General features: G+C 40.0%; 3 protein-coding genes and 1 non-coding gene across 4 annotated transcripts; 1 reads left to right on the top strand and 3 right to left on the bottom strand.

Moving 5' to 3' along the window:
- Positions 1-3,777: 3,777 nt before the first annotated feature.
- On the bottom strand, positions 3,778-91,682 carry LOC126187504 (uncharacterized). The gene is made up of 7 exons (XM_049928622.1): positions 91,548-91,682; positions 72,364-72,538; positions 50,879-51,087; positions 40,907-40,981; positions 40,653-40,805; positions 24,307-24,490; positions 3,778-8,672 (listed from the first exon to the last, which is right to left on the bottom strand). The coding sequence occupies exons 2-7, from the start codon at positions 72,530-72,532 to the stop codon at positions 8,503-8,505; spliced, it is 960 nt and encodes a 319-aa protein (XP_049784579.1). The 5' UTR covers positions 72,533-72,538; positions 91,548-91,682; the 3' UTR covers positions 3,778-8,502.
- A 427-nt stretch (positions 91,683-92,109) lies between these two features.
- Positions 92,110-208,408, top strand: LOC126187503 (beclin 1-associated autophagy-related key regulator). The gene is made up of 9 exons (XM_049928621.1): positions 92,110-92,365; positions 92,457-92,562; positions 117,640-117,721; positions 126,080-126,317; positions 127,076-127,245; positions 140,001-140,154; positions 166,966-167,142; positions 183,930-184,059; positions 207,520-208,408. Exons 1-9 carry the CDS (start codon positions 92,130-92,132, stop codon positions 207,682-207,684), a joined length of 1,458 nt encoding a protein of 485 aa, XP_049784578.1. The 5' UTR covers positions 92,110-92,129; the 3' UTR covers positions 207,685-208,408.
- Positions 208,409-239,678: 31,270 nt separating this feature from the next.
- LOC126187506 (uncharacterized) lies at positions 239,679-266,759 on the bottom strand. The gene is made up of 3 exons (XM_049928624.1): positions 266,644-266,759; positions 245,997-246,215; positions 239,679-240,653 (listed from the first exon to the last, which is right to left on the bottom strand). The coding sequence occupies exons 2-3, from the start codon at positions 246,211-246,213 to the stop codon at positions 240,403-240,405; spliced, it is 468 nt and encodes a 155-aa protein (XP_049784581.1). The 5' UTR covers positions 246,214-246,215; positions 266,644-266,759; the 3' UTR covers positions 239,679-240,402.
- Trnas-aga (transfer RNA serine (anticodon AGA)) lies at positions 262,847-262,921 on the bottom strand. The gene has a single exon. It is a non-coding gene; the product is annotated as a tRNA-Ser (tRNA).
- Positions 266,760-288,358: the final 21,599 nt, after the last annotated feature.

Consider the following 288,358-nt stretch of genomic DNA (forward strand, 5'->3'; position numbering starts at 1 on the left):
GATGCGGACATGCTGCGTCGAGTGTGGGAGGAACTTGATTAACGGCTTGATATCTGCCGAATCACTAAAAGGGCACATATCGAACATTTGTGAATGCCTAAAAAAACTTTTTGAGTTTTTGTATGTGTGTGCAAAGCATTGTGAAAATATCTCAAATAATAAAGTTATTGTAGAGCTGTGAAATCGCTTTAATCATTTGTAATAACCCTGTATATATATCATTTTTCCATTTGACACCCTGTAATGTATATATCAGTGTAATCAGGAATGACTATAGAATTTAATAAAGTCATTAAAAAATTTGATTTTTCCACTATTTATAAGTACCCTGTATCCTTTAAGTCCTGGCATTTTTTCCCTCTCTAATCTTGCTACAGCTTTACATGGCGTGCTTTCCTTCCTGGCAAAGATGCTATTGTTTGTTGTTGTGGTCTTCAGTCCTGAGACTGGTTTGATGCAGCTCTCCATGCTACTCTATCCTGTGCAAGCCTCTTCATCTCCCAGTACGTACTGCAGCCTACATCATTCTGAATCTGCGTAGTGTATTCATCTCTTGGTCTCCCTCTACGATTTTTACCCTCCACGCTGCCCTCCCGTACTAAATTGGTGATCCCTTGATGCCTCAGAACATGTTCTACCAACCGATCCCTTCTTCTAGTCAAGTTGTGCCACAAACTCCTCTTCTCCCCAATTCTATTCAATACCTCCTCATTAGTTATGTGATCTACCCATCTAATCTTCAGCATTCTTCTGTAGCACCACATTTCGAAAGCTTCTATTCTTTTCCTGTCCAAACTATTTATCGTCCATGTTTCACTTCCATACATGGCTACACTCCATACAAATACTTTCAGAAACGACTTTCTAACACTTAAATCAATACTGGATGTTAACAAATTTCTCTTCTTCAGAAACGCTTTCCTTGCCATTGCCAGTCTACATTTTATATCCTCTCTACTTTGACCATCATCAGTTATTTTTCTCCCCAAATAGCAAAACTCCTTTACTACTTTAAGTGTCTCATTTCCTAATCTAATTCCCGCAGCATCACCAGACTTAATTCGACTACATTCCATTATCCTTGTTTTGCTTTTGTTGATGTTCATCTTATACCCTCCTTTCAAGACACTGTCCATTCCGTTCAACTGCTCTTCCAAGTCCTTTGCTGTCTCTGACAGAATTACAATGTCATCAGCGAACCTCGAAGTTTTTATTTCTTCTCCATGGATTTTAATACCTACTCTGAACTTTTCTTTTATTTCCTTTACTGCTTGCTCAATATACAGATTGAATAGCAATGGGGAGAGGCTACATCCCTGTCTCACTGCCTTCCCAACCACTGCTTCCCTTTCATGTCCCTCGACTCTTATAACTGCCATCTGCTTACTATACAAATTGTAAATAGCCTTTCGCTCCCTGTATTTTACCCCTGCCACCTTTAGAATTTGAAAGAGAGTATTCTAGTCAACATTGTCAAAAGCTTTCTCTAAGTCTACAAATGCTAGAAACGTAGGTTTGCCTTTCCTTAATCTTTCTTCTAAGATAAGATGTAAGGTCAGTATTGCCTCACGTGTTCCAACATTTCTACAGAATCCAAACTGATGTTCCTCGAAGTCAGCTTCTACCAGTTTTTCCATTCGTCTGTAAAGAATTCGCGTTAGTCTTTTGCAGCTGTGACTTGTTAAACTGATAGTTCGGTGATTTTCACATCTGTCAACACCTGCTTCCTTTGGGATTGGAATTATTATATTCTTCTTGAAGTCTGAGGGAATTTCGCCTGTCTCATACATCTTGCTCACCAGATGGTAGACTTTTGTCAGGACTGGCTCTCCCAAGGCTGTTAGTAGTTCTATTGGAATGTTGTCTACTCCCGGGGCCTTGTTTCGACTTAGGTCTTTCAGTGCTCTGTCAAACTCTTCATGCAGTATCATATCTTCCATTTCATCTTCATCTACTTTCTCTTCCATTTCCATAATATTGTCCTCAAGGACATCGCCCCTGTATAGACCCTCTATATACTCCATCCACCTTTCTGATTTCCCTTCTTTGCTTAGAACTGGATTGCAGCAGTTGTAACGCACACCACGTAAACGAGACTGTTTTGGCACAAGTGGTCATTTTTATAACAAGACAGAATGTAATTCACAAAGTACCAATATGAAATGCCTATTAATCATACTACAAGTAAAAAGCTTTGTGTTAGGAAATAGTTTCGCAGTTCATTCATACACTCCAGCTTCTCAAGCTTGAGATCGAAAAGTTTTATATAAATTTGGAATCGTCATATTCTTCCATAATTTGTGTGATTTCTAGTGTAGCGGTCTGACCAAAAATTTCCTGCCAAGATTTCATTTTCATCGATACAACGAGAAGATAATAATGTAATCTTTCTTACCTGTTATTCCTGTTAGTCATTTATTTCCATTCTGGCAGTCTGAATCTATGGATTTCGCTAGTAATTATAACAACGCTGATCATTCACAAACCCAGTCAACCACATAAACAGTGATTGGCATTCATCCGCTCGACTTTATTCTGCTCAGCTCGTACAGCACCCGCCCTCTTTTGTCTGCAGGAATGTTTATTTCTAGATGCGATAGGGATTCCCCTGGCAGACATCACATACACTATGCACGCATTCAAAACTCAAAAACCAACAGGAATGTGTTTCAAAATCATATGAATAATCGATAGACCAATGTGCGCTGGGTGCTAGGCACTTTGTGAAATGAGGTTTTTTCCTCAAGACTATGAATTTGACCCTCCACTGTAATTGTTGCCCGGGGAAGATACCCCAGTTAGCCCTCCACCCCCTCAATCTGGGTCTCTTGCACATGTGCGAATCTGGCAGCTTGGGCACATCAGTTAAAATTTTCTGGCTAGCATCTGGCTGCCTGCCATCTAACAGCCACACTTCTGTACCCAGAAGCAGGAGAAGGTAATTCTCATACGTGATTCAACTGCACACGCATAAAAGCTCACTCGCACCTGCTCAAACAAAACTAATGTAAACAATTCTGACATCACGCTCAATGAAGGCAATTTGTTGATATGGAGCATTGCATAGACTTCCTAAACCATTTAACACATTTTGCTGTTGGCAGACACTTGTACGAGCACTGTGTTTTGTTGTATGTGGCGCATTTCCTTTGCAATTTATTTGTATGTGGTCCCCCCCCCCCCCCCCCCTGCCATTAATGTTTTGTTACCGCAGTAGCGAGAAGCAGTCTTAATATCCTTTGTTAAGGTACTGGTTCTCACTAGTCAAAATTACAAAAAATTAACTGTAAACTAAAATAATGAGAAGTTCCCAGAATTCTAAAAAAATTCCTTAGTTTTCCCCAGTTTTCTCCTGGATGAAAAAATTCCCAGGTTTTTCCCGGATCTCCTGGTTGTCCCGGGTCGTATACACCCTGTAATTGTAAGATAGGTCCATATGTGGCCCATGGTGCTGCCCCATAATGTCAGTACTGGCTCATGAGCAAATAGGTTTGACAACCACTGGTCTAGTGTAACATACCACTCTAGTGTAACAACCCCCCCCCCCCCCCCTTGAATTTCTGTGACATGACTTGACATTTTGTTCCATCTACATCCAGTGTTAATCACTCTTAATAGTGACATTCGTGGATACAGTACATGATTTCAGCACTTCATTATCCTCAACTGAAACCACTTTTTATTTATGTTAATGTACAATGGGAAGTAAAAAATGTATTTCATGTATATCATAAAACATTTCAATAGTAATCATGTCATCAATACTCTTAATACATGGGAGGGTTGATGTGCGCATATCAAATCAATTTGACACTCCGATTATAGTGCAACAACACACAAATATTTGTGGACTTTTATTGTAGAATATTTGGAAGCATTTATTCAGCAATCTTGTTTTGTGCTCTAACAAAATCATAATAAGTTTGTACTGCATTATTATACATTGATAATACATCATTGAAACTGTACAGTACAAGAATCTGAAACAAACATTTTGCATCCTTTCTCCCTTTGGAGAATTTTGGCAAATATTTTTTTAAACATGTGAGTATTAAACATTATTCAACAATGCATAATTTAACACTCTTGTCAAAGTGTTTATAAAATCAGCACAACAGTACCACTTGAAGTTGAAGAAGTAAAGACACTCATTTAGTAATTATCCACAAAATAATTTTCTTACTTTTTTATCACAGGAAAAAACACTCTTCTCAATCTAGTTCTATAAAAGTTTGACTGCAGCATTTCAGACACACACACTCCAAGCAACAAATCACATGACAAACAACTCAACAGATAAATAATATCTCTGAAGTCTGTACACAGAAACATATAGCATAGAAACTTACAATGTAAGAGCTGTTCATTAAATAGTAACAACCTATAATAATTTATGATTTGCAGCTCCTTCACCACTTCACAAATACTACACTGAGAAGCATACCAAATCCAAAACTAATGGAGCACCACAGGTATTAGATTTGTCTTTACCTTCTGTTTTACAACTAGTTTCAGATTAATATTTGTAGACAGAAGAACTTTACCATCCATATCAGAAAAAATATCACATTTCACTCTCATATTGTTAAAGAGAAAGTATATCATCTGATGCCAGTTTATTACACATAAAAAAAATAAAAAATTAATAAAACAGATAATCTCACCCAACTAAAATCATTCTCAGCACATTACAGCTTGGAATGCAATGGACACCCAGGACATTCACAAAGACGATATCATAAGGGAAAAGGGAAGCACACAGTTCAACACTTCTTCCTTATAAAATGCTGGAGGCAATAATATTACCTCAAAAACTAATAAAAAAGTCATTATTCTAAATATTAAATGTTTTCTTTGTTATACATTCTATAAGATGAAAGCATGTAATTCTGTACACATGCCACCATAATAAAGTTGCTGAACTTCTAGTTATGCTTCCTTTCTTAGTATGTTTTTCACTGAAAAGATTAATTTAATTATTACATTTTATAATAGCACCCATTCAGAATTTGTAAATTCTAAACTGTAACATTAACACACTTCATAAAAATATAAAAACTTCTTTATTTAATAAAATTAAATGCAAACTCTGTGTGCTAACTGAAAGCAACTTCTGCTAGTTGCCTTTTTAAAAAGACATCACTGACACTGAAAAACAACAAGCTACAGGACTTTTCTTTTTTTTTTTTTTTTTGGCAGTTTCGCCAGGCACTGAAAAACTATAATGAAATTCTCTCACTTATAATTTCTGAAGAGACAATAGCAGTTGAATCTTGAGAAAAAGAAGTAACAGCCTTGTAATACACTTTGGAGAAGGAAGGAAGCTGTGATTATTACTTCCAGACAGTACACACAGAGGAAGGTGTATTATATGCCTTCAACAGCCAGCCATGTCTGCTCTTACTTACAAAGTAACTCAATTCCATAGCTGACAAAAACACAGAAGTCCAGGCCAGCCTCACATAATCATTTTTAAGTTACTTCTGCTACAATGATTTCCATTATTGAGGATAAACGATAATAAAAAAACACAAATTTTTCTTCCTGAAAGAGACATGTAGGCCACTGTACTCATGAATAAAGTAGAGAGAGAGACAAGGAAAAGGGAGGAAAGGGTGCCTGATTAAATGCAAATCCTAAGCACACCATGAAAGGAAATGGTACCCTGACAATCTACCAGTAACTGAACTTCACTCTCTTAAAAAGCATCAATGGAATCCATTTCCTGCTAAAGTATCAAGGGGGGTAATTCAGTTCTCGCACAGATGATCCTTCCTTATCCCAAGCATAAAGGGTACAAACCACAATGGAAATATAATGGAAGTCACCTGATCTCGTACTGGTAAAAACATGGACTGTTATGAGCTGCATAAGCTAAATTTTTTTAACACTGTAATAAGTATTAACACCAATCTTCTGCTTGTAATGACTGATTACTGAATAGCTTGTACTAAACTATGTACCCTACAAACATCCATATAATATATGAACAAGCATCCCCCATTTCAAAACCCTTTAAAAATCTAGAGTTTCCATAAAGAGTGAAATTTTGTCACTGACACCTCACCTCAAACACTTCTCAAGTTACATTTTATATCTTTCTGAGATTCAACAGGTCTAACAACTGAATTTATGGAATCTTCAGTATTGTAATCCACAGATAACTTTTATATACTATCTCAAAAACCAGTAAATCTCTAAATGTAGCCAGCACTGATTTATCTTAGGAGTAATAAATCTGAATTTATGTTTTATTGTGAACATACACACACACTGAATATCAGTTCTGTAAATAACATGCTGTAATACAGAGAATAGTTGTTGCTAAGCTCCAAATATTTCGTATAAGCAGCTTTCAGAAGGCACTACTATTCCTTAAAATCTACTACAAACTGTGAAGATGTTGCAATTCAAACATCACTGGCAATTTTCAAAAAAATATTTTCACAGTAACATGTTTCAATATCTCAAAAATGTGTCTCTGCTCAAATTATCATTTGAAACTGAAAACAGGAGAGAAATAATATGGCATACAAAATGCAAAGGCCATAAACAATTTGTCACAACCAATTAAGAACAAACAGAAACTTTTCCAGAGCAGATCTGAAATTGAATCCTGCTTTGAATGAAACTAAAACAAACATTTCACAGAAACAAGGGCTTTGCTTAACAATTGGTTCTTAACAGTTTTGAACAATCTATAAGAACAGCCAATAATGAACCTTTCCCCTTTGGAACATTGCAAGCCCATTACCACACAATATGACAAATTTAAAATCCAAATTAATTCAACAACAACACATGAAACATGCAATAATTTCACATTTCCAGAATCCCAGGTTCCTTGCTGAATCACTGTGAGCTTCTGTGAACTATACATCTTATAAGTCAATGTTCTTAATTATTATTAATCTCTAGGATCACATTTTTCTGATGACCACACTTCCTGCTGGCCGTTTTGTGCTGTCAAGTATAACCATACATTCTCAATTATAGTAATTCACAAATATTCCTTCAGCTCCAGTTTAAGTGATTCTACCTACCCATCTAACTTTAACATGACTGAACAAGTGAGCATACAATTCAACATTTTTCTCCTAGTATATTAGTTACTGTGCGGGGTGTATGTGACATAGGATGTAGGTTGAAAATTAGTTAAGCCAACAACAAACTATTTGGAATCAAGCAAAGTATGGTGATATTTTGAAGCTTTCAGGACAATAAGCTTAATCTGATGCTATCATACCACCTAACTCAATTTTCAACAAAGCTCATGATTCACATATTATTTTAATCACAAAAATAAATCTGGAATACACACTTGGCAAATAGCTTCAACAATGAAGGACAAAATGGCGATAAGGAAAGCTATTGGGAGTCACTGACACATGATGGGAGGAATGGAATTTTTGTTGACGTGGCAACTTGTAGGTCAAAGATTCTGCACAGTTTCAGATTAACAAAAGCTCCAATACCATTTTTAAAGAAGTAAAATGAAACTAAATAATGAGTCTTAGTACACACATCCACACTCAGGTCAAAGATAACTAAAGTATTTTATGAAGGAAGACTAAAATTTTAAAAAAGTATGTATATGTGATTACATTAAAAATAGGAAAAGTGAGGTGCGAGATTAATGGATAAAGTAACAAATTTGGTGGTGTGGAACACTGGTACAGCAACAGAGAAGAATAGCAGTGCTTCATTTGTATTCTCAGTATCTGAACAAATGAATTATATAAAGTACAAAGTGAGAGAAGAAAAGGAAAAATCAGAGTACAAATGTACCACAGATGAAATAATAATAATAATGATGTGTGTGTGACAACTGTAACACACCTTGAACAGGAAATGTAATCCAACATTATTCCACATTCCAAAAAAAATATAGTGGTTCTAAGTAAATGATACAACTAACAACTGTCTTAAAAAAGAAATTAACGAATACTTCAATACAAACTGTCCTTAAAACTGTATTAAGTATAAATATACAGTCTCTTAATTCTTTCCACCACCCCCCTTCCCCAGATCATGAAATAATTATGTAAATTTTGAGGGTGGTTCAAATATGACTGTGAATATAGTTTTGGTTTTAGGAAACATACAGTCATGTAATATATGACTAGAATCCAACACAGTGGAGCACATCGTTCAGATGCTCATTCATTGGTATTTTGTTCACTATCTTTTATAAATATTGAGATCACTAACAATGATAAAGAAACTACCTATATAGTAATTACATATTAAAAACAAAAAGAGGGAGCACACTTATGCAACAAGATCCTAAGGTAAGATAACACAACTGTTCATAGTAAATGGTCACATTTTGGTGAATAATTACTCACAGGTACAATATAAAATACGTACATTAATTACAGAAAACATTAACAAAATGTCAATGCAAATCAGTGTATCAGAGAATGGGCTTCGATTATTCGATTAATGACTAGTGGGTATTGAAACTATTCTAATTAATGAACATATGATGCTCTTGTAACATTATGATGATCGCTTTGCTAATAGGAGCGGTAAATTAGAGGTTATGTCCATATCAGAGCGTCTTTCATACTCGTCATTCTTTGAAACTAGTTGAACATTGTCATCAGAGCTTCTTGTACTCAACCGACGCACTTCAGGATTGAGCAACAGGAAAGGTTTTGGGCTACGTTCTGAAACAGGAAAATATATCTAAATATGTAAAATTGTTGCCTGCTGATAAAGAATTGCAATTGCGTAGAACTAATGTACTACATATTTGTTAAGAACCAACAAATTTTATACATTCAAAGATGGAAAACACATTTCATATATTTTGCAGACTGGGACAACATGGGAAAGACACAGAGCTGGAAAAGGAAAGAACAGAGTTAGTCATGAGAGGTAGTACTGGTGCAGAGCATCCATTCACATGCACCTATGCAGGGAACCAAGGGTAACATGTGTGTGTGTGCGTGGGGCGGGGCGGTCATCAGAAAAAAATGCACTAAAATGCAAAAGGATATAGAAGATCCAGAGTAAGAGAGAATAAAGAAAGGAATACATGGGTGAGTTAAAGTGGAATGGGGGAGAAACATGGAGTGTGAGGCCACCATGGGGCAGAAGAATGAAATTAAGGAGGAGGGTAGAAGTACATCTACATCTACATGGATACTTCACAAATCACACTTAAGTGCCCAGCAGAGGGTTCATCGTACCACCTTCACAACAATTCTCTATTATTCCAATCTCGAACAGCACATTTAAAAAAACTAATGCCTATATCTTTCTGTTTGAACTCTTATTTCCCTTATTTTATTGTGATGATCATTTCTCCCTATGTAAGTCAGCCCCAACAAAATATTTTCGCATTTAAAAGAGAAACTAGTGATTGAAATTTCATGAGAAGAGTCCACCACAATGAAAAATGACTTTTGTTTTAATGATGTTCACTTCAGATCCTGTTATCATGTCAGTGATACCCTCTCCCCTATTTCATGATAATACAAAATGTGCTGCTCTTCTCTGAAATTTCTTGATGTACTCCATTAATCTTATCTGGTAAGCATCGCAGACCGCGCAGCAGTACTCCAAAAGAAGACGGACAAGTGTAGTGTAGCCAGTCTCTTTAGTAGATCTGTTACATTTTCTAAGTCTTCTTTCCAATTTAAGTTGTTGGTAATTGTAATTTAGTTGAATTTATGGCTTTTTGATTTGACTGATTTATCGTGTAATCGCAGTTTAATGGATTCCCTTTAGCACTCATGTGGATGACCTCATACTTTTCATTATTTGGGGTCAACTGCCAATTTTCACACCATACAGATTCTTTTCTAAATCATTCTGCAATTTGTTTTGATCTTCTGGTGACTTAACAAGACGAAAAACGACAGCATCATCTGCAAACAACCAAACATACTGCATTTTCTGCCAGGTTTCAAGACAATGTTTCACTATAAGCATCATGCATTTAAGTCTGCACTAAATTTTGAACTTCTGTACAGGGTCGCCAATCTTGGATATTTTGCATTCTTTTTCCATTGTTTCTGCAACTGTGTTCTGACCCATTTTGTGTACCATGGGAGACTGGTTCCACTGTTAGTTAATTTATTAACTGCTGTCAATACTATTTCTTTGAATTCAAGCCACATCTGGTCTACACTTACACTGATAATTTGGAAGTAGCGGAGATTGTTTCTCAGGAAAGTGTCAAATGGATTACGAAGACTTCAGTGTCTGGGGTCTGGTCAATTGCAAGAATGAACTGTGTGTTGCAAAGAGTGTTCTCACCAGTACAATTCAGAAGAGATGGGATCGGAAAAGGGACCCAAATGGTATAGGCCATCAAAATCAATCACAAAATGTTAAGACAGCAACAGATCTACTTGGCCCTTGGGCACAATTTGATGGAAGCCATTAATTCAACCTGACCATTTCCTCATAAACTACACACTTATATAACTTGTAGCAGCTGCAACAATATTGATACATTATGGCTGAGTCATGTTGTCTACAGAATTTGTAGCTAAGTATATGCTAAAGCAATGAAATAACTCTACCAGTTCTGAATGGAGAAAGAAAGCAAGATTAATTAATAATGGTCCCTTACCAATAAGGTCATTAGAGAAGGATCACAATCGCAAACTGGACAAAGATAGGGCAGGAAATCTGGTTTGATGTTTCCAAGTTAACAAACTTATTATCCACTTCACATGATTTAAGGAAAAACAGATGTCTAAATGTGTACGGCCAGACAGTGATTGGAATCCTCCTCCTCCTCCAGAATGCAAGTCCACTGCTCTATCACCTACAACTCTGTTGAATTTTGGGGTTTATTATTTCAATAAATATTGTAAATATTTATATAAGCTAGATAATGCACCCACCTAGTGACTATACTTAAAGCAGCAAAGACAGCAAGCAGCATCTCTGATATCAGATTTATCATTGAAGCATTTAATTCTGTGGTAAGATTAAACTCAGGATACAGGAAAGTTTTGGATTTACAAACTCATAAGCATGACCATAAAGGCAATTTCAAAATTTTAGAGAAAACTAACATCCACAGGTACATATCCATCAACACATATACTCAACAGAGCATCATAAGGGGTAAGGCAGTGGGAATTTTCAGAAACACAATCCTACAATCTTTTCCCAATTCATTTTCAAATTGTCCATGGTAAGAACAACTGTCAGTAAACATCTGTATGAGCTCTGGAAAATCCAGGATGGAATGTATGAGAAAGAAAGTTGCTACTCACCATATAGTGAAGATGCTGAGTCACAGATAGGCACAACAAAAAGACTTTCACATCTGAAGCTTTCGGCCAAATGCCTTCATCAACAATACACACACATACACACCCATGCACACACACTCACGCAAATGCAACTCACACACACAACTGCAGTGTCAGGCAGCTGAAACCACTCTGCGAGCAGCAGCACCAGTGCATGATGGGAATGGCAACTGGTTAAGGAGGAGGCTGGGGCAGGGAGGGAGAGAGATAGTATGGTGGGGATGGCGGACAGTGAAGTGCTGCAGGTTAGGCGGAGGGCAGGGGAGAGGTAGGGAAGGGGGAGAGAAGTAGCGGAAAAGGAGAGAAATAAATAAAAAGAGTGGGTGTGGTGGTGGAATGACAGCTGTGTAGTGCTTGAATGGGAGCAGGGAAGGGGCTAGATGGGTGAGGACACTGACTAACGAAAGTTGAGGGCAGGAGGGGTTCGGCAACACAGGATGTATAGCAGGGAAAGTTCCCACCTGCACAATTCAGAAAAGTGTTGGTGGGAAGGATCCATATTGCACAGGCTGTGAAGCAGTCATTGAAATTAAGGATAACAAGTTTGGCAGCGTGTTCGGCAACAGGTGGTCCACTTGTTTCTTGGCCACAGTTTGTCTGTGGCCATTCATGGGGACAGAAAGCTTGTTGGTTGTCATGCCTACATAGAATGCAGCACAGTGGTTGCAGCTTAGCTTGTAGACCATACGACTGGTTTCACAGGTAGCCCCGCCTTTTTTGGGATAGGTGATGTTAGTGACTGGATTGGAGTAGGTGGTGGTGGGAGGATGTATGGGATGTCATCTTGCATCTAGGCCTATTACAGGGGTATGAGCCGTGAGGTAAGGGATTGGGAGCAGGGGTTGTGTAAGGATGGACGAGTATATCATGTAGGTTCGGTGAATGGCGGAAGACCGCTGTGGAAGGGGTGAGAAGGACAGTTGGCAGGACATTTCTCATTTCAGGACATGACAAGAGGTAATCGAAACCCAGGTGTAGAATGTAATGCAGTTGCTCCAATCCTGGGTAGTACTGAGTTACGAGGGGAATGCTCCTCTGTGGTCAGATGGTGGGACTCTGGGAGGTGGTGGGAGACTGGAGAGATAAGGCATGGGAGATTTGTTTTTGTACAAGGTCGGGAGGATAATTACTGTCAGTGAAGGATTCAATGAGACCCTCGGTATATTTCGAGAAGGACTGCTTGTCACTGCAGGTGCGACGACCATGGATGGCTAGGCTGTACGGAAGGGACTTCTTGGTCTGGAATGGGTGGCACCTGTCGAAGTGGAGGTGTTGCTGGTGGTTAGTAGGTCTGATATGGATGGAGGTACTGATGTAGCCATCTTCGAGGTGGGGGTCAATGTCTAGAGAGGTGACTCACTGGCTTGAGTAGGAACAGGTGAAGCAAATGGGGGACCTAGATCTGTGTCAATACAGAAAAGTCTCCTTATCCCTAGTCCCACATACTGTTCCTGCATTGTTGCTTGTCTCATGGAATCCTTCCTAATGACCTTACCATCAAATTACCCACCTTTGGCTGCCACCCCTCCTTTCACAATGACCTCCACCTGTTCAAATTCTGCCAATCCTTAGCCCTCACTAACATAGCCCTGCAAAACGATATCAACCAAGCCCAAGCCTCCTTGCAGTACCTTCTCTCCATCTGCAAGATTCTCATGCTACGCAATCCCAAATTCCTGGAACCCATAACACACATCAAAACTCTTGCCCTGCAGGAACTTGAGCAACATGCATGATGCCACCTCAAAAAGCTCTCCAGCCTGCTCATTTCCTACTCCTGCCTTGGAGTACTACTGTCCACCACCTCTACAACAACCTGCAAACCTCCCCCACACCCCTCATAGCTGACAAACCATGTCTTGCCGACCTCCTATACTTACCCCTCCCTCCAAAACTCCCTCCCACCACCACACAGAATCCAGACCTTAAACAGATCTGCAACACAGTCATTAACCTTTCCTCCAGATGCCTTAGCCCCACAAAAATATCAGTCATTTCCAAAGGCCTCACCTTTTGCCCCACTCCCAAATTCAATCATGCAGAACTTGCTAAGGACCTTCTCTCATTCTCCCGGTCCCTACAGTGGAAAAACTTCTTCGCCACCAACCCTACCAGCCCCACTCCCAAATTCATTCATGCAGGACTAGTTAAAAACCTTCTCTTCTTCTCTCGGTCCCTATAGTGGAAACACTTTTTCGCCACCAACCCTACCAATCAGCCTCAACCAAAGACCAATACTGAACCTTGCCTAACTCAGTTCACTCGTCTATTCAACCATGACCCACCTCCACTACCCCCAAACCACCCCCTGTTAACTTTCCAGAATTTCTTAACCTCAAACCTTGCCTCACCATCATTCCCCAAATTCCTAAACATCCAGACTAACCTTTCATCCACAGAAAGAACCGCAGTCCACCATCTAAAACCTGATCCCAATCTTATAATCCTACCTGCAGGCAAAGGCTCCACTACTGTTGTTCTGAACTGCAAGGATTACCAGGCAGAAGGACTCCGCCAGCTGTCAGATACTTCCACCAACAAACCTTGCCACAGTGACCCCATTCCAGTAATCCAGCAGGATCTACAGTCACTATTCAAATCTCAGGGCCCATCCCAGAACCTCTCCCCAGTGTCCATCTCTCTACTCACCGAACGAGGTGGCGCAGTGGCTGGCACACTGGACTTGCATTCGGGAGGACAACGGTTCAATTCCGCGTCCGGCCATCCTGATTTAGGTTTTCCATGATTTCCCTAAATTGCTCCTGGCAAATACCGGGAAGGTTCCTTTGAAAGGGCACGGCTGGATTCCTTCCCCGTCCTTCCCTAATCTGATGAGACCGATGACCTCGCTGTCTGGTCTCCTCCCCCAAACAATCCAAATCCAATCCAATCTCTACTCACCCCAGCCACTACCTGCACTCCTATATTCTCACCCAAAATTACTTCTCCTTTGAAGGCATCACCTACAAACAAATCCGGGGTACGATTATGGGCACCTGCATGGCACCATCCTATGCCAACCTATTCGTGGACCTTCTAGAGGAATGCTCCTTAAAAACCCACAATCCTAAAACCCTCACCTGGTTCAGATTCACTGATGACATCTTTGCTATCTGGATCGAAGGTGAGGACACCCTATCCACATTCCTCCTGAACCTCAACAACTACTTCTCTCCCATTTGCTTCACCTGGTCCTACTCAAACCAACAAGCCACTTATTAAAACATTGACTTCCACCTCGAAGATGGCTACATCAGTAACTCTGTCCATATCAAACCAACTAACCACCAGCAATACCTCCACTTCGACAGATGCCACCCATTCCGCACCAAGAAGTCCCTTAGCCACCAGGGTCATCGCATCTGCATTGACGAGCAGTCCTTCTTGAAATATACCAAAGGTCTCACTGAAGCCTTCACTGACCATAATTATCCTACCAACCTCGTACAAAGCAAATCTCCCATGCCTTATCTTTCCAGTCTCCCACCACCTCCCAAAGCCCAACCATCTGGCCACAGAGGAGCATTCCCCTTATAACTCAGTACCACCCAGGACTGAAGCAACTAAATTACATTCTCCTCCAGGGTTTTGATTACCTCTCATCGTGCCCTGAAATGAGAAATGTCCTGCCCACTAAACTCACCACTCTTCCCACAGTGGTATTCAGCCATTCAACGAACCTACACAATATACTCGTCCATCCTTACACAACCCCTTACCTCATGGATCATATGCCTGTAACAGACCTAGATGCAAGATGTGTCCCATACATCCTCCCACCACCACCTACTCCAATCCAGTCACTAACATCACCTTCCCCATCAAAGACAGGGCTACCTGTGAAATCAGTCATGTGTTCTACAAGCTAAGCTGCAACCACTGTGCTGCATTCTATGTAGGCATGACAACCAACAAACTGTCTGTCCGCATGAATGGCCACCGACAAACTGTGGCCAAGAAACAAGTGGACCACATGTTGCTGAATATGCTGCCAAACATGATATCCTTCACTTCAATGACTGCTTCACAGCCTGTGTGATATGGATCCTTCCCACCAACACCAGCTTTTCTGAACTGCGCAGGTGGGAACTTTCCCTGCAATACATCCTATGTTCTCATAACCCTCCTGGCCTCAACCTTCGTTAGTCGCTGTCCTCACCCATCTAGCCCCTTCCTGTTCCCATTCCAGCACTACACAGCTGTCATTCCACCACCACACCCAGTCTTTTTATTTATTTCTCTCCTTTTCCACTACTTCCCTCCCCCCTCCCTACCTCTCCCCTGCCCTCCCCACCTAACCTGACGCACTTCACTGTCCGCCATCCCCACCATACTATCCCTCTCCCTCCCTGCCCAGGCCTCCTCCTTACCCAGTTGCCACACCCATCATGCACTGGTGCTGGTGCTCACAGAGTGGTTTCAGCTGCCTGACACTGCAATCGTGTGTGAGAGTTGTGTTTGCGCGAGTGTGCGTGCGTGCGTGCGTGCATGCGTATGGGTGTCTATTGTTGACAAAGGCCATTGGCCGAAAGCTTTTAAGTGTGAAAGTCTTTTTGTTGTGCCTATCTGCATCTCAGCTATATGGTAAGTAGCAGCTTTCCTCATAATATTATTCTGTATGAACTCTAATTTATCTGACTTTCATATGATGGTGATTTCTTGGGAGGTATGTGGGAGGAACTAATATGAAGCCTTATTCTTCTTGGAACATTCACTCTCAATATTTTAACAGTGAACCTCCTCGTAATGCACAACGTCTCTCTTGCAGCACATGCCACTGGATCTTTAGGAGCTTCTCCGAGTTTATTAAATGAACGTCTGACACAACTTTCCCAACCCACAATTAATTATATTGGTATTCAACTTTAGATCAGTCAGGATTGATACTCAAATATTTTTACTGTCACAACTGTTTTAAATGATTTACTGTCAACATGGTTTATGTGCCATATGTTACATTTATTTAACTCGAGGGTCCACTGCCACTCTGCACACTGCCAATCCTTTGCGGCACTTCCTGGATTTTGCTACAGTTTTCTGGTACTGAAACTTTCCAAGGTACATCATCCACAAACAGCCTCATCGAGCTTCCAGTAGTATCTAGCCTTTGAACTACACCCAAAGTAACTTTTGTATATGGTGGTATTGCCCCATTAGGAACAATATGATGAGTTGTATCTGTTAGGAAATTCTTAATCCAGTCTTGAAGCTAAGCTGGTCTGATTTTCCATTGGCTCATATTTCGTACTAAAAAGCAGTGTAGAAAGTACTGAATGCCTTTTGCAAGTCAAGGAACCCAATCTCAACCTTTGCATCATTATCTGTGGCTCTTTGGATCCCATGGACAGACAGAGTGAGCCGAGTTTTACAAGATCTTTGTTTGTAGATACGTTTTCTTCAAAAACGTCATAACACAAGCATAAAATATGTTCCATAAATATGACACTAAATGACAGCAGCAGATCTACAACTACATGCACCAATCCAACAACTCTTTTTAAAATGGCAATGGCCTGTACCTCTTTCCTATCACTTGGAAACGTTTATGCTCAAATAACCTACAATATTCTGCTCGTAATCTGTAGGGATTCATACAGGTGTACTTCTCTACTGCGTTAATTACAGTTTGATTTTCTATTCTGTAGTCATTTGCCTCAATGTAAGTCGTTCCAGCATTCATGCAATGATTGAAAGCAGAACGATGATCTGCAGTGAAATAATTTGAGAAGCCTGACTTCAGCATTTCAGCCTTTTCTCTATAATATTTTACTAGTGTTCAATGAGTGAGTGAAAAGATGATTTACATCCATTTAACAATTTCATGTACTGAGGATTATCAAATTGATGGGCAACATTTCAATATTTAATTCTTTGAATGCTGCTTATATTGCTCCCATTATGCTATTTTGGCCTTTGCTCACACTTTGTTTGTCAACACACTTTGACTTTGTTTAAATCTGTGATGAAGTACTCTTTGCAATAACAACTTTCTAGCACTGCAATTGTATAATACCAAGAGTTTTGTCATCCTTAGCATACATGTCATTTGTTGTTGGCTGCTTCAATGATCTGCAATCTGTTTCCTGTCATATTTGTCAAGAAAAAATATTTTCCTTTCTTTTTAGCATTTCTTTCAATACCTGGAGTCATTGATTTTTTAACAGTCTTATGGTCACTGATTTCTTCCTCTCTGTTAACTGAAATGAAATGATCGTATGGCATTGTTGGCCGGGAGGCCCCATGAGGGGAAGTTCGGCCGCCGTATTGCAAGTCCTTTTTAGTTTACGCCACTTCGGCGACTTGCGAGTCAATGATGATGAAATGATGATGAAGAACACACAACACCCAGTCATCATGAGGCAGAGAAAATCCCTGACCCCGCCGGGAATTGAACCTGGGACCCCGTGCACAGGAAACGAGAACGCTACCGCAAGATCATGAGCTGTGGACTATGTTAACTGAATTGAAAAGTTCAGGTCTTAATTACCACAAGATCTAACACATTGTCCTAATAATGCAGTTATGTATTTAAATCGGGGACCTAGAAAAGATGGAAAGGTTTCGTCCCGCCATAGCCCTCAGTGGTTCACAGCCCCACAACAGGTCACAGCAGTCCACCCACCCCACCGCTGCCCCACACTGAACCCAGGGTATTGTGCGGTTCAGCCCCCACTGGAAGCCCCCCCCATCCTCCAAGAACGTATCTTACCAGACGAGTGTAACCCCAAATGTTTGCATGGTAGAGCAATTATGGTGAATTATGGTGTACGCGTATGTGGAGACAGTGTTTGTGCAGTAATCGCTGACATAGTGTAACTGAGGCAAAATAAGGGGAACAAGCCCACATTCGCCGAGGTAGATGGAAAACCACCTTAAAAACCATCCACAGGCCGGCCAGCAGACTGCACCTTGACACTAATCCACTGGGTGGATTCGTGCCAGGGACCGGCATGCCTTTCCACTCAGGAAGCAGCGCATTAGACTGCATGGCTAGCCAGGCAGTCCTATAACGCAGTTGCTTAACTATTTGATGCAGTTTTCAGATCAGCTGTAAGATGAAGCATAGCACATCAAAGGATCCCTCCCAAAAGGCTGTTATTAGTACCCAAGTTAGTGTCCAGACACTCAATGTATGAGACAGAAACTGAAACTATGGGTAGTAAAGCAAAAATGCTGACCTCCATTTTCAAATGTTACCTTACAAAGAAAAATCCAGGTATGCCATCCTAATTTAATTCTCACATCACTGCAAAGACGAATTGTATAGATATTAGTGTCATTGTGTTGAGAAACAGTTAAAATGACAAAAACTAAACAAAGCCGCAGGGCATGATGGAATTCTTGTCAGACTCTATACCAAATTTTAACAAAAATGTACCTACATTTCTTAAGCAAACAACCATGTCCAGCTGTCGGAAGAAAGCACAGATCACACCCCTCTACAAGAAGGGTAGCAGAACTACCAAGAATTTCATTGACATGTGTTTCTTGTAGAATCTTGGAATATATTCTGAGCTCAAACATAATGATGTATATGCAACAGAAAGACCTCCTTTATACCAAACAGCATGGATTTCTTAAACACTGATCATGTGAAACCCCACTCACACTTTTCTCATATGACATCCTGAAAGCCATGGATCAATACTTACCGGTGGATATAGTACTTACTGATTTTTTTAAAAATCATCTGACTCCGTACCATACCTACATTTATTATCAAAAATATGATCATATGTGGTATAAAATGAAATTTGTGATTGGACTGAAGATACCTTGGTAGGTAGGATACAGAAGGTCAGCCTGGATGGGGAGACACTGATAGATTAAATAGCTTAAGGTGTGCCACAGGGAAGTGTGTCGGGACTTTTGCTGTTCATGTTGTATATTAATGACCGTGTACATAATATTAATAGTAACTTCAGACTTTTCGCAGTTGATATGACTATGTATAATGAAGTACTGTCAGTAAAAAGCTGTATAAATCTGTGTATGTGTGGATGGATATGGGTGTGTGTGCGAGTGTATACCTGTCCTTTTCTCCCTCTAAGGTAAGTCTTTCTGCTCCCGGGATTGGAATGACTCCTTACCCTCTCCCTTAAAACCCACATCCTTTCGTCTTTCCCTCTCCTTCCCTCTTTCCTGATGAAGCAACCGTTTGTTGTGAAAGCTTGAATTTTGTGTGTATGTTTGTGTTTGTTTGTGTGTCTATCGACCTGCCAGCACTTTCGTTTGGTAAGTCACATCATCTTTGTTTTTAGATATATTTTTCCCACGTGGAATGTTTCCCTCTATTATATTTGTATAAATATTCAGTCAGATCTTGATAAGATTTCAAGGTGGTGAGAAGACTGACAATTTGCTTCACATGTTAAAAAATGTAAAATTGTGCACTTTTTTTAAAAAAAAGAAAGAGGGAAAGAAAAAAAGGGAAAAAAGCCACAACAGTTTCGATGAGTCACAACTTGAATTGGTCAACTCATACAAATATGGATGTAACCATTTGTAGGGATTTGAAACAGAATGTGCACATAGAGCCAGTCATAGGTAAGGCATCTGAGAGAATTCTGCTCACAAAACATTCGTCCAACCAATCCAGTCAAATGTGACTGAGAATGGAGAAAATTGAGTTTTGCACTGTTATTAAACATTTTTTTTGAAGGGGTGGACTGCCATAAAAATCAAAACATAATTGTATGAAGTTTACAGGGACTCTGCACCACCATTGAAGACCATTTACTTTTGGGTGAATGAATTTAAACATGGATGGACAAGCACTGAAGATGAAGCGCACTCTGTCCATCCAATTGTCACCACAAGAGAAACTACTGACAAAATCAATGGTATGGTAATGCAAGACCTCCAAATAAAATTTTTTGAGATTGCTGAGACTGTAGGCATTTCAACTGAATGTGTACATAATATCCTGCATGTAGAATTGGCTATGAAGAAACTGTCAGGGAGGTGTGTGGCATGATTGCTTACTGTCGATGGGAAACCTGGACAAAATGGCAGTCAAAACACTCAACAAGGGCTGGTGAAAGTGCACCAAAGAGGGCAAAGACCATATCATCAGCTGGTATGTTGATAGCCACTGTTTTTTGGGATTCCCAAGGGATCTCATTATACAGTACTTGAAAAAAGGCAGAACTATAACTGGACCCTGTTATGCTTCATTGTTGGATTGTTTGAAACTTGCGTCCATTGAAAAGAGACCAAGGTTGGTACACGAAAAAGTAGTCTTTCACCAGGCAGAGATGTATGAGCAGGTTGCAGTAACGCGAAGCTGCATATCATCAGGTTATTTGGTATGTCCTTGTAAACAGCGTCTTTCAGCTTTCCCCAAGAAAAATTAAGGGGATTGGACTGGACAAGGTACAGATCCTCTGCATCTAATCCAACGATTTGGAAATAATTCATGAAGACATGCTGTAGTACTTCACGCACTATGGACTGGACAGCCATCATGTTGGTACTACAGGTACCTCCAAGTCTGCAGAGTAACCTCTTCTAGCATCTGTGGAAGATGGTCTGTTATGAGGCTGCAATACTTGTGCATGTTCAACATTCTGCCTATGAAACACGAGCCTACAAGCTGATGGTTCACTATCCCACAATATATGTTTACACTCCATGGACGCTGACGTTCCACCTGATGAAACCAACGGGCATTGTCAACAGACCAGTAGTGCATGTTGAGGTGGTTTACCTGGTCATGATTGGTAAATGTTGCTCCATCACTAAACAAGATATGTGATCCAGCCTGTCTTAATGCCTGTGTACAAAAGTTAACACCATTCTCATAACTGTTCCTATGTAGCTCTTGATGGAGAGAGATGTGATAGGGATGGAACCTATGTCAATGGAGAATGTGTAGGTCATTTCCCTGACTCATGCTGCTTCCTTGTGCAACTGTGCAGGAGCTAATGTGTGGATCAACTGCAACAGCAGCAAGAACATTAATTTCCTCCTCTTCTGTCATCATTTATTTTTTTCTGTTACATTTTATAGGTGTTCACTACCACTTTCACACAACTGGCTGAAGAGGTTGATAAATAACGTCTGAGATAATTGATATCTATTGGGATATCTTGCCACATACACCATACAAGAACAAACTGCATTCTTCCTATTCTCTCCATACACTATGTGCATGTTGGCTTTTTCTGCATTGGTAAACCACATCGTCCACTCACAACATACTGCTTGGACTGTCACATATCAACTGACCAGCAAGTCACAATGCAATCAAGGGACACATAAGCACACTTTAAGCAAGCGTGTGTAACAGCATTGTACCTATAAACTATGGAGGTTGAATGGCACAAACAAATGTCTGTGCGGAAACTTTGCACAATACGATATCTAGTAAATGACTTGCACTAGACTCCTGCAATGAACACCACTGACATTAATATACCCTACTTTTAGTTTGTTAAGTGTCAACAGGTACTGTTCCATTTAAAAAAAGAGTATGTTTGTACAAAAAATACTCTTTCTAAGTATTATTAAAATCAAAACTGGCTAACAGTATGAGCCCCTGTCTACCAATCCATACTATGAACCACACATCAACAGCACTTTCCATTTCTGCAATATTTGCAGTGCAAGTTTTTGGTGATTCATCCTGTATATTTAAAATTGCATTTAGGATTTTGCTGTTACTCCCTCCTGTTGACTAGCTTTCTGTGGCTGATACTACTATGTAAACTGTTACATAGAAGTGAGACTAATTCTGGTACCTTACCATGGACACTCCTGCAGTTAACAAATACCACATTAACATGTTCTCTTTCTCATTTACAAGAAATGTAGTCCTCTGTAGTTAATGTAACTGTTCTTCTAAAAACAGCATGTACACCATCACTGAGACTACTGAGGTGTTCTTCTAATCTAAAAAAACCTACATGTACTTGCCACACATACATCTGCTACATGAGAGCTTAATCCCTGAGGGGTCCTTACAATTCTCTGCCTAATAATGGAGGCAGTAAGAAACTGGCTAGATCATGCACAGAGGAGGGCACATCAGCAGCAGAGTTTCTAGAGGTTTCCAGTGGCACTGGAGATACCACAGCTTCCATGGCAGGAGCGTCAATGACACTGCAGATTAGAGCAGCCTGCGGACTACGACTAACACTGTTCCTAGCTGTTCCCGGGCAGCAATCTGTTCCTCTTCTGTCTTCACACAATATCCAGTCTTTTTCAATTCCTTACAATGCAGGACTGTATAGTAGCACAAAAGAATGCACTAATGCAACAACTCAGAGCCCAACTGAGAAACTACAGGAGACCACAACAACCAGAGTTCATACCACGTAACTGTTTGGCTGTAGGCAACACAAAGTTACGTGGATAAAATTACAATCTACAGTGAGAAAGTACATGTTGTGTGCAATTAATGCAACAGGAATTACTAACTGTGACAAGAGGATAGTTTCTATCACCAAAACATCTCGTAATACTGACACAGACGCATTTGCAGCCTGCAGTCTTCCTTTAGCCAACATGACATAACCGTATATCCATTCATTTGTTGTTGGTTATCTAAAAAATGTTTGCAGTATAGTGCTTAGATATCTGTCAGAAGTTACTGTCCAGTGAAAAAACACTGGTCCAATAATTCATGTTGCAATAACTGCACAACGCACCCACATAATGCAGAGGTTCTTGATATATCATGATTTTCAGAACTATAATATTAATTGTTCCAAGTTAATACACCACAACAAATTAAACCACACTTCATCAGAAAAAGAACATCTTACAGAATCAATTTCTCCAACATGCACAGACTGCAATATCCAGTTTCAGTACCTTCGTGCCACGCAACAACAATTAAACTTGTCAGTAGATCCACTTTCGTTTCTTTGTGAAGTTCGAACCTGAGTTTGTGCACAGCTCTGTGAACAGATGCTACTTACATACACAGCCTGAAGTGCTAAACAATGCAAAAAAAATTTCAGATTTCCTCCCAAGGCCATTCCTGGCTCGTCTCCATTAAAAACAATATGCCACCTCCAGAGTTTGAGGAATGGACCAGGACACCATCAGCGATCATCACCAGCCTCCCCAGTATTTAGTTCCCATGTAACATGGGACACAGTGCTAGTGTCATAACCCTAATAACCTTCTGCCTTGTACTACTATCCACAGTACATCTTGCCACAATCAACCTCATGAACAATCACCTACAAAACCATGAAAATCCCAGTGAGGGACAAAGATCAACCAACAGAACTGAACATTATTAAAAACCAGCTGCAGTACCTAGTGTTGCCCATGATATCTGCCAAGCAAAGCAACTGGCTCTGTGCCTTGTTACTAGTCATAACAAATGCAATTGCATGGGAAACTGCAATCACTTTAAATCGAAGGGCACTTTTGAATCACTGTGTGTCAACGGAATGAATACATCTTCACCTGTATGAAAAGACAATTAGTTGGCCATCTGTTGTTAAATCCTCCAATAAGTACCTCATTGTGTTCCTGGAGAATTTGTCTTCTATCGTCTTGACTCCATTTTCACTTTTTCAAGTACGGGTAGCACAGCTTGACATGTTTGAACAGTTTACGTCACCATTCGGAAAACCTCAGATTCTGTTTGATCTCCTGATCGGCTTGTGATCTAATGTCTTTTGTTCGTACTATATCTACAATCTGCATTAGTGTTTGTGTGGCATTTTGGATTTTAATAATAAAAATAACTGGGAAACACAGACTAAAACATCTTTTAGGGGTGAATGTCACTTGCAACAACAGCAACTAATCAATAAATAAGAATTTCCAATCATTTTCTACCAATGAAAACTAGTGCACACAATTACTACAATGAAAAAATTCTTCAAAATTAATTTCAGTGTTAAAAGTTAGCAAAGCTATGTTTTGCAGTTATGCATGATGGTGCACATTTTTCAAAACTACTAAAAATATATTTAACAAAACATTAACTCAGCAATAGATTAATACTGATATAGTTTGACACCCAACACTAAATAAGTAAAAAATAAAAAGTTATACAAACCACGTGTTTCACTGGAGGAACGGTGTTGATGAGGTGAAGATCCCAACTTAGTTGGAGTCGGAACTTGACAGGAACTTAGTGCTTCTGCAGACAATTCTTTGAGGCAATCACTTGAATGCCCCCTTGAATGACGAGGTGAGATCAACTTCAATGGAGTTTTCTTCCCATTGTGTGTTAAACTGTCCTGAAACAGCCCAATTACATAAACTGAAACAAATTACCCAACCAGAAAAAAGTTATATGTAAATTCCACCCCCCCCCCCAGCCTCTACCCTCTTGTTGCCCCCCCCCCCCCTCCCACCACCACCACCACCACCACCACCACCACTGTGTACCCCAATGCTCATTGTCCTTACTGTGGGCGACAATTAAAACCTCACTATTAACAATGCCATACAGAAACTTTATATACAAGGGCTATTCAGAAAGTAGGGAACGTTTCCATCTGACACTGCTAGGCACGCATCGATCGCGTATACTCTGGTATGTGCATGCTCAGCAGCTCAGTCGGCATCCATCCGTGACAGCAGGAACGTCTCTGCGTGTCTGTTTTTTTTTTCAGTATTCGAATTTGAAATGTGTGCTGCAATTGAAAATCCCACCAGTTGTGAGGTGCGGTCTGTGATATGGTTTTTGTTGGCAAAAACCTGAAACCTATAGAAATTTATCATGAACTGTGCGAAGTGTATGGAAACAACGTAATGAGTGAATGTTCCGTCCGGAAGTGGTGCATTCACTTTAAAAATGGCCAAACCAATGTTCATGTTGAAGAGAAGAGTGGACACCCAAACATTGTGACTGACGGATCTTGTCACTGAAGTTGATGAAACGATTTATGAAAAATGTCATTTCACAATAATGGAGCCTTAGAAGAACAGTTCAAACAAACGGCAAGGAAAGCTGACATCCAAAATTTTGTTTTTGCATGACAATGCCCGACCTTACATGGCAAACTGCACTAAAGAACTCCTTAATTCATTCAAATGGGAAATTTTCCCTCATCCACGCAACAGCCCTGATCTTGAACCAGGGTGTGACTCACTGGCTGAAGTCTTAGGCGGCAGAATTTTACAACGGAGGTACTTCAAATATTGTCCACCACTAGGGTAATTGCCTCAATGTGTTTGGTGACTATGTGGAAAGGTAATATGTCAGTCGCTCTTTCAGATGTATATAATAAAATGTATTTCTTGTACCTAGTTTCTTTTTTAATGTCAAAATGTTCCCTACTTTCTGAATAACCCTTGTACAAAGTGATTCAAAAATAAACACTGTATAAATTGAACTCAACCAACACACAATTTAAAAAAATCTTAAACAAAAAAAAGTCATAAATATTGATTTAAGTATTAAATGGTTTAGTGTATTTGGAGACAGTGAATATCTGTATCTGGAAAAAGAGCTAGCACTTACAGTGAATCAGAAAAATGTTATAATAGGAAAAATATACATCTGTGCTACAATAATATAATCAGATGAAACTGGAACTATGTAGAAGATTAATTTCTGATCACTTCAGAAACTGTTAAATTTTTGTGCGATTAGTGGGGTGAAGGCTGTGTAGGGAACTGTAAGGAGCCAACAAATAAATAAAGATGTGTAACACATTAGTCAAAATTATATTATTCAATATGGCATGTCTGCTACATCAAAGTTCCATATCTGGATCAAAACATTGTGCTCTGGGTTCCTGACATCGCCCACAAAGCATCATTGTCCACTAAAGTGTTTCAGCCTTAAATATTCCATTCATATTATGCAGCAATTTTGACATCTCGGCGTACCTTTTCTATCCCCAATCAGAGTACAACAACAAGGCAACTGTGGTATCAACCAATGTAAGGCACATGTCTAAGTTCCTTGGCTGTGTGTATTTGAATAATAGCTGGGTACACTGAAGGTTACTGTTAACACGTGCCAATGGATTGATTACTGTAGCAAAGGCCTCTGCACTTCTCAGCTAGCAAATTGTTTATTTCTGTAAGTGCCAGGTATACAGTCATGCAACAACAGTTCTGAGGTGTAGGATGTTCCATCTCAGCCCACTGGGAGGCTTCACACTCTATATCTACTGCAACATTAAGAAACTTTTCAGGAGAAACGACTCATATGAAAAAATGAAAGGGCAGACTGATTAATGAAAATTGGATAATGCACAAGAAAGGAATGAACAAGGAAATCAAACACTCCTGATTAAAAGAATACATCTCAGCATTAATTACTGAAAATGCAAAATTCGAGGTACATCTTGGTACAACTACTATTTCCTTTGCAGCTTTTCACATTGCACATAGATAAAAATCAAGCATGGATAGTAAATTTAATAAAAGATGTTGCAACATACAAAACTTTTTTTTGTTTTTGTTTTTGTGAAATTGATATACAACAAAATGCTGCGATGAAATAATGGAAAATACAGGTTGGAACAACAACAATATTATGAAAAGGATATATTGTTACTCACCATATAGTGGACATGTTGAGCTGCAGATAGGCACAACAAAAAGAATGCTAAACGAGTAAGCCTTCGCTAAACGAGTAAGCCTTCGGCTAAAAGGCCTTCTTCTGAACTAGACAACATACATACACACATTCACAAAAACAAAACTCACACACAGATGACCACTGTCTCTGGCTGCCAAGGCCAGAGAATGTGTGTGTGTGTTGTCTGATTCAGAAGGCCTTTTGGCCTAAAGCTTGCCTGTTGTTTTTGCTGTGCCTGGCAGCAAATCAGCCTCTCCATTATGTGGTGAGTAGTAATCTATCCTTTGCATAATATTGTCAAAATATATAATTATTAGAAACGTGTGATTAATCCCTGGTTGGGCAACTTCAAATAATGTCCATAAGAGTAAATAAGATTCTCATCATAGTAGAAGCCAATTTCCAGCAAGATGAGAGAGATTGTCAGAAAAAATGAATACAATATTTTCTGTGAATGTCCCTTGAAAAGGAGGCCAATCTAAGAATTAGGTGACACACAGGAAGCCTAATGAGGAACTGCAAGAAAACAATTTATCAGTAGAACACGAAGAACATCTATGACAGGAAGATTAAACAGTGGCCATATGTTCTTTCAAAACTGGTCCTAGAAAGTATATACCTAATATTGTCCCCATATGTTGGAAGTAAGTCCCCAGTTATAAAATCAGCTGCTGGTGAAACATTGATTTTAAAGTGCTGGATGCAAATGACACCTGGTCGTATCTAAGTAATTCAAATGCTGTCATGTTGATCACACCATCACAGCTGAGTGCTGTAACTACAATTCAGTTTTGTTTAGTACAGTATTTTTCATGCTGAAATCCCCACCACCACCACTTCACTCTAAACAATTTAGATAACAATTAATTTGTAGGAAAGTTCTGGTAGAGTGTAAATACTTTAGAAGTAAAGGAGACAGCTCACTGAAAAGCAGAAGCACTGAGTCATTGACAGCTAGCAGAAAGAAAACTGCCTAGCTTTCTGAGTAATACTTGGCTATTGGAGCTGATGAGAACCGGCACATACTGAAGGTGATGTAGAGACGTGAACTGACAGGGGGTGTTCCGTGACCCACTCACCCTATGCAACATTCTTGTCCATCCCTATGTCACTCCCAATCACCATCCCTTGCCTTTAGGATCATATCCCTGGGAAAAACCCAAGTGAAAGGCCTGCTCAATCCACCCACCAAACACTTTTTTCTCCAGTCTTGTCACAGGCTTACCTTACTCATCAGAGGCTGGACCACCTGTGAAAGCCGCCAAGTCATATACCAACTCTACTAAAACCATGACACAGCTTTTTATGTTGCTATCACTTCCAACCAACTGCCGACAAGGATGAATGACCACCCTGTGGCACAACATTCTCAATTTCAAAGGTTGCTTCACAACCCAAGCCACTTGCATCCTTCCCTCCACCACCAGCCATTTGGAAACCACCAGCCATTTGGAACCTTCCCTCTACCACCAGCTTCCCTAAACTATGCAGATGGAGTTATCCTTGCAACGCATACTTTGCTCCAACAATCGTCCTGGCCTCAATCTCTGGTAATCCACTTCCCATACCCTCCAACCAACAGTTTCCCCTTTCTTCCTCCTATCACACCCTATCAATTCACAGCTCCACATCACCTTCAGCATGTGCTGCTCCTCACTGGCTCCAACACCCACACATCACATGCCTAGTTTGTGCACATGGCATCTGCCAGTCCTCCCCGTTGCATTCCTAGCTGTCAAACCAGCTGCTTCCCTCTCAGCTGCTGACCACCCACCCACAACCCTCTTCCTGCTTCCAGACTCTCTCTCTCACTCTACCTGCCCCACCCGACAATCCTCAACCCATCCTAACCCATCTCCCGAAATGCAGCATTGACGTTGTATGCCCATCCAGCACCATGTAGGGGCACAGGCACCTGTGTATGTGCATGCATGTATTTGTACACCAGCTCAAAAATGGATTACTCCAAAAGTAAGCAAGTTTTCTTTATTTTTCACGTGTGTCTGACAATGACTGAACGCAGCTGATCTTCGATGAGTAGGCTCCTTTAGAAGTGGGTTGTTCATGAACGAACAGGTCCAAAGGAATGGTTCACTAAAGTGAACAGAATGACCAAGAATGACTTCTAAGGAATGGCAGTTCACCATTCACTGTTGTCGCAGCTGGTCTCATTCCCAGAATGGTCAATCTTCGTTCCCTGCAGCTGGTCTTGTTCGAGTGGGCTCGTTCCTTGTTCAAGTTGCTCCATTACTCATTCCTGCCTCAGTCTTGTTTGGCCAGTCTCATTCTTCTTCTATGTTCCAGTTCTACTGTTCCTAGTTCAGTAGCACATCATCGGTTTTTGACTGCACTCACCAGTTCTCATTCTGTTTCAATCTGTTCCCAAACTCTCGCTGCCTGGTTCTTTCTATATTCTATTCAGTATCTATGATTGGTAATTTATAATAGAAACGTGTGTACGAACATTGTTGTGTGACACATTTAGCCGGTTTTAGGAAATTCACAAAAACTGTTAATTCCAGAGAATTATTGCAAAATAATAATGTAATAGCAGATATGTATTGTTTGTACATACTGGCTGTTGAAAATACATCATTGAGCTTTCTTAAAATTGTATGAAGCATAGCTTTTTTAAAAAAATAAGTAAGCACAAAAATGGAAAAATACTTTGTAGCAATGGATATACAGCATTATTCCAGATCACTCTATCCTCTGCTGTAATGATGAGTTTGCCTAGAATACAAAAGTTGTAAGAAAGAAAATTATAACAATATACAAATTAATATTTATTGTAAACTTATTGTTTTAGCCTTAAAAAAGGTAATAGAACATCAGTTTGTTATTAAGTTGAGACACAAATCTGGGACATTAGACTCAGCTGTCACACTGCAAGTTTTCGTAAAAATGCCTGTATTTTGGCTTCATATACTTCATCTTGTCCAGTAAGTGAGTTGTCTTTTCCTTACGAAGTTTCAGTGCCCCCCCCTCCCCCCACCCCGCCCCACTGTACAGTGACCAAAAACCAGAATGCAATGCAAATTTTTTTACTTCATGTTCACAACCATGTTTCACAATACAAAGTCTTTCCCATGGACAAAGCACATTGTGATTAAGACATACACTTATGCCTCAAGGGTCTTCACTACATAGCTTCAACCAGACCACACCAGTAATTTTCAAAGAAGGTAGTATTTTGAAAACCAGCTCAACGGATCCTGCACCCTTTATGTCTTCCATCATCATCTTCTGAATGATCCGTTTTGAAGTACCAACAAAGGCCTAAGCAGTGCTGACGTTCCTTTCTAAAGGAACTATAACTTTTTACATTTTCTTTCTTTCCTCGATCATTGTGAAATTCCTGTCCCAAGGTACAAAACTGTGACTCGACCATAAAAACTTTTTATGTATTTCTGTGAAGTACTTGCAGCTGACCAGTTAGAAATAAAGCATTAAAACTCTCCAGTTATTGTTCTGCCCGATACAGTGGTCAGACTATACAATCAGTTTGTGTTCCATACCTTCCTCAAGTGTCAGAAATTTAAGCAGACAGGAAACTATTTTGGCTGAATCTCTTCTTGCAGCAGATTCATCCCACAAACTTACCATGTTGTTTCCAGTACCGACATCTGGCAGAATATCTTGGAATGCGTCAATATAGGACAAAGTAAAACCTGTTGTAGGTCAGCACATATAACGTGTATTGTTGTTGATTTTAGCCACATCTGTATCATTTTTTAGCACTTTGTATGCTTGGTCTGCTTTTGCGTGACACAACTGACTCTCAACTTCGATGTTGTGCATTTCTATTTCATCTGAAGCTGCGATCATAAACAATCAATACATTCTGTGCAGAGGTGGAGATTGGGGTACAAACATTCTTTGGAGGATTTATTCCTGCTATAATGGCTCATTTGCTTCGGGAAACATGAAATGTGTTCCCGAATCAGAGCCCTGTCATCACTTGATATGGAATCTGACCTACTAAAATGTTTTCCTCAGCTGACTTTAGGAGTGGTAATTCCACCTTTCAGTTTATGTTGAAGAGTCTGTATTTGTTGATGGGTGATTCAGAATATGTGAAACAATGTTTTTTGACCCATTTCTTCTGACTGGACTCTGTATTTGAAAATAACTTGTTTCCATGAAGGATCGTCTGTCTTACATTCCTTTCATCTGGCTGGGACGCCTATTTTCCAAGGAGTTTATCAAGCAAATGGACTGCTCATCACATGTCAAGGCATGATATTCTTCGTACAGCTTTAATGTAATTTCCAGATTTATGTCCTTGCCTCCTTCTTTTGAACACACTTCTAAATAGCATACATGATCCTGAATCATTAAGTCAATATTACTACCTAATGTTCAACTGAATTTATCATATTTCACATTCTCTTTTAATAATATAGCAGTGCTTGGAGTGTGTATTATATTTTTTCATCGATGATAACAACGGAATTTTAGTTAATTTCAGTCACGTCACATGTTTTTACAGTAATGTTTTCAGAAAGCAGCACATAATGTAGAGCAATGTACTCTACATGGCACATATGCCACTGTTCGGGACACGTGCTACTTTATAGACATACACCTTTTTACAAAACATCTTCCATTCACTTGCGTTGGAAGCTGCTTTCCCTTTCATAACTTTTGTTCCAATCCAGCATCACAAAGTCTTTTTCTCTTATAATGACCTGCCAACTACTGAAGTTACGTTTTCCTTTACCACGTGTTATTTGCACATTCAAATAACTTGCAGTAGAGATCATCTTGCTACACTCTGCCATTCTTGTAACATACAGCATTGTTCATCGAGAGGTGCAAAAACTGCGTCTCTCCCCTCGGTGTCTAGTGCTGCCCTCGGATGGTAAACAGATTAACTATTGCAGCAGGTGACGCAGATTACCGTGTACAACATTACTTTATGTGACTCTACAAAACGTCTAAATGTGCTGTACAGCGTTATTCATGCACACGCTTCAATTAATGATTAGTTTCTCTATGTTTGAATGGTGCTCATTAATTTATAACCTTTCTATAATTAAAAAAAACTTAAGCTTACATAATACATGTAATTTTTTGTGCAACAAACAGAGAAATCAGGTTATCTCTTCATCGTTTGTATCAACACTACAGCACTTGCTTATTACAAGGCATTTCTTCCCCCACTCCCCTCGTTGTTTTTTTTATTTTTTTTTATTTTTTTTTTTAACGTTTCATCTGCTCAATTCAATGATTAGTTTTTAAGATAACTTTTCATCATCTTTTTTATTAAAATGTAATGTAAGATAGTTTATATAAAATTTCTGATTTTTGCATTTCTTCCAAAATAAAACATGACACTTAGGTAGGCACTTATTTTTTTTGTTTTCCACGTCTGGCTATTTCTCTGTGCTGCCTGCTGGACCCTAGTTTGCTTCCTTTGTGTCATCAGGAAAAGGGGAAGGGGGTGCTTCTCCATTTGAAAAATCGTTGAATGGTATAAAATCATATTTACTTTACACATAAAAAAATATTGTTCACAGGTACACTTTGTTACTTTCAAATTAATTAGTAATACCGTATTGCTCCATTGGCTTTAATAATACAACCTATGAACCTACTATTTACTAATAGTGTGAAGCAAATATGATGAGAATATCAGGCATTCTTTTAAAAATATTCTTCAATTAAGTCACTTTTCTTTTGCCCTGAGACCTTATGGGTACACTCAGACACACCTGAAGTATACATAGCCCCCCTCCCTTTTCTCTTTAAGGAAGTGTTCCATTACCTTGACATCTGTCTCAATCAAACAATTTATAACTTTTACTTTAGTAACTGAGTGTGCAGCATTGACAAAATCTTTATTCGCAGGCCACTGTCTTACGGAACACGTCACTGAAATCAAATCTGTTTAAAGGTATTCTAATTTTATTAGAAACAAATTGTTGAGTACCATTACTCATAATTTTTGGTATTTCATTGATTTCTACTTGAATACCAGTGAATTTCCATCTGTTGGTTTAGCTTCACGATTTGGTGTAGATTTCATCTTTGCTTTAGAAGACTTAGGTGACAGAATAAGGAACAGGGACCATAAATGACTTTTTCAGTTTTTATAAAGCCACACTTGAGACATCACCATCGACAGCACTATATGAGGTGCGTGAGAAATGTAATGAGACTGACAACACTGTGAGCGATCTGGCAACACGGTGTTGTTCTACTTGTGTAGACCAGTGAAGTCATCCCTTCTAGACACCCAGTCCGAGTTACAGCTCTGTACAGCCATCACATGATTTCTCAGAGCTCCATCAGTGAAGTTGTGTTTTTGTTGTGTGTTACGAAAGAGGAACAGTGGAATTTTGAGCAATGTTATGCCATTTAGTTTCGTCTTAATCTGGGGGAATCCATGAGTGTGGCCTTCGAAAAGTTGAAAGAGGCCTATGGGAAACATTCCTTATCAAGAGCACAACTTTCTCACTGTCACAAACCATTTTTGCAAGGCCAAGAACACGCTGAAGATGAACTTTGCTCAGAGAGACCTCCAACTTCAAAAACAGACAGAAACATCAAATATGTGCATGTTCTTGTGAGATTAAACTGACCTTTAACAATAAAAATGTTGTGTGACCTGTTAAATACTTTCACCATACATCAAATTTTGAGTGAAGATTTGCACATGCAAACAATTAGTGCCAAAATGGTGCCAAAAACCTCTGAGCAGAAGGACAATCAAAGAAATGTGTGCACTCATTTTCTTGATAGAGCTGCTGATGACTACGAATCATTCAGTCACATGATCACAGGTGACGAATCCTGGGTTTTTGAGAATGATCCCAAAACAAAGCAGCAAAATGAGGAGTGAAACACTGAGACCTCCCCTCAACTGAAAGAACCTCTATGTCTCAAATCAAAGATCAAAACAATGCTGATTTGCTTTTTTGACCTTAAATGTATCGTGTACAAAGAATTTGTTCCTCCATGACAACAAGTCAACCAAGTGTTTTAGAAAGGCTTGAAAGGCACAGGAAAAGGGTGAATTGATTGAGACCACAGACATAGCAGACATATGGATGCTGCACCACGGCAATGCCTAATGTCACATAACCACTTCCACCCTTCCACCATGGAATTTTTGACCTCAAAAGACATTTCTGTTATTCCACAGCACCCTTATTCACCTGATAATGAGTCCTTGTGACTTTTTTCTTTTCCCAAATTGAAAAATGTCTCAGAAGGATGTCATTTTGGGACTCTGGAGAACATCCAAAAGAATGTGACCAATATGTTAAAGGCCTTACCAGTTGAAGCCTTTCAATGCTGCAAACAAGACTGGGAACAATGACTCTGCTAGTGCATAGGTGCCAGAGGGAACTACCTTGAAGAGGACAATACTTTTATTTGAAAAATTAAATAAAAAATCAGTCTCATTACTTTTCTCACCTCTGAAAGAATTCTGAAATTCAAAAATGTTGCTCTGGCTCCTGAAGTGGCACAGAATCATGCTTCAACATACATAGTGGTAAGGAAAATACAAAAAGAACAAACTGCTGTCTGTTCTTGTGGTCATAATTCAACTTCATCATAGAGCACAAATGTTTTCAATACACAAGTGACTTTTACTACCCGTCTTGAGTGATGGATCCTTTGATCCTTTCACAGGATGGGAAGATACTGCAGGAGATGGTTCTTCGAGAAGAAAGTTCACAGTTAATTAAAAATCTAACAACAGAATCCTCTCATGTGCCTTATGTCTACAAAGTAAATAGAAGGTACCTTTTTTAAAAAAATTTTTCAATCATAATCCATGCATCTCCAACAATCATTATGCTGCTGTGACAGAAACTAACGATTTAACTAAAAAGTCATTCAGCATAAATTTCATGGAGAACTTTTCCAGTCCTTTCCCGTCATAAGTAGTGGATATTTTCTCTTTTCTTTTCAAATATATTCATGAGTAAAATTTACATTTTAACTACATTAATACACAGTTAACTGAATTGTAGAATTTATATTCGTTTCACTCTCATCTTATTTAATGGCTGCCTGTGCTCATTCAGGAGTTCTCTTTCTAAAATAATTGATGATCATGAACCTTGGGGCTCACTTCAACTGTTCGACTGTTGAGTGATCAAAACTGGTTATCTCTTGTAATTGTAAATATCTTCAAAGCAATGACGTGTGCTGTGTCATCTAGCAATATTCTGGGGGAAACAAAAGTATGTCTTGCTTCCTTTCACATATGAAGTTCCAACGATCTTACAGCATACTATAGCTGCCATTGCTACTAATACAAAGTTTCTGATTTTAGTTTGCAGTTTCTCAGCCCCTGTGTTGAAAGTCGTGATTTTTCAAAACAAATCTCCACTTCCCACACCATTAATATGGCACTTCGATGTGTAGTTAATTTTCACAGCCACAAATTGCAAAACAAAGCTGTTAATGTTTGATACATGACAGTTTACTTCCAGTTATTTCATGCTGGTAATGCCGTCGCAAATATATATCATATTCTATAAATGAAGGCATTGTACTTGCTACGACTACAAGATTCCCTCAAAAGTGAATGACAACTGGGGTGGTCCATACTGGTTCATAAAGAGGTTCCATAACCTATACTTCTGTTCAGCCTGCTCTGGCCTCTATGAGCATGGTTTGCAGTGACTGTGAAGTTTTCTGAGAATTTCTACTACACCAAACCCACTTCAGTTGGCCTCCATTCCATTTAGAAATGAGTGGTGCAAAATCAAAATAGCATGCTCAATTAGATAAAAAAGGAATGATGAGCAAGTAGAAATGAACGGTTCCCAAACAGGAACAATCACACCAGTGAATGAATTATCAAAAATGAATGAGTTTGCCCATTTCTAGCCTCTTTCAAAAATAAAGCATTTACAATTTAAAAAACAGGCTTGACACATCATAATATGTGAGATGGAAAGTGGAAAGGAACCTCTTGCCTGGGAGGTAAAATTTTCAGTATGAGCAAAAATGTTTGATAATGTCTCAAATATATATTTACCATAAAGATGACACATTAAGTTGCGGACAGGGCAATTAAAAGACACTTACACACAAGCTGTTGGCCACAGCCTTCGTCAGAACAAGAAAGCGAAACACATGCCATTCATTCACACAAGCAAGCACACATGACCGCCAACTCTGGCAGCATGGACCACAATAAAATCTGGTCTGAACTGCCAGAGTTGGCGGTCATGTGTGCATGAGGTGTTCAAGATGGCTCTGAGTACTATGCGACTTAACTTCTAAGGTTATCAGTTGCCTAGAACTTAGAACTAATTAAACCTAACTAACCTAAGGACATCACACACATCCATGCCCGAGGCAGGATTCGAACCTGCGACCGTAGCGGCTCCAGACCGTAGCGCCTAGAACCGCACAGCCACTCTGGCCGGCGCATGAGGTGTGTTTGCTTGTGTGTATGAATTGTGTGTTTCTCTTTCTTGTTCTGATGAAGGCTGTGGCTGAAAGCTTCTGTGTAGTGTCTTTTAAATGTGTCTGTCTGCAACTTAACTGTCATCTGTATGGTAAGTAGCAATCTATCTTTTCCTCCATTGTCAATATTACTGGTGTTTGCATAGTTTAAAATATATATTTTCTTTTTTTGTTTACTGTAGTAATTTACTTCATTGTGTATTGAATTGTACATTGTTTGAATCCAGTAGGAATCAATAACGTCATTTAAAGCAACTGATGTCAGTCTTCTGAAAAAGGACCTCTTGTTATTATGTGAAAATAACATTGGCCTAACAAGAGGCCTCTTTCCTAAATATCACAGCTGTGTATGTAATGTTTCACAAAAAGTATCTCCTAAATTTTGTAGTCATTTTAAGAGTTCCGAGTAGGTTTGTACAAAAGAAGAATATTCTGTAAATACAATACTTCCAAACAAGAGAAGTAGTCCCTTTTTATATGCGAGTTATAAATGTTACCAATCTGTAGCTAAAAAAAAGTAAGTAAATAAATGTGGAAGGTACACTAATTTTTCTCAATTTGGGGGCAATTTATTTGGTTTTAAATTTTTGTGCATTATAATGTGCTACAGGCCAAAAGGGGTTAACCACTTAATGTGTAATGTTAACTTAAAGAAGTCTTTACCATTTGACAAAAGATATTTGAACGGTAATGTATATGCAGAATTTGATTCTTAAATGTGTCAAATTAAACAATGGTAATAAAGTTGAACTTTAAAACACATTATATTAAAACACCTATATTCAACCTGCCACAACTTACTCAAATTTAGAGACACCAATTGTTCAGAATTTATTGCTGAACCTAAATCAAACCTCAAAATCCAAAATTTTCAACAAGAGTTCCTTTTTCACTCCCCATCTCACATATTTTTAAATACACATTGCACTAGTCACATTTTGGTTAAAATGAAGTACAAGTCTCATGGAAATGAAAAGGATGCCCTTGTCATTATATAAAGCATAGTTAGTTAAAATATGTGGCACCAAAAACTGTACATTGTAAGCACTGAAAACCAGTGGGACCTCTTGCTGCAGGAAGTAAGTGCACTTTATAGGCAGAGTTCCACACTGTGTAGCTGGTAGGATACTCTTTAGCGCTAAACATTTTGTTTCGTAGCTCTTAATTTGTTGTTTTGTACCACCATCTGCTCAATTTCCCATTGGCACATGATATTCTTCCTCAAAAGTGAAATGACTGCATGTGAGACTATAGCATATTTTGTTACTGTGAGTGATTTGGATACCTCTTTGGCCAGTGTTTTTGCTTCTCCATTTCTCCTAAATTCCCCTATGCAACAACTGGCAAAACAGAGTTTTCCTCCACAGCCATCATAAGAGTGTCATACATCTACATCTAGATGGATACTCTGCAAATCACTTTTAAGTGCCTGGTAGAGGGTTCATCGAACCACCTTTTCTGTACGATTTCTGATTTCCCTTATTTTATTTTGGTGATCGTTCCTCCCTATGTAGGTCAGTGGCAACAAAATATTTTCGCATTCGGAGGAGAAAGTTTGTGATTGGAATTTTGTGAGAAGATTCCGACGCAACAAAAAATGCCTTTCTTTTAATGATGTCCAGCCCAAATCCTGTATCATTTCTGTGACACTCTCTCCCATATTTCATGATAATACAAAACGTGCTGCCTTTCTTTGAACTTTTTCGATGTACTCCGTCAGTCCTACCTGGTAAGAATTCCACACCGCACAGCAGTATTCTAAAAGAGGATGGACAAGCATAGTGTAAGCAGTCTCCTTAGTAGATCTGTTACATTTTCTAAGTGTCCTGCCAATAAAACGCAGTCTTTGGTTAGCCTTCCCCACAACATTTTCTATGTGTTCCTTCAAATTTAAGTTGTTTGTAATTGTAATACCTAGCTATTTAGTTGAATTTACAGCTTTTAGATTAGACTGATTTATCATGTAACCAAAGTTTAACGAGTTCCTTTTAGCACTCATGTGGATGACCTCATGCTTTTCATTATTTAGAGTCAACTGCCACTTTACACACCAGTCAGATATATTTTCTAAATCGTTTTGCAGTTTGTTTTGGTCTTCTGATGACTTTATTAGTCGATAAATGACAGCGTCACCTGCAAACAACCAAAGAGGGCTGCTCAGATTGTCTCCAAAAACCTTTATGTTGGTAAGGAAGAGCAAAGGGCCTATAACACTATCTTGGGGAACGCCAGAAATCACTTCTGTTTTACTCGATGACTTTCCATCAATTACTACGAACCGTGACCTCTCTGACAGGAAATCACAAATCCAGTTACATAACTGGGACGATATTCCATAAGCACGCAATTTCACTATGAGCCGCTTGTGGGGTAGTGTCAAAAGCCTTCCAGAAACCCAAAAATACGGAATCGATCTGAAATCCCTTGTCAACAGCACTCAACACTTCATGTGAATAAAGACCTAGTTGTTTTTCACAGGAATGATGTTTCCTAAACCCATGTTGACTGTGTCTCAATAGACCATTTTCTTCGAGGTAATTCATAATGTTAGAACACAATATATGTTCTAAAATCCTGCTGCATATCGACATTAACGATATGGGCCTATAATTTGGTGGATTACTCCTACTACCTGTCTTGAATATTAGTGTGACCTGTGCAACTTTCCAATGTTTGGGTACGGATCTTTCGTCGAGCGAATGATAGTATATGTTTGTTAAGTATGGAGCTAATGCAGCAGCATACTTCAAAAGGAACCTAATTAATATACAGTCTGGACCAGAAGACTTGCTTTTATTAAGTGATTTAAGTTGCTTCACTACTCCAAGGATACTTACTTCTACGTTACTCATGTTGACAGCTGTTCTCGATTCAAATTCTGGAATGTTCACTTCGTGTTCGTATGTGAGGGCATTTCGGAAGGCTGTGTTTAGTAACTCTGCTTTTACAGCACTGCCTTCGATAGTATCTCCATTGCTATCATGCAGAGAAGGCATTGATTGTTTCTTGCCACTAACATACTTCACATACGATCAGAATCTCTTTGGATTTTCTGCCAGGTTTCGAGGCAAAGTTTTGTTGTGGAAATTGTTATAGGCATCTCACATAGAAGTCCGCACTAAACTTCTAGCTTCTGTAAAAGATCGCCGATCTTGGGGATTTTGCGTCTCTTTAAATTTGGCATGTTTGTTTTGTTGTTTCTGCAACAGTGTTCTAACTCTTTTTGTCTACCAAGGAGGATCAGCTTCTTATATAACAGTGTCTTTAGAATTGATTACCTCTTTGCACTGAAAACTGTTCTCTCCACTAGGAGACAAATCCCAATGACTTGACTGCCAAAAACAACTGAACATCTGGTAGCATCTCCTGCTTAGACTCATCAGTGTTAAATACAGCAGTCATGGTGCCCACCAAATGTAATGTGAAATACTAGTTTTAAATGATAATTATGAGAATTATTGTCACTTAAGAGAAAGCAGTTGCAATATTGTTCTTTAGTTGGTGAGTGGCAGTTGTATGTAGCAAGTTAAGAGAGGTACTGGTAAGACATGAACTGTACACGTGTAGAAGAGATGCATATCCACACAAAATGGAAATACATTTTATTACTAATGAAGATGGAAATCTGAGATGTATTAACACTGATGCTACAATGGACAAACATATAAAGGTCGATGAGTTTTCTAACAATGAACTGAATTTGCTAATGGAAATCACTGCAAAAAATTCAGTCCACCTGAATTTTGTAAACTGTAAACAATGGAAATGCTCTGAAATTAGACTGGCATATCTGATGATTTGGACTGTGAACATTGTAGTTAAAACTGTGTAAATTAACACCCATGGTCATTTTATTTCTATGGGCATCAGACCATGGATAAGGCATGTTTCTTACAAATTATTTTTTATTTTGCCATATATCTTGTATTGTGACAATTTCCAAAGAAGGTATCAAATCCATCACATACATATATTATCCGCATGACAAACTATTAAACACAGAATGAGCTTGTGTTCCTTACTATGTAAGTGGCTTTGTATAGGTAAGCTTGTAAGTTAATTTATACAGCAAACTGATCATTCAATTTTTTAGCTGCAAAAGAGGAACAGTGGCTGACACCAACAGTTTTATATAATCTGTACATTAACTGCTAAGTTGCTGAAAACCTTTAAGATTAAAAGCTGAACACTAATACAACTGACATATTTAGAATTTCTCAGAACTTACTGTTGTAATAAAATATCACTAAGCTTAAGTGGGTTTGCCTGAAAATTCACCACTGTGTTAATACTATATACAATAAAAAACAAATATAAATTTATAATCTTTGGTTCAGTTTTGTCCTCTGATATTCCTAAAAAAAAGCAATTGTGCAAATCTTTAACTGTTACTATCAAACAAGTTTTTCCAAATTTGTACATACCTGACTAGATTCATCATCACTTGACTGCAAGGGGAAGCGAAAGACTTTAAAATTTGGTGACTTTGGCCAGGACACTGGTGGAGGGCTACGTATCATGTGTTCATGAATTTCTGGCAATGTTAGAGGATCTACATCCAAGTCTGCTGGAAACTCCTAAAAAAATGTGATATTAAAATAAAAAGTAATAGAGATAGGCCTCATAAAGACACAAGACTCACAACTTTATGGCTGGTTTCTGCTTGTCTTTGACTTACCTGTGACATTAAGTTAGCATCATCAGATTCTGATTCTTCTACACTATCCACCAAACTTTCTCTGCTGGCAAGTACCTAAAGCAGAGGAATAAGTGTTAAACACATAACCTGTGAAATTATCCACAACTCAAACTTAAGAGGAAAACAGGCACCACCATAAACTATTTGAGTTTTCACTACTGAAATGATCACTTAAAATCTTTGTGCTTATAAATATGTATACCATCTTTAAAATCAACTCACAATCATAATTCAGTGTTAGACAAAGTACATGAGAAACTGAGCCACCACTTTAACTACTACTTTCCACAGTATTTTCACATAGTAAACTTCAATTTCAATATTTATAGTGCCACGGAAAATTGAATAACATGAATTATATAACTACAATATGTACAGGATAGTATAGGCACCGAGTGGCAGACAGGCACAATGAAAAACGACTGCTAAAATAGTAAACCTTTCAGATGAAGTCCTTCCCTTCTGTCGTGGAAACACACACACACACACACACACACACACACACACACACACACACACACACACACACAGAGAGAGAGAGAGAGAGAGAGAGAAGCACAACTCACATACACGTGACCACCATTTCAGGATGCTAGAGCCTGACTGCGACTGCATCTGACATAGCAGCAATCAGGGGTGATGGGGGTATGAAGGAGGCATGAGGCCTGGAGGAGGAGGGATAGCAGGGTACAAGTGGAAGATGCTCATGCTATCCAGTAGTGTGTGCAGGGACTTGGTGGGAACAGGACAAATCTGTTATGTACAGTGTCACAAAGCTGTGTTGAGCAGGGGAGGTGTGGCAGGTAGTGTCAAAGGGAAAAAGGCTTGCAGGTGCAGTGGCAGGATAGGCATAGGTACAACTGGAGTGGGAGAAAGGAAAAGGGGTAGGTAGGTGTGAGACAGGGCTAGCAAAGATTTAGGCCAGTGGAGTTACAGAAATGGAGGATATTTTGTAGGGAGAGTTCCCACCTGTGCAATTCAGAAAAGCTGGAATTGGCAGGTTGGAAGGGAGAATCCACATGGCATAAGCTGTGAAGCAGTCATTAAAGCGAAGCATATCATATTGGGTGGCATGTACAGCAACTGGGTGGTCCAACTGTCTCTTGACTGTAGTTTGGCAGTGGCCATTCATAAGGACAGACAGCTTATTAGTTGTGTCCACAGAGAATGCGCCACAGTGGCTGCAGCTTAGTTGTTAATTTATGTGGCTGCTTTCACTGGTGGTCCTGCCTTTAATGAGTCCTGCCTTTAATGAGGTAGTAGGTGCCAGTGACAGGAATGGAGTAGTTGGTAATGGGGGGATGTATAGGACAGGTCTTGCATATAAGTCTCTTGCAAAGAGCAGGAATATGGGCCATGAGGTGAGGGGGTTGGGAACAGGGCTGGAGCAGTTGTTACACCATCGTGGACTTTCCATCGTTTTGAAGTATATAATTATTTATTTAAAACTGCATACTAATTCCCTCACAAATATGACAAAGAAGATATTACCAAACTTCCTGGCAGATTAAAACTGTGTGCCGGACTGAGACTCGAACTTGCGACCTTCGCATTTCACAGGTAAGTGCTCTACAGACTGAGCTACCCAAACACAACTCACAACCCATCTTCACAACTTTATTTCTGCCAGTGAACTGGAAACATCTCCCAGGCTGTGGCCACAATATCCTTCTTGCAGGAGTGCTAGTCCAGCATTTTTCACAGGAGAACTTCTGTGAAGTTTGGAAGGTAGGAGATGAGGAGACGAGGTATTGGAAGAAATTAAGCTGTGACGATGGGTTGTGAGTTGTGCCTGTCAGTCAGTAGAGCACTTGCTTGCTTAAGGCAACAGTTTCACATTTGTGCCTCACTGCAGAGTGAAAATTTCACTACGGAAGCATCCTCCAGGCTGTGGCTAAGCCATGTATCCACAACATCCTTTCTTCCAGGAGCACTACTTCTGCAAGGTTTGCAGGAGAGCATGTGTGAAGGCTGGAAAGCAGGAGATGAAGTATTGGCAGAGTTAAAGCTGTGAAGGTGGGTTGTGAGTTGTGCTCGAGTAGCTAAGTTGGTAGAGCACTTGCCCGCAAAAGGCAAAGATCCCAAGTTTGAGTCTCAGTCTGACACATAGTTTTAATCTGCCAAAAAGTTTCATATCAGCATACACTCCGCTGCAGAGTGAAAATTTGATCCTGAAGAAGACATTAGTAGCTGTATCTTTATAGCATGAACACTATAATTTCCACACAAAATGCTACTCTTGTCAAATGGCCTCTACTACCAATAGAGGAACATGAGCCATCTCAGCTGTATTGTATGATGGGTGAACCACTTACTCCACAACAAAAGCTTGTGTTTTCTCTGTAGGCAGTAGTGAACTTTTAAATAATAGCATGTTTCAAGAAAAGCAATACAGAATCTAACATATAAGAATTGTTTTGATTCAAAATGAAGATGGAGGGGCAGCTGCTGCAGGATATGGGAAGGGGATGGGTTCAAACTGCTATGGTCATTAGCGCCTGGTCTGTGACTTAGGAAAAGGTAAAAAACGAAAATGGAAACCAGCAGCAATGGGAACGAAACTCAAAAAATTGGAGAAACTAAAAGCAGAAGGAAAGCTTAAAAAACCACTATAGAAAGGGGTTGGTTGTCCCCAAAAAGAGCTTCAAATGACTGACGTCATCTCACTGGCACTAATAAACTCGAGAATGCGATCAGCTGAGCACGTGTCATCTGCTAAAATGGACGATATTTCAGGCGACAGCTGTAGACGGGCATGTAATGGAGTAAAATAGGGGCACTCAAGTAAAAGATGTCTTACCGTCCACAGCTGAGAGCAGTGGGGATAGAGTGGGGGAGGATCGCCGCTTAAAAGATGTCGATGGCTAAAAAGACAGTGCCCTATCCGGAGTCTAGTTAAAATTACCTCCTCCCGACGACGCGTTCGGGAGGAAGAGGTCCAAGCACAGGGAAGAGCTTTCACGTCCCACAATTTATTATGGGGAAGTGTCGACCAACGTGCATGCCATAAAAGAACAACACGACGACATAAAACACTCCATAGATCGGCGAAGGGAATCGTGCGAATAGCTGGGCGAAGAAGAGAGATTGCAGCCTTGGCCGCTATATCAGCTGCCTCATTTCCACAGATACCAACATGTCCTGAGATCCAGAGGAACACCACCGAGATGCCCCCCAAGTGGAGCAAGCGTAGGCAGTCCTGAATCCGGTGGACCAGAGGGTGGACAGGGTAGAGAGCTTGGAGACTGAGGAGAGAGCTGAGAGAATCTGAACAGATAACATACTGTATCCGCTGACGGCGAAAGATGTACTGGACAGCCTGGAGAACAGCGTAAAGCTCCGCAGTATAAACTGAACACGGGTCGGGAAGCCGAAATCGATTTGGGGTGTCGCCAACAATATAGGCACTCCCTACACCAAACGATGTTTTTGAGCCATCAGTGTAAATAAATGTGGCTTCCTTCATTTGTGCACATAGAGCAGAAAATGCCCGACAATAAACAAGTGAAGGGGTACCATCCTTGGGAAACTGACAAAGGTCACAGAGCAGGCAGGTCCAGGGACGGAGCCAAGGTGGTGTTGTACCCCAAGTTGTCAAGAAAGTTTTAGGAAAGCGGAAGGAAAGAGAACAGAAGGAAAGAGAATGGAGCAGTTGATGGAAGTGGACCCCCGGTGGTAGTAGGGAGGAAGGGCGGCCTGCGTACCCTAAATCCAAGGAGTCGTCGAAAAAAATGTCATGGGCCGGATTAGCAGGCATGGAAGACAAATGGCTAGCATAACGACTTAGAAGGACAGCTCACCGATTGGACAGCGGAGGTTCAGCAGTCTCAACATAAAGGTTTTCCACAGGGCTGGTGTAAAAAGCTCCAGACACTAAACGTAATCCACGGTGGTGGATAGAGTCGAGACGCCGAAGAATAGACGGCCGAGCAGAGGAGTAAACTATGCTTCCGTAGTCCAATTTCGAGCGCACTAAGGCATGATAAAGGCGAAGGACCACTCGGTCCGCTCCCCAGGAGGTACCATTCAGGACACGGAGGGTGTTGAGGGATCGCAGACAGCGAGCCGAAAGATAGGAAACGTGGGAGGACCAGCACATTTTTCTGTCAAACATAAGACCCAAGAATTTAGCGACGTTCGAAAATGGAAGGTTGACAGGTCCTAGATGTAAGGAAGGTGGAAGAAACTCCGTACAACACCAAAAATTAACACATACAGTCTTACTGGGTGAAAAGCGGAAGCCTGTTTCGATGCTCCAAGAGTGGAGGCGATCGAGACAGCCTTGAAGACTTCGTTCAAGAAGGCTGGTCCGTTGAGAGCTGTAGCAGATCGCAAAATCATCCACAAAGAGGGAGCCCGAGATATCAGGAAGGAGACAATCCATAATTGGATTTATGGCAATGGCAAACAGTACAACACTTAGCACAGAGCCCTGGGGTACCCCATTTTCTTGGGAGAAAGTACGAGAGAGAGTAGTGTTTATCCGCACTTTAAATGTGCGCTCTGCCATAAAGTCGCGAAGAAAAAGGGGCAACCGACCACGAAAGCCACAAGGGAACAGTGTGCGGAGGATGCCTGTCCCCCAACAGGTATCGTATGCTCTCTCCAGATCAAAAAATATTGCTACTGTTTGGCGTTTCTGGAGAAAATTGTTGATATAAGTGGAGAGAGCAACAAGATGGCCAACTGCAGAATGATGCTTTCAGAAACCGCATTGGGCAAGTGTTAAAAGACTGCGGGACTCCAGCCACCAAGCTAAACGACAATTCACCATACGCTCCAAAACCTTACATACACTGCTCGTGAGAGAAATGGGGCGATAGCTAGAGGGGAGATGTTTGTCCTTTCCAGGTTTCGGAACAGGAACGACGATAGCTTCCCGCCATCGTCTGGGAAAAGTACTGTCGGTCCAAATTCGATTATAAAGGCGAAGGAGGTAATGCAGACTATGGTATGATAAATGCAGCTACATTTGGATGTGGATACCATCTGGTCCTGGGGCAGAGGAGCAAGAAGAAGAGAGTGCATGTTGGGAGTTCCCGCATGCAGAAAACAGTATTGTAGCTTTTGCGATTTTGAGAGGAGAAAGCAAGAGGTTGCACTTCCGCTGCACATTTCTTCGGGAAAAACGCTGGCGGGTAATTTGAAGAGCTCGAAATCTCAGCAAAGTGTTGACCCAACGAGTTAGAAATTGCGACGGGGTCCATTAATGTATCATGCGCGACAGTGAGCCCGGAGACCGGGGAGAAACTAGGCGCACCAGATAACCATCGAATCTGACTCGAAACTTCCGAACTTCCGAGGAGGGAGTGAAGGTGTCATATGAGCTAGTAAAGAAGTCACAGCTTGCCTTCTTGCTATCGCGGATGACGCGACGGCACCGCGCACGGAACTGCTTATAGTGGATACAGTTGGCCAAAGTAGGATGGTGTCTGAAAACGTGAAGAGCACGCCGTTGCTCACGTATTGCATCACGGCATGCCTCGTTCCAACAAGGAACTGGGGGGTGCCGGGGCATTTCGGAGGTGCGAAGTATTGAACGTTCCGCAGCTGTAAGAATAACATCTGTAGTATGAGTGACCTCATCGTCGACGCTAGGAAAGTGACGGTCATCGAATGTCGCTAGAAGATGAAAAAAGTGTCCAATCTGCTTGGGCAAACTTCCAGCGTCTCGGGCACTTATATGGCAGTTGTGGCTGCAATCGAAGGACACATGGAAAGTGGTCACTCGAGTGTGTATCAGCAAGGGCGAACCATTCGAAGCGCCGAGCTAGCGGAACAGTACCGAACGAAAGGTCCAAATGAGAGAAATTTGTCGTGGAGGCAGACAAAAATGTTGGGTCCCCAGTGTTGAGGCAAACAAGATCCGCTTGGTGGAAGACGTCTATCAATAGTGAGCCACGCGGACAAGGATGTGGAGATCCCCAAAGCGGGTGGTGGGCATTGAAGTCCCCAACCAGCAAATAGGGGGGTGGCAGCTGACCAAGAAGATGAAGGAGATCAGCTCGTGCCATTGGTGTGGACGATGGAATGTATACAGTACAAAGAGAGAAGGTGTATCCAGAAAGGGGAAGATGGACAGCGACTGCATGGAAGGAAGTGTTTAAGGGGATTGGGTGATAATGGAGAGTATTATGGAGAAGAATCATGAGTTCCCCATGTGCTGGAGTGCCTTCAACAGAGGTGAGATCAAATCGGACTGACTGAAAATGGGGGAAAACAAAGCGGTCGTGGGGACGCAGCTTTGTTTCTTGAAGATAGAAGATGACCGGCGAGTAGGATCATAAGAGGATCGTCAATTCATCCCGATTGGCTCGAATGCCGCGGATATTCCAATGGATAATGGACATAGGGTGGACAGAAAATGGAAGATTGTGACCAAGTTTGCCGTCAACTCAACGACCTGCTCAGAGCTTGCGACCCGACAGCGTGGAACGGCACTCAGTCGAAGGCAGAAGATCCTGATCCATAGGTTGTTCATGGAGCAGCTCCTGCCACCAGCGATCGGCCGGTTGATTGGCCGCCAGCAGTGCGCCTTGGCGACACAGAAGACGGCCGAGGGCGGTTACCGCCAGGTGGTGCTTGTAGATGAGACACGCCGTGGTGGAGAAGGACAGGAACTGGGTTTCTTATTAGCCTTCTTGGAAACGATGTTTAGATAAAGGAGGAACCGATGGTTGTTAAGTTGGGGTACGTAAAAAATCTTCACGAGTATGCTCCTTTTTTGGAAGTCCGGGTGTCTGACTTTTGGGATCGAGATTTAGCAGAACCCGATGAAGGTGGTGAGCCATAGAGTGAGCAGGTGAAAGTGGGGAGGTTGAACGGGCGATCTTTGCGCTGGCCGATCTGACGACCGTGTCACTAAAGGTGAGATCACAAGTCTGCGTGGCCGCCTCCTTTGTTGGTCGAGGAGAAGCAAGGACAGTGCTGTATTTTCCCGTCTGAGGCACAGTGGGGTTTCAACTGGTGAATAATTTTCGAGCAGCAAAGGTCGACACCTTTTCCTTCACTCTGATTTCCTGAATGAGCTTTTTGTCTTTAAAAATGGGGCAACCTCGAGAGGAAGCAGTGTAGTCACCCATACAGTTGATGCAACGAGGGGATGGAGGTGGACAAGCACCCTCATGGGCATCCTTGCCACAAGTAACACATTTGGCCGGATTGGAACAGGACTGGCTGGTGTGATTGAACCACTGACACCGATAGCAACGCGTAGGGTTTGGGATGTAAGGGCGAACGGAAATTATCTCATAGCCCGCTTTGATGTTCGATGGGAGTTGAACTTTGTCAAATGTCAAGAAGACAGTACGGGTTGGAATGATGTTCGTGTCAACCCTTTTCATGACTCCACGAACAGCCGTTACGCCCTGGTCAGACAGGTAGCCGTCGAGGGAGCGTGTATAAATGACCCCACGTGAGGAATTTAAAGTGCGGTGCGCTTCCACCCTGACAGGGAAGGTGTGTAGCAGTGAAGTACGCAGCAACTTTTGTGCCTGGAGGGCACTGACTGTTTCTAACAACAAGGTGCCATTTCGTAATCTGGAACAAGACTTTACAGGACCTGCAATTACGTCGACACCTTTCTGAATAATGAAAGGGTTGACAGTGGAGAAGTCGTGACCTTCGTCAGACCGAGAAACAACAAGGAACTGTGGGAACGATGGAAGGACTGTCTGTGGCTGAGACTCATTGAACTTACACTTGTGAGCAGACATAGTAGAAGATGAGGAAACCATTGCGAAAGTATCCCCCATGATTACCGGTGTCTCCGATGGCGCGCTCCTTCCTTGTGGGGGCCCTCTCTGAGGGCACTCCCGCCTTAGGTGATTGTTCACTCCTTAGGTCACACCTCCCGAGAAACGGACGGAGGGACCAATCGGCACTTTCGGAAGGTATCAGCTCGGGTAGTCACCCTTCCCTGGGCCTGGCCGTTACCAGGGGGTACGTACGTGTCCTACCTGTCTACCCGGGGCAGGGAATTACGCGTTACCCCGTCACCGGCTACGCATGAAAATGCGTGGGTCGGCCTTCAGACATGCACAGGGAGGAAAAAAGAGAAAGGGAAAAACAAAGAAAGGGAAAGGAAAGAAGAGGCCTCAAACGCCGCAGCGGAGAAAAGGGTAAAGAGAAGACGTAAGGAAAAGAGAAGGACAAAGGAAGGATGAAGGCTTGCAATTGCAAGCACAGAAAGCGAAGAATGTGTTACATTTTCGAGCGTCCGTCTCCGGACATAGGCACAAAACATACTCCCAGAGGGGGAGAAAGGGAAGGAAAGAGAAGGAGGTGGGGGGGGGGGGGGGGGTGAAGATGGGGGATGGGGAAGGATGCGGAAAAGGAAGGTATGCAGCCCGGAAAGGAAGGAGGGCCACATTAGCTCGGGGTCCCGTGCTCGCCACGCACGTATCCACAAAAGAGTTGTAGACCCCCTGGGTGGGGGTTCAATAGTGTTAAGTATAATCATCAAGTACACCAAAGTTAACATATCTACACCCACTGAGAATGCAGACCAAGCTATAGGCTGTAATTCACTCAAGAAATGTCATATTTGACTTCCTGCTCTTTGAACAGCTCCCTTTTCATCCTTGGCCCTCCTCAATGTCACAACATGTGGGTCATTCTTAACCTGGAGTTTGGATGAACCACCCTCTTTTCCAACTTTCTCCATTCTGTACCCTCTTTCTTCCCTGATGAAGGAACTAATAGTTAAGAAAGCTAGGTACCGTTTTTTATGTGTTTATCAGCAGCATATATTTCACCTCCTAAAAGTACATTCTGGCCACCCATATTGTATCCTTGTAAAAAAGATTGTACTTTGTCATTTATATGTCAACGTGACTGTCAGAGGCAGAAAACAGACAAGCTTTTCTGATTTACAGGTCAAGTCAACAGCAGTTAACACAGTCACATTTTGCATTTCCAAGTAACATGCAGTCACAGAAGTAAAACTGTGAGAGTCGCACAGAAATACAGAAAATAATGTTTCTACTTTTTAAATGAATCTCATGGTATACTAAAATGATATGAAAAAAAGGCAACTCATCTCATAAAGGATTTAGCATCACACAAGAACATAAACAAGTCTTGAACTCCCACACCGTCCCTCTCCTTATTTGTACATTTCACCTCTTCATCACTCTCACCACTCTCATTTCTTCTTAGAGGGAGCATAGTAACTACTCCCAAGGATATGTCTGAGATGGTTGATGTCATTCAACTTTGCAAGGTTTTAGAAGGGGGGGGGGGGGGGGGGGATGAGACTGACGCAATTGTTATGAGAAGGACCTAGCTATTAAAGGAATTTTAGGTTACACTGAATTTCCAGAAAGGGACCCTTCCAACAATGTGGAAACCTTCCATGACGTAATTATGTGGTCTCTTCTGGAACTTTTGTCTTTTTGTCTGCAGCGAAGGTGTACAAGGACAGTAACTCATTTGAGGCCCATTGTAAGTTCACTATTTAGCATAAATCCACATGGAAATAAAAATAACTGATATGCTATGGGGTGCCAAGTATCATCTCAAGAAACTGAGTCATTCCATAGAAGCAGAATTGTCAGTAAGCAAATGACAGATTAACATCTATCACAATACCATCATACCTGTCCTTTTTGTTTCTTCCTCCATTTTGGGATATACAGAGTATATCATAAAAAACTGGTATGGGTTAAAGTACACAACAGAACATATAGTGAATATTGGTATGGAAAAAAATCATTTGTGAGATAACTGCAAATCCATGGTTACAAAGTATCATGTACTTCAATATGAAATACTGTCCTAGTTCACATGCTCATATTTGAAATGAACACTTTCAATTACGTTCTCATCTTACTTTGAGGGCAATCCACACAGGTACAAAGTACTAAACATGACATTCACACAAATTCATACATCTGTTACTCATTTAATGTTATAAAACAACTTAAATTGGAATATAAAACTAAATCTCACCTGTAAGAAAGGATTATCTTGTCGAGATAGCCTGAGGGCAGCCATGTCTTGGTCTATATCCCTTGTACGACCAGGGGTAAGAGTGATTGTGGAAACAGTTGGTGAAGAGGGGCAGCATGTTGTTTGTACCATGACATCCACAGCGTTTACAGAGAGGGTTGATGGTACTCTTGGTACATAGTTAGTATTTTTGTACTTTGGGGAAGTTGCTGAAATAAAAACAATTGTGACAAAATATTTTTTTACAAATTATATTTTATTTTATAGATAATAGCTGCTGGGATTTCACCATGTAGTTAAATATTGAAGTCACTCAAAGTATTACAGTCAATTGTCTCGTGATCTCTGAACTCCTTTCATATCGGACTCTGAGGAATACATTTCTGTACCACTATTTTGATAACGAGGCAACAAAATCCCAAGCCACAAAAAAAAATCCACAATTCCTCCTGCTCTTTTATGATATGCTGTTCTACATTTCGGCATCATTCGGCAGTGATGTGTCACAAAGCTTCGTGCATTAGTTCCAGTACGTTTGGCAGCTTAAATCTCTTGTTATTTCTCGCGACGAATCCCTTGACTTGGCTTCAGAACACTTCTATTTGTTTTGTACTGCAGTGTTACGGTTACAACTGTAAAAATGCAGCAGTTGTACAGTGTGCTTGACACCGCGAAAGTGATTGTTTTCCATATTTCTACAGTACTTACCATTATGGCTTGTATGAGACCACGTCTGAGCTACAAAACCATGGGCATATTCAAACAAAGGGTATTTGATTTTTTCATTTTTCTCCACAAAATTTAATTGTCTAATGTTTTCTTAACTTCTACAATCTTAAAAAAAAAATCAATAATTAAGAATGTATATTTGCAATGAAAACCAGAATTTTGCTTGCCATATATAAAATTAGAAACTAAAAGACTGCATTTTTTTGAAAAATGATAAGTAAGTATGAGTTAATTACTGTACATTCAATAAATCTCATATTTAAATGGTTTAGGTATTCAGACCGACCAAAAAAAAAAAAAATTGTAGATCACAACAAGATTCGAACCGCCACCCCACAGTATACACAGTTATCATCAAAATAAATGAAAAGCACCAGTTTGCTTTTGTCCTACAGTATACTGCAGAACAAAAGCAAACTGGTGCTTTTGATTTATTATAATATTTTTCTACCAAGAACCGATGGAAGATTCAGTTAACAGTTATCATTTTTCAATGCTACCGATTACCAAGCATGTAAATAGAATCTGTCTGTTATTTTTTACATTGTGTTTCTTGAAAAAGTCAAAGCTGATTTCTCTTTGTAGTCTTGTGAAAAACATTGAGAACAAATTGTTTCTGGCCACCAGTTTGAAGATGAGGCATTCTTGACCTGGTTATTAGGGGCTGCCAGATAAAATGAGCAAAAGACCGTGGTTGGAGGGAAGTTTATTTATTTATTTATTTAGGCATCTGATGTTTTTAATTGATACACATTCTATCATTACATACAGGGCTTTACATTTTGATTATGCAAAACAATTTTCAACACAATGTGACTATTTCCCTTACATTTGTTTACCAGCTTAAATTTTGATCTGCAGTTTGTTCATTGTTTTGCATTGGTTATTATTCATATAGCCCTTTTCTCTATAATGAGTAACTCCTTCATATGTACTGAGCTAGTGTTAGTTTTCTTCCAAATGAAATTATTGATTCAAAGTATGCTAAGTAAAACATTTTGAGAACTTATATGTTTACAGTTTGGGCTAACTTTGGTAGTGGAGAGCAGCCTGAATTTATTTTTCTGTTTATACTGCTGATGTGCTCTGTCCATATTGATTTATCATCAAGGTGAAGACCCAGAAATTTTACATGTGGTGCTTGTTCAAGTTCATGTTCCTTGATTTTTAACACTAACTTATTATCTTTTGGTCGATTATTTTTAAAGCTCATGATGTTTGTTTTTCTGTAATTTATTATCAGTTTATTATTTCTAAACTAGTTTTCTAGTCTGCATAATTGCATAATACACTTACAACTTAAATTGTAGCTTCTTCTAGAACCATTCCCCTTAATTAAAATGCTTTTGTCACCCACAAATAGTATTTATTTTTGTTTAATTTCCTTCTGTCTATCATTAACATATATCAAGTACAGCAGTGGTCCTAGGACCTCCCGTGTGGCACGCGGTTGTGGGTCATACCCTTGTTTGAGTAGTATTTATTTCTTTCCTCATCTGTTATTTCTACTTTATGTTGTCTGTTCATTAAGTAGGATTTTAAAAGATTGAATGTATTACCTCTCACCTCATACACTGAAGCACCAAAGAAACTGGTATATGCATGCATATTCAAATACAGAGATATGTAAACAGGCAGAATATGGCACTGCTGTCGGCAACGCCTATATAAGAAAATTGTCTGACGCATTTGTTAGATTTGTTACCACTGCTACAACGGCAGGTTATCATGATTTAAGTGAATTTGAACGTTGTTTTATAGTCGGCGCACGAACAATCGGACACAGCATCTCCAAGGCAGTGATGAAGTGGGGAGTTTCCCATACAATTTCATGAGGGTGCCATGAATATCAGGTATCTGGTAAAACATCAAATCTCAAGACATCACAGCAGCTGGAAAAGATTCTGCAAGAAGGGAGCAACGATGACAGAAGAGAATCATTCAACGTGACAGAAGTGCAACCCTTCCGCAAATTGCTGCAGATTTCAATGCTGGGCCATCAACAAGTGTCAGCGTGCGAACCATTAAAACATCATTGATATGGGCTTCTGAGCTGAAGGCCCACTCATGTACCCTCAATGACTGCATGACACAAAGCTTTACGCCTCACCTGGGCCTGTGAACACCGACATTGGAATGTTGATGACTGGAAACATGTTGCCTGGTCCGACAAGCCATGTTTCAAATTGTATCAAGCGGATGGTCATGTACGGGTATGAAAACAACCTCATGAATCCACAGACCCTGCATGTCAACAGGGGACTGTTCAAGCTGGTGGCTGCTCTTTATGGTGTGAGGTGTGTGCAGCTGGAGTGCTATGGGACCCTTGATACATTTAGATTCGACTCTGACAGGTAACATGTACGTAAGCATCCTGTCTGATCACCTGCATTCATTCACGTCCCTTGTGCCTTCCAATGGACTTGGGTAATTCCAGCAGGATAATGCAACACCCCACACTTCCAGTATTGACACAGTGTGGCTCCAGGAATGCTCTTCTGAGTTTAAACATTTTCATTGGTCACCAAACTCCCCAGACACTAACATTACTGAACATATCTAGGATGCTTTGCAATATTCTGCTCAGAAGAGATCTCCACCCCCTCGTACTCTTACGGATTTGTGGACAGCCCTGCAGGATTCATAGTGTCAATTCACTCCAACACTCCTTCAGACATTAGTCGAATCCATACCAGGTCATGTGCTCACGGGAGCCCTACACGATATTAGGCAGGTGTACCAGTTTCTTTGGCTGTTCAGTGCATAATTTTAGTTTTTCAAGGAGAATGTTGTGGTTAACTAGGTTGTGATTAACTTTTGATAGATCACAGAATATTCCAATTATTGATTCATCCATGGCAAGTGTTTGCAGTACATAGTTCACATGTTCTTGTGGTGCTGAAGTAGTAACTTATCTTTTTAGAACCCATACTGGTTTCTGGCTACGCTATTCTGTGATGTGAAACTTATTAATTTGTTATAATAGAAGGAAACATTCCACGAAGGAAAAATATACCTAAAAACAAAGATGATGTGACTTACCAAATGAAAGTGCTGGCAGGTCGACAGACACACAAACGAACACAAACATACACACAAAATTCAAGCTTTCGCAACAAACTGTTGCCTCATCAGGAAAGAGGGAAGGAGAGGGAAAGACGAAAGGATGTGGGTTTTAAGGGAGAGGGTAAGAAGTCATTCCAGTCCCGGGAGGGGAAAGACTTACCTTAGGGGGAAAAAAGGACGGGTATACACTCGCGCACACACACACATATCCATCCACACATATACAGACACAAGCAGACATGTCTGCTTGGAATGCTGTCATGTCTGCTGGAATGACTCCTTACCCTCTCTCTTAAAACCCACATCCTTTCGTCTTTCCCTCTCCTTCCCTCTTTCCTGATGAGGCAACAGTTTGTTGCGAAAGCTTGAATTTTGTGTGTATGTTTGTGTTCGTTTGTGTGTCTGTCGACCTGCCAGCACTTTCATTTGGTAAGTCACATCATCTTTGTTTTTAGGTTTATTAATTTGTTATATATCTAAAAACAAAGATGCTGTAACTTACCAAACGAGAAAGTGTTGGTATGTTGATAGAGACAATTTCAAGCTTTCTCAACCCAAGTTTGCTTCACCAGGAAAGAGGGAAGGAGAGGGAAAGGTGAAAGGATGTGGGTTTGAAGGGAGAGGGTAAGGAGTCATTTCAATCCTGGGAGCGGGGTTACTGTAATCTACCATACAATTTTATTAATTTGTTATATAGAATGAATTCAAAGATTTTAAATATTACTTGTATAACACTAACAGGTCTGTAGTTTTCAGGTTCTGTAGTGTCACCTTTCTTGTGCAGTGGTTGCATTTAGCAGTTTTTAAACTATCTGGATACAGTCCTTCTGTGATTGCATCATTAATCATTTCGGTCAAGGGTTTAATGATGAATTTGGATGAAAGTTTAATAATCTTATTTGAGATACCAAAGATGTTCTGGGTCTTTTGAGTTTTTCCAACTTGTTTATGGTTCTCGTTACTTTTTCTTCACTTGTTGGATATAGGTATATAGAATTTCATAGAGGTTATTTTTTCTCTATTAAAGCATTCATACCATTTGTTATTGGAGTTGAAATATCATTTGTTCAACTTCTACACACATTTATGCAGTAGTCATTAAATGCTTTGGCTACAGTTTCTGCATTTGTCTATAGTGAATTTTGTCATGTGACTTCTTTGGGGCTATTATTTTGATATGTTGTCTTTCTTGTTTCTGAATTTATGATCATCCACACTGTTTTTGTCTTCTTGTCTGAGTTTATAATGTGCTGTTCAATTCCATTTTCTTTGCATACTTTATTACTATGATGTACATTTTTTGTATTCCTTATAGTACAATTTTAAATGCAAGAAGTTCAGAATTAAGGACTCGTCAATGGATCATAAAGTGATATATTTTATACATATCTTTTCCTACTATCACAATATATCTGCCTCCATAGGTGAGTGGTCAGAGAGGTTGACTGCCATGCAGGGGGCCGAGGTTTAATTTCTGGTATTGCCCAGGATTTTTCCTTGATGGGAGAACTGGTAAGGGGCACACTCAGCCTCGTGAGGCCAACTGAGGAGCTATCCAATCGATTAATAGTGGTTCCATGGTCAAGAAACCAAATATTGACTGGAAAGCAGTGTGCTGACCACATGCTCCTCCGTACACATCCAATGACGTGATTGGCAAAGGATGACACAGTGGTTGGTCAGGCCTGTTTAGCCTGTCTAGGGCCAGAAAAGAGAACTTTTATTATCTCAATATAACATGCCCAGTAAAGAAGACTTAATAAATACCAAAATATCCAATAAACATAAAAAACTATAAAACAAAAAGTATTTTGGTCTCTAGGAACAATGTAAAAATGTTGCACAGGATATATAAAACTAGCAATGATGAAAACTTTACAGTGTGTTACAGAAAATACAGAAAACAAATGCCAATGTACTGCAAAAACTTTTGGGTGAACAGCCTGTTATGAGTGCGCATAAGACACAATATTTCGGCAACGTGGTTGATTGCCGAAATATTGTGTCCTATGCACACTTATACCAGGCTGTTCACCCGAGATTTTTTGTCATAAAATACGCCTGGAGAAACTGAAGAATCACATTAGTTTGGAGATGATGTCAAAAAGAGTTCAACTGACAGCTGGTAAAATTGTTGCTTTACTGATAAACAGCTGGTTTCAAGGCCTAAAGCCACATCATCAATTGCAATAATGTTGGAAGGTCATAGGAGTACCAATCGTTCCTAGCCAAGATATCTTATTCAGTGAATATTATCTACATTACACTGATGAGAAAGACACGATCTATTAGTTTCATTAAAAGTGCTGATGGGTGGATCAAGTACTTATAGACTCTGATTTTAAGATTTCCCAGCATCGGTGTGACGGTAATACCATCCAGTATTCCGAAGACTAGAAGCAGCCCACACAAGAGATTAAGCTGTCACTTGTGCAGCCAACTTCTACTATTCCCAACACCAGGTTGCCCTGCCAGCACACCGAAGCAGGAAATACTTATAAACCCTTGTTTTAACTTCATGATTCACCCACCAGCAATTTGTAACAAAATTAATGGAACACATCTTTGTCAGTCTTCATTCATCAATGTAATATAGTTAATATTCACCGAATAATATATCTTGACTAGAAGATATTGGCACACTTATGACCCTTCGACATTGCTGCACTTGATGCTGCAGCTTTAGGCCAAGAAACCGATTGTGTATCAATAAAACAACAATTTTCAGCTGTTATCAGAATTCTTAACATCAGGCCCTAACAACTGGGATGTCCAGAATATAAAATACCTTGATGTAGCTTGGAGAGCTGTTGCAAACCAGTTTTTGGACTGAAGGCAACAACAAAAATGACAACACCAGTAGCAACAACAAACCACAAAACCTTAGTGGAAATATGAAGTGTATATTACGTAAGAGGAAATTGGACCCTATAATGCTTGAGAAGCAGAACCAATCAACAGAAATTACAAAATCAACAGGAGTGAAAATAAGACCTGAAGCAAGAATTCTACACCTCTCTGTGCCACAGGGATCCATTCTTGTCCCACTGATTTTTATTTTATACACAAATCAAAACCCAAATCAGATTCTGGCAGTACAGTTCCTTATGCAGACCACACAGTTATACTGTTCAAGGATAAAGACACAGAAAATCTAGAGATAAAAGTCAACATAGACATAAATAAAGATCCGAAGAATTATAGAATTAAATTTGCATAAAATCACTAAAACGCTTTGTCAAGTTTCAAGTAAAAAACCACACACAATGAAGGCATCAGCATCTGCATAGGTGAGTGCACAGCAGAAAACTCCAAATACACAAATTCCTTGGAATAACAACCAACAAAAATATAAACTGGGATAAACACGCTATGTAAGTGGAAAGCTCAGTTCAGATCTATGTGTGCCGCACAAATTCAGCAACCTAAAAGGCAACAAATATTATGAAAGTACTAATGTACTAATCCATTCCACGTTAAGTTATGGCATGATTTCTTGGGGAAGCACCTCCAAAACAAACATTAATTGAGTATTAAAATTGCAAAAAAAAGAGCAATATGAACTACAGCCAAACTTAGATGGCAAGAACCTTGAAAGCCAGCATTTAAAACTCTTATGATACAAACATTACCCAGCATATACCTATACAAACTTATATGCTGGACAAAATTCATATATTATCCCAATACTCTAAATAACAAGACACAACACAGTCATGACACAAGAAAATGGAACTACTTCTAGAGCCCAAATGCAACACTATGAAATACAAATCAAAGCCGTCATACGCAGGACCAAAAGCCCTAGAAGAAATACCTTCAAACTTGTGAGAGGTAAACAATAAAAATAGTTTCCAAAAGAACTCTTAAAAATTTTTAAAAAGAAAACTGATACTACAGTATGAATGACTTAACGTGCACAGCAGTTTAAGACAAATTGACATGCAATTATTGAGATGTAACTTACATGTAGATGTACATATAACATAAATGATGTAAACAAAACTGTAATTTAAAATGAAAAATGATGCAAAATCATAATTTGGAAAATGCTAATTAGTAAAAATTTGTACTTATAACTGCATTTTGCCTCATCTCCAAAATCAAATAAATATATCTAAAAACAAAGATGATGAGACTTACCAAACAAAAGCGCTGGCAGGTCGATAGACACACAAACATACACACAAAATTCAAGCTTTCGCAACAAACGGTTGCTTCATCAGGAAAGAGGGAAGGAGAGGGAAAGACGAAAGGATGTGGGTTTTAAAGGAGAGGGTAAGGAGGGGGAAAAACTTACTAAGGTAAGTCTTTCCGCTCCCGGGATTGGAATGACTCCTTACCCTCTCCCTTAAAACCCACATCCTTTCGTCTTTCCCTCTCCTTCCCTCTTTCCTGATGAAGCAACCGTTTGTTGCGAAAGCTTGAATTTTGTGTGTATGTTTGTGTTTGTTTGTGTGTCTATCGACCTGCCAGTGCTTTTGTTTGGTAAGTCTCATCATCTTTGTTTTTAGATATATTTTTCCCACGTGGAATATTTCCCTCTATTATATTCAAATAAAATAAATAAATAGATTAGTGAATGGAGTAAAGGTGATCTATTAGTTAGCTTTGCAGGAAGAGATTCTCCAAAAGCTCAGCAAGATATTCAATCTTGTTTATGTGGCCGCCAGCACTCAATTTCTCTACTAGACAGTGAGTGTTTATCTTTACTCCTTCCATCATTTGTTTTAGACCAAGGACTTCTCAGTATCATATAAGCTGAAAATGAGTTTGTGATGGCAATAGATTGCATTGGATATTACGCACATAAAACACAAACTGGTAGAAAAAATCTGTGAGTAGCTGTGGTCATCTGACACCCACTATAATACTAGCCAGTCACTATAATATTCTCCATTTCCCGGCCATTATTAATTAGTTATGTGAAAAGCTAATGTATGTTATATTCAGTTTTTTGCAACACTTGTTCATGTCTGTTTTGATACAGCTTCTTTCCAGCAACACTAGGTTTTCAGCTACAAAATTTGTCCATTTCAGCTGACTGTTTTTCTTTGCAGAAAATCCTGAGAGTCATGATGACTGTTCAGTAGTACCAGGTATGAATAACTTTCTGGTCATAAGCCATTTCTTCCTTTTCATTGACATTTGGTGCCTGCAAACTGTTGTTTTATGCTTTAAGTTAAAATGTAAAAGACACTTCTAGTCCATCAAGTGCTGCCCATCCATCCTATATACACCAGATGTGAGCTCCACATTTTTAGACCTATGTAAATACTCTGCAAATCCCTGTGAAGTGCATGGCAGATGGCACTTCCCACTGTACCATATTTTGAGGTTTCTTCCCATCCCAACCACATACAATTTGCAGGAAGAATGACTGTTTAAATGCCTCTGTACTTGGTGTAATTAGTATAATCTGGTTTTCACAGTCTCCATAGGAGCAATACATAGGAGACCACACAATGCTGTTTCTTGAAATTTTGTAAATATACTTTCACACGACAGCTCAAATCTATCCTTCAACTATCTGCCAGTTCAAGTTTTTCTGCACTTCTGCGACACTTCCCCATGGGTCAAAAACATCTTAGACCATTCTTGCTACTCTTTTTCGTATGCATTCAATAACCTTAGTTAGTTCTATTTGCTGTGGGCCTCTACCCATTAGAAATATGAAAGGATGTGTCACAAGTGTTTTGTAAGTAATCTCCTATGTAGATTAATTCCATTTTTACAGTATCCTATCAATGAACTTATGTCTGCCTCCTGGTCTACCTTTAATTCAGCCTATGTGGTCACTTGATTTCATATCCCTACAGATTGGTACATCAAACTACACTGGTGTCCAAAATTAGAGCAACAAACACAAATTTTCCCAAGATTGCATTTATTTTGCCACAAAACAGTATGAACAGGTCATAGTGTAGCAGAAACAATATAAAAAATACAGAACGTAAACAACTGCAACATGCATAAAGGTAGAAAAAAATGTTCTTATTTTTTCCAAAGGAATGGATTTGCATACACATTCTGACAACTGGTTAATGTGCTCAATATGGTGTGTGACCATCTCTCGCAGCAGTACAGACAGACCTGACAACAACAGTGCATGCTGTGAATGATGTCATCAATCTCATGTTGAAGCAATAACGCCCATTCTACCTGCAGAGATGCTCGCAAATCTTGGAGAGAGGTTGGCGGATGCTGCCGGAATGCAACTCATCTTATTGCATTCCAGATATGCTCTATGCGATTCAAATCAAGAGAGTGAGCAGGTCATGCCATGCGTGCAAATCTTTTGTTTCCCAATGAAACATCAACCACCCTCTATGAGGTCAGGCATTGTTGTTGTTGTGGTCTTCAGTCCTGAGACTGGTTTGATGCAGCTCTCCATGCTACTCTATCCTGTGCAAGCTTCTTCATCTCCCAGTACCTACTGCAACCTACATCCTTCTGAATCTGCTTAGTGTATTCATCTCTTGGTCTCCCTCTACGATTTTTACCCTCCACGCTGCCCTCCAATGCTAAATTTGTGATCCCTCGATGCCTTAGAACATGTCCTACCAACCGATCCCTTCTTCTAGTCAAGTTGTGCCACAAACTTCTCTTCTCCCCAATCCTATTCAATACCCCCTCATTAGTTACGTGATCTACCCACCTTATCTTCAGCATTCTTCTGTAGCACCACATTTCGAAAGCTTCTATTCTCTTCTTGTTCAAACTAGTTATCGTCCATGTCTCACTTCCATACATGGCTACACTCCATACAAATACTTTCAGAAACGACTTCCTGACACCTAAATCTATATTCGATGTTAACAAATTTCTCTTCTTGAGAAACGCTTTCCTTGCCATTGCCAGTCTACATTTTATATCCTCTCTACTTCGACCATCATCAGTTATTTTACTCCCTAAATAGCAAAACTCCTTTACTACTTTAAGTGTCTCCTAATTCCCTCAGCATCACCCAACTTAATTTGACTACATTCCATTATCCTCGTTTTGCTTTTGTTGATGTTCATCTTATATCCTCCTTTCAAGACACTGTCCATTCCGTTCAACTGCTCTTCCAAGTCCTTTGCTGTCTCTGACAGAATTACAATGTCATCGGCAAACCTCAAAGTTTTTACTTCTTCTCCATGAATTTTAATACCTACTCCGAATTTTTCTTTTGTTTCCTTTACTGCTTGCTCAATATACAGATTGAATAACATCGGGGAGAGGCTACAACCCTGTCTCACTCCTTTCCCAACCACTGCTTCCCTTTCATGCCCCTCGACTCTTATAACTGCCATCTGGTTTCTGTACAAATTGTAAATAGCCTTTCGCTCCCTGTATTTTACCCCTGCCACCTTCAGAATTTGAAAGAGAGTATTCCAGTCAACATTGTCAAAAGCTTTCTCTAAGTCTACAAATGCTAGAAACGTAGGTTTGCCTTTTCTTAATCTTTCTTCCAAGATAAGTCGTAAGGTCAGTATTGCCTCACGTGTTCCAACATTTCTACGGAATCCAAACTGATCTTCCCCGAGGTCGGCTTCTACCAGTTTTTCCATTCGTCTGTAAAGAATTCGCGTTAGTATTTTGCAGCTGTGACTTATTAAACTGATAGTTCGGTAACTTTCACATCTGTCAACACCTGCTTTCTTTGGGATTGGAATTATTATATTCTTCTTAAAGTCTGAGGGTATTTCACCTGTCTCATACATCGTGCTCACCAGATGGTAGAGTTTTGTCATGACTGGCTCTCCTGAGGCCATCAGTAGTTCTAATGGAATGTTGTCTACTCCCGGGGCCTTCTTTTGACTCAGGTCTTTCAGTGCTCTGTCAAACTCTTCACGCAGTATCTTATCTCCCATTTCATCTTCATCTACATCCTCTTCCATTTCCATAATATTGTCCTCAAGTACATCGCCCTTGTATAGATCCTCTATATACTCCTTCCACCTTTCTGCTTTCCCTTCTTTGCTTAGAACTGGGTTGCCATCTGAGCTCTTGATATTCATACAAGTGGTTCTCTTCTCTCCAAAGGTCTCTTTAATTTTCCTGTAGGCAGTATCTATCTTACCCCTAGTGAGACAAGCCTCTACATCCTTACATTTGTCCTCTAGCCATCCCTGCTTAGCCATTTTGCACTTCCTGTCGATTTCATTTTTGAGACGTTTATATTCCTTTTTGTCTGCTTCATTTACTGCATTTTTATATTTTCTCCTTTCATCAATTAAATTCAATATTTCTTCTGTTACCCAAGGATTTCTATTAGCCCGCGTCTTTTTACCTACTTGATCATCTGCTGCCTTCACCACTTCATCCCTCAGAGCTACCCATTCTTCTTCTACTGTATTTCTTTCCCCCATTCCTGTCAATTGTTCCCTAATGCTCTCCCTGAAACTCTCTACAACCTCTGGTTCTTTCAGTTTATCCAGGTCCCATCTCCTTAAATTCCCACCTTTTTGCAGTTTCTTCAGTTTCGATCTGCAGTTCATAACCAATAGATTGTGGTCAGAATCTACATATGCCCCAGGAAATGTCTTACAATTTAATGCCTGGTTCCTAAATCTCTGTCATACCATTATATAATCTATCTGAAACCTGTCAGTATCTCCAGGCTTCTTCCATGTATACAGCCTCCTTTCATGATTCTTGAACTCCTAAATACAAAGTCTGGGCCCACAGCACCTTGCAACAACTGCACATGAGGTCCCAAGAACTCATCATGATACCTTGCAGCAGTTAAGCCATCCTGATTCACCTGTACAATTTTGTGAAGAGGTGTTCAACATAATCACTGCCCACGCCATTACGGATCCTCCTCGATATCGGTCTCTCTCCACAATGTTCGGGTCTTGAAATCGTGTTTCACGTTCCCTAAGATGCAAATCCTTCAAGAATCACTTTCCAGACCAAATCAGGACTCATCTGTGGAAAGAACATTGGCCCAATATTTGACAATCCAGGTGGCACATTAACGACTCTACTTTAGATGTTTGCTTCTGTGAAGATGCGTCAGAGGTACACATACAGCACGTCTCCGACAATAAAGGCCACCCTGCCGAAGCCTTCTGTACACAGCTTGCCTCGATACAATGAATCCAGTGGATGCTGTGAGGTCGGATGCCAGTTGCCATGCAGTACTAAGGCCTTACAGCCAAATAACTGTCTTCTCTTTCTGATGTCACATGTGATTGGGCCTGCCCTGGTCTTTGGATACAGTTTTGGTCTCTTATAAACAGTCTCCACATACAAGAAACAACAGAACGATTCGCACTAAGCCATCAGGACATATCAGTTTATGCGACTGTCCTGCTTCCATTCTTCCTATGGTCCTCACCACGCAGAGTCTGATAGGTGTCTTCTCTGTGCCACATTGCAGTGTATGTGGACACAGTGACTGTGGATGGGGGACTACCTGGCAAACATGACCCCATTTGATAAGTGCCCTGACATCATCACTGGCGTGCTTGTCTGTTGACTGGAAAGCCAATGTTCCTTGCAGAACACAATTGTACAGACATCTGTTGACAGTTTGTATAATTACATTGTGAATTGGACACAGGACGGGAGAATAGCAGTTTGTTGCTTTAATTTTGGACGCCAATGCATTTAACTGAAACTGTAATCATATGAGACTAGGTTTTCCTTTTTGTGAAGAGCAGGATTTTACGTTTATGAATACTTCAATCAAGTTTCCAGTCCTTGCACCATTTTGAAATCTTAGCGACATCTGACTGAATATTTTTGCACTTTTATTTACATATAGTACTTCATTATACAGAACTGTATCATCTGCAAACAGCCTGAAGTTTCTATTAATATTGCCAGCCAGGTGATTAACACACAAGATGAACAACAAGGCTCTCAACAAACTTATCTGGGGAATGCCTGACGATATTTCTACATCCATCTATGACTACTCATTCAAGATAATGTGCTGCCTCCTCCCTACCACCAATAAATCCTCAATCCAGTCACAAATTTTGCTTGCTGCCCCAATATGATAGTAGTTCGGCTAGTTACGGTAGTGTTGGAAATCAACAAATACTGCACTCACCTGATTGCCTGGATCCATGATTTTTAGTATGTCACAAGAGAAATGCTCAAGTAGGGTTTCTTATGTTTGGGGTTTTCAGAATTTATGCTGGTTCTCAAGGAGAAGATACTTCTGTTGAATATACCTGACTAAGTTTGAGTTCAAATATGTACCAAGGTTCTATAACAGATGGATGCTAATGATGCAGAATAGTAATTTTACAGATGACTTCTGTTACCCTCCATACAGACAGGTGTAACTTGTGCTTTCCCAAGCAATGTGCACAGTTTTTTGTTTAAGGGATCTACAACACAAAAGGGCTATTAGGAAAGTAGTTTCCACTAATTTATTTTTAAAAAAGCCAATACAATAAGAGTTTGTTTTAATTACTTCAAATTTAAAGCTACAGCTGTCAGCTACTTTTACAGCTGTCACCTACTTTTACAGATAACTGCCTCCTGCATTAATATACTTGTCATATCAAGAAAAGAGCTTTTCAATGACCCTGTTGCAGAATCCTGCTTCCTGTGAACTAAGCCAAGCTTTGATACTCTCCTTTAACTTGCCAACATCTTAACATCTTAAAGCCACTGTGATCCTTGCCATTTTTTCATCTTTCAAAACAAGTTAAAATCACTGGGTGACAAATTAGGGTTGCACAGAAGACATCAAACAATATTCAGTTTATGCTGTTAAGCAGTGTGTGTGTGTGTGTGTGTGTGTGTGTGTGTGTGTGTGTGTCCTTCTCCAGTCAGAAAAAAAGAGTTATTAGTTTTCAGACAAAAAATGTTTGGTTGCACTTTAAAAGACTTACATGGTGAACCGGTGTGGCCCTGTACCATTGATTTTTTCCCCACATTGAATTATGCAACCCAGGTTTCAACTCCTGCCACAATGTGATTGAGGAATTCGCCACCTTCTGTATTGTAAAACATCAGAAATGTTAAGGCAGCCCTTAACCTCTTAATTTTGTGGACCCACTGCACATAAAATTTGTGATAACCGAGCTTATCAGTCACAAGTTTGTACAACATTATTCAAGATATCTTATGGACAATGATTGGTGATTCTGTCATCGTGAACCAGCTATTTCCTCTGATTTTGTTATTTATCTTTGCAACAAGTTCTTTTGCCACATCAGATGGTTGGCCTTCATTCTTTGTTGTTGATGTTCATCTGATCTTCCCAAAACAAATGGCATGATTTTCTTACAGCACTATCACTCACAGTTCTCTCCATATACTGAGAAAAATTCATTATAAATGTCTATAATAATGACATTTTTTGCTCACAGAATTCACAGGCAGCAAGAGTTTCAGTGATATCAGCCATTTTGATTTGCAGTTGTAGTGGAAAAAACAGTTAAATACCCTTTCTGCTGCACTACCAGACTCTTACTGAGCTGGGCAACACAGCTACGCTGAAATCACTCTACTATATGCTGAAATCTCTCTACTATCTCCACTCTTTCACACAGCAGAATGTATCAGAACTTACTTTTGACCGGCCCTTGTGTCATGGTTAAGAAAGGAGCTAACTCGTGCGTGTATTTCATATATAATCTGGCAAGAACCATGGGGTCTTGTTCGATTATAGTGGTTGTTGCTGTTTCCCAATGCTATTGACATTAGCATCTACATCCCTTACCCTCGCAGTGTGTGGTGTAACACACCACTTTGGGAAAGTGATGTGTTACCCAAAGTAGCTAACTGTCTAGTGATGATCATCACAGCTGGAAGTATTTTATTGTAGTTAAGTAGTTTAAAATCACAAACTGTTTGGATGGTTTTGTTATTGCTTGTGCATGTAAAATGGTACAGATAGATGCCACGCATCTTCAAGGTGTGACGACAATTGCTGTTTATTATACATTGCAGTACCTACTGGCTTGGCAGTTATTAGATGCTGTAGTGTCCTGGTTTTGAAGGAGCAGGGTGTGCCATCGAATAAAAGGGATGCCACAACAATGGTGCTGATATCATGGTTAGTTATTTGTCAATTTGTACAATACTGTCATTTGTTACTGTCAGACAGAGTTCATGCAATGTAATATCAAACATATGAACACTCATTATATATTAGTGTTGTCTTTCATATACCAATTTGCAATAGAAGGAGCAATGTACCTGTGTTCACAGGAAATGCCTTCTATTACATAGAAGAATGTCAAAAATTTAGTCACAGCTTCCAGATTTCAGTACGCAGCTGCAACAGAGGAGAAGTCCACATTAATGTGATTTACACACTAATGAATATACAGGCTGGAGTGCAAGGCTCCGCTGACCACTTGCGTATTGCTGATTGTGTTGTACCATGTCATCCATGTGTGTGTACTGTTTGAGCAATAGATTACATACTTTCTACCTATCACTGTAAATGTACTCGCATTATTGCTTCTCGTATGGAATTTCACTGCTGCCAAAACATACACGGCATGGGCACTGGAGGTACACGGGCTTAGCCACCATCGTAATTTTGTGACATGTTCATAAGGAATCCTACACCAATCAAATGGTTCACGATGCAGTCATACGTTTTGCTCATGATAGGGAATTACAAGAGCGAGCTCTACAGTGTGAAAATTCTATGCTTACATAAGTATTGAACATAGCTCAGTCATTTGAAAATTTAAAAATTTCAGGAAGTCCGATAGGAGCCTGGTACAAAGTTTAAGAAATCAGTTCCTCTTACCCCTCCCAGCCTTCAGTCAGTTCACATGGGAACATAGATGCTATTGCAGCAGTCCAGCAGACATCTCAGCATCATATATGTAACTGGCATTTGTGACAACAGTCCACATCACAACAGCGACAGCCTCATGCTCCACTGTCTTCATGCCTGTACTGCTTCATACAACATGAATGGACCATATGTCCCAAGAGCTGGGCAATGTGTAATAGGTACCATAAGAAAGGACACATTGGTTCTGCATGTAACTCCTTTCAAAACTTGAGTGAGGACAAAATGAACATGGATGTGAACAGTGTATCATCAGTGATGGTGTCTCAAAGCAAGTTATCCATTGAAGTGTGTGTGTGTTTAAAAAATAACTGAAAACGCAGGGAGACATGGATGCAGAAGCAGCGTTTGTGAATTCTCAGACTTATGTGGATTTGGGTTCTCCTCTTCTGAGGCTGACATATTATAACAAACAACAGATTCCCATTCTTGGACAGTTTTCTATAGCTGTGACTTACAAGGCTGTGGTTCATTCATTAACATTCCTCGTTGTGAACAATGAAAATTTGTTTGGTTTGGACATTTTTAAACTGTTTGTATTCTCCATCGATGCTGAAGCACATTTGGTTTCTGATCAAGTTGCATATGAATTGCTAGATGCTGTCTGTGCCAAATTTTCCTCTCTACTTCCTCTAAAAGTGTGTTGTGCAACAGAATTACAAGCTCATATTATGATCAAACAATGACCACCCCCAGTTTTTCAGCACCCACCTAGTACCGGTAACTTTAAAGGGAATAAAAAAACAGAATTAGATTTGTCTTCAATCCCTTGATGTTATACAACCTATTTCTTCCAGTGAGTGGTAAGTACCACTGATGATAGTCAAAAAACCTACCAGTAAATTATGCCTCTGCACTGCTTTTTTAAAATATCTATTAATGCACAAGGTGTTAGCAAAATTACTAAAAGGCCATTCTCTTTCAAAGATTCACTTGGCATAGGCATATTTACTGTTGCCACTTAATGAGGAATATAAATGCCTTCTTGTTATCAATATCCCATTTGGGCTTTATCAATATCAGTGTTTGCCTTTTGGTGTGGCTATTTTTCATTGTTTTTTAGAACAACTTATTGCATCAGTTCAAGGCTGCATCAACTATTCAGATGAAACAGTTATGTATGGTACCTCTACAGAGGAACATTTGCAGAACCTTCATGTTCTATTTTCTGTTTTACAGTATGCAGGGTTAAAGTGTGATTTGGACAAGACACAGTTTCTTCAACCATCATTATTTATTTGGTCTCTGATGTGGCGCGTGCTGGCGTTAAACAATTGTGTCAGCATATTGATGCTATTGCCACACTGCAAAATTGCATTAATACTGGACACTACTACTGCGGCACAACAATTCCACGCATTATTATGTAAAGATGTTCCTTTCCACTAGTCCCCGACTTGAGACCAGGCATTCAAGTTGAAATTTAAGCTGCAGTCAGCCTGTTTGGTCACTTTTCAGCTGGCCCAGCGCCTAGTGTTAAAGACAGATACATCTCAGTTGGCAATGGTACCATTCTTGTTCATAAGTGTGTGGATGGTTCTAAATGTTCTATTGCATATGCCTCTAAGTCCTTAAATTTTGCGCAACAGAGTTATTCTCAGATAGAGAACAAGGCTTTGGAGATCATGTGTGCTCTTATACGGGTCAAAGTTTTACCTGTCCACAGGCCAAATACCATTGGTGTCTCTTTTCAACCCTTCGGCATCCTCACTGGACAAAGCCGCACATTGCTTACAGTGGTGGGCTCTTTTCTTGTCATGATAAAAATATGAGATACATTTTCAACCAGCAGTGCAACATGCAAATGCTGATGCCTTATCGTGTTTGCCGATTAGTCCTAATCCACAGCTTGATAAAGAGGAATTACTTTGTTTTCATTTAGATGTGGAAGCTCAAAAAGTTGTTGATGGTTTTCCTGTTACTAGCACTAAAACTGCAGCCGCAGTAGCCGTGGATCTTAATCTTGTTTTAAGTAAAGTTGTTTTGAGCAACATGGCTGGCTGGAAAAACCTCCAGGTCGTGTTTCTGATCCACTGAGAAATTATTTTGCATTACAAAATCATCTTTCTGTTTGGGATGGAGTGTTGCTGTTAGCTAGAGAGGACTCCACTCCTCAGATGGTAGTCCTGTCTGCCCTTCAGTGTGAGGTTATACATTTATTACATGTCAACCACTGGGGTGTGTCACATACAAAAGTGTTAGCATGTAGACATGTTTTTTGGCCAGATATTGATGGAAAAATGGTGCAAGTTCTTGTAGCCTGCCTGCAGTATGCCACCCATCAGGTGGCTCCCCTTGCTTCTTTGTCACTATGGCCAGATCCACAGCAGCCTTGGGAACAAATTTATGTAGATTTTGTGGAACTTTTTTGACTTTCTACTGGCTTGTTATAACTGATGTTTACCCTACATTTCTGTATGTGGTGCACAGCCTGTTTACTTCTGCAACAGCAACCAATTCGGCTCTGTAAAAAATTTTTGCAGTGGAAGGTCTTCTGTATATGTTACAGACAATGGCCCCCAGTTCATATCTCAGGCACTTGAAGATTTTTGTAAAAAAAAAAAAAAAGAAAAGAAAAGAAAAGAAAGTGGTGCTCTCCTAGTTATGTCTCCTCCTTTTCACTCTCAATCGAATGAGGAAGCAGAATGACTAGTACGAATATTTAAGACTCAGATGAAAAATTACGTTCTGGATGTGCCACTGGAAGTAGCTCTTATCCAGTTCCTCAGTTCTTATAGGCTCACTCACCCCCATTGGCGATTAAGGTCAGGTGGAGTTGTTGCATGGTCATCAGCCCTGGACTCTGCTGCAAGCTTCAGCTGATGCCAGGCCACCCACCAGCACTGGTGCCACAGCACTTCCGGCCTGGCACAGCTGTATTGGCTCATGGGATTGCCCAATGGCCACAATGAGTACCACCGGTAATCAAGAGTATCCGTGGCCAACGCCTCTGCATTGTCCACATAGCTAAGTGGATGGTGTCACAACACACTGACCAGCTAAGACCTCACTGGGCGGGTGCTTACCAAGTGCGCCTCCACCGTCCCTCCGTCCACCATCTCCTGGTTGTCTCCTACATCATGGGAAGTGCCCTTGCCTTTTCCGCCACCACTGCTGACATTTTTACAACTGTTTCCTCTGCTGTGGGTGCCCCCTTCAGCTGTCAGGGGCCACAGTGGGACCCAGGTTCCCACACTGTCACAGCTGACGCCTTCACCGCCTCCATCACAGCTAGTGCCACTGTTCCAACACCTTCACCGCATCCTCCTTCCCTGAGACTGGACTCAGATGTCAAAATGGACACTGTGCCAGTGTTGCCTATCCTATCATACAGCCTCTCACAGGGGGCGGACACGCACTTGTCCTTGCTCATGCCACTTCTGACTATATGCACTGGGGGCTATACAACACATAACTCAACAATCTACATTGACTATAGAAGAAATAGATGTGAGCGCAGTGCTCACTTCTTCGCAAAGGAAGACAAGTGCTATAACTACCAATTTTGTGTGTGCTGCTTCACAGTTCTTGTGTGACATCTGTACTTTATTCAGCCACTAGGGCCACCCAGCCTGCTAATGCGACAGCAGTTGTATGCGTAGCATGCCAGCTGTGCCCCCTCTTGGAAATAATAAATATATAGTCCAGAGCACAAGACTCTGCCAGTCCCTTCCTTACTGATAGTTGTGTTGTACCTTGTCTTCCATGTGTGTGTACCGTTTGAGAAATAAATTACAGTGTTGGTTGGTTGTTTTGGGCAAGGAGACCAGACAGCGTGGTCATCGGTCTCATCGGATTAGGGAAGGATGGGGAAGGAAGTCGGCCGTGCCCTTTCAGAGGAACCATTCCGGCATTTGCCTGGAGTGATTTAGGGAAATCACGGAAAACCTAAATCAGGATGGCCGGACGCGGGATTGAACCGTCGTCCTCCCGAATGCGAGTCCAGTGTCTAACCACTGCGCCACCTCGCTCGGTAAAATTACAGTGTTCTTGGATTAGAATAACAACACTCACGAACTGAACATTCACATTTCTAAAACTGAGGAACATTTCAAGTAAAGCAAGAATTAAACTGGTGCAGAACTCCATGATCTTCCTCTGTGAAGGAACATTTGAAAATGAAGTTCATCATTTCTGCTGTCTCTTTGCTACCCTTGGTTTCTGTTGTGCCTTCCAGGAGTATCTGGACGCAAACTTTGGTGCTACTGACAGCCGTCAGGTATGACCAAAATATCTTTAGGTTTTGTAAGAGGTCCTCCTTTTGTAACCAAATGTGTTGCACTCCCAATTCCTCGATCTACAGCCCTATGTTTTGTTTTACACCTATTGTGCAGCAGTCACTATTTCTTTAGAAGTTTCTTTATAGAGACTGTATGCCATGAAGGGACCCTTCCATGATCATGAAATGATCTATTAAATACGTTTCTGTCCACTGCTTGGACAATTATTTTTCTAAACTTGAGGAACAATTCCTCTACATGCTCATGCCTAGAGCTGAATGTATTTACTTTTTCCTTGTGTTATGACACAAAAATGTATATTACAATAGAGAGCTTATTCGCTCCATTTCATAGAAAGAGATGGCAATTATAATCCCTGGAACATTCAGATAACTAATAAACTAACAATGACATATGCCGGATAAAATAATATACATAGCATAAACATTTTCTGCCAACTTGTGTGTGTGTGTGTGTGTGTGTGTGTGTGTGTGTGTGTGTGTGTGTGTAATGCCAGTAAAGAAATTATTTGGCAGTATAATTTAAAAGAAAAAATGTTACTATACAATGGCCAAATAAATATGTTGCTCTCTAGATTTCAGGCATTGTGGAAGATGCAAAAGCAAGAAACTAACTAGCAATGGAAAACACAAAACATAATATGAACTAGACTGAAACACACTATCAAAAGGTTTCCAACATACATGGACATCCTGATCCACCTTCCATTGCCCCAAAAGCACAGTCCTTGAACTTCACATCATTTCTTGAACCACGATTTTTCTTTCTTTTAAATAAATTTGAAATAAATGCAAATGGTGATTTTTTCACATATCCATTTTGGCTGGTTCCTTCAGATGAACTGTTCAGCATCACCACCTGAAAGAAATTTATTGGAAAGTTAATTACACAACACAACCAAAAACATTTATTTCATGAGACTTGAATAATAATACTAGACCTGACCATTCCTCCCATGCAGGAGAGCACTATCTATTCTGAAAGCCACACAACCCCCACATATTTGGGTGAAGCCTGTATCTCGCATACAGTATTATCTTGTCACAGATAATTAACAAAACATACTATTTACACAAACCAAGTTGAAACTTGGTGCGGTGGCTTATGGGAGCAGCCATACAGGCATTTCCCATTTACACCTGCTCCAGCATTCCTGCTGCTGGTTGGTATACCATTGAAGCATTTCTCATGTATTCAAGCAATGTTGGCTGGTTCCAAGGCTGCCTTGTGAGAGGATGGAGAACTGAGCAATTGGTTTAGCATTGGTAAAGGAGTCAGACAAGGGGACGCGCTCTCTATGATGCTTTTCAATATGGCTCTTGAAGCAGCCATGCGGAAGCTTCAGATATCTGGTTACATGGCACAAAGTCAGCTCAGATATGCGCATATGCTGACGATGTAGCAATTATTAGTAGTAGAAGGGGATTATTAGAGAGGACAAGATCCGAGCTGAAAGAAGCCACAGAACCTAGAGGCCTTTCTATAAATGAAACAAAAGCTAAGTAGATATATTTCACCAGGAAGGAAAATAAAACTTCGATAGACTATCAGCAGATGGTTTCATTTTTGAACATGTGCAGAACATTTTGACTATTTGGGCTCTAGTACTAACAGCAGAAATTCCATGTCAACTGAAATAAAACTCCACATCCTAAATGGTAATAGATGTTTCCACACGTTTAAGAAATCGTTGCCCTCTAGGTTATTAAATAGGCAGCTGAAGCTGCAGCTATATAAGGTCATGATCCAGCCAGTGTAGCCTAAGGATGTGAAACATGGACACTAATGAGTGTTGATGAGCAGCAGCTCAGGATATTTGATTGTAGAGTGGTGTGCAAGATCTGTGGAGCAGTTCCGGATAGTAAAGGTTTCTGGAGATCTAAGACAAATACTGAGCTGGACATCCTGATCCAAGGAGCTGACTTCATAAGAATCATAAAAAGCAGAAGAATATCCTGGCTTGGACATGTCCTCAGGATGGATACTGGAAGAACAACTAAAAAGATTTTTGAATGGAGGCCAACCGGAAGAATACAGAGGGGAAGGCCACGAAAACGGTGGACAGATGACATGTAACAAGATAAAAAACATCTATCCGAGTCCAAGGATGTCAGAGAACCATGGCGGAGAGGGCAGAATGGAGGAAGCTTGTTGATGAGGCTAAAACCCACACAGTGTTGTAATGCAATGAGAAGAAGAAGAAGAAGAAGAAGAAGAAGAGTTGGTGTCTGAGAAATGTCTCAGACTGTAGTTCCACGCCGACTGAATAGTAGCAGCTAATAACTGATGGTGTTCAGCCAGGTGAAGATTGGTATCCATTACTGTTCCACCGAATGAATGGCAGATTGGGATCTGAGAAAGCAGTGAAGTGGAAACAGAAGAACAAATTACTTCGCTTCCAAGTCTTGCTCCACCTGAATGTGTGATTCTTCATCAGCATTCGTAGGCTCGACTAAGGGATGGGATAGGGGTCCACCGGAGCAGCAAAATTTGGTTTAACTTCTGATTTTTCCCTATCATCCCTGTGAGGTTTCAATTGCTGTAAGGATTTTACTGTCTTGACTTCCGGGGCAGAAGAGAACTGTTATTTTCTATGACCCCCAGTATTTGGCTCTTTCATCCACTAGCTGGTGATATATTGCTGGTCTGTTTCATCCTGGATGGAGGGCACTTCAGTAGGTGTGGCTACCAACAGAAGTGTCAGAGGTGCGAGTTGAGAAGCGGCTGGGGAAGTCAAGAGAGCTGATGCCCCCCCTCTCCGACTGAAAAGCAGACAATTAGCTGTGGACAGGGCCATAAGTTGCTGTCTGAGATCTCGTCATCACACTAGATGTGGAATTTGATACAAAGTTTGACATCATGTCGATTGGGTGGAAGTCGTTCGAACTTTTTCATGGCATGGCAGTGACATGTTTCACACTCCTTGATTTTCTTCTCCCTTTTGAAAATGGAACATGTCAATGACTGAGGGGGATGGGGAGTTATATTCTGGGCAGTTTACAAAGGTAGAGGATGGTGTGCAACGGCTACCTCCATGTGCTGTCCTTATGCATGTCGCACAAATAGTCTTATTAGAACTATGAGAAGACTTGTCCAAATGTCTTGCACCTAAAAATTTAGTATCTGGCAACGACTTTGACTCGCTACCAAGCCCTAGTATCAACATGGAGAACATGTCACAGATGCTTGGGCTACATACTCCCCCTGTAGCTTGCCCCCATGCAAGGCACTGATATAGCCACAAGCATGTAATATGAAGATGTCTACCAATGCAAGACTTCCTATAAATGCTGTGGTCCAACCGTGGTTACTCAACCTTACCAACTCACTGAAGCATTAAGTACACACTATTGATCGGTAGAGTTTTGACTTTGCCTGTATTATATTTTAGATTTGGATTACTCTCCGGATTATTGGTATATGCTTAAGAGGACTTTGCTACACTCTGGACTTGTTTCTGTTTAGACATTCACTTCAAGAACTCCACCATCATTGACCTCAGGAATCCCTGTTTGTTCCACTGGCCTCTCTGTTACTGCAAAGTGTGAGTGATCATAAATATGTTCTATGTATAAAGAGTAGGTCAAAAACTCTATGATGAGAAATTTCTTGTCACAACTATTCCAATGTGGCATGAATCATGATTTTCTAAGGTTTTGGCAGCAGCAGTTGCACTTGCAACATCAACAATAACTGCAGCAACTGCAATAGCACGAAAAAAAGTAAGAACTTAAACAGCAGCAGTATGAACAGCAGTGGGAATTCCACCAGCAACAACAGAAACTGTTGTTACTACTGCTGCAAAACCAGTAACAGTCTACAATTGCAGTTTCCCTGCCTCCCACTCCTCCACATGCTTGCTTCTTCAAAAAGAGAAATCAAGTAACTGACCCTGAATGTCAGAGTACACTCTGGCTTCTATTAATAAACTGCACAAAGTGGTGCAAAAGCTACACACACTCTCAGACCACAGTGATTTGAGACTTTCTGATGTATGTGGTTTGCCGCCTGACTACTATTGTTCACCAAACACATGTAGTTGCAGCTGGGCTCAAATTTAACCAATGTATTAAGCAATGGAAGCAAACATACGCAGCATGGGATGCTTACTTGCAAGGCTTAGCTCACAAGTGTGATATTTTCTGTAAACAGTGCTGGCATATAGTATGTCAACTCATTAATCTGTGATGTTGTTATAAATATTTCTCCTGACAGAAAGAAAGTTCTGAAAGCTGATCCCAGCCTGAGCAGTGTGTCAAAACTTGCCAAAGCTCACAGAGTAGCTGCATCAGCACAAGCTATGTTTCATGATTCCCTGTTGTCGACACTGTCAGAGTATTATCGACCCTGTCTCTATGATCAACTAATGACTTCCAATCAATGTCAACATCCGATTTACCAAGTGCCTGTTCATCTGGCGACATGGGATTCTGGAATTAGTGCAGTAGATAGTGATCCACTACCTTCATTGTTGTTTGACATGAAAAACGGAAGCACTTTGTTTACTTTTGGTGTGTCCCAGAGTGAATGAAGGCTCATACAACAGTTTCCTCCTCATCGTTGTCAAAGGACCCCAGAAAACTTTGTGCCATTAAACTGTGTCCAGATTGCGGCTCGCGACATCTGTGGTGTCACTGCTCTTTCTGTAATATTACCTGTTTTTCATGCCACAAAACTTAGGTGTTTGCCTCAGTTGTCAGCATGCTGCACGCAATCTAGTCGGTGCCCATAGCAGCAAAAGATGGGATAGAGGCTCATGATGAAACTGGACATTAATGGAGCAATAGTGGATTTTCAGCTGGACACAGGAATGGTCGGATGTCTAATTAATGAAGACAATAATAGCGATTGGCTCCAGCAGCTGTGATCTCCTCAGCACAAAGCGGTGCTATACAATGGCCAGTTAATCCTGTTGCAGGTTATGTCAAAGTCCAAGTTAAGCATAAAAATGTAACTCAGCAACTAACACGGCTAGTAGTCAACTCTTGGACAACTAACATTTTTGGCTTAGACACTTTTGTGCTTTTTGGTTTACAGATCCAAGACCAGTCTCAACTGTGATACCATGCACAGAAACTTGACACATTGTGTGTGCAATATAAGCAATTGTTTGAAACTAAATTAGGTTGTGCAACAGGGTTCCAGACCCACATATCCTTAAAGCAATCGGCACTGCATAAATCTTGTAGAGCTTGTCCACAGCCTTCACTATTGATGATCAAGTTAAAGCAGAACTACATAGGTTAGAGTTATATATCCCGTATCATCTAACCAGTGGGCTATGTCCGTGGATGTTTTTAAGAAACCAAATGTATCACTTCATATTTGTGGTGATTTGCCATCTTCCATTAATGCTCGAGCAGATGTCTGGCTGTATCCCATTCCTAAGCCACAGGAATTGCTGGCAAAATTGGCTGGGGCCATTATTTTTCAAAGATAGATCTCACTGATGCCTACTTTTCAATTACCTGCAATTGATCAGATGAAACAGTTTTTGCTGATTAATACATCATTTGGCATGTCATTATAATAGGTTGCCATTTGGGGTTACAAGTGTCCCCACAATATTTCAGAGATATCTTGAGCAACTCATCCAAGGTATCCCCAGCTGTGTTGATTACTTAGATGACTTGTTAATTACTGGGGCCATGTGGGAGCAGCTCTCGTACCTAACCTACAGATGATGTACGAGCGGCTCTAAGTCCATGGTTTGTGTTATCACAACAAATATAGTTACTTTGAGCAAATGGGTAACGTACTTGGGGCATGTCTTAAGTAAAGACAGGTTCACGCACACACAGAGTCACGTGGACACAATTATTAACTTGCCTGCTCCTAAGAAGCTCAAATAACAAGTCGTTCCTGGATAAAGTGAATTATTATGTGTAATTTGTCCCCAATGCAGCCTAGATTTCCTACTTGCTTAATCATTTGCAGAAAACGGGGGTCAATTTTGTGTGGTCAGAGGCCCACTAGACAAATTTCATGCAACTTAGGTTGTTATGCAATATTCCATCTCAGGAAACATTTAATGCTGCCACTGATATACCGGATTGTGGCATTGGTGCCCTGCTGTCTCACAAATATACGCACATCATAGAGCAGCCCAGTGTATTTGCAATGAAACATTACAGAGGTATTACTCACAAACTGTTTCAGTTGATCACCAATCACAAGTCCCTCATTTCACAACTCAGCCCCATTCAAAACTTCCCCATAAGACAACTCAGTGGCTGCAAGGTTGGGTATAGTTCCTGAGTAACTATACCAATGAGATCTATTATCAGCCTATCACTCAGCACTCAAATGCATTTGCACTTTCCCACTTGGTGTGCACACCAAGTGAGGAGTTTGACAGGCACAAAGTGCCATGTTTTTCGAAGGACATCAATCAGAAAGACACTCTCGACAAAGTCCCAATTATGAAACATGAATAGCCTGTGTTGACACATCAACAAATCAGGCACCTTCATTCACATTCTGGTCATGGACACATCCAGACAGTATCTTTCTCCCATTCTGTCATGTTTCCATGTTGACCCACCTTCTTGTGCCAATTCCATTGGCGCGCACACACACACACACACACACACACACACACACACACACACACACACACATGCCATCTCACTCATATGATTTATGTTAGGGATGGAGGGCCACATGACTGCCTGTTACCAGTTCTTCATTACCAACATTGCTCCAAAGTGATCAGTGTGCTCTTTTACATCACAGGTAATATTTTGTCTGGTGATCTAATTTTTCTTTCTCACAAAACATTTTTCTGCCACTGTTAGTCTACATTTTATATCCTCTTTAGTTCTGTCATCATCAGTTATTTGTTTCAAATTCAGTTCACCACAAGTCAACTGATTTCTTTTGATTACACTCTATTACCTTTGTTCATTTAATAACCTGCTTTCAAGACACTACCCATTCCATTTAACTGATTTTTCCAGTTCTTTTACTGTCTCTGATAGAATTATAATGTCACTGTCAAACCTTTACATCTTTACTTTTTGCTCAATCTACAGACTGAATAACATGGGGGCCTTTACTAACTCCTTTCTCAGCTACTGCATTCCTTCCATGTCCTTCGACTCTTTTGACTTCAGTCTGGTTTCTATACAAGTTGTACTTAATAACATCAGAATTTCAAAACGTATATTCCAGTGATCATTGCCAAATGCAATAAACACAGGTTTGTCTTAGTTATAGTAGAAGTATTGCTTCATGTGTGCTTACATTTCTTCTGAATCCAAAAAGACTTTCCTCGAGCTCAGCTTCTACCAGTCAGTCCATTTTTCTGTAGATAATTCATGTTACTATTTTCCACCCCCCCATGAACCATGGACCTTGCCGCTGGTGGGGAGGCTTGCGTGCCTCAGCGATACAGATGGCCGTACCGTAGGTGCAACCACAACGGAGGGGTATCTGTTGAGAGGCCAGACAAACATGTGGTTCCTGAAGAGGGGCAGCAGCCTTTTCAGTAGTTGCAGGGGCAACAGTCTGGATGATTGACTGATCTGGCCTTGTAACATTAACCAAAACGGCCTTGCTGTGCTGGTACTGCGAACGGCTGAAAGCAAGGGGAAACTACAGCCGTAATTTTTCCCGAGGACATGCAGCTCTACTGTATGATTAAATGATGATGGCGTCCTCTTGGGTAAAATATTCCGGAGGTAAAATAGTCCCCCATTCGGATCTCCGGGCGGGGACTACTCAGGAGGACGTCGTTATCAGGAGAAAGAAAACTGGCGTCCTACGGATCGGAGCGTGGAATGTCAGATCCCTTAATCGGGCAGGTAGGTTAGAAAATTTAAAAAGGGAAATGGATAGGTTAAAGTTAGATATAGTGGGAATTAGTGAAGTTCGGTGGCAGGAGGAACAAGACTTTTGGTCAGGTGATTACAGGGTTATAAATACAAAATCAAATAGGGGTAATGCAGGAGTAGGTTTAATAATGAATAAAAAAATAGGAATGCGGGTTAGCTACTACAAACAGCATAGTGAACGCATTATTGTGGCCAAGATAGACACAAAGCCCATGCCTACTACAGTAGTACAAGTTTATATGCCAACTACCTCTGCAGATGATGAAGAAATAGATGAAATGTATGACGAGATAAAAGAAATTATTCAGGTAGTGAAAGGAGACGAAAATTTAATAGTCATGGGTGACTGGAATTCGTCAGTAGGAAAAGGGAGAGAAGGAAACATAGTAGGTGAATATGGATTGGGGGGAAGGAATGAAAGAGGAAGCCGCCTTGTAGAATTTTGCACAGAGCATAACTTAATCATAGCCAACACTTGGTTCAAGAATCATAAAAGAAGGTTGTATACCTGGAAGAATCCTGGAGATACTAGTAGGTATCAGATAGATTATATAATGGTAAGACAGAGATTTAGGAACCAGGTTTTAAATTGTAAGACATTTCCTGGGGCAGATGTGGATTCTGACCACAATCTATTGGTTATGAACTGCAGATTGAAACTGAAGAAACTGCAAAAAGGTGGGAATTTAAGGAGATGGGACCTGGATAAACTGAAAGAACCAGAGGTTGTACAGAGTTTCAGGGAGAGCATTAGGGAACAATTGACAGGAATGGGGGAAAGAAATACAGTAGAAGAAGAATGGGTAGCTCTGAGGGATGAAGTAGTGAAGGCAGCAGAGGATCAAGTAGGTAAAAAGACGAGGGCTAATAGAAATCCTTGGGTAACAGAAGAAATATTGAATTTAATTGATGAAAGGAGAAAATACAAAAATGCAGTAAATGAAGCAGGCAAAAAGGAATACAGACGTCTCAAAAATGAGATCGACAGGAAGTGCAAAACTGCTAAGCAGGAATGGCTAGAGGACAAATGTAAGGATGTAGAGGCTTATCTCACTAGGGGTAAGATAGATACTGCCTACAGGAAAATTAAAGAGACCTTTGGAGAGAAGAGAACCACTTGTATGAATATCAAGAGCTCAGATGGCAACCCAGTTCTAAGCAAAGAAGGGAAGGCAGAAAGGTGGAAGGAGTATATAGAGGGTTTATACAAGGGCGATGTACTTGAGGACAATATTATGGAAATGGAAGAGGATGTAGATGAAGACGAAATGGGAGAAAAGATACTGCGTGAAGAGTTTGACAGAGCACTGAAAGACCTGAGTCGAAACAAGGCCCCGGGAGTAGACAACATTCCATTTGAACTACTGATGGCCTCAGGAGAGCCAGTCATGACAAAACTCTACCATCTGGTGAGCACAATGTATGAGACAGGCGAAATACCCTCAGACTTCAAGAAGAATATAATAATTCCAATCCCAAAGAAAGCAGGTGTTGACAGATGTGAAAATTACCGAACTATCAGTTTAATAAGTCACAGCTGCAAAATACTAACGCGAATTCTTTACAGACGAATGGAAAAACTGGTAGAAGCCGACCTCGGGGAAGATCAGTTTGGATTCCGTAGAAATGTTGGAACACGTGAGGCAATACTGACCTTACGACTTATCTTAGAAGAAAGATTAAGAAAAGGCAAACCTACGTTTCTAGCATTTGTAGACTTAGAGAAAGCTTTTGACAATGTTAACTGGAATACTCTCTTTCAAATTCTGAAGGTGGCAGGGGTAAAATACAGGGAGCGAAAGGCTATTTACAGTTTGTACAGAAACCAGATGGCAGTTATAAGAGTCGAGGGGCATGAAAGGGAAGCAGTGGTTGGGAAAGGAGTAAGACAGGGTTGTAGCCTCTCCCCGATGTTATTCAATCTGTATATTGAGCAAGCAGTAAAGGAAACAAAAGAAAAATTCGGAGTAGGTATTAAAATTCATGGAGAAGAAGTAAAAACTTTGAGGTTAGCCGATGACATTGTAATTCTGTCAGAGACAGCAAAGGACTTGGAAGAGCAGTTGAACGGAATGGACAATGTCTTGAAAGGAGGATATAAGATGAACATCAACAAAAGCAAAACGAGGATAATGGAATGTAGTCAAATTAAGTCGGGTGATGCTGAGGGAATTAGATTAGGAAATGAGACACTTAAAGTAGTAAAGGAGTTTTGCTATTTAGGGAGTAAAATAACCGATGATGGTCGAAGTAGAGAGGATATAAAATGTAGACTGGCAATGGCAAGGAAAGCGTTTCTCAAGAAGATGAATTTGTTAACATCGAGTATAGATTTAAGTGTCAGGAAGTCATTTCTGAAAGTATTTGTATGGAGTGTAGCCATGTATGGAAGTGAAACATGGACGATAACTAGTTTGGACAAGAAGAGAATAGAAGCTTTCGAAATGTGGTGCTACAGAAGAATGCTGAAGATAAGGTGGGTAGATCACGTAACTAATGAGGAGGTATTGAATAGGATTGGGGAGAAGAGAAGTTTGTGGCACAACTTGACTAGAAGAAGGGATCGGTTGGTAGGACACGTTTTGAGGCATCAAGGGATCACAAATTTAGCATTGGAGGGCAGTGTGGAGGGTAAAAATCGTAGAGGGAGACCAAGAGATGAATACACTAAGCAGATTCAGAAGGATGTAGGTTGCAGTAGATACTGGGAGATGAAGAAGCTTGCACAGGATAGAGTAGCATGGAGAGCTGCTTCAAACCAGTCTCAGGACAGAAGACCACAACAACAACAAACAACTATTTTCCACAACGCCTAATGAAACTGATGGTTTGGCAATATTCACACCTGTCTGCCCCCACCTTTTTATTTATTTATTTATCTATTTATAATGGGGTTATATTTTTTCTTCAATTCTGATATTATTTGTCTGTCTCTTATATTCTCTACTACAGGAAACTTTTTTCTGCTTTGTCAAATTCTTCTTCCAATATCTCATAACACTCCTCACCCGAAAGGAGAACTATTTTATGTACAAAATATGTTACGCATGACGATGCAATCATAATTAATCCACACAGTACAATTGTAACTCCTGAGAGAATATAATGGCTGTTACCTACATTTGCTTTCAGTCATGCCTCAGTACCAAGGTGAGCAAGACTTTGCAAATGAGTACATACATTATCAGCAGATAAATATCTTCAAAGTACTGTACTTGGTGCATGAAAAAGAAAATTAAATTCAAATGATCATTAAAATCACAAGGAGACAGAAAGGCTGGCAGTATTTTATGGACAGACAACTTTTACCATCTGTCAAACAAAACAGCAAAAGACATAAAAACACTTTCAGGTTTCAGAATACCATTTCCGAGCATTTGGCTCCTTCTTCAGAAAGGAAGGAGGATTTAATCTGAAGAAGATTTGGTGTGGGAGTAACAGATCACACATAACAAATGGGTTTCTCCATCCATCCTTGTCCAATAAACTTCTCCTTCCTCCCTGAAGGAATTCAACATTTCTCTCAAAATTACTGTGAGATTAACCCCTCTACACTTTAATAATCATGAACATTTCTTTTTTTCTTTTTACCTGTACATAAGCTACATTCAAATCTAGACTTTGCAGAATAGAATATTAAAGGTGCCATTAAAATTTTTACAATAATGTCCATCGAGACAGAAACTGAAGCTGCATGTGATTTGTTTGGACAAGACTCAGTATTTGAGGTGGGCACAAAATGACAACTGGATCCTTCTATCATCCACCAGACTCCTCTTCTGATGTAACGAAAAACGTTAGAGGAAACCTCATTTCACTTTATGTAAGTTCCCTAATCACACTGTAATCACTGGTGGAGACCTTAATCATCCAACAATTAACTGGGAAAATTACAGTTCTGTTACTGGCGGGCATGAAGACATCCTATGAAATTTTACTAAACACCTTCTCTGAAAACTACCTAGAACAGATAGTTAGGAACCCCACTCATCATGGAAATATATTGGATCTAATGGCAATAAATACATCTGACCTCTTTGAGGATGTCCACATCAAAACTGGTATAAAAGTGACCATGATGCCATTGTGACAACAATGATTACCAAAACACAAACGACAACTAAAACAAACACACACACACACACACACACAGTAAACTAGATAAAATAATCAATAGTGTAATGTATCAAAGAGGAACTTGAAACTTTCAGTACAGAGCAGGAGCATATAGAGGAACTCTGGATTAATTTTACGAGTAGTTGACCATGCACTGGATAGATATGTACCCAGCAGAGTGGTTCAAAATGGGAGAGTACCTTCATAATGTACAGTCACTGAAAAGAAACTTTTACAGAAACAGAGATTACTGCATAATAGGTGTAAAACAAAGTATACAGCTATAGATAGAGATGCTGAATGAAATGCATTTGGCTGTCAAGAGAGCAATGCATGATTGCTGTAGCAAAATACTGTCACGTGATCTTTCGCAGAACCCAAAGAAATGCTGGCCGTATGTAAAGGCTGTCAGTGGCACCAAAGTTAGTGTCCAGTCCCTCCCGAATGAGACAGGAATTGAAATTGAAGGTAGTAAAGAAAGAGCTGAAATGCTTAATTCTGTTTTTAAATGTTCCTTTACAAAGAAAAACCCAGGAGCATTTCCCCAGTTTAATTCTCATACCACTGAAAAGATGAATAAAGTAAGTATTAGTGTCAGTGGTGTTGAGAAACAGCAGAGATCATTAAAACTGAACAAAGCTCTTCTAACTATAATTGACTGTAGAGCCCTTACACAAAAATCCATGCCCAGTTCTTTGGAAATGGCACAACTCACACCTGTCTACAGGAAGTGTAGTAAAAGTGATTCACAAAATTACTGTCCGATTCCCCTGACATCTTTTTTTTGTAGGATCTTATAGAACTCTGAGCTCATTGTAGGATCTTATAGAACTCTGAGCTCAAACATAGTGATGTGATATATCTTGAACAGAATGACCTCCTCAGTGCCACCAACATGGATTTCGAAAACACTGATCATTTGAAACCTAACTTCCACTTTTTGCACATGACTTAGTGAAAGCTTTGGATCAAGGCAACCAGGTGAATGCAATATTTCTAGATTTCCAAAAAGCACTTTACTCAGTACCCACACATACACTTATTGTCAAAATTACAATCATATGGGGTATCCAGTGAAATTTGTGGCTGGATTGAGGACTTTATGGTAAGAAGGTCACAGCAAGTTATGTTGGATGGAGAGTTCTCATTCTACAATATAAAGGATTTCATGACCTGTTATATTAAACTGTAATGTTAATAACAATTCTGTTTTTTTATAGCATGTACTTGTATTATGTGTATGACTTTGTCTATTGCTGTAATGGCTTAAAGACAATAAAAATATTATTATTATTATTATTATTTCTTTCTTTTCTCAGACGTTATGTCTGGTCAAAAATGGAAAGTGACGCGGACCTTGATCAAGTGTGATTTCCTTTTAACTGTACGGTATATGTTATATTGCATTTAGGAACTTTCAGGTGATTGAACATCTATCAATAATTACAGATTTCTGTAGTTGTACATATAAGTTTGGAGGTAGCTGTATTGCATTGATGTACTGTTGGATATTGTGTGGTATGACTCCTGTAGTTGATAGTATAATTGGTATAACGTCAATTTTATCCTGATGCCACATGTCCTTGACTTCCTCAGCCAGTTGGATGCATTTTTCAATTTTTTCTCCTGTTTTCTTTTGTATATTTGTGTATTGGGTATGGATATTTCGAGTAGTTGTGTTAATTTCTTCTTTTTATTGGTGAGTATGATGTCAGGTTTGTTATGTGGTGGTGTTTTATCTGTTATAATGGTTCTGTTCCAGTATAATTTGCATTCATCATTCTCCGGTACATTTTGTGGTGCATACTTGTATGTGGGAACGTGTTGTTTTATAAGTTTATGTTGTAAGGCAAGCTGTTGATGTATTATTTTTGCTACATTGTCATGTCTTCTGGGGTATTCTGTATTTGTTAGTATTGTACATCCGCTTGTGATGTGATATACTGTTTCTATTTGTTGTTTGCAAAGTCTGCATTTATCTGTTGTGGTATTGGGATCTCTAATAATACGCTTGCTGTAATATCTGGTGTTTATTGTTTGATCCTGTATTGCACTCATGAATCCTTCTGTCTCACTGTATATATTGCCTTTTCTTAGCCATGTGTTGGATGCGTCTTGATCGATGTGTGGCTGTGTTAGATGATACGGGTGCTTGCCATGTAGTGTTTTCTTTTTCCAATTTACTTTCTTCATATCTGTTGATGTTATGTGATCTAGAGGGTTGTAGAAGTGGTTATGAAACTGCAGTGGTATAGCCGATGTATTTATATGAGTGATTGCTTTGTGTATTTTGCTAGTTTCTGCTCATTCTAGAAAGAATTTTCTTAAATTGTCTACCTGTCCATAACATAGTTTTTTTATGTCAATAAATCCCCTTCCTTTCTGTTTAATGTGAATCTTTCTGTTGCTGAATGTATGTGATGTATTCTATATTTGTGGCATTGTGATCGTGTAAGTGTATTGAGTGCTTCTAGGTCTGTGTTACTCCATTTCACTACTCCAAATGAGTAGGTCAATATTGGTATAGCATAAGTATTTATAGCTTTTGTCTTATTTCTTGCTGTCAATTCTGTTTTCAGTATTTTTGTTAGTCTTTGTCTATATTTTTCTTTTAGTTCTTCTTTAATATTTTTATTATCTATTCCTATTTTTTGTCTGTATCCTAGATATTTATAGGCATCTGTTTTTTCCATCACTTCTATGCAATCGCTGTGGTTATCCAATATGTAATCTTCTTGTTTAGTGTGTTTTCCCTTGACTATGCTATTTTTCTTACATTTGTCTGTTCCAAAAGTCATATTTATATCATTGCTGCATACTTCTGTTATCTTTAGTAATTGGTTGAGTTGTTGATTTGTTGCTGCCAGTAGTTTTAGATCATCCATGTATAGCAAATGTGTGATTTTGTGTTGGTATGTTCCAGTAATATTGTATCCATAATTTGTATTATTTAGCATGTTGGATAGTGGGTTCAGAGCAAGGCAGAACCAGAAAGGACTTAATGAGTCTCCTTGGTATATTCCACGCTTAATCTGTATTGGCTGTGATGTGATATTATTTGAATTTGTTTGTATATTAAGTGTGGTTTTCCAATTTTTCATTACTATGTTTAGGAACTGTATCAATTTATGATCTACTTTGTATATTTCCAATATTTGTAGTAACCATGAGTGGGGTACACTATCAAAAGCTTTTCGGTAATCAATGTATGCGTAGTGTAGCGACCTTTGTTTAGTTTTAGCTTGATATGTCACCTCTGCATCTATTATCAGTTGCTCTTTACATCCTCGTGCTCCTTTGCAACAGCCTTTTTGTTCTTCATTTATAATTTTGTTCTGTGTTGTATGTGTTATTAATTTCTGTGTAATGACTGAAGTTAATATTTTGTATATTGTTGGTAGACATGTTATGGGGTGATATTTAGCTGGGTTTGCTGTGCCTGCTTGATCTTTAGGTTTCAGATAAGTTATTCCATGTGTAAGTGTATCAGGGAATGTGTATGGGTCTGCAATGTAATTTAGTTAGATGTGAATGTGTTGAGGTGAACTTCTTTAGCCAGAAATTTGCTATTTTATCTTTTCCAGGGGCTTTCCAATTGTGAGTAGAATTAATTGCTTGGGTGACTTCATGTAGCAAAATTATCACTTCAGGCATCTGCGGTATCATCTTGTATGTGTCTGTTTCTGCTTGTATCCACAGTGCATGCCTATTATGTTGTACCGGGTTTGACCATATGTTGCTCCATAAGTGTTCCATGTCTGTTATGCTTGGTGGATTGTCTACTTTAATATGTGTGTTATCTATTGTCTGGTAAAATTTCTTTTGGTTTGTGTTGAATGTTTGGTTTTGTTTCCTTCTATTTTCACTTTTTTTGTATCTTCTAAGTCGTTTGACCAATGCTTGTAATTTCTGCTTCTTGTCATCTAATTGCTCTATCGCTTCTTGTTGTGAGATTTTACCTAACCTTTTTTTTGTTTTTGTTTTTTTTTCTGACATTTCATTTCTTATAAATTGTATTAGCTGTCCGACGTCTTTTCTCAGTTTTTCTATTCTGATCTGTAGCCTGTGTTGCCATGGTGGTTTTGTGGGTTTCTTCCGTGTGTTGGTTGGTTCTGATTGCTGCCTAGTAAGTATATTTAGTGTAGTGAGTGCTCCTATATAAACCAGTAGTTGTAACTCTTCCATAGTTGTCTTTTCATTCATTTTGTTGTGTATGATTGTGTTGATAGTTTTTATTGTTGTTTCGACTTGTGGGTTATTTGGCGGTCTATGCAAGAATGGTCTAATGTCTGTATTTGTGTCTTTGTATTCTATATATGTCAGCTGAAATTTCTCTTCTATATCTAACATGTGTGTCACTTCGTGTTCTATTTGTGCTTGTTCTGGTGGCTGTCTTAAGATTTCGTTTTCATCTGATTGTTTAATTGATGCGTATTGGTCTTTGTTTGTTTGCTCTGGGATGTTTGAGTCCATTACTGTATTTTCTTCTTCTTCTGATAGCACATTATTTTGTTCCAGTATTTGTTGTACTTGTTGTTTGATGTTTTCTAATTCTGACTGGGGTATCCTGTTATTTTTGATTATTACATGGATCTGATCAGCTAGTCGTTGTTCTGTTAAAAATTTTAATTCTGGGTATCTGGTAATAAATGTTGTGTATACTTGTGATCTGTATCCAGTTGTGTTGGTTCCTAGGTTTGTTGCTTGGTAATAACAGAACATGAGGTGTCGATTAACTTCATCTGACCATCTCATCCTCTGTCTTTGTTTTCCTTCTAGGGTGGTTGCAGGAAGCATATCCTGCAAAACACCTCTATTCGGATTTAAATCATTTTCCAGTTGGCTAGCAGTGTCGTTACCATTGTGGGCGGGCATAGGGTTCAAGTGTCGTCCCCAACCATGACGGCGCTTGTCCGAGGCTTCTTTAGTTCTGTCCTGAACCAAGTATTCACACTAAAAGGGGGGTTAGCCCTATTAGTGGTTTGTTCTTTTCGTCGCCTTTTACGACTGGCAAAACATACCGGAGGCCTATTCTTTTCCCGGGCCTCCACGGGGTTTTTTATTATTATTATTATCATTAGATGTAGAAATAACCTCGGGTGTGGCCCAGGGAAGTGTGTTGGGACCCTTGCTGTTCATGTTGTATGTTAATGACCTGGCGGACAATATTAATAGTAAAATCAGGCTTTTTGCAGATGATGCAGTTATCTGTAATGTAGTAGTATCTGAAAGAAGCTGCATAAATATTCAGTCAGGTGTTGATAAGATTTCAACGTGGTATAGAGATTGGCAACATCTCTACATGTTTAGAAATGTAAAATTTTGCACTTCATGAAACAAAAAAACTTAGAATCCTATGACTATAATATCAATGAGTCACTATTGGAATTGGCCAACTAATACAAATACCTGTGTGTAACTCTCTGTAGGGATATGAAATTGAATAATCATATAGGTTCAGTCGTGGGTAAAGCAGTAGGTAGACTTTGGTTTATTGGTAGAATACTCGGGAAGCGCAACCAGTCTACAAAGGAGACTGCTTACAAAGCACTCTTGTGACTGGTTCTCGAATATTGCTCAAGTGTATGGGACCAATACCAGATAGAACTAAGAGGCGATATTAAACATACACAGAGAATGGCAGCACGAATGGTCACAGATTTGTTTAACCTGTGTGTCTATCTTGAAGATAGATGTAAATTATGTGAGAAAGTCTATAAAAAAAGATTCAAGAATCAGCTTTTAATGATTACTCTAGGAATATATTGCAACACCTATGTATCGTTCACATAGGGATTGTGAGGATAAGATTAAAATAGTTAATGCACACACAGAGGCATTCGAACAATCATTCTTCCCACACTCCACATGTGAATGGAACACGAAGAAACACTAATAACTGGTACAATGGGACGTACCCTCTAATACGCATCTCATTATGGTTTGCAGAGTATAGATGTAGATGTACGGTAGCCACCTGCTTAACAATGGTGTGTTGTATCACACTCTATTTTCTGTTAATTAAGAACTTCCCAGAAATAGGTTTGAAAGTACTAATAGAATGTGTCGTTCCGTAGCAAGTGACCTGGAGGTCCCAGCATGACCGTCTTCAGTTTTGATGAAATTTATACAGAATTTACTTAAGAGACCTGTATGAATATTTACCAAGTTTCAACTTCATCTGTAACTTGATGTAGCCTATAGAGTCGTTTGGACACCAGCTGTTTTATTGGTAGTTGGAAATGACAAAATTTTGAACTTTAGAAAACCATTATTTAGCAAATTGAGCTTGGATATTGCAACATGACTTAGTATCCTGATAACATTTTGTACAGAACATTAAAATAAAATACATGATCACAAACAATTTCCATGGCACAGCCCCTATTAAAACATGCAGAAAATTGTTATCACGGCAACAAGGACTAGGTAGTGAGTAAGAGACGTTGGAAAAGTGATCATTTATTAGCACATTATCTGTGTACCTGTCATGAAGTTGGGCTCTCATTAACTGTTCAGCTGTCTGTACTTGACACCATATACCTTAAAATTGACACCACCTATTTTATAATTGTTTGCACCACTGAAACGTGTGCATTTAAGTCTATTGGAAACCCGTATTTTTATTTTGGCACACTGCAGTTAGATTGCAAACAGTGGCTTAAATTTTGAGATTCCTTTGGCGTATTTGAACAGAGTTTGTTAATTTAGTGGCCAACAAAATTTATGTTCCCCATTTCCTTTCCAAATGTATTTGAAGCATTCTTGCCTTATTAGTCCATTGTTGCAGACATGTTAAGTCTTCGTAGTATACACACTATAAAAAAATCAGGGAATCCTAGTACTGATGGCTCCAGTTATGCCTGCAACGATGCATTAATGAGATGCCAAAACTGGTCATCTAAATAAAATAACAACGCCTGTAAAAATACGTCTTTTTGGTAATTTTTCTTTAGTAAATAGGTGAATATGTAATATCTTTTTCAAAACTGGAAGAGAGAATTCTCAGAAAACCACTCAATAATAGTTTTCAGAACATTGTTTATCATTTGTTCTGTTGCTGTATTTATGTCTGGAATGATAACAATATTAGTGTCATCCGCAAACAGAACCCACTCTGATTGTTGTATTTCAGACGTTAGGTTGTTTTCATCTATGAGAAATGAAAGTGGACCTAATGTTGAGCCTTGTGGAACCCCGTAAGCGATTTCTACCCAGTCATATGAATCTCCCCCGCTAGCATTCATAAAATGTTGGAGACATTTGCCACGACAACAATTATCTGCAAGTTTGAGGTGGGATTGGACCAGGGGCATTGCTTTCTGTTCTTCATTTGCATTATTTGTGTATTCTGCACAGTTATATGCAGATGACAAATTACAGCATTCCAAATCGATTTGGCAGTTGTGAAAACGGCCTCTGCACCTACATAAAGTTAGAGCTGAACTTCTTATAGGTCCGTTGGGTACATTCTGTATAAATTTCACGTATTCGAAAATTGTCGGGCCGGGAGCATTTTCCCAATTGGGGCAGTTGCCACGGATTGACCTCAAGTGTTAATCACCCGTAAATTGTCAAACATTGATGTTCTGTTGTATCAAATGCATTTCAGTGCAAACATCTAGAAAAAACAGTAGCGTTACTTCACTTAACATTCTTAGAACGTGTTATGAACACCAGTCGAGGATACACGACTTATTTTTCATTTCTCAAAATTCAGGCAATACTGCACACCGCAACACAAATGAAAATGTGTTTGTTTATGTTTTAACGGGCAATGAAACAAGAACTCTTTATTTGTTTTAGAAGAGCTGTATAACTCACTGATACCAAACAGAGCATCACACAGTTCCCGCAAAAATGAAAAATATCAACCAAATTTTGTATTTACAAGTCTCTCATTGGGCTTGTCTCACCTGTTTCGTTGAAGCGCGTACATAGTAATGTATTCATTTCAAATACATCAATAACACACGTTATCGGATCCGTTTGCTGACCGCCCCCTTCTTTTCGTTACAATTTATTCCTGATTCAATAATTCAAACAGTGCACCAAAACAAACAGCACATGCAGCGTGAAATCCTCTCATCTGTCATCTTATCAAACCGCGTCCGATACTGCTCCATTATTTCGCAACAAAGACAGCCATCGACATGTCAAAATCAGGTTATCTGAAAGGATCGACCTGCACTGCGATCCGACCTCTTACTGTGATGTAAGTTATTGAGAACTTCGCTCTGCTCGGAAAATAAAGGAAATAGTTTGTGACAAAATCCTTTTTCTGGAATAAAACTCCAAACGACGGAAAACGACAGGCAACTGTATTATGACGTATCGTGAATCTGACACTTTGGAGATAACCCTTCTGCGCAGAAGAAAGTGATTCACTGAGTACTATGCAGTTGAAAGATTCATAATGACAATAAAGTGTTTTTTCGAATGACTGTTTCATTGTTTGACACTGCGATGTTTTCATAGTGGATATCTTTGATAATGTAATGGCGGCGAGTAGTTCGGATGGTAGTTGTGAGGATTTGGCTTTAATGTCAATTGAAGACAGCTGTAGCAGGTATAGCTCAACTGTTGGAAAGTGTCCTCTGTGTGGCAATTATAAAAAGGCATTTTATTGCAAACAGTGTGTTCAGAATGGAGACTTCATTCATTCGAAATGTATGCAATCGTTGTACCCTGGTCGGAAGATGTCTTCTTCCTTCGATCATGTTATTTATCGGAGGTAAGATTTACATTGCCGACGCACTGAGTTGTAGATTTGCTTTTAATGTTGAACAGGCAGCTCACTTTTTGTCGTATTAATTTGCTTTCAGATTCGCGGATAAACAAATTAACCTCTTGCGGTTGAAGAATGACAAGTGTCAGGTAGAGAAACATTGTGAAGAATTGCTGTGGAAGCGGTTAAAAGCAAATGAATTGGTAAGAAAAGTGTTAACGTAAGAGACACGACTAGTACCTTTACTTTCGTAGGTCTTGTTATTTGTGGCAGTCAATTGCTACTGGAGGAAAGGGATTCTGTTGACACTGTATCAAGTTGTGTTTACAGCTGTTGAGAAATGAAGAGCAGTAATAAGCATTAAATGAAAATTTGTGATTGTCTGTGTATAAATTTTAAGTTTGGGAGAGGGAGCAGATGTTTGTTTATTTATTTATTATCTTTTTTTTGTTTTGCATATAGTCACCAACAGTGACTTGCAAACATAGCATTTTTATACAATTTTTGTACAAACATAGGAATTTTCAATGTAATGATACCTGCTACATAATTAGTAAACGTGAAGGACTTTTTCCACAATAATTAAAGAATTAGAATACAGCTATTGTTAGGCTGTCGTTGGAGTAGGTTCATTTGAAATTGCTCATAACCATCGTTTAAAAAATGCTCCTTGGTCAGCAGCTAGAAGTGTCACTGGGATCGTCGGCTTTGATGGTAACTTACTGATGATGGTAGGCTTCTGTGCTAGCTGACAGAAAAATGGAAAGGAGATCAAGAGAGAAACACCAAAATTTGCAGTGACATGAGGAACACTTCAGAAACTTCTACATCCCATTTGTGATTGTGATATTCAGTTTACAACCCACTGGCATATTACGTAGTGCAACGTTTTGTCAGTAGGCGCCTACTACCGTATGGAGCGGTAGCCTGTGGACAATCACCATGGATCAGCAAATCGAAAATTGTGTGTGCTATACACGTTGTTGTTGTTTTTGTTTTTGTTTTGGTCTTCAGTCCTGAGACTGGTTTGATGCAGCTTTCCATACACGCTGCACATATAAAGGTGGAAAAAGACAACTGTGGCATTCCAAATGCAGTTCCTTAAAATATGCTATGGATGAAGATCTTAATGTATTATGCAAGTTAAAAATGGATGGAAACCCATAGGTCGCTAAAGTAAAGTTATACAGAAAAGTGATAGGTTGCTTTATTTATTAAAGTAATTAAAACCAGCCATGGAGTTTAAACATCATTAATATGTATAAATTAATGCATGATTTGTTCATAAACAAAAATAGTGTTCATCCCAGTGATATTTTTCAGCTAGAGAGTGATATTTTTAGTCTTAACCCACACTTGACCTGTGTCTCTTGCGCATTTACGTGTCATGGCTCCATGGGACCTGTTATCGGCTAATACAAAATTTTAAATGGGAACAAATATTTTTTGGATATCATCATGCATGAATATTTTGTTTTCACCCTTTCATGGGCCCTGGGGGATATACTTCCCACTAAACCTATTTCTTTGCAGCATTTAAGGGAATATATGTTACCAGTTATGTATGTTCCTGCCATCTAGTGGCAGCCCACTGCATCAGCTGTAGTTTCTGTTTGTTGTGAAATATAGCCTTCAGTACTGTGGGAAGTATATACCCACCAAACAGTGGTGTTTTGATGGTTTTTGGAAAGTATGGTTACCACCAATGTATTTTCCAGAAGGGCCTTGGGAAGTACACTTACTACAAAATTGATCTGTCATTTGTGGTCCTTGAGAAGCATACTTACCACCAACACAGGAGTATCCAAAACCTTTTGGGAATATGTTTTACCACCTCTGTCTACGCCCGACATCGTGTAGTACTACACTGTACCAGGTGTATGAAAATTGGTACAACAATCTGTTTGTCATGGGATCACTACTGTTGTCGGAACACAGTGCTTTACATCTGCAATATACATTATAGTGATCTGTAGCAGCTCATACCTTTATTGTGTGATAAAATTTCAACGATTGTTTTCACATTGTGGTAGGCCTAAGTAAACTTTAATATTGGCAACAAATATTTTGTAAATAAAGTAAAAGAAAAACATAAAACATTATTCACTATGTGTGATGGCAACACAAAAGGGAAGTGGGAAATCCATTTACTACAAGTTTTAATACCTCACAAAGGTGCTATGATGATATATGTACCACAATAATTTTTGGTCTTAAATCACAAAAATAAAATTATCAAAAATAAATTTAGTCAGTTGATCACATTTCTAATAGGATAGCAAAAATATTATCTTTGTTGAGTTGATACAAAAAATGTGCCCGCAATAGGATATAAGACAGCTGAAATCGTTTTTAATGTTTAGATAAAGTATATTTTCAATCCTCAGTAATTTTCTTTGATAAAATTACATTATGAAAACTGAAACATAAGTCACCAGTATTTTTTATCACAAATTGGTGATTACGAAACTGACAAAGAACCAGTCATTAAAGAAAAAGACATATTACTGTTTATAATTGCCGGATATAGACTGGGAGACTCTTAAACGTTCATAACGGGTGGCAGGGACAAAGAATCCAGTAAAATTTTTTTAAGTGCTTTATCTGAAAACTACCTTGAGCAGTTAAACATAGAACCGACTTGTGGCGATAACATACTAGACCTTCTGGTGACAAACAGACCCGAACTATTTGAAACAGTTAATGCAGAACAGGAAATCAGCGATCATAAAGCGGTTACTGCATCAATAATTTCAGTCGTAAATAGAAATATTAAAAAAGGTAGGAAGATTTTTCTGTTCAGCAAAAGTGACAAAAAGCAGATTACAGAGTACCTGACGGCTCAACACGAAAGTTTTGTCTCGAGTACAGATAGTGTTGAGGATCAGTGGACAAAGTTCAAAACCGTCGTACTGTATGCGTTCCCAGATGAGTATGTGCCAAGCAAGATCATAAGAGATGGAAAAGAGCCACCGTGGTACAACAACCGAGTTAGAAAACTGCTGTGAAGCAAAGGGAACTTCACAGCAAACATAAACATAGCCAAAGCCTTGCAGACAAACAAAAATTACGCGAAGCGAAATGTAGTGTGAGGAGGGCTATGCGAGAGGCATTCAATGAATTCGAAAGTAAAGTTCTATGTACTGACTTGGCAGAAAATCCTAAGAAATTTTGGTCTTATGTCAAAGCGGTAGGTGGATCAATACAAAATGGCCAGACACTCTGTGACCAAAATGGTACTGAAACAGAGGATGACAGACTAAAGGCCGAAATACTAAATGTCTTTTTCCAAAACTGTTTCACAGAGGAAGACTGCACTGTAGTTCCTTCTCTAGATTGTCGCACAGATGACAAAATGGTAGATATAGAAATAGACGATGGAGGGATAGAGAAACAATTAAAATCGCTCAAAAGAGGAAAGGCCGCTGGACCTGATGGGATACCAGTTTGATTTTACACAGAGTATACGAAGGAACTAGCCCCCCTTCTTGCAGCGGTGTACTGTAGGTCTCTAGAAGAGCGTAGCATTCCAAAGGATTGGAAAAGGGCTCAGGTCATCCCCATTTTCAAGAAGAGACGTCGAACAGATGTGCTGAACTATAGACCTATATCTATAACGTCGATCAGTTGTAGAATTTTGGAACACATATTATGTTCGAGTATAGTGACTTTTCTGGAGACTAGAAATCTACTCTGTAGGAATCAGCATGGGTTTCGAAAAAGACGATCGTGTGAAACCCAGCTCGCGCTATTCGTCCACGAGACTCAGAGGGCCATAGACATGGGTTCACAGGTAGATGCCGTGTTTCTTTACTTCCGCAAGGCGTTCGATACAGTTCCCCACAGTCGTTTAATGAACAAAGTAAGAGCATATGAACTATCAGACCAATTGTGTGATTGGATTGAAGAGTTCCTAGATGAAAGAATGCTGCATCTCATTCTCAATGGAGAGTAGTCTTCCGAAGTAAGAGTGATTTCAGGTGTACCGCAGGGGAGTGTCGTAGGACCGTTGCTATTCACAATGTACATAAATGACCTTGTGGATGACATCGGAAGTTCACTGAGGCTTTTTGTGGATGATGCTGTGGTATATCGAGAGGTTGTAACAATGGAAAATTGTACTGAAATGCAGGAGGATCTGCAGTGAACTGACACATGGTGCACTGAATGGCAATTGAATCTCAATGTAGACAAGTGTAATGTGCTGCGAATACATAGAAAGATAGATCCCTTTTCATTTAGCTACAAAATAGCATGTCAGCAACTAGAAGCTGTTAATTCCATAAATTGTCTGGGAGTACGCATTAGGAGTGATTTAAAATGGAATGATCATATAAAGTTGATCGTCGGTAAAGCAGATGCCAGACTGAGATTCATTGGAAGAATCCTAAGGAAATGCAATCCGAAAACAGAGGAAGTAGGTTACAGTACGCTTGTTCGCCCACTGCTTGAATACTGCTCGGCAGTGTGGGATCCGTACCAGATAGGGTTGATAGAAGAGATAGATAAGATCCAACGGAGAGCAGCGCGCTTCGTTACAGGATCATTTAGTAATTGCGAAAGCGTTACGGAGATGATAGATAAACTCCAGTGGAAGACTCTGCAGGAGAGACGCTCAGTAGCTCGGTATGGGCTTTTGTTGAAGTTTCGAGAACATACCTTCACCGAAGAGTCAAGCAGTATATTGCTCCCTCCTACGTATATCTCGCGAAGAGACCATGAGGATAAAATCAGAGAGATTAGAGCCCTCACAGAAGCATACCGACAATCCTTCTTTCCACGAACAATACAATAAGACACTGGAATAGAAGGGAGAATCGATTGAGGTACTTAAGGTACCCTCCGCCACACACCGTCAGGTGGCTTGCGGAGTATGGATGTAAATGTAATTGTTGCACACCACATTGCTGTGGTTCTGGCACACAGATTTTGCGCACTTGCAGAAACCATCTCTTCTGATGACCCATCGTGCTGTTGCTACTGCCGTTTTGTGTTTGAGCAATAGCAGTGGACTTCTCGATGTCTAGGTGTATGGGTTTCTATTTGAAGGGAGCAGCTCATCTTCTGATCATGAATAGTTGGATTAACTCCATTGAAAGTTAGACCTGAAAAGTTTCCTCTTGGGCAGAAGCGCTTCGTGTTATATGGAATCTTGTGCTGCATAAAGACAAAAGGTGTGCAGTAAAGCAGTGGAAAATCCATGATGGAATGTAACAGTATTTTGGAAAGGAAAGTTGACACTCACATTATAATGGAGATGCTGGGTCGCATATAGGCACAACAAAAAGACTGTCACAAACAAAGCTTTCGGCCAGTAAGGCCTTCGTCCAAAACTGGCACGTGCCCACTCGCGCGCGCGCGCCCACACACACACACACACACACACACACACACACACACACACACACACACTCACACTCACACTCTCTCTCTCTCTGCAGTCTCAGGCAACTGAAGCCACACTGTCTTTCTGTTGTGCCTATCTGAAACTCAGCATCTCTGCTGTATGTGAAGCAACTTTCTTTTCATAAAAAGGTACTGAGAGTACATAAATCCATTATGTTGTGCCAGAGAGCCATGGGCCAGTGTTTTCTTTTTTTTTACAATTATGCTCTAGCTGATCCAGAACATCCATGCCACCATTCATATGGTTATAAGAATTCACCATCTCAAGCTTTTGGATGTTCACTTGCAGATTTATCACGGTACATGTTTACACACTTGATTTTCTTTGACAAAAAGCTAACTATTGTCATTTCTTTTGCCTTTTGCAAATGCAATTACACTTGAATTTACTTGTCTACTACTTTTTGACCCAATCTCATTTGGAATTCCTTTTTCATTCAACCTCACTGTTCTCACAACAGTTAGGCTTTTATTCAAGAGATGTTCTACCAATGGTATACTTGTAAAATAATTACCAGCAGTAACATTTCTGGCTATACCAGCATTATTGCCTGCAGGTGCCTTCACTTTGGTAAGGCCCTAAGTTTTATGAAGTTGTTCACTCCGTTGTCTTCCTGTGTTCACAATCCCATCAATAACATAACCAGTTGCAGCTTTGTTCATCCATTTTAATTCCATACTTTCCAGGCTTATTTGGCATATAGTGCACAAATCCACAATGGCTCCTAAATGAAACTAATTGTTCACCCACTGTAGCATTAATTTTAGGTCCTATAAATATTTTCCATATGTAGGATACAGCAAAAACTTTATCAGTTTGTTACCTAGCCTTTCTTGTTCTTTTATCATATATCTAGTAGATCTTCGAAGTGCCACAAATTGTCTCACATACATTGTAGCCCTATATATGGTAATGGATTGGAAAATTTTCTTGGAAAAAGTTTACTGATTGGAACATCCAGCCTTTATCTGCTCCAGTATTAAACAACTCTCTCCAGAAGGCAAGCATTTCATCTCTAGTTGCATCATATCAGATTATTTTTCTTGATACAAAAACAGTTCTTGCCTCTAGGTTTGTGCATCTCACAATCTCATCCACAGTAGCTAGAGGAGTTAATAAATCCCAAGCATTTTTGGAAGTGTAAAGAGACTATAACCTTTGCTGGTGCTTGCAATTTTGCCAAATTGTCTGCAAAAGAATAATACGAAGAAATAACATAGGACTCTCATCATCTCTGGACTGTTAAGTGGTGTTCATGTTATTATTTAGTGTTAAAAATGACCTTACCGTTCTTCCAAATGAGTGTCGAATGTCAAACACAGCACTGCTGTATAGCGAACTCCTACAACATTTCTGTACTGCATCAAACACTCATAACCATTTTCTGCAGTATTTCGCTGTCATACACTATTCTAGAATTTGTTATATGACAGTTGAACAGAGCTAAAAGTTGTAACAACGTGTTTTCTGCAGTCACAGCAATACATATACTTGTCAAGAAAATTTAACTGATTACAACCCAAACCAAATTAGTTACGCTACAACATAAACGACAGGGTTGCTTGGACCCAGGTTATGTAAATGTACAGTATAAAGAAAAAATACAAGTAACACTTAAAAATAAGGACACAGTCCTCGAATAATACCTTTACCATATTACTTGTACAGCAATTACAAATAACTCAAGGCTCATTGGACCGCCGGCCGGAGTGGCCGAGCGGTTCTAGGCGCTACAGTTTGGAACTGCGTGACCGCTACGGTCGCAGGTTCGAATCCTGCCTCGGGCATGGATGTTTGTGATGTCCTTAGGTTAGTTAGGTTTAAGTAGTTCTAAGTTCTAGGGGACTGATGACCTCAGCAGTTAAGTCCCATAGTGCTCAGAGCCGTTTGAACCATTTTTTTAGCTCATTGGACCCAGGGTATTCATATTAGGTTTAACAAAGCTGTTGTAGTACAAGCTAACAAAAACCTACTTGCAAAATTTTAAACAAAACTAAGTTGCTTTAAGGGCATTCATTTTTTAAAAGTGACATAATTTTATTTTGAGTAGTAAATGATTTTAGATCGAACTTCTAGCAAAATTTTATCTTTTACAGAGCTCATATTTTAAATCTCGGAGAGTAATTGGATAATTTTTTGATTCTTTGGTTCGAATGAAACGGGTAATCATTTACTTTTTTTAAAACTATGCATTGAAATGTAAGGGACAAGCTCAGCAGCAGTCGTTTTGCTCTTTCATTTGGGAATTCCAAAATTCATTATTAATGATTGATGGAAAATCTCATATAGAGATGTGAAACAAATACTAACAAAGAGATAGAGGGGCTGGCCAGTACTTACCTCAGCTCAGTACAGCCGATAGATACACACAAAACAAAACCGAAAATTTATGTTCCTAGCTTTCGGAACAAATGTTCCTTCATCAGGGAGGAGAGAGGGGAAAGAAAGGGAAGAAGGGAAAGGAGATTCAGTTACTCACAACCCAGGTTATGAAGCAACAGGGAAAGGAAAATAGGGAGGGTAGCAAGGATGGAGGCATGGTTGTATGGTTGTCAGAGGGAAGCCCTCTGACAACCATGCCTCCATCCTTGCTACCCTCCCTATTTTCCTTTCCCTGTTGCTTCATAACCTGGGTTGTGAGTAACTGAATCTCCTTTCCCTTCTTCCCTTTCTTTCCCCTCTCTCCTCCCTGATGAAGGAACATTTGTTCCGAAAGCTAGGAACATAAATTTTCGGTTTTGTTTTGTGTGTATCTATCGGCTGTACTGAGCTGAGGTAAGTACTGGCCAGCCCCTCTATCTCTTTGTTAGTATTTGTTTCAAAATTCATTATTACTCGATTTTGAAAACAATCAGGACCAAATTAAGTTGCTGAAGAGAAAGTTTTGTCTATATGCATAAAATTATTCGCGGAAGTAGCAGACAGAGCGGAAAAATAGATACAGCAGAAAATCTCATTGAGATGAAATTGATTAAGAGAGGCTACATGTTTAACGATGAAATCATAAGTTATGGACTCGAAGTAAAATTACAAATATGCAGAGAAAAGTAAGTTCAGTTATTCAGCACTATGGGTCTGAATAGGACATTTAAATTCTGTCAGACAGTATTTTTTATAATCAGGTTGGACATGTATAATGATCAGACAGATACAAGAAGGTACAAAATTGCATGACCTGTCGGTTGACAGGACAAGCAAAGAATATGCTTTTGCAGTGGAAATTATGGTTTGTTTCTCCCCAATTTTCAAGGAAAATAGAACTCAATAATTTTGGTGGTCTTTAGGTTTGCAGCTACAGTCACCAGATGACAGAATGCTAATAGGCTTTTCCTTACTGCGATTAGAATTCAACTGAGAAAATTTTGTTTGGATTTGACATTGTTTTTAATTTAACCAGCAGATGCTGTCATTACTTTACATGGAAGAAGGGTGCCTATTATGGGAGAGTTTGCTAATGTGAGACAGCTAGATTCTGATTATTGTTGTTGCTCAGCCCTTTTGGGAAGTATCAAAACTTAGTTAACATAGTGCCTGAGGCATGAGCAGTAACAGTAAGGTCATTATGGGCTTTGTCAAGAATCCTTGATTCTATAAGTGCTAGATTTCAATATTATGAAAGGTATAGATTGCCACTCACCATATAGTGGAGATATTGAGTCACACAGGCGCAACAAAAGGACTACTAAACATGTAAGCTTTTGGCCAGAAGGTCTTCTTCTGAAATACACGCACACGCGCTCACACACACACACACACACACACACACACACACACACACACACACACACACACCATTTTTGCGTGCAAATGCAGCTCACACACACATGCGCACATGACCACCGTCTCTGGCTGCTGAAGCCAGAGGCCAGATCTTCTTAGACCCGAGGCGGGCCCAGGCAGCCAGAGACAGTGCTTGTGTGTGTGTGTGTGTGTGTGTGTGTGTGTGTGAGAGAGAGAGAGAGAGAGAGAGAGAGAGAGAGAGAGAGAAACTGCTTTTGCGTGAATGTGTATGCACATGTTGTCAATGTCAGAAGAAGTTCTTGTGACCGAAAGCTTTTAGTTTAGTAGCCCATTTGTTATGCCTGTCTGTGACTCAGCACTTCCATTATATGGTGAGTAGCAATCTAATCTTTTCGTAATAGTGTCATTAATTCATGTCCGCAGCTTGTGGTCTAGTGGCTGGCATTGCTGCCTCAGGATCACTGGGTCCCAAGTTAGATTCCTGGCCAGGTTGGGGATTTTCTCCACCTGGGGTCTGAGTGTTTGTGTTGTCCTCATTTCATTATCATTCATGAAAGTGGCGAGATTGTACTAAGTAAAGATTGGGAATTTGTATGGGCACTGATAATGCACAGTTGATGAGTGCATCACAAACGAATAATAATAATCATCACCATCATTATCATTACTAATCCATCCTGGATTTTCCAGTGTTCAGTGTCAAGTTCTTTTTAGTATATGTGAAGTTGGAGGGCTGTAATATGTGAAGTTGGAGTAGCTGTTGCAGCAATATATATTACACTCTTCATAAAGTGTTCTTTCATCACTATAATGAATGACCAGCGTAACTATGAGGCTAGGTTTTAGTGCAAGGTGGCTTACTCCTAATAGGGTCATTCCATGCCAAGTGATCCAGAAGTTGTTGCACGACTATCATGGATTTCGCTGAAATTTTGTATGAACTATCACACATGTTCCCATTGAACATTGATAAAATTTCACAGTCATTAATCCAGTAGTTCCAGGGATATAGTTATTTATTTGACTCCATAGCACAGCTGTCAACAGGGCACTCATGGGCTTTTGGCAACTTATGTCTGTGGCAGTATTTTCTTGAAAGAAAGAAAACTAGTTCATCTTGTACAGTGTTTGGCTCACTGTCAAGTGGGGGGGGAGGCGGGTGGGGGGGAGATCCTGAGAGATTTGTATATGGATAAAATGAAGCAAAGTCAGCCAACAAACACATATGCTCCATAAAAATGTGAAGTTTAGTGATGTAGGGCCTATGTCTCCAAAAGTAATTGTGACACTTGAAACATTATGTGTAATAATTTATCAATACGAGATCTTGGAATATAAAATTTCGTTCTCCAGCTTCTTCCCAATAGTTTACAAATGTAGGGCAAAGTTGGAGATTTTTCTAAAAACAATTAAAGGGCCGCTTCTGGCCCACTTTGACAAAAAAGTCTACTGAAAACTTTTTAATCATTTTCATTAGAAAGGCTATGTTCTATATGTTCTAAACCACCTAAAAATTGTAGTTGGTTGTGTAGTGTGGGCAGGGTAATTTCATGTGAAATCACCCAGTGACTGTTGCCATTATGTCACAGATTTTTTTGAAAATTTGGTGTAAGAATGTACGTAACGAGTTAGGTTTAAAATATCTTTTCTGGAATTTTTTGACCAAAATTGTAATTAGGAGACCATTTTGAAATGTGGGCTCCTTCTACAAACTGGCGTTGAGAAGTGAAGTGCCTTGTAAGTTTGTAACCACTATAACTTTTTTATTTATGAATCAATTTTATTGAATTTGGTGTCATTGGAAAGTAAAAGAATAGAGCTATAATACAAAAATTATTAAAGTGCTGTGTCTAAGCAACAGATGTTTGAAAATTTGTAATTAATGTAATTTCTCACTTTTTTTTTTTACTGCCATACTTTTCAACCAAAAAAAAAAAAAAATCGGAAGGGTGTTTGTCCTCTGTTGTTAGATCTTACACTTTTTCAATAATGCTGTAATAATTAATTGCTTCAAATAGCTAATCAACAATACATGAAACAACAATGAAAAATTCAGTCTAGTAGCAACACTAATTAGAGAACAAGAAAAAGTTTCAAACCATCCAGTTCTTTTCTGCAACAGACACAGTTGGTTAGAAATCACAATGGAAAACAAACATTCTTTAGGTTTTGTGTCGGCAGTTGTGTGTCAGAACAGAAGTAGTAGCAGTAAAGAGCTTGTCTTAATAGGTATGTGAAGCCTGAATCAAGCTGATACTGAATTATTGAAACTAAGAAGCACCTGTGAAAATATTGAGTGTGTTTGTTCTTCTCACAAAAGGTTCTATTTGGAAACATTTGAAGACAGACAAAGAATTTGCTGTGACCCTTTTAAGAAGCATGGGGAAAAGACTGCTAAGAAATCTTTGAAACCTATTTCTTTAACCATGGCAAGGAAATATAAAACCCTTGGATTTATCCCAGGTAGCAAGCTGTGCATAACATGCCGTAAGGACATTTTATCTCCTATTGGGGGGATAACCTTCCAGGGATGGACGAATGTGAAGTTGAAGAGCAAGAATATATACCAGATCCATCTACAGCTCTTCAAAAACTTAATGAAGGTTGTGAATTACTTGAAATTTCACCATTTAGGGTTACCAAGAGAGCACAAGACAGGCGTTCAGAATAGATTCGATACAAGTGTCGTCGCTTAGCTTTAAAATTCCAGCAAACAGCATCAGAAGTGCTACATTTTCCAGTGAAAAATGTGTCTGAAGAAACTGGCAGTGCTGAATGTACAGACTGTAATATTTTAATGCAAAAACTTTAAGAGAAGTTCATCAGAAGTTCTGTTAAAGAAAAACTACAAATACTTAAACCTTAGCACCAGCTGCACAGAGTAAAGAAAAAACCCAAATGTTTTATAAAACTACTGAATACATGGTAAAGAAATAGAGGGTATTGCTAAAAGAAGATGGTATTTTGTCAAAAGGGAGCTATTAAGTGGGAAACAGAACAGGTAAGGATGCGGAAAAATGTGTCCAGAATTTTTCCTCTGACGATGATATAAGTCGCATTTCTGCTTATAAAAAAGATTATCTGTCCCTTCAGAAATCGGCAAAAGAGTGTATAAGACAAAAAGACTAATTTTATATAATCTGAAAGATGTATACTTAGCTTTCAGAGAAAAAGTCCCCCATTCGGATCTCCGGGCGGGGGCTACTCAAGAGAACGTTGTTATCAGGAGAAAGAAAACTGACATTATTCGGATCAGAGCTTGGAATGTCAGATCCCTTAATCGGGCAGGTAGGTTAGAAAATTTAAAAAGGGAAATGGATAGGTTAAAGTTAGATATAGTGGGAATTAGCAAAGTTCGGTGGCAGGAGGAACAAGACTTTTGTTCAGGTGAATACAGGATTATAAAAATAAATTCAAATAGGGGTAATGCAGGAGTGGGTTTAATAATGAATAAAAAATAGGAGTGTGGGTAAGCTACCACGAACAGCATAGTGAACGCATTATTGTGGCCAAGATAGACACGAATCCCACACCTACGACAGTAGTAAAAGTTTAAAAGAAATTATTCAGATAGTGAAAGGAGACGAAAATTTAATAGTCATGGGTGACTGGAATTCGATAGTAGGAAAAGGAAGAGAAGGAAACGTAGTAGGTGAATATGGATTGGGGGTAAGAAATAAAAGAGGAAGCCGCCTGGTAGAATTTTGCACATAGCATAACTTAATCATAGCTAACACTTGGTTCAAGAACAGGTTTCAGATAGATTATATAATGGTAAGACAGAGATTTAGAACCAGGTTCTAAATTGTAAGACATTTCCAGGGGCAGATGTGGACTCTGGCCACAATCTATTGGTTATGAACTGTAGATTAAAACTGAAGAAACTGCAAAAAGGTGGGAATTTAAGGAGATGGGACCTGGATGAACTGACTAAACCAGAGGTTGTACAGAGTTTCCGGGAGAGCATAAGGGAACAATTGACAAGAATGGGGGAAAGAAATACAGTAGAAGAAGAATGGGTAACTTTGAGGGATGAAGTAGTGAAGGCAGCAGAGGATCAAATAGGTAAAAAGATGAGGGCTAGTAGAAATCCTTGTGTGACAGAAGAAATATTGAATTTAATTGATGAAAGAAGAAAATATAAAAATGCAGTAAATGAAGCAGGCAAAAAGGAATAAAAACGTCTCAAAAATGAGATCGACAGGAAGTGCAAAATGGCTAAGCAGGGATGGCTAGAGGACAAATGTAAGGATATAGAGGCATATAACACTAGGTGTAAGATAGATACTGCCTACTGGAAAATTAGAGAGACCTTTGGAGAAAAGAGAACCACTTGCATGAATATCAAGAGCTCAGATGGAAACTCAGTTCTAAGCAAAGAAGAGAAAGCAGAAAGGTGGAATGAGTATATAGTGTGTCTATACAAGGGTGAAGTACTTCAGGGCAATATTATGGAAATGGAAGAGGATGTAGATGAAGATGAAATGGGAGATACGATACTGCATGAAGAGTTTGACAGAGCACTGAAAGACCTGAGTCTAAACAAGGTCCCGGGAGTAGACAACATTCCATTAGAACTACTGACAGCCTTGGGAGAGCCAGTCCTGACAAAACTCTACCATCTGGTGAGCAAAATGTATGAGATAGGCAAAATACCCTCAAACTTAAAGAAGAATATAATAATTCCAATCCCAAAGAAAGCAGGTCTTGACAGATGTGAAAATTACCGAACTATCAGTTTAATAAGTCACGGCTGCAAAATACTAACGTGAATTCTTTACAGGCGAATGGAAAAACTGGTAGAAGCCGACCTCGGAGAAGATAAGTTTGGATTCCGTAGAAATATTGGAACACGTGAGGCAATATTGACCCTGTGACTTATCCTAGAAGCTAGATTAAGAAAAGGCAAACCTACATTTATAGCATTTGTAGACATAGAGAAAGCTTTTGACAATGTTGACTGGAATACTCTCTTTCAAATCCTGAAGGTGGCAAGGGTAAAATACAGGGAGCGAAAGGCTATTTACAATTTGTACAGAAAACAGATGGCAGTTGTAAGAGTCGAGGGGCATGAAAGGGAAGCAGTGGTTGGGAAGGGAGTGAGACAGGGTTGTAGCCTATCCCCAATGTTATTCAATCATCAACAAAAGCAAAACGAGGATAATGGAATGTAGTCTAATTAAATCGGGTGGTGCTGTGGGAATTAGATTAGGAAATGAGATGCTTAAAGTAGTAAATGAGTTTTGTTAGTTGGGGAGCAAAATAACTGATCATGGTCGAAGTAGGGGGGGATATAAAATGTAGACTGGCAATGGCAAGCAAAGTGTTTCTGAAGAAGAGAAATTTGTTAACATGAGTATAGATTTAAGTGTCAAGAAGTCATTTCTGATTGTATTTGTATTTAGTGTAGCCATGTATGGAAGTGAAACATGGACGATAAATAGTTTGTACATGAAGAGAATAGAAGCTTTCGAAACACGGTGCTACAGAACAATGCTGAAGATTAGATGGGTAGATCACATAACTAATGAGGAGGTATTGAATAGAATTGGGGAGAAGAGGAGTTTGTGGCACAACTTGACTAGAAGAAGGGATCAGTTGGTAGGACATGTTCTGAGGCATCAAGGGCTCTCCAGTTTAGTATTTGAGGGTAAAAATCGTAGTGGGAGACCTAGAGATGAAGACCACAACAACAATAATAACAACAACAACAGGCCAAAAGAATTTGTTACTGTAAACAGTCATGGAATGCATAACGTATGTGTATCACCAAAATGTAAAACTGTTAATGCATGCTGCACATGTGAAAGAACCATATACAGAACTTCTACTGAAACTTGCGTACAATCTGGAAAACGAGGAGGCATGCTGCATCGCTGTTCTCAGTGTCCTACGAATATGAACTGCGCAATTTTTTAATGGAGCTGGATTCCTTACAAGATTGTGAAAATGTTGTATTCAAACAATGGATGCAAACTGATCGACCTACACTGGAGACACTAATGAAGATTACTGATGAATTTGTTGAGTATTTCATGCAAAAACTTCAAAACTTAACACAACATCATACAAAATCTCAGAGTCACTACTTTAAATCAAGCGAAGAAACCCTCCGTGATACTACATGTATCGTCATAGTGGATTTTGCAGACAACTATACATGTTTGCTTCAGGATGCTACACAAGGATTTCACTGGCAGAACATTCAAGTCACCCTTCCATCCTTTTGTGGTGTTCTTTAAAACAGGTGATTGCATTAAGTCAATGTCATTGTGACTGTTTGCAGCATGATACAAACACATTCTATGTTTCCAGAAAACTGCTCTCACTTATGTATTGGAACAATTACCACACATCGAGCATGTTATATACTTCAGTGATGGCAGTTCTGCACAATGTAAAAACTTGAAGAACTTTTTAAATTTGTGCCATCACAAGCAAGATCATGGAGTGACTGCAGAATAGAATTTTTTGCCACTAGTCATGGCAAAAATGCATGTGATGGAGTTGGTAGTACTATTAAATGTTTAGCAACAAGAGCAAGTTTACAGCGTCCATATGACAGTCACATTTTAAGTCAATAGGATCTGTTTACATGTACCACAACTCATCAGGCATGTTAGAAAAATGATGTGAGACTGGTTCTACCCTTCCTGGGACAAGAGTGAATCATTTTTTCAAACCACTGAATGAAAACAAGTTGCTGATAAAGCGTGTTTCATCATCTATTAAATTCATTCAAGTTCCTCTTGGAATTCAAAACACTGCCTCTAACACAATTAAAGAAGAAACATTTGTCGCTGCTATCTACGATAACCAGTGGTGGCTTGGAAAAATTCTAGAGATAAGTGAAGAACACAGAGATGCAAAAGTCAAGTTTGAGTCCAAGTGGCCCTTCCCCAAGTTGTTCATGGTCCCTTCACACTGATGTTTGCTGGATACCTTATGAAATGACTTTGCCTGCTCCTAGTGCAAGCACAAGTACTGGTCATTTATACACTTTGATTCAGACATAATATTGTCCATTGAAAACTTGTTTGAAAGAATGAATGCTTTTTAGAGTTTTATGAATGTGTTTTATGAGAACTGATCATCATTTGTGACCACTAGGTAAGAGTCACAAAATGAAACGTGTATATTATTATTTATGTGCTTTCTGTTTTAAATGATAAAACAGAACAAACACCCTTCTGATTTTTTTTTTTTTTATGTTGAAATGTATGACAATACGAATTTTCTGAGACCAAATTTAAAATGGTGAAACTTGTAATTTTGACAAAAAAGATTCATGATGTTTGTAAAAAAAAAAAAAAAATAAAATAAAAAATAAAAAAAATTGAAAAATGACTTTAATTACAGATTTGCACATTTTTATATGCACAGTTACAGAATTTTTATAGTTTGGTGATATAGTTGGTCCTTTTATCTTTCTAATGGCACCAAATTGAATAAAAGTGATTTATAAATAAGGTAGTTATAGCAGTTAAAAACTTTCAACCTACCTTTCGTACTGATGTCAGATGGAGAAAATGCTAGACATTTCCAAATGGTCCCCTGACTACAGTTTTGATACAAAAAATATGAAAAAAATATTTTATCACTTTCTATTTATGTACTTTCTTACACCAAATTTTCACAAATATCTGTGACATGATGGCAACAAGATTTCTTTATTTTGGGTGATTTTAAATGAAATGAGCCAGCAGTATAAGGCGCTAAAAAATAATGACAACATGGAGGTGCATTGAAAATGGGCCAATATTCCGTTGGTTTCTGATTAAATCTGACAGTTTTTATTATTTTCTAAAATTGTTAAGTACTCTCTGCGGAAGGCAGTATCAAAAGTCTTGATGTCTAGGAAATGAAATAAAGTAAAGTCCGAATAACTTGAAAAACATCAAAAAAGGGTCTTCTATCACTACTCATCGCGACATACTTCAGTCTGTTTTTCTGCTATAACTACAGAATCAATATAAACTTTACAATTTAACTGTGCATTATCAAATCAGTGGAATTGTGGTAGTAAAATTGTTGCCTAAGGGCTTCAGCACACACAAATATCCTACAGGTTTTATACCACTGTCACATTTTGTAAATCTTGGTGAAGTTTATAGCAGCCTTCCTGACATTTCTTAATGTGGATTCATGTTATAGAGAATTACCAGTATCTCTTATTGTGTAATGTTACTGATGTGCTAGTTTAATTGTGGTTTACGGTAAAGTGTACTTTGTTAGCGTAATTTGCGGTTAATTTGGAACATCGGTGTACACGAGAAAAGTGGTATAAATATGTTGGTATTGTTCATATTGCCGTAACAACTGCTGGCTTGTTTTAAAGTTAGAAAACCAGCATCCTCGTCACCCAAGGGGCCACACCTGATAGCTGTGCAACAGCAGCCAGTGGTGAGTTAATACAGGTTCTCAAACCTGATGAGGGTTTCTTACACAGGATCCCAAGCTGATGAAACATTTCTGTAAGTGTCGGAGGTCAGCACTAGAAGAGGTCTCTTTTTAGTATCCTAAGCATATTTTACTCCAAGTTACTTGATCCCCCCCCCCCCATTAATTTGCTGTAGAATGTTGTGAGGAAATCTATACTGCCAGCAAGATGGTGTCACTGGTGAGGTTGTTTTAAAATTCACACTGGTGAGGTTGTTTGAGAAGAAATTTTGATAAGACTGAGTCCAAAAAATAGCCTCATACTTTTAGAATCACAAGAAAGAGGAAACTAAGCTTTTTATTGGAGTTCTCATTCAGTTTTATTTTTTATGAAAAGAATTTTATAGAGTTGAATGCTGTAGCGATGTTAAAAAAAAGACTGCTTACCTGCAGTTTTTCTGACTTAAGCTAATTCTCTAGTCATCAGGAATTTTGATATTATACTCCACAGAGAGTACTAAACAGTTGTGGAACATAACAAAAATGTTGGATTTGAGCACCAGCAGAATATGAGGCCATTTTCAATGCAACTCCAGCCTGTCATTAGTTTTTTAGGGTCTTATATGCTCACAGTGCTAAACCAAATATAATTTTTAGGTGGTTCAGAACATTGTCTTTCTAATGAAAATGGTTTAAAATAATTTGTGGAAGATACTTTTTTTTGTAAAAGTGGGTCAAAAATAGCAATTTGTGGTGTTTTTAGAAAAATCTTCAACTTTGTCCTTAATTCATAAACTGTTCGAAAGCATTAAGAGAATTAAATTTTACATTCTAATTTCGTGTATTGGTAAGTTATTCTGTGCAAAGTTTCCGGTGTATCTCACAATTTTTTCTGGAGATATAAAATGCTAAACTTCACACTTTTTTCGAGGATCTATTTTTTTGGCTGATTTTGCTTCAAATTATCCATAAGCAAATCACTAAGGAAATATTTTCGTATTATTTTGCTTAATAGTATGCAAAACATTTTACAAGGTGATATAGTTTTGTTCCTTTCAAGAAAATATTGCTGGAGATGATGTGTGTCAAAGTTGCCGAAAAGTCAATGGCTGCACTGTTGATAGCTGCACTGTGGTGTCTAACAAATGACTCAATTTCTGCAAGTATTAAATTGGGGAAAGTAAAACTCTACCAATGTTCATTGGGAACGTGTGCAAATGTCCACACAAAATTTCAGCAAAATCTGTGATGTCCATGCCAGAACTTTTTCCGAAATTAGACCACTTGGCATGGAATGACCCAATACGAGATAGCATGGGTATCCTAATATGAAACATTACCATATATTAGGACATGCTGTCTCATATTAGGACAGTTTCAGCTTGCTCCTATTATAGTTGATTCATTGTCCTATTGACTGATGATGATTGACTGATCTGACCTTGTAAAATCAACCAAAACGGTCTTGTTGTGCTGTTACTGTGAATGGCTGAAAGGAAGGGGAGACTACAGCCATAATTTTCCCCAAAGGCATGCAGCTTTACTGTATGGTTAAATGATGATGGAGCCCCCTTGGGTAAAATATACTGGAGATAAAATAGTCCCCCATTCAGATCTCCAGGCAGGGACTACTTACGAGGACAAAGTCGTCAGGAAAAACAGAACTGGCCTTCTATGGATTGGAGCATGGAATTTCAGATCCCTAAATCTGGCAAGTAGGTTAGTAAATTTAAAAAGGGAAATGGATAAGTTAAAGTTAGATATAGTGGGAATTCGTGAAGTTTGATGATGAAGGAAAAGATTTCTGGTCAGGTGAGTACAAGGTTATAAATACAAAATCAAATAGGAGTAATGCAGGAGTAGGTTTAATAATGAATAAAAAGAAGTGTGAATAAGCTATTACGAAAAGCATAGTGAACACATTATTGTAGCCAAGATAGACACGAATCCCATGCCTACCACAGTAGTAAAAGTTTATATGCCAACTAGCTCCGCAGGTGAAGAAGAAATGTATGATGCGATAAAAGAAATTATTCAGATAATTAAGGGATACGGAAATTTAGTAGTCATGGGGGACTGGAATTTGAGTGTAGGAAAAGGAAGAGAAGGAAAAGTAGTAGGTGGATATGGACTGGGGGTAAGGAATGAAAGAGGAAGCCGCCTGGTAGAATTTTGCACAGTACATAACTTAACCGCAACTAACACTTGGTTTAAGAATCATGTAAAAAAGTTGTATATGTGGAAGAAAGCTGGAGACACTGCAAGATTTAAGGTAAGATAGAGGTTTAGAATCCAGGTTTTAAATTGTAGGACATTTCCAGGCACAGATGTGGACTCTGACCACAATTTATTAGTTTTGGACTGTGGATCAAAACTGAAGAAACTGCAAAAAGGTAGGAATTTAAGGAGATAGGACCTGGATAAATTGAAAGAACCAGAGGTTGTAGGGAGTTAGAGAGAGAGCATTAGGGAACGGTTGACAAGAACAGGGGAAAGAAATACAGTAGAAGAAGAATGGGTAGCTTTGATAGATGAAATAGTGAAAGCAGCAGAGGATCATCAAGTAGGTAAAAAGACAAGGGCTAGTAGAAATCCTTGCATAACGGAACAGATATTGAATTTAATTGATGAAAGGAGAAAATTTTTAAATGCAGTAAATGAAGCAGGTGAAAAGGAATACAAATGTCTCAAAAATGAGATTGTGACAGGAAGGTCAAAATGGCTAAGCAGGGATAGCTAGAGGACAAATGTAAGGAGGAAGAAACATGTATCACTAGGGGGCAAGATAGATACTGCCTGCAGGAAAATTAGAGAGACTTTTGGGGAACCACCTGTATGACTATCAAGAGCTCAGATGGAACCAGTCCTAAGCAAAGAAGGGAAAGCAGAAAGGTGGAAGGAGTATACAGGGTGTTACAAAAAGGTATGGCCAAACTTTCAGGAAACATTCCTCACACACAAATAAAGAAAAGATGTTATGTAGACATGTGTACAGAAACGCTTAATTTCCGTGTTAGAGCTCATTTTAGTTTCTTTCACCTACGCTCAATGGAGCACGTTATCATGATTTCATACGGGATAGTCTACCTGTGCTGCTAAAACATGTGCCTTTACAAGTACGACACAACATGTGGTTCATGCACGATGGAGCTCCCGCACATTTCGGTCGAAGTGTTCGTACGCTTCTCAACAACAGATTCAGTGACCGATGGATTGGTAGAGGCAGACCAATTCCATGGCCTCCACGCTCTCCTGACCTCAACCCTCTTGACTTACATTTATGGGGGCATTTGAAAGCTCTTGTCTACACTACCCCAGTACCAAATGTAGAGACTCTTCGTGCTCGTATTGTGGACGGCTGTGATGCAATACGCCATTCTCCAGGGCTGCATCTGCGCATCAGGGATTCCACGCGACGAAGGGTGGATGCATGTATCCTCGCTAACGGAGGACATTTTGAATATTTCCTGTAACAAATTGTTTGAAGTCACGCTGGTACGTTCTGTTGCTGTGTGTTTCCATTCCATGATTAATGTGATTTGAAGAGAAGTAATAAAATGAGCTCTAACATGGAAAGTAAGCGTTCCCGGACACATGTCATCATAACATATTTTCTTTCTTTGTGTGTGAGGAATGTTTCCTGAAAGTTTGGCCATACCTTTTTGTAACACCCTGTATAGAGGGTCTATACAAGGGCATGTACTTGAGGATAGTACTATGGAAATGGAAGAGGATGTAGATGAAGATGAAATGGGAGATACGATACTGCTTGAATTTTCTTTTGTTTCCTTTACTGATTGCTCAATATACAGATTGAATAACATTGGGGATAGGCTACAACCCTGTCTCACTCCCTTCTGAACCACTGCTTCCCTTTCATACCCCTCGACTCTTATAACTGCCATCTGGTTTCTGTACAAATTGCAAATAGTCTTTCACTCCCAATATTTTACACCTGGCACCTTCAGAATTTGAAAGACAGTATTCTAGTCAACATTGTCAATGACTTTTTCTATGTCTACAATTCCTAGAAATGTACGTTTGCCTTTCCTTAATCATCTTCTAAGATAAGTCATAGGATCCATACTGCCTCCCGTGTGTCCACATTTCTCCAGAATCCAAACTGATATTCCCCAATGTCAGCTTCTACCAGTTTCAGATTCATTTGTAAAGAATTGATGTTAGTATTTTGCAACCATGACTGACAGTCTGGTAAATTTCACAACTGTCAACACCTGTTTTCTTTGGGATTGGAATTATTATATTCTTGAAGTCTGAAGGTATTTTGCCTGTCTCATACATCTTGCTCACCAGATGGAAGAGTTTGTCATGGCTGGATCTCCCAAGGCTATCTGTAGTTCTAATGAAATGTTGTTTAAGCCCGGGGCCTTGTTTTGACTTAGGTCTTTCAGTGCTCCTATTTCCTCCCTCAATCCGACCTGATAGGGATCCCAAACGTTCGAGCAGTACTCAAGAATAGGTCGTATTAGTGTTTTATAAGCGGTCTCCTTTACAGATGAACCACATCTTCCCATAATTCTACCAATTAACCGAAGACGACTATCCGCCTTCCCCACAACTGCCATTACATGCTTGTCCCACTTCATATTGCTCCGCAATGTTAAGCCCAAATATTTAATCGACGTGATTGTGTCAAGCGCTACACTCCTAATGGAGTATTCAAACATTACGGGATTCTTTTTCCTATTCATCTGCATTAATTTACAGTTATCTATATTTAGAGTTAGCTGCCATTCTTTACACCAATCACAAATCCTGTCCAAGTCATCTTGTATCCTCCTACAGTCACTCAACGATGACACCTTCCCGTACACCACAGCATCATCAGCAAACAGCCGCACATTGCTATCCACCCTATCCAAAAGATCATTTATGTAGATAGAAAACAACAGCGGACCTACCACACTTCCCTGGGGCACTCCAGATGATACCCTCACCTCTGATGAACATTCACCACAAGGACAACGTCCTTCCCTAATCCAGTGAGGCGGATGACCTCTCACTGCTTGGTCTCCTCCCCCAAAACAACCCAACCCATTTAAGGTAGTAGATGAGTTTTGTTACTTGGGGAGCAAAATAACTGATGATGGTCGAAGTAGAGGGGATAAAATATGTAGACTGGCAAGGAAAACCTTTCTGAAGAAGAGAAATTTATTAACATTCAGTATAGATTTAGGTGTCAGGAAATCTTTTCTGAAAGCATTTGTTTGGAGTGTAGGCATGTATGAAAGTGAAAGATTGACGATAAGCAGTGTTGACAAGAAGAGAATAAAAGCTTTTGAAATGTGGTGCTACAGAAGAATGCTGAAGATTAGATGGGTAGGTCACATAACAGAATTGGGGAGAAGAGGAATTTGTGGCACAGCTTGACTAGAAGAAGGTATCGGTTTGTAGGATACATTCTGAGGCATCAAGGAATCACCAGCTTAGTATTAGAAGGAAGCGTGGAGGGTGAAAATCATAGGGGGAGACCCAGGAGATAAATACACTAAGCAGATACAGAAGGATGTCGGTTTTAGTATTATATGGAGATGAAGTGGCGTGCACAAGATAGAGTAGCATGGAGAGCTGCATCAAACCGGTCTCTGGACCAAAGACCGCAACACCACAACAACAACACAGAGAAAGGAAGCATGAATGGTCACAGGTTTGTTTGACCCATTGGAGAGAGTCAGAGATGCTGAAGAAACTGAACTAACAGAGTCTTGAAGATAGGCATGAACTATCCCAGGCACGAACTATCTCATGAAAGCCTGCTTACAAAAATTCAGGAATTGAATTTAAAAGATGACGCTAGGAATATACTGCTACCCATATGTATCACCCCATAGGGATCATGAAGACAAAATTAGATTAATTATGATGTGCAAGGAAGCATTTAAACTGTCTTCCTTCCTGAACTCCATATGTGAATGGTGTAGAGGAGACAGCCCTGAAATCTGCTACAGTGGGCAGTACCTTCTGCCATGCTCTTCACTGTTGTTTATGGAGTATCCTATACGTAACTGTTCTTAGCCTGTTGGGAACATTATGCAGCATTATGTTTGTGCTTCAAATGCAAATATTGTAGGAAATTCTTTGGATTGCCCTTGCTCGTTGGTCCGTACTTACGTTTAAGCTGTAAAATCATTCCCAGGCAAATACCAATCAATTGTGGTATATGAGGTGCGACAATAAAGTAATAAGACTGATTTTCTTGGCAAGATGTGGCAACCCTGCAGGCTTACTTAGGCACACTATCTTTGATCTTGGTCTATAAGGTGCGTCTAGTCTGAGCTGCACACCGATGCAACTGCTCAGTCATGAGTTGTGCTGTAATAAGTTAACATGTGTTTGTGTCTCTCATCACGGAAATGGAACTGCATAATATGCACAACAGTATGCCATTTCTTTTTGCGTTAAATTGGGTGAAAACGTGACGACAATTTACAGTAAGCTTCAGAAGGCTTTTGGAGAGGAGGTTATGTCAATAGCTTAAGTTTTTCATTGGCATAAAATGTTTAGTGAAGGCAGAACAAACGTTGAAGATGAAGACCGCAGTGGACGACCATCAACCTCACAGACGGATGTCAACTTGGCCAGGATGCGTGAACTCATACAATCTGATCGAAGATTATCCGTGAAAATGATTGCAGCAATTTTTAACCTCCAAACAAATTTCAGTACTACCACAGTCACCTTATACACCAGATATTGCTCCGTGCAGTTTTTTTTATATTTCCAAGAGTCAAAATGGTGGTCAAGGGACACCATTTTTCAAACAACACAAGATGTCCTAAAAGCTGTGACAAGAAGATTACAGAAGATGAGTTCCAGAAATGTTACCATCAGTGGCAGACGTGCTGGAAAAAGTGTGTACAATCAGAAAGGAACTACTTTGAAGGAGACAACACTAAACTTGACTAAAATGGCTCCCCCCCCTCCCCCCCCTCTCTCTCACACACACACACACACACACACACACACACACACACACACACATCAGTCTCATTACTTTATTGTCACACCTTGTATTCCCCACGTTCATCACTTTTTCTTTTGCCATGATGAGCATGAAAAATTACTTCTTTGTACTTTGATTTGTGTAAATTGAGGTTTGTTCATACAGTAAGGGTGTTTGTCAGTTTTGCTAATCACAGATGTGATGTGTGGATTGCTTTCATCCCACCCAGATTGTTTATCTCTGCTGTTGGAAGCTGGTTTTACTTGAAAGACGCTGTGGATTTACATTTTGCTAATATTTTCATTATACTTATGGCCTAACTGATTACAGTGTCATATTAAAGTATTACAGTGTGGGGTATTATCACATTTTGTCCGCCCCGGTAGCTGAGTGGTCAGCGTGACAGACTGTCAATCCTAAGGGCCCGGGTTCGATTCCCGGCTGGGTCGGAAATTTTCTCCGCTCAGGGACTGGGTGTTGTGTTGTCCTAATCATCATCATTTCATCCCCATCGACGCGCAGGTCGCCGAAGTGGCGTCAAATCGAAAGACCTGCACCAGGCGAACGGTCTACCCGACGGGAGGCCCTAGCCACACGACATTTCCATTTATATCACGTTTTAAGTTAAAAGTTTAAAAGTTAGGGGTGTGTGTGTGTGTGTGTGTGTGTGTGAGAGAGAGAGAGAGAGAGAGAGAGAGAGAGAGAGAGAGAATCAGTGTATTCTTTTAAATGATAAGCTACATCATATAAAAATATTTATTTGGCAATAAATACCTTTTTTGTTTTTAGCAATGTGAAATAGATGCCTGCAAAGAAAGGATACGTCTTTTGGAATTACTGAATAAAGAGACTGCACTCAACATTGTGAAAGGTAACCATCATAATCTTGTCATTAGGAACAAATATATTTTGTATTCTAAAATTCAGTGAATTGTTGCCTATTACATTATATGAATTGTGGTTAAAATTGTATTATATCATTGGGAAAATTCAGTGGAAAGAATTTAAATTTCGATATAGAATAGATGGCCAGTACTTTTCTGCAAGGAGCGAAATACCTAGCACTGCTGATAGAAACGCATTAGGAAGTTGTAATCTTAGCTTTCAGAGCATGTATGTTCCATCTTAAGGCTTAGTTTGCAAGTGTTGGAAATTAGGGACAGGTTTAGGATGAGAAGGTTGCAACTATTTTGAGGACAATTGGTGGGCCCCTTATAGCCTGTTGTCTTTGAGTAGTCTGTGCCTTCGCCCTTAATTCCTCCCACCACCCCTGCCCTTTTCCAGCTCTCCCCAATTGATCTCTCTCTCTCTCTCTCTCTCTCTCTCTCTCTCTCTCTCTCTCTCTCTCTCTCTCCTCCTCACGGGAGAAGGAAGTTTCGGAATCTAGGATTAATATTTTCTATTAACAGAATCTTCCGTCGGTTCTTGGTAGAACAACATTATAATAATAAATGAAAAGCACCAGTTTGCTTTTGTTCTGCAATATTATTTTTATTGCTAACCGGTTTTCGTCTTACAAGGCCATCTTCAGGCATTTACTGAGTATTATCACCAAAGAAGTTAAATGTTAGCAGACAACACTGGAAGAGAAGTAACACATCTAGAGTGAAGTAGAAACATACAGTGAGTAACATCTTTGCAATTAAATAGTAAAAACTGAACATTACATAAATAACAATGGAGTTGACAGGAAAACCTTTAGCACAAAATAAGAATAGCTTGCCTACATAACAGTTTCTATTGATATACAAAACTATTGAAATAAGATAAAATTAGTACTAGGCAAGGCTGCATCAAGAGGTATGAAACATGGAGAGTGATACACAACCAATTAAAAAAGAAGAGACAGTTGTCAATGTAAATACAGAATACACGAGGAACTTAAGCCATATCAATACGATAAACAGAAATTAATAAATGCAGGAAAATTGAGGTGTTTGAGGGAACCTACAGTTTGATAGAGTGTGGTGGTACTGCATTTTAACATTAACATTATAATCAAAGCAGTGGCTGTATACCAGTTTACATTAAATAAATGAGCAAAGTAAAATATGAACAGTATTAACATTATTAACATTATAATCAAAGCAGTGGCTGTATACCAGTTTACATTAAATAAATGAGCAAAGTAAAATATGAACAGTTTTTGATGAGACAACTACAAGGGGAGTTAAACATGGACAGTAATACAAGTACAAGTTAAAAGCAAACCCTTACCTATTGAAACTACAGCATATGTGGAATACAAAGACAACTGCAACAAATAAAACAACTTAATGACTACAGGAAAATGGGAATATGTCGGAAGAGAGAGTGTGGGAAGTAATGAACAACAAAGATGATTATATGAAGTTTAGGAGAGGGGAAGTGTTGAGTTGTGTCTGGTCATTTAGGATGAGATCTGGACTGTGAGCAAGATGTTTGTTAATTTCCAGGGCTTCCAGCAGGTTGAGTTTATGGCCTTTGTTTGCTAAGTGAAGTACATGGGACACTGGCTGGTAGTTGTGACCCTCACTCAGTACATGCTCAGCAAATGCAGAGTCTGAATTCTGCAACCTCCAGCTGCGTTCATGTTCAGCCAGCCTAGTTGATATGTCTCTGCCTGACTGACCAATGTAAAATTTGTCACAATCAGAACAGGTGATTTTGTATACCCCACTGTTGGCTAATAACTGGATCTTATCTTTGCTATTAAAAACACACTGGGCTGTAGTGTTCCTGACATAGTAGGAAACCCTATACTTGCAGGATTTCAGTGCTTTGGCTATAGTCTGTGATACCTGACCTAGAAATGGTAGAGTACACCATTTCTTGCAGACAGTAGATGGGGAAGCAGGTGGGGCATAGAGGAGGGTTATAATTTTCCGTTTTTGTTTCCTGTGCAAGATGTGGTCAATAGGAACTGGATTGCAGCCATTGGCTGAGGCAATAAATTTTATTGTATCTAACTCTGCTTTAAAATCATCTCTGGACATGGGGATGGATATGAGACGGTGTACCATTGAGTGGAAAGCTGCATGTTTGTGAGCTATGGGGTGTTGTGAGCAAGAAGGTATTACTGTGTCCGTAGTTGTTGTTTTTCTGTAAATTTTGAAACAATGTGTGTGTGTACTGCTGTCAATGGTGAGATCTAAGAAGTTTATGGATTTGTTGCCAATTTCCATAGTGAACTGGATATTTTTATGTTGACTGTTTAGGTTTTTCAAGAATGTGTTGAGTTGTCTTGTAGTACCAGTCCACATACACAGGACATCATCTACATATCTAAACCAGTATTTGATGTTTGCACTCAAAGGTTCTGTTTTTAGAAAATTTTATTTTGTGCTAAAGGTTTTCCTGTCAACTCCATTGTTATTTATGTAATGTTCAGTTTTTACTATTTCATTGCAAAGATGTTACTCACTGTATGTTTCTACTTCACTCTAGATGTGTTACTTCTCTTCCAGTGTTGTCTGCTAACATTTAACTTCTTTGGTGATAATACTCAGTAAATGCCTGAAGATGGCCTTGTAAGCCGAAAACCGGTTAGCAATAAAAATAATATTGTAGAACAAAAGCAAACTGGTGCTTTTCATTTATTATTAATATTTTCTACTTTAAGTATATACATCAGCAGTATTAGGATGCATCTTGTTTTTCTCACGTCTTAGTGTATAAACCAGAAACACATTTTGAATTGCCTTCATGTATTACCCTGTGTCACCTATTTTGAATTAATGTCCACTTCATCATTTACTGGTTGATATAATGCCAGAATGCTTATGACTTTTAATCTAATTTATTAATCTCATGTAGCAGTTTATTCTTAACAGTTCTTATTTAGATTCAGATGTTGTAGTTTCTTTATAAAAATATAGAGGGGGCTGTAGAGGGTCAAATAATTCAATAAACTGCTCAAAAAAAGTTTTATGTTGGCTACATTATAAATGTAGTCAGCCCCCCTCCTCTCTCCTCAGAAACCCTCATGAAATCACTGTGTACAACATGTAACATGTATGTTGTAGGTACAAGTAAATCTGCATTCTCTGTGAAGTTCATTAGAGCATGCAGTGTCTCTAATTGTCAGTCCACAGCAAGGTTTGCTGGTATTGGAAGTTGCCAACTGAGTTGGTGTTCACAATACACACATCATTCAAAAATTCAACCCCTGCGTTAAAGATTGCCTCAGCTGTCAGAAATAACAGCTGATGACTGTCGCAGATTATGACTCTTAGGTATCCTGAAGCAAATGGAATAGATCTGTGTGCTGCCTGGGAGAGAATTGAACCCATACAGTATCAATTTGACCTCTAAGCATAACAAAACAGCAGCACAGAGCCCTGAGTCCTGTTGCATGAAGATGGGGAAGGAAACACTTGGAATGAAGCACAGGTCAGTGTCATTGGGTTCTCTTCACCAACAATTGCAGGATTTGTCTAACACGTAATGAGTGTCACAGAAGAGCCAGGTACCAATGCATGTTCCAAGCCTGCAACTCCATGGGTTCAGCAAGGAGGTGTGTCAGTTGTGTCTTGGGGTGATGTTATCTATAGAAGCCAGATGCCTGTCATCACTGTTAAGTGTAATTTGAAGGCTGTGCAGAATGGGAACATGATTCTCCAACCTGTTGTCTAACCTAGCAGTCAACATTTCAGTGATGGGTTTACCTTTCAAGAGGATGACCCAAAAGCAAACCATGCCCACCTTGAATACATTTCTCCAGCAGGCAGGAATCAATGAAATGGAATGATGTGCAGTATTTGTTCGCATCAATCCAAGTAAACATACTTGGGACTTGGAACTAGCAGTGTGTTGTTGAACAACCCACTTCACCTTCTAGATAACATCAGAAGGGCTGCCGTCCTAAGTGTGGCTCTTGCTTGAGCAGTAATTTCTTGTCCAACTTGTGAACAGCGTTCCATGGAGGATACAAGCATCTTACATTGCATGGGGTGGAGAAAGGCATTATTGAATGTTACGCTCAAGTAGATTTCGATTTTACAGGTGTGCATTTTTGAACAGACCTTTTACTTTGGTCATTGTTGTGTTTTTATCACAAATATATTTAATTTTAGTTTCATTAGGTTTATTCTTTCATTTCCTATTCCCCTTGAGTCCAAGTGCACACAGATTTGCAAGCACATAATTGGTAAAAATTTCTTTTGAGTAGAATATTAAAAATATAAAAAGTTGAAATTCAACAGAGCTTCGGTATCCTTCAGTAGTGACAAATTTTCTCTGAAATGTATCTGCAATTATACCTGTGATTTTCATCACAACACGAGTCCATAAAACTACATAATAGATATTGCATGCCTTTCCTGTATTTCAGCTGCAAATGTGTAAAAAATTTTGTTAAGCAACACTAATTGATTATTAAAAATAAAATTTTGTCTGATGTTACAGCGAAGTTTTCAAGTTTGTATATTTTTGGGGCTTACCATTTCTTTTCTGTAACATTGTTTTAAATAGACGCAAGGTATAAAAACTGAAACAGTGAACTGTGCATAAAATATATGATCTCAAAACAGCGGGTGCAGATTCTTTGCAAAGTCATTCAACTAACTGCCAAGAGAAAACACATTTAAATAAGTAAATAATTTTTGCTTTCACAATGAAAACTTAACAGCCAAACATCAGTACTATTCACAATTACAGAAATAAGTTTAGTTCCAAAAGTACATAATGACTGAAGTATAATATAATTTTGAATAGTAGATAATATTAAGACCGCAATACAATAATTCAGTTAGTAACAAAATCATGTTTAGCAAAAAATATTGAAGACTGAAAAAAGGCAAGCCACACTACTGAAATAGCCAGCAGTCTTTCACTCTATGGCAGAGAGCACTGTTTCAAAACTACTTGACAGTTTCAAACTGTGCCAAATCAAATCCTGGAGACAGTTGCTTTTGTGTATCAGATCTATTATGAACTGTGAGCGTATTTAGGTGTTCCTAAAGACCAAAATAATGGTCACAATATTGAAATTTCAGTTGAATCACTGAAATTTAGCTTTGGGCTTTCCTTTGACATGAACCAATGAGATATAAAATGGAGGAAGTTCCTCTCCACCCCCTTTATCCCAGTTTTCAAAATGAACAAAGATGTTGCTCAATCAAATTAAATTTTTATAATCACGTAACATACTTCAGTCAAAGATTGATATGGTGCACTTGTCTTCTGGACAAGATATGTCTGGTAACAGATATCTCTGACAATGTTATAATAGCTGTGGCGTAACTACTTCTTCTGGCTTATACAATTTTTGCATGGTTGTCATTTCAGAAATGTACACTGTAGTAGCATTTACTTTTCAGGTTTTTCCATGTCTCTTTCAGTATTTTTTAGATTTTAGTAACACTTACTCCTCATATTTTTTTTATAAATTTCTTGCTTATATAATCTAGAGTTTTTTTCACATAGTTCGTCTCGTGTAACTTACTCTATCTAGTCTCATACACAAGCAAGGAACATATTTATGGACATTAGATTTAGCTTAGGTTGACCTTTTCCTGTCATCTAAAAGGTTTGCATTGATTAGTTCTCTCAGCTTCTCACCCCCCCGCCCGAAAATTAAATTCCATCGACTGAATAGTAATAGTCTTTTCGTTATGACTGTCTGCAACTTAGTGTCATCTTTACGGTGAATAGCAATCTATCCTTCTCACAATATTGTTGATATTCCGACCTGGACTTCCCATTGTTCATTATATTTATTATTAAGTTTGTTTGAAACCCGCAATGTGCGAATTCTATTTGCACTTGGCCAGTTTTTGTTTGCTATCATCAATCTTGTGTGCCATTTCAGTTACCAAATGATTCTCACCTTGCTTTAAGAGACTTAGGAATTGAAATAATTGATGTCAGCCATAAGAGAGTTTGTAACTACTCCACTTACTGTAACTCAGTTTTTCCTTAGTCACTGCTTTCATTTGAGCCAGCGTTCACTCATTTGTCAGAAGACAAGTGCATTACATCGACTTTGTGGCTGATGTTGTAATGACATTCCAGTGAGTGTTGTTCCAGTTCATAATGTGCAATGACCCCACCCTTTTGCATGGCTTTCAAACTATACGATACCATATTTTTTTTTACAAATGGGTGGATGCCATAGTATTCCCAATGTAGAACATAAATCTGATTTGACATAATAGTATTGCCAGCAAACTGCTTGACTTGTTGCAAGATGACTGCCAAGCTCTAGCATTCCTGTTCCTTTCCCTCCTCGTCCCTCAGCTCCACTCGCCACTGTGCTTGGAGCTCTAGGCAGGAACCCAGCTGGAGTGTTTGTGCCCACAGAGCACAGTTTGGTCAGGCCTTGTGTAGCATATTTCACACATACATTATGCAGATTGTTTTGTAGTGAAATGAACAATTTCTGTTTTTGCCAAGTTTAAGTTCAAATTATTCTCATTTTATTCACATCTGTGCTTCCCCAAGTGTCTGCTCAGTATTTCCTCTTAGACACTTGTGTAGCAGGCTATCACTTTGAGTCTGCATAAAAGATAATGTCAGACTGAACCTGATATGCCATATCATTGGTATAATACAGACGTTGTAGGTGCCTTTAATCTTAGAGAGCACTTAATTGTGTTTCCAGCCAGAGAGGAATTTCCCCAATTATGACAAAGCAGTCTTTCTTCTGTTAAAGAACATTGACAGAAAAAAAACACGAAGAAGTAGTTATGCGACATAAATGAAAGTTGTTTCTACATCTGGAAGATGATGTCGCAAAATCGTTTCTTCTCAGTCTCAAATGTTAAGCTGCAATAGTAAAAGAAAAATGTGCAGAACATTATGGAGAAATGTCTTGTCCATTGATGCCATGATATGCTGGTAATAGATTGAAATTTGTTGAAATCTGCTCTTTAAAAGTGTAGTTCCAAGTTCTTAGTAGTCCGCATATTGCAAATTAAAATATGTTTTCCTTCTTTATTTACTTTCATATTTTTAAGATGTTAAAATACATAGAAAATAAGAGTTTTTTTCTGGAATAGAAAAATGAAACATACTTGCTCCAAATATTATAAAGAAACATTTATTCAAATATCATCCAAATTATCTACAGAAAAGTTAGAGAAATAATTGTATCAAACCAAAATCATTATTTTCTCCTTCATAAAGCTCTGCTTTTTGACTTTAAATTTTAGTTGCCTTATTTATTATTTTCTCAGTCTTCAAGTGAGTCAGACATTTTGGAGAAAATGTAAACAAATTATTGACAACTGCTATAAATACATTGGAAATGTGCTGCAGTGTTTTAAAATGTGACTTATTTGTTTCACAGTCTAATAATCTCTCCTGTAAATTCAATTAATTGTTATCCCAAAGATTTTCTTGAAAAATTGTTACTAGTCAAATTGTGGTAATTAATAACAACAGATTTAAGTACCAAAGACATAAGAACATGTGAAGGTAAACTGAGCATAAAATGACTATTAAGTTCACTGACACGTAAGATTTCTCCCGTCTCTCAGTTCTCGACAAAGATCTTAATTGTGCTCCAGCATAGTTATCCACACATTTAGTTGACGAAATAGTGCCACTTGGCGCCAACAGATGGCAGAGAAGTACAGTGTTACTTATAAAACTGGAGGTGGTGAATTTTATTATTGGATTATTGCCAGCACTGAAACGTAAGGTATGTGAGAGTGAACTTGTGTTCCCAGCTTAAGTGATCAATGTGACATATCTTGCTTTTAAGTCTTTTAACCACCATCTTTTACTTATAACATGCTATTAAATGGGCAAAAATAGAAAAAATAGTTTCTGCTTCACAGTTAAAGAAATATTCTTTGAAATACCAGTGACTGTCTCTGACACAAATTTTGTTAAAGAAAAGTTAGCGTCTTATTGCAAATGATTCATTAACACATTATTGAGTCAATATGTTGAAGATGCAGTGAGTTTGTGCCTTGACTGCTGATGATTCTTGAGCATATTACCAAAATGTCAAGTATCCTTCCTGTCATTACCTAGTAATAACACTACATAAGTGCGAGATGACAACACAGCTTTGCAGTTCATACATCAGCACAGACATGTAAATTTAAAATTTCTTCCCATTCCAGTCGTCAATAATTTTTGTGTTCTGGAACACTCATAGGAAGTTTGCATAAGTCCAAGGTAATTTGTATCTGCCTGATCAGACATTTCTGATTAAAGCCAGAAATCTTGGACTTCATTATTTGTTTGTTTAATGTTGTTGTATTTCAAATAGTTAGTTGACAGTAGGCATATGTTTTAGGCCGAAATGACGTAGCAGCCCTAATAGAAACAAACAAGCAGCGAGCATATCGCTTGCCACGATATGAGGAGCGTGTCTGTCGCTTGCAGCAGTTTGTTGCCAACTTATCTGAAGATGTTGAAGAAAGGCGTCAGTCCTTGCAGAAAATTCAAGATGAGCTGAAGCACGTTATAAGATCAAGCATACAGCAACTTGTGCAGTACATCTTCCCCATAGCACAAGTTCCATCAGCTCAGAGGTAACAGCTCATCAACAGAGGCAGCACTCAAAAAGCAATTACAGCATTAACTTCATTTAATTGTAACCTGCATTGTGTATGACTTTTTACAATGTTAAAAGAAAATTAATTTTATAGATGGCTCTTAATATCCATAGGCACGAGGATTATCATATTTTTCTAGACCTCTATCCTTGAATTTAACATATTGTACAGATCAACTAGTACTATTTAATGTGCTTTCAATAAAACTGTGTGCTTTCTAAAGCAGTAAATACCTTTCACAGTTTCAGTAGAGTGCCCATATTTATTATTATTATTATTATTATTATTATTATTATTATTATTATTATTATTCATGTCACACAAGTGAAATGTAATAGATTAGAATATGTCATTCACAAATTTTTCCTAAGAATTTGTAGAAAGGAAGAATCCAGGTATAAGAATTACAGGTGTAAGGGCAGCAAATTGAGGAAAATCATGCAAAAAATTGAGCTTTCAAAACCCCATTTTTAAAATGTTGTAGTAGTAAGGGGCTGAAATGTTCAAATTATTATTTCTTTCATTGGTCGTAAAACAATATAAATTATTGATGTTATTTAATGCTATAAAGAAAGAAAATGCTCCGAATTTCAGTGTCGTAGCCCAGTATATTACTAATGGCAGTATTCACAAAAATATTTCATCCCATTACTCTTAACATTGCAAAGTGATTATTAAATTTCACTGTGGATGTAGACAACAATCTTCTAATTCAGTACCAATCATTTCTGTAGTGAGGAAGACAATGAAACACAAGATACTGTTAGTGCCTTGGCTGAAGCAACTCGCACTGCTTATGTTAAAGGCAAATGGGTATTTACCGACAGTTCTGGGGAACTACACCATTGTATAGTAGCCCCATCACTTCCTGGGTCTGGAGATTATTCTGCTTATAATGCTTGGGGTAAGTAAACAGTCAGTTTGTGGCAGTTTCAAAGTAAAACCATAGATGTTGTTTAGAGATAAAACACCAACCGTAGTGTGTTGTGTAATAGTGTTTCCTTTAATGGCTCAGAAACTTAAATTGTAACATGTTTATAAAGTGTTAGGAGCATTTGCACAAAATTCTGGAACACACAAATTGTTTATTTTCCATTAATTGTGTTTTTTAAAGTCCTAAAATGAAGGAACAGTACAACCTTCATCATTTGACAATGAAATGAAACACATTCTTAGGTGATGTGATATTCTCTTGACTCTTGATTAGTATTACATTTGTTACAAGTAATGCTTTTAATTTACCTAAACTGCATTTTAGTAATCAAATTAGTTTATTGTAATTGCAGTTTCATGAGGTCAAAGGGCGAGGAAAAAATTTCCAAAATTTATGCTGTAAATTTGATAACATACAGTTAAGACATGGGCAAGTTAGATCAAGTAGGTACAATCAGCGGAACAAAAGTAATTTCCTTTGCATGTATAGGTCCCTTTTCAGAGATTTGGGCCATCTAAAATAAATTTCATTACTTCATTTCATTTTATTGAGGACAAATATTTGCAGGGAACAGAGAAGCTACGAATTTTCAGTGGAACAGTGGTGCACTACTTAGCAGGCAGATAGATGAGTACTAGCTTTTCTCCACTCATTGGTAAATGACTTAGTATAGATCTGCATATAGAAGGAGGCTCCACAAATTAAATGTACATGTTTCATGAAGCATTCGACCCTTCCACAAAATCTGTTGTTACTTCTGCTTATTCGTACATAAGTGCCACTATTAGATAAAGTTGTATACTATTTCTGGTATAAATATCAGTAGCTCCTTTTAATGACAATACTATGAAAAGGATGGATTGCTACTCACCATATAGTGGAGATGTTGAGTCACAGACAGGCACAACAGGACGACTAGTAAACATGTAAGCATTTGACCTGTAAGCATTTGACCGGAAGATGACCTTACACACACACACACACACACACACACACACACACACACACACACACAAACCACCAGTTCCATTATTTTTTTACATTTTTTCACAAAATTTAACTGTTGAGATTGTGAATAGTATAAATCTTTCGTGAACAAGAATAAATGTGTAAATTTTAAAACTTTCATGGCGAATTGAATGTTCAAACAAATTTTGGGCTTGCAGCTGGTCATAGATTAATTCATTGCATGATATTTCGCCTGAGCACTTGCCAGTCATCTTCACGTGAGCTATTGAAGACTGATGAAGACCTGCTCCATTCCATCCTATATAGCGCGCTGCGAGTATTCCGCAAATGCATCAGGTTTGAAGTTACCAGACAGACCACCCTTCACATCAGCAACGCCCTCGCCTGTAGAACCGTGGAACTTAGCTGTCCTCTGTGTTACTGCTCGTTGTGTCCATTGGTGCACTCTTGTCTTCTTCAGTAGAAAAAAAATGTGGAGATGATGGAATTCCACACACTGTCCAACTGGTAGCAGCTATCATGGTTCATCAAATTTTTTGCCAGGCATATTTCCCCAGATTCTTTAATAAGGGACTCCCGAAAAAGATGTAGCTGTGGTTAGAATCACAGTTCTATCATAATTTATTGACTGTCCAATGAAAATACAGTGTTCGGCATAGGCAGCCCTCCTGGCTCCCTTGGTGGCCAACCTTTTTATGAAGGATTTTGATCCTTTCACCATGGAAATAAAAAAAAAAGATGGTTGTTTACCCTTTTAGGATGTTTTGGTTAGACGAAAGAATGATGATGGTTCACTGGGGCACTTAGTTTATCGTAAGCCCACTCGTACCAATTTGTATTTGCGAGTGTCAAGTTGACGTCACCCGTCACAAACTATGAGCATTTTTAAAACACACGTATGCAGAGGTCACACTGTCTCAGATATAAGTAGTTTACCTAAAAAGCTCACCAACCTAAAGACAGTATCTAGAAAGAAGGGATATTCCCCCCTACACATTAACAGGACACTGTCAGTTAAAATCAAGTATCAGGAAGTGGTTAAAAAGGAGAACACACCGGCAAAATCCATATCATTTCTTCCTTTTAGGGGCAATATTTCATTTAAAATAGCAAGAATCCTTGAACATCGAAGTTCCACTTGCCTTTTGCAACCAAGTAAGTCCGCTATTACCAAACACTGTATTTTGACTGGACATTCAACTGAGTATGATAGAATCGAGATACTGACCACAGCTACGTCTTTTTGGGACTCTGCTATTAAAGAATCCTTATAAATACGGTTGGCGGAAAATCTGATGAACCATGTTAGTGGCTACCAGTTGCACAGAGCGGGGAACCCCGCCATCTTCATGATTTGTTCTAGTCGAAGACGGCAGAGTGCGCCAACGGCTATGGCAAGCACTAACACAGAGGATAGTGGAGTTTCAAGGTTCCACCAGCGAGGGCACTGCCACTAGAAGTCTGGTCCGTCTTTCAACGTGAATTTTGACGCATGTGTGGAATACTCGCAGCGTGCTATATAGGGTGCAATGGAGCAAGTCTTAGTCAGTCTTTGATGGTTCACAGGTGCCCAGTCAAAATATCATGCAATGAATTAATCGATGACTGGCTGCAAGCCCGAAATTTGTTTGAACAAGAATGCAAATAATCAGCATATGTCCTTAAGAACTTTTCATGATACGTTTTTGATCCTCTTTTTGCTTTCCCCTCCTCCCTCCCCCCTGGTGACTTTTTCGTTTCATAATATTATCTTTTTTGAGGAACTCTGAAGATTGAAATATGACCAAAAGTGTCACATAATTATTGCTAGTTTCTATCTCTCTGTTTGTTTTTTTGTTTCTGGGATATTCATCCATTTTTTTTCTGTTGCAGAGCTTGACAATCCTTAAAATAGTATTCCTCTTAGAAGGAGAAAAACTAGTGAAACTCTCTCAAACAAATGTAAGGGATAAAGGTCATTTTCTAGTATGCTCATGTTTCCCACCCAATAGGCAACAAACTTTGTTTATGAAGACTTTTTCTCTTGGAAGTTAGTCCAACAATACCCTGTGTATGACAGCATTATGTGAAATATTGAAAACAGGCAACTGATATTGTAGAACACTCTGGGTCTTTAGTTAAAAATGTAACCAAAAGTGTGATCATGGTCATAGAAGACTGTAATCTAATTGATGACCTGATACCACTTGACCACCGCCCAATCTGCATGGGTGTTCCCTCCTTGATTGTATTTGCAGTAGATTGAAATCACTGATGCTTCAGTTTCTCTGAAACTATTAGGATATGGACCTGCTGTATAAGAAAAAAATTCCTCATTTTCTAGTGTTCTAACTATTCCTTGGTTCAAAATGGATCCTGCATCATGAAATTTTTAAAAAAGAAGCACAGTGACCTTTCACATGAGATATTTTCAAGTGACGCCCTGACTGGTGTGCCAAAGGTTGTCAAAATTGGTGGTTCGTAGCGTATAGCCTTCCTTCTTTTTTTGTGTAGGGCCACTGACTTGTTCCACTGCTTTGATTTTTGCAAGAAATGGTTTTGCCTCACAAAATAAAGTTGTTTATAGTGGTCCAAATGGTGCAGAGGGGTTCATTTTTCATTTGCTTTTATTCAGCATTCATCAAATGTAGCAATCAACGTGCATTGTTAATGTTTCATATACCGGGAGATCAAAAAGTCAGTATAAATTTGAAATTTCGAATGACATGGGGTTTTATTAGACAAAAAAATAATCAAAGGTCACAAAATGTCTGACAGATGGCACTGGACAGCAAAACTGCTACCGTGACGGGTGAGAGGTACGCCGTTATGTTACAGAATCGCATCATCCCCAGCCTGGCTGAGAAACACCTGCTGGAACGTACTTATGCAGGCTGGCACTCCGCCCCATATTGCTAGACGCGTGAAAGATCGCTTGCGGGCGTCATTTGGTGATGATCGTGTGCTTAGCCACCACTTTCATCTTGCTTGGCCTCCCAGGTCCCCAGACCTCAGTCCGTACGATTATTGACTTTGGGGTTACCTGAAGTCGCGAGTCTATCGTATCGACCGACATCTCTAGGGATGCTGAAAGACAACATCTGACGCCAATGCCTCACCATAACTCTGGACATGCTTTACAGTGCTGTTCACAACATTATTCCTCGACTACAGCTATTGTTGAAGAATGATGGTGGATATATTGAGCATTTCTTGTAAAGAACATCATCTTTGCTTTGTCTTACTTTGTTATGCTAATTATTGCTATTCTGATCAGATGAAGCGCCATCTGTCAGACATTTTTTGAACTTTTGCAGTTTTTGGTTCTAATAAAACCCCATGTCATTCCAAGCATGTGTGTCAATTTGTACCTCTCTATCTACATTATTCCGTGATTTATTCAGTTTTCAAATTTATACTGACTTCTTGATCACCCGGTATAATATGAAACATTAACAATGAAAAGGATTTGGTGCACGTTGACTGCTACATTTGATGAAAAATGTCTTCATATTCTTTTTTGTCTCTTCTTTGATATGTTGCTAAGATGGTACCTGCAAATCCTTTCTTCCAGGAGTACTTGTTCTGCAGGAAAGCTTCTGTAAAGTTTGGAAAGTAGGAGACGAGGTACTGGCAGAAGTAAAGCTGTGAGGACGGGGCGTGAGTTGTGCTCAGGTAGCTCAATTGGTAGAGCACTTGCCTGCGAAAGGCAAAGGTCTCGAGTTCGAGTCTCGGTCCGGCACACAGTTTTAATCTGCCAGGAAGTTTCATATCGGCGCTCTCCGCTGCAGAGTGAAAATCTCATTCTGGAAACATCCCCCAGGCTTTGGCTAAGCCATGTCTCTGCAATATCCTTTCTTTCAGGAGTGCTAGTTCTGCAAAGTTCGCAGGAGAGCTTCTGTAAAGTTTGGAGGGTAGGAGACCAGGTACTGGCAGAAGTAATGCTGTGAGGACGGGGCATGAGTTGTGCTCGGGTAGCTCAATTGGTGGAGCACTTGCCTGCGAAAGGCAAAGGTCCCGAGTTCGAGTCTCGGCCCGGCACACAGTTTTAATCTGCCAGGAAGTTTCAAGTATGGCCATGTTTAAGTTCAGTCATCCTTTCATTAATTGTCAAAGATGAGGAAGTGGACTCCATAAAATCCTCGTAAATATTGTAAACATTTCCATTGTCAATAAATAATAATAATAAAAAAAGAATTATATGAAAAATAGGCAAAGGCGAGAGAGGAGTATCTACGAGTGTTCTCAACAGCTGCAAAATAATGTCTTGCTCACTCTCTCTCTTGTACGTGTGTCCATTCACTGTGTCTGCAGGAAATTGAACTAGTCTTTTGAAGTTTGTGAGAAATATGTATAAAAACTTCTCGTCCTAGTGCTTTGTGGTTAGGAAACGGTCTATAGTAGTCTTCATTGGCTAGTTAGAGCATATGGTAGCTTTGTTCATTATTAACACTTGAACTGAGGTACAAATACTCTGTTGACCACTGTACCAATAGAGAGACTTATTTCTTGGTCAAATGAATTTTCATTTTTGTAATAAACAGTTAATTTACAATTTGGAACTTTCGGCTATGTAAACTATAAAATTTGTTGCGGAAGTACTAAGTTCAACCAGTAGTTTCATTTAAGAAAGATTTATTTCCAGACTATTACAAGCTGATGATTAACAGAACAAATTACAAATACTTTCAATGAAACTCAAAGATATTGCAGAATGTCGTGGGATGGTAGTTTACAGTGAACGTCCAAACATTTATTCTTTTATTATATCGCTCCCTTCAAAAGGAAAAATAAAGCAAATAAACCAAGAATTGCTGTTTGACTTCAGCATGCCAATCTCTGCACATAGTAAAGTAAATGGAAGTTGTTAAAGTGGCTTTATCTTAAGATCACCAACCCATTCTTTTCATCTGTGTGTTCCAATGTAATTTCACCATTCAGTAATCTTTCATGAACATAGGAGTCTTGCAGATATATGTATTTTATTGTTGGTTATATGATGTTTAACTGGTTTCAATGGACTAGCATTGTTAGCATAAAGTGTTGGACCTCCCCAGGGGGCTCACAGTCCCTTTTGTGGGTGGGTGGGTGGGTGGGTGGGTGGGTGTGTGTGGCAGGCATGGGACCCCGAGCTATTGCAGTCTCCTTCCTTTTTCCAGACTGCATTACCATCCCTGTTCCTCTCCTTCCCTGTAGATGCTCCTTTCTCCCTGCCCCCTCGTTTCCCTCTTGGTGAACGTCTTTATATCGACCTGGCTATGCTCCCAGCTTTGTTTTGGTATGTGCCATTGTTTAGTTTGCTGTTTTCATCTCCTTTTCGGCATTTTTGGTCCCCTTGGGGTTTGACCTCCATTTCCAACATTTTCCGTTCAGTGTGAGCCATTTTGGGATGAACTCCCAATCTAGTTTCCATGGAGCAGGCTCATCTCCCCTCCCCCCCTTTTCCCCTTGCACCGTGGTCCCCTTCCTGCTAGATCACTAGCACGGTAGCCAGTCCGTGTGGTGGGACTGTTAAGTGCCCACTTGGCTCAGCCCACTGACAACACAGGGATCACACTGCTAATACCTGAGCTGTTAACGACTGGTGTATGCCAAGGAGTCGATGCTCATCACTTTGGGGCATCATAACTCCTCGCAGTGGCTGCCATGCCAAATAGCCCTTGCTGTGGCTGGGTGGTGCCCACGGGGCGAGCCCATGGTTGGAGTGGGTGGTACTAGGGCGGACGCTTTGCACAAGAAGCATGAAGCCATTCCGTGGCCGTCTCTAAGAGTAATAGAAGACATGACACTCCTTCTTCTGATCCTTTGGCCTTCCCCTCCCTGGCCACCCCCTGGGAAGAGGGTCAAGCTTGCCGGCTTCGGTTGAAACCTTTCCCTCAGTACCTGTTTTGTACCAGGACAGATGGCGAAAGTTTTGCCATGACCAAGCCTTTGTTTTTCGTGGAGACAATTGAAGATAAGTATGGTGAAGTGGAATCCATGAGTAAAATGTGGTCCAGTTCTTTACTCATAAAGACATCTGCTGCCCAATCTGAAACCCTGCATGCTTGTGACCATCTTGGTGACATCCCAGTCTCTGTCGCACCCCACGAATCTTTGAACTCGGCACAGGGCATCATTTTCCACTGTGGTCTTCTTCTCCGAACTGACAAGGAGCTCCGTGCAAACCTTGAGCAGCAAGGAGTCCAATTTATTTGCCGTGTACAGCGAGGCCCTCAAAGCAATCGCACCGATACAGGTGCCTTTATCTGGCCATCGAGGGTGATCCCCTCCAGGAGAAGGTCAAGGTGATGGTGTATCGGTGTGATGTAAAACCTTATATTCCACCACCAATGAGATACTTTAAATGCTTATGGTTTGGACATGTCTTCCCACTGCAGCAATGATCCCCTCTGCTGTGACTGTGGGCTCCTCTTCCATGAGAGGAGTGCCTGTGCCCCTGCCAGTGTGCATAAATCGTAATGTGCAGCATCCTCCATGCTCACTAGCATGCCCGGTGTATGTGAAAGAACGAAAAACTCAAGAGTACAAGACCTTAGATTGACTAACATACACTGAGTCTTGTCGAAAGTATGACCGGCTCCATCCCGTGACTATAACTTCTACTTTTGCTTCAGTTACGTCCATTCCCCCTCATACACCCTCCTCTTACCAGCCCCGCCCCATTCGCCCCACACCCTCACCCTCACCCTCACCCTCAGTACCCATACCTATCCTTTCGGGTGCTGCTCCCCCTCCCCCACTGGAGAAGTCCTCCCCTTCTTTGGGAGCCGCTGGTACTGGAGCTCCCTCCCGGAACTCCTCTTCCCAGCCTCCCCCTGAAAGGCGATCTGCAGCTCCCCATCTACCGCACAATCCACGGCCAGTGGGCGCCAAGATTGACAGGTGTGATTCCGTGCCCGACCTCGCTGCAGTCCGCCCTTCTATTCCTTCACAAGAGAAGAAGCAGAAACACAAGAATAAGGACAAGGCCTCTCTTGTACCCCCTAAGGTGCCGCCTTCCCCTCCTCCAGCCAATGACCCCACCTATATTTACATTACCCCATCCTTATCGGTGACGGATGGCGACTTGGCGACATGACCTGTTCCGGTCCTTTCGCTTCCCATTTGGACTCCAGCTTGAGAATCCTCCAGAGGAATTGGAATGGCTATTTGCATTACCTCCCGGAGTTGCAGCCCCTTCTTTCCTCCTACTCTGCTGCTTGTATTGCTCTCTGGGAGACTCATCGTGCACCTTTTCTGTTGAAACTGAAATGGCCTCTTGCGGGCTTCTGGTGGTGTTTGCACCTTGCCCTCCATACCACTCTGGAAGCAATTGCTGTCAGAGTCCATCTGGCCACTCCAATGACAATCTGTAATCTCATCTCTACCTCCCGCCGGACAGGCCGCCCACATCCCTTGCCCTAACCACCCTTCTTCAACAACTCCCTTCCTGTTTCTAGGGGACTTTAATGCCCACAACCCTCTTTGGGGTAGTCACACAACTACTGCCCTGGGAAGGACAGTTGAAGCTGTTCTGGTAGTGCTTGACCTCTGTCTCCTAAACACCGGTGCTCCCACACACTTTATTGTGGCGCACGCCACTTTCTCTGCCATTGACCTCTCCATCTGCAGTTCCGGCCTTCTTCCCTCCATTCAGTGGGGTGTCCATGATGACTTATGCGACAGCGTTCAGTACCCGATTGTTTTGACCTTCCTTCAGTATATCTCGCTCCATCATCCTCCCAAGTGGGCCTTCTCTAAAGCTGATTGGGGTGCCTTCTCCTCTGCTATCATCCCCACTGTATTACCACACAGTAATATTGATGAGTCTACACAGACTTAGACTGCCACCATTCTTTCCGCAGCTGTTTCAGCTATCCCTTCTTCCTTGGGTTCTCCCCGTTGGAAGATGGTCCCTTGGTGGACTCCAGAAATTACTGCTGCCATAAAAGACCGCCGCTGTGCTCTTCAAAACTTCAAGCGGCACCCTTCTAGTGCTCTCCTTCTGGTCTTTAAACGATTCCATGCCTGGGCCCGTTACCTAATCAAATTTCAGAAACAGATTTGCTGGGAATGATATGTGGCTGCCATAGGACCACACACCCGCTCTTCACAGTCTGGGCGAAACTGAGGCGAATTTTTGGCCATTGTCCTCCCACTGGTGTTGCAGGAATTTCTGTGCGTGGTATTGTCCTTACCCATCGAGACTTTGTCGTAGAGGATTTCACTCAACACTTTGCCCAAGCCTCTGCATTGACTCAGTATCCTCCCGCATTCCTCCTCCCGAAAGAGCGCTCGAACGACTGTCTTTGTCTCACGTCTCACTGCTTGGAGCCTTATAATGCAGCTCCTGGTCCCGATTGGATACATAACCAAATGCTCCAACACTTACTGGTGGCTGGCCACCGTCGTATACTGATCCTTTTCAACCATCTGTGGAGTGAGGGGGTATTTCCTACCCAGTGGCAGGAAAGCATTGTTATTCCGGTGTTGAAGCATGGGAAGCCACTTCTTCAGTTGGATACCTATCGTCCAATTAGATTTACCAACACCCTCTACAAGCTCCTGTTGAGTTGGCAGCTGTTGTGGATCCTTGAATCCCGTGATCTTTTGTCATTGTCTCAAGGTGGTTTTCGCTGTGACCGCTCTATGGTGAATAACTTGGTCCACCTGAAGTCTGCTATCCAGTCGTCTTTTGCCCATCGGCAACACCTCATTGCAGTCTTCTTTGACATGCATAAAGCCTGGCGCCACCACATCCTCACCACCCTTCACAAATGGGGCCTTCATGGCACTCTGCCTGTTTTTATCTGTAACTTTCTTTCTTGACACTCTTTCCGGGTTTCTCCTACAGCATTTCCCATTGGCAAGGAAATGCGGTTCTGTGCTGAGCATTCCTCTCTTTCTCATCGCCATTAATGGACTGGTGGCAGCTGCTGGGCCAAGTGTCCCCCTCTTTGTATGCTGACGATTTTTGTATCTACATCGTTTCCTCTGTCATGGGCACTGCAGAACGCCATCTACGGGGGGCAATTTACTGGGCGCAATTTTTGGCTCTCTCCCATCGCTTTCAGTTTTCGGTGGCCAAGTCTTGTCATGCATTTTTGCTGTCGCCTTACAATCCATCCCCATCCGGACCTGTTCCTCGATGGCCAATACCTCGAGGTAGTGGACACCCATTACTTCTTGGGTCTGGTCCTCGATGCCCGGTTGACATGGCTCCCTCATCTTCGCCAGCTGAAGAGGATGTGCTGGTTACATCTCAATGTTTGTAGATGTCTGTGCAGTACCACCTGGGGTGCAGACCGCTCTGTTCTTCTGCGATTATACAAAGCGCTGGTCCAGTCTCATTTAGACTAGGGGAGTCCAGTCTATGGTTCTGTGTCACCTTCAACTTTGCAGATACTAGACCCCATCCACCATTGTGGGGTACGACTTGCGACTGGTGCCTTCCGGACTAGCCCCGTAATTAGTCTTCTCCCAGAGGAGGGGATTCCACCACTGCGAGTTTTGCACCAACCGTAGCTGATATCTTACGCGCTTCGCATTTGTTGCGCCCCATAGCACCCTAATTATGGTCTCCTTTATCCATACATGGAGATTAACCTCCCGCAGAGGCGGCTATGATGTGGGATTTCCGTGGCTGCCTGCACTCAGTCGCTCTTTTCTGAGCTCGAGCACCCCTTTACCACCGCTTTTCTCCACCCACGCAGGTACCCATCCGTTGTGTCTCTCTTGGCCACAGCTCTGTCTTCATCTCTCCATCAGTTCACAGGATTCTGTCCCTCCGGAGGCCCTTCGCCACCAATTCTACTGTCTCCTCAGTTCAATCCAGGGTTCAAAAGTGATTTATACTGATAGCTCCATGGTTGCTGGTCACACTGGTTATGCTTACACCCATGCGAGACACATGGAATTTTGCTCCTTGCCAGATGGCTGTAGTGTTTTTACTGCAGAATTGGTAGCCATCTTGTGCGCACTGGATCATGTCCGCTTCTGCTCAGGACTGTCCTTCGCTATCTGTAGTGACTCCTTGAGCAGTTTGCAAGCTATCGGCCAATGCTTCCCTGGCCACCCGTTGGTCATAGCTATCCAGGACTCCCTTTCTCTCGTTGATCAACATGGATGCTCAGTGGTTTTCATTTGGACCCCCGCCCATGTTGGGATCCCTGACAATGAACTTGCTGATCAACTGGCTAAATTGGCTACTAACGGGCCATCTCTTGCTATTGGCATTCCAGAAATAGACCTTTGCTTGGCATTACGTTGTCAGGTTTTGGGACTTTGGAATGCAGAATGGCACACTCTTTCTTCACCGAACAAGCTCAGGGCGATCAAGGATTTTACAACTATGTGGCGGTCCTTCTTGTGGGCCTCTCGTAAAGCCTCTTTCATCCTTTGCCAGCTCCAAATCAGCCATACTTGGCTGGCTCACAGTTATCTCCTCCGTCGTGAGGATCACTCTCTCTGTCATTGTGGATCAATGTTGACTGTGTTTTACCTCTTACTGGACTGTCACGACTTAGCCGCCCTGTGACGGACTTTCAGCTTTCCTGACTCGCTACACCAGGCGTTAGCTGACAGAGCCTCAGCGGCTGATCTAGTTTTACGATTTCTTTGTGATGGGGGTTTTTATCACTTTAGTTAAGGGTGGGACCTCCAACCTTATTAGTGGGTGGAGGGGATTGCAGGCTGTCTTGCTCCCCCCTTTGCCCCGATATGACTGGCTTCGACTGGGCTTGGTGGTGGTTCACCCCCACTCTCTGCCTTCCCACTCCTTTCTTTATGGGGTCTGTTTTATCTTGAGTGTCTTATCTTGTCTACCTGTGCTTCTTCCTTCACGCCCCTCTCATTAGTCACTTTTTTACCCTCCTCTCTTCTTCTGCCTTCTTCCTTCTTCTCTATCAATAATTTGTAATTTTATGGCCATTGTAGTTCCCTCTTATAGTGTGGGGTTTTATCAGTTTTAGTTATTCCAAGGTCGGAGGGACTGATGACTGCACAGTTTGGTCCCTTCTCCAATCCAACCAACCAATAAAGTGTTGGAAGGTGATCTGCCATATCAGTTAATTCACTTAGTAAGCAAAGCAATCAGATTAATTATGTGATTGCTTTACTTGATAAAATAATTTCTACTTCAGTTGTATGCTTATCCAGTATCTCCTGCAACTGACCTGTCCATGGTATTTCCCCACCAGAGTACTTGGTCGTAATGCTGGTTCTTGAAGCCTTGCCTGCTTGCCACAAGCAAAATCAGCATCACTGTAAATGCTTAAATCATCTTCTCTAACACAAATAGTACCATAATTTAATGTGCCTTTCAAATAACAGAATATGTGCTTCACTCTATTCCAGTTCTCAGTAATTGGTTTTTCATAGCTCAAGCCGTTTTATTCACCTCAAAAGTTATGCCTGAACAATTAGCTACACAAGACATCCAATTGGTTAGCTATAGGGGCAGAAAACAAAACTGCTTCATTTTGAGCATGTACTGGATTAGTCAATCTTCTTTGTAATGTGTTTGTTCATTTTGAATGGCTTTCACTGATAACTTGTTGCAAAAGCATGAAGGTCACCAACACCATTACCTCTAAGAATGATTTATTCACTAGATATTGCAGACTATTCAGCAGCAAAATGAATAGCTGAGGGGGGAGGGGGTGCTTTATATATAAAAATCAAGGATATTTCAAAACAGTGAAATCTCAGACATTTTGTGTTTTATTATAACAAAATGTAGTATGTCACTCGTATATTGAAATTATGTTGCTTATTCTGTTTTTTGTATGTTATAGTTGCTGCAAACAGGGATGGTGTTCCTAGTGGTAACAGTGATGTTGACCACAATGCAGCATACAACATTAGTGCTGCCCTTACATACACAACCCAGTTGATCAATGTATTGGCATTTTATTTGGATGTATGGTTGCCAGCGAAATTGAGTTACAGGTAAAAATTACTTTATCACTACTTCACTGGGGTTGCAGTACCTCTTTTGTCTTACTCCAGAAGACATTACATAAGCTTATGATTGACGTGGAACATCCATATGTTTGATTTATTTGTTTGTTTGGTTACGTGAATGAGATTTATGGGAAGTAATATTTGTAAACAATACCAGGTACATGATTCATATTATCCAAATCATTTTTTTTTTTTTTTTTTTTTTTTTTTGTAAAAATTACAATGACAAGGAAATTTTTTGGAGCATATTATATTGTTTCATAATAGCCGTTTCTCAAAGTCACCTGTTAGACAACTTCTGAGAAATATGTAGTGTAGATCTTAAGACACAGTGCATTGTCTCTCTCATTTCTAAATGGACCATCGATAAATATTTTAATGTTAGTTCTAAAACTTCTAAAACTATTAGACTCGTGCAGAAACAATTTTGTTATCCTTTTTCATGCCTGTCTTTGAATGGACCAGGAATATGTTGTTAACTTTGGGGAAATAGTTACTTTTGGAATTTGTATATAGGTTCAGCCCTGAATTGTGTTTGGGTATTGCAAGTCATTGTGCTGTCTGTTTTCCGTGGGAGCGTTAATGGATCATTTCAGTTTCGGATTTAATATTCAGTTGCTTGTTCTATTTTTCGAAGTATCGCATTATGGAATCCGTACATTTCATACAGAGGGAGAATATCTGAAATCTGTGTGTGTGTGTGTGTGTGTGTGTGTGTTTTTCTCTCTCTCTCTCTCTTTAAAGCTGTTGTTGTTATTGTTTACATTTGTGAAATAATGAATTTTTTTTGTTGCCCATGTGGTTGTGGAGCTGATCTTCAGTGGGAATCACATGTGATATTTAAAGTAATAGAAAGGGTGGAAACTGTTGAGAATGAAGGCTTTTTTTACTGTTAGGGCTAGGGTTCACATGAGAGTTTCTTCCTCCCCCACAATTTCATGCTCTCAGATAGTACTCGGAAAATTGTTTGCACTAGGAGCAAATTTTTGCAGGTAGTTGCTGTCTGATATTCACTTGTGAGTACTTTCTGTAAGTTTCTGATAGTCTTGCAAGCACAGATGTTGGAAATGTTTACACATAGCAGGTTGAGAGTGTTTGACCAAGCCAAAGATCACTTTCCACCCCCCAGGGGGCCAACAGCTCTTTTGTGGGTAGGTGTGGAGCACACACAGATCCCCGAGCTATTTTAGACTTTCTTCTTTTCTGAGCTGCTTTACCTTCCTCTTCCTTCTCCCTCCTGTCCTTATTCCTTTCCCTTTTCTCCTTCCTTTACCTTTGCTCCTTCCTTGGTGTTCTTATTTATGTTGGCCCAGCTATCCTCCTGACTTCGTTTCAGCTTGTAGTTTTGGTTTGTTTGCTTTTTTCCTCTTTTGCAGCTTTTCTTTTTTGGTCCCCTGTAGGGGTTTGACCCCCATCTCCGAATTTGACATCTGAGTGTGAGCCAGATGGGGAAGAACTCCCTCCCTAGTGTCCTCGGCATGAGTTCCTCTCCCTCTCCCTTTTCCCCCTAGCCCTCTCTCCTCACCATAGCACTTTCACTTCCTTGCTAGGTCACTAGCTCAGTAGTCAGTGTGGTGGATCTGTCATGTACCCATCTGGTTGAGCCCACTGAGACCACAGGGATTGTACTGCTGGTACTTGCACTGTGAAAGCCTAGGAGTGGTTGCCTATCTCTTCGGGGCATTGGAACTCGCTGCAATGACCATCATACCAGGCAGCCGTTGCTGTCGCTAGGTAGTGGGACGAGCCCATGGTCGGAGTGGGTGATACCAGGGTGGACGCTCGGCACATGAAATACGTAAACTATCTGGTCTCTCTTTCGCAGTTGCATATCTTATCTTCCTAGAAATAGTTCTGTCTCATTCCTGTTTTGCCTTTTCCCCCACTTTGTTGGGAGAAGGGCCCAGCCGTCGCACTTGGCGCAGAACCCTTTCCGCAGTTCCTGGAGTGTTCCAGGACTTTTGCCGCCACCAAACTCCCTTTATTTTTTGTTTTGTGGAATACATTGAGGACAAGTTCAGTGAAGTTGAGTGCTTAAGCAAGATGAGATCTGGCTCCCTCCTTATAAAGACAACTTCTGCCAACCAGTGGCTATCACTCTTTAAAAGTCTCTCACTATGACACAGGTGTAATTTCCCATAGGGACCTTCTCCTCCAGTCTGGTAATGAACATGGACTAATCTGGAACGACGTGGTGTACATTTTGTCCGGCATGTCCAGAGAGGCCCTAAAGCACCCGCACTTTCATCCTGACTTTGAGGGGGATGCTCTGCCTGAGAAAGTTAAGGTGATGGTATAAAGATACATCAGACCATACATTCCACCTTGATGCATTGCTTCCATTGCCTCAAGTTTGCGCACCCCTCAGGGGCTCAGCATTCATTTGCTGAACACAGACTTGGCGACTCTGGGGTTCCTGTGTTGGGGACTGGTAAGGGCTGGCGGCGCTCTCTGTCACCGTAAGCTCTGGGCATGCTTCAGCGACCACCATGCGGCTCAGCGGTGGAATGTTGTGTGTTTCGGAGAACGGTTGTCTTGACTTCATTGCCTGGACTGCAAGGAAGTTATACACATATATATAAAAATAAAATAAAATTAAAAAAAAAAAAAAAAAAACCTCAACCTCAAGGTGTGCTACGTGCTGATGAGGTGAATGGCTGTTGAGTTAAAACAATCTCTAGCGGGCAACCTCTGGGACACCTGCCAGCCTTCAGATCAGCGAGCTCTCCCTTTCTGATGGGGACTATGGTCTTAAGGATATGGACTTCCAGTTGGAGGAACTGGAGAGCAAGGAACCAGCTAACATTCCCCCTGACCTCCCCAGTAAATCACCACCTCCGAGGGAGGGGGGACAATCTTAAGCAGTGGCTTCCACAGGGACTTCTGTGTTGCAGTGGAATTTGTATGGATATTGGTCACATTTGAAAGAATTGCAACTACTGGTTTCAGAGAAACCATTCTGCATCTGCTTACAAGAAACGCACACCTGCATTATGGGATTACCACGCATCCAGTAAGGACGATGCTACTGGAGGCAGGGCTAAAGGTAGCTGTTTTCCTTGACGACAGATGCCACTCCTTTCCTGTCCCTCTTACCACAATCTTGCAAGCAATTGCTGTGAAAGTTCTCACACCCTTTAATATCACAGTGTGTACTTTGTACCTGCCCCCTAATGATGCTTTGGATGCAGACGCACTGGTAGAACTCTTCTGGGCACTCCCATGCCCACTCCTCCTCGTGGGGGACTTCAGTGCACACAATGTGATGTGGGGCTCGGTTACCACTTGCTCCAGGGGTTGGATGATAGAGAGACTTATCCTTTCTGAGAATATCTGCTTTCTGGACACGGGTCAGGTGACGCACTTTTCCACAGCTGTAAGGTATTTTTCAGCCATTGACCTTTGTTTTTGTTCCCCAGCTACTGCACACTCAGTTCAGTGGGAAATGACTCCAGATTTACATTCTAGTGACTGCTTCCCAGTGTGGATCGGTCTGCCAACTAGGATGATGGCCAACAGGAGACCACGCAGATGGATGATACAAAGGGCAACTTGGTTACAGTTCAGTACAGTATTCTTGAACAAAAGGATTGTGCACAGGAGGGAGTGGCCCATATCATTTTTGAGGTCCAACAGGCTGCTGCAGAGTCCATCCCCAGGTCTACTAAATACCTCAGATGGCGGCCTGTACCTTGGTGGAATGACAACTGTCAATTGGCAATAAGGGCCAGATGAACAGCTCTGCGGAACTTCAAACACTGTCCAACTACAGACAATCTTCATACCTTCAGATTTGCGAGAGCACATGTGAGGCGAGTGATAAAAGAACAGAAGTGGGCTTCCTGGAGGGAATTCACGACTTCCATTAATCAGTCCACTTCGATTGCACAAGTTTTGGAATCAATAATACGGATTTCAGGCAAGGGTAGTACGTGTCCCCTTATGGCCTTGTCAAGTAATGGGGTCTTGGTGGATATGCCAGAAGACAGGGTTCGGGTTTTAGCTGAATACTTCTTTACTGTTACTATGTAGACCAGATAATCTCCCACTTTTCAGGTGTTCCGTAGGACTGTGGGGATGAGGAAGCTTAATTTATTCTTGCATAAAGAGGAAGTCTACAACCTTCTGTTCTACATGTGGGAACTGGAATCGTCTTTGTCTACAGCCAGAGACACTGTGCCAGTACCTGATGAGATCCATAATGCTTTACTTTGTCATCTGTGCCCTGAAGCGAAAGGACAACTCCTCTCCTGTTTCAATCAGATTTGATTTGATGGACAGTACCCCACGACCTGGAAGGAGGCAATATTAATTCCATTCCGGAAACCAGGCAAGGGCTGTAGCACCCCTAACACTTACTGGAGTGTCAACCTTACCAGTTGTATGGGTAAGACTCTTGTAGGCATGGTCAACCGCTGCCTCGTCTGGCTGCTCGAATCCCAAGGTCAGCTGAGCCGCTCCCAGTGCTGTTTCAGACACTACCGTTCCACCCTTGACAACTTAATTCTACTGGAAACAGCAATACAGCAGCCCTCCTTACGTCGAAACGATTTGGTATGTGTCTTCATGAATGGGGACTACATGGACGCCTGTTGCTTCTGATCCAATCCTTTCTCAAGGACTGGTGTTTATGATATCGCGTTGGCATTGCCATGTCTGACTGCTATGTTCAGGAGAATGGGGTCCCCCAGGGCAGTGTCACATTGTTTTCCATCGCTATCAATGGCATTTCCTCCACAACCAGAAGCCTTGTCAAATGCTCTTTGTTTGTGGATGACTTTGCAATCTTCTACTCTTCCTCTGATCTTACAACGACAAGGCAGCTACAGCTGACTATTAGGAGACTGATAACCTGGGCCCAGACAACTGGTTTCCGGTTCTCACCTGAGAAGACTGCATGTGTCCATTTTAACCGTGCTCGTCAGTATTTTAACCAACCAGTGTTCACAATGGAGGACAATATTTTACATTTTCAAGACACTGTGCACTTTTTGCGTTTATTATTTGATTCAAAATTATATTGACTCCCACATCTGGAAGAGCAATGAACAAACGGCTTCCAGTCACGGAATATTTTGGAATGCCTTAGTGGGCAAACATGGGGAGCTGACAGGTCCCGCCTCGTGCAGTTTTATAGGACACTTGTTCGATCACGCTTAGATTATGGCAGCATGGTCTACAGATTGGCCTGTCCTTCCTATCTCAGGATGTTAGATGCTGCCCACCATGAGGGCATTCAGATATCAACTGGAGCCTTTTGGACCAGCCCAGTTCAGAGTCTGCATGCAGAGGCTGGTGAACCACCACTCTGGATTCAGTGATGAATCATTTGGCTCAACAGGAGCTGAAAATCTCAGTGTCAATCATTGACATTTAGTTCAGTGGTCTAACCCATCTTGGAACAGCTGTTCAGGAATCGGGCCCATGCGACCAAGCCATTTGGAATAAGTGCTACAGACTGTCTCAAAAGATCTGAAACTTTCAGGCATCAAAATGCACAGGCAGGGATGGAGCACATTGCCACCTTGGCACCTTTCCCAAAATGATTTTAAACTTGACACAGTACAAGAAAACTTGTACTCCAGATTTTGTTTTTACAACTTTGTTTTCATCTATTTTAAGTATGTACCACAGTTTTATTGTTGTTTATACAGAGGGATCCCAGCAAGAGAATGCTCTCAGTTGTTCTGCTGTTTTCCATGATAGGGTGTAAAGTGTGTCTTCCAGAACAGTTAACAAATTATGATGCGGAATCATATGGCATTCTGATGGCACTGGAGAGAGTTCACAGACATCACCGTACCTTGGTTTCTTATCTGTTCCAACTCCCTTAGTGCACTGCAAGCACTTCACTAAATGTATCCAGTAGACTTGCCGATCCAGCTCATCCATGACTCCTTACGGCAGCTCCAACACCATGGCAAGGAGGTGATCTTTTGCTGGGTACCTGGCCACATTGGGATACAGGGCAACAACATGGCTGACAAAAGCCGCCAAGGGAGCATGTTGGGTTAGTGCTGTCCATCAATGTACCTTCTCGTTGTATGCCATCATCTCATTTTCTGACAGGTGCCTCATGCGTCAGTCGGAGACTGAATGGTTGCAGGTGACTGACAACAAACTGTGGTCGCTCAAATCGACCACAAAGGCTTGACGGACTTCGTGTCGGCCTCGCTGCTGGAAGGAGGTTGTGCTTAGCAGACTGCACATCGAGTATAGCCCTTTAGCACATGGCTTCCTCCTCCGGCGGTACGATCCACCACTCTGTTAAGTTTGTGGCGTGCCGCTTTCAGTTTAGCGTATTGTGGTTACGTGTGTCCTACATACTGATACTATGGCAGCCCTCAGTCTCACTGGAGATCTGCCAACCAGCCTCGCAGATAGTGATTCCAGTGTTACAAGGTTTGTGGAATTTTGACTGTCATGCTGCATCAATTGGTGGGGAAGGGCAGCAGACTTTAATACATTATAAACTGCTCCACGTGTGGGGACAGCCTTCGTTCCCACCCATGAGATTTGCATGCTGACTTTTTGTCAGGGCGCTGATGACGATGATGTCAAGTGCCGCCCCAATTCAACCCAAACCACCACCACCAAGTTCGCCCACATGTCCTCACGATGCGATACAACTCCCATCTGTGGTGACTGTGGCTGCCCTTGCACTCCACTGCCTATGTGTGTAAACTGCTCTGGGCTACATTCTTCCCGCTCATCGGAACGTTCAAAGTATACAAAGGAAAAAACAATACAGGGAATACAGATGCTCGACTGTCTCAGCTATTTTGAGGCCCGGAAGAAGTTTGACAGACTTCACTCTGTGAATCTCTCAGCTACCTTTGCCTCATTTACGTCTTCCCAACCCCCCAACCCCTCTGGCAGCTCCTCTCTCTTCCCCTTAAGGAGCTGCAACTACTCCTCCTTCCTCTCCTCCACGGCCAGAGGAGAAATCCTCTTCCCTGGCTCCTGCCAGGGACAGTGCTCCCTCTTGGAACACCACTCTTCTGCCTGCTTAAGACAAGAAGCCTTATGTCAGATGAGGGACCACACTCCGAAGGCCCCAAAGGCGCTTATGCTCTCTCTCCGATCCGGACATCGTGACCACTTATTCCCTTACTGATGACACTTCCTCCCTCCCGAGTGAGGAGGAGGAACAGGAACAGGAGCAGGGCATGCATGTCCCAAGTCTTTAAGGATAAGGTTTCCCCGACATCCTGGGGGGCTTCACTCCCTCCTCCTCACAATAAATCAGCCCCAGTTTTTATGGATTTCAACCCATCCTTGTCGGTGATGACCACTGACCTGTTGACATGACTTCTCCTCGGCTTCATTAGACCTCCCCTCGCCTTCTTTATGTTAACCTGGACTCTTGTCCCACAATAATTGCAATGGCATACCTGCCAAGTTTGCCGGTTTTCCCAGAAGATTTCCGGATTTTGGGGTAGTCTTCTGGTATTCCAAATGAACATGGCTTTTTTTTTCCAGATTTTCAACTCCCCAGGCTTGTTCCTGCCCTCTGCATTCATACCTTATTTCAGATTTTACTTTCAATAATAGCTGCTATTCTGAGATGCGAGTGTTTGAAATTCGACTGAAAGTTGCCAATAATATTATCGATAATCCCTTCTTGCAGAATATTGCTGCACTTTTTTCATTAAGTCTGTGTGTTTGAAACACTGTCGGCAAAAGTCTGTCAAACGTTGTATCAATAATGACCTCACACAGATTAACACTGCATACTCTTTGTGCTTCAACAGCATGTTAGCAGAAAAGCTTTGATTATGCTTGGCTTTATGCAATGTTTACTCAGGTTCTGGTATTCATGCAATCGTGTGATGAATTTTTGTGTAATTTAGTGTTTTCTTGATGAGTTCAACTAAGAAATGACATCATCAATCTTTCAGGTGTGCATATTCTGCTGAATTTCGTTGTATTGTGTGATCACGGAAAGGTAAAACATTCGCATTCTGTCCCATGTATGTGTGTAATATAAAAATTTGCTTTTGGAGGAAGAGCTGAATTAATAAATTATATTAAATCCATTAAACATGAAAATGAAGGGCAGCAGTAGGAAAATTTTTTACCATTCCTGGAGTTGACCTTGATGTAATAAGCGCAGAATGTTTGTTCACTTCATTTTTAATGGAACATAATATTCCGTTAGTTACTGCTGATCATGCTGGTTCCCTTTTTAAGAAAATGTTCTCTGGTTGGAAATTGCAAAATGATATGGTTGTGGTTGTACAAAGACTTCACGTATTTTAAAAGAAATGGCTACAGATTCAAGAAATGAACTCATTAGTTGCATGCAGTGTGAACCATTTACCTTGGCAACAGATGGTAGCAACGACATTGAAGCTAAGCTTTATCACTTAGTCATCACCTGTTTGAAGGAAAAGCAGGAAAAGATAGTTACTTCGGTGCTCTCTCTCTCAGCCTTGGTGGGTGGTTCAATGGGGCATAATGTTGGGAATTTGTTAATTTCACAGTTGGAGTATTACAAAATACCAATTGCAAATTGTGTATTGTTCTGTTCAGACAATGCTCCAGTGCTGGATGGAATGAAAAATGGGGTTGCTGCTGGTTTAAGGGAAAAGCAGCCATGTCTTTGTGCTGGGTTTCTAATGTCATTTGATTAACTTGGCTGCTGAGAAAGATGCAAGCAGTTTTCCTGTTAAGATTGATGAACTTTTAGTTGACATTTTCTTTTACTTAGAAAAGGGTTACTAGAGGAAGGAACACCTGAAGAAGTTCCAAGAGCTCCACGACAAGGAAACTAAGAAGGTACTAAAACATGTCTGCGGAGCAGTGGGATCCATTATTTGGGTTCTTTAAAGATGAGGTGCTCAGTGTGCATCAATGAGCTTAACATTGTTTACAATCCCACAAACTGAGCTTGGTGGTTCTAAAGCATGGGAAGAGGAAGGCTGTTGAGTGATCAGAATTGGTTGCCCCCAAGAGATTTGCATCTGCCACAAAATCTGACCCTCCTGTGCTGAAGAACAACGTTATTCAAACCCGTGAAGAAAAACTGTTTGTTTCTCTCTCCAGACTTAAACAAGGCATACCGTGCTTTCCTTTGTGCTTTCATTCCTGTATTTGAGAATCTCAGTGCTGCATGTCGGAGTGCTTCCCTTAAAATTCATAAATTGTTAGAAATAATGATGAACCTATTACAGCACCTTCTTTCCAGGTTTGTTAAACCTAAAGTTATAAAGAGTTCCCTGTTACAGAAAGTTCAGTACCATCTCGTTGAGAATCAGAGAGACAATGACGATCTAGTTATTGGCATCCAGACAACAAATTAGGTGAAGAAACTTAATGATAAAGACAAATCAACATTCTTTTCATCTGTCAGCACTTCTGCTCTGCAAGTGGTGCTCTGCAAGTGGTTATATCATAAATAAGTTTCACCTCAGTGATGAAGTACTGAAACATGCAAAGGTTGCAGAAGTTTTCAAAATTGAGGATGCCAAGTTTTCTTCGGTAGAAATTCTTGTAGAAAGGTTTCCATCATTGGTGCCAAGGAAGGGACGCGAGTCAGCTGAGGACACAAAGAATATACTACAGAGCCAGTTTGTGGCCCTGCAGGTTGATGATCTGCTACTGTTGAGAGCGAGAACTTGACAGATGATACCAAATGGGCTCGTTTGATGAGCATTCATGGAGCTGATGGTGTTCCTAAGTATGATAGGTTATACAGGCTAATGCTTTCTTTTTTGACTCTACTGCGCAGCAATGCTGAATGTGAGTGTGTGTTCAGCTTGGTGAAGAAGAATCGCAATCAGTTTAGGTCCTCCACTGGAGTCCATTTCTGTTTTGAAAAGAAGAAGCAGTGGTCCATGTTACATGAATAGTTTTCCTTCAGAATTTCTGAAGAAAGCGAAGAAAGCTACTCGTCTTCATCTCTCTTCTGCAAACTATGATGGAACATAGCCAGTGTTCTGTGAACTTGAGAAAATTTTGTAAGTAAGTGTAAATAAATGTTCAGTTTAGTAGTTCTGACAGTGCCGTTCATATTGTGAGTTGTGAGATCAAATGCTGAAAAGCTCATTTTTGTGTAGTGTGTGAACTGTTCCCAGTGTTAAGTGACAACAAATGAACACTCATCAGCAAGTAACTTGTGTAAGCACCTAACTTCAGAGTTCAAGAATAGTAATCGTAAAATGTAGCCTACATTAGATGTGTTAACATTATTTGTAATCTCTTTCTATGTAGTCTTTTCTCATTATGTTTGAATGCCTTGGGCCACATGCACGCGTTAAATTTTTGTGATTTGGGATCTTGTGGATTTCTCTTTTTGAAAGTTGGCAAGTATGCGATGGATATTACTATCACCTACCAGAAAAACATAAACTTGTTTCCTCTTATTGTGTGTTCTGTCTTGCTCTTAAAGAAATGCGCTTCTGTGATGACCACTCTCCAATGTTTCGTGGTTATCAGGTGTTCTGTCGGAACCATGCTGGCCCCGAGGTAGCATCTGGAGGGGTCTGTACTTCCGTTCGCGCTGATGTCATTAGTGACTGGATCCCCTTCGTATCAATCTGGAAGTGATAGCGATACGAGTGCAAATGACCGCATCAATCACCATTTGCAATGCCTACCTCCCACCAGGTAGGCCATTTCCTTATGTTGAACTGCCTACCTTAATACAGCAACTCCTGCCCACATATTTACTCTGGGACTTCAGTGCACACCACCCCCTCCGTGGGAGTGCCACTTCGATGGGTAGTGGTCTTCTAGTTGACCAGCTTTCTACAGACTTTGATTTGTGTCTTCTCAATGACAGTTCACATAACCACTTCATTGACGCTCGTGGCACTGTTTGTAATTGATCTCAACATCTTCTCCCCCACTCTTGTGGATTCACAACATTAGTTATACCATGATGAACTTTGTGACAGTGACCACCTTCCGGTGGTTCTATCATTCTCCCTATTCTCCCTACACCGCCAGGCAGACAGCCCCCCCACCCCCCTCCCCCATTGGGGTTGCCACAGAGCCAATTGGCCTTAATATACCTCTGCTGTGTAGTTCGACACCTCTTTCTCAGATTGCATTGATGCAGCCACGCAAGACATCTCTGACACTATTTTTCATGTCACTGCCACTGCTGTCCCCCTATCCACAGGTCCCTCTCATCGTTGACCAGAACTGCTGTGGACCAAGGATGTAGCAGTCGCTATCCAAGTCTGTCGATGGGTGCTGTAGTGATTTAAACAACACTTTTCACCAACCAACGTTATTTCTTTTGAGCATCTCCGTGCTAAGGCTTGTTACCTTATTAAGTAGCTTAAAAAGGAATGCTGGGAACACTATGTTTCCTCTCGGGACATATGCCTCTTCATTACATGTTTGGTCCAAGCTCCATAGCCTTCTGGCCTCTAGCGACAATCAACTGTGCAGGTTCTTATCCTGCAGGGTGCTCCATCTACTGATGCACCAGTCATTGCAGAAAATCTCGCAACACACTTTCTGACAGCATTAGCATCCTCCTCTTATCTGCTGTCTTTCTCTGCCAGAAACGAGTTGAAACCCCCCTCTGTTTCATCTCCCACAAAGCAGAAGCCTTTAATGTCCCAAGCCCGGATTCCATGCACAACCAGATGATCCAACCCTCGAACGCTACACAGAGGCAAAATCTACTCACGGTCTTCAGCCACATTTGGCTACATGTACCATCCGCTCGCAATGGCGGGCAGCATAGTTATCCCCATCCGTAACCCCAGGAAGAACCCAACTGACCGATTAGCCTGAGCAACATACTTTGCAAACTGCTTGGGAGGGTTATTAGCTTCCAATTATGTTGGGTATTCGAATCTCGGGGCCTTTTGTCTCTGTGTCGGTGTGGCTTCCAGGAAGGACAGTCTACAACTGACCATTTACTCAGATTGGAAACAGCAGTCTGCCAGGCTTTTACTAACTGCCGACACCTTGTCGCGTTCTTCTTTGGGCTATGTAAGGCATACAGCAGCATACTTCATGGCGTGGCTCTGTCACTTTTACTTACCCTCCCTGACAGCGGCTTTCGCTGCCCCCTTCAGATTTTTATCCATGAGTTTTTTATCCCACCAGCTCTTTCGTATTAGAGTTGGCAGTTCACTCAGCTCTCCTCGGATCCAAGAGAACTGTGTCACACAGGATTTTGCGTTCAGTATCACACTCTTCCTCCTTGTCATCAATGGGCTTGTAACCTCTGTTGGATCTCTGTTTACTCTGGTGTTGTACATCAACAATTTTTGCATCAGATGTAGCTCGCACTTGGTAGCATCTGCTGAACACCAGCTCCAAGGTGCCATCTGACAGGCCTCTGCGTGTGCTTTTCAATGGATTCCAATTTTCTTCCTCCAAAACGCGTGTTATGCATTTTTCTTGTCGACCTACAGTACACCCTGATCTAGAACTTTATTTAGGCAACCAGCACCTGGATGTTGTAACACAGTCCCATTTTGTGGGCCTTCTTTTTGATAAAAATCTGAGGTGGCTGCCCCATATTTGCCACCTGAAGGCTACCTGCATGTGGGAGCTCATTGCTCTCCGCCTTTTGGTGGCCCACACAACTTGGGGTGCAGACCGTGCTACTCTTCTCCATATTTAGCGTGTCCAGACTTGATTATGGTTGACAGGCTCTACAAATACGAAGGAGCCAACTCCTGGTTTCTTACACAATCGCCATTCAGTGATTCCCTGACCATCCCCTGTATCTCATCGTCTTTGTAAACAAGGGATGTCTCCCTCCTTATACCCAGATGGTGGGATTGCCAGATGGAATGTGCCTTACTTCCTTCTGTCAGGATGTCCACCTCCACTGACAGGAAAATGCCCTGTGTTTATTTCATCCTGCAAATACCCTGCTCTCCCTCCCCCTGGATGGTGCCTTGACCATGGATTAGGACCTACCTATTCCAGGATCCTAAGGTCTCTGTCTAGAAAGAGAGATAAGGCAGTATACGCTTTTATGTCCCCTAATGGCATGGAACTCTACTTACTGCCAGGGTCATGTGGTGTGTTCACAGAAGAGCTGCTAGCCATTAACACAGCCCTTATAGACAGATGCTACTATTGTCACCCTTTGGTCTCTGCCATCCATGACCTCCTCTCAGCCCTTGGCTGCACCATCTGCTTGGTTGTCTTTATCTGGGTGCCAAGTCATGTGGGCATGAACTGGCTGGTGGTTTGGCCAGAGAGGCATGTACTTGCCCCCATTCCCTTTCATGATTCCCGGTGCAGATATGTGGACACACGTCAAATCTCTCTTTGGCCAAATGTGTAATGCCATCCAGTGCCCTACTGCTCTCAGTAATAAACACACAATCAGCGAGACTACTGCAGTTTGGCTCTCTTCCTTCCACTCCTCTCATATGGTGTCCACGTCCGCCGCTCGTGGTCTCGCGGTAGCGTTCTCGCTTCCCGAGCACGGGGTCCCGGGTTCGATTCCCGGCGGGGTCAGGGATTTTCACCTGCCTCGAGATGACTGGGTGTTTGTGTTGTCCTCATCATTTCATCATCATCCAGGAAAGTGGCGAAATTGGACTGAGCAAAGATTGGGAAATTGTACGGGTGCTGATAACCACGCCGTTGAGCGCCCCACAAACCAAACATCATCATCATCATATGGTGTCCACTGTCTTATGCCATTTACACATCAGTCATACAAGGCTCACAGTTTGTTTTCTCTTGCGTGATGTGCCACCCTCACTATGTGGTTGTGGAGCCAGACTGATGGTATCCCTTATATTGGTGGTATGTCCCCTTCTTGTGGCCCTCCGTGCTAAGTATAGCCTTCCAGATTCCTTGTTTTTAATATTAACAGATGATTCACAGATGGTTGAACTGGTCCTCAGCTTCCTTTGTGAAAGTAGTTTCTATTTTCAGTTAAAAGATTTTGCTTCACTCCTGGAGCAGGGGCAGGGTGTTTGTGGTTGGGGCCTCTCTTCGTGATTTCTGCGTTTAGGACCAATGACCACTCCTCTGTCCAAAGACTGTTCTTTTATCCCTTTGTTTTTTCATTTTTAGATTTGGCCTACCCTTTAATGCATTCTACCATGTGTGTTTTTAGCATCCTCACTTTATAGTTTGATCCTTTGATCAGCTCCACCCACTTTCAGTGGATAATGCGATCTTAAGCATGTAACTCGTGAATTGCGGGACTGATGATGTCGCCATTCAGTCCCGTAACCCCCATCAGTCAATCAAAGATCACTCTCCTTGAGATTTTTCAGTCGTAGTTCTGTGTGTGGAGGAAGAGATTGCGGCGGAAGAGCATCGGGCTGCAGCTACACTTCTAATACTTTTGGTGGCTAGATCAGTGCCTTTGCTTCAACTTTTTAGCTGTCATTTCTTGACTTTGGACAGTTCTTCGGACACTTAGGAAGCACATGGAAAAAATAGTCACAGCGTAGAGCAGAGTATGTTTATGGGAAAGATTTTGAAAAGCAAATTTATAGTATTTAAATGATAGGCCATCTTCAATCACAATTTTGATTTCATTTAAGGTCCAGTGTGCTCCAGATTCATGACCACTGACAGCTACTGTCATTTCCACACTGTAGATGAAATGATTCTGCATTTGCATGTGCAGGTGTCAAGTGGATTACAGATGGGATGCACACATGCCGGTGCCCCCCCCCCCCCCCCACACACACACACACACACACACACACACACACACATACAGTAGGAATGGTATACACCTTACATTTCTGTATAGGTGTAAGACTTCAGCATATCTAACAGTGCAAGCAAGTTTTCTGTGAATGTTGAAAACATTGTTGAATTTGCTTTTTCCAGTATAGGAAAGTGGAGGAATTTCCTTGTATTCTTTTAAATCATCTGGTCACAAAACTTTATATTAATACAGTGAGACCTGTCATGTCTTATCAAATCATATAAAATTGTATCACTAAGGCAGGACTATTTGTGTAAATAAATATAGTCACCAATTTTAAAAATTAATTATTTTAGAGACACGTTAAGATTATCTGATAATGGGCCATACCAATTTTTGTTTATTTGCTATTCATTCTAAATTTCATACTTTCACTGTGGCACTGAATGCATAATTTTGTATAAACATTAATAATGCAATGTAATTAATATGTAACAATGAAATAACATTAAATTGGATATCATCTGGGTGCCCATACTCAGAATGGGGGGAAAAAACAAATAAGGTGGAAATCTGACAAACATTTCAGGACATACATTTATTTGAATGTTATATTTGTATTGACTTACGGAATGAGTCATAAAGTCTTGGTGGTCTGTTCTTCATCGCCAAATAAACTGACGAAAAAAATCTCATCACCAACAGGAGTTGTTTGACACAAACAAAAGTTGGTGGACATGTATCTACTTGGGAAAGATGTCCATTCAGATTTCACATCTATCTCATAAAGAGTGGAACTGGTAGCACCACTATAAGGATGCAAATCAGATTTACTGTAACAGTCATGAGCATTGGTTTCCTGTGAGATTGGATTGGTGATTTGACGTTAGTCAAGAATGCCTTTAAGGTGACAAAGACGCTGATGAAAGAGGGCTAGTGCAGCTGGATGTTCCTTCTGTGATATTGCAGAAAGACTTGGCAGGACTGCAGCACCATACATGACTGCTGGCAGTAGTGGTCACGAGAATGTACAGTTGCTAGAACTCTGGGTTCCAAACAGCCATGTGTCATTATCGAGAGGGAATACTATCATCGACTTATGGCTCTGACGCATAATACTGCATATGCAGCAGCAATTTGAACAGGAGTTGGCACCACAGTGACTCAACAAACTGTTTCAAATTGATTACTTCAAGGACAGCTCCGAGCTAGACACCCTGTATTGTGCGTTCCACTGACCACAAACCACCACCATTTGTGACTTAAGTGGTGTCAAGTGAGAGATCATTGGGGAGGGGAGTGGAGGTCTCTTGTGTTTTCTGATGAAAGCTGGTTGTGTCTCAGTGCCATTGATGGCTGGGTGGGGTTAGGAGGAGGCCAGTTGAGGACCTGCACCCAACCTGTCTGCCTGCAAAACACACAGTACTTACACCCGGAGTTACAGTTTGGGATGCGATTTCATATGACAGTTGGAGCACCCTCGTGGTTATCCCGATTCAATCTGTTGTGCTGCCATTCATGAACAGCATTCCAGGGAGTGTTTTACAACAGGATGACGCTCACCCGCATACCGCTGTTGTAATCCAACATGCCTTACAGTGTGTCGAGATGTTGCCTTGGCCTTCTCAATTACCAGATCTGTCTCCAATCGAGCGCATATGGGACATCATCAGACAATAACGTCAATGTCATTCACAAAGAGCATTAACTATCCCTGTATTGACCGACCTAGTACTACAGGCATGGAACTCCATCCCACAAACTGACATCCAGCACCTCTACAATACAATGTATGCCCATTTTGCACGCTTGCATTCAACATTCTGGTGATTGTACCAGTTATCAATGTACCAGCATTTTACAATTTGCGGTGGTTTATTTCATGCTTACATTAACCTCTGACCATGCAGTGTTAATGACTTAAATATGTAGCTTAGACAAATTTATTCCAGAAATTTCATTACTTTACGTTAATTATTTGTTGGTGTTGCAATGTTTCTCGTGAGTGGGTAACAACTATAATAATAAGTGATGAATATAATAATGTAATCTGCATCATAAAAAAACTATAAATACAGTCATGTTACTTGAAATTAAATGGCAATTTTCTGAGTTCCAAAGTGATTTCTTTCTAACAAAACTTCTCTTATTTCTCTATGTTTGTTTAATCTATGTTATTAAACCACTGTACAGGCCTTGATTGAGACCCCCTATTCTTGTTGAGATGACAACAGTTAGCACGCTGGGTGCTAATGATACAATATTAGTGGACTACAAAATATTACAGTAAAGCTTACAATCGTGTATTCTTCCCTTTGGTGGCGTCCAGGCCAGTGATGGTGCAGCACACAGCCTCAGAGAATGGGAACGCTCTCTCAGCAATCTTTGGAGGATGTCGCCCCGGCAGCTTCTGTTCACATAAACACGATGTCAGGTGGGCAACAACTCTCACTGGCAGCCAGCGTATTCCATACAGCAGACATTGTTGCCCAGGACAGCGACTGAACTGTCACTGGCAGCCAGCGTATCCCATACAGCAGACATTGTTGACCAGGACAGTGACTGTCTATCACCAGAGAAATCTCAGTACAGTGAAGGGGTACTTGGGTAATCTCTCAGCAGCTGTGCATGATATGGAGAAGAACAGCAACATAACCTTTCCTCCAAGGAATGCCCAGGATGTCAGTGACTGCTTACAAGTATCATTCAAATGGTTCAAATGGCTCTGAGCACTATGGGACTTAACATCTATGGTCATCAGTCCCCTAGAACTTAGAACTACTTAAACCTAACTAACCTAAGGACAGCACACAACACCCAGCCATCACGAGGCAGAGAAAATCCCTGACCCCGCCGGGAATCGAACCCGGGCGTGGGAAGCGAGAACGCTACCGCACGACCACGAGATGCGGGCTACAAGTATCATTCAAAGGCATCAGTGGTTAGCTTGCTTCCCAGATATTGTGACAGGTTGGCAGTGTGCCAAACATCATCAGTTCAGCTCAGCAAACTGGAGTTAGAAGCCTCAGTCTTCTCATCAGTAGTTCAGAAATCAGTAGGTCACAGCAGCTAAGTACAGCAGACTGGACAGGAAGCAGCCTCGAAGGTGGAAACGATCTTTTCAGATGGTAGTAGTGCATTGTAGGATCAGTCTTGTAGCTGGTGTACTGCAAAATAATCACGTGTAGGCTTGCAAGCCCAACTAATTTTTACTGTTCATTTGAGGCAGTGACATTATGCCTGTCCAGCAATGAGCAAATGTGGCCCACTTTTCTGGGCCCCTCAGTGGTGTTCACGACCTCTGTTTTGCAAGAATGCCTTATGGGGCTTCAGCTTGTTTTTTTTCTCAGCAGTCTGATAGGTGTTTTTCCTGTGAAACTCGATAAGTCTGTTGTGAAATGAAACTGTGCTGTCAGAACTGTCAGAATTAATTATCAATAGCTTGCTCTGCTGTTTGCAGTGTTGGGTTTATGCCTGTTTTTTTATTCTGATTGTGACATGGGGTGTTGGCCTGGTTTGCGTTGGCTTGGTGCTGGTCGGAGAGGACTTGAAGATGAATTTTACATTTGCCCATAATACACCGAGCGAGTTGGTGCAGTGGCTAGCACACTGGACCTACATTCGGGAGGACGACGGTTCAATCCCGCGTCCGGCCATCCCAATTTAGGTTTTCCGTGATTTCCCTAAATCGCCTCAGGCAAATGCCGGGATGGTTCCTTTGAAAGGGCACGGCCGACTTCCTTCCCTAATCCAAAGAGACCGATGACCTCACTGTCTGGTCTTCTTCCCCAAACAACCCAACCCAACCCATAATACATTTCTGCTGTGTAACATTCCCCTCCCCTTTAGTAAAATTCATTGCAGTTTTTTTCCTAATTTGCCTCTAAAACAATCTCAACATGCATAGGTACTATACACTCAAACTTTGTTTACAGTCAGTGCAGTGACTGATGGGAGCAACCGTAAATGATAAACGCATGTATGGCAACTCGCATTAGCCACTGCACCAAGTGTAAAATTAGTTTGCACGTATAATAGTTAGTTACTGTACAATTTTCTGTTATTGAAATCTTTGAAGAACTTATTTACAAAGTTTCTTGGTCTCTTCTTAATCCCATATCTCTGTTGAGTCCTTATTTTCTAATCCAACTTCACAACCTTACTTTACGTTACACTTTTTCACTCCTTGTTGCTACTATTTAGCCACTTGATAGGTATTTTATAAATTGGTGACTGAGGTGGGTGAGTTGTTTTATGTCTCGAGCAAAAGTAGAATGCACAAACTGTTAGTAGAACCATGGTAGTAGTGGTAGTGGAAATGCTTATGGTTGTGATATTATACCATTGTTTTATCTCTGTAGTTCTGAATATGCTGGAATATTTGTTCTGCCATTCATCATTTGTGTAACACAGGACGAAATCGAACGAGACATGGAGTAAAAACATAGAATGGAAGTAAACTTTATTAGGAAGAAATGGGGAATTTCTAGCATTGATCGTACTGGTTTTTCATAGGGGCTTCAAATCTACGGTGTAGAATTGCGAAAACCAGAGAACGTAAATCGAACTTCTACTGTGTGCGGGTGCACTTCTAATGGTTCTTCCAGCCAACAAAGTAGGTTACAAGAACTGGATCATGGTCATATGCAAGATAGTAGCTGGTAGATGAAATTGTGCTCCTGCTATATCACAAGTTGTGTCATTCATTAATATCACTGTTTTGTGGTTCTACTTTGGTAATGCTCATGGGTTTTCCACTTTGGTAACAGTTTATGATGACAACTTCCGGTGTGAAAACTGAATAAATCCAGTGTACTCACACTCACTGGAAATTTGGTTTTCGAGCTAGCGCTTCTCTTTGACACTCTGAACTTGTTTTCCCTAATAATAACCGTTCTATACTTTAGTCTTTATTGCTCTGGCTGGAGAAATTGTCTGTGTTTGTCAGCTGCGTAGTATGCCATTCTACTTCACTTCTACATTATGTAGGTTTTGTGTGTGTCTACTGTCTACCATTCCAAATAGGGTTTTCAACATCTTCCTACAAAACAGTTGATGTGCTTCTTCATGTAATTCTGTGAATCCTTTTTGCAACCTGTGCACCCAATTTCATATCTCCCATATGTCAAAGGTTAATTTTAACATCCACAGATGAGTAGATACTAGCACATCCAATTTTCAAGAGAACAATATCATAGAACTGAGCATCTGGTTCCCAACTAAATTTGGCGCAAGTCCCTAGTCCCTCATCAGGACTAAGTAACCTGAGGTGTCAGTGAAACAGTGTTGTTTGGAAACTCATTTATTACTTACTATTTTGCAGTACAGATCTCCAGAAGGTGTGCTTGTTTGCACACTTGACTGCAACAAGGAATACGGAAACGGTGCTTCGTCGGCTGCGGCAGTTGTGCAGGTCAGAACCCAGCAACAGTCTTGTGCGGGTTACCCTGAACAAGAGTCTGTAGGCGCTAGGTTACTATTGGTCACCGACACGTAGTGCAGCCCACCCCAGCACTCTAAAAGATGGAAACTGCACTTAAGCAAGTGCTAACAGTGTATCATAAATGGCAAGTGTCATGAAGGTGGAATCCCAAGACCCAAATCAGCAACACAACATACAGCCAGAGAGATGGTACTGTGTACAGCCAAGCAGGCAATACTCAAGTGTGTCACCCAATAAGTTGTGGACAGTAGTTTGCAATCACTTGGTATGGCCCTTCACCAGAAAAAGGCCCAGGCTTACCCACATCATCTTCAATCACAGTGGTGAACAAACAACTGTGGCAACTGGCAGCAACTAAATTCCACTACAGGTGGCTGGCTGTTGCTTCAAAGGCGAAGTCTTCTCTCTGCAGTAGGCAGCACATCATGTTATCCTGTAACTAGCGAGTCTGTCAGTCCGTCAGAATCTGAGATGCAAATGGGGTGACCAGACACTAAGATATGGAGGCTTCTGATATGGTCATATTTAAGCAGGACATAACTTCACCTCAGCTGGTGATGCAGTCATTTGCTCTCATCCGGTGGTGTCAGCAGACCTATCCCCAATGTGGTGTCTTATTGTCAGTTCCACTTTCTGTCAGTGGCAGGACACCATGGAGTGTTTGAGCGTGGAGCCTATATGTTGTGGCTCTGTACTGAAAGGTTCGTTGAGTGGCAGCATTGGGCTCTGTCATAATGCACTATTTACATTTTTTGATTACGGCTCAGCTCTGTGTGAAAACTTATGAATGGCACCCTGTGTACTGCAACATTGCACTCCTTGCGTACCCAAGGTACTATTTGTGACACACGCTATGAACCAGGTCTGATTCTCAGCTGCCTGTGGCAAGTAATAACTTAAAAAATTTGTACATGCACCCCACGAGTTGGATCCACCATGCAACACATTATTATTAATACAGTTGACTCATGACCATCCAGCTTCATGTGGCGGAAGGTCAAGCCAGATAATGAAAAAAGCCGGATAGACCTGAGTTCTATAAATTCTCTCTTCCAATCCTAACTGTACGATTCAAAACACCTTTTTTTAAATATAAAACCAATTTTATTAACATTTTCTGTCTCATTACATAATACAAGCTATTTGTTATATACATCCTGCACCCTTCAGAAATTAGTACAGGAAACATAAAACAATCTGCATTATAAAGTGCGAATGTATGATTACACATATGTGTAAAGACAGGCCTAACAAAAAAGATTAAGCTTACAGATTTGAGGTTTTAAAAAGGTGTTTTGTAGCTGTTTCCTTCCTGTGCCCCTTTAGTGCTGCAGTAACCCTCCACTTAGCAAACAGATGATATTAGCTGGTGTTGCTTCCTCCTGCTCACTAATGTACTGCAACACTGCTTCAGTCATCTTGAACCCTTCCGAATGTGGGATGAGATTTCTTCTGTCATCAGAGTTTCCCTCCTCCTTTTGTGTTTCTTCCTCCTGTGTCATTGTTTCTACAATACTATTGTCAGTTAGTTCATCGACTTCATCAGTTGCCATCCATTTAGTGACATCCTCTGCTTCAACTTACTCACAGCCCAGTACATTTGTAAGTATCGAAATGGTATCATTGTTACCATCTTTGACTTTTGTTTCACACATGGATTCAAAGTTAAAACGTCCACCTTCATGGTCTAAAAGGATATTCCAAGACCTCTTGCCATGCTTTGGGCAGCCACCTTGTGACATCCAGCAAGTCAATACTCTTCAGAATGTTTACACAGTCTTCATCATTATCAGCTGCTGATGTAAATCAACTGAGAATAGGGTGGTGACACTTCTTTAATAGTTCAAGGATGCCCTGGTCCATCGGCTGAAAAAGGGCAGTGACGTTTGGTGGTAAAAAAATAATGCTTTGATATCTCCATCTGTGAGTTCATCACTGGTAGGATGTGAAGTCACATCATCAAGAAGCAGCAGAGCTTTCCTAGGTAAATTGTTATCTTTCAAATATTTCTCTGCATCTGATATGAATTCATTTTGGAAGCAGCTTTTGAAGATTTTTGAATTCATCCATGCTTTCTTTTGATGAGTTTAATGTAGGGGCAGCGATTAGTAATTTTCAGGTTTTTGAAAGCTCTAGTTTTCTATGATTTCCTTATTAATGTAGACCTAAGCTTGTGGTTGCCAGTTGCATAACAGCAAACCAGTAAAGCAGCTTGTTGCTTACTTTTCTTGTATATGGGTGCGAAGAAAGCATGTTTTTAGGGAGCATCTTGTAATTTAAACCACTCTCATTGCAGTTGTAGAGCCGTTCGCCAGAAATTCTGTCCTCCTCAGTTAACATCGAAAGGCTGTCTTTTAAACAATGACACAAGCTCTTTGTCAGCATATAAAGCCTCTCCACTAATGGTAATCTGCTGAATATCAAATTGTTTTTTCCACCAGTCCAATCATTAATCACTGGTAGCAAATTCTGGATCTCGTTCTACTTGCCAGTGAAATGGCAGTGCTTTTTCCTGCAATATCGGCACAGTAACAAGCAAACCTTTCCCTCTTAAATGTTGGTGCCACAAAAAAAAAAAAAAAAAAAAAGCTTCCACAACTTCTTTATGCTTACCTTTCAATGTTGTCTTCATTATTTTTCTTCCAGTCTTCAATAGTACTTCTCCTACCCCTAACTTCCCGTAACTCCAAAGCAATAGTTTTGGTTGCTACCCCAGAATCAAGTCACATTACAGCACTTAGCTTGTGATCTAAACTCATACAAGTTTTGTCAACAATTTTGTACTCTTTAATTAAAACACAAAGGACCACACAATTTAAGAATGCGCACACTTTGGGTGTCTGATATGCAACCGGAAAGAAAAGGGAGGGGGTTACAAACAGAGGTGCTCTATACTTGTGTTCATTGCTGCTTGTGACCACTGGAAGAGCACCTCTAAGTATCATTTGTTAAAGAGTGGTTCCGGTAATTTATTTAATATTAACAGTACAGTATGTACCTTATAACTGTAACTTCAGATGTGCTAGAAGCACAAAATACGCATTAAACATTTTGAAAGGCCACACAGCATTGTAGGTTGTCCTCACTTGCTAAAGCTTTGGAAAAATACTGTATGTATAGTAAATTAATCCTATTTCATCATGCAGGAATATTATAATGATATTGATTAAGTAGGCCGGACAGTCACGGGCCGGAGTTGGATAGTCAAGATCCTACTATATGTTCTTATTCCCTACAAGAGTTCTGTTAAATTGGTCATAAGATGTCCAAACCAATCATTTCAAATGTTTTTTTTTCACTTCTGGCAATCTTTGCAACAGAACTTCAGAGGCACAAGTTATACAATTATTTATGTACTCTTGCACACCATGTTTCCTAGTTTTCCACTGGCATTTTTCAGCAAACCTCCTAACCATAGTTCTGTGACCACCATGATGTGCTAATATTTGGTTTTGTGCTTATTGCAAAACTTCATCCCTGACTGCTGCTGAAACACCACATATGGTCACCACTTAGTTGATCTACAGACTAAAGAATCGTGCATCACAAATTGTGGCTGCAACTTGAATGCCTGGTGCACTATGTCAGTTGCTTGCACCTTTTGCCATTCAGCCACATTTTACCTGTTATTTGCTGTCTTTCTTCTCAATATGTCCACATTTGTATGCTTTTTCCCTTTATGGAACTACCTCATAATCAAATGCACTCAGTTTGAACACCCATCTTGTTAACCTACTAGAAGGATCCTATAATCCTAATAACCATTTTTGTGATGCATGGTCTGTTACTACTTTGAACTTTTTGCCATACTCAAAACAGCTAAAACATGCAATTCCATAAATCACTGCTAGCATCTTCTTTTCTGACCTGAAATAATTCTATTCTGTCTTGTTGAGTTGTCTAGACGCATAATTTGCGGAATGTTCTTCACTGACTGTATTTTGACTGAGAATGCACCTGAGCCCACTGTTACTGGCATCACAAGAAAGAATGAATTCATTTTTGAAATCTGGGAATATCGGCACTGGGTCTGATGTTGTGTATCCCCCACCTCACAATGTTTCAAATGATGTTTGGCAGTCTGTTGTCCTTCCATATTTTGCTCATTTCCCAACAATGAGTTCAATGGATTTGCAATTTTTGCAATATCTTTAATGAATTTTCTATAATAATTGCATAGGCCTGGGAATGAGTGAAGTTATTTGGTACTTTGCGGTGTTGTGAAGTCACGGAGTGCTAAAATCACTCAGGGATCAGTTTTTACACTGTCTGTATTAATTTCATGGCCAAGATACTTAACTTCTCTTTGTGCAAAATTGCATTTATTCACACTAAGCACCCAGACTTGCTGTCCATAATATGTTAAATATTGCATCCAAATGCCTGATGTGTTCTTCCATATCTCTTAAAAATACATGTGTCATTGGAGAACACCATACCTTTTTTTAGGTTTCTGTCTGTGAAATAACCATCCAATAGTCTGTGAAGTGTAGCCACTGCATTTATAAGTCCAAATGGCATTCTGTCATACTGGTAGTATCCCTATGGTGCTGTGAAAGCAGTTTTCAACCTACCTTCTGGAATTACTTCTAGTTGATGATACCAACTTCTTAGATTCACTGTTGAAAAGTACCTGCACAGCTTTGGCATTCAGGTATCTGTAATTGCAACAGAACCCTTACTTCTAAGTACAGCCCAGTGATTTCTGTGAAACAATGACAATATTTGCATTCCATCCAGAAAGTCTAAATTGGCAATCATCAAGCCCTTTGACAGACTGATCTCACCCACACCAGAATTATCCATATTGACAGGAACCATAAATTCTCTATTTATATTACTGATACATGTCATGCTTCGCTGTTACTAATACGTGTCTTTCTTCGGTGCACAAAATTCTTCATTAGTTTGTAGTCGTTATATGCAACACTTCTTGTGATACATTGGCATCTACAGGAATCCAGACTAGCTTCTCTGTATCAGGTGGTATTTTATTATGGCAACCAATCTTCAGCATATGTGTATGTAGTTCAGTTGGCAACACCTTCATAATTGGTGCATGTTGCAGTATTGTCTCACTTGCAGTTGTTGTTCCCAGTGGAAACAAAATTCCACAAATTCAGTTGTATACCATGAAAGGTAGATTTTGACATGATGTTTATGAAGGAAGTGTAGTCCGAAAGTTGCGGAATAACATTCACCAACATTTCGCAACACTTCCACGTATTCTTGAAAACTTTTTAGTCCTAGTTATAAAGTCAAGCAGTGTTCTCCCTAATGACTTTGCATCATTGTCATCTAATCCATGTAACATGTAATATGGAGACCAAAGTATCTTCCTGGTTAAGATGTTCAGTCCAACAACTGACAAGTGTGCACCTCTGCCTATGAAATGCTGCAACACTTAACAAGCAGCATTTCATCTCTTCATATGTATGTACAGTGTTTCATTCTACTATTAATGCCTTGCAATGGGCAGTACACTCCCATTTGTGTTTAACGGGCAATTTTTTTAATTGTTTCCCTTGTTTCTTATTCCTGCACGCTTGGACCTTCTGACCAACTTGCTACACTCTTAACCATCTGGTTGGTGACATTGCTTCTGCAGATGACCCAGCTGTAGCACTTTACTTCAAAGGTCAAGACCCTAAGGTTATTATATCCTTTCATAGAAATATCAATTTCTTCCAGTGGTGTCGGGAGCCCAATAGCTTCAGTCAGGCCAGGTGGATTGTGCAGTCTCACTCTGGGTGATATTTCACTGACTTACTAGACTTCTGCACTAAACTACTTAGTTTCTCTCTCAAAAAATCTCACAGTGTTTTGCTTCTAGTAGTGTTGGAGTAAACCATCAGCTAGCTTCTGGATTGTTCCTCCTAAGTATCTCATGATACGCTACATACACTTTATTTTTGCCAATTAACCATAGCCATACACAAACATGTTTCATTCATCCATTTGCATAATTTGGCAGTAGCTAATGCATCTCTAATGAATACTGTGACATCCTCCATTACTTTTCTGGGAAAAAGGCGTTGTTAAATTTGCTGACGACTGATTGAGAGGAGAGGAAGGTGCACGTAACACAATCTTAGCTACTGATCCTGAGTGCAACTGCTGTACCGCAGCTTGTAATGTTTCAGCCTGCTTATGCAAGTCTTAACTCTCCTCCTCATACATAATCACTCTCTTTGTTAAAGCGGTGACAGTTTCACCCGTAGTAGCAGTACATGTTTCCACGATTTCGTATATACTAGGCTGCATTGTGTTGGCAACATATTTGTCTTTGGTTAACTACATCAATTTCTGTCAGTAGTTGTCGAGGGTTTTTTTTCTGTAAGTCTTCTGTAATGTTTAGTTTTCATTGTTTCATTATTGATGGAACTGTGTGTAATCAGATAATAAAACTTCTTTTTGAGATTATATTACTGCCCAAGTTTGACAAAAAAGAACACCCTTTTTTCTGTTATTTCATTTCTTTCATTTGTGTGAGGGAACAGTATTCATTGTCATCCATTAGATTATTTGCACACGAGAATGCAAGTATGCTTATGTGCAGAGAAACATATATTTGCAATTGATAGTGTGTATTTTATAATTAAGTTGTTTACTGCAAATTTGATTAAAATTTCACCAGGGGTTTGGAAGAAAGCAGTGACTAAATAAAAATTCTGTTGTGTCACATTTTTAATTTCCTGCATTCTTGAATAAGAAAATAAAATATGTTTTTATTATGTTTTCTTTATAGTGATTTTTGCAGCCATGAAATGAGTGACCATCAGTTTGCAAGAAGAGTAGCAAGACTTAATACAAACATCCTCCATCTTTGCTTTTCGCAAAATGTAAATCCTGAGCTCCTGAGACCATCGCACACACTACAGAATGTGCTTCACTTATTAAACACACAAGTTAGTGACTTGGGCAGGTACGTGGTAATAACATACATTTAGAGGAGATATCAGCATCTATGTTTGCTCACAGAACTAAATCTCTCTTTTTATTTCTCTCCATTTCACCATCTAGCCCTGTTGGAACCAAATATTTTTATTTACATCTGAACTTAATTTTTATTTTGAGCATTGTTGTAGTTGTAACTCTATATTTTTGTTCTATTGTAGAACCATGCATAACATCAGCTTCTTTATTTTCTATTTCTGCTTTTACTTTTCCTTACAACCTCTCCCTCTATTTTGTTTCTTTTACTGGGTTGTCTCAGTGGGATAGTAATCAACTACTAAAACTCACTCACAGTGTAGCTGAAGGCTTCTGGTGCTAACAGTCACAATACCTTTGCATCACTATTGATAAACCTTTCAAAGTATAAAGCTATGAGTCATGAGACTCTTCTGTTCATAACGTTTTGCCCAGAACTGCACTGGACATCTTCAGGGGTGTTGCTCATCCATTGAATCTTACCGACTGGTAGATCATACGTCAGAGACCAACATATGTACTGTAGAAAAAGGGGGCATGGCCGGAGTTCCACATGATAAACAGAGATGACCCTTGCCAAACATAAAAGTTAACTATACATTGTCATCTTGTCAAAGATGAAAAACTGTTTAATGACTCTACAGAGCTACTGTCTATATGTCACTATGTTTCATGGTCTCTTCTTTCCTATTGAAATTATCTCTATGATTATATATTTCAATGGCTTCTCTACATGGCTGTCGATAATAGTTGTTGTAGATAAAACTTTTGTTTCAGAAAACTTATCTTCATGACTTTCTGACTGAAGCTCATGCTCTGCTATAGCCAATTTGTCTATTTTTCCTAGTCGGCAAAGACTGTTGTGTTCCTTTTGCCGTGTATTCATGCTTCTCTTGGTTGTTCCATACCACACGCCCATAGAATCGTATATACACCACGTGCTGACAGAGGAGGGTGTTTATCCTTTATAGATCACAGTGCAAGACCTATTTTGTATTTCTGTAAAATCTCTCCAGTCTGATCTGTTACTTTTTTAATAAAATAGAGAGAACTGTATTCTTTCATCATTGTTGTTCGTGTTTGTCCGTTTGCAATCTGTGATTTGGGAGTAAAATTCTGTTTGCTTCTTTCCTGAGTAGCCATTTTTCTCAAAAGCCTGCTTTAGATTTGTAATTTGGCATCCAGGTATTCCAGCATGCAAATCTTTTTAGCTCTATTCACCAGACTTTTAATGACACCTCTCTTTTGTTGTAGATGGTGATTAGAGTTATTATGTATATATCTGTCTGTGTGTATTACTTTTTGAAAACCCTTATGTTCCAAACTTCCATTGGTCTGTCTCATAACAAATACACCCAAGAATGGTGTTTTGCTGTCATTATCTATTTCCATGGTGAACTGGATTTTTGAATTGATACAATTTAGAAAGACCAAGAAATCGCCCAAAGTTTGTTTTTTACCATATGGCCAGACCACGAATGTGTCATTCACAAACCGATACCAGTGAGATGGTTTCTTATGTGCTTTTTCTAAAGCTGACTGTACAAATTTCTCCATATACAAATTAGCAGGACCTAATTAGTTATTCTTTGTTACACCATAAAATTCATCATACCGTTGAAGCTGACTGGAAGTAAGGCAGTGTCTGAAAAGAGCACACTAATCTCTTGGAAACATATCCATTATAAAAACCATAACTCTTGTGGTCTGACCACATGGTAAAAAAGCCTTGGACAAGTTCTTCGGTTTTCTAAATAATATAAATCCAAATATCTAATTCACCATGGAATTGAAAATGACAACAATATACCCTTTTTGGACGTTTTTGTTATGTCACACACCAATGGAAGTTGTTGTTGTTTTCAATTTCCATGATGAACTGGATTTTTGGATTTATATTATTTAGATAACCAAAGAACTCATCTAAGGCTTTCTTATCATGTGGTCAGACCACAAAAGTTACGGTTTTTATAACAGAATTTTTTCCAGGAGATTTGTCTGCACTTTTCAGATGCTATCTTCTTACCAGTCAAGTTTCAGTGGGGTGATGAATTTTATGAAAAATATTATGGTGTAGCAATGAGTAACTAATTAGGTCTTGCTAATTTGTATATGGAGAAATTTGAACAGTCACCTTTAGAAAAAGCCCATAAGAAACCACCTGGTATTGGTTTGTGAATGGCACATTTGTGGTCTGGCCACATGGTAAAAACTTTGGACGATTTCTTTAACTTTCTCAAATATATTGATTCAAAAATCTGGTTCACCATGGAAATAGATAATGACAGCAGAACATCATTCTTGGATGTTTTGGTTGTGAGACAGACCAATGAAAGTTTGGAACGTAAGGGTTTTCAAAAAGTAACACGCGCGGACAGATATTTGCGTAATAACTAATCACCATCTACAACAAAAGAGAGGTCTTGTGGATAGAGCCGAAAAGGTTTGCATGCTGGAATACCTGGATGCCAAATTACAAATCTAAAGCAGGGTTTTGATAAAAATGGCTACTCAGGAAAGAAGCAAACAGAATTCTACTACCAAATCACATACAGCTGATGGACAAACATGAACAACAATGATGAAAGAATACAGTTCTCTCCATTTTATTAAAAAAAGTAACAGGTCAGATTGGAGAGATTTTACAGAAACATGATATCTGAGTGGTTTTTAGACCAACAAACAAAATAGGTTAACCATTGTGATCTGTGAAGGATAAACACCCTCCTCTGTCAGTATGTGACGTATATACAATTCCACGTACGTGTGGTATGGAACAACCAAGAGAAGCATGAATACACGGCGAAAGGAACACAATAGCATGTGCCGACTAGGTAACAGACAAATTGGCTATAGCAGAGCATGATCAGCCAGGAAGTCATGAAGATAAGTTTTCTGAAACAAATGTTTTATCTATGACAACTATTATCCACAGCCATGTAGAGAAGCCATTGAAATATACAACCATAGGGATAATTTCAATAGGAAAGAAGAGATCATGAAACATAACGACATGTAGACAGTATGACAATCTATAGTTAACTATCATGTTTGGCAAGGATCATCTCTGCTTATCATGTGGAACTCTGGCCATGCCCCCTTTTTCTGCGGTACATATGTTGCTCTCTGACGTATGACCTATCAGTTGATAAAACTCAACAGAGTGAGCCTCTGAAGATGTCCAGTGCAGTTGTGGATGACATGTTTGGAACAGAAGAGTTTCGTGGACCTCAAGCTCATACCTTAAAAGGTTTACCAGCTGCAATATCATCTGGTCATGGAAGCCTTCATGCTATCAACTGTGTCAGCACCATTAAAAAGTTAGGAGTGAACTAATGTTAATTTCAATGTTCACCTTTGCACATGGATGTAAGAAACAGCTCCTAAGATGTGAAAAAGAGGTAACAACTGCACTAAATATGGTTTATTTGAATACAGTTATCTGAATGCCCTTAACCAACTGTTCAATATATTTAATTGTTGCATAAATAGAGCCCATAGCCAAGCCATCAACAACATATAACACCAGTACAAAGTTTTCACTGGAGAACATAACATGAAACAGAACAGATCCTTGGTAAATTCCATTCACTGAGTAATTTAATGAGACATTCATACCAGCATTTTGAGGCTTGCTGCAAACTGTCCAGACTCTTCAGCAATTTATGGACATATCTTTCACCATGTCATAGCTGTCTGGTTGATACATAGAAATTCTGTCCTTTTATCAAATTGCCGTGTACACCAGTCATATTGAATTGCAACACTGAGCAGGGCTCTCCTCATCCAAGATCTTTTCTAAATCATTTAGTGTATCATTTTGCCACCAGTCGAGCCTCATATCAAATTAATTCATTATTTACATTTAATTTTGTAGCAAAAACCAATCTGTTTCCAGTCACCTTATTTGATTTAATTTGGGAACCCAGTTCCCATGGTTTCTCTCCCTCGCCAGAGAATTTATTTCTTCCTCCATTGCATTCTTTCATTCTTCAAAATTTTCTGAATGCACTCCTCCTCTATAATTCCTCAGTGTGTCTCACAAAGAAGCAGCATTCTTTCTCAGTGGGCTGAATCTTCACAATAACTTGATGGTTTTTTTTCAAATTTCACTATTCACATAAATTGTGATTCCTTTGTCTTCACTTCTGACCTCCTAGTGCTCTCAACTTTTTCCTCAGTGTTGTACAAATGGTTGCTAATCTTTTTGTTACTTAAAACTACATTTTGCCTTGTACAGTTCTGTTGACAAGCCTCTTCAGAGCCAGTGTTTTCACATTCAGTTTCTGTAATTTCTTCCTTTTCATCTATAACTGCCGTACCAACAACCCTTTTAATTTCTTGAGTTAAGAGGTTTCTGTACTTGTCTGCAATTGAATTTTAAATTTCTACATTTACACATACATCTTTTTTTTTACTTCAGAAAAATAACTTTAATACCCGTAACCTTCGTAACCAAACACGCATCCTTTTTGAAGATTTAGCAGCATACTTCCATTTTTTGATAGGAATCCGTCCATAGCATTCCATTCCAGATATAATTGAATTATCAAAATTACCTTCCTTCTTCAAGAGTATCTCAATTGGAGTTTCACTTTTAATTTGCATGGGACAAGTTTGATTCAGTGTATTTGTTGCAGACAGAATTATGCCACCCCACAATGTCTTTGGTAGGTGTTTGCCAGAGAAAAGCCAAGAACATCCTGTCTCACTTAGGAGTCTGTTTTCCCAGATGGCAGCTCCATTTTGCTTAATATTATATGCTGTAGTAATTGAATGTTTTAGCCCAGTTGAGTCAGCAAATCTATGCACATCTTCATTATGAAACTGCTTGCCTCCATTTGTACAAACGTCTCTCACAGTAACTTCAGCTTGAGTCTATTATTTTAGTAAACAGTGGTAACTTTTTCTGTAGTTTCATATTTGTGTTACAAAAGGTATGTTATTGTGGAACTGGAAAACTCATGCTTAAAAACTGCAAAGTATTGGTGAGCCTGCGAATCTTTTCTTCCTTTGCTCTGCAAACATATGCCTACAGTAATCCTCCAAGTTGAATGGGTTTCTGCACTCTTCTTTTTTATCAAATGCCAGCTGATGTTTGTTTATGCACCCCTCTTAAAAGCTTCTGTCAGTCATTGTCTCTGTAGCAAGAGCCTTGAGAAACTGGTGAACATAGTGTTTGTTTTGGTGGCTCAGTTTTTCATGCCGCCTCTGTAATACCGGGCAGTTATAATAAAACTTCCCTATTTAATACGGTGTGAAACAGAAACCAGTTACCATACATGTACCAAAATTGGTAGCATTGTGTCAAGGATATGGGGAAGAGAAATAATGCAGAATCAATTCCGTTGAAACACTTTTAATTGCTGCTACGGTACATCATACCATTTCATACCAGTACCATTACTGTTACAAAAGGGGTTCAATATGGTGCTCGTCAGTGTCCAGAAGAGTCTGAAAGCACAGGATTGCATTCTGCACAGCAGAACGAAGCATGTCTGTAGGTATGCTGGCTACCTCTCTCTCGATATGCTGCGCTTCAGATCAGCATGTGTTTGAATATTCCCCTGGTAAACCCTGTCCCTTAGGTAGCCCCACAACCAGAAATTGCAGAGAGTAAGATCAGGTGATCATGCTGGCCATGCATTTGGAAACAATAGGTTGATAATTCGATTGTTTCCAAATGTGTTTCGAAGAAGCAGGTGAACTTCACAAGCGATGTGCGGTAGGGCCCCATTGTGCAGGAAAACTGAGTTCAATGTGTCTCTCTTCTGTTGGGCGACTATGACATGCTGGCAAAGTATATCGCGGTAATGCTGGCATGTCATGCTGCATGTCTTTGGTCCTTGAGCACCAACCTGTTCAAAAAAGAGTGGGCCAATGATGAACATAGCTACGAAGCCACACCGTAGGGTGAAACGTTCACCATACAGAGTAACTTCATTCGCATTGACTGGAGGTGAAGATCCCCACATTCAACATTTCTGTGTTCACATCACCCGTCAGAGAAAAATTAGCTTTTTTCTGTCCATAGGATGGTCCAGGGCCAGCCCTCGTCAAATTCAATCCCTGCAAGAAAGTGTAGAGCGAAGTCAACACATCATTATCCATCCTGTGGTACAAGGTGCTGTATGATATGGATCTTGTATGGATAACATTTGAGAATGGTTCGAAACACCTTCCTTACAGTGGCCCACGGGATGTTCAACTATCGTGACACAGCACGCACACTGTCTGATACTCAGGAATAATGGCGCAGCGTTGTCTGCCGTAGCAACAGCGATTTCGTCAACCACCTGTGGTGCAACAGGTTGTTGGCCTCTTCCCTGAACAATGCCCAGTTCTACAGTTGATTTGAACTACTTCTTCATTCTCTGCACAGCAAGTGGAGAAAGAGGGCCCTTCTGTAATCCTTTCAGGCAGCGATATTCTTGAAGTGCACGTGCAGCATTACTGGTGTTTTTATAATAGAGCTTCATCAATAATGCTCTGCTCCTTTTGTGCTCACGTTGACACCGACTGATCACGGCACCTGGTGGCCATAGTTGGAACTGGACTGTGAGGCGTGGAAATCATGCACCCTGTACTCTGCATATTAATGCTACCAAGTTTGGTACTCGTACAATAGTTATTTTCCATGTTATAATGTGTTAAATAGGGAAAGTTTAAATTATAACCACCTGGTAAATCATCAGTTTCAGTAACAACACAATTTCTTGACAAAAACCTATACAGCCAACCAGTGTTCAGTTTCACCACCGATCACAGCAACAACAGTTGCAATATTATTTTCCAAAATTACCCTTGATTTGCCGTCTTTTTAATTATTTGATATGTCCCTTTTTGCGCAACAATCTTAACAGGAAATAATTTACATGGGTCATATGGACAAAATGATCCATCTTCAAAATATTGCTCCATACATTTCTGTCCATTGAATACCTGTACTTCAGTATGACCCATGCCGCGTGCTTCAATTTGCACACCATTTTTGACACTATCCATTTTTCTTGTAGTTGCAGATGGCTCATATATAGTGTACCAGTTATGTTGATTTTTTTTTATATGATGCTACACCACTGTTGGTGTCCCACTTGTCACAGACCAATTTATGGATATCAATGTAAAGTAAATGGATAGATAAAAAATTACTCTCCAAGCGGTGGCAGAAGAACACACCTTTAAAAAAATGTTTTAGGTATGCAAGCTTTCGGAACCAGTGGCTCCCTCTTCCAGCAGAAGGGCTGACGGGTAAGGAAGAGGGTTGAAGGAAACGGGCTTTAGGAAAAGGGATATAGTTCGGAAAAGTGATCCAGAACCACAAGTCAGGGGAAACTTATCAGATGGGATGAGAAGGAAAGACTGTCACCCCATCTGGTAAGTTTCCACTGACCTGTTAAAGTTTCCGCGAATTTTTTGTAAAATTTAATACAGACGCATTGCTCCTCTGAGCTTGTCATCTAGAAATTGGTAAACTGTGTGACACAAAGTTCTACTCAATATAGCACTGAGCAGTAACTAACAGACATACAACAATGAAACTTCCAGCAAAGACATGTGCAGGGATGCCAACCGCATTTCACTCCAAGACACCATTGATGTGAGATTATGAATGTTGCGGAATTTTTTGAATAGACTCGTATGATGGTAATAAGAGGGCGCTACCTCCAGAGTTTGTTTGCACAAAAGGTTCGTGAATTAAGAAGCGGCCTTTTTTTGGTTCAGAAAGGATAGTATCATAGTTTCATATGTGCTAAATAAAGGAAAAACTTGTCCCGTATTCAGCTGTGCATTGTGACTATGTTATTGACACATACTGTGGATCAGAAATTATAACAGTGCATAATAAGACCAAAACAGGAGTAGATCAAATGTGCACTGCTTACTCCACCTAAAGGAAAACCAGAAGCCGGCTATTTACCCTCTTTTTTCGAACAATTGACATTGCTGGCATTAACGCCTTCACCATATATGCAAATAGCAACAGTGAGAGGATTTTCCAAAGAATGTTTGTACGTGAAGTGGGGAAAAAACAGTAGTAATCCCCATGGTGCACAAGAGAGCAGCCACACACTCCTTGTCTGGTGAGATAGCTGCTAAAATGGCAGAAATCATAGACAGCAACAATGTAGCACCTTCTTAACAAAGGATTCCTCAGCCCATGTGCACGCAGTTTGTCCTCGCAGTAAAGACATAAACGTTTGAAAACAGTATGTCGAAAGCACAGTAAGAATTATAATATAGGAATTTTTCTCAAAATCTTCAGTTGAAAAATACAGATCATCTTATATTCACAGATTAAACTATTGCTGCTGAGTTCATCATTTTTATGTTATTTGATAGATTGATACAGGGGTTGTTTTACATTTACAGATGAAGCTTTGGCTGTTGAAATCACATGCAGATTTATTTTGAAGAATGCAGAAGTATAGGTTAGACATTCAATGAGGCTTGAGATTTCCCGACACACTTAATTGCTCAATGCGGTATTGACCTTGCTTGAACGTCACATGACATTCGACTTGTGCTGTGCTAGTGCAAAGGATACATGAGAACTATGACCTAGCCATCAAAACAATCTATAGCTCTGCTTAAAATTCGACAGTTTTGTGAAACACAAGACAACATAGCATTCAGTTCTCTCATCATACAAACTCGTTGTATTTGAAGGGTTTTGTAAAAATTTTCTCATACAAATATCTCTGGTGCTTTTTAAGTAAAAGTAATATTGAAAGGCGAAAACATTGTCCTTCGGAATACATTTCTTGATTCCAAATGCAAGTAAATATTTTATTTGATTGTTAGAGACTGTAATAATTTGCCAAGTGGGCTGCCAATCCTAAATTCGATCACTGTTCATGTATTAGAATATGTGTAAAAACTTTACCATCTTTTAATCAGCTTTAGAAGATGATGGTCACATTCAGAGGAAGCAAGAAAGAGAATTCATCCAGAATTAAATTCCTAAAAGCAAACTAAATCATATTACACTAAATGTAGTTGTATCACAAGAGTAAATTGCTGCGGCAACACCTGTCATGGAGATAGTACCAAAAGATGTAACTAGTTCGCGGGACAAGTGGAAGTTTGAGAATTGGACTGAATTGTGATTGTGATCTTTTATTTATGTATTAGTTACTGCTGTTACATATGACTTCCACACTAGAAGATATTGCAATCTGTTTTTCACAGTTGCTCAAGCAGAGCACTATGGAAGGTTTGGAGGGGGAGCATTGACAACAGCTTGGTTGAGAACTGGGATGAATGTAGGGAGGGAAGCGGTGAACAGTTAGATTTTGTTGTGCTGCCAACCAATAGAATCTGCACTATGCACTTTTTTTTTTTTTTAAAAAAAAAACATCCACCATGTTTAAATTGCAGTTCCCTGATTCCATTTCAATTTACTTTAAAACTGGACAAATACTCAATTGTACATATTTCTGCAGAAGATGGTAAAAGCCAAGACAAGGACCAGTGACTTACTTAATGTGTTTCCTGCAGCTATGTTGTTGATCCTTGTTATGAAGTATGACGGCAATAAAATGGGGTGTGTCAGCTGCTGGTTCTATGCAGCCAGTGAGAGTGTATATGTTTGGAAGCCAGAAATATTGTAACAGTCTCATATCAGTATAGTGTCAGTACCTGACCATGATGTACTTCCATCCAGTCACTTGGATTATATGGGATATTATCTTTTGACTCTCAGCTCCCTTCTGTGTCATACAAAGCTTCTAGAAGTAAACACATATGATGTCACTGTAAACAATGCACTGTATTTTATTTAAATGATATTTGCATGACAATCTAAGGGCATTAAATGTTTGCATGGAGATAAGCCCTCCATTTTGAGCTGTGATTGGATGAGTGTAGCATCCATACATACACTACTGGCCATTAAAATTGCTGCACCATGAAGATGACGTGTTACAGAGGCGAAATTTAACCGACAGAAGAAGATGCTGTGATGTGCAAATGATTAGCTTTTCAGAGCATTCACACAAGCTTGGCGCCAGTGGTGACACCTACAACGGGCTGACATCAGGAAAGTTTCCAACCAATTTCTCATACACAAACAGCAGGTGACTGATGTTGCCTGGTGAAACATTGTTGTGATGCCTCGTGTAAGGAGGAGAAATGTGTACCATCACATTTCCGACTTTGATAAAGGTCGGATTGTAGCCTATTGCGATTGCGGTTTATCGTATCGTGACATTGCTGCTCGCGTTGGTCGAGATCCAATGACTGTTAGCAGAATATGGAATCGGTGGGTTCAGGAGGGTAATACAGAATGCCGTGCTGGATCCCAACGGCCTTGTATCATTAGCAGTCGAGATGACAGGCATCTTATCTGCATGGCTGTAACGGATCGTGCAGCCACGTCTCAATCCCCGAGTCAACAGATGGGGACGTTTGCAAGACAACAACCATCTAAACGAACAGTTCGATGACGTTTGCAGCAGCATGGACTATCAGCTCAGAGACCATGGCTGCGGTTACTCTTGATGCTGCATCACCGACAGGAGCGCCAGCGATGGTGTACTCAACGACGAACCTGGGTGCACGAATGGCAAAACGTTATTATTATTATTATTATTATTATTATTATTATTATTATTAATCCCCCCCCCCCCCCCCCCCCGGGTGAATCCAAGTTCTGTTTACAGCATCATGATCGTTGCATCCGTGTTTGGCGACAGCGCGGTGAACGCACATTGGAAGCGTGTATTCGTCATTGCCATACTGGCGTATCACCTGGCATGATGGTACGGGGTGCCGTTGGTCACACGTCTTGGTCACCTCGTGTTCGCACTGACGACACTTTGAGCAGTGGATGTTACCTTTCAGTTGTGTTACGACCTGTGGCTCTACCCTTCATTCGATCCCTGCGAAACGCTACATTTCAACAACATAATGCACGACCGTATGTTGCAGGTCCTGTACGGGTCTTTCTGGATACAGTAAATGTTCGAATGCTGGCCTGGCCAGCGCATTCTCCAGATCTCTCACCAGTTGAAAACATCTGGTCAATGGTGACCGAGCAGCTGGCTTGTCACAATACGCTAGTCACTACTCTTGATAAACTGTGGTACCGTGTTGAAACTGCATGGGCAGCTGTACCTGTACACGCCATCCAAGCTCTGTTTGACCCAATGCCCAGGCGTATCAAGGCCGTTATTACGGGCAGAGGTGGTTGTTCAGGGTACTGATTTCTCAGGATCTATGCACCCAAATTGTGTGAAAATGTAATCACATGTCAGTTTTAGTATAATATATTTGTCCAATGAATACCTGTTTATTATCGGCATTATTTCTTGGTTTTGCAATTTTAATGGCCAGTAGTGTATTATAAAAGTGGATGCCTGTATATTCCACATCTCCACCTAAAGCACTGGATTGATTACAACCAGACTTGCTAAAAATGTTACTTATTATCTGGGAAGAAATGCTTCGGGGGGTCAAAACCAGCAAATTCTTATTGTGGTGGGGGTGATAGAAATTGACAAAGAAAAGAAAGAGGAGGAGATGGAGGGGGGGTGGGGTGGGGTGGAGGTGATGGACTAATAGATGATTGGAATGAGTATGTATGTGGGCAATGCCGTTTTTAAATTTTTGTGAGGAATCAAGACTAATCGCTATGGACCAGATTTTAATGATCGAGAGGAACTGGTTCCTGTGCATTAGTTGTGAGCTGTGCAGCTATATCTGAGGAAAGTTCAGTGCTTTTTCCAATTAATCTTCATTTCATGAAGTAATATTTTGTATTAAACATGGGAATTTTATAGAATTCTGGGAATTTTTTTCATCGTTTTAGTTTTCAGCTAAATTTTTGTAATTTTGACTGTACTCTAACAAAAACTTTTACTTGAGCCCACTACTGCAGAATAATACTGCAGCAGTAAACCATAAATGAGAGAATGTCACCAAAATAAAACTTTTGCTGCAAAGAAAATCCGCCATTTACAACAACAAAACACAGTGCACACACAAGCATCTGCCAACAGCAAAATGTCACACAGACTTTAGGATAAAGACTATGCAATACTTCATAACGGTACTCTGTTTTTGATGAGTGTAACTTCACAACTGTTAACATTTCTAACAGGTCATGGAAAATTGCAAATGGTGGTTTGAGAAGCATTGCTTTCAAAGTAAGTTTCCTTTTATGTAAGACGAACTATGTATGAGAATGTACGATGAATTTCTTAAATCACAGAACATTTGATTCTCATTCAAAATTGAGAACCAGCTTTCAGGAAAATTTCGTACTCATAAGACCAGCCATTTATGCCATTATTTAAGTTTTTATTTGCACATTTGTATTTAACGTATGTTAAAGGGAAACACACTAAAAAGTGCCAAGGTTCAAGATCAGTTTTTCATAAATTACGGATTATACGATAAGATGGCAGAAAGTACAATTATCCTTAAAATCAATGTGAGGTCAGTTCTTGAGCAGTTTTGCACATAATTGGCTTGTCTATGGAAATGTAGTGCTTGATGGAACATGTATTCAGCCAGGTAACGCATGAAATGTTCTGTCCGCAACAATGAAATTTATAATTGTACTTTTTTTAGAAGCATTCGGTTGTTGCAATTTAAGCTATGCTCTTAGTATCCTGCTTAACCACTCAGCCAAAAATATTTGACATCCAATATTAAATGCCAAAGCTTTGCTTTTCTTGTAGCTATACAGTATGAAAGTTAATTTAAAACATTAATTTTTCCCATTTGTGTGTTCCCACTACTTAACAATGATGTTGCTATTGGCTGACTGCATCACGTGTTCTATATTCCAAATATCTGCTGTCATTGCCTGGCGAGATCATGTGAGATGATCAGTGATTCGATTCACTTTAGTCAACCAATCTAGATTTCAGTGCTTTGGAAGTTACTGAGCTTTATGTGGTGGAATTTGTATTTATACTTTCGTAATATGAAAACCCTTCTCATGAACCATGGACCTTGCCATTGGTGGGGAGGCTTGGGTGCCTCAGCGATATAGATAGCCGTACTGTAGGTGCAACCACAATGGAGGGGTATCTGTTAGAGAGGCCAGACAAACGTGTGGTTCCTGAGGAGGAGCAGCAGCCTTTTCAGTAGTTGCAGGGGCAACAGTCTGGATGATTGATCTGGCCTTGTAACACTAACCAAACCAGCCTTGCTGTGCTGGTACTGCGAACGGCTGAAAGCAAGGGGAAACTACAGCTGTAATTTTTCCTGAGGGCATGCAGCTTTACTGTATGGTTAAATGATGATGACTTCGTCTTGGATAAAATATTCCGGAGGTAAAATAGTCCCCCATTCGGATCTCCGGGCGGGGTTTCTTCAGGAGGATATCATTATCAGGAGAAAGAAAACGCATTCTGCAGATTGGAGCGTGGAATGTCAGATCCCTCAATCGGGCAGCTAAGTTAGAAAATTTAAAAAGGGAAATGGATAGGTTTAAGTTAGATACAGTGGGAATTAGTGATGTTCTGTGACAGGAGGAACAAGACTTCAGGTCAGGTGAATACAGGGTTATAAATACAAAATCAAATTGGGGTAATGCTGGAGTAGGTTAAATAATGGATAAAAAAATACGAGTATGGGTAAGGTACTACAAACAGCATAGTAAATGTCTGTGTCTGCCACAGTAGTACAAGTTTATATGTGAAGTAGCTCTGCAGATGACAAAGAGATTGATGAAATGTATGATGAGATGGAATGTGATAGTAGGAAAAGGAAGCGAAGGAAACGTAGTAAGTGAATTTGGAGTGGGGGTAAGAAATGAAAGAGGAAGCTGCCTGGTAGAATTATGCACAGAGCATAACTTAATCATAGGTAATATATGGTTCAAGAATCATGGAGAAAGGTTCTATACATGAAACAGGCCTGGAGATACTGGAAGGTTTCAGATAGATTATATAATGATAAGACAGAGATTTAGGAATCAGGTTTTAAATTGTAAGACATTTCCAGTGGCAGATGTGGACTCTTACCACAATCTATTGGTTATAAACTGTAGATTCAACCTGAAGAAACTGCAAAAAGGTGGGAATTTAAGGAGATGGGACCTGGATAAACTGTCTAAACCAGAGATTGTACAGAGTTTCAGGGAGAGCGTAAGGGAACAATTGACAGGAATGGGGGAAAGAAATACAGTAGAAGAAGAATGGGTAGCTTTGAGGGATGAAGTAGTGAAGGCAGCAGAGGATCAAGTAGGTAAAAAGACGAGGGCTAGTAGAAATCCTTGGGTAACAGAAGAAATATTGAATTTAATTGATGAAAGGAGAAAATGTAAAAATGCAGTAAATGAAGCAGGCAACAATGAATACAAAAATGAGATCAACAGGAAGTGCAAAATGGCTAAGCAGGGATAGCTACAGAACAAATGTAAAAATGTAGAGGCATATATCACAATTAAAGAGACCTTTGGAGAAAAGAGAACCACTTGTATGAATATCAAGAGCTCAGATGGAAGCTCAGTTCTACACAAAGAAGGAAAAGCAGAATGGTGGAAGGAGCATATAGAGGATCTATACAAGGGTGATGTACTTGAGGACAATATTATGGAAATGAAAGAGGATGTAGGTAAAGATGAAATGGGAGATACGATACTACGTGAAGAGTTTGACAGAGCACTGAAAGACCTAATTCGAAACAAGGCCCTGGGCTTAGACAACATTCCATTAGAACTACTGATAGCCTTGGGAGAGCCAGCCCAGACAAAACTCTACCATCTGGTGAGCAAGATGTATGAGACAGACAAAATACCCTCAGACTTCAAGAAGAATATAATAATTCCAATCCCAAAGAAAGCAGGTGTTGACAGATGATAAAATTACCGAACTATCAGTTTAATAAGTCATGGCTGCAAAATACTAACGCAAATTCTTTACAGATGAATGGAAAAACTGGTAGAAGTCAACCTTGGGGAAGATCAGTTTGAATTCCATAAAAATATTGGCACACGCGAGGCAATACTGACCCTACGAATTATCTTAGAATTTAGGTTAAGGAAAGGCAACCCTACATTGCTAGGAATTGTAGACAGAGAAAAAGTCCTTGACAATGTTGACTGGAATACTCTCTTTCAAATTCTTAAGGTGGCAGGTGTAAAATACTGGGAGTGAAAGGCTATTTGCAATTTGTACAGAAACCAAATGGCAGTTATAAGAGTCGAGGGGCATGAAAGGGAAGCAGTGGTTGGGAAGGGAGTGAGACAGGGTTGCAGCTTATCGCCGATGTTATTCAATCTGTATATTGAGCAAACAGTAAAGGAAACAAAAGAAAAATTCTGAGTAGCTATGAAAATCCATGGAGAATAAATAAAAACTTTGAGGTTCGCCGATGACTTTACAATTCTATCAGAGGCAGCAAAAGACTTGGAAGAGCAGTTGAATGGAATGGACAGTGTCTTGAAAGGAGGATATAAGATGAACATCAACAAAAGCAAAATGAGGCTAATGAAACATAGTCGAATTAAGTTGGTTGAGCTGAAGAAATTAAATTAGGAAATGAGATACTTAAAGTAGTAAATGAGGTTTGCTATTTGGGGAGCAAATAACTGATGATAGTCGAAGTAGAGAGGATATAAAATGTAGACTGGCAATGGCAAGGAAAGCATTTCTGAAGAAGAGAAATTTGTTAACATCGAGTATAGATTTAAGTGTCAGGGAGTCGTTTCTGAAAGTATTTGTATGGAGTGTAGCCATGTATGGAAGTGAAACATGGGCAGTAAATAGTTTGGACAAGAAGAGAATAGAAGCTTTCGAAATGTGGTTCTATAGAAGAATGCTGAATACATAACTAATGAGGAGGTATTGTATAGAATTGGGGAGAAGAGAAATTCATGGCACAACTTGACAAGAAGAAGGGTTCAGTTATTAGGACATGTTGTGAGGCATCAAGGGATCACCAATTTAGTATTGGAGGGCAGCATGGAGGGTAAAAATCGTAGAGGGAGACCAAGAAATAAATACACTAAGCAGATTCTGAAGAATGTACGTTGCAGTAGATACTGGGAGATGAAGGAGCTTGCAAAGGATAGAGTAGCATGGAGACTGCATCAAACCAGTCTCTGGACTGAGGACCACAACAACAATATGAAAACATTCAGTTTACATGTTGCCACATATGAAAGATCTTTTCAGAACGCAGTGCCTTTTGCTGGGTTTCATTTCCTTAAGTGCCAGGAAGTTCTATGCTGGCATATACAACCTTTGCCATTCAGAGGACTGATAAATTTTACAGCTCTGAGGGAAAGTATAGTATCGGAAAGTATAGCGTCACTTAATATGGAAAAAATGTACTCTCTCCTGGGGAATAATGTGTTTTTAACTGTGAAATCTATGAAAAATCCAGAAACTTGCCCCCCCCCCCCCTCCCCCCCCCCCGCTCCCCACCCCCCAGCTGGGTATACACCCTATCATCTCATTAGGGCATAATGGAATACTTTCTGTAATGGTAATTACACTTAGCAATTATTATATTTCTGCTTTGTTTCCCCAAGGAGTGTTCTTATAAAGCAAATACAGACTAAAAGGGCACTTGCAGAACACCATTTAGCAGTGCATTGTCTGGGGAACTAATTATTTCCTGATATCACATATGCACTCTTCATTTCAGAATTTGAATGCATCAAATTCTGGTAGAGGTATTCAGGGTGATCTACTTCTAAGTTTTCCTAGACATGTTCCTTAGTGATTTCTGATACTCAGAACTGATTTCCCTCCATTTTAATTAAGTATTTTTTGTTGTAATGGAATATAGAAGTAGTAATCAATTTTTCTATTGCAGGCAAGGACCATTTGAAGTGGACTGCAATCTCACTAAATCACTGGAAGAACAACTGGCACGAGAATTGGGTCAGAATGAGAGCTCTGATTCAGAAGATGAGAGTGATAATTTGCCAATGGAATGGGAAGCAGTAAGTTTCTTTAAAATGATTTGTCTTGTTTCCAAAAATATATAGCAACATTTCTCCTGATAATATAATATTTAATATTCTCCCATTACAGTGTTGTTTCAAATGTCAGGCTAATCATTCTGTATGCGTAGTGCTCATCTCGTGGCAATGTGAATGATTTCTTCAGCCAATTAACTGTAATCCTGAAAAGAGTCTCAGCTCCCAAAGCTAACATGATTATATGTGGAGACATGAATATTAATAGTGGTATTGAGGATAAAACTAATAATAGCTTCCTAAATATTTTGAGTGCATTTGGCATGGTACATATGGTAATCATTCCTACTGGGATATCATGAAATTCGGCATTAGTCTGAGACCCTGTACTTACAGGTATCAACAGGGAAAACAGTAAAGTATTTTTAATGATCTGGACCTATGTGAGCATTACTGTCAGATAAGAAAGGTAAAAACAGGCTTGGTAAAACCCAGAAAACTGCAGGCCTTGAAAAGTCTCTTTTGAGAGTGTAAAATAGATACTACTTACATTGTCAAATCAGTCCTGGGGTGAAGTGTGAATAGAAAACAAAGTAGATGCTAAATGCTAAGCTCTGTATGTTTTTGCATGGTTCATGGCCCTGGAGTCATCAGCAGCAGTCCATAGCATGTGCAGTAGTACATTGCAATCCTGTTGGTGCTAATTGTACAATAGGACCAACCTAATGAGGCAGTGTAGTTGTTAAGACACTGAATTCATATTCAGGAGGATGGAGTTCACTCTATCCAACCCTAACAATGTTCCAAACATGCTGTAAGTGTGTAGCGTCATCTGACGGTGAATCACTAGGTGATACGAAACTGATCATTGTTAATAAAAATTGAAGGATCGCGAAAGGCAACTAACTGCTAGCAGTAATTTTTTGAAACTTTTAAAAATGTATTTCTGTAAAAATCTTGAATGTCATGACCTCTGCATACTTAATATTGAAGAATATACGAGAACGTGATGGGTGTAAAAAAGCTAATTAACAACTGCCCCATAGAGATCATGTGACATATTATGTATTACGTATAGTATTTTCATATGATTTATTTTTATTGTAATCCTATTGCTGTATCCTATATTTGAATCCGCGCACCTGAAAAAGTCCTATACAGGCTGTGAGTTCAGCACACAACAAAAGCTTCTGGCTGGCTGGCTGGATAGGACTACACAAAGGATCAGAAGCATGAAATTCTGTCGGTCTGTGTTTAGAGTCCAAATCTGTTGTAATACTATTTGAAATCCAGACACAGTCTGAGGCTACAGCATAGACCATCAACAGAAAGACAGCATGCAGGGATGAATATGAGACTGTTGCTGTTGTTGTGTGGGCAACACTGTTTGCTCCATGTGATGACGTCATGTGATATGACGTGGTAAGGGAAGGCATGTCTCTGGCTCATTGCTCTTTACTTTTGGCTTGCTGTGGGTATGTGGCACTGCTGGTTGTGGTAGCAAATACATCATCTTACTGGCTGAGTTGTTGGGGATGCGGCCTCTCTCCCTCCCATCATCTGAGACAGCAAATATGATCAAAAACCATTAATTTTGTGCAGCTTCTGATGAGGGAGTTCACCATCTCAATGTGATGGATGGGCAGCTGGTCAAAGAGAGGAGACTGTGGGTCTGTGAGAGTTCTCCATCAGAAAGTGGTCAGTGCCATCATTTGTCAAGCTGGGCGGCATTTGTGGAGTGCTGTCTGTATATGCCAGAGCAAACTGTTTTCGAGATGGTGCAGGGGACAACTCCATGATCCACACCAATTAGTGACAAAGATTACATATTTCATGCCATGGCTGCGGCTGCAGAAGTTTTGGGAGGGAAGATGGAGGGGGGAGGGAGAGGAGCAGGAGCAGGAGGCTGCAGGTGGCGCATTTGTGGTCTCTGCTGCAGTTTGTTACGGTCATCTGGCCTTGCCAAAGTCCAACACCACAGCTTATTTTGGTGGATCACCAGTAGATTCCATCAGATCACCATTGTAAATACAGCAGCTCTGATTTCCTATGTTGGTAGCATAAACATTCCAGATGTTGTTTGAACATCTGTGTCCATATTGGTTCTCCCTTATGGAAGGGCGAAGGAGGTCGGCTGTTTCCATAAGGGAGACCCAATATGGGCACAGATGTTCAGACAGCATCTGGTATGTTTCTGTTACCATGGCAAGCCCTTAACTGCTCTTTGATATGTATGCCACCCTGTCCCATATACTTCTACCTTTTTTTATTTATTTCTCAGCTCTGGCATTGGTATTGCTTTCAGTACACCAATTTTACTATCCCACATATTTTGATAATTCAGTCAAATTACGGGCTGACATTACTAGCTCCAAATGACCCATCTCATGACTGAGGACTGATGACCTCATCACCCCCTGTCAATCAACCAACTTGGCCCGCGGGAGATCTTTAATCACAAACACCTGTGCTTTAATCATAATTTGTGTTGTTACGTGTGGAGACTTTAAGAATTAATTTCAGTTAGTTGATAAGAGGACCTGCAAAGCCCACATGAACTCGGCCCCAAGTTTAGCAGTGGTATGAAAACTGAACAGCTCCCGTAGACTGTGTAAAGATTTTAAAGCTATAAATTTCCAGTAGTAGTTGACACTTATCTGATACCACATTCCAAGGACCACTTTTCAAAATTAAAATGGCAATTGCCAGACATTCAGAATTTGCAGCATAGTCATCAGCAGAAAGGCATATGGTACATGTCTGGTAACCATGCAGTGATGAATTTGAGATTGAGTTTGCTGTGCTGACCGCTTTATTCCACTATGGAGGCCACAATGTAATACCACATGACATGATATGGTGAAGGAAGACATGTCTCCAGCTTGTTACTATTTACTCCCTGCTTCCTGCGAGTATGTGGTGCTGCTGATTGTGGGAGGGAGTACTTATGTCTGGCTTAATATCTTTGTTACCATTGCAAAACAGAGCAATAACTGCAGATCTTTGGTAGACGATAAATATAAAGCTTTGGAAACATCAAAACCCACAGGGTTCAGTCTTGGCTTCCCATATTATTGTTCTTGTGTATTAATGACTTGCCACTATATAGTCATGAAGAGGCAAAGCTAGTTCTATTTGCTGATAATACAAGTATAGTATTCACACCCAAAAACCAAGAATTAGCTGAGGAAATTGTAAATAATGTCTTTAAAAAAAATAATTAAGTGTTTCTCTGCAAAGAGGCTCTCACTAAATTTTGAATGAACACATTATATACAGTTCTGTACAGTAAATGGCATTACACCAGTGATAAATATAGATTTCGAACAGAAGTCTGTTGCTAAAGCAGAATATTCAAAATTTCTGGGTATGTATTGATGAGAAATTGAATTGGAAAAAGCACATTGATGACCTGCTGAAATGTTTAGATTCGGTTATTTATGCTATTTTATGAGGGTTACTGCAAATTTTGGTGATAAACATATCAGTAAATTAGCCTACTATGTCTATTTTCATTCACTGCTTTCTTATGGCTTCATATGTCGGAGTAATTCACCATTAAGAGAAAAAGTATTAATTGCACAAATCGTCTAATCAGAATAATAGCTGGAGCCCACCCAAGATCATCTTGCAGACATTTATTTAAGAAACTCGAGATATTCACAGTACCTTCGCAGTACATATATTCACTTAGGAAATTTTTTATCGATAACCCATCTCAGTTCAAAAATAACAGTAAAGTGCACAGCTATAACACTAGAAGAAAAGATAATTTTCACTATGTGTGGTTAAATCTGACTTTGGCGCAGGAAGGTGGGAATTATGTTGCCACAAAAGTCTTTGGTCATTTACCAAATAGCATTAAAAGGTCCGACATAGCTTATCAGCATTTAAAAACAGATTGAAAGAATTTGTGAATGACAACTCCTTCTACTCAAAAGATAAGTTTTTAGAAATGAAGTAGTAATTTTGTTTGTGTGTTTGTGTGTGTGTGTGTGTGTGTGTGTGTGTGTGTGTGCGCGCGCGCGCGCGTAACAAAATCTTATGTGAAACTGACATGCTCTGCATCGATAGGAAATGTCGTATTCATGGTCTTTGGGACAAGTATTCACGTAATGTAATGTTTTCAGAAACAAGTAGTTAAGTCTTAAGATTGATTTTATTCCTGGCATATACGCTATGTCAGCACAGTAACTACAGTGTCAGTTTGAACTAACAACTGTAAACAACAGATGTGCATTTGACCAGGTAGTGGATGTGGGGCTGTAGTATGTCAGTTTGTTGTGTCTTAAGTCACACTAGGGCAACGAACTGAACATCTCTAAATCAAGAGGCAAAGATATTATCCAGAATGTTTTGAAGAATAGGGGAGTGTGTACAGTGTGTGTCCTGCATACCTTGATTCCTGAGTGAAAAGGATGACACATTGATGCCTGCCCTGACTTGATTGAAATGAAAAACACAGACAATTCTTTTCTGGAAAAATTAATTACAGGAAATAACACTTTGTCTTCTCCACACAAAACTACCACTAAAGGGTGAAGTGGAGAATGCATCTCCAATGGTTTGCCGAAAACAAAGAAGGTGCTAATGTGATGTGTGAGTTGGACGCCATTCCAAAGCAGGACATTTGTGACAGTTTCACACTATTTTATGAACTTTGTGTTTTGTACCCAAGTGGGTAGGCTAAGCTGAACACCTAAAGCATTAAAACTATCATCTTAGCTTTTCTCGATTTGTATTAATCCAATCTCAAAAAGTTTTTGAACTGATAATATAAATATGAAATATTTTTTCCTGAAACAAATAGTCAAACAGTATAAATATGAAATGATGTCTTCATCAAAAAATATAATTAATTCGCTTAACAGCATGGGTAGTTTACTAATCATCAATATTGCTATGACATTTCTGATGGAACCCCAACCCAGAACCATTTGGAGAATTACTGCATTCATTTGTTGTCAGTGTGCTTGCCAATTCTGAATACCTTGTACACCTCTTCCTCATGACTTGCTTCCTAGCTTCCTACTTTCCTCATGAGGTCTCTTTCTCATAGTTCCTGGGATCACGCTTGCAGGATACACTTCTTCAGCTATCCATAGTCTGTATTCATACGTCAAAATTTTTCTTCCCGGGTGTTTGTTATATAGGTAATTGAAACTCGTCTTTAAAAAAAAAAAATAAAAAGAAAATAAAAACAAAACAGAAAGAGCTTCATCTTCGGCACCATCAAGCTTTCCCTTGTTCACGAGCACATACATCAAAACCATGCACATCATGATTGTATATTTGTGGCTTCTTTCCTTTACAAATTGTCTAAATAGCAATCATCGCTTCAGTATGTGACAGATTCTTCTATATGTAGGCCAGTTTGAAAGTAATACACTTGGCACATTCATATTGTTCTGCATGCAATTCAAACAATTTTGGATAGTGAGTACCTAATACACCAGATGTTTCAAAATGAAATTCAGGGTTTTAAGACCTTGTAGCATTTATTACATTCAACTTACAAGTATAAAAGATACATCAAAGGAAAGAGCAGCTCAAACACTTCTTTTTACAAATGTTAATTGCGAACACTATTCGTCACATAGCACACAGTGAGTCAATATGCGAGTTTTTCCCAAAACTACATCAGGGTGCCTGGAGTAATTGTTGCAACAACAATTACGGATCAGTTTCATAAATCAGATAGATCAGCTGGTAGCAGAGGCACATTAACACATGATTCATTACGAACCCCCAGAGGCAAAAATTTATGTTGTCAGATCAGGTGAACATAGAGGCCATGCGAAACAAGGTCTGTCATCGAGTCCCTTTTGGCCAATCCAACAATCGGGTACAGTGCAGGATGTATACGCCCTGGGAAATCCGAAGAAAATGTCAGATCACCTCCTTTGCTGACATAAGCTTCCTTTTATGGAATTAGCATTTATCAAAAGTTGATTCCAGATGTAGATGTTTCACTAAAAGAAAAAGTGAGTGAGGGAACAGTGGAATTGTAACATTTATGTACCATTACAAATTGTTGAGAAAGTTTGGCTAGTTCTTGCCTCCAGGAGGCATACCATCCAATAATTTATATATTATTACAGCCTTCTATCTGAAGACTACCGTAGCCTTCCTTTAGTCAAGTTGTGCCTCAAATTTCTTTTTACTCTGATTCAATTCAGTATCTCCTCATTAGTTATTAGTGTACCATTTAATCTTCAGCGCCACATTTCAAAGCTTCTACTGTACTGTCTGAACTGTGTCATCCATGTTTCACTTCAATATAAGGCTAACTCCAGACAAGTACTTTCAGAAAAGATTTCCTAATAATTAAATTTATATTTGATGATAACAAATTCCACCTTTTCAAAAATGCTTTACTTGCTGCATTTTATATTCTCTCTACTTCAGCATCATAAGTTATTTCACAGTCCAAATAGCAAAACTTACCTACTGCTTTTAGTGTCACATTTCTTAATTTAATTTCCCAGTGTCATCTGATTTAATTCAGCTATATTTCATTATCCTTGTTTTATTTTGGTCAATATTCATCCTATAACCTCTTTTAGGACTTTTCATTCCATTCAACTGCTCTTCAGAGTTCACTTCTGTCTATGACAGAAGTACAATGTCATCAGCAAACCTCAAAGTTCTTATTTCCTCATCCTGAACTTTAGCTTCTCCTCCAATTGTTTCTTTGCTTAGTGTACGGATTGAATAACACCAGAAATATTCAAACCCCCTCTTACTCTCATCTCAACTATGCTGTTGGTTCCCATCTATGTCTTTCTTGTAACTGTAGTATGATTTCTGTACGAGTTGTAGATAATGTTTCACTCCCTGCATTTCATCCTTGCTGCCTTCAGAATTTCAAAGAGTGTATTCCATCAAGTAATGTGTATAGTAGCTTTTAAACATAAACACCATTTGAGGAGTACGCCATAGGATAATTCTGACTGGCTCTATGCTGCCTACAAAGCAGTACAAGGACTGACATTTGATCAGCATTTCACTAATCCCTCAGCCATTATTGCCAGTAGGTGAATCCTAATTATACTGCTGCTTCTTTATTCAAGCAGCTCCTCATTTGTCCGAATGAGGTTGTTGTACCCAACTATACTCATACATTTCAGAAGTCTGCATTCCTTCATCAGAGAGGAAAGAAGAATTGATTGGGTTAGGTTGGAAATGTGGGAGGGGGGGGGGGGGGGGGATCACTCAGGCCCTATACCCTATGTTAAGGACCTCACCATTTGTAAGGAAGAGTGAAGGGAAATGTTTTGAAACGAGGGGAGGAAGGAGATTGCTCCTTGAAATGTATGTGCATTTTATACAATTCTGTACTTTGTGGTTTGCTTGTCATACTTGTTATCCTGTTTATATTTATTCCTATGACTGGTAATTGAGGGAATGCAATTAACAAATTATTTTGCTGAAAGAAATAGTGATGTACTGTTGATATGTCAACATCATAGTCTTTGAACTTCTGCAGTTATGCTCTTTACAATGCATGTCAATTTTGGTTTTATATGTTCTTTTGTTCATGTATTTCCTTCATGTGGTAAGACATATGTTAAACTCAGCTTGTAATTGTTCCTGATTAAGCTAGAACAGATTTATTGTGGCTCATTTTCTACTGCTTCAGAGGACTGAGCCTCTACTAGCAAGCATATTAGTTTTCCGTCTGTATTGTTAAATGTATTATTGCAGTAATTTCTGTTATTGTTTATGTTTCTGTGTCTATTTCCTGAATTGCTACAATCATGCCCATTGTGTACCCTTTTTCCTCCATTCATGGCACTCTCTCTAGTGGCACAAGATCCTCTGTTAACATTACTCTGTTGATTATTATTATTATTATTATTGGTCTTGCTGCCTGTGTGCCATCTTTGTGATCGCCTTTCCACTGTGTCCACGCATTCTAGATATTCCAATAAGTTGTTCACTTTTTCCCAGTCCTTCCCCAGCAATTTGTCCCGTACATGCCATGGTACCGTATTTACTCGAATCTAAGCCGCACTCAAATCTAAGCCGCATCTGAAAAATGATACTCGAAATCAAGGGAAAAAAAAAAAATCCCGAATCTAAGCCGCACCTGAAATTTGAGACTCGAAATTCAAGGGGAGAGATAAGTTACACACCGCACCTCCAAACCTAAACAAAGTTGGTCCATTGTAATATGAGACACAATGTAGGTCGAATGAATGGACGATACAGCTACAGTAGTTTGGGTCGAGTCGTAAGCCTAGCAGTTAATCTTTACCAAGTAGCCATTGCTGTGCGTCAGAAGCTCTGTCCGTATTTATACGGCTACCCTTCCTTTTTCGCGTGCTTCGTCTGGTTTGAATTGATTGCTTATTTTTCTTTGATCTGACAAGTGCCGTTCTATTTGCGGTGTTTACATCACTCTAAGCTGAAAATGCATTATTGTACTGTGTTATGCATTTTTTGTTGCATTCTGATAATGAGTGGTTACGGCCTGTCGCCGCTCGCGGCATGGCTTGCTTTTGTCCACGCTACCGCTTCTTACAATAAAAAAAGAGAGGAATTGTCTCATTAGCGAAACAATGGCAAGAGACTGCTATTTGTTGTTACTTACACTGCTGCTTTCTTTGATAATGATAAACGAGAACCAAATAATAGACTGCAAATGGTAGAAGATGTGAACAAGAGTTTAGCGAAAATCTTTGCAGATGCCTCTTTAGTACATTACCTTCTGCATAGAAATTAGTCATCTTAGATTTAAAAATCTAGTCAGTTGCCGTGCTTCATCTCTGACTCTATCACTATTTGGCATAAGAATAATACGAATATAAACATGACAAGATATGTATATTCTTTCGCGTTTGCTGTTGTCTCACTCTAGTTTCGTAGTTTATTAGGCAGACAGGATTTAAATGAGATAGCAGCAAACACGAAGGAATACATGGCAAAATGTTTACATTCGTATTATTCTTATGGTGAAGAGAATACTGCATGTGATTCACAATTCATAAAAGTTCCTATTAGCAACCATTACTTGTCAAAGGTAAGAAAAAATTCAGAACGTAGAGTTGGCCATGTTGACAAACATCCCAAACAGTCTAGCCAGTCTCGGAGCGTAGAAAAAAGCTCGTCCTCCACCTTTTTTTAAATTTATTTACTGACGCAGAGGTTTTGGCACCAATATTTATCTTTGTGCCTGCAAAGATGCCTGTGTAGCGCTACATATATTCGACGGCAGAAGTTAGTTGTGGCCGCACCTACCAACATTTTTCAGAACGTCCGCTTACTTTGCTCTCGATTCTAAGCCGCAAGCGGTTTTTTGGATTACAAAAACCGGAAAAAAAGTGCGGCTTAGATTCGAGTAAATACGGTAATCAGCTAGTTGACCGCTTCTAATAAATGTTGCTCTCTTATCAGATCTTGTAGACACACAGATTTGTTAAGGTGCCATTTTACAAATCTGTATAACCATTCAGTGAACTACTGTTTTATGGTTTTGATCCTAAAAGCTCTAATTTCAATTTCTTTTGGACTCCCTCATTCCAATACTTACACTTAAATACTGTTTTGAAATTGTTGTAACTTGAGAATTCTTATAGCTTTTAACATATCCCATTGTGCAGCATCATGCGTCAAATGGCTTATCATAAATCGTATGTTATTAAAATCTGACCAGGAATCACGTAACATGCCCTTAAGTGACTTTAGAAATAAAATGGGGTGAATATCACACAGAGGTGGAAACTTGGGGAATTTGTGATTTAATTCCTTGCTTAATGTTGTGGTGAAGTCATCACAGTTATTAGTTACTGTCTTGTTCTTTAATAACAAATCTTCTACCTCTTTTCTTGGTTCTTTCTTTGCTCCTCCGAGCTCAAAGAATTATTACGTATTACTTCATTTGTGTTTGAACTTAAAATATCACTGTTGTGAACTGTTGGTGTTCCCAACTCTGCAGATTAGCCTTTGTAGAGGTAGATTCTGTACTAGGTGCATCCTTAATAAATTCAAGCTTTTGTATCCTTTGTTCCAATTTGTTAATTATTAGGACAAAGCATCAATATTTTTGTTAGTGTAAGTATGTAACATTGTTTTACTATTCATCAGCTCTTTTTCTAATATTCAGCATAACCCCGCTTTTACTTTCCCGGAATTAATGTTTTCCTGCCGTTTATGACGTTTTTTGTTCCCGTCAAAGTTCCTATGTCCACAATGTTAATTTGCACCCAATTTTGCATCAACATATTTATAATTTTCCAGCAATTTACGCATTATGAAAAAATGTTCATGGAGAGAGAAAATACTGTCCAGCAGTATTTACAAATTACATGGTAAAGTTTCTTGACACCAGGGCTGAGTACTCAGCTGATTTGACCTGGTAAACATGTAGAAGTTCGAACAATCCGTGCCATATCTCCCACTGCTGCCAAGCTCTACTTGGCATGGTGGCTGATGGGAGTAACTAGGTTTGTTTGAATAAAGATATCATGACCAATGAAAAACATTTCCAAACTGTCTCTACTGCGCAAACACAGTTTCGTGATTGTTGTGATCATGATGTCACTTTTGTCGAACCATATTTAGTGTGTTTCGATGTTCGGCCATTTGTAGCACTAGTTGTCACCGTCATTCACTTCGTGTTGCTCAGATAATTTTAGTTTAAACACAGCACTGGCTACATACCTTTTTCATGCTGAGCAAAACTTGTTTCGAAAATATATTCTCGTTGTCAAATGCAGTATTTATGTATATGTTTTGTGGTGTTATGTAAACGAACAATGTGAGTGATAGTTTGCTTGTGTGTGATTTTCCACATAACTGAGGAGCCACAGTACCTGATAACCTCAAAAAGATGACTATGTTGAAGAGACGCAGCATAACACATATTCAGACACCACACAAAATACTTATGTACATAATTGCACTTAACAATGAGAAAAAAAATTCTCGAAATGCGTCATGCTAAGAATGAAAAAATTCGTAACTGGCAGTATTTCTTTATTTAAATTATGAATGGCAGCTGCAGATTTTCAAAAACGTTGATTATGACGTATGAAATTGAGTCGAACATTCCTACTTCCAAGACGGTTATCAGTTCCAGTTGCGTCAATGGTTTTTATTAGATAATAAACAAGCCCCTGACATGTCTTTTGATGCCTTTTATCTGCATATATCATACATCAGGTCGAAGATGCAGGAGGGTATCCTATACGTAACTTTTACAGCTTAAAATGTTATTTCTCACATTTTCCTGCATTTTGCACTTACTTTTTTTAAAAAGCCCCCTGAAAAGTGTAAAAGTGGGTTTTCACTGCATCTCAGTTCTCTGCGCTAATTTGTCATTTTCTGCTTTGATATTGTGTACTTGCTCTAAGGTACTGTCTTGTTTAGTTTCCTCTATTTTCAAGCACCTATTTATTTCAAAACATGATCAAAACCTCTGTTCCATTTTGTTTCCAACGTATCTATTCTACCCGTAACTTGGGCAATGAACACTTCAAATTGTTTTTCTAAATTAGTGAGTCTGTTGTCAGTTTGCATCAATCTGTTTTCTACTTGTGTGAACTTGTCATCTGTATGCATAACTGTTGTATTCAACTCAGCCAGCTATAGTAAAACGGATTGCATTAACTCTTCCATAGTCATGCTGTTATCTATGTGTGCCATCATATTATTTCCAAACTAAAACAAATTTGTATTTATCTCATTTAATGTAGCTATACTGAACTATATATAACGTAAGGTGTCTTAATTGTGGGGAATGGGTGTAGGTATATTCACTGTAATGGTATGGTTTTTCATTTACTATTTGTAATAGTAAGGTTCTCATAATAATAGAACATTTGAATGTCACAGTGACCTGATAGTAAGAAACTGTATTCACAGAAGTTGTTGCAACCAAATTACTGCACCAGTATTTCACTTTGGTCTTTATATACACATGATCACACCACTGCACTTTTAAAAGAAGAACCCATGGCATTTTGTGACTCGTGGATGGTTGCAAAGATAATTGCTGTTTGGTGTCATCTGCTACTGTTGATATCAGCATGCTGTTTCGTGGTGGTTTGTCGAACGGCAACCTGACAGATAGATGCCGAACTTCTGTGCGCTGAACAACACCTAGGGCCATTCATTGTGGGTGCTCCGATTACCCATATAATGGTAGCTGTAGTCAGGGTAGTTGTAATTCTGTGGTTCTTTAGTTGCTTACTGACTGAATTCCAATCGTGATGTTATATTTATATTCTTCCATCGACTGAAATTCCATTATATGGAAAAACCAAATATCTTCAATATTTCGTGGCCCTGTCAGCAACTGTATAAATATTAATTTTAATAATAACAGTCGCAGTTGCATTGTTTACCTAGGTTTCAGTCGGGATAACCCAACCTTCTTCAGAATAACAGTATCTATCGTTTGTCCATAGTGGACATTGTCAAGCTAAAACTACAAATCCATAAATTATCGTCAGACTGTAAAACTTATCTGGCAGTGCCTTGGCCCAACTTCGTGACCGCGATGCGGCAGCCACGAGTGCTGTACTGGAACTCGTACAGCACTCAAGGCTGCCGCATTGCGGTCATGAAGTGGGGCCAAGGTAGTGCCAGGTAAGTTTTACAGTCTGACGATAATTTATGGATTTGTAGTTTTAGCTTGACAATATGGACAAACGATAGATACTGTTGTTCTGAAGAAGGTTGGGTTATCCCGACTCAAACCTAGGTAAATTCTAGGTAAACGATGCAACTGCGGCTGTTTGTTATTAAAATTAAAAATCAAATACATTGTTTAATTTTTCAAGTCCCCTTCGTGTGCTTTTGACTGTACTTATTCTTAATGCTTCAGTGTCATAGAATTCTTTGTATTGGCTCTTCAATAGCAACTTTAGTATTGTTTAGTATTGCCTGTTACCAACACCTGTTACTTTGTTAAAATCATTACTTCTGGAAAGCAGAATGTACATTTCGACTGTTTCTGTATTGCCTACTTAATAGTGGCTTCTTGTCTTAGCACTATTAATTTTCATGCTCAGGTCTTCTTGTTGTGGTGGTCTTCAGTCCGGAGACTGGTTTGATGCAGCTGTCCATGATACTCTATCCTGTGCAAGCTTCTTCATCTCCCAGTAACTACTGCAGTGTACATCTTTCTGAATCTCCTTAGTGTATTCATCCCTGACTCCCTCTGTGATCTTTACCATCCATACTTTCCTCCAGTACTAAATTGGTGATCCCTTGATACCACAAAACATGTCCTACCAACTCATCCCTTCTTCCAGTTAAGTTGTGCTACAAATTTCTTTTCTACCCAATTCTATTCAGTACCTCCTCATTAGTTATGTGATCTACCCATCTAATATTCAGCATTTTTCTGTAGCATGACATTTCAAAAGCTTCTATTCTCTTCTTGTTTTTTAACTATGTATCGCCCATGTTTCACTTTCATACATAGCTACAATCCATGCAAATACTTTCAGGAAAGACTTCCTGACACTTAAATCTATAATTGATGTTAACAGATTTCTCTTCATATCCTCTCTACTTTGACCATCATCAGTTATTTTGCTTTCCAAATAGCAAAACATATTTACTACTTTAAGTGTCTCATTTCCTAATCTAATTCCCTCAGCATCACCCAATTTAATTCGACTACACTCCATTATCCTCGTTTTGCTTTTGTTGATGTTCATCTTATATCCTCCTCTCAAGACACTGTCCAATCCATTCAACTGCTCTTCCAAGTCCTTTGCTGTCTCTAATAAAATTACAATGTCATCGGGAAAGTTTTTATTACTTCACCATGGATTTTAATTCCTACTCCAAATTCTTCTTTTGTTTCCTTTACTGCTTGCTCAATATACAGATTGAATAACATTGGGGATATGGTACAACCCTGTCTCACTCCGTCCCCAATGACTGCTTCCCTTTCACACCCCTGTACTCTCATAACTGCCTTCTGGTATCTGTACAAATTGTAAATAGCCTTTTGCTCCCTGTATTTGATCTGTGCCACCTTCAGAAACTGAAAGAGAGTATATCAGTCAACATTATCACAAGCTTTCTCTAAGCCCACAAATGCTAGAAATATAGGTTTGCCTTTCCTTAATCTATCTTCTAAGATAAGTCATAGGGTCAGTATTGCCTCGCGTGTTCGAAAATTTCTATGGAATCCAAACTGATCTACCCAAGGTCGGCTTCTACCAGTTTCTCAATTTGTCTGTAAAGAATTCGTGTTCGTATTTTGCAGCCGTGTCATTAAACTGATAGTTTGGTAATTTTCACACCTGTCAACATCTGCTTTCTTTGGGATTGGAATTATTACATTTTCTGTGAAGTATTTCGCCTGTCTCGTGCTTCTTGCTCACCATATGGAAGAGTTTTGTTGTCGCTGGCTCTCCCAAGGCTATCAGTAGTTCTAGTGGAATATTGTCTACTCCTGGGATCTTGTTTCGAGTTAAGTCTTTCAATGCCCTATCAAATTCTTCTCACAGTGTCATATCTCCCATTTTATCTTCGTCTATGTCCTCTTCCATTTCCATAATATTGCCCTCAAGTGCATCTCCCTTGTGCAGACCCTCTGTGTACTCCTTCCACTTCTCTGCTTTCCCTACTTTTCTTAGAACTGGTTTTCCATCTTAGCTCTTGATATTCATACAGGTGGTTCTCTTTTCTCCAAAGGTGTCTTAATTTTCCTGTAGGCAGTATCTATCTTACCCCTAGTATTACATGCCTCTACATTCTTACATTTGCCCTCTAGCCATCCCTGCTTAGCCATTTTGCACTTCCTGTTGATCTCATTTGTATATTCGTTTTGCCTGCTTCATTTACTGCATTTTTATATTTTCTTCTTTCATCAATTAAATTCAATCTCTCTTCTGTTACCCAAGGATTTCTACTTGCCCTCGTCTTTTTACCAACTTGATCCTCTGCTGCCTTCACTATTTCGTCTCTCAAAGCTACCCATTCTTCTTCTACTGTATTTCTTTACTCCGTTCACGTCAGTCGTTCCCTAATGCTCGAGGGATATCTGTTGAGAGGCCAGACAACGTGTGGTTCCTGAAGAGGGGCAGCAGCCTTTTCAGTTGTTGCAGGGGTGACAGTCTGGATGACTGACTGATCTGGCCTTGTAACATTAACCAAAACGACCTTGCTCTGCTGGTATTGCGAACAGCTGAAAGCAAGGGGAAAGTACAACCGTAATTTTTCCCAAGGGCATGCACCTTTACTGTATGGTTAAATGATGATGGCTTCCTCTTGGGTAAAATATTCCAGATGTAAAATAGTCCCCGATTAAGATCTCCGGGCAGGGACTACTCAAGAGGACATCGTTATCAGGAGAAAGAAAACTGGCTTTCTACGGATTGGAGGTTGGAATGTCAGATCCTTTAATTGGGCAGTTAGGTTAGAAAATTTTTAAAGGGAAGACTTCTGGTCAGGTGAATATAGGGTTATAAATACTAAATTCAATACGGGTAATGTGGGAGTAGATTTAATAATGAATAAAAAAAATAGGAGCTTGGGTAAGCTACTACGAACAGCTTAGTGAACGCATTATTGCAGCCAAGATAGATACGAAGCCCACTCCTGCCACAGTAGTAAAAGTTTATGTGACAACTATCTCCACAAATGATGGAGAGATTGAAGAAATGTATGATGTGATGAAAAAAATTATGCAGATAGTGAAGGGAGACAAAAATTTAATAGTCATGGGGGACTGGAATTCGATAGTAGGAAGAAGAAGAGAAGGAAAAGTAATAGGAGAATATGGAATGGGTGTAAAGAATGAAAGAAGAAGCTACCTGGTTGAATTTTGCACAGAGAATAACTTAATCATAGCCAACACTTGGTTTAAGAATCATGAAAGATAGTTGTATGCATGGAAGAGGCCTGGAGACTCTGGAAGGTTTCAAATAGATTATATAATGGTAAGACAAAGATTTAGGAACCAGGTTTTAAATCGTAAGACATTTCCATGGGCAGATGTGAACTCGAACCACAATATATTGGTTATGAACTGTAGATAAAAACTGAAGAAACTGCAAAAAGGTGGGAATTTAAGGAGATGGGACCTGGATAAACTGAAAGAACCATAGGTCTTTCTTATTTATATGAAATCTTACAACTCAATTTTCAGTTTGATGTACCGATATTACTTAATCGTCTTCCAGTTTGTTTCACACAAGGGTCGCCATGTGCGAGGGTTCATTTATATTTTAAGTTACCTCATTGTGATCTTGAAGTCGGAGTAGTCCACTAACCCCCATTGTGTTAAATATTCTTCTTACTGGTAGAATAATGTAATTTTTACTAAAAACCTTGACTTTGCAATTCCAATCTTTTAAGGCTTTTATTGTGCCTTTAAATGCAACACATAATAGATGGTAAGTATCTTATTACAGGAGACCTTCTGTGTAACAAATAACAAACTTTTATTTAATTAAACTTTATAATGATTATATTGGATAACAAAAATGAAAATAAATACTAATATAGCTTGTTCATTTATATTCAAAATTAGTACATGATTTTACTTCCACTCAACAAAATTATTTATTTCCAAACTTTGCCTGCAAAAAATCTGGAAAATCTCGTACCGTCACAATAAGCCACATTAGTAAACACAAATAAAGAAAATACGAAGGCAGAGTGATATGAAAATATGAACTGCAGTGCTTTGCTTTTATGGTCCTATTGGAGACGATATATTCTTACCTGAAGATTTTAAGATGGTGGACAGCGCAGTGCAACATATTTAGAACGCTCTTATGAAGATCGGAAAAGTGGCAGAAGGAGGAGGATATATGAAGAAGGAAACAAAGAATGAATTACTAGAGGCAGTGAGTAAAATAATTAAATGCTTAGAATCTTTGAAAAACGAAACAAAAGCAAAGTAGGAGGAGAGTAGAATTCTACGAGAGAGGTTAGGAACATCCAACAAGAGGAGACGAGCGAGGAAGAAAACAGCTGCACTGCCAGACAACTAGTGACATCTATTGGAGAAACACAGGAAACAGCACATAGTGGACAGAGGACTGCTGGGCACCTAGCGACATCTGTTGGGGAAACGCAGGAAACAGCACATAGCGGACACAGGCAGACAGAAGAGACACCTACAGGATCTGAGAAGAACTTCAACAGAGACATCGGGTGGGTAGCTCTCTGGAAAAATCAAAAAAAGACGAAAATAAGATGGAAATGGGAGAACTGAGGCCTAAAGTGGAGGAGATAACTGATTTCCTTTAAAAAAAAAAAAAAACCAACTAGGGATATTAATACAGGAGCAAATAAAGAAAACTCTAGAAAAGGAAAGTCACCTAGAACCAGAGAAAACCAAAACTGATGGAAACAACATACAAACTAAATACAACAACGAAGTTAAACCAGGGGGAACGACAATATACAGAAATCCTCTGCTCCAGCAACAAATTCAGCTACAAGCCAAAATCAATGCACATGAGCAACATAATAAAACCCAAAATCAGGTTAACGAACTAGAGGAACCAACTTTGAGTACTATGGTAGGGAGGAACTGGTACAGAAGAAACCAGAGTAAAAAAGAAAACCATAATGGGTAGAAAAAAAGACGAAGAAATGCAAGCAGCAGAAACAACAGCAGCGCTATATATCGGCAACTTAAAAAGAACCACCACAACTGATACAGTAGTGAAATACCTTAACAAGAACGGAGTACTGGGACAACTAGAATATGAAGAACTGCGCACACTGGGCGACAAAAAAGCTTTCAAAGTAGACATTCTGTTTGGAAATCTACAAATCGCACAAGAGCCAGAATTCTGGCCTGAAAACATAAAAGTATGTTGATTTCGTTTCCCAAGATGCTCAATGGAAGTGGAAGCAGAGCTTAACTAAACTAAGAAGCAAACCAGAAGAGCAAGAAATAAAAGCAGTCTTGTGGAATACAGAGGGAATAAAAAGTGCCCTTAACCTAACACCAACAGACATTCTGTAAAACTCAGCTCTTGCAATTCTAACAGAAATCTTCCTGATAGACAACTGGCGACATGAAGATTTCTACAATTATCATCTAATGCCAAAGAAGAGAGAAAGAGGAATATCTATCCTACTGAAGCCCTAAATGACGCCCACCAAAAAAATCATAAAACAAGAAAATAGTATGCTAGTAGAAGCAGCAAACATAAATATAATTGCAGCCTATTTTAAACCGCACACAAATGCTGTAGAAATAATTGACGAAATAGTCACGTTCGTCAAACAGTACGACAGCAAACCCACCATTATTGCAGGCGATCTCAACTGCAGAGTGGACATTGAGAATTATAAAACCAGACTAGTCATTGAAACCCTAAAAGAAGATGGTTTCACCCTACTGAATGATAGACAGATACCTACATATATATGCCACAGTGGGAAAAGTACCATTGATATCGCATTAACAAGAGGAGAAATAAAAGGAAGTATTCAACCAGTATGGCATGGCTCCATCAGTCCTATACGAAAGCACATTCCAATGAAGATAAAAATAAATAGTCATGTCACCACCAGCAAGAAAGACCTGCCAAATCACACAAAGAAAAATAGATAAAGAAAAATTAACAAACCAGCAAGAACAAATAACACAAATAGAAACTTTAATAGAGGAAGGAGACCTTGAAAAAGCAACAGACAAAATAGAAGACCTCCTAAAAAATTCAGTGATACAAACAAAACCAAAAACAAGGACAGCAAAAAGATGGCTCGATGCTAAATGCTACAGCAAAAGGAACACTGACCTAAGAATGCTCCACACATTAAGAAACCAGCACAACGAGGAAACGTACAAACTGTACGCAGAAGAGAGGGGAATCTACAAAAAATTAATAGAAGAGAAGTAAAAAGAATACATAGAAAGAGAGGCAAAAAGAAAAGTGGACAAAGCAGAGAAAGACCCATACATAGCAGCAAGACCAAGAAAACTGGCTCATACACCAATATAGACATGAAGGAATGGGAAGACCACTTCAGTAAGATACTGAATAAACAAGGAATCAAAACACCCCCAAAGAAAGAGAAACATCATGAACCTCTAAATGAAGAAGATGTAAAAGAGGTAATAAAAGCACTGAAGAACAAGAAAGCAGTAGGATCCGATAATATATATAATGAACATATAAAAGATGCAAAAGAACCCCTCCGACATGTATGGATAAAACTATTCAACAAATGCCTGGAACTTGGAAGAATTGCGACCCAATGGAGACACTCAACAATAAAAGTTCTTTACAAAAGTAGAGGAGACCCAACGGACCCAAACAAGTACAGAGGCATAGCCCTGGAAAATACTCAGTTCAAGACTTTTCAAAAATAATTACACAAGAAATCAAAGCCTGTGTGGACAGTCATCTCCCAGAATGACAAATGGGCTTCAAATCTGGAAGATCAACACTTGAGGCAGTCAGGCTTCTTCTAAACAACATTGATGAAGTGCTACAAAAGAAACAAATGTTCTACACAGTGTCCATAGACTTTACCAAAGCCTTTGACCTACTGGAAACAGATCTCATAGTCCGAAAACTGGAAAACACGATGGGAGAATATCACGTACGGGCAAGAATAATCAAGTCAATCCTCGAATACAACTTAATCACAATATCAGTCAACCTCTCTTTTTCGAACCTCATTCTGCAATCGAATGGATTCTTACAGGTTGACCCAATGAGCCCTTTGCTGTACATACGCTGATGACATAGCCGTAGTTCAACAGATATACAGAAGCTGCAGAAAATCATTGAGAAAATAGACAAATAGTGCAGTGTACACTCTTGCCACTGATGAAGTACTGCAAATTGGAGAAAATGAAGATGTACACAAACTACACATAAACATAACAAAGACAGAAATGGTGATTTTCAGAAAAGGAGGCAAAACACCCAAGAATGTGGAAATCAACATCAGAGGACAAAAAATTAAATCTCATCAGACTTTAAATTCCTAGGGGTGACATTGCAACCAACAGCCAAATGCTTCACAAAACATACAAAAGAATGTGCAGCCCAAGCAATGATAGCAATACAGGACATCAAAAACATCTGCCTACTCAGTCTAGAAACGGCCATGAAATTATTCAACGCAAAAATCTTGCCAATCCTGGCCTATGGGATCGAGGTTATATGGGACCACCTGACAGAAAAAAAATCTAGAAACGCTAGAATAAAATTGACTTATCTAAAAGAGCACTAGGTCTCTCAAAGACAACAAGCGAGAGAGACATTCCTAATTAAAGACATCAAACTTCGATGAGCATCTGGTGGACACAATGGCATCACAATCCAGGTGATGCTTATTATTGACCCACTACGGCCCGCTAAAACAGATATCTTCAACCACTCCTTAACCACAAATGTTTTCCCTGTGGCCTGGTGACAGGGACTAGTTAAATGATTACCTAAAAAGGAACACGGTCATAGCACCCATTGATTACTGACCTATTTCCGTTATTCCTGCATTACCCCAAGGCCTTAGAGTATGTAGTCCATGACCAGCCAACAAACTACCTAACTATAAACAACCCACTAGATGAATACCCATCAGACTTCGTAAACATCACAGCACAACATCTGCCTTAATAAAGGTAACAGATGACTTCAAGCTTGCTGTGTACACACAAGAGGCAGCTATCATGTTCTTCTTAGACTTCAGAAAACCTTTGACACCATTGGCTATGACATTTTACTTGCCAAATTTAGCAGACTAAAATTCTCGCCAAGTGGAGTGCAATTGTTTCTCTCATACCTGATGTCTAACCAGCAATGCATCTTGCCTGGCACCATAAAGTTACTGTAGAGGCAGGTAATATCGGGCATCTGCGGGTAAGGTGTTAGGGCATATACTCTTTTCGTTGAATGTCAATGATGTGTCATCAGTTGTATCTAAGTGTGGTATCTTAGTGTGAAACCAATAAACCTGAAGACAGCTACCAAGCATCTCAGTATCACCTGTGCGCAGTATCACTATCTAAATGGGCACAAGGTATAGAGTTGGAGCTCAACCTATCCAAAACCCAATCGATACTGGTTGGTCATTCATCTCATTGGCCTGAATACCGGGAATCCATACCATTGTTAACCCTAAACAGGATAAATATCAACTTCTCTCATTCAGCAAGAGTCCAGGAGTAATTATAGATGAATATCTAAACTGTACTGAACATACAACTGTAAAGTGCAAAAAGGCATCCATATTTTTCCATTCTCTACAAAAATAAGAATATTGTACAAACACTTAGTTCCAGTCATTGATTTCAGCCATGTTATCCTTCAAGGCCATTGTCAGGGAAGCTCATGGCATCAGGGACAGATTATGAATGCCTGTGTTCATTATATCTGTGAATTTCAACTCCTTGAATACATTTCACCATCATATGCACAGCTACCCTGGCTGTGTGTGGACACTCGCAAAAATTTCTGTAACATCTGTCTAGTGTCTGAACAGCGAGTACGGTCCCTCATACCTCTCCTCAACCTTAATGGTCCTAGAATGAGTTTTTCACTCTGCAGCGGAGTATGCGCTGATATGAAACTTCCTGGCAGATTAAAACTGTGCTGGACCGAGACTCGAACTCGGGACCTTTGCCTTTTGTGGGTAAGGGCTCTACCATCTGAGTTACCCAAGTATGACTTATGCCCCATCCTCACAGCTTTAATTATGCCAGTACCTCATCTCCTACCTTCCAAACTTCACTCTCGTCAAACCTTGCACAACTAGCACTTCTGGAGAGAGAGGATATTGCGGGGAAATGGCTTAGCCACAGCGTAGGGGATGTTTCCAGAATGAGATTTTCACTCTGTAGTGGAGTGTACGCTGATATGAAACTTCCTGGCAGATGACAGTTTTAATCTGCTAGGAAGTTTTGTTTCTCAATGCTCCTGTCTGAACAACACTGCAGAAACACCCATTCCCATCAGAGCAAAATCCTCTCAGTCCAACTCCACCATTTAGCCACCTTCTTGGAGTCCTTCTCAGTGGCAGGAACCTGAGTCCAGAACAACCTACCACATTGTATTAGAGAACAAAATAACATTTCCAGCTCCAGAAGACAGATAATGTGACATATCTTCTAAAACAACAATAAGATTACCATTGTCTGTGTACACACTCATTACCCTTCTACGTTCCTCTTTCACCCAGATCTTCGTCATTTCCCCATACTCTAAGCCATTGTAGTCTTCTTAAATTTCCTTTTCCCAGAACTCGCTGTATCAGTAAACATCTATTTTGCAGACCTATAAATTATTCTTATATCTGCCACTATCATTGTTATTATTAATGTCACATTATTATTATTGTTGTTGTTGTTGTTTTTGTTTTTGTTTTTGTTGTTGTTGTTGTTATCATCGCTATTAGAAACAAATTCATAAGACCAAATTCAACATTTTTATCTTCTCTCTGTCATTTGTCATTTCAGTGCCGGTGTGGTCGCTGAGCAATTGGATGGATGATTTCGATCCACATACTGACTCTATGCAAGACCAAAACTTCTTTGCACTTTGTCACATCATTTGGGAAAAAATTTCTTTTAAATTCATTGAACGCTTCTCACATGTTGCACACGTTTTGCCTTTGTTCCACTTCTGTTTGTTTACCAGGCATTGACATCGCTTATTTTGGAGATGAAGCTCTCTTTGCTTCTGCAGCAGCTTTCTAATGCTGCCCTTGAACCATGGTGGATCTTTTCCATCCCTTACAACTTTTTCTCAGACAGGCTTTTTTAATGCTCGTTGTACAATGCCTTTGAGTTTTATCTACTTGTATTTGTGCAACATTAATTGATTCGAAAAGGTACAGGATTTGAAGTGGAGACAAGCTGTTGCAGTGGTAGTTAACATATGCAGTCTGTACGTCATGGAGAGGCGGAAAGAGCAGAAGGTTGACAGTGTTGGAACTTTTGGGGGGGGGGGAATGATGGAAAGTGGAACGCAGCCAGAAAGTGAACTGTTAAAGTGAGACTTTCAGAAGTAGTATCTGTGTTCTAGCAAGTAGCTTTCACATAGAGTAAGATAATACTAGCAACACATGGCATAGGTGAAAATAAATTTGAGAAAGCAGTAAAATTCATTTTGACATAAAAAAAAGTGTGTGTGTGTGTGTGTGTGTGTGTGTGTGTTATAAAAATCCAGTCGACATTACAAATGTGAAATGTATTACTTTCATTTAAAAAATGTTACCATAAACTTGTATTCTCGTATGAATACTTAAGTGGCAAACATTTTGTACAGCTGAATGTGGTAGCAGTATATTTGTATTAGATTAGTTGTTATACATCCTTGAGCTGTGTCCTGCATAGAAAGTTGTTGTGAATTAGAATGATCATAAATTTAGCAAAGAATCAAATTATATTAATTGATATGATTCAGCATGTTCTTACCAAGTGAAATTTTTTATGTGGTAGAGATATTGCCTTTGATCTAGTTTTTACTGCTGTGCTTCCCATTGTCGAATATTAATTTTAGTCTGTTCTCTTATTTAGTTTTTGTTATTTGGCAGGTGCCCCATGTTTCATGTCCAGAAAGTTCTCCTGGCCCAATGAGCTTAGGGTCGCAGCAAGCTCTGACAAGCACTCAACAAGCTACAAGTATGGCTGGTGGTTTAGTTACCAGTGCAGCTGCAAGTATTGCTTCCATATGGAGAGGTTGGACAGGAAACAGATAGAATATGGCTATAGCTTTATATATCAGTTTTTTAATGTATACATTTGTGCATGGCAAAAAAGTCACTATGGTGTATTAATGTACATTTATTAGTATATTTTCCCCATGGAGGCTTCTTTTTTTGCAGTTATCTCCTCTTTCACTGTAAAGTTTTACTTTTTTCAGCTGTATCACATTTTTTGCTGAAGTTACCAATTTGCACTCGAACTGCCATTTTTTAAAATGACAGTGGGAGCCACTACTTTGTGTAGGTGGTGTTCATTTTCTCGGGGTAGTGCAGGTGATCCCAATAAACTAAAATGAGATTTATAGACTCCGACTGGTGATTCTTGTACGCGTTTGATTTTACACTCAAAGTTTTCGTCATACATGGCTTTGTATTGTTTCGTGTAGAACTCAAGTTTCTCTATTGCACACTTCAATTTATGAAAATTTTTTTCTCAGTAATAAAATTTTATTATATTGGATTCACGAGGAACAGTTGTAACAAAACTAGTTGAACAGTTACTTAGAAAACATTTGTAATTTTCTATGAAGTATCATATCATCTAACACCTCACTTCACTATAACCGCTGTTCACGCAAATGGAAAGCATCACAGAAAATTTAAAACATTACTAGGGGTATTGCTTTGAGACTGTGTCATAACTGCACTTGGGTTGGTTACTACATGCTGTGGATAAATTCTCGGGGTAAGTGCCACTTTATGCTTTGGACAGAGTTAAAGTCTAGTATGAAAGTATTGACTGTAAAGTCAGTATGAAAGTATTGACTGTAATACGTTTGGTTATATAATAAGAAAGAAAAGTAAGGAGTTGTTAATCCAAATCCCCGTTATGTACTGTAGAGGAATATGATAAATTTCTCTTGACTAAAAACTATACAGAGATCATAGAGTAAACGAAATTTACTATTAGCCATTTTATATAATCCTCACTATTTGTCATCATTTTTAAAACTTGTGTAGCTTTTTGCATAATTTTCTTGGATTCATAAGTACATAGGGATTAGCAAAGTCTGATTTAGAACAATCGGGTGTGGGATGTAACAAACTGAGAAACTGCTGAACAAATTCTGACACTTCATTATCATAATATTGCACTTTTTAACTAGGCATACCATAGTACTTCTCGTGTAATCCGTATTTGGCTGAGAGCCTTGAACAGTTTTTTATGGTTATCTTAAAGCTCTAAAAGCTTGTGATAAGCTCGTTAACATCTACAAGTTTCTGCAAGGTTTTTCATGGATATCACAAGCACTTTAAGTTTGATTCCCCCCTCAGCTCTCCAGCTATTGTTTATGTTCGGCAGGGTTAACAATGCGTCTGGGTAAATTCCACAGTTCAGACAAATACATTCTGTGGGAAAATGTCAGGTCTGGCATTTGTGTAGATTTACCTGATGATCATACTACAGCGTCACTTTTTGTATTGACCTAATGTGAGATGTAAATTGATAACTCATGACAGTCATAGCACTTATTTGTTCTGTTTGCCTCATTCCTCACCCCAGTATCCGTATCCCATTTGGAGTCTGTACTGTGGCACTACCCAATCTGAAGACTTAATGGACCTTTCGTGAGGGCTTATTCAAACTTTTTGGATGAACAGTGTACTGGAGAATTAAGTTATTTCTCATGTACACTGTTAAAGGCAAGCATATGTTACTTAGTGCAGGGAAAAAAGTATTAAAGGAAGTTAAACTTGACGTAAGGGGGTCAGTTTTAAATTAAATGAACTGTAGATGTAATAAGTTTTCAGAAAAATTTATTAATCTCACCAACAGGTCACATTATTTCTACATCCTAGCATTTAGACACATCAGCAGGGGATACTTCTCCACAACTTGGACAACATTTTTCTCAATCTCTTGTGCCCTCTGGGCACATCGGTGATACAAATCTTTGCTGTTAGTTGTTGTTGTTGTGGTCTTCAGTCCTGAGACTGGTTTGATGCAGCTCTCCATGCTACTCTATCCTGAGCAAGCTTCTTCATCTCCCAGTATCTACTGCAACCTACACCCTTCTTAATCTGCTTAGTGTATTCATCTCTTGGTCTTCCTCTACGATTTTAACCCTCCACACTGCCCTCCAATGCTAAATTTGTGATCCCTGTTAGTATCCCATGCTTTCTGCACATGTTGCCCAATATCGGACACATTCACTCCCCTTTATGAAATGCAGAGTAGTAGAAAGCCACACAGAAAGACCAAAGAGGCCTGGATAGATATTCAACTTTTATTGCCATAACTGTCATGTGTCAGCCGGGAAAGAAAAATCATATTTGCTGTATGTTCAGAGCAGTAGTAAGAAATCTCTGTGTGCTTGTTGACTAAATAGTGGGTGGTGATTATTTCTCCCAGCTGTTTGCTTTCCATCCATATTCTCATTACAGAGATGTGTTTCAGCATAAAAAACTGGTTTACAGTTATAGGTTAATAATATTTGAGGTGATTCTTAGTAGCAGGCCACGAAACATTTTGAAAAACTTTTTGTATTTATGAAATATGTTCACTTATAGTGAACATAACTGTGTGTTGCTTAGTTTTTGTTATTATTTTTGAAACACACGTTACCAGACCTATTCAATGTAATGGGCTGTAGAAACTATGTAACATTAGCAGTGACCAAATAAGTTATATTCTGCCACTTTTTAACTTATCTCAAAAATCTCCCCCCCCCCCCCCCCCCCCAAGTTAGCTCTTCTTTTTTCTACTTTTGATATCTGTTAAAATGATATGTAGTGATAAATTGGCTTTGAGGATAATGTGACCCGTTTTTAAAAATTTGAAAAATGGGTCTTATTGGAAAATAAAACAGAAAACTGCAAGAAGCTTTTTAAACTTCTTTCTTGCAAATGTAGATACATACGTAACATTTGTAGACTCCATACTTCTTAGCTGTGAGTCATATATGCTACAGAAAATGCCATTATACTAATCTAAATAAAGTTCTACTACTTACAGCTGTACCTGTAAGTTGTTGTGCAGCATTGTCAGTTACTTCAACTGCAAGTCTAGTAATGAAATCAGCATTTGTCATTCTCTTCTGGTACACCAACTTTTACAGCCAAAATACATTTGATAGTCTCATTAGCAGCCTCAAAATATAAAACTTTCTCCAGCATTTGACTATTCTGTGATGAAATACATAGTATTGCAACCAGTAGTTTGCAAGATCAACACTGTCAGTTTGCAAGGTCAACACTGTCCTAGTTCAAATTGTAATCTAGTGTTTGCTGTGGCAGCAGCACAACTATGTAATTTTTGTTTATTTTCCAGGTGATGTCATGTGCCCCTGAGACAATTAATATAAATCCCTCTAGTCACCCCACTTCATTATCTTCACAGTATGTTTATATTTATAAGTGACTTTGTCTTTCATCTGAATTGCAATTAATTCTTGAGGCATTATTCTCCTTTATCTTTTTACAGCATCCACAGCTCTAATTCCTTCTTCAGCTAGATGCTTAAAGAGATCTGAACTAGGTTAAAAGCTACTTACTGGAACAATAAGGCCTCTAGTTAAACAGATTACTATCAGCGAGATGTTTCATAACTGTTGCTGATGAGTTCATAGCCTGCTTTTCAGCATAGACTTATGTAGATTAGATACGCCACTTTTTACTTCATCTGCAGTGTTTATTTTCAAGGCGTATTTGCAAGACTTCATACACACATAAAAGCTCTGACAGCAAGATTTTTATGTAGGAAGTATGCCTATTATGTGAGACTGTTATGACAAGGAACCTCTTAGAAGAAGGAATGAAATCCTTCTCCCAGTCTTCTCTGCTTGCACAGCACATCAGTATTTTTCACAAACTTGTCATTTCTTGCAAACTGCAGCTAAAATACATTGCTGGAATAGTGGCTGATTTTTAAACACTCCCCTAAATTCCAAACTGAAAAAGGTTTTGCCTAATTTTTATTCTGTGTCTTTGATATTTTTTGTAAAGTGTACATGGTTCTCTAATGTCTTCATTGGTTAGAAAAATCTTAGCACAATCCAGAACTAGACTCAAGGAATCTATGTTCATGAGAATTTTGCTCCACATTTTGTCGATGGGTACTAATAGTCGATCATAAGCTGCACTCGAGAGGTCATATTTTCAACTCGACCATCAAGCAGCACATACTAACATTTGCCATTGCTTCCAAACTCTTCTTATGAACTGCTTTCATTTATTTCATCTGCTGACAAGAATAATATAATTTCTTGCTCATCAGCTGCAATAAAAATAACAGAAATAATAATTTGAATAAGTTATTGTGCACAAGTAGTAACAGTGTTTCATGATTAATATGGAAACACTTTTGTACCTTCAACACCCCACTTTGCCTAGAATTATATTCTTCATTGTCTCAATTGCCGAAAATTTCTCCTAAGGTAAGAAAGACAGTAATTTCCAGATTGTGCAATCTTTGATGATGTACCGCCTGCCAAGAGTCATAGTCCACTGTGAGTAGTGAGCAGTGTTAAGTGCAAAGGCATCATATTTTTCAAATACACTAAATACAAAGTGTTGTCCTACACCCACCGGTGAATGCAAATTATAACAAAGACTACAGGACACCTGTTGATGCCCCAGGCTGCCAAAAAACACAGGGGTAAGTAACACAGCAGACAATAACGTCTATTGAATTGGCAATATTCATATTGCATATAACCTGAAACTTCGCAGGTTTTAAGCTGTGTGTGTTAAAAAATGAATTCATTTGTAACGTGTAGGGTACAAGAGAATATTGAAATCATCATACCTGTATAATGATCACGCTTTCTCTCGAAGAATTCAGATAAACATTTTAATTATTGTTTATAAAGAGTAACACAATATTTTGTAATCTGTTCCCTTAACCATGATGTTGGTTCTGGAATATTCTTGATATTGATATACTGGGTATTTCTATTCTTCCCAGGCTTTCATTGGCAGAATTAACATTGCCCTTAGATACATAAAAAGTTTCTTTCAGCTCTCACATGCACAAAAATTTGCTATTCTTGACTTTTCAGTTGGTATGGCAGTTTTCTATTTGCTAAAAACTGACATAAATAAAAATAAGAACATTACTGGGGATGGATGAGAAACGACATTTTATTATTCATAATTTAAAGTGACAGTCATACTGGTTTTTACGTAGGTCAAAAGACTACTATTCTTGCTATTGACAGTCTGAACTTCTTGAAGATAATTGTGGAGATTTGCCAAAAACTTCAAAACAATTACCACACTCCATGCAGACTTATCCTGTGACCTGAAATGCTAGATATTACTGGGCATGACACTCAAGAATGAAGTTAATTTGAAAGTGATAACCATGGAAGTGGACACATTTCATGTTACTGGCTGGCTAGCAAATAGTATTTTTTGGGGGGGATATTGTAATATCCAAGAACATATGACAATAAAATAAGCTGCCCTTGTCAATAATTGAAAATTTGGAAACAGAACTATTGTGTTAATAAAATTCACACTTTTTAAAATAGAACTTTTATCTGATACACTGAAACTATACTTCCATTGAGCTGTTGAAGAAAACATTTTGACTGGACTGGAGACCACTGCAGAGTACGAAAATGGCAATTTAAAATTATAGCTACGGTTCAGTTATACCTAAAGATGATGTTGAAGGTGTGCTTAACACTGGTCAGTGGACATCTTTGAAACAAAATCAATTCTTTCAGCACCTTAACTTTCCAGGTAGGAAATGGGAGGAAGAAGGTAGAGAAAGTACACGATCTTTTATGTTTCCCTCCATAACTCTGAAATGTATTGACATCTTATGTTCCTGCGGAGTATCATAAGGTACTTTTAAGTTGTGTGTGTGTATCCCCCCCCCCCCCCCCCCCACAAATGAATATCTTATGTGACACTTACAGTATCTGCAGGTTTCTTGCTGTTTCTTCTGAATATAGGTGCAGAAATGGGTGAATTTGAAATCTGTCACTACGTTTGCAATTGGAGGTGTGTGTAGTGGGGGGGGGGGGGGGGGGGGGGGGGGGGGCATTTTGACATCCAAGAGCTCACTGAGTCAACTTGCATCTTCTTTGCAGTTTTTCCTTGTAGACAAAAGATTCTTATCCTTTCTAAGAAAACACAGTTAGTGGAACACTTAAGTCCATGAAGCTCTCTTCTCATTCAACTAACATGTGCATACATTGCTACTGGTTGTGATTCTTTGCTGGATTCTTCGTATATTTCCGTATAAAGAAATGAGAACATAGTTAGTTAAATATTTGCATTTTGCTTCTGTTTTGTCAGGTTTTTTTCCTTCAATTCTTTGTGCAGCTACTTCAGTTTGTGAGCGATATTCTAAAGTCAGATGGACAAGTTTCAGCTATTTTCTGTAGCAGGAGTGGAATAGAATAAGGTAGAGATACCATGCAGCTCTTATCTGAAAATATCTGTCATTGTTGATCTTGCAATCAGTCAATTATCATCTGTATGTAATTACTGATCTTTGTTTATTGTGGTAATTTATGCCAAAATATAACACTTTTTTCTGTGTCGAGTTTTTCTTACTCTGTGAAATCGTTAGCTTTCAGAGGCCCCCCCCCCCCCCCCACGCACACAGTTCTATCAGAGATGAAAACCCTTAATTATTTAATTATTTATTTATTTAAAAATCTGTAAAATTATTATCCAAGAAAATGTTACCAAAAATCTCTTGAAATTTTGTGATCTAAGTAAAAATGCTAATGTTGAAGAAATTCAGCCAGTAATGTTCATATTGAAAACAATCATTAAGTACTTTGTAATAAAATTTGTAACACAGCTTAACTGAAGAGCATTAATAGCAGCCACATACGTAGTTCATACAGGTTATTGCACTTGTTTGAAAGTGTGTTTTTGAATGTTCCTACTATCTGAAAATTGGATGTTTTGAACGTAAGACCTTACCATTCTGGTATCATGTTTCTTGTCTATGATTTGCCAGAAAATAATTGATCTCATATGCAAACAGCAAAGATTTTTAAATGTGCTATTTAACATATAGTATTTAATACTGTTGTCTGTTCACAGGTGAAAGATGTGTTGTCCTTAATTGTATTATTAATTTATAAATGTCAAAATTATAATGTGTATCTGGTTAATGTTTATCTGGTTGTTTTGTTTCACAAATGTCCTGTTGAAGGCATGTTTATAAGACTGGCTGTGCAAAACCTGACATTTATTCAAATTCAGATTTTTTAATTGAAGGAATAAGTACTTTAAAGTAGCAACATATGTTGAAATTCAAGTACTATAGGATAATTTTTTATAAATAATTAATGTAAGATTAACTGAGGAATTATGTAAAGTATTGTTGAGATTTTGAGGTACTGATTTTAATTGTGATACACACTTTAAAGTGTGAATTTTATACTGAAATATCTTGATATTGTTTGTAAGAAATATTTTTAAGGTGACTAGTACAAATTTTGTTTTATAAATGTTTATCTACCTATGTTCGTTGTGGATTGCCACGCAACAGAGCAGCATGTCCCCTCCAGAAATCCTCATCATGATCAAGTATCCTTTTTACCTTTCCCATTCTGACTGAAATTTCAGGTTGCTTTTTTGATCAATCTTGTTTGTCTTAGAATTTTCCAGTGTCAATGGAAATTGCTTCAGTTTCATTCTAATTACAGACCAGACAATAACAGAGTACCAGATTGCTACACATAACTTTCTATGTGATTGGACTATAGAACATTTATAGTTCCATACTACTAGCAAAAGATGAACACAGTGCCATTTCGGAGCGGCTTCCCTGTTTGCAAAACAGTCTTACGACATGAAAATCTGTGTCAGTGAAAGGAAAACATTTGCATTTGATTACTGGGCAATTATAGATGCTCTTATCAAAAGAGGTGCGTTTTAAAACAAAGTGCAACATGGGTGGTAGTAGATATCTAAGTTGTATTTATTTCCATATCCCAAGAAAGCTCCTATCTGGAAACACCATTAAATGCTGACACATGCAATTATCGAACGAAGAATTTTTGAGCATCTAAATTTCTCATTGCTTGCTTCCATAGAATAATGGAAGGTATTCAGTCAGGCTTGGAAATTATTGTGTAGTTCCATAAGTTCTCCAGTAATTCTCATTCTTGTTGATGTTAAATCTGAGGATCAGTGAAAGAATTACTTAAACTCACTAAGCAAAGATTTTAATTTTGTTAGTTGCTTTTTTGAAACAGTGGCCTTATTTCTCACAATCTACAGCTTAGGTATTATATATTCTTAATGCTTTAAGTGACATGACCAGTTACTCATACCTTAAGGTATTCTCCTGTATCATACAGGGTAAGAATCATGAGCTATCTTTGTGAAATCTAACAATGAATATAACTTATATAATCAGACTTGTGGATGAATGTCAAGCTGGAAGTCTAAAGGCCTTCGGTTATTTACTTACTTTGTCCTGGGATTTTTTTCTGTCACTTATCACTTCTTTCACCTTTGATACTGATTTCTTAATGTGAAATGTTGCTGTGATTTGAAGTTCTCTCTGTGTCTCTATACAATTCATAGGTCAGAGGAAGGCAAGGGCATATCAGTTCCATTCGAGCATGCATGCTATAGCACAGTTAGGCAACCAGCAGCCCAGATCAAGCCCACGATTTTTTCAGTCCAGACTGTGGAAGAAATTCATGGGAGAGAGAGAAAGGCACTGACAATGTGCTCTGCCCGGGATATGTTTCTTGATATTTCCATATTAACATAATTTCAGTCCATTGTGGATGTATGAGAACACTGCAACTGTTGACACTGAAGGTGATTTATAATGTATTATCTGCAGCCAGTTGCTTCTATAGGTATTTATTCTTCCATGATGACTTTTCAAGATGCTCACCATCCCTTCTTCAGATGTTTGATGTGTCATGAACATTATTTCTCTACTAACGGTGTTGTGTAACTGTGCAAAAGAAGCTTTTAAAAAAGGTATTGTAAAACGTTTTGAGTAAAGTTCACCATGTATACATCTGAAGATGAGATTACATAAAATTAATGTACTCTCAAAAACAGGTGTGTGAGACATAATTTGTTGGTGTGGCATGTTGGGAAAGGGGGCTGTTCATGTTGGTGTGTTACCCAATGAACATTAATGCCATGACTGCAGTGGTTCAACTTTGTGCTAGGAACACTGCTGTCGCTTCACATGACAAGGCAGACTGTGATCTTAAGTAATTGTGTGAATAAGGCCGTGCTTGGCTCATAGGATTGATGCTGCTGTCATATTTAAAGTTTAGGATACTCAATCACCTAGTTACCAGTAGCGATGGGAAATGAAAGTGCAATGTCGAGAAGCCCAAGAAATTATCAATACTTTCTTGATAAATGATACCTCATGGAATACTTCATGCAATGTTCTACGGATGTTCCAAAAAATAAACCAGTTATTCCAACAATGCAACATCAAAGAAGATGGTCCATGTGAGAATGGCAGAACAGTGGAGATTGCACCAAGAGTATATTCTTTTTAACATGAATAGTACTTCCATGCTCAAATGTATAGTACCTTCACTTTCTCTCAAGATGCGTTATGTGATTCCCAAGAATTTGTCCAAAAGTAAGAGAAATTCCCAGGCCAGTTGACAGCACTCAACTTTAGTGTCTATTCAAGGAGGTGAAAGTGAATGTTTTTCATTCCTTGTCCTGCACAGGATATATATTTAATGATTAGGTGTACTACTGACTTAAAACATGGCATTATGGCTTTGGGAAAATTACACTGCAAACTGCATTTAGACATGATGATGATGATGATCCCAAGAACAAGTTACACATTCGTCTTTTACCACCAGGGGACCAAATATTTTCCACAGAAAATGCCCCACATTGTGAAGCTGCCACCACTGATCTGCATATTGCATGCAGTGAATCCATTTCCTAATGTGGCTGATGTGGAACACTCCTTTGCTCAACCACTGAATGGAGAAAAATTTATGGACCTTCTGACCAACAGACCTTTTTCCAGTCATCTTCTATCCATTAAACATGTAAGTTTCACCACGTGATTAATTTTCACTGGTGATCTTTGGTGAAATATGATTGGCAGTTGAGACTTCTGCTGGAAAAACATGAACAACAAATGGAGAGTATTCAGCACTTGCCAGTATAGGACATTTTGTCAGGTTGATGACTACATTCATGAACTCATATTAGGTATAACCCAGTATGTTTTTTAGAATATGAGGTGGTGATGAGAAATGAATGTAATTTCAGGTTTGTCTAAATTATTGAGCAAGCATCTGAAGCCATTATTGCTTCTTTATGTAGATGATCAGGAAGTCTTCCAGAGTGCTACACGTTGGCATATATTACACTGGTCAACAGTGAAAACACTTCAGAGGGAAAAATTAACCAGTCCTTACTAATTTGAGGATGCCGCCAACTAATATGACATAGGTTTTTGAAGATTTGTTGGGGTTTCGACGAAATACATTATCCAAATTTTCACTCTGGAGCAGTGTGTGCACTGGTATGAAACTTCCTGGAGGACTGAGCTACCCAGGCGTGACTACTGAGCGAGATGGCGCAGTGGTTAGCACACTGGACTCGCATTCGGGAGGATGACAGTTCAACCCATGTCCAGCCATCCCAATTTAGGTTTTCTGTGATTTCCCTAAATCACTTTAGGCAAATGCCGGCATGGTTCCTTTGAAAGGGCACAGCTGACTTATTTCCCCCTCCTTGCCTAATCTGATGGGCCTGGTGACCTCGCATTTTGATCCCTTCCCAAAATCAACCAACCAGTGAATCGTAACTCACAATCCATCCTCACAGCTTTAATTCCACAAGTACCTCGTCCCCTACTGTCCAAACTTCACAGAAGCTCTCCTCCGAACCTTGCAGAACTAGCACTCCTAGAAGAAAGGATATTGTTGAAACATGGCCTAGCCACCGTCTGGGGGATGTTTCCAGAATGAAATTTTTACTCTGCAGCGGAGTGTGCACTGATATGAAACTTCCTGGCAGATTAAAACTGTGTGCCGGAATGAGACTCTAACTTGGGACTTTTACCTTTTGCAGGCAAGTTTGGAAGGTAGGAGACGAGGTACTGGCGGAATTAAAGCTGTGAGAATGAGTCTTGAGTCGTGCTTGGGTAGTTCAGTCGCTAGAGCACATTCTCACAAAAGGCAAAGTTCCGAGTTAGAGTCTCAGTGCAGCACACAGTTTTAACAACCCGACAGGAAGTTTCAAATACATTATCGCTGTACATGTCCAAGTGCGCCTAATAAGGGTTTGTGAAAACAGCAGGTGTGTGCTTATTTAATAACCATCTTATTATTTGGTGGTCAGTTCCATCACTGTTCTTTTTGCTAGCAGTATAATGCTGACAAAGAAAAATCAACAAACACATCAGTGATGACAATTTAGTTGTTTTGCCACTAAATCTACTGGATTTGGGATATTCTTCTTAGAACTTGTGTGTTTTTAGTGGTCATAGCGAGAATTTGCAATTACAAATGTGATAGTGGTGACACTGAGTGAGCGTGTGGTGTACTGGAGCAACTGATATCATTGTACCAAAGAATGGGGTACCATATGTTTCTAAAAATACATATATCTAAAAACAAAGATTCTGTAACTTACCAAACGAAAGTGTTGGTACGTTGATAGAGACAATAACAAACACACACACAAATTTCAAACTTTCACAACCCATGGTTGCTTCATCAGGAAAGAGGGAAGGAGAGGGAAAGACAAAAGGATGCGGGTTACACTCCCACATAGAATTTGTCCCAGAAAATTGTGGAGCAGCCAGCAATGGACAAGGGGAACTTTTCCACCTGATACATGCAAGGGAAAATATCAGTGTCATTGGAGTAACTCTATACTTGCTGGTTACTGTTGGACAATCGATAGGGATGTTCCAGACCCACAACACAAGTGAAAGGTGCCGTTTGTAATGCTCAGGTAAGTTATATTTTTATCAGTCCCATTGTGTGCACTCCTGTTTAAGTCTAATTAATTCTGACCCCTTACAATCCTCTTAAACTTGCACAAGTTCAGCATTTTTATTGTCATTTTCATATTCAGCACTGACAATTCACTTTTCGTTTCTGGCATCTGAAAAAAAAATTAAATTTTGTTGTCCAGTGTCATTAACTAAACCAAACCCTTGCACTTTTCTCTACAGTCAGTGTTTTCTTTATTGTATTTCAATTGAGCTGTCAGTTTATCATTCTGCTGTGTAGATTCTGTTGGGAAACAAACAAGAAACTGTACTACCTCTCAAAACTTTGTTATGCTATTTATGTGCATTGTGAGTAGAATAAAATAGAAAAACTTTGGCTAACAGTCAAGGTATTAATGAGTGAGCAAAATTTGCAGACAAAGGAACTTAAGTTTATGATTCTATAATTGAGTCTGCCTCCATAACAGAGTGTTCAGCTTGGCCTTGACTGCACCTGAAGATATCAGATTCAGTTTCTGATACAGGCAGTGATTATTATTAGGATTACTGGAATATGATGTACTCAACTTTGAGGACAACCGAGAAACTACCTGAAGGAAGGAGAAAAGATAGATCGAGCTCAAAAATTAACATTCATGGACAGAAGACTGGTGTTAGGCAAAACAAACAGAAAGATGTAATCTCATAGCAGTTGTGACATAACCAGAGATGTTTAGAAACCTGTTTGTAAATGGTTGATATTTACTGCCATATTAGGTTCATTATTCTCACATGCATTATCTTATTAAAATTAGTGGATCGAAAATCGTGTATTGTATGTCATACAACATGTAATAATAGAAATTAGAGTACACAGTTCAGACTACAAAAATTTGTCAGGCTTGCTGTTGACATATACCCGTCAGTCGATAGAATAAAACGATAATGATGTAGTAACAAATACATCATATGGCACATGAGAACCAGTGATATATTTTAGGAAAATGAACTCATTTAGCACTTATACTTGTAAGTCTTATAATACACATGTAACACTCATTGACACCACTAGAAAATATGGTAAACACTGTCAAGTGAGTTACTCATATCAAAACTCCATGCTACTCTATCCTGTGCAAGCTTCTTCATCTCCCAGTACCTACTGCAACCTACATCCTTCTGAATCTGGTTAGTGTATTCATCTCTTGGTCTCCCTCTACGATTTTTACCCTCCACGCTGCCCTCCAATACTAAATTGGTGATCCCTTGATGCCTCAGAACATGTCCTACCAACCGATCCCTTCTTCTAGTCGAGTTGTGCCACAAACTCTTCTTCTCCCCAATCCTATTCAATACCTCCTCATTAGTTATATGATCTACCCAACTAATCTTCAGCATTCTTCTATAGCACCACATTTCAAAAGCTTTTTATTCTCTTCTTGCCCAAACTATTTATCACCCATGTTTCACTTCCATACATGGCTACAGTCCATACAAATACTTTCAGAAACGACTTCCTGACACTTAAATCTATACTCAATGTTACCAAATTTCTATTCTTCAGAAACGCTTCCCTAGCCCATGCCAGTCTACATTTTATATCCTCTTTCCTTCGACCATCATCTGTTATTTTGCTCCCCAAATAGCAAAACTCCTTTACTACTTTAAGTGTCTCATTTCCTAATCTAATTCCTTCCACATCACCTGACTTAATTCGACTACATTCCATTATCCTCATTTTGCTTTTGTTGGTGTTCATCTTATATCCTCCTTTCAAGACACTGTCCATTCCGTTCAGCTGCTCTTCCAAGTCCTTTGCTGCCCCTGACAGAATTACAATGTCATTGGCGAACTTAAAAGTTTTTATTTCCTCTCTATAGATTTTAATACCTACTCCGAATTTTGCTTTTGTTTCCTTTACTGCTTGCTTAATATACGGATTGAATAACATCGGTGAGAGGCTACAACCCTGTGTAACTCCCTTCCCAACCACTGCTTCCCTTTCATGCCCCTCGACTCTTATAACTGCCATCTGGTTTCTGTACAAATTGTAAATAGCCTTTTGCTCCCTGCATTTGATCCCTGCCACCTTTGGAATTTGAAAGAGAGTATTCCAGTCAACATTGTCAAACCCTTTAGCTAAGTCTACAAATGCTAGAAATATAGGTTTGCCTTTCCTTAATCTATCTTCTAAGTTAAGTCATAGGCTCAGTATTCAGTATTGCCTCACGTGTTCCAGTATTTCCACGGAATCCAAACTGATCTTCCCTGAGGTCAGCTTCTACCAGTTTTTCCATTCGTATTTAAAGAATTCGCCTTAGTATTTTGCAACCGTGACTTATTAAACTGATAGTTCGATAATTTTCACATCTGTCAACATCTGCTTCCTTTGGGATTGGAATTATTATATTCTTCTTCAAGTATGAGGGTATTTCGCCTGTCTTGTACATCTTGCTCACCAGATGGTAGAGTTTTGTCAGGACTGGTTGTCCCAAGGCTGTCAGTAGTTCTAGTGGAATGTTGTCTACTCCCGGGACCTTGTTTAGACTCAGGTCTTTCAGTGCTCTGTCAAACTCTTCACGCAGTATCGTATCTCCCATTTCATCTTCATCTACATCGTCTTCCATTTCCATAATATTGTTCTCAAGTACATCGCCCTTGTATAGACCCTCTATATACTCCGTCCACCTTTCTGCTTTCCCTTCTTTGCTTAGAACTGGGTTTCCATCTAAGCTCTTGATATTCATACAAGTGGTTCTCTTTTCTCCAAAGATCTCTTTAATTTTCGTGTAGGCAGTATCTATCTTACCCCCTAGTGAAATAAGCCTCTACATCCTTACATTTGTCCTCTAGCCATTCCTGCTTAGCCATTTTGCATTTCCTGCATACATACAGAAAATATCTAAATTTCCATACAGGCAAACCAACTGGAGGAAGGAATGTGGGGGTGTTCCAGATTATAGATTGTATTTTATTGGTCCTGTTGTCTACATAGCATCTTATACATAAGACATTGGACAAGTCAAGTTATAAATATACAGGCTGAAAGTAATTTCAAGGCATACATATTTAAGCTTACAATAATACACTTTACACGTAAGTATTTATATAACACATTTCATAAATTTAAATATTCTTCAATGGAGTAAAAGCAGTGATGCTGTAAATATGACTTTAGAGATTTTCCAAATATATTGACCTCAGTGATAGCTTTTATGTTTCAGGAAGTTTGTTATAAAGCTTAACTCCCATGTGAAAAGTACCTTTTTGGCATAGTGCTGTGCTGATTTGAGTCATATGTAAGTTTCTGTTTTGTCTAGTAAAGTGCTCATGTATATCACAGTTTTTTTGTAGTCTCTGGTCCTTGCCTATTACATTTAATTTAAAGAACAAAAGGGTTTCCATAATGTATACACATGGTAATGGGGTAATACCAGATTTCTTAAACAGTGGTTTACAAGAGTCTCTAGGCTTGCACCCAAACAAGATTCTAATGGCCCTTTTTTGTAGTTTAAAAGTGCTATTAGCTATTTTAGAGTTTCCCCAGAAGGTGACCCCATATCTAAGACGAGAATGAAAGTACGCATGATATGCATTCAATACTGTTTTCTCACTACAGCATGATTTTAATGAACAAAGAAGATAACATGTTTTGCTCAGTTCTGCATTGAGATATTCAATATGCTTATTCCATCTGATGTTACTCTGCAGCCAAAGTCCTAAGAATTTGGTTTCAGTACTGTTACCAACTGGTTCGTCATTGATAGAGACTGATGGGATAAACATGTCCTTGTTAGGAACATTGTGGAATTTTAGAGCAACAGTTTTCTTACTGTTTATTACAAGCTGATTACTCTGTGCCCAGCTGCTAAGTTGTTTCGTGACCGTGTTTACCGTCTGCTGTAACTGTTCCTCATCGTCTCCTTTTAGTAGAATCGTGGTGTCATCTGCAAATATGATTGATTTGTGTGCATCAATATTTAAGCTTAGATCATTTATGTACAGAAGAAACAGAAGGGGTCCCAATACGGATCCTAGGGGTACACCACATTTTATTTGTTTATAGTCAGATAAGTGATTAGATACAGTTTTTAGTTCAATATTTGTGTGCTTGGCGCACACTGCTTGCATACGATTTGTCAGGAAGGTACTGATCCACTTGTTGGACAGACCTCGACTACCATATCTTTCTAGCTTTGATAGCAGAATTTTATGGTCCACCATGTTAAAAGCTTTTGACCAGTCAATAAAGACTCCTATTGTTTCCTGTTTTTTGTCCATCAGGTTTAGGATGGAATTGATGCACTCATAGACAGCAGTTGTCGTTGACCTCTTATTTCTGAATCCATGTTGTTCATTACATAGGATGCTGTTTTTATTTATAAATTTCATAAGTTTCTCATACATAACTTTTTCCAGTACTTTAGAGATGCAGGAGAAAATTGTGATGGGTCTGTAGTTATTTACATTGTCTTTATCCCCTTTTTTATACACAGAAATAACTTTTGATGTTTTTAACACATCAGGGAAAGTGCCTGCCTGAAGTGAGCAGTCGCATAAATGTGTGAGTACTTCAATTAGGTTTGATGCGCTCTTCTTTAACATTGTTGCAGGTATACCATCAGTACCTGCCGATTTGGAATTTTTTAGTCCTTTTATTGCTTTAGCTACTTCATCTTGTGAAACAGAACTGATGTACATTGATCCTCTACAAGCACTTATTTTATATTCAGTTGCCTGGATGCTCTTAAAGTTTGATTGTAACATATTTTCAGCAACATCAGTGAAAAAGTTGTTAAATGTGTTGGCTACTTCTAAGGGGTTTGTTACTTTTTTATTTTTATGTGATAAGTGTTATATTTTTCCAAGGTTGTCTGTATTCTCCACATTCTTTTTTTATAACACTCCACATAGTCTTTGACTTATTAGCTGAATTATAAATGATTTCATCATTATGCATTATTTTTGCTGCTTTTATTACTTTTCTTAATATTTTGGAGTATTTTTTGTAGTATGTGCGTACTACAGGTGAGGAATTTTTTGAGTTACATATATCATGAAGTAGTCTTTTCTTCTGGCATGAAACCCTTATTCCCTTTGTGATCCAGCTGTTTGTTCTAGAGTTTCCCCGTATGGTTAATGTTTTCAGTGGGAATGCAAGTTCAAAGAAATAGGTTATTGTATCAATGAAAGTGTTGAATTTTTCATTTATATCGTTCATTTTGTACACTCCTAGCCATTTTTCTTTCTGTAATAAGTTGTTGAAGTAGTTCACATTATGCTGATTATAGCTTCGATATGCTGTTCTAAAAGACATGTTGTTAATAATACAGCCTTGTACTTTTATGCTTAATATTTGAGCAAGATGATCACTAAAACCTGCATTGAAAATTTTTAGTGAGGTGTTGTGTAAACTCTTCTTTACTAGAAACTGATCAAGAGCTGTTTGACAAGTTTCTGATACTCGGGTAGCTGCTTTTACTTCAGCCTTTAAATTGTAGGACGTTGCAAGGTTCAAAATGGTCTCCCTATTTCCACTATTCGTGAGGAAGTCAATATTGAAGTCACCACAGATTATCAATTCACTATCCATTTTATTTACTTTATTTAGCAATGACTCCATTTTGTTTAAGAAAAGTTCAAAATTCCCAGACGGTGATCGGTAAACTGTAGCAATAACCAGGTTGAACTGAGTAATTTTTATAGCTGCAATTTCATAATCCTTTTCGACATTTGCCCTAGTTAATTCAGGTAGTGTAATAAAATCTACATTATCCTTTGTGTAAATTGCTACCCCACCCTGCTTGCTGTTTTTCCTGCAGTAGTAAGTAGCCAAGACAAATTTGTTTATTTTCGTATTCTGGATTAATTCTGGGTTAAGCCAGTGCTCAGAAATGCATAACACTGAGATATCATTAAGTTCATGTGTTAATATAACGTTAATTTCATCGATCTTATTACGCAGGGATTGCACATTATGGTGATAAATTTTTAGTTCGGGCGTATTCACGATTTGGTAATTGGGAATCATATTTACAGCATCACATACCTCTAGTTTAAATTAGGAACGTCAGCAGTGTTGTATTTTCGTTCTTCTTTCTTGTTTATTTTGCTTTCCTCGCTGTTGGAAGGATGTTCAGGAAGCTGATAAATTGTTCTATCCCTTACAAGTCTTTCTTTGATTATTTCACTAACACGATCACAAACAAATCTTTTCCCTTCATAGTTCAAATGCATTCCATGCTTCGTGTGCAGATTTCCATGCAGCTTGCTTATATCCAGTACATCGCACTTGGTGTATTGAAAACACAGTTTCCTTATTTTAATGTTTGTTTTCCGAATTTCTTTGTTTACACACGAACTATAAATCAGATCATGCCTATGAGGAAATGTGGCAACTACTGTGTTTCTGCATTTATTAGCTTGTAAAAAATTCTGTAGCGTTTTCACGCAAACCTCTGCTTCATTTTTTGCCACATCGTTTGAACCCATTGTACAGACGATAAAGTCATTTTCTTACATTAATTTCATCTGAGAGTTAATGTCTACAACATTTTTACATCCCGCTCCCGGTTTCACTACACTAGTCACTGCTATATCGCGATTTTTCTCATGGAGCATGCTGGATAGATTGCTGCAATGACTGTCTGTTAGTAATAGTACACTACTCTTTTTCCCTGATGATCTGTTTTTGTTGTTGACATTATTTGAAAAAATGCTATTCATTTTCAGTTCACTGACTTTTTAAAGTTCACGATCATTTGGAGAGTCGTTATCACAGTCACTTGTTTACAAAACATGAAATTTGTTTTTCTCCGACAATGTGACAGTTTTAGCAGACTTTGTTGTTCTTTTTGTAGTTGGAATACTATTTTTGTACAGCACTTTTACCCACTTGGACGATATATTACTTTTGTCTTGCATCACTTCACTTAGTTTTGGCTTCGATCGCAGATCCCGATTTTCTTTCTTGAGTGAGTCAATATCGCTTCTTAAGGAACTGACTATGAATTCGTTCTTTTAGCGTTGTTATTTCAGTGTTACAATTCTTACAAACTCCCTTTTTAACAGCATAACTATAACTATTTCTCAAGTTGGATTCACACACTTCTACACTCGCGGCCATCTTGTTCAACTCTAGGAGGGATGAACACTTACAAAATTTAGCAAATACTACACAGTTCTGTCAAATCTGTAGTATTGATGAACAGCAATGATCTAATTTCTGTTAGAATTAACTCAGCTAATTAAAATTATAATATTAATAAACATAAAAGTAAAGGTCTCCAGGTATGAATGTATTATATAACTAATTCACAATTCTGTAACATCTATAAACTGGTAAATCCTTGAGAAAAGATGGTCTTCTAATCACAGGTAAAATGACATAACTAAGACCATGATTTACATATATAATAATGTAACTCCTGTAAGCTCATAATATTATTTAACTAGTTCAACTTATTTATCTCATAACAACACTGCCTTTCCTCAAGAACTTACCTAGTTTACAGAATTGTGAAATAGTTATGATACGTTAACATATGGAGGCCTTTACTTTTATGGTTTATATAATAATCTTAGTCAGCTGAGTTAATCCTAACTGAAATTATATCACTGCAGTCCATCAACATTATAGATTTGACAGAATTGTAGTACTTGCATAAATTTTTTAATTATTCATCCTTGTGGAATACCCCCATTCTTTCCTTCAGTTGGTTTGTTTATATAGAATTTTGATATTTTATATATGTACAGTTTCTGGAACTTCAGCTTAGTCTATTACATATAAATATTTAAGTTGGGTTAAATCACTGTTCCTCCTGTTAACAATTAACTAATGGAAATTTTATTTTTTGGTATGACTAACATGCCACATAATGGTGTCTTGCACATTTTCTAGTGGTCTCAACATAAAAATGAATGTGACATGTAACATGACATATGATGCATGACTTACGAAATGGCTAGTGCTGTAAGACCTAGAAGTATAAGCTCTAAATGAGATCATTTTCTTATATTTTCATCAAAATTGTAACTGCTGCTTCAGTTTCACATTAAGCTGTACGATTGGCCCCTTCTCCTTCCCATAGCACCTGTAGATTCCAATAGCTACAACACAACATATTGTGAAATAAGTGTACTGACTTGGTGTAAGCTAACTATGGTCTTCTAGTTTTGTTGTAACACTATACAAAAGATTAGGTGGAAAGAAAATCGCCTGGTGTTTAAGTATTACTGGTTCTAATGTACCATACGAAGTATTTGTTACATCATCAGTATTGTTTTATTTTACAGACTGACAGGCATACATCATTAAAAGGCCTGACATAATCTTTTATAGTCTGAACTGTGTTCTCTAATTTCTAATATTACATGTGCTATGACATATGGGACACCGGTAAGAGTTTCAATCCACTTCTTTCAGTAGGTTAATGCATGTAGAATAATGGACATAATATGGCAGTCAGCCGTTTACCTAATGTTATCAACCATCTGCAGATAAGTTTCTACACATCTTTGGCTATACCGTAAAAGCTGTGCCTATACTATGAGATAACATCCTTCAGTTTGTATCGGCTAGACATAACCATGTACGATAGTGTATTGTTGTCGTGTCACATATGAGCAGAAGTAAAATGTGTTCCGTCCACATATACCAGTGATATATTATAATGTAAAATGAATCTGGAAGCTTAAGTTACGTATTTAACTTGGGTTATAAAGTATACCTACATGAGAGAGCTTGTAGACAATTGATATATAAACCAATGACACCATTTTTGAAAGTATTATGGGTGCTTGAAGGCCAGTCACTTAGATAATAAAAATAATAATAATAATACAGCCATGTTTTCATCCTCAATAACGTTGAGGCTGTGAAATTCCATAAAAATAAAATTTTAAATTTAATGGATCTGTAACTCTCAGTTTATTACAAGGCATAATGTTTGCTGTCACTAAGAGGAAGTAGGTGCCGAATGTGTCGTCATTTCCCTCAAAACTGTGTGCCAGACTGGGACTTGTGATTTATCAACTGTGCTATCTGAGCATAACTAACAGCTTTACTTCCACCAGTATCTTGTCTTTGTATGTGTGTTTTGTTTCATGCACATGTGCAAACTGCTCAAAAAAAGGTTTACACCATCTTCGTTAGTCACATAGCTTATTTTCTCAAACGGTGGACAGTCTAGGTTGGAAAATCAATTATATTATGAAAAGGCTAGGTTGTTCTCCCCATAAAGATGATGTGTTGAGTTGCACACGGACACAACAAAAAGGCTGTTACACTTTGAGCTTTCGGCCGAAGCCTCCTTCAGAAAGGAAAAGAAAAATACACGTGCATTCAGACAATGTCGTAGTTGCTGATAAGCCTTCCGGTTGTATGGCCACAGGCGAGGAAACTTCTCAGTTCCTGACGTTTTGTCCAGAGCGAGTCATATCATTTTATCGACAAACTTGAAGGACTAAATTTGGCTCCCGAAGTTTTTCTTGTGAGTTTCAACATGGTGTTTTTATTCCCTATCATTTAAATTAATGAAGTTATGATTTATATAATGGATGTTTTTCCAGTGGATTTGACTTTCCATGGGATGAATTTATGACCGAGTTGATGGTGTCACAATGGGTAACCCATTAGGTCCCACAATTACTAATTTTTATAAGGAAAAATTTGAACAGTTAGCTCTAGAAAATGCAAATAAGAAACTATGTTGATGTTATTGTTTAGTTGATGATACATTCATGGTCTGCTCACAATGTAAAAAGTTTTAGAAGAATTCTTTTGTTGTTCGAATGATATAAATCTGAAAGTCTAGTTTACTATGGAGATGGAAAAAGACTAAACAGTATCCTTCTTGGATGGCTTAGTTATGAGACAGGCCAATGGAAGGTCAAAATATAAGTCTTTTTAGAAAGTCACACATATGGATAGATAAGAGGTATGTTAAAAAAAATTCTGGAACTTTACCCACAATATTTTTCTACACATGCCTTTTACTTATTGTGCATGGTCTCGTTCAAAATAATCTCCTCCACAGTTGAAACACCATTCCCAACGCCATTTCCACTTCTGGAAGCAGTTCTGGTACGCCTCTTTGGATTGTTCAAAGTGCCGTATGCGAATTTTCTTTTACATCATCTATTGTTTCAAATCTTCATCCTTTCAGCAGGGTTTTCAGCTTTGGAAATCAAAGAAACAAGTCTGCAGGGGCCAGGTCTGGAGAGTATGGAGGATGAAGCAGCACAGTGACTTTGTTTTTTGTGCAGTAGTCACGCACCAACAGGGATGAATGTGTGAGTGCGTTATCGGTGATGCAAGAGCCATGAATTGTCTCACAACATTTCAGAATGTTTCCTTCACATTTTCTTGCAGGCATCGCAACACGTCCCAGTAGTGCCATTGATTAATAGTTTGTCCCTGTGGCACGAATTCATGAACTTTCATAATCAAAGAAAACTGTCAGCATGACTTTGACATTTGACCTTATCTGACAGGCTTTTTTTAGTCTTGGAGAACATTTCCTGACCCATTGTGAAGATCAAACCTTGGCCTTAACTCATCACTGTAGGCTTCCTGCATCATTTGGTGTGACTGTGTAAAGGTTTTCTTGAGTTTCATGCAAAATTTAATGCAGATGCATTGCTGCTCTACCACCTCGAAATTCGCAAACTATGCCACACAATTTTCTACTCACTACAGCACTGATCAATAACTAATAGACATACAACAACGAACCTTCTGGCAGTTACATATTAAACACAGGGGTGTGTGCAGGGATACCAACCGCATTTTGCCCCAACGCACCATTGGTGCGAAATTACGAATGTTTCAGAATTTTTTGGACAGACCTCATAATTATGGAAGAATGCCATTGATCATCCACAGCAAAAGAGGTGCCATTAAAAGTCTTGTTGACAGATTCAAAAAGAATTGCACACCAAAACACCTGGATATCGAATTAAAACATTTGAAGCAGGCTTTCGAGAGGAATGGCTATTCAGGCAAAGAAGCAAATAGGGTTCTGTGACCAAATAACAGCAAGAAAAAGGACAACAATAAAACGCAGCAGTGGAAGAACACAGTTTCTCTCTATTTCATCAAAAAAGTAAATGACCACATTGGCAAGGTTTTTCAGAAATGTGACGTCAGACCAATTTTTAGACTAACTAAGAAAATACATTAAGCACTCTGATCTGTAAAGAAGAAACGCCCTCCTCTGTCAGTAAATGGAGTTTATAAGATTCTGTGTACTTGTATAAAAGTCTGCATTGCAACTACAAAGAGAAGCGTGAATATGAGACTAAAAGAACGTAAAAGTATCTGCTGACTAGGGAAAACAGTAAAATCAGCTGTAGCTGATATATCTTCTGTTACTTGAGGAATTTGTCACACACAGCCAATTCCTACCAAACACTTCAATAATATTTCTGTTACATCATATTTGTGAGAAGGGGTAGCAGGAAAACGGGAACTAAAGAACAATGTTGCAGACTCAAGAACATTGACACATTTAGCCAAATCTGCTCGTGAGCTATGTTGCATACTGCATATATTTGTAACTGGTGCACATTCCACCTGAATCTGCAGAAGATGTGGACCGTCTCGTTGATTACAGTACTGAACACCTGCAGTGTCCACAAGAACCTTTACTTTTACAGCTTGTAGTTTCATATCAACATTAAAAAGGTTCAGCATGTTGTCTTGAGCAGCAGCTGCAGTGAATAATAATTCAATGCAAATGCATTCACCCTTGCACAACTATGTAAATCACAGTTTATTCAATTTAGTTGTGGATAGAATTTTGGTGGAGCAAAAGAAAAAGTTTTATGCCCAGGATAGTAATAATGTGGGAATTCAGCATGTACCAGTGTCAATTCTCCTTTCAAGCGACTGCTCTCACCTGTGATAAATATGAAGCCTTGAGCTTAGAGAACTCCTGCAATATGTATGTTTTCACCGAATTTCCACTGGTAGCAGACCCAGATGAAGGCTATATATTATGGCTGTGTTTTACATTTGGCTCTCCATGTTGAGCTCCTAGGTTCTGCTGTTGGTGTGGATTCTGTTGCTGAGCATGACCAACAGGAATGTGATGGTCAACACCAGCTCTCTAATCTACAACGACCAACAGCCACATTTGAAAAGTACTCCTAGCTTGTGACAGCTATTGTGTATGAGGATACATTTCTTCCCAATAGACTGGCCAGTACTTTTGATTTCCCACTGCCAGTCGAGAAATCACTAAGTTTTCTAAAACCAAAATTTTATTTGCTGTGACAAACTATTATCCATGGCTATATAGAAAAGTACTCAAAGTATACAAGCATAGTTATAATTTTAACAGAAAAGGAAAAGCCATGAAACTCGGTGATAAATGGACAGTGGCTCTGCAGAATTGATAAATACGTTTTTATCCTTCACAGGCAAAAGTCAATAGTAAGTTTTATCTCCGATGAAGATTTTCTCTGCTGATCATGTGTAAATTCAACCACGCCCACTTTTCACTGTATTTATGTTACTCTCCGATGTCTGACTCATCATTCAGCTAGACTCAGCTTCACCAGGAGTGTTTCCAAAGATTTCCAGCACAGCTCTGGACAGAACATCAGAAACCAAAAAGTTTCTTTGACTACAACCTAGAAGACTCAGCAATACGCACATTCACACATGCAAGCATACCTTACGCACACATGACCGCTATCTCTGAAGACAGCGGTCATATGTACATGAGGTGTGTTTGATTTTTTCCTTTGTGTGTGTGTGTGTGTGTGTGTGTGTGTGTGTGTAGCTCAATGTTGTGCCGGTCTACAACTCGACATGTCACCTTTATGATGAGTAGCAATCTATCATTTTCTTAATATTGTTGATTCTGTCTTTTTTTATGTAATCCTCTTTTACCATACGCTTTTGACCAAAGGAAATTGCTGTAAACAGCCATCTGTGTAATGGAATACAAGTAAACTTGTGTTCTCAGCATTGTTCAGTAGGGCAATAGATGTCTTTAGTTGTGAATGGGACAATGTAGCTTGTATACGTTGTCCAGTCTGTGAGCATGTCTATGAGGGTCAGTTGAAACTTAGACCAAGCTGAAGCCTAGATTGTGCACACATTATAACATTAAAACAATAAGGGTTGCTAGAATGGAAAGTTTCCCACCAAATTGGCATATGCCACTGTGACATCGTTAGGACATTTAACCACTATCACTAGATACAAAATGCTAAATCTCTACCTGGTAGTGACAACCCACAGGCAACTTCACCAGCTTATGACAGCTGCCTCAGTGACGGCTCATAGATACCACTAGGAGAATGCAACAGAACAGTAAGCTGCCTCTTTGGTGGCATGTGGGACTGTGTAGACCTAGACAATGTGCAACAATATCCACCAGACTAATTTGGCTTCAAGCTATCCATTATGGACAATATTACAAAGGCTCATCACTATGGTGTGTGAAGAAGGTGGCTAGGAACATTTGGAATGCTATCTGTGTCAGCGGCATAAGTTTTTCTTCAGCAATAAGTGCAAGACCGTTCTCTCACCCAATGATCATTCTAGAAGAGTGTGGAGATGGCCAGGCACAAAGGTGCACATCTCAGTTATCGAATCCCAAGAATTGAGCAGGGAGTTGGGTCTGTCATGTTGGGGACCTGGATTTTATTCAGATGTCAGATGCCTCTAACCACCATTGAGGTTAATTTCAGGCCGGTGCAGAATCAAGAGAGGATCTTCCAAACTGTTGTCTATTCCTACAATCAACAGTAGATGATGGATGCATCTTTCAAGATGAATATGCACTGTGCCCACCCCATAACTACTTACCTCCAAAAGGAACGAATTAACAGAATAGTATGTCCTGTGGTATCTGCTGACAAGAACCCAACTGCATATACTGAGGACCAGTTGAAACTCACAGTGGGTCTTCGCAGAAAATGATTTCCCACACTGAGTGACAGGTGGGCTGTTTTCAAAGTGCAGAACAAATTCCACTTTGAAGTTCTGTGTCTTTTATTTGTATTTTTTAGTATATGTATAGTTACCTCAACAAAAAATGGCAAGTCCAAGCTGGAATAATAACAATATGAAAAGAATAGAATGCTACTCACCACATAGGGGAGGCTTTGTGTCGCAGAGAGGTACAATGAAAAAGACTGCTAAACTTTTACCTTTCAGGCAACAAAGTCATCCTCCAGAAGTAGAAAACACCTCTGACTGTGGGCTGCACCTGTGTCTGACAAGGGCAGTAATCCGTGGTGAGTGCTGAGAGAAAGGAGGCGGCCTGTGGTGAAGAGGGGATATGATGGGGATGGGGGAAGAAGATGTGCTGCTGTGGGAATGAGCAGGGTGTGGTGTGGACAGGATAGTATTGCTATGAGCAAAATCAAGAGGCTGTGTTGTGGAGGGGGAAAGAGAGAGAGCAGAGAAGAGACATAGAGAAGGCGAAAAGACTAGTAGGTGCATTGGTGGAATAGAAGCTGAGGGTAATGCTGGAGTGGAAGCAGGGAAGGACAGTGGGGATGGAGAGAGGGGTAGCAGTAGTTGAGGCTGAGGAGTTTAGAAGAACCAAGGATATGTTGTAGGGAAGCAATTCAGAAAAGCTGTTATTGGTAGGAAGGATCAAGATAGTACAGGCTGTGAAGCAGTCATCAATGTGAAGCACATCGCTTGTTGGGCAGCATATTCAGTAACTGAGAGATCCAGCTGTCTCTTGGCCACAGTTTGGCTGTGGCCATTCATGCAAACAGGCATCTTGTTAGCTGTCATGTCCATATTGAAAGCAGCACAGTGGTTGGAGTTTAGTTTGTAGATCACAAAACTGGTTTCGTAGATAGTCCTGCCTTTGATGGGATAAGGAGATACCTGTGGCAAGACTGGGGTATGCGATAGTGGGAGGAAATATGGGACAGGTATATTGCAGGAATATAAGCCGTGAGAGGCAGGGATGGACAAGGATATTGTGAAGTTTTAGTAGGAGGCAAAATACCACTGTGGGAAGTGTGGGTAAGATATTTATTATTTCATGGCACAGCAAGGAGTTTTCGAAATCCTGGCAGAAAATGTGATTCAGTTGCTCCAGTCCTGGCAGGTACTGAGTCACAAGAGGAGTTTAGAGTGTAATATTGGCCTGTGATGGCTTCAGTGAGGTCTTTGGCATATTTGGGATGTGACTGATCATAACTACACTCCTGGAAATTGAAATAAGAACACTGTGAATTCATTGTCCCAGGAAGGGGAAACTTTATTGACACATTCCTGGGGTCAGATACATCACATGATCACACTGACAGAACCACAGGCACATAGACACAGGCAACAGAACATGCACAATGTCGGCACTAGTACAGTGTATATCCACCTTTCGCAGCAATGCAGGCTGCTATTCTCCCATGGAGACGATCATAGAGATGCTGGATGTAGTCCTGTGGAACGGCTTGCCATGCCATTTCCACCTGGCGCCTCAGTTGGACCAGCGTTCGTGCTGGACGTGCAGACCGCGTGAGACGACGCTTCATCCAGTCCCAAACATGCTCAATGGGGGACAGATCCGGAGATCTTGCTGGCCAGGGTAGTTGACTTACACCTTCTAGAGCACGTTGGGTGGCACGGGATACATGCGGATGTGCATTCTCCTGTTGGAACAGCAAGTTCCCTTGCCGGTCTAGGAATGGTAGAACGATGGGTTCGATGACGGTTTGGATGTACCGTGCACTATTCAGTGTCCCCTCGACGATCACCAGTGGTGTACGGCCAGTGTAGGAGATCGCTCCCCACACCATGATGCCGGGTGTTGGCCCTGTGTGCCTCGGTCGTATGCAGTCCTGATTGTGGCGCTCACCTGCACGGCGCCAAACACGCATACGACCATCATTGGCACTAAGGCAGAAGCGACTCTCATCGCTGAAGACGACACGTCTCCATTCGTCCCTCCATTCACGCCTGTCGCGACACCACTGGAGGCGGGCTGCACGATGTTGGGGCGTGAGCGGAAGACGGCCTAACGGTGTGCGGGACCGTAGCCCAGCTTCATGGAGACGGTTGCGAATGGTCCTCGCCGATACCCCAGGAGCAACAGTGTCCCTAATTTGCTGGGAAGTGGCGGTGCGGTCCCCTACAGCACTGCATAGGATCCTACGGTCTTGGCGTGCATCCGTGCGTCGCTGCGGTCCGGTCCCAGGTCGACGGGCACGTGCACCTTCCGCTGACCACTGGTGACAACATCGATGTACTGTGGAGACCTCACGCCCCACGTGTTGAGCAATTCGGCGGTACGTCCACCCGGCCTCCCGCATGCCCACTATACGCCCTCGCTCAAAGTCCGTCAACTGCACATATGGTTCACGTCCACGCTGTCGCGGCATGCTACCAGTGTTAAAGACTGCGATGGAGCTCCGTATGCCATGGCAAACTGGCTGACACTGAAGGCAGCGGTGCACAAATGCTGCGCAGCTAGCGCCATTCTACGGCCAACACCGCGGTTCCTGGTGTGTCCGCTGTGCCGTGCGTGTGATCATTGCTTGTACAGCCCTCTCGCAGTGTCCGGAGCAAGTATGGTGGGTCTGACACACCGGTGTCAATGTGTTCTTTTTTCCATTTCCAGGAGTATATAAATGTGATGACCATAGATGGCTAGACTGTATGGAAGGGACTTCTTGTATGGAATGCATGATAACAATCGAAATGCAGATATTGTTGGTGGTTGATAGGTCTGATGTGGGCAGAGGTACTGGAGCACTCTTCTCCTGATTCATTACCTCCCAGAACTGGAGCAGCTGATCACTCTCTCTACCATGGTTTCAACTACCTCTCATTGATAAATATCTTACCCACTATGCTCTCCACCCCTCCCACAGTGGTATTCCGCTGCCCCCTGAAGCTATTCAGTATCATTGTCCATCCCTACTCCACCCCTGCTTCCAACCCAATGCCTCATGGCTCATATCCCTGCAATAGACCTGGATACAAGACATTCCAGTACGACCTACTCCAGTCCTGCCAGAGGTACCTGCTATCCCATCAAAGGCAGGGCTTCCTGTGGAAACAGCTGTGTGATCTACAAACTAAGCTGCAACCACTGTGGTGCTTTCTACATTGGCATAAGAACTAACAAGCTGTCTGTCCTGCACAACATGATGCGCTTCACTTCAATGACTGCTTCAAAGCCTGCACCATCTAGATCCTTCTTACTAATACCATCTTTTCTGAATTGCTTTAGTGGCAACGTTCCCTATGACATATCCTTGATTCTTGTAATCCCTTCGCTTCAACTTACGCTGTCCTCCACTCCCCTCCGCTGCTCCCACTCCAACACTACACATGCCTTCTACTCCACCAATCCACCAACTAGTCTTTTCCCCTTCTCTACATCTCTTGGGCCCCCTCTACCATTCCCTCTACCCTCTGCACAGTCTTCTGACTCTGCACCTAACTGTACTATTCTGTCCCCATTGTGCCCTGCTCGCTGCACAGCAGCACATCTTCCCCCACCCTGTCCCACCATTCCTCCTCCTTACCCTTCTTACCCCCACCATGGAGTGTGTGTAACAATTTAGTATCACTTTTCAGTCCAAATCATTGATGTTAGCTGATTCTAATTGTAGATCCTCACTGGAAACTTTACTGTGGGGAAACAATATTTTGATAGAGTATACTAAATGAGTGTTCTGTCAGATCCACAGATTTTTCCAAGCTTCAGTGTTTTGCTTTGCCAGCAGTGGTCTCTTTTGTGATTGTTTTGGAGCTCTGTTTTTCGAATGAACTTACTCTAAAAAAAGGGCTTGGGAACACAGTGGAAATCACTGGAATAGATTGATATTACCTTAGTAAGACTGCATATTTCTCGTAATTATTATTCAAATAGCATCCTACCAGAAGAATTTGGATGCAGGTAATTCTGTATGTAATGCAACTGAGTGAGGGATGATGTATCACTTTCACCTTTTGGTGATTTGGTTTGTAGGGCACTCAACTGTGTGGTCATCAGACCTATTTGTTAATATCACTCCCGGTGGGATAGCTTCCCAAAGATCTGCATTGAGATGTACGAGAGAACGCTTCAGCCAAGGTTTGTTGGACATTTCAAAATATTTCACAATCTTTACACTACTGCCTAGCTCATTCTCAACTGTGTGTCTCAAGCCATCCTATAATTCAGTTTATGGGCCAAACAGCTGTCTACACTCACAACTGCAAACATAAGATCAGTTTTATCAAGCTGTTTCTCTAAAGAGCCTAAACCATTGGTGGCACTGCTGAGCCTTGCATTTGGTTTAAATTAAATAGTTACCTGGTTATCCATCAGTTCTGATGTTCATATCCCATGGCTACTATTGTGCAATTACAGCTTTTTTGTTTTCTTAACCTGTTTCTTTTTAGCGTTCTATTTCATCTTACACTCTCCGCTTGTAGACTGATTGTGTACCGTTGGGTTGTCTGAATGCTTTTGTCAACAGTTCCCAAAGCACTAAAGATATTAGAGATGTCTATATCAACACGCTGACTGCTGTGAGGCCCCTGATGGCCCCAGCAGGCGGCTCTGCTGTGCTGCCACCGACCTTGTGGCAGTCAGCTTGTTAATGCTAACTCAAGAGAGTATTTCCTGGTTTGTTTCACAGGTTCAGTATGCTTGACTACAAGCCATTATTCTGCCCTAGCCCTAATATTATGGAAACGTGCTAACACTCTGTGTGGCTGCGGTATCTGTTAAAAGTTTTTAAGATTAGCTGTTCATTTCCGAGTATTGTATAGTAGCAGTAGTTTCCAACATGAACAGCTACTCATTTCCCAATATTGTGTAATAGCAGAAGTAGTAGTACTAGTAATGACAATGGCATTTCCAACATGAACAGCATCACTTTTCATGTAAGTTATACTACAACATCATATATCAAGACATTGCTGTCATCCCTCACTCTGGATTCCATTGTTATTGCAAGATTCCAGCAACTGTTAACTTACAATAACCATCAGCATTTGAGAATTCAGTAGTTGTGGGGACAAAATAAGTTAAAACAAAGTTAAATTAATAAATACATATTTAATATCACTGACACATACAATTCAGATCTACATTTTGTTGAAATATATTAAAAGTGTACAAAACACAGAAGAAATTACATATTAATTTGCTGTTCAGTTGTGTGAACACCTATTACCAGGCAAGATTATGGTTTAATTTCTGAAAATCTTTCCAGGCATGCATCATTTGCCCTTTTCAGAAAAATTATGGCCTTGCCACTTCTACATTATAAAGAGAATTAAACATAGTCTGTTTAGTAATATCATATTCATATATTACTATCAGCCTATGCATACAAACATGCGGAAATTCTGACACCCTATTCCAGTATTTCGTTAGAAAACAGTCAATAATTATTCTAAGCAGTTTATGGTTTAAAAACTAAGAATTATTAATAATTTTGATCATGTTTCTGTCAGTCTAAATGAAATAATGAGGAGTACATATTGTCTTAAGCAATCTTACAGTGTGAAATCCAGAAACACAAAAGTTGCCTATCAACTTATATTTGTACATTCACTGAGCTTCATGCAGAATTTGCCATAATGCAAAATCTGAGAGCTTTTGGTTACCCTCTGAAATAAAGCAAAACAATAGCAAGTAATCTTAAGAAATATAGCTGTTCTTGACACACCTTATAATCTCACATTGGCCTCCATTCTGCAACTAATAAGACCTGAAAATGTGAGAGTTTGGCTTAATAAATGTAATGCAACAGCTGTTATTTATTAGTGATGGAACAAATTCACATCCAACAAAGATGCTGCTAGCTAATTAGAACTCTCATGATACATATAAAGGAATAGCATGAATGTAAATGCATGCCTTCTTGGTGACTTTTACTGATTAAATCTTCCTTGGTAACTAAACGTCGGATTTAATTATTAAATCACCAAGAAGGCCTCCATTTTCATATAGGCTATGCCTTTATATGCATTTTGAATGTGCTATTTAACTAGTAGCATCTTTCATAGTATGTGGATTTGTCCTGTCACTAATGAATAATAACTATTGTGTCAAATTGTTTAGCAATACTTGGGCAAGTATATCTATTCTTGTTATTTAGAAACTCTTAATAGGTGCCACACAATAATAATAATAACAAATAATTTTCAGGTTATCAAAACAAGTAGCAACATTACCTTCAAGCAATATTTTGGAAAGTTCCCTGCCCATCATCATCTTATGAAGATCATAAGCAGGAAAATCATTGAAATGTTGCTTCAAGATGATGGTATCCTTTGGCTTATAACTAGAGATCACATCATTATAAAAAAAGTATTTGCTGTGCCTTTCCATAAAGAAATCTCTAAACAGACACACAAGCTTTTAAGTACATGGAAACGCCACACATGCCTAACACAGATATATGTTATCTCTCAACAGAAACATTTATGTACATTATTACCAATGTGGCATTGACTAAGTAATATTTGAGCACTTTCTGAGAGATAACTACAGTCTTTTAATACTCTCCTCATCTTATTCTTCCTATACTTAAATGTAAACAAAGAAATTACAAACGAACATTTCTATTTACATGTCACAGTTTCAACTAGTTGTTACAAACAAAGTAGTCCATACATCATGAAAGTAGAACGATTCAGATTATGTACTGACACTCTAACTTGCAACCGTGTTTCATAAACATGAGTACTGTGAAAAGTTTCACCATACTTGACAAACATTTCACACTGCCAGCATTGTGACCTCTCGAAGCTCATGTCTGACAAAGTCATCTGAAAAGTTTGAGACTTTTCATTTAACTATCAAGAAGCTGCACACATGTTGTGTTTGCACCTGCATAACTGTTTTGTTTCAAGTCCGAATTTGTTTTCCTTTTCTATCCCAAATGTCGAGTCTCTTACACAAGTCTCTTGTCCAGTCTTGACAATTCCTTTTGAAAACATTGTATTTTCGTCCATTACACTTATTATTTTTACACATTTCTTTCAGTTCTTCAACGGTTATATTTACTGTACCGAGAGAATAAAATGTCTCTGCATATTTTCCAATTCGATGTTCTTGCTTGCTTACTTTTTTGCAGTAATATGCAATCTCTTCCCCTCCTGAAAAAAAAATTGCATATTAAAGACTGTATGAATCATACAATAATCCAGATATTTATGTTATTGATACACAAACTAGTATGAGGTTAATTGGTTTCATTTCATACAATGTACTCATAATTTGTTATGTGGTTTATAACATCAGCAAGATAATAGGCACACATTATGACATTCAGAAATTTAAGAATTGCTTTCAGTCCTAGACTGAGCTTTTCAATCCTACAATTTGATGACAGCGTAAAAGAAGGATGTTTGTAATAACTTATTAAATAATTGTTATTGCTTATGAAAGTTAATATGATAGATGTTATTGTCAGATGTGTCAATCTGCCTAATAGCATTCTTTTTGTTCATTCATTTATCATGTTCCACAGATCTCATCATGAAGGAAAGTGTCCACAGCTGTGAAACAAGTAAAAATATACTTTTACAAAGTGAAGCAACTGTTAGAAACTGCATTTGGAGTTAATTAGTTTTACATTGCTGTGAACTTTCTCAAGGTAAGTTCAACAAAGCAAAATAATTAGGAACACCACTAGTTTATTAAAGATACAGTTGTTATGTTGCTTCTGTTTATCTCCTGTTCCTGGATTAATATCTAAGTAGTTACATTAGTATTCATCATCAAATAACTATTAACTGTATGTCATATAAATAGTGTCCTGGTGACAACAAATGTAACTACCTGTCCTGGAACTAATAGGAATTTTCAATCCCTACTGCATTGCCCCAATTTGTGTTGGCTTTTTATTGTTTCTATCAATTAATGATTATTTGAAATCTCATCTTGTCTGTTTACCTCAGAAGATTAATAACAATACTGGAAATCCCTGAATAGAATATGTAAAATAATGGAAGGCAATCACTTGCCTATAGTGGACTGTTAGTATGTTGCACCGAAACATGTGCCAGAAAACAGTATTCACACTTGCTTTCAAGTTCTTGCTCTTTTTTTTTTTAGTACAAGCACACACATTCACACTCACGACAACACAAACATCCAAGCACACACTTCGAAGGTGAGACTGGGGTCGAGTGTCTGTGTCTTTGTGTGTGTTTACTTTTATTAGAAATAGAGCAAGAGATCAAAACATATTGTGAATATTGTTTTCTGTCACATCTTTCTATGCTCTACATACCAGTCCACTACAGGTGAGTTGGTGCCTTTCCCTTACTTTTCGTATTATGTCATAAGATTAAATGGATTAAATTAAAATCTATTGATGCAACACTGGAAAAGCCTTTGTGGAACCCAGAGTAAAGGTAACCACTCACAAGTGTCATATTTGGGTTCTTAATTTCAGCCGAATCAAGTCATGGCGTGGATATAGTATAGCTATACACATATTATCTTCACTTAATATAGTAGTATTTCCTTGAATTGTAATTTTGTCTTAGTACTCTTAATGCACCCTATAATGATCATCCTCAGTTTTCATCACATATTTCTTTGTAGTGTAGTTAGATAATTGGTGAATGTGGTCATAGTGTCATGAGAAATGTGGTTGATACTTTTTTTCTGTCTTATTTTTTAAAAATATATTACATTAAACATTATTGATCTATTTGATAAAATTGGGTAAACACATTTCTAGTAAATTAAAACTGTCTTCTGAACTGGGGCTTAAGTCTGTTTCTTAGCCGCAAAATGCTCAGTTTTAATACAACTGCAGAGATGTGGAAAAAGTTCAGTGCAGCGCACACCCTTTGCTGAATGAAAAATTTTGTTCTAGGATCATTCATTTATACGTGGCTATACCTTCTGCCACAACATGATTTTCTCCAGCTTACTGTAGCATCAAAGTATGCAGAACAGCATTTCTGGGATTTGGAATGGCATGAGAAAGACAGCACAAAATTATTGAGATATTTTAGTAGGACCATGAGTTGTTCTCAAGTGTTCAAATGTTAGAGAGGTGCCAGACGAAGACAAAGATCCATGTTGTAGCATTTCTTCCCTTCCAAATTGTCTGTCAATAAATGAAATTTTCTTCTTTTCCTGGTTATCTCCAGGTAATTCTGCACATGCCTGTATGGTTACTCTATATCAACTTGCTTCCCAGTGAACCCTAAATAATTTTACACATAGTGTCTCATTTGCTATATGACCAGTAGTGTCTGTTTCTGGTGCAGGTAGATAATTTTTATTTCTTAGAACAACATAAAGACAAGGCAGATCTACTTATGTTTCCTCATTTAGTTATGTTTACATAAGGAGAACACCATTGGAAGTACAGTTTTCTTAGAAGTATGAAATACACTGAAGTGACAGAAGTCATGGGAGACCTAATATCATGTCAGACATTCTTTTGCCTGGTGTAGTGCAGCAACTCGACATGGCATGGACTCAGCAAGTTGTTGGGAGTCCTCTACAGGAATATTGAACCATGCTGCCTCTGTAGCTGTCAGTAACCATGAAAGTATCGCTGGTGTAGTATTTTGTGCATGAACTAACCTCTCAGCTGATAATGATGAGGTCCCATACTCTGAGGAGTACAGGTGATGATGTGGGAGACCAGTACCGCCAACTGGGCAAGGTCCTAGCAGAGGTGGTTTACCATTGTCTTCCTCCGACCGTAATGGGTATGGATGATGACGATGACGACGACGACGATGACGACGACGACGACGACACCCAGTTATCTCGAGGCAGGGAAAATCCCGGACCCCACCAGGAATCGAACCCGAGATCCCATGTGCAGGAAGTGAGAATGATACTGCAAGACCTCGAGCTGTGGCTATGTCCCATAAACTTCTTGGGATTCATGTTGGGCAATCTGAGTGACCAACTCATTCACTAGAATTGCCCAGAATGCTCTAAAAACCAATTGAAAACAATTGTGGCACACTGTTATACATAAAAATTGTTTGAACGGTAATGATCAACTTTTGAAAATATAAATAATTGGATAGATAAAAAAATCTACTTACCAAGCAGTGGTAGGAGAACACACATATAAAAAAGGTGTTACAATTTGATAGCTTTTGGAGCCAGTGGCTCCTTCTGGGGAAAAAGTTGAAGGAGAAGAAAGAGGGGTGAGGGAAAAGAATTGGTGAGGTTTAGGAAAAAGGGTAGAGTTCAGAAAAGTCTTCCAGAACACCAGGCCAGGGACACTTGCCAGACCAATGAGAAGCAAAAACCTTCCCATCTCATCCAGTCCGGCAAATTGTAATACCTTTTTTTATATATGTATTTTCATGTTGCTGCTTGGTGAGTAGATTTTTTTTTGTATATCCAATTACTTATAAAAAAAGTTTTGGCAACATGAGGTCCATGAATGGCTCAAAATGGTCTCCAAGTAGCCGGACATAACTGTTTCCATTCAGTGATCGGTTCAGTTGGACCAGATAACACAATTCATTCCCTGTAAACACAGCTCAAACCATTATGGAGTCACCACCAGGTTGAACAGTGCCTGGTCAACAACTTGGGTTCATGGTTTCATGGGATCAATGCCACACACAAACCCTACCATCGGCTCTTTACAGCCAAAATTGGGACTCATCTAACCAGGCTCTTCCTGTCACCTGGGGTCCAACCAGTATGGTCACAAGTCCAGGAGAGGTGATGAAAGTGATGTCATGCTGTTAGCAAAGGCACTCATGTTGGCCATCTGCTGCCATAGACCATTAATGCCACATACTGTCGTAATAGATACACTCTGTCATATATTGCACATTGATACCCACAGTTATTTCATGGAGTATTGCCTGTCTCAAATGGTTCAAATGGGTCTGAGCACTATGGGACTTAACATCTGAGGTCATCAGTCCCCTAGACTTAGAACTACTGTACTTAAACCTAACTAACCTAAGGACATCACACACATCCACACCCGAGGCAGGATTTGAACCTGCGACTGTAGCAGCAGCATGGTTCCGGTCTGAAGCGGCTAGAACCACTCGGCCACAACTGCCGGCCATTGCTTGTCTGTTAGCACAGGTAGCTCCATGCTAATGCAGTTGCTCTTGCAGTTAAGTGAAGGCCATCAGCCAGTGCATTGTCCAAGGTGAGATAACGCCAGAAATTTATATTCTCAGGACACTCTTGACTCTGTGGATATCGGAATATTGATTTCCCTAACAAATTCGGAAATGAAATGTCCCATGTGCTTACCTCCATCTGCCATTCCATATTCAAAGTCTGTTAATTCCTGTCATGTGGCCAAAACCAGGTCAGAAACCTTTTCATATGAATAACCTGAATATAAATAACTGTTCCGCCAGTGCACTGTCCTTTTATACCTTGTGTACACGATACTGTACTGCCGCCATTTGTGTATGTGCATATGGCTATCCCGTGAGTCTTGTCACGTGGATGACTGCAGTTGTATAATGGTCTGGGTGACCATCTATCAGTTTTCTGTGGATTCTTTGGTTACACTGGATGTAGGGTGTCTGGCAAGGTCTATGGACACGACATTCATAGATGGCAGAACAGGACAATTACTGTTTTATGCATAGTGATACACGATAAGAATTACAGATAACGTAAAATAAAGTTCAAAATTTTGATCATTGTCCAGTCGCATTGAACCAGAAGCCAGCATTAGAATTTAAGAACTGTCATTATGTCACCACAGTGCAGAGGAGATTTCACCAGTGATACATTCAAGCACCTCCAAATGCCAATTGGGTTCAAATGGCTTTGAGCACTACGGGACTCAGAGGTCATCAGTCCCCTAGAACTTAGAACTACTTAAACCTAACTAACCTAAGGACATCACACACATCCATGCCCGAGGCAGGATTCGAACCTGCGACCGTAGCAGTCTCGCGGTTTTGGGCTGAAGTGCCTAGAACCGCACGGTCACCGCGGCCGGCGGTACGGAGGTTTACACATTTTTAAGTCAACGTCTTCTGTATTGTAGATCAATCATAGTGGTCATGCTGATGCTTTGTTCTGCTGATGGCCACCTAAATTTCTATATATGCCACCCATGGACTTCGTGAAAGATCTTTCATGTATGCCTCGTTTATCGAAAACAATTCCTCAACTCAAAATAAACATTTCTGATAGGCTCGCATCAGGGCTTCCAAATGTGCTTCAGAACGTGTGGTGTGAAATCGATTATAGCTTAGATGTGCGTGTGACCAACGGAAGCCATATAGAGCGTCTATATAGTGTGCAGACATATTGTTAATATTTTTACGTTCTCTGTAATTCTTAACGATGTATTGCTATTCATTAAATAGTTATAAGCGTTTGTAGCAGCTGCATTTATTTTAAATTGCCTTGTGTTGCTCTCGTACTGTTGAAAACGTCCAAGTTTGTTAACTATTGTAGATGAGAAAAATGAGCGATTGACTGACAACTCAATATGAGATCATAGTAAGGCTTACCCGTGGAGAATTTCTGGCTGCCGCCCAGGCTACTGCGCCGTAGCGTGCACAGCCAGACCTCGTCTTCGGGGTCGCCGTCGAAGTGCAGCAGCAGGCTCCAGTGCTTGAGACGCGAGTACGACGGCCACATGTTGTCCGACAGACCCACCAAGTGCGCCATGAATTTCCCCATAGAGCGCGGCGCGTGCGAGTACAGCGTCACCGTCGCAGTCGCCATCCCTGCCAACCACAACAATTGCGCTAAGCTCTCGTGTGCCGATGTCACTAGCTTTTGTTGCAGTCGAAGAAAGCTGTTTTTCGTCAGACCTTGCGTGATTGCTTTCAAGAGGGGGGGAGGGGGAAGCTAAGTAAACGTCGCCCAGCGTATTGACTAACAAATTGCACGGCAGAAGTAATCCCCGCCTAATTCAAGATGTACTACTGCAACTGATACGAAACTAATACTACGGCTTTGTGTTTCGCTCCGAGCGTCAGTACCAAAGTAGAAAGGATTCGTGGAAGTAACGAACGCTTAAACATCACAGGCTTGTTCGCTTTCAGTAATGGTGTACTTACTGCCACGAATTACGTATCAGTTCTCGTTGTAAACTGTTCTCCTCGCCTCTCGCTTCACTCTATATTCTAGCCAAACTGCTGCGAGAAGTCGTAGGTAGTTCCCCCAATAGGCCCGGAATTGCTTCATCACCGAGCGAGGTGGCGCAGTGGCTAGCACACTGGACTCGCATTCGGGAGGACTACGGTTCAATCCCGCGTCCGGCCATCCTGTTGAGGTTTTCCGTGATTTCCCTAAATCGCTCCAGGCAAATGCCTGGATGGTTCCTTTGAAAGGGCACGGACGACTTCCTTCCTGGTCCTTCCCTAATCCGATGAGACCGATGACCTCGCTGTATGGTCTCCTTCCCGCCCCAACCCCCCCCCCCCCCCCAAAAAAAAAAAAATTGCTTCATCTCACGTTATGAAATGAGCAATCCCGCCGCGCAGCGAGGCATTCACTGACCTATTATGCGTGCTATACACAGTATTGATATAGTTCTATAACGTTGGCCGTGCACTAGCGACCTCGTCTGGGTGAACTTCTATAAATACGTAATTAGGAAGCACAATAGTCAGGAAAATTTCGACGAACAGTTTGCAACCTGGGCTGTAGTTATCGCCGAAGTAAACAACACCGTGTGAATTAAGAACCATGGTATATCAGAAAGCCAACCACATTGCATGCGCTCCACTTTTTTTGAGAAACTTTAACGCCCAGAATAACTTACATCCACACATTTCGACAGGTAAAACTACTAAAGCATTTATAGCTACAGGCATTATCGTTGACAGTGAGAAGCCGGCCAGATGAATTTTCGCACATACGTTCTTATTTGAAAATAAACTGATGCCGCCGGCCGGAGGGGCCGAGCGGTTCTAGGCGCTACAGTCTGGAACCGCGCGACCGCTACGGTCGTAGGTTCGAATCCTGCCTCGGGCATGGATGTGTGTGATGTCCTCAGGTTAGTTAGGTTTAAGTAGTTCTAAGTTCTAGGAGACTGATGACCTCAGATGTTAAGGCCCATAGTGCTCAGAGTCATTTGAACCATTAAACTGACGCCTATTTCGGCATAGCTCAAAACTCCGTAATTTCTGAGAAACCGAAGTAGACATTTTCTGTGTCAGTCAACTCATGACTTACGAACGGCAAATTTCTCTGGTAGGCGAGTTGTGAAGGCTTAATACGCCGAATTTGCGGAGTAGGGTTTAAGTTTACACACCGATTCTGATGAGACTCTTTTCCTGTGTAAATTTATTACCAGAAAGTAACCAGAATTTCAATAACTCGAATAGCTTCATTCATCTTATATGGAAGATACCTTTTTTTACGAACATCTCATTTTTGTTTTGTTAGCACTTCTTATTTATTTAATTTCGTCGTTATACATAATGTAAATCTGCGTAGCATAATAAAACTGAACTGAATTATTCTACAACAATAATGTAATTATGTGTGGTGTGTACTGAACTCCTCTGGCATTCGGAAAGAATTTATAAAAATAAACGATCACAAAATTGTAGATAATAAGGTCCCACATTAGGAACCCTTCACCAGTGTCATACACAAGAAACAGTCTTGATTTTTGTTGTTGTCGTAGTTGTTGTTGTGGTCTTCAGTCCAGAGACTGGTTTGATGCAGCTCTCCATGCTACTCTATCCTGTGCAAGCTTCATAATCTCCCCGTATCTACTGCAACCTACATCCTTCTGAATCTGTTTAGTGTATTCATCTCTTGGTCTCCCTCTACGATTTTTACCCTGCATACTGCCCTCCAATACTAAATTCGTGATCCCTTGATGCCTCAGAACATGTTCTACCAAACGATCCCTTCGTCTAGTCAAGTTCTGCCACAAATTTCTCTTCTCCCCATTTCTATTCAGTACCTCAGTAGTTAAGTGATCCAACCATCTAATCTTCAACATTCTTCTGTAGCACCAAATTTCAAAAGTTTCTATTCTCTTCTTCTCTAAACTATTTATTGTCCATGTTTCACTTCCATACATGGATATACTCCGTACAAATACTTTCAGAAACGACTTCCTGACACTTAAATCTATACTGGATGTTAACAAATTTCCCTTCTTCAGAAACGCTTTCCTTTCCATTACCACTCTACATTTTGTATCCTCTCTACTTGGACCATCATCAGTTATTTTGCTCCCCAAATAGTAAAACTCATTTACTACTTTAAGTGTCTCATTTCCTGATCTAATTCCCTCATCGTCAACCGACTTAATTCGACTATATTCCATTATCCTCGTTTTGCTTTTGTGGATGTTCATCTTATATCCTCCTTTCAAGACACTGTCCATTGCGTTCAACTGCTCTTCCAAGTCCTTTGCTGTCTCTGGCAGAGTCAACGTTAATGAAAACTTACCGTTTAGTCACAGGCGGCCGCAACTAATACTGAGTGTACAACCATCAATTCTCTGATACGTAATAAGATTTTCGTGATACCTATATAATTTATTTCTTGTGACAAAATACGTCTCGAAACTGATCAATTCATTTTTGTCAAAAATGACAATTTTAGAGTCTTGCCCCTTACATGGGAAAATTTGTGTTAGTTCCTTTGACAACAGAAACTATGCATACATCTTGTGTAGCATACATCTATGTTCAACAAAATGCTCTGTTGTCCCAAAATTCCAAATTGCTGACGTATTAGAAGAAAAATTTTCTAACACTGAAGTTCTGATCATTTTACGAAAAGATTACGTATGTTTCGTCAAAATCATCAAGCAAATTTGAATTCTAGTTCGTAACGTAAGTCGACGCTTTCCCCACTAGCCTACCATAACAGGTCACTACATGGCTACAGCCATGATAAGTTGAGCGATACAGAAAACTTACATGTCAGGCGCTTAAAAAACTACAGTTTACTGTGGTAAAAGCCAAAATCGTTGTCATTTTACTGTCAGCAAACATATGTGTGAAACTTTATCTACGAGGGTGGTTTGATAAGTCTGGTAAATTTCCATGCAAGAAGGGAACGTTTTTTTCGGGCCTTCGTAATTGGTGAGCTTGATTATTCTAAGGATCGTATAAAGAACTTCAACAATTTCATTCATTGTTGACTGTTGCCTGCGATTAAAAATAGAGAAAACCGAGTTTCGTGTTGTTAAACATTTTTGTGTGAGGGGTTGGACTGCCGCACATATCAAAACAGAACTGGACGAAGTTCACGCAAATTCTGCATCGTCAGTAAGACAGTTTACTTTTGGAATTAATGAATTTAAACGTAACCGGACAAGCACCAAAGACAAAGCGCGCTCCTGCCGTCTACTTGAGATCACCACAAAAGAAGCCATTGACAAAATCCATGACATAGTAATGCAAGACCGCCGAATAAAAATTCTTGGTGTTGCTGAGACTGTAGGCATCTCAACTGAGCGAGTGCATAATATCCTGCACGGAGAATTGTCTGTGAAGAAGTTGTGTGCGAGATGGGTGCCGCGATTGCTCACAGTCGAGCAAATGCGCATCGAGTAAATTTCAGCACAATGTCGCGATGTTTAATCGCAGTCCGCAAGACTTTTTGCGCCGATTTGTGACTGTTGATGAAACTTGGATTCATTTTTGCGCACCAGAGTCAAAACGGCTATCAAAAGAATGGACAGAGGCTCATGATAGTGCATTGTAGAAGGCAATGACCATTTTGTCAGCTGGTAAGGTATGGACATTGTTTTCTGGGATTCCCAAGGGAAAATGATAGTTTACTTGGAGCCGTTGAATCTTTTGAAACTTGCGTTGGCTGAAAAAAAAAACAAAAGTTTTCACTCAAAAAAGTGTTCTGTGACTTCTTCTTGTTCCCTATCTTTAAACTAAGGCTTGCTGGGAAGAAGTGACAGTTGCAGTCAACGAGTATTTTGCAGAGTTTGACAGACTATTTTTTCCGATGGGATGAAAAAGCTGGATTTCTGGACCAAGTGTATATCGCTTAAAGGAGACTATATATCGAGAAGAAAGGCGAGTTGTTTACGAAACAAACTTTTTTTTTTTTTTACCAGACTTGTCAAACCACCCACGTAAATGGGTACTCTACAATTGTCGACGTCCCCTTAAGAGAGTACTGATTCAAATTTGCTTTACTAGTGTGGGCCGGTGAGCAGATCTCTTGCTCAGTAAAATCTATCTATTCGTACTAACATTCAATGAAACGTTTTTCTATCTTCGTTTGGTGATTAAACGTAAAGAAGAAATGTCAGTATATTACAGCTTTCATTCTGTGGTTTGTGGCGTGTTGGGCCTAGTTACTCTAGAAATTTTCGATGCAGGGAGTGATGAAAACAAACAAGGAAACAGGGAAGATTCCATTTTAAACGTTCCGTCAACGGCGGCGTTATTGGGTGCGACACGCTAGTTTTGATCGAGCACTGATTGGGATGGACATCGGCCCTGCCCTTTTCAATAAAAATATTCACCTGAAGTGGTTTATGGAATCCATGGAGTGCCTAAATCAGGATGACCAGACGAGAATTTTGGTCGCTCTCCTCCCGAACGCAGTCCAGTGCTTTTAACCACTGTGTCATCTCACACATCACCTTTCTAGTCACAATTTTATTTCGTAAATGGACATACAGTAACGTAAGAATATATAATTTATGTTTCCATATCCCAGTGACTGCAGCACTGCGCAATTACGTGATAACTTAACCATTGTAACGGGGAGAAACAGAAGCGTTCTACTTTGACTTAAAGTAGCTGGCAATTATTTTGATAGCACATATCGTCTTTGTATAACAAGCAGTCAAAGGTCTCAATTTTTGAGCCGACATCGAGATTAACGGTGGAAATTCAGGGAAAAGTATTATCTGCCAGATATCGTAATCAGTTATTTGAAACAATTCGAAGCTCTTACAAGACATATACCAGATTATACAACAACGTCACGTGGACGTTCCTCGAGTCAGCGATTCTCGGTTGTCAACTGTAGTGGCACCCTCTCTTTTCCATTCGCTCACAAAGGACTTACTTGCTTAAGTCATTGTTTCCCGTAAATATGTGATGTAATTGCTCATCGCTTTACACTGGATAGTCATGCTATTTATCTACGCGTCTGTCGTATCAGAAATTTGCATTTCCTACGCAAGACCTACAGGTCATTGCATCACTGTCGGACTGGACCATGCCTAACGCCTGTTTTCGGCGAAAACATTGTACTAAAACATCAGAATAATTTAGTTTGTCGCTCGCCTCGAATGCGATTGAAAGTAATGAAAACTAAAAGAAAGTGAAGCTACTTATTGCCAATAAGACCACCAACTAAAGGACTCACACATTACTGTTCAACAACACACCTTTCAATACACAACAACTAATAAGTGTGATAAGCATCGACACATACATTGTGACACACGGAAAGGGTTTTTCACAACCTCACGATATTTGTATGTTTTTCACTGGACATTATCATCTTGTAGAATAAAAATATTGCCAACTGTAGAATTTTCCATTCAACTGATATTTTACGCACCGCTTTCGGAGCTTCGTGAAATTTGCAGAGAACCTGTAATTGTGTCGCATTCGGAAGGAGCGGAACTGAATCCCTCGTCCGACTATCCAGCCGCTTTATTTGCCCATCCGAACTTCCGTCTCTAACTGACTCGTCGTCGACAGTATAAAATACATCAACTCTCGCTGTCCTGATGTTTTGAGAAAGTTTCCAATGATGTCAATTATTATTATTATTTGAACAATAAAATTCCTGCGCCAGATGCGATTTTTCGTGTGTAGCACAACGCATTTCCAGAACTTATTCTGATTTGCAAGTGCTGTAGGAGCTTACTTTTTCTTCAGTATGGCATCTGTACGTGTGTTTTTCTACCTCTCTTTCCGCACGGCCGTTTTTTGACACTCTGAACATATCGTGCCTCTTCCTCCATGCAGAAATTCACACACAAGTAATACATCATGCACAGTATTTCGCCACCAAAAGGAAGGATAAGTGGTAGGGTAGCATTCCTAATCCCTAGATTTTGCACCAAGGTTCTGGATTAGGTTACAATTATCTCAGAGGTGTTTCATGGAATGAGAGCACATGACACTGTTGATGGATTCGCTCATCGGATGAGGGAGGTTCGGCGACCATCTTGGTGCTATTTTGGAGGAGCAAACTATGTGCTGGCACCGGGTATCTCCCTCTGTTCTCTTTCTCATCGTGAGCAACTCCAAAAACGTGACACCAAACTCTACACACGCTCATCATCGGCCACATAAACAAAACACATTTCTCGAAGAAAAAGCACAATTCCGCGCGTGGAAGGAAAGCCTTTCCAAATAGGCTGCTGAGCAACCGCTTGTCTGTCACCCAGCCAACTAAGGTCATAAGATTTTACCTTTTGGTCTCCGAATAGTCGAAATTTAATGCTGAGCAGAAGCAGTAGTTCAGGTATAGGGAAATTTAATGGGGGGGGGGGGGCGGAAATTGACCGTGATGTCATCCGAAAAAGATGGGACAAGGATCGATTTTCAGCAGGAACGGAGACTATCGCTGTTCAACCGCTAAGACCTAGTTCTCCCATATTTTCTCTAAGCTACTTCTGGCGACAGCTGTGATAGTTCCTCCAAAAAGATCATCGCGGATATCCTTTCCTATGTTCATCCAACAGAGCTGGTGCTTCATATCTAAAAATCACCATATCAAAAGCATCTTGACCTGTAATCTTACTTCCTGCTAGACAGAGAGTAACCGCATCAGTCTCACATTAGACGCGAAGCAGACTAATTACGTCACGTTAAGCTGTAATGCGAGAAAAAGTCAATTTTGGCATAGGCATGGGCATCCTCTCATGACAACTCTTCACAGAGTTCATTTGACAAAAAGAGATGCTACACGATGAAGATACCAACTGTTGTAGCTTGCAATCCCTCAAGACTTTAATCCTATTGGAAACGTTAGCGATTCCCTTGTACGGCTTGCAACTTAAACTTCTGTTCCCGAGCCGAGAGTTCGCTGGGAAAGCGATTGATTAGTTACGGAAGGCCTTACGTTAAAACGGTAATGGAACTCCTTATAAAGTTGTTTAAGAAGTCGCAGTGTCGCTCAAGAACTTACCAGTAATCCCGTTGGATCTATGTTACACAATTGCGAAGGACCGCTGGTCATTTGCTGCTTCTACAGGGATAATTAGGAAACAGTGATTATGACTGTTTTATAGTCATTCCACCGGGTTAAAAAATATCTTCGATCACACAGATTTACCAGAGCAGTTTCAGCAGCATATGCGAATGTACTACATTGTATTAGAAAGTTATTTCTCCTGCTACAATACAATAGCTAATGAAAAGCTTATCTTTACACAGTCTTTCATATCTGATAAGCATCCTTAAACATAAAGCCCTGTACTGAAGTAGAACTGCAATGATGCTATACGACAATGAAATCTAATTTTAGAGCAAATTAAATAACTATTTTTCTCATTTCGAGTTTTGCCGATAGGCAGTCTTTCGTATTTATTCACGTTTAAATCCGCTAATATTTAGAAGAAAGAAAATTATTTCCTTGTGGCGCTGAATATTCTTTACATAATAAATCTTATTTCCTGCTCGCCGTGTCCTGCCTCTTGAGTGGAAGCAAACAGTCGTGGAGCCATACTTATTATGCGAAATAACAGAGCATTGCGTACAGTTCTCCTTACATCGTTTTCCTTTCGTCTACTGCGTCAACATGACAAGCATCAGTCTTCACTTTCAGTTTGTGGAGTGGGCTATTGGCTTCCGTGGTCGAACGTAGCAGGCACTAGTCGCCGTGTAGCACTCTATCCGATTTTCTCCTTAAAAAACAGTAAATTCAACAAAACAGAAACGAAAGGGTAATTAACCGTATTACATTAATATTTGTGAAATTTCCGGAGTAATGTAATAGTAATGAAAAAGCCATTAAATTTAGTTTTTCCGCTTGTAATAATAGACCAAATAAATAAATGGTGCTGTTGGGAAACAACTGTCTTAAAATACCCACTTCACGCTCAAGAACAATTGAATTAGAGATAACTACAGTTTTGGAGAGAGAATTATTATTCTCGTGACTAATGGGGTAGTTTATTCTGTCACGTGACGGAATGTCGTCAGACCTTTTGCTGGACGTCATCACCACAGTAAAGTACAGGAAGGTAGTAGGAAAGGTGAATGGTCATCTTCCGTTTATTGGGAGAATTTTAGGGAAGTGTAGCTCATCTATAAAGGAGACTGCACATAGAAAATTAATGCGACCCATTCTTTACTACTACTCGAGTGTGGGACCCTCCACCAGGTCGTATTAAAGAAAGACATCGAAACAATTCAGAGGCGTACTGCTAGATTTGTTACAGGTAGGTTCGGTAGTGTGGAAAAACTGGTAGAAGCCGACGTCGGAGATAAGTCTGGATTCCAGAGGCAATACTGACCCTACAATTATTCATAGCAAGGTAAAGGAAAGGCAAACCTACGTTTACAGCTTTTGTAGCTTTGTAGAAAGCTTTTCGCAACGTCGACTGGGATACACTCTTTGAAATTCCAAAGGTAGCTGTGGTAGGTAAACTACTGGGAGGAGGCAGTGATTGAGAAGGGACTGAGACAGGGTAGTAGCCGGTCACCGATGTTGCTCAGTCTGTACACCGTACAAGAAGTAAATGAAACCAAAGAAAATTTGTAGAAACAATGAAAAGTTCAGGGAGGTGAAATAAAAACTTTGAGGTTTTCCGGTAACATTGTAATACTGTCACGGACAGCAAAGAAATTGGAAGAGCAGTTGAACAGAATAGAGAGTGTCTGGAAAGGAGGATATAATATGACCATCAACAAAAGCAAAACAAGTTTAAGTAAATGTTGTCGAATTAAATCAGGTGACGCTGAGGTAATTAAATTAGGAAACGAGACACTTCAAGTAGTAGATGAGTTTTGTTAGCGCAGTAAAATAACATGATGGCCGAAGTAGAGAGGATTTGTTCGACGATATTCTACATCCAGTTTTGTTGTCCTTCATGGTAAGCCATCCTGGGCTTACACTTGACCAAGATTATGCCCGCCCACATTCGGCAAGAGTTTCTACTTCATGTCTTTGTGCTTGCAAAACTCTACTTGGACAGTAAGATCGCCGGATCTCGGCCCAGCTGAGAACGTTTGGAGCATAATGAGCTGGACCATTTAACCAGTTCGGGATTTTAATGATCTAACGCGCCAATTGGACAGAATTTGGCATCATGTCACTGTGGAAGACATCTAACAATACTGTCAATCCAATGCCAAGCCGAATAACTGCTTGCAAAAGGGCCAGGGGTGAAGCAACGCGTCGTTGTCTTGCCTAATGTGTGAAGCCCCTTCTCTTGAATAAATCATGTAATTTTTCTAAAATTTTGATCATTTGTTTGTCTGTACATGTAAATAACATCTGCCGATTACCGACCCATTCGGATAATTCCTTCGTGGTGCGTCTTTCCTCCCCCCCCCCCCCCCCCCCCCCTTACAGTGTACGGTGTTGTCAAAACTGTCTAGTTTATATTATTCGCCGCTAGATGTCGGTTGTCTTCTGTTTGCTTGGTCACCGTTACTCGTTGCAAAATGGTTACTCAGCAGCAGGAATAATTTTGTGTCTTTGAGTTTGCGAAGTGTAATTCCGTGATTATACGGCAAAGACGTTTCTGGTTGAGGTATCAAACTGATCCTTCGAATGGATTGAACATTCGCAGACGGTATCGACAGTTCGTAGGCACAGGATCTTTATGTAAAGGAAAGAGTTCTGACTGTCCCAGTATTTCCGACGAAAATGTCGCACGAATTCAAACAAACACAATGTTCCGATTTGGGACCCACAGAACCCACGTGCCCCTATTGAACAGGTACGAAATTCACCCAAAATCAACGTGTTTTATGCGACATCCCATTCATCTGTCTACGGCCCGTTTTTCTCTGATGGAAATACGGTTAACGGTCAGCAGTACCTTGCAATGTTACAAAACTGGTTGTTTCTGAGGCTGAAATAGAGCAACTTCATTTTTCAGCAAGACAGGTTATCCCCTCACTGGAGTCGCCAAGTGCGTGAATATCTGAATAAACTCTATCGAACCGTCTGATCGGTCGTCAAACAGAAAGCAACTTAGCACTTCTCAGCTGGCCTCTACAGTCACGGGATTTGATGCCCTGTGACTTCTTCCTGTGGTGTTTCATTAAGGACAACGTTTGTGCGCCAACACTACCACAGAACCTAGAAGAGTTGAAGGACCGGATCCGTAACGCCGTAACATCAGTGACAATGAACATTCTTAACCAAGTATGTGAGGAATTCGAGTATCTATATGATATTGTTCGTGTCGCTGGTGGAGGACATATCGAACGTATGTAATCTAAATTCGAGTGATCTGTAAATATATTTCTTATGTATTTATTAAAAGTACTCCTCTGTTTTACATCTAAAGATACCACTGCAGCGTCCATAATTCCTCCCAGAACTATAAATCGCGCCCTCATAACTGTACAACAATGCTGCACTCTACGTGATGAACAAAGAAAAAAAAGTGTAGTGGTTTGTTTTTCCTTCGGTCTGAAACTGCTAAGCGTCCGGATGTCACTGCCAATTTATCTCGGCTCTTGGGAGTTTTATCGCAAATGCCAAAAGTTAAACGAACTGATTACTTCTTCAAGCGTCAAGTAACGGCTCGCAGCCCTCCCGAGTATCGACATCAGTGTTACCAAATTATCAAAATTTTTCATATGTCGTTAGAAAATGTCAAACAGCGGACCACGTGCGATGTATCATTATGATCCGATATTTCGAATAAGCCGCGCTGTGGGCGTAAGGTAGTAATTTGGCCCTTTCACGAGAACCTGATGTAGATTCACCAATGTAAGTCCCTGACGATATGTGGAGAATACGTAAGAAAAAAGCAAATTCGTGTGGACTGTATGTGGCTACAAACGTTTGGAGATCTACTGGAAAGCCAAAATGACTGGCAATTTTAGAGAAGTTTCTCATCACAACTGTGAAGAAGTTGGAAAGCTGACAGACTCATATGTCTGTTACCAAACAACTTGAGCAGTAACAAGCAGTGCCCTGAGAACAACCATTCCAGCAAAAATGTTTGGGCGTCTCCGGCATGTAGGAATTGATCGATCTCTGACATGCCCATTTTCTTAATGTAGAAATATATCTCGCCCGTGGGAACAGCGTTATCGGCGGAGTTCCTACAACCTTGAACAGGCGTTTTCTTTCGTCTGGTCTCTTTAGATTAGGAATCAGTTTTTGATAAGAGAAAGAAAACTGTAATTCTGTGCAGTATGGGGTGCTATAGAAGAATGTCTACCGCTCGCCGCGAAACCACATTAAGCGTGAAATTATAAATCAATGTATAAAATTCTATCGGTGTTCAAGGCTCGTCATATTTGAACAAAAATGGAAACTTTCTAAAATTAGCATAATCTTCATCGTCATGAAATGACTTGAGTGTTGGAATCGATGTGCCTGTGCGCGTACTGGGTACAGGCGAGATGGATGCTTTTCTGGCAGCACCGGCGAATCCTAATGCCAAGCATGCGTGAGTTAAATGTATTACGTTAACTAGCTCGCCCGTCCGCACCCATGACATGACAAACAACATGTTTTCCACCCGATGACGGACCAGTAGCGTCCGAAATTAGCCATGCTAAGAAAGTTACTCTTACAAATCAAGTGGATTTCTCAGTCTTATCAATATGACCTTCAGTTGTGGCTGTTCACCGAATCATATTTTGTGCCTCTAATACGTAGTGGCGTTCTGATTTCTGTAGTTAGTGGGGTTGGGATTTGCAACCACGTAGGAACTTAGTCCCCATCCCCTTCTCCAAGCCATAATCCTATACATTAAAGGATTACTTAGATAACACAGTTGAGGGTTAGGCAAAAAATACGTAAATATAATGCAAGTAGATAATAATGAAACACCTGTTTCATTTCCCAACGGACTTTCGCACAATGCTTTCTTTTTCTTCTTTCTTTCTGGAAAGCCTTACACCGAAGCTGTGAAATAGATAGCACTATCATCTTATACTCTTTCTGAACCCAATTTCTTACACAATATGAAGGTATGCGTACTCAGTTTTTCAAGTAAGAAACTGGGAAGTTGGCAGTACGAAAAATGGAAATTAAGCATCATTGTTGTGGTTCTTATGTCAATCAAAGTGTGTACAGTGATTTGTGTTTAGAAAAAAAAATTAACAGCGTAGCACTAGCTTATCTACATTATGAAATAACTTTTCTCGAACAATGTGTAAACAAAACAGCACTGTAAATTAGAGTTAAACCGAACGAAACTCATCTCTTGTTTAGGGACAGGCCTCGTATTCAGGAGGATCCAGGCTCTGACCTTCATGTCGCCATTTATACTTAGGTTTTCCTAAATTATCTCTGGCGAATGTCGGGATGGCTGCCATTATAAGGCCACGTCCTACTCTCTGTCCCATCCTTGTCAAAATAGACCGGTAATTATGTAAATCTCTGCATATATGAATAATGTTCTTTTAGAGGTGATTCGCGGACGATTAAAATATGGAGCGGCAAAAGAGCGGAACGGGAAACTTAAGATTAATTATTGCTCGTTCGGGGCGTTTGGTCTTTAGCGTCCATCTCCAGCTTCGACAAATATTGAAGCCAGTGTTTCTGTTCAGTGTGCTGGTGGACATGCAAATTTTTACTATTTCTCTTACTATAAAATCCTGTTGATCTTACATTACTAAACCGTCGTAAAAGTTACGATTGCAGTCGGTATCTCTTCGCGGTTTGCTGCTAACCGCGCAGTTGATCGCCCCACAAATCAAACCAACCAACCATCTTCGCAGTTCCGTCTATCTGGACACATAGGCGACATGTGCTCTTGAGTAGCTTCATGCCTAACATTGTTGTTACAATTTCCTGAATCCAGCGGTCTACTAACACTGGTATTCTAGTCGTAAATATTACGGATATTTAGTAATCATGTGCCTGTTTCCTAGCAGTCAGCATATTTGTTTTACTGCCTAATAGTCGGCATATTTATTTTATTACTTAGAATTTGTCTTAGTGTGCCATCTTAGACAAAATATCAAGCAGACAGAGTTTGAGCAGCAAAATAGTCATTATAGGGATTGAAACAGGATATTTTGAACTTAATTTTGATATAACGTACCATTGTAGATCTAATAAATGTAATTAACTAATTTATAACGTATAAATTATGACCTCCATTGAATAACATTTGGAGTAGTAAAATTTACGATTGTTCAGTAGCAATGTAGCATGTTCCCGCTTTAGTGTTCTAGGATTTGTAGTTTCTTCAAACCCACTCTTCTGCCCTTCCGAATACTATGTGCCGCTGTCGCTGACGTTTCAAAGTTTCTCAACTCGACGTGCCGTTTGTGTCCAGTGAAAGTTCAGTAAAGCGGTAGTACACCGTGCAGACAGTGTGTCCTAGACAACTGCATTACCACCCGCCGCGGGTGCCCACGTGTTTGTGTCTGCTCTTGGTTTACACTCATTCACTTGAAAAGCTGTCTATGGCAGCTGCTCTCAAACCAAGGTCTTCCTTCACTGGAGGCGGCAATTCCTTAACATTCGGCAGTGGGCGGAACACAGATCTAACGCCGAATTTGCCTAATTCATGTCCCGTCTTGCTTAAGGTGGGATTTGCTGTAGCTCTGTTTTTCTCTGTTGGATGAAAGGATTTTCGCCTTCTTTTACCACGAAAGTAGATCAGTTTGTCATCGTTGATATCCACTTTTATTGTAGTGAAACATTTAAAGACTGCATTCTGCAAGAACGGGTACAAACGACACCAAATTAGGACAGTATTCGCAGGTAAATTATGGCGAAAATCCGTTCACCCAAAAGAAAACGGTAGATCCAGAGCGCACCTTTCATTTTGTGGCGTTACTTCAGTCGCGTGCTATCAGCAAGCATCTGCGCTCTCATCGATTACGTGATCTTGTTATCTCACACAGGGCCCTTAGCCAACACTGTCTGCTGTGGGTGGCCGTCGCAGAATATAACCTGGAGGCCAGGCAATCTGTCAGCCTCGGTAATATCCCGGTTAATATAATCTCGATTGCTCTATATTCACGATGGGAGAAAGCACTTTGTCAGCTCCTTGTGTTGTGTTCTGTCAGTAACTAATTCTGACAATGAAGGGCAGCACACCCGACCCAAGATTCCGTCCTGTGTATTGGCATCTATCTGTTATAGGAGTCGTATTGGAACTTCGGACATAATGACGTTCTTAGTGTGGACTCTCACTACCAGTCTGGATTGCGGAAAGTTCAACCATGAGAAACTTGACTCCTTGACAACGAGAAAGTAGAAGATTATCCCGAAACGAAAAATAAAAAAAAAAACATCCACAGCCAAAAACTAACTTCATATGTTTGTCCCCAATGGAATTGTATTAGACGTCTACTATTCTTTTTATATATTAACAACATTCAGGTCAATATTAATCGCGAGTTCATACCTCTCGCAAATGATGTGTTTATATAAGGGGAAAATTATATTTGATAAAAAGATACTGGACAGTTAGATAAAGTCAAAATGTAATACCTTTCAGCTACTAGATTAATGAGCAACAACTGGTATCGGCGCGTTCATAAAAGTACCTGCGAGTACTAGGAAACAGCAGAGTGTTTACGGAACAGAGGAGGAGGAGGAGGAGGAGGAGATTAGTGTTTAACGTCCCATCGACAACGGGGTCATTAGAGACGGAGCGCAAGCTCGGGTGAGGGAAGGATGGGGTAGGAAATCGGCCGTGCCCTTTCAAAGGAACCATCCCGGCATTTGCCTGAAGCGATTTAGGGAAATCACGGAAAACCTAATTCAGGATGGCCGGAGACGGGATTGAACCGTCGTCCTCCCGAATGCGAGTCCAGTGTGCTAACCACTGCGCCACCTCGCTCGGTTTACGGAACAGATTGTTTGAACCTTTGGGTGCTGTGCTGGAAGACTTAAGTCAGAAATTTTGTTATCTTTGTGAAGAGGACAAACTGATTAAATAAAGAATTTGAAAAAAAAAAAACGTGCTTGATACCAGTTTCCCACTTTCTTCCAGTTCTCCATTTTTCTCCTTCCTCCACCACTTTCTCTATTTCTATCGATTCCTCCCTTAATGATAAATGCTTTCATTCATCATGTTCTCTAGTTTTTCTCAAGGAAGAGAACCTTTAGATATATGAAATGAGTCAAAGTACAAATTAACAATCACAAAATAAGTGTAAGAACTTCAGGATCGTTAATGAGAGCACCGCAAGATGTGCGGTTTCCTACTTTATTAACATTTTTTCTGCTCAATAAACACTCCATTTACTTCATGTGCCACGTCTCAGAATTCCCTACGGCATCATGGTGTAAAAATGCTCAAACTAAGCCTTTAGGTCAACACAATGATACTTTTATGTCCTAAACTTGTTAAACTGAGCTTCTTAACTGATTTTCTTGTCCGTAATCAATTTCGCTTGGTCATCTCTCTTACCCTCTCACTATTTACCCTTCCGTCTCTACCTCTCATCTCTTTATTTTATTTTCTCGATACTCTAATGACGGTGTAACAGTGCTGTAACGAGTTACTTGCACTAGCAAAACGCTTGGTTCTACCTTCAGTGAGGCTTTGTGGCAGGTAAGTCTCCCGTTATCGGCTGCAATCCCATAGCCGCAGGTATGCCAGCTGTTTGGGAATTCCTTTGCCATATCTGTTTACGTGCTCCCACGACACGTGTTAAACCAGGAAAACCGTGTTTCATCTCACGTCGCATAAAATTCCTAGATGTTGCTGATTTCTGGAAATATTGTCCACTGTGTGTGGACACCTCTTTCTGAACAGCATGAGAAATTCTAAACAGAAGTTTACAGCAATTTGTTTGTCTGTATTAGCAGCAGAAAATATCTTGTTTTTTCAAAAATATTTTCGCTAAATGAGATTTTCACACTGCAGCGGAGTGTGCGCTGATACTTCCCGGCAGGCTAAAACTGTGTGCCGGTCGAAGTCGGGACCTTTGCCTTTCGCAGGCAAGTGCTCTACCAACTGAGCTACCCAAGCACGACTCACGCCCCGTCCTCACAGCTTTACTTCTGCCAGTACCTCGTCTCCTACCTTCCAAACTTTACAGAAGCTACCCAAGCACGACTCACACCCTGTCCTTACATCTTTACTTCTGCCAGTACCTCGTCTCCTACCTTCCAAACTTTACAGAAGCTCTCCTGCGAACCTTGCAGAACTAGCACTCCTGAAAGAAAGGATATTGTGGAGACATGGCTTGCCACAGCCTGGGGGATGTTTCGAGAACGAGATTTTCACTCTGCAGCGTAGTGTGCGCTGATATGAAACTTCCTGGCAGATTAAAACTGTGTGCCGGACCGAGACTCGAACTCGGGACCTTTGCCTTTCTCGGGCAAGTGCTCTACCAACTGAGCTACCCAAGCACGACTCATTTTTATCGTGTTCTTCGTTTGCTCATTGAAGAGGAGACTATGATTAAATACATTATGGTTTCCTTTCCGCTTGTTCTTATAACACAGTATGCAGTGTGTATTGAGGCCAGAAAAATGAGGTCTCATATCTAACGCAGTCTCTAAATACAGCTGACTATAAGTACCGGTATTTAATCAGGAATACGTGCATCCTGCTTGAGGTCTGACATCGCGACAACGACGTACCACCACGAGAATTCTGATTACCATTATCAGCCGATGGAACAATACTTCAGGAGTTTTACCCCTGCTCACGATTTGTGGCATTTCATTACAGTTTTTCCACCTCGGAGCTCCTCAAATCGAGCTATAATTATCTATCAGTATGAGGTTTCCCACCTCATTGGGCAACTGCTATGACACAGTTGTACCTACGGTGTTCGATTCTTCGTTGGTCGTAGTACTTTCTTTGGTAGTGAATGAGACCTTCCCGTCTGTCAAACTTTTATACATTTCAAAATTACAAATTTTTAGCACCTTATTTAGAACGGTAGGTCCACCCAAAAATCGACTGAGTGACCTAGTTCATAGAAGAGGTTACGGCAAGAACATTCTATTTCCTATAGGATCATGCGCAGTATAGAGTTCTGCATATTTAAGTCTTCGGATTGATGAGTGCCTCGTTTAATACTGTATCAGAGGACAGCTTATTAGAATATACTCATTTTGTTTTCACACGGAGCACTAATTCGGTTGAGCATTGACTCAGAGAGACATAGAGGAAGATGGAGTGGGGGTGGGGTGGACGCAGACGGCACTCGGTCTCTTTGACCACCGCGATATCATGTAATGCCCTGTGTTCCTCAGTCGTCCTCTGTAGAGCTCCAAGTATTTTACTGCCATAATAATTGAGCTGCTGTAGTAATACTAGTACTTCTCGTTCCTTTATATTCATTACAGAATATCCGTTGAAGGAGGGGCAATGATGCGGTGCGTAAAGGATTGAATCGATAAAAGTGATTATTAAGGTAAAGAACTTTGCATTCACTGTCACTTTCGTAAGGAAATCATCGTTCAGGCTAATAAACACGAGCTTGCGCATTCATGTTTGCCACTGTATTCAGATTTATACTTTGCACTGAAAGTATGAGCATTTATGGAATCCCGATTAGGATTCTCGTTTTGATTGCTTTGGTAATAAATCAGACAGTGTTCCGAACTCAGTAATGCCGACACGCACATATAGGCAACGATTTCTCAAACAGCCAGTCCCACTAATTGTCCATGAGCGAAGAGTAACTGTGCTTAGTCTTCCTTCGGCTGGACAGTGTTCGACACACTATGACACTGTAATAATCTGTAGAGGAACAGTTAAGCTGAATTACCGAACCGGAACAACAAGTAGGAGATAAATGGCACAGAACCTTATACCAAATATAACGTGCGAGGATACAGGTCCTTCACAATGTGGAGCATTTAGCTTTCAAACTGGCATCCAACGATGTTTTTTGTCTCATTTGTTAGCCACTGCGCCCCAGTGTCGTCCCCGAGGGAGTTGTTTGACTGGGAAAAAGAAAGAAAGATAGATGGCAATCTGTTGTCGGCGCCTAGATCATTAGAAAGAAAGCAGAACTTTAAGGTAATGGGATTGTTTACGAGGAAACATCCCGGCATTCGTCTTAATCTCTGCAGGCAAAGCGCGGAAAAGCTAAACCTAGGTGGACTGAGATTTGAACTTAAATGCGAGTCGAATGCCTTATCTTCAGCGCCAATTCCCACGATACGATTGCCGGCCGCGGTGGTCTAGCGGTTCAGGCGCTCAGTCCGGAACCGCGGGACTGCTACGGTCGCAGGTTCGAATCCTGCCTCGGGCATGGATGTGTGTGATGTCCTTAGGTTAGTTAGGTTTAAGTAGTTCTAAGTTCTAGGGGACTGACGACAACAGAAGTTAAGTCCCATAGTGCTCAGAGCCATTTGAACCATTTTTGAACCCACGATACGATTGTAGGAAGATTTCACATAATTTCCGTTTCCTCCATGTAAAATTTCTTAGATAATTTCAGGAACCACTTTTCAGTGAGTAATCTGTGAATGCCTTACACCATCCTACACTTCTATGAGTACAGTAAAGATTTCCTTGGGCTAACCAAGTTGACACAGTGGCATGTAAACCTTCTTTATGCCATAATAAACAGGGTGAGTCACAAGGAAAGGCACATGCTATTACTAACTCTGAACGAAAAACTTCATATGGACATATGCCCAGTTCTGAGTGGTTTCCGACATAGAACACTTTGAATGTACATTGATATTTGTATTCTGTATTATTCAAACATAGTCATTGTTTACAAAATACCGGAGTAGTGTAGAGGAAGTCTGGTCCATCAAATCGGCAAACTACTGCAAATTGGCCTACAAAAGCTACCTAAGCTACAGAGAACGCGCGAGGTCTATCAATTCGGGAAACCACTGCAAATTGGCCCACAAAAGCTGCCTAAGCTACAGAGAACGCGCGTCGCGCGAGATTTTCAGGATTCTCGGTCTCTCTTCACGCAAACTCTTTGTCCTGCAGAAAAAATGAATACGACTTTTTTGTAAGAAATTTAATGTAGTTTAATTTTATACTGCGGCACGTTTTCACTGGAATGTGAGGTTTTCGAGTTATTCTAGAAAAACGTACAGATGTTATACTAAATGTGTTCCATCTCGGAAACCATTCCGGATAGGGCATACGTCCATATGAAGTTTTTTGTTCTGAATCACTATCACCTCTCAGAGCGTGTACTTTTCCTCCTGACTCACCCTATATTATGAGTGGAATGTAAATAAACAAAATAAACAAAAATTTCCTCTCCACTAAAAAGTGTGGTCTTATGTGGCTTTACAGGGCTGTATTTCTGTGTAAATGTATTCTAAATAGAATAAAATGTAGTTTGGAAGAAAAGTGATGTTTATATCTACGTTCACCCGAAAAAGGCATATTCTTTTCACTGTAGCTAATCATTGCCTGACAGTCTGAAGACGAGGGTCATTTTTCTTGTGAAATTCAGAAATGATTCAGCATTAAATTTATTTTGATGTTACCAACGAAACAAAATAAAGAACTAGCAAAAGCCTTCTATTTATGTGATGCCGCCATTACGTACAACAGCATTCAGTACTGGCAGGAATATCTGAAAGTAAACGGTATTTGTTGAGCTTTAACCTAAGCCGGCCGCGTTGGTCTTGCGGCTCTAGGCGCTGCAGTCCGGAACCGCGGGACTGCTACGGTCGCAGGTTCGAATCCTGCCTCGGGCATGGATGTGTGTGATGTCCTTAGGTTAGTTAGGTTTAAGTAGTTCTAAGTTCTAGGGGACTGATGACCTAAGATGTTAAGTCCCATAGTGCTCAGAGCATTTAACCTAATGTTCACCAGAGGCGGAACACTTGCTTGGATAGAACAAGGATAGCGGAAGTAAGCTGCCAGAGTTACTTTCAAAGGAACGATTCCGATTTTCCCCTTAAAAGATATCAGGAAACCACGAAAAACCTAAATAGGATTGCGGAGATTTGAACCGCGATCGGTAAAACCCGACACTACTCGTAGGACTTCCAACAACAATGAAACGTGTCCGTCCGTCTGTTTATCTAATGACGAGGTCATTCGCCTACAAGACGTCCGCTAAAACTGACTGCAGACGCGAAACGTGTGCGTGTAGGTGTAGCTGAAGAAGCCTGTCGTCACATTTTACTCACCGAGAACGTCCGCAGTTATCCTTCAAAGAAGATTGAAGATCTGCCTGGCACCACAAATGCATACAGCCTTCTTCGCTTCGAAGCTGCGGAAACACTGAGACACACGGCAAGGGGACTCTCATTCACAAATGACCAACAATCGAATCCAAGCAGCATAGCACCTGCATTTGATATCTGTGCCAGATAAGCACATCCGCTGTCCGCAGTGCGTCATGATTGGTCTCCAACTCCTCGTGTAACTTACGTTCTTATCTTTACCGCGAAATGTACTTGCGTCGCAAACATTTGTATGCCGCAAAAATGCACGTAAAATATTCGTCACAGTAGAGTCAGTGTTTGGCAACAATTCCGGATGTAGAACGCAAAACGGAAAGTATTTCGAAGATAGGTTTCTTATATCATAACAGGTACGAAATTCTAATAAACAAAGATACTTATTTTAATATCCTCAGAGGGAAGAGTATTTTAAAAGATGGTCAAAGAGAAAACGATTTGTTGTGACGCACGCTGGTACCACACGTCTTAAAGACACGCACCCTTTTGGAAAGACACTTGATTGCTCTTGATCGTGTTGAAGTTACGTTGTTGTTATATGAAAGAAGTTCAAGGCCTAATGAAATTCTTATGGCGCCATAAATAATTAAGTAAGCGAACAAAGTTATTGCGCGTTACGATTCTCGGTTACACAGAACATAGATTTGAGGCGAACCGTTGTACAATTGTATGTAAATCATATTTGTAATCTCTTATGTTATGACATTTTCTTCTACGACACAACGAATTTCTGGCCAGTAACATTCTTATAATTTATATTAATTTTCCTCCTGGGTATAATTCATGATTGTATCTGTTTTTGGTGAATAACTCCTGTCCTTAATACGACTTGGATCAATTAGCTCGGTAAAATACGATATTAGCATAAATTTTATTGGCAATAGTGAGTCTCTTAACCATTTTATTCAAACATAAAATTGTTTTTTGTCAGCATTCTTAAATAGCTGTGTAAGACGTTTCGTAGAAATGGACAAAGACAAGTATCGTGAACAATATCAGACAAGTTCATACAGGAAAGTGGACAGCGGCACAGATAGAACTTAGTCCTTGAGCATAAATGGATAAACGAATTTAATGTTGGTCGTACGAGTTCTGTATGTTTGGCACATTTCGATCTACAAATGCAAACAGAAATCATACCTATTAAAAGATGCCCATTGTTCTTTCCATTTTATTTACTGTTACTTACTTATAGTACCTATAATTTGATTACCATCTGATTCAGAACTCTGATTTTAATTAAAATACGGTAAACATCATATCCATGAACTATATGAAGCCACTGCGCTTATTATTATTAGCAGGCAATGTTTCTCCATTTGCAAGTTTCACTGTGTGCAGTGTAATCTGAAGTCAGTAACGGAATTTACTAAGAGTTTCTCACAATGATTTATTTCTAAATGTGCAATAGAATCTAATTACCCGACTTCATAACGACTGACCGTGGAATTAATTTCATTAAGCATTTTAAAAGACATTTCTCAAGCAGGACAGCTGTTATCAGTAATCACAGGAGGTGGTAGGTAGAGGTGGGGGGGGGGGGGAAACTAACGAACTATATTCTATGAAAGATCACATTTATAATCAGCAGGATGATCTCTCCTCGATTTTATCAATCTTTTAACAAAGGAAAGTCATCTTAATAATTTGGTTCCTTATGGGAATGGGGAGGGAGGTAGGCGAATTCTTAACGAACTGCCTTGACATAATTCTCTCAGCAAAGGATCGTGTCATCAGGGGGATGGAATACAGCGCTCTTGTGAAACTACAGACTAACACACGTTCCAGTTGGGTAAGAAGGTCATTAGAAGATAGATTCACCACATCAAAGAAAATAAACTCACTTTAGATACATAACTCTGCACCACTGGGTCTCATGGTTGGTCACTGCACCACTCCTAGGATTTAGGGGAATATGACGACATGCGAACGCTGTCTAGCGAGTGCAGCAAGGTGGAGGTTCCCTGCTGTTTTGGGGTGGCATTCTGTGGGCCGACGTACACCGCTGGTGGTCATGGAAGACGCCGTAACGGCTGTACGATACGTGAATACCATCCTCCGACTGATAGTACAACCATATCGGTTGCATATTGGCGAGGCATGGACAATTCGCGCCCTCATCGTGTACGTCTTGTGAATTACTTCCTTCAGCATAACGACATCGCTCGACTAGAGTGGCCAGCACGTTCTCCAGACATGAACCTATCGAACAAGCTTGGGATAGATCGAAAAATACTGTTTATGGACGACGTGACACACCAACCACTCTGAGGGATCTACGGCGCATCGCCGTGTGGAGTGAGACTGTCTGGACCAACACTGCCTTGTGGATAGTATGCTACGGCGAATACAGGCGTGTATCAATGCAAGAGGACGTGCTACTGGGTATTAGAGGTACCGATGTGTACAGCCGTCTGGACCACCGCCTCAGAAGGTCTCGCTGTGTGGTGGTACAACTTGTAATGTGCGGTTTTCATGAGCAATAAAAAGGCGGAAATTATGTTCACGTTGATCTCTATTCCAATATTCTGTACAGGAAACCTCGGGACCGAGATGATGCAAAACTTTTTTTTGATGTGTGTAAATAGGGGATTTGCATTGTTGTACCGTTAGTTGGTTGAGGGGTTTGCGTTGTTGTGCCATTAGTTGGTGGTAGTAATAGGGGAAGAGGGAGGGGGAGATATCGTTAAGACCGATTGTTAGTGAAAATGAGGAGGCGTTATTTTGCAATTCTCGCCTAAGGTGGCAAAATATCTAGGAACAACCTTAACTAAATGTAGCCTAATTAATCGTTACAAATAACAGGCACATGAAATGTGGGTGAAACAGACGCCAAGCAGGTTCAGCGTGTTAATACACTTTCCGGCAGCCTTCATTTGGTGCAATTTAGACCACCAAATCGCGAGCTAGGGAATCGTCATACACAGCAGGCAGGAGGGGGGGGGGGGGGGGGATGTTGGGCCAGACCACAGCACCGCACCGACGCTAATAAGCAGCCAGCTCGAGACCCTCATGTTTGCCAAATGCAAAGTCAGCCACCAGAAACTAAGCTCCCTGATGTGCTAGTCATTAAGCACAGCGCCTGGGAAGTTCTATAAATTTTCTTTGTTAGTCGGTGTCTGACGCTGAGATGGGTAAGTCGTGCTACTTTCAAGTGCACTAGGCATAAAGCATTTAGGCTGGGATTCTGGTTAGTCGTTTCGTTTCATAAGTTTAAACCACCTCACGCGTCTGGAAGCTCGAGAGAATTTTATCAGTGCATGTCACCGTGAAACCATGCGTTTACTGTATAGCATTGTTTGAATGCCACATAAATTTGGACACAGAGATATGCGGACTGCAGGGTTAGCTGGTGATTTAAAGACACCATCATTGCCAAATGGTTTGAGCAGCAGTCCCTCGCCTTCCTCAAGCTCGAGGTGTCCACAAATACCCGGTTTCAAACTACATCTCTCCTGACACTGCCAGTACATTAGAGGCCTCCACACGGTCAATATTTGTTAACCATACTGCATTATCAGTCCTTCAATGTACTGAAACCACCATCATACCATCGATAGTTATGTCAGCATTTTCATTTGGCGACGTGATTTCAAGAGGCCAATATGTTGAAGAACAAGTAAGCGACTGTTGCATTTTTACTAGCTATGATTCCTGGTCGATAAAAATATGATAAGGCGTTTCTAAACTTTCTTTTCTTTGCTTACACTAAAAATAAGTATCTTCTCTTGTAATCTATCATCTTTCAGAAGAAAACTACTGCCGTCACCCAGTTTTAAAACACCTTCATGAAGATCAGTTTCAGAATAGTTCTTGGGCTCTTGTTGGTTCCAACGCACACAATTCCAGTGATAACGCAAGGCTTTTTTCATATTCTCTGAGAGGCATTATTTCAACGAAGTCATAACCTTCATTAAGAAGATTCCCCCTTTCGTCCACGTATATCTCGCATAACTGAGTAGTTTCTTCTCGAGCCCTCGTCCTCGCTCTCTCCGTTTGCTTCTTCACCTCAAGGGCTGTGTCGTCAGGTAGTCCACACAGAACACTTAAGACACTTCTCAAATATTCCAATGCTTCTTCCTCTTGCGATGATCGGACTAAATTTGCGATGCACGTAACCATTGAAATGAGCCCTTGTTCCTTGTAACAACTTCCATACTGATAGTCACACTAGAAACTTCGGAAGCAAAGTAAGTACAGGGACTTGTGTACCTTCACACTGCGCTGAGGGGCGGTGGGAGGTTCAAATGGCTCTGAGCACTATGGGACTTAACATCTGAGGTCATCAGTCCCCTAGAACTTAGAACTACTTAAAGCTAACTAACCTAAGGACGTCACACACATCCATGCCCGAGGCAGGATTCGAACCTGCGACCGTAGCAGCCGCGCGGTGGGAGGGACTTATCCCTTACGACCTGGTAGTCCTTCCGTGAACCGATTGTGTCCACAACTCTAAAGTGTCCGCAAGTTCAAAATGGTTCAAATGTCCTTCCGTGAACCGATTGTGTCCACAACTCTAAAGTGTCCGCAAGTTCAAAATGGTTCAAATGGCTCTGAGCGCTATGGGACTTAACATTTGTGGTCATCAGTCCCCTAGAACTTAGAACTACTTAAACCTAACTAACCTAAGGACATCACACACATCCATGCCCGAGGCAGGATTCGAACCTGCGACCGTAGCAGTCCCGCGGTTCCGGACTGAGCGCCTAGAACCGCTAGACCACCGCGGCCGGCTGTCCGCAAGTCTCCGCGCCCGCATGTGTCCTATCGTTCTTGCTATGACATCAATAAAAATAAATTAAAAATATCTGTGCCACTGAAACTGTCGTTAACAGTAAAATTTATTGTTATAATTAAATAATGCTTAGCACACAGTGTATATGTCGGTTCCATGCCTCTGTGTGAAGTGCACTTTCCTTACTCTAATGATTCCTCTTTTTATGTTAAACGTGTCAGTTCACAGAACAATTTAGGCATAACTCCGTGTACAATCTCTCTCTCTCTCTCTCTCTCTCTCTCTCTCTCTTCAAAACACACACACACACACACACACACACACACACACACACACAATCTGCTCCAAGTTAATACCTTTCTGCACCATCACCATTGTTACAATTATTATTATTAGTTGTTACTGCAGCTGTGCTCCCATATCAGCAGTTTGTTATGATGAGGGACGGTAAATAAGCTACTGTACGCAATAACACCAGCCGCCGTCACGTGTCTGCCTATTCGGGTAAGCATGAGTCGTTATGTGTGTCCCGCTGTCCTCTACCCAAGCTATCCCAACACGCAATGTGTCGGCACCTTCAGTGTCGCGGCAAGCTGTGAATACAGAGGGGCATGGGCAGGAGAGTGTATTTATGCATCGTGCTATTGAAGTAACTATGCATTATACAATGCGTACATCATGAAACAAATAGGTGGAAATATGGACTGAACACAATGAAAATTGTACAAGCATTTTATTTATTAGTTTGAATCATATCACATAGCACACATCAACCAATAAAAACATTTTCATAAGTATGATAGAGATGAAAAGTCAAAGAGCAAATAGCTTTTTCAAAGATTAAATATGTTTCCGTAGTTCTGTAATATTCTTCAAATCAATAAGTATCTACCATCTTTCTTAAGTAGCATAAGTTCTTCCTCAGGGTTCAGGCTACCACCATACAAAATTTCATCGAAATCGTTTCAGCGGGATAGCCGTGAATACGTAGCAGACGGAGTTACTTTCCCATTTACAATATTCGTAAGGATAACATTTTAAATCACGATGTCTTTTTTTCCGTGGTCCGATTTTGATGAACTAAAGCCTATACGGTGCTCCAAACAAAAATCCCACGAAAATTCGTGTAATAGTTTTGGAAAAATGCGCTCAAACACCAAACAGAAAGACACGACAGTTTTACAGATCTACAATTAATATTGGGTACTGGCATGTGGGTCCTGTTGGATCAAGCCGTGCTTTTAGATTAATTAGTTTTCCTGATTTTCCATGTATCTGTCATTCTTTATCCGTGAGGTGTTTCTATTTCTTCAGTTCACTTGGTTATTGATCACTTGGTTATTGATTTTATGGATCTTTGTTCTCTCTGGCTGTGCTACCCAATGTTTACCTTTTGACTGAACAGACTGATGTCTACTACACCTATCGGAGCTTTCTCGATGCACTTTTTAATTTGTTGGTTCCGTAGTATATTCTCTAATTGTCCTATATAGGCCTTTTGTGTGTAAATCTCATTACTAAAGCCCTTTGAATATGTCCAAAATTTTATATCTAGTTTTGTAATGTCTGCTACCAGGTTTGATAACTCATCGGTTGCTTTACGTGATTTCTGGGTCAAGAACTTTCCTCGTAATCCTCCGTTCTTTTTTTTACAATGTTTTCCATAGCGTCTTCTGTCCTGAGAATTAAAGTTTTGCTCGCTTATAGAGCTTCAGGTTTGACCACCGTATTGTAGTGCCTAACATTTGGATGTGTGGGCGTGTAATTTTTGTTGTAGATGTTCTGCATTCTCCCGTGCACTCTCCTGAGTTTTTGCTAGACACGTTGCTTCTGTGATTCGCCGAGATACTTGAAATGTCTAACGTTTTTGATCTGACGGTAAGTCGCTTCAATTTCGAAATGTTAAATTTAGTGCAGACGAACTTATTATTTTCAATAGATATTTCTAGGCCACCTTATTCAGTGTTTACTTTGAGGAGATCGATTTCGTTGCTGTAAACGCATTCCGCTAGTATCGTTAAATCGTTGCTAAAGGTGAGGAACAGATCTTAATAACATCTTTTGTTCCTCCAAGTAGCTTCAGGATATTTTGGTTTTTTAATTCTTTATCTCATTCCTTAATGACTTTATATAAGATGAGATTGAAGAGACTTGGGAACAGTCCACTTCCTTGGTGAAATAGGTGTTAAATGCCAAGGGCTCATATATGTACCCATAAATTTTACTTTGGGCTCTGTGTCTGTGAGTGCTGAGATTTACTAGTTTGGGGCCTTTTAGGCCCTTCTAGGATGTCGAAAAGCGACTGTCCGTCAACCGAGTCATATGACTTCTTGAAGTTGAGGAAAATACAAATAACTCGACTGTTTCGAGGTATCTTATACGAGTACTTCAGTATTGCTTCTAAATTGAAGATCTGTTCCAAAAAATGGTCGAATCCCCATTTGATATTCGCCGACCTCATGTTCAAGCTACTATTTTCAGTATAGAGACGTGTCATCGCCTCTAGTCTGTCAGCTACATCTCGCCCATCAGTCGGCTAGGGAAACTACTCAGTTCTCATAACAACGCTGTTGACCGTCAGTTCGACATTCAAATATGTGTCGAGGCGTCTTCTTTTTATTCCGATCAACTACGTCGCCATTGTTAATATGTTTCACTTTGTTGCCTTCAGAACTTTTGGATTTTCTTTTGAAATCTAAACTAGACTGACTTGAATACGAAGGTTGTTTCAATTATTCTCGCCACGTCAGTAGACCACCCTGCTGATTATCAGTGATAACCCTACCAGCTAATTAATTGTCTGTGCCGATCTCAAAATTTACCATTAATGCTCGAGATGGGATGGATGCTTATCCCAGCCGGCACCAAGAGCCCTTCTGTTCAAATCACCGATGGAAAATTGTCCTCCTGGTTCGACCTGTTGGTGCTTGCTTACAGATACTGTTCGATAAGAACTTCAAACAGCTGGCCGGCAATAAGTCTGCCAGCCTTTTTTTCATCATCACTCTTCTTGCTGGTTGTTTGCGGCCCTCCGTTGACTAAACTTTTGCTCACGTCCTACATTCAACATTCACAGTCATTTTTGTATATACCGTATTCCAATTTCCGTCTTACCCTGCAGTTTTTACACTCCACAGCTCACTCTAGTGCCGTGAAATTTATTCTTGATGTCTCAGCACATGTCCTCTCATCCTCTCCCTTCTTCCAGGCGGTGTTTTCCACATATTCATTTCCCAGCCGACTATGCGGAGAACCTCTTCATCTTTAGAGTCCATTTAATTTTCACTCTCCTTTTGTAGCGTCACGTCTCAAACGCTTCAGTCCTGTTTTCTTCTGATTTTCCCACGCTCCACCTTTCAGCTTCATGCTGCACTGTGCTGCAACGTACATCGTCAGAAATTTCTTCCTGAAATTAAGACCGATCTGCATCTAAGCTCGCGCAAGTGCACTTTGTTCAGCATTATCATTCCTGCCCAGTATTTGCGTGATTTCAAACTCCCTGCAGTCGTTTACCAAATGAACTTTTGCTGTTCTTGGAGCTGGCGACAGTTTTTATTCCGCAGTCTAAATTGATTCAGACAACTTTAGTGTACCAAATTACGGGTAACTTACAGTGAAAATTTAATTTATTACCTTTTTCTTTACATTTCGATCGTTGCTGTTCACAAGAAACACTCATGCGATAACGATCAAATTGTAACTATTTATATTCTATCGGTAAGCGTTGGTCCTCGGATTCGATGCCTCGTTTCCGTTAATTACGGAACATTAGATAGCTTGTCACAAAAAAATCTTGTTATACGCCAGAGAGTACAGGTGCGTAATACAGGCGCCCCACGCTTTTCGTTTTAAATCTTACAAGTACTTTCATAGCTATTAAAAATTCACAATCACAAAATTAAATTAGGAATATCCATATGGAGTCATAAATCTGTATGGGGATAAGAGAAATTATTTGATACTTTTTAGTCTGATTTAAAAATGTGTTATATTAAAATTCATTTTTATTCGAGTACGTACTTGTAAGGTAGCAGAATTCTTTCACTTCGTCTACTCTGTCGTCCTCAATTTTATTTTAAAGTTTATCGATAATACTCGTTTCTGTTACTCCTCTTTACTTTCGTCTTGCTGTTTGCTCTCAGTCCATGTCTTGTACTCACTGGGCTGTTCACTTCATTCAGCAGTTTCTGCAACACTGCCTCACTTTTACTGAGTACAGCAATGGCATCAGCGAATCTTATCACTGATATCCTTTCACTCTGAATTTTAATCCGACACCTGCGGCTTTATTTTATTTTTGTCACTACTTTTTAGCTGTAAAGGTTGAGCAATAGGGAAGAAAGACTGCGTCCCTCTCTTACACCCTCTTTAATCCTAGCGCTTCGTTCGTAATCATTCATTCACAAGCAATCATATAGAGCTGCAAATGGTGGCCTTTAGGTGTGGTACCGTCCTTATCCTATCGCTTAGAGAGCGTGTTCGCTGGGGTGTTCAGTGTATTTCCGCCCCTCAATGAAAGTCTCAAATGGAGCAAGGCAACTCTAAACGAAACGGCAAGAGTTTCAGGCAAACAGGAACGTGATGGGAAACGCTGAATTAAACAATCATTCGGAAATGCCCGCCAGAGGGCGTGTGAAGATACAATGAAAATTTGGTCAGAGAGACAATTGAAAAGATTTTAAGAGAAACGAAGACTTCGGCCGCCACTGGGCATTCAAATAAATTTAATGCTGACAACTGAAAATTTGTGCCGGATCGGGACTCTAACTCGGAATTGCCACTTCATGCGAGCGATCGCCTTATCCACGTCACCCATCCGGACACGCTTCCCATCAAATCCAAATCCTCAACTTATCATATGATAGTAGTGTCCATTGTCCATTAACCCCTTTATTTGCAACTTTTGGCTGAGTCCTGCAAGAGTTCAGATGCAGTGTGCATCTGCACTGAAATTACCGCGAGCTCTTTATGCTCATAGATATTACCATAAATGTATGTGGTGTCTTTACTGTCGGACACACACACACACACACAATATATATATATATATAGATAGAGAGAGAGAGAGAGAGAGAGAGAGAGAGAGAGAAATTACCCAGACACATGGGAAGCGCCCAAATCGGTCATATATTCCCCAAGAGGTGGTGGGAGCGCCGTTTGCTTTTGGTAAACTGTAGACGTATCAAAACCAAGCTCCTGAATTGTCTGAAAAGGAAAGTTTAGAATTAATGCGTGCTGCCAGTTTTGAGATGTAACTGTGAGTGTGAGACATATACTTTTAGTGCAAAAAAGCTCAAAACTGCGGATTGCTAAGGGCGCAATGTGGAGATACATGCTGGGAATTAATGAGAGTGACAGGAAGCGAATGGATCAGGAAACACACTGAAGTAAAACCCGCAATTACGAGCGTAATGGAAATGAAATGGAGGTGAAAATGGCATGGATCCACGCGAATAGATGACAGACCAAGGAAGTTCTCTGCTGGAGTCAAGTATACAAGAAAAGCCTGAGATGAAGACGTAATGGAAGATGGTTATGTGACATCAGGTAGTATCCTGGAGTGCATAGAGAGTGGGACGACGGAGAGTCTGAAAGTGGTTCTGCATGTGCTCTGCCACGAACTTACATGTGAGCTGCAGATTAATCATGTAGATGTGGAAGCATATCTTTCAAGCCGTGATGCTCAGAAAAGCCGAGAGAAGGTATTTATCGAAAAATGGATGCCATATGCAATGATGACGATGAATGGTGAGGGAACAACTGTACCGGGGGACAACATAATACCGATAGGGTTTTCAGGCTATATCGTTTTGCATTATGCGTTCTGTGGAAAGTATTATAGCCAGGAAAGTCTACATTCAAACAGATGGTTTCTGTATAAATTGCAGATAAACTTTTCCTTCTCGTATTTTATTCCTGCTACAGTCAGAATTTAAAAGAGTGCACTCTCGGCAACGTTGCCAACAGTTTTCTCCAAACCTGAAAATGCTGCAAACATAGATTTGCCTTTCTGCTGTGTATTTCCTGAGACATGTCGTAGTATCTGCAATGCTTTGCGCATGCCTAGATTTCTCCAGAACCTTATGAATTAAAACTTCAAAATTTGCCGATAACATACTAATTTTGTCAGACGACAGAGGAAGAGCTATTGACAGGAATGATTAGTGTCTTAAAAAAATGGTTGAGAGATGAAAATCAACAAAAGTAAAGCTATGGTAATGGAATGTCGTCGAATTACATCAGGCGATGCTGAGGGTATTTGGACAGAAAAATAAGTGACGATGGCCAAGCAGAGTGGATATAAAATGTAGACTGGCAAAAGTAATTAAAAGCATTTCTGAATGAAGGATGTTTGTCAGCATCGAATATAAATTTAAGTGTTAGACAGTCTTCATTTTCTGAAGGTACACTATGTGATCAAAAGTATCCGGACACCTGGCTGAAAATGACTTACAAGTTCGTGGCGCCCTCCATCGGTAATGCTGGAAGTCAATATGGTGTTGACCCACCCTTAGCCTTGATGACAGCTTCCACTCTCGCAGGCATAAGTTCAATCAGGTGCTGGAAGATTTCTTGGGGAATGGCAGCCATTTTTTGACGGAGTGCTGCACTGAGGAGAGGTGTCGATGTCGGTCAGTGGGGCCTGACACGAAGTCGGCGTTCCAAAACACCCCAAAGGTGTTCTGTAGGATGTAGGTCAGGACTCTGTGCAGGCCAGCCCATTACAGGGATGTTATTGTCATGTAACCAATCCGCCACAGACCGTGCATTATGAACAGTTGCTCGATCTTGTTGAAAGATGCAATCGCCATCCCCGAATTGCTCTTCTACACTGTGTCACGCACAACAACAAGGAGTGCAATCCCCCTCCATGGAAAACACGACCACAGCATAACACCACGGCCTCCGAATTTTACTGTTGGCACTACACATGCTGGCAGATGACGTTCACCGGGCATTCGCCATACGCACACCCTACCATCGAATCGCCACATTGTGTACTGTGATTTGTCACTCCAGTGGCTTAAAAGCAGCCGCTCGACCATGAAATCCAAGTTTTCTTCCGCCTAACTGTGATAGTACTAGTAGTGGATCCTGATGCAGTTTGGAATTCCTGTGTGACGGATCGCACATTACGACCCTCTTCGACTGTCGGTGGTCTCTGTCAGTCAACAGACTAGGTCGGCCTGTACACTTTTGTGCTGTACGTTTCCACTTCAATATCACGTCGGAAACAGTGGACCTAGGGATTTTTAGGAGTGTGGAAATCTCGCGTACAGACGTATGACACAAGTGACACCCAATCACCTGCCCACGTTCGAAATTCGTGAGTCCCGCGGAGCGCCCCATTCTGCTCTCTCACTATGTCTAATGACTACTGAGGTCGCTGTGGAGTACCTGGCAGTAGGTGGCAGCACAATGCACATAATATGAAAAACGTTTGTTTATGGACGTTTCCGGATACTTTTGATCACATAGTGTATTTGTCTGTACTGTAGCCTTGTGCGGTAGTGAAATGCGAACGATAAGCAGTTCATACAAAAAGAGGGACAGGAGCTGTTGAAATGTGCTGCTGAATATTAGATGGTATTAAGTCGAAGTGCAAAAAACAAATTTGTGGCACAACTTGTTAAAAGGTAGGATCGGTTGATAAGACACGTCCTGAGTCATCTGTGTGTAGTCAGTTTGGTAAAGGAAGAAAGTGCCGGGGATAAAAATTACAGAAGACCGAGGCTTGACTACATCGAGTAGATTCAAATGGGTGTAGATTGTTTGTTGATGATGATGTTTGGTTTGTGGGGCGCTCAACAGCGTGGTTATCAGCGCCCGTACAATTACCCAATCTTTGCTCAGCCCAAGTGCGCCACTTTTCCTGGATGATGATGAAATGATGAGGACAACACAAACACCCAGTCATCTCGAGGCAGGTGAAAATCCCTGACCCCGCCGGGAATCGAACCCGGGACCCCCCCCCCCCCCCCCCGGGTGTAGATTGTAGCAGCTTTGCAGATATGAAGGTGCTTGCACAGGATAGAATAGCGTGGAGGGCTACATCAAACCAGTCTTCGGACTGAAGACCACAACAAAAACAGCAACAACGTCTCGCATGGAACTAGTAAGCAGTAAACTGAAACCAAATGCTAATATAGTATTAAGTGGTAATGCTAGTAATAATGATATCAGTCACTACTCTGAGCGTCGAAGATGTTCCTAGGAGATTAAACTGTCTTTCATTCATTTCTCAATGAAAAGCGATTAGCAACCTCTGTCATTTCCGGAGCAAGTAGTCGTTTCTTCGTGGAACTGTTCTTGGTACAAAGAGCTCTTAACACATCCGGCATCTCATTCATAAGTACTACGTTCTGTTGATCTCCTGATTCCGTATCTTGCTCAGATAAGAAACTTCCGCTGGATGCACTGCGTGATAAGAGGTCTCTCGTGAACTGTTATGTTTCTCTCATCTGCCTGTGCGGCACTTTATAACTGGTATCTTACTTCGCCTCTGTGGGACTGCGCTACGCGCTACTGCCCAGAACGCAGACCGTCCTGTGCTGCAGTCAGACCACGGTAAAGCCGTTTATATAACAGTTTTCTGATCATTTTGAAGCTGGCAGTGTGAAAACGACGATGCTGGTTACGCTGTTGGGAAAGGTGCATTACATACGCAGAATAATATTCACTTCGACCTTCGCTTTTAATCACAGCAGGGCGGAAGATCGCAGATTCTACAATAAAAGCAGAAGGTTTCTGCATTCCGAGTATTCGATTTTTACTATCACTTACGCTACAATCCGTTATCAATTGGGCACAGAGGTGCTGCAATGTGTAGAGACATTTCGTTTTCTGTACTTCTTGAATTATCGTCAAACAATCATTATTTTGCACATAATTCGTTTTTCTTTCATCCATAGGAGTAGCATTCATTTCATAAATACTGCTCTTTCTTAGTTTGTAGTATTAAGCTATCTCAAAAATATATGTCTTGTAGTGACATGATTGTTATAGAGATTTACGTAATAAAGTATCATATAGAGAGCAGTGTAATTGGTATATCTTTATCGCTAAACCACGTTGCATATGAAATAATAAGGTACCCTCTGCCTAAAGTTAAATATTTAAAACAGTATGTTTCGAAATTTTGATATTATTTCTTATACATTGCTTTCAATATGGATAGCACTTTTAACATAAATTAACAGGAGAGACAGTGACGCTCATATTGGGAATCAAGTTGGTGAATATGAAGGGGTCTTTAGGAAATTGGCTCTACGATGAACAGATCCACAAAGTTGAAACTCTCGGCGAATAATCATCGTTTGGTTTTAAAGTTCTGAAAGCTGCCGCAGATGCAGTCTGCATTATGAGATTTCTGGTACGCCTATTACAACAGTAGTTTTCGATTCCCGAACATCATCGCTGGATAATTTTATTACATTGTTATTGATGTGTTGGCAGAAGAGCCAACACCGTGTAGCTAGAGGAGGCCGAAATGCACGCGTTTAAGCTCACGCAGACTGGCGTGAGGTCTGGAACAGTTATGGGAATTTATAATAGCAAATAAAGTACGTAGTTGATGTAATACTTAACTTTAATCCATAATTGGTGTACATCGCTCTTGATGATACATAAGTGCAATCTCAATATTAACTGTTAATGGCGCCTTGCTAGGTCGTAGCAAATGACGTAGCTGAAGGCTATGCTAACTATCGTCTCGGCAAATGAGAGCGTATTTGTCAGTGTAGCTTCGCTAGCAAAGTCGGCTGTACAACTGGGGCGAGTGCTAGGAGGTCTCTCTAGACCCGCCGTGTGGCGGCGCTCGGTCTGCAATCACTGACAGTGGCGACACGCGGGTCCGACGTATACTAATGGACCGCGGCCGATTTAAAGGCTACCACCTAGCAAGTGTGGTGTCTGGCGGTGACACCACACTTATTTAATAAAAGTTAGGTCCTGTATGACCTGCTTTACGTTATTGTACGGCTTGCCATCCAAATTACACTTCTGAGGTTCACAAAAAAGTCTCTTGATAAGTTCAAAGGTGAAATTTTCCAGAGGAGCGGAGTTTGCGCGTATATTTCCACAGCAGATCATCACGCAGTTGAGTACAAATTCGACGAAAATTGCAGATGGCAAGCTATAGAATAATATAAAGAGCGTCCTACAGTACCTAACATTTAGAAAATAAGAAATGAATAAAATTACACTCTGATGATGGCACAAAGGTATTGAAACATGTTTTGGGATAAAAAGTACAGATGACTGCATAACAGGCGGAGGTGAAATGGAAAAAAAACACAATAACTCGAAAATGTTCTATGTGCGCCATTCAGCTACATCTTCTAGGTACTTCTCTACATAGTCGCCGCTTCGACTTAGACATTTGTCATAGCGTGGTGTCAACTTTCCAATACCCTCGTCATATAAAGCAGCCTCCTGTGCCTTCTGCCAATACTCCACTCTGGTCTACAGCTCGTTTTCTGTGCCATAATGCTCTCATAGCCAGCAGCTTATGTGAACAATGAGATAAAAATCAAAGGGAACCAAGTCAGGTCTGTGTGATGGTTGATCAAACACTTCACATCGAAAATGCTACAAGAGTGTTATCGTCGCCCCTGTAGTGTGCGGCAGAGCATTGTCATGAAGAAGGACATTTGTGACAATTACGTTTTGTGGGCTGCATGTAATTAGGCTGAACCCCTCAGCATGCACTTCACACTTGGCGGGATACAATTGCTCAAAGCATACGAGTATTTATACTCTACTGGCCATTAAAATTGCTACACCACGAAGATGACGTGCTACAGACGCATAATTTAACCGACAGGAAGAAGATGCTGTGATATGCAAATGATTAGCTTTTCAGAACATTCACACAAGGTTGGCGCCGGTGGCGACACCTACAACGTGCTGACATGAGGAAAGTTTCCAGCCGATTCCTCATACACAAACAACAGTTGACAGGTATTGCCTGGTGAAACGTTGCTGTGATGCCTCGTGTAAGGAGGAGAAATGCGTACCATCACGTTTCCGACTTTGATAAAGATCGGATTGTAGACTATCGCGATTGCGGTTTATCGTATCGCGACATTGCTGCTCGCGTTGGTCGAGATCCAATGACTGTTAGCAGAATATGGAATCGGTGGGTTCAGGAGGGTAATACGGAAAGCCGTGCTGGATCCCAACGTCCTCGTATCACTAGCAGTCGAGATGACAGGTATCTTATCCGCATGGCTGTAACGGATCGTGCACCCACGTCTCGATCCCTGAGTCAACAGATGGGGACGTTAGCAAGACAACAACCATCTGCACGAACAGATCTACGACGTATGCAGCAGCATGGACTATCAGCTCGGAGACCATGGCTGCGGTTACTCATGACGCTGCATCACAGACAGGAGCGCCTGCGATGGTGTACTCAACGACGAACCTGGGTGCACGAATGGCAAAACGTCATTTTTTCGGATAAATCCAGCTTCTGTTTGCAGCATCATCATGGTCGCATCCGTGTTTGGCGACATCGCGGTGAACGCACATTGGAAGCGTGTATTCGTCATCGCCATACTGGCGTATCACCGGGCGTGATGGTATGGGGTGCCATTGGTGAAACGTCTCAATCACCTCTTGTTCGCATTGACGGCCCTTTGTACAGTGGACTTTACATTTCAGATGTGTTACGACCCGTGGCTCTACCGTTCATTCGATCCCTGCGAAACCCTACATTTCAACAGGATAATGCACGACCGCATGTTGCAGGTCCTGTACGGACCTTTCTGGATACAGAAAATGTTCGACTGCTGCCCTGGCCAGCACATTCTCCAGATCTCTCACCAATTGAAAACGTCTGGTCAATGGTGGCCGAGCAACTGGCTCGTCTCAATACGCCAGTCACTACTCTTAATGAACTGTGGTATCGTGTTGAAGCTGCATGGGCAGCTGTACCTGTACACGCCATCCAAGCTCTGTTTGACTCAATGCCCAGGCGTATCAAGGCCGTTATTACGGCCAGAGGTGGTTGTTCTGGATACTGATTTCTCAGGATCTATGCACCCAAATTGCGTGAAAATGTAATCACATGTCAGTTCTAGTATAAAATATTTGTCCAATGAATACCCGTTTATGATCTGCATTTCTGCTTGGTGTAGCAATTTTAATAGCCAGTAGTGTGTGTTCACGTGCGGTCAGAATTGGAAAGTGCAACGTGAAGCGATCGATGGGCATACTAGAGATGCTACGCCGCACATCTGCGCAGCACTACTTGGATTTTCCATCGTTTATAATTTCAGTACCGATCAGAGTTTGAAAAAAAAAATAGCCCTCGTAATAAGAACTCCGTGACACAATCAATCACCAATAGGGGCACCAGTTTGTGAAACTGCTAGATGTTAAACAGTTAAAATGTTTAAATTGATTAGTCACCATAAATTATATAAGAGAAGAGAGAAGTGATGTATGAACTAAGCACACTCTAAGACAAAAAAAAAAAAAAAAGAAAACGCACCACAAAGAAATTATCCTAATGGGATGGAAATCGGTAGATCTGATGTACATGTATTGACAAACAAATCATTACGGTTTTAGAAAAATTGAATGACTCATTCGAGAGAAAGAGCTTCTCAAATTGACAAAGTCAGTAACGCGTTGGTCCATCTCTGGCTCTTAAACAAGCAGTTATTCGACTTGGATTTTATTGATGGAGTTGTTGGATGTCCTTCTGAGGAATACCGTGCCAAATTCTGTCCCATTTGCACGTTAAATCGTCAAATCCTGAGCTGATTAGGACCTTATCCATAATGTTCCAAACTCTCTCCAATGGCGAGTTTGCTGGCCAAGGTAGGGTTTGGCAAGCACGAAGACAAGCAGTAGAAACTCTCGCCATGAGCAGGCAGGCATTATCTTAGAGAAATGTAAACCCAGGATGGTTTGCCATGAAGAACAATATAACGGAGCTTAGAATATCGTCGACGTAAAACTGTCCTTTAAGGATGCCGCGCATGAAAATCAAATGGGTCCTGCTATGAAAATAAATGGCATCACAGACCATCACTCCTGGTTGTCGAGCCGTATGGTGGGCGACAGTCAAGTTGATATCCCACCACTCTCTGGCGTCTCCAGACAAGTCTTCAGCTTGGAATCTCATTGACTGGAGTAGAATTGTCTTCAGTGATGAGTCCTAATTCGAACTGAACCGCAATGACCAGCGAAGACTTGTCTGGATATGGCCTGGACATCAGCGGGATACCAACCTGACTGGTGCTCTCTATATTGTCCCACATCCGGGTGTGATGGTCTGGGGTATCATTTCTTTTCATAGCAGGACGCCTTTGGTTGTCGTCTGGGGCACCCTTACAGGTGCTGTGGTGCGTCGACGGTATTTGAGGCCCCTTTTTGTTGACCTTCATGGCAAGCCATCCTGAGCTCACATTTCAGCAAGATAATGGCCGTCTGCACACGGCGAGAGCTTCTGCTGTTTGTCTTAGTACTTGCCAAACTCTACTTTGGCTAGCAAGGTCGCTGTATCTCTCCCGAATTAAGAACGTTTGGAGCATTATGGGCAGTGCCCTCCAACCAGCTCGGGCGTTTGACGAACTACAGCAGAGTCCCGCTAATCGGAACCCTAATAATCCGAACATGAAAAATGTTAGTCTAAGTATGCATAACTGTGCGGTAAACTGCTGTACATACACACTATTTTAATTTACACAGTACAGTAAACAGGTATTAGAAAAATTGACAAGAAAACGTTAGGTTTAAACAATGCATAACAATGAATGAAAAGCTGTCAAACTTAGTAAAATACATTTTATCCCTACTTTTTAGATGACAAAAACTCAGTCATTGTTTTTTGGCGTAATTAAGACAGTCTGTTATATGACGCATAGTGCGCCATCGTCTCATAAATCATCAGGTGTATAGTCTCTGGTATGATTTTTTTTTTTAGTAATTTAATTGAAAGCTTTGTTGCTTTGGTAAAAATAAAATTGGTTCTTTTTGTCGTGACAGAATAAATTACTATTAATCACACCAGATTTGTCGGAGAACAGCAGCAACATGTGTAATTGATCCAGCTTTAAGAAATTCTATTACCTTTTAGCGGAAAATTCGTGCGGTACTCTCCGATGTTAGAAAAGTCGTGGTGTTCCGTTCGGAGCAGGAGGCGGCTGTCTCTTCTCATTCGCGATATCGAAAATTACTAAAAAATGAACAGAAATTTTTTTCGGAGGAAGATCGCGCGGAGAAAACAGACAGAAGTTCCATGAAAGAAACCTAAGGGACCAACTAATTGGATTAGTACGAACATATAAACGGAACTGAAAGAACTTGGAATAAATACTATAGCGATGTCGTCACGACAGCTTCCTGTTCCGACGGAACACACGCTGGATCATAAGCTGCATAAATCTTTTAAACAGAAAAGATTATCACAAGTATAATTAATGAAAATAAAGTTGAGAGATTTTCTTTGAAATTAAATAAACTTCAAGGCTTCAAGTATTATATTATGAAACGGAAACTTACATTAACATGGCCACCCATTGTGGCGGTGGAGCGAATAAATTTACAATAAAATGATTATATCAGTATGGAGCACAATACTTTTGCGTCCGACTCGCAACACATTCACAGAAGAACAGCTAGAGAGCGGCGCGGCTCCCTGCAGAAGTAAAAATTGGCAATTGTTATTTTTGAAACATAGGTGCATCGTTTTTTTTTACTGATCGATAGCAGCGTATAACAGTTTATAGCTATCGTGATATTCTGCGCTTTTCAGGAGCGCGGCAAAGATATCTGGTTACAACATTCATTGGTACATGTTAAAAGTTCGCACATACTGACGCGAATACAGAAAAAAAAACTTTTTACATGTTAAAAATCGCAGTGATAAAGGCTGTAATGTCACAAGTCGGCTGTTGCTCCAAATAACGTAGCGGGAGGTCAAGGGCTTCATAATATGACAAGTGAAACTTCGTGGCAGATTAAAACTGTGTGCCGGACCGAGACTTTAACTCGGGACCCTTTGCCTTTAGCGTACAAGTGTTCTACCGACTGAGCTATCCAAGTAGGACTAACGACCCACCCTCACAGCTCGACTTCCGCCAGTACCTTGTCTCCCACCTTCCAAACTTCACAGAACCTCTCCTCAAAATTTACAAGACTAACACCCCTCAAAGAAAGGATACTGGCTTAGCGAAAACCTGGGGGAAGTTTCTAGTACGAAATATTTCACTCTGCAGCGGAGTGTGTGCTGGTATGAAATTTCCTGGCAGTTTAAAGCTGTGTGCCAGCTGAGACTTGAACTCGGGACTTTCACCTCTCGTCGACAACTGCTCTACCAGGGCAAGTGCTCTGCCAGGAAGTTTCATATCAGCGCACACTACGCTGCAGAGCAAAAATTTCACTCTGGAATATGATAAATGTTGAATTCCGTAGCGAAACTGTTCATAATACTTAGTTCTGAACAGAAACGGGATCAATAAAGTATTACCTAACATATAGGGAGTGAAAGGTCGTGAGTAACTTGTGAGGAAATCAGTCTGGAGTTTTAAAAATAGGACATGTAAGGAAAGCAGTATTTGAGAATGGAGTGAGACAGGTTTGTTAATTTATCCTACTATTCAGTCTGTACACTGAACAAGCAATAAAGGAAACCATAGGACAGTATGGAAAGAAAATTAAATGGCACGGCAAAGAAATGAAAACTTTGAGGTTTGTCGATGGAATTGTAATTCTGGAAAACATGGGAAGGGAAATGAGAGCGCATGTCTTGATACACTCGACATATCCTCGATCTATTTCTCGAAAAGCATGACTCATGAGACTCTCGGGAATGTAAGCACGCTTCTGACGTCACGATCCCGTGGCATGCTCGATGCCTGACAATCGCTGGCTCAGACTCTTGTAGATGGGCCAATAGGCTGAATCATAAAAAGAGGTGCGGCCTTCAGTAAATAACATACGTGCAGTAGTATGACAAGTCTGCAACGGCAAATTACTCTCGAGAAAAATTCGCTCGCTTCCTTTGAGATATGCCGTTCGCTTGAAGCGAGAGGAAAGAGCTGTACTGAACGTATCATAGAGCATGTTGATGACAATGAGAAGATAATACGAAACCTGGGAAAATTTCATAGGTATCCCAGAAAATTAAGTGGAATGTTGTATTTTCTCCCTCTACATTATTTTCAATCCGCCAACGACCTTGCAGTGGTAAGATCGCTTCCACTCAAATGACCCAATTTAAGTGCTGTCTAGCTTGGCTAGAACTTGGATGGGTCACTGCCCGGGTCTGCCGAGCGCTGTTGGCAAGCGGGGTACACTCAGTCCTTGTGAGGCCAACTGAGGAGCTGCTTGATTGAGAAGCAGCGGCTCTGGTCACGGAAACTGACAACGGCCGGGAGAGCGGTGTGCTGACAACACGCAACACCGTATTCGCATTCGGTGAAGCCTAAGGGCTGGCGGCGGGTGCTTGGTATCATTGGGACTTCAAGGCCTGTTCGGACTGTGTTTCTTTGTATATTATTTTCAATAACCTAAAAACAACGGACATTATTTTCCATTTCCAGAAGCATGAAATATGTTGCGGCAATCGGGCGCAACTAGTTCTCCCGTTCTTTGCATGTTATTATTTAGTGTAGGTATAAGACTGTCGACCTCATTTTCTGCGGGAGGGAGTGAACGATATTTTTACCTGCTCCGTAGAATTAACACCATTTCACTGCATCGCCATAAGTTCGTGGTATGTATAATGCAAAAATGTAGAGTGTAATTTTAAAAATACAGCGTAGTCCATTGATCGTGACCGGGACAAATATCTCACGAAATAAGCGTCAAATGAAAAAACTACAAAGAACGAAACTTGTCTAGCTTGAATGGGGAACCAGATGGCGCTATGGTTGGCCTGCAAGATGGCGCTGCCATAGGTCAAACGGA

Source organism: Schistocerca cancellata, chromosome 5 (genome assembly GCF_023864275.1).
Source record: "Schistocerca cancellata isolate TAMUIC-IGC-003103 chromosome 5, iqSchCanc2.1, whole genome shotgun sequence".
NCBI classification, from domain to species: Eukaryota; Metazoa; Arthropoda; class Insecta; order Orthoptera; family Acrididae; genus Schistocerca; species Schistocerca cancellata.

What these genes read in the sequence shown, in the direction of transcription:
- LOC126187504 (XM_049928622.1), bottom strand. Translation starts at nt 72,532, where the DNA reads ATGCTGAACAGTTCATCTGAAGGAACCAGCCAAAATGGATATGTGAAA. An exon ending in GTGATGATGAATCTAGTCAG is followed by an intron (nt 24,491 to 40,652) that starts GTATGTACAAAT and finishes GGGCTGTTTCAG; the next exon opens with GACAGTTTAACACACAATGG. An exon ending in TTCCTCCAGTGAAACACGTG is followed by an intron (nt 8,673 to 24,306) that starts GTTTGTATAACT and finishes TTCCTGTTTCAG; the next exon opens with AACGTAGCCCAAAACCTTTC.
- LOC126187506 (XM_049928624.1), bottom strand. Translation starts at nt 246,213, where the DNA reads ATGGCGACTGCGACGGTGACGCTGTACTCGCACGCGCCGCGCTCTATG. An exon ending in CAGCCAGAAATTCTCCACGG is followed by an intron (nt 240,654 to 245,996) that starts GTAAGCCTTACT and finishes TTTTTTTTTCAG; the next exon opens with GAGGGGAAGAGATTGCATAT.
- LOC126187503 (XM_049928621.1), top strand. Translation starts at nt 92,130, where the DNA reads ATGGCGGCGAGTAGTTCGGATGGTAGTTGTGAGGATTTGGCTTTAATG. An exon ending in GATCATGTTATTTATCGGAG is followed by an intron (nt 92,366 to 92,456) that starts GTAAGATTTACA and finishes ATTTGCTTTCAG; the next exon opens with ATTCGCGGATAAACAAATTA. An exon ending in GGTTAAAAGCAAATGAATTG is followed by an intron (nt 92,563 to 117,639) that starts GTAAGAAAAGTG and finishes TTTTGTTTTTAG; the next exon opens with CAATGTGAAATAGATGCCTG.